Source organism: Rhinolophus sinicus, linkage group LG15, assembly GCF_036562045.2.
Source record: "Rhinolophus sinicus isolate RSC01 linkage group LG15, ASM3656204v1, whole genome shotgun sequence".
Classification (NCBI taxonomy): Eukaryota; Metazoa; Chordata; class Mammalia; order Chiroptera; family Rhinolophidae; genus Rhinolophus; species Rhinolophus sinicus.
The window spans coordinates 47,128,443-47,351,055 of NC_133764.1; the positions used below are offsets into that span (position 1 = coordinate 47,128,443).

The 222,613-nt window shown below is 50.2% G+C and overlaps 6 protein-coding genes, 3 long non-coding RNA genes, 1 other non-coding gene and 1 pseudogene across 17 annotated transcripts; 5 read left to right on the forward strand and 6 right to left on the reverse strand.

Moving 5' to 3' along the window:
* The first annotated feature begins 4,812 nt into the window (after window positions 1–4,812).
* RARA (retinoic acid receptor alpha) lies at window positions 4,813–48,814 on the forward strand. Of its 5 annotated transcripts, none has more exons than XM_019747719.2 (9): window positions 4,813–4,950; window positions 25,438–25,980; window positions 40,075–40,223; window positions 41,471–41,612; window positions 43,617–43,777; window positions 44,041–44,217; window positions 45,470–45,674; window positions 46,407–46,565; window positions 47,258–48,814. In XM_019747719.2, the coding sequence occupies exons 2-9, from the start codon at window positions 25,803–25,805 to the stop codon at window positions 47,473–47,475; spliced, it is 1,389 nt and encodes a 462-aa protein (XP_019603278.1). In that variant the 5' UTR covers window positions 4,813–4,950; window positions 25,438–25,802; the 3' UTR covers window positions 47,476–48,814. The 5 variants fall into 5 exon arrangements, with proteins under 5 accessions (XP_019603278.1, XP_019603277.1, XP_019603279.1 ...); XM_019747718.2 differs by lacking the exon at window positions 4,813–4,950 and adding an exon at window positions 13,885–14,107; XM_019747720.2 differs by lacking the exon at window positions 4,813–4,950 and adding an exon at window positions 25,092–25,191.
* Window positions 48,815–51,884: 3,070 nt separating this feature from the next.
* On the reverse strand, window positions 51,885–56,111 carry GJD3 (gap junction protein delta 3). Its single transcript, XM_019747526.2, has 2 exons — window positions 55,448–56,111; window positions 51,885–54,697 (listed from the first exon to the last, which is right to left on the reverse strand). Exon 2 carries the CDS (start codon window positions 54,691–54,693, stop codon window positions 53,836–53,838), a length of 858 nt encoding a protein of 285 aa, XP_019603085.1. The 5' UTR covers window positions 54,694–54,697; window positions 55,448–56,111; the 3' UTR covers window positions 51,885–53,835.
* On the forward strand, window positions 53,628–56,634 carry LOC141568874 (uncharacterized). Its single transcript, XR_012492118.1, has 2 exons — window positions 53,628–53,748; window positions 56,450–56,634. It is a non-coding gene; the product is annotated as an uncharacterized LOC141568874 (long non-coding RNA).
* Window positions 56,635–66,149: 9,515 nt separating this feature from the next.
* Window positions 66,150–66,938, reverse strand: LOC109455759 (kelch repeat and BTB domain-containing protein 2; annotated as a pseudogene).
* Window positions 66,939–71,513: 4,575 nt separating this feature from the next.
* TOP2A (DNA topoisomerase II alpha) lies at window positions 71,514–96,413 on the reverse strand. The gene is made up of 36 exons (XM_019747792.2): window positions 96,259–96,413; window positions 95,233–95,388; window positions 94,930–95,020; window positions 94,593–94,656; window positions 92,752–92,897; window positions 92,467–92,564; window positions 92,034–92,246; window positions 91,519–91,692; window positions 91,235–91,336; window positions 90,992–91,129; window positions 89,591–89,729; window positions 88,736–88,893; window positions 88,317–88,442; window positions 87,880–87,990; window positions 87,648–87,753; window positions 87,449–87,558; window positions 87,104–87,196; window positions 86,450–86,564; window positions 86,225–86,346; window positions 85,103–85,251; window positions 83,065–83,296; window positions 82,750–82,884; window positions 82,428–82,628; window positions 82,062–82,257; window positions 80,458–80,549; window positions 80,197–80,355; window positions 79,982–80,065; window positions 78,932–79,111; window positions 78,089–78,179; window positions 74,886–75,038; window positions 74,631–74,783; window positions 74,276–74,399; window positions 74,115–74,158; window positions 73,573–73,713; window positions 72,924–73,123; window positions 71,514–72,612 (listed from the first exon to the last, which is right to left on the reverse strand). The coding sequence occupies exons 1-36, from the start codon at window positions 96,277–96,279 to the stop codon at window positions 72,484–72,486; spliced, it is 4,746 nt and encodes a 1,581-aa protein (XP_019603351.2). The 5' UTR covers window positions 96,280–96,413; the 3' UTR covers window positions 71,514–72,483.
* A 147-nt stretch (window positions 96,414–96,560) lies between these two features.
* LOC141568782 (uncharacterized) lies at window positions 96,561–110,004 on the forward strand. Its single transcript, XR_012491971.1, has 3 exons — window positions 96,561–96,676; window positions 102,268–102,424; window positions 109,203–110,004. It is a non-coding gene; the product is annotated as an uncharacterized LOC141568782 (long non-coding RNA).
* Window positions 110,005–112,886: 2,882 nt separating this feature from the next.
* Window positions 112,887–124,682, forward strand: IGFBP4 (insulin like growth factor binding protein 4). The gene is made up of 4 exons (XM_019747664.2): window positions 112,887–113,661; window positions 120,460–120,617; window positions 121,390–121,524; window positions 123,487–124,682. Exons 1-4 carry the CDS (start codon window positions 113,313–113,315, stop codon window positions 123,619–123,621), a joined length of 777 nt encoding a protein of 258 aa, XP_019603223.1. The 5' UTR covers window positions 112,887–113,312; the 3' UTR covers window positions 123,622–124,682.
* A 5,575-nt stretch (window positions 124,683–130,257) lies between these two features.
* Window positions 130,258–207,394, forward strand: LOC109455821 (uncharacterized). Of its 4 annotated transcripts, XR_012492060.1 has the most exons (15): window positions 130,258–130,312; window positions 159,646–159,790; window positions 163,083–163,109; window positions 163,351–163,517; window positions 163,717–163,813; window positions 166,544–167,707; window positions 167,857–173,521; window positions 173,992–175,646; window positions 178,241–178,329; window positions 178,843–179,033; window positions 179,230–179,503; window positions 180,999–181,199; window positions 182,850–183,154; window positions 198,174–198,278; window positions 206,719–207,394. It is a non-coding gene; the product is annotated as an uncharacterized LOC109455821 (transcript). The 4 variants fall into 4 exon arrangements; XR_012492059.1 differs by lacking the exons at window positions 198,174–198,278; window positions 206,719–207,394 and having other exon boundaries at window positions 167,857–173,560; window positions 175,517–175,646; window positions 182,850–184,426; XR_012492061.1 differs by lacking the exons at window positions 198,174–198,278; window positions 206,719–207,394 and having other exon boundaries at window positions 175,517–175,646; window positions 182,850–184,426.
* On the reverse strand, window positions 134,791–157,415 carry TNS4 (tensin 4). The gene is made up of 13 exons (XM_074320001.1): window positions 155,759–157,415; window positions 151,677–152,203; window positions 145,727–146,150; window positions 144,238–144,662; window positions 142,107–142,193; window positions 141,672–141,797; window positions 140,412–140,504; window positions 140,231–140,308; window positions 139,147–139,218; window positions 138,113–138,281; window positions 137,380–137,448; window positions 137,102–137,128; window positions 134,791–136,619 (listed from the first exon to the last, which is right to left on the reverse strand). The coding sequence occupies exons 2-13, from the start codon at window positions 152,101–152,103 to the stop codon at window positions 136,478–136,480; spliced, it is 2,139 nt and encodes a 712-aa protein (XP_074176102.1). The 5' UTR covers window positions 152,104–152,203; window positions 155,759–157,415; the 3' UTR covers window positions 134,791–136,477.
* LOC141568839 (uncharacterized) lies at window positions 184,460–192,190 on the reverse strand. The gene is made up of 3 exons (XR_012492063.1): window positions 192,160–192,190; window positions 185,517–185,613; window positions 184,460–184,573 (listed from the first exon to the last, which is right to left on the reverse strand). It is a non-coding gene; the product is annotated as an uncharacterized LOC141568839 (long non-coding RNA).
* On the reverse strand, window positions 200,937–212,336 carry CCR7 (C-C motif chemokine receptor 7). Its single transcript, XM_019747663.2, has 3 exons — window positions 212,231–212,336; window positions 205,911–205,960; window positions 200,937–203,001 (listed from the first exon to the last, which is right to left on the reverse strand). The coding sequence occupies exons 1-3, from the start codon at window positions 212,238–212,240 to the stop codon at window positions 201,922–201,924; spliced, it is 1,140 nt and encodes a 379-aa protein (XP_019603222.1). The 5' UTR covers window positions 212,241–212,336; the 3' UTR covers window positions 200,937–201,921.
* Between the last annotated feature and the right edge of the window lie 10,277 nt (window positions 212,337–222,613).

A 222,613-nucleotide genomic window follows, 5' to 3' on the forward strand; every position in this document is an offset into this window, starting at 1 on the left:
GTGGCATTAAGTGGCAGTTTGTGATGGGGACAGCAGAGGGCACCATTATAACACTGACTGCCTTGAAAGTGAAAGCATGGGGCTGGGGGAGTTCTGAGAGAAGGGAGGGAAACTTAAGTTTGATTCATTTGGGAGATTGCTTTGCTTTTAAAACTCAAGCAGATGTTTGGAATGCAAACCATGTGTGATATGAATGGTCTGAGGGCCAGTGTCCAAGTCTGTGCTCCCTGAGCTCTTCTGTCTCCTACCTTTCTGACACACTTGAGTTTGGAAACTTGATATGTGTATAAATGATCTGTTGGCCACTGTTTCATTCATGCTGCCCACTGTATCCTTGCAATGTGATCTGGGCTACAGCAGGTGGTATGGGACAGAAGAAGAGCCCTCTGAAATGAACACTACCCACTGGTGTGTGTAGCAGAGCATATATAGTCTGTAGACAGGAGTCTGAATGTCATTCTCACACACTCTTACCAGAGCATTCATTCCCTCCGAGGGTAATTTGCGAGGGTAGAACCCAGTTCTATACCTACAAGCTCTGAAAGGGTCTGGGGCTATAAGGGTTAACAAGCATAATTGCAAAGATTGTCCGAAGGCTGATGGAAAGCAGAGACTGAATGGGATTGAGAACAGATGCGAGGCTTGATTTAAATTACATTTTATTGGATACTGCAGCCTTAAGAGACGTGACTGCTTTACAGTTTGTTTCCACACTGTGGGCAGCTGCTGTCTGTTCTGGGTCCACAGTAGGATCCTGCCCAGAAAGGAGCGGCCTCCCCACCTCGTTGTGTTTGAGGCTTGGCGCCTTCCTCTTAACTGTAGGACTTGAGTCAGGAACATGGCTTGACTCGCAGTGGGGCGGCTATGTATCTTCCATGGCGCTGAGCCAAGATTGCATTTGCAGATTCAAAGGGGCCAAATTTCTTTCCCTCTACCTCCTTTCTCTCCCTTTCCCCTGGTATTTGGAAATGGGGTTTTCTGTGTACTGGCTTGTTAGTTTCTTTTCCTTCAGTTCTCCCCCCACTGTCAATTTCTAGGTCATTGCTGCTCTTAAGACTTCAGCATTTGGAACAGGGTTGGTTCTGTCAATGATGCGTGAAGCAGACTTAGAGTCCCTGCTTGGCTTCCGCTGCCCTTGTGGGAGCAAAAGCTGATGTATGTTTGTCAGCGAAGTCTTAAGTGTAATTCAGACAGCCGGGAAGCAGATAGAGGAGGAAGAAAGGCCTTTCCTTGCTGGCTTTTCTCACGGAGGCTGAAAGCTATGGGAAGGTAGTGGGACGGGATGGGCTTGTGGTTACTAGTTTTTGCCAGGATCCTAGGCTCTTTCACATAGAGTAGTGGCAAAGATGCTGACCTACATTCTTCCTCTTGAAGGTGGTGGGGTGTGTGTCGATCTCCTGGTTTACTTATTTTTCTTCAAAGAAGCAGATTAAGCTTCCGCAGAGTGTTGGTGGGTCTTGCCATGGAAAGAACATAGACACAATAAAATTGGTGTGAGTTTCAACCCCAGAGCTGCCACTGATATTTCTGGCTCAATGAAGACTTGCCTGTGGCTAGATAACTGGCAAGAGTGTGTGAGGGCCAAGCTATCCAGAGATCAAAAAAGTTGGCAGAGCTCTCTTCTCTCCCCCACCCCCACCCCACTGTTCCCTGCCTTTATTAAGTGCCTTTTAAGGTAGACCAATAAGAACTGGGAAGTGGGAATGAGATCCAGTGGGAGATTTTTAAAAATATCTATGGAGAGGTATAGCCTTGACTCCTGAGAGCTACCAAAAGACCCAAGCTTGAGATTTTATTTCCATTTGTACCTGTCCCCAGCCCTTCGTACAGTGTCTGGTACCTGGTAGGTATTCAAAAAATAATTGAGTGGACAGATCAATGAAGCAAGTAAGATGCTGCCTTTCCCTCCACCCTGAGGACAGTTCTAATCTGGAGGTAAGCATCACTGGTGCTCTTGCGCTGAGATGGAGCAGGCCCCTGTAAAAGGGCGCTTCATCTTACAAAATACGCCTTGGCACAGTTGTGAAGGTTTATTGGCCTCACAGATGCGTTCCAATCGCTGCCTCTGATGTACTGGTATTTTGCTTGAGGCAACTTCCATCTTGCTCCCAGGAAGCCTTGGCTATGGGGAGAGTCCTTGCTACAGGCTGGGAAAAAGGGTGCCTGTCTGGTTGTTACCTAGTGTCCCTAGAGATTGGCCAGAAGTTGTGCCTCTAGCTGGCAAGGGATTAGGAGGAAACTACCTTTGATGTCCCACTTTTTAACTTTTGGGGAAAGTTGTAACCTTAGGTTCCTCCTGAAAAGGTAAGGCGTCCTCTTAAGACATTCTCTTTTAAGCTACAAATAGTGGCAGGTCTCCCTCTTCTCAGGAGAGGTGCGTTCTGTAGGGGGAGAAGGCATGCCCTCTGGTCTCCCCTTGATTTTCAACCCCAGCCGCAAGGCACTGCCAATAGAAGCTAATTGGGTGCAAGGGGCCTGGGTAAAAGCTGAAGACGTGAAAAGGAGGGAGCTAGCTCCGTTTTTAAGAAGCTCTAATTGAGTTCTGAATCAGCCTCGCTCCCTTTGATCCCACCTCTTTTTCCCACACTGCCTGAAAGAGCTAGATCAGCACTTTATAACAAGGGTGCGCCTGCTCCCCACCCCCCCTCCTGACGCTGCCGCCATCCACTGCTTGTCTCCTTCAGTTAAGATAATGAAGATGCTGAGAGATAAAATGTGTATTTAATAAGGGTGGGGGTGGGGAGGCGGAAAGGGGCAGTTAGGGCCTTCCCTAGTTTGGGGCCTAGCCAAGACTCGAGCTGAAAGCAAAGCTAGAGTAAGACTTGGCCCCAGGGTGTGGGGGTTTCTGGGCCTCAATCCAGCTGACTTCACTGCCTGCTGTTTGCCCTAAATTCCCCCACCTCCACCCTCTCACCCCCACACTCCTTTCTTTCCTCTCTTGCTCCCAATGGGAAAAGGGAGTCTTGCTTCAACTTTATTTTCAGCTGGTAAGTTGGCCTTTGGTGTGGTGCCTGCCACCCAGAGTCAGCTGCAAGGTCGGGCTAGGGCAGCCCCCTCTAGCCTAGGCCTGTAGGAGCTGTGGGCTCACAGTGGGGGGTGGAAAAGCTGGAGTTAATGAAGACCAGCTGCCAGTCTGGTTCTGCCCACAGTGAGCTGGAGGCCCGCCTTTGGGGGTGGTTAGAGGTACTAGGGGGCATGACCTCCATCCCTGGGCACAAGGGGATCCCCTGGCAGCTGAGGCTTGTGCTCTGAGCTTGGCTTTATCCTTAGCTTGTAAGAGAGGAGTAGTCTTTCCCTCTTCCCTACTCTCCTCCCCAAAAAACACTCAGCCCTTACTGAGTTTTATAACTGTAGTGGTGGCCCAGCCGAGATCTGAGGATCTCCAAGCCCTTTTGTAAACACTCATTAACTCCCTGGGAAGCACCAAGAGCCCTGTTTAACAGCTGGGAGAGAACTGAGGCACATCCTGGTGAAAGGCTTGACCTGAGCTCACCCCATGGGCTCCACCCTGGAGCCCTCCATCTCTACTGCCTAACCCCTTTCCCTAGTTTTCCCTGCAAGAGACAGAAAGAGGTAGAGGCAATGCTGCTGCCCTCTCCCCTTCTAGGAAGAGGCCATGCTTCTCACTTCCGTCTCTCACTTTCTCTGGCCCTTCACCCCATGACATTTCCCCAGCTCTGCTGCTGGAGAGATGTGCAACTCTCCTTGCAAAATGTTCTCAACCCAGCCCTCTGTAGACTTCCATCCACCTTTCCCTGGTACACCGGGCCCACCAAACCTGAGTTCTCCCTTTTGAGCTACTGATAAGATCAGCCGAATATATGGTGATGGAAGGAGAACTGACTCTGGGTGATGAACACACAACGGGATTTATAGATGATGTAATACAGAATTGTACACCTGAAATCTATGTAATTTTACTAACAACTGTCACCTCAATAAATTTAATAAAAAAAAAAAAAACATAAAAAAAAAAAAAAAAAAAAAAAAAAGATCAGCCATCTTAAGCTGGGTCTGTAACCTTGAAGTTGATCTAATGTGTTGAGGTCCTTCTGCCCCCTATATTTATCCCAGCTGGTACCTGGGAAAATATTCTCTTTAACTTATTCTTTCTGGAATAGTTTCAGGATCGAATTAAGCGCTGGGGAGGGGCACTAATTGACCACTGGGATCTGCAGCCCGTTCTCCCACTAACAATTGCCATTCTGGGTAATGGATGTAGCCCATCTGCTCATCCTCTTACCTGTGTATGTGTATCTCACCTCAACACACTCCCAGATACACCTCAGTCTAAGGATGTAAAACTCGACCATTTTCCAAATACCATCCAAGTCATATTGTCATATTTCCTTGCTGGAAATCAGTCCTCCCCGCCACCCCTTTGCCTCTGAGGCATTTAGGGAATTGTGGGGAAGGAAGGATGGGTAGACTGCTATATATCTGTGAGGGGGAGGGTAGAAGTGAGGACCCGTTCAAAATGAATGTCCCCTGCCCCAAATTCTCAAAAGCTAGAAGCTGAGCAGGTGTGAGGAAAGCGATCTTAAGCGGAACTTCAGCACCAAAGCCCAAATCCATTTGCTTAGGGCAGGCAGGAAGAAATGTGTTTTTTTCTCCTGTCCCGTAGTCTCCCCAGCTGAAGTCATCCGTGTGCTGTGTATTTGAGACGGGACTGTTCCTGTCCCCAGCCCATGACTCAAACCTCCGTCTTTCTCCCACTGAGTTCTTCCTCCCCCATCAGTCCTCAGTGCTGCACCGGTTGACCCAGTCAAGGCCGGTGAAAGAGGGCGGGAGAGCCTAGTGTTTGCAGAGTGGGCTTTAGGACCCAACGGAAACCCGTGCCTCTTGCAGCAGTCTAACCCAGAAGCAAGGGGAATCCTGAATCGAGCTGAGAGGGCTTCCCCGCTTCTCCTGGGAACCCCATCGCCCCCCTGCCAGCACACACCTGAGCAGGTAGGAGCACGCGCACCCCTTCCCAATTCCCCCTTGGTCGCCTTCCGCCGGGCCTCTCCTAATCTGCCGGTTTCCCTCTCGCCAGTTCAGGCTTTCCCCGTCCCTCCTCCCCCACTGCTCACTGTAGTCCTGGGAGGTGGGAGCCTGGGAACAGCGGGGTGTCTGGACGCCCAGCGCCCCTGCACCCTCCAGCTCCCTTCCTGCACTTCCCCGGAGACATTCCCATTCTCTAGCTAAGAATGGAAAGTGGGGGGAAGGACTGCCCAGGCCCCACGCCCTTGCACCCTCCTTTGCAGTATTGCCTAATACCCCTTCCCCCACGTCACCTCTACCGGAGAATTGGCAGTGCTGGGGTAATAGAGAGCCGAGGGAACCGGAGCAGGACAGAAGCCTCCTTGGGGAATTCCTATCTTCTTCCGCTCTGCCAAGAGCCCAGGACTTTGCCCCCCAACTCCCTACTCACCTTGGAGGGGAACTCATGTCCCCTTCCATGCTCATCTCACACTTGGGTGGCCAAAGGCTTTGCTGGAGGGTAGTGGAGGTTGTCAGCAGCTTTTGGTGACCTTTTCCTCTAGGGAAAGTTCTTTCAGCTTAGAGCACCTCAACACCTATTGCAAAGAGACCCCCCTGCCTGCGCCTCTCCCTACCCTTGTGTGTGTGTGTGTGTGTGTGTGTGTGTGTGTGTGTGTGTGTGTAGACCATGTGGCTGTAAGATCTATATGCTTTGGCTAGAGATGGCTGCGTGCATTAAAAGGCAGAGATCCCAGATATGGCCCAGGCCAGAACAGGCTCAGCTCAGATGGCTGGGGAAGGGGGTGTGGACCAGATCAGGGAGGCCACCCAACTGCGCCAGCATCATGGGCTCCTTGGCTTTCAGAGCCTCGGGCTCCTGGTGTTACCCCGAAGCTTCTTCCCTCCTGCAGGCTCTCTGGGAGAGGGCTGGACGGCACCTACTAATGGCAGTGGCTTATTTTTCTCTCCAGTATGGGGCTGACAGGTTATGCTCTCTGAAGATCTAGGGCATCTCATTCTGGTTTGGTGGGTTTGCTGGAGGGTTGCATGACTTGTCTGAGTAACCATGTGTGAGTTTGTACATTGTTTCTAGGTGAAGTGGACGAGGGAGGGGAGCGACAGAAGAGACTGGTCACCCTTGGGGAACCCCTCTAGCTCTCTGGGTGTCACCACTCTGGGTGCCACCACCCAGAGAGCTAGTAGTGGGCAGGTGGCATGTCCCCACCTGGTAACTGTCCAGGTGCCAGGTGTGCTCTGTCTTCCTCCCTGGCTCCCAGGCTCCCCTCGGAGTTGGTTTTGGAGGAAAGGGTGGATAATGGAATGGATAATAAGCTTCAGACTTAGTTCTGCTCTTGACTCAGAAAGAAAAGTCAGAGATTTTGAGTGTGAGCGGTAGAGTGAGAATCAAAGGCCTGCATCTGAGACTCAGCCCAGTCATTTTACGATTGGCATTTATACAGGTCTCTAACCCTCAGTTTCTTCATTTGTAAAAATGGCTGTCAGTAAGAAGTTCACTTGTCTGATAGGGATATGGCCTTAAAGAGCCGATAAGACAATGTATTGTAAAGCTCGGTGCAAAAGGGAGCTATGGCTTGGGGGGGGAGGGGGGCTCTAGGATGGGATTCTCCTCCTAAATCTAGGTCAGTCAATGTCTCTGCCCTCAGTGTCCTTCCTCCATCCTTGCCTGTCTAAGAGATGGAGGAACCAGGCAGGGCTGTTGCCTCATGGGCTGCAGAATTCCCCTAGTGCAGGTTGTATCTATCACCAGAGAGCCTGTGGTCAGAGAGGACAGATTCTCCACCAGGTTTTTCTTCCTCTGGGCTCCACACCTTCTCCCCTGAGCCCCGTCTCCACCATCCTCCTGCCATTCCTGCTCAGCGTCCTTGTCCCTGTTTCTCCCCTGCCCAGTGGCCTCCTTGTCCGGCTCACTGGGCAGGAGCCCTAATCGGATTGGACAGCTGAGATATGTGTGGTGGCTGAGAGCAGGCGGGAGGGAAGCCAGTGGGAGGATGGTATGAGGGCTGCCCCTGGCACTGCCCAGGCCTCCCAGGCACCACCTTCAGACTGCTGACTCCTGGCTTGGCTTGGCCGTGGGGAAGGGGTGCCAGAGGAAGCTCAGGGGTCTGGAGATTAGGGGAGAGGGAAACACACCCAGGACCTCTTGGATATTTGGTGGCCTTACTGTCAGTATCTCTGACTCTGACAGGAGAAGAGGACAGCAGGTGAGAGCCAGGCTGGCCCCACCCCTCCCATCCCCATGACCCCACTTCCCTTTCTGTTCAGAAATGTGTTCACTTACCCAGCCCATCCCCTTTGGCCAGTTTCTCCTTATGGGTCACATCTGGGAGTTGCTGGGGGTGCCATGTGTCTGCCTCACTATGGGCCGCTTCCTCCCCTCCAAGGTATTTTTCTCACTCACTCTCTGGGCGGGGTGCCAGGACTCCTGGGTTTCCCGCCTGCCTCATGGTACAGGGCTGCCCTGCAGGCCACCAGAGTCACTAAGCTGGTTTCCTTCCTCGCATGTGGGGAGGGCCTTCTCCCAGGCCTGGGAGGTGTCAGGAATCCAACGTGGGAAAGGGGTTGGGACACTGTAGCCCAGGGCCCAGAGCACCAGGCATCCTCCCTCCCAGCCTCTGACTTAGCTTGGGGACAGCACATGCCCAGCCTCGTAGGCATGGTCTGTTCTTGCCTCCAGGCTTCCATCTTGACATATGGGTAGCCAAGATCTCCTGCTATCCTTTTTAGCTTTTTTCCCCATGGCATCTGGGGGTGGCTGTTGAAACCCCTATGTCTGCACCCACACATTTTGGGGAGCACGGGATTAGCATAATTGAGGCAGGGGCACTATTTTGTCTTCCCTCCAGCTGGGCCAGGATGAAGGAAACTAGCACAAATTTCCCCACGCCAATTCCCTCTGCCCTGAAAAGACCAGTCAGTGGAGCCAGGCCCTGCCCTCTTGGTGCCCACAATGTGGTTGGCACTGATTTGTCAGAAATTGGGAAGGTTTCCCTGTGGACCGCTTGCCTCCACTCTCTTCCTCTCACAGGGTTGGGACAGCTCTGTGATTGTAGGCACTTATGGGCAGGCCTCCCCCTAGGGAAGGGGTGTGGGATGCCCCCAAGATGGCCAAGTTGGCACTAGTCCCAGGCTGGAGTGCTGGACATGGTTCCGAGCTGGGAGTTTGTGGGGGAGAGCGGGACATGAGCCTCCTTGCCCCCCTCATTTCCTGCTCTTTGGGCAGCTGTGGGCGAGAAAGGCTGCAGGGACTATTTTTAGTTGGTCTGTCCCCTGGCAGGAGGGACGTGCAGAAAAGCACGGGGCAGGCAGAGGGGCTGGCCAAGGTGAGGGTAAGGAGGCAGGCTGAGGCATAAGGAAGGGCCAGAGGATCTGCAGAGAGAGCAATGAGGCATGTTGGGCAAGGGTAGGACCCTTGGGAGAGGGTCCTGGCCCCGGTGGACGGGCCAGGCTGGGCGGAGGAGTCCTGGGGACCCTCCGGGGCTCTTTGTCCAACTAGAACTGGACTTAGAACCAGAAGGGGCTTTCGAGGCCATCTAGACAATCCCTCCACATTACGGAGGGGAAAACAGGCCTAGAGAGGGAATGTGACTTGCTCTAGGACACTCCCCTACTCATTGGCTGCACTGGGACCCCAACCCATGCCGCTTGCACTGTTTTTCTCCTGTCATGGTCCCTCACCACACCTGCCTCCCCTGCTGCAGTGAGGAGGACCGAGGCTGGGCGTCTGGTCTGTCTCCCTCTCTGCTTGTTTGTGCAGGGTCTCGGGTAAACCCCAGCTTGGTTTGTTTATAAGTCTCCACCATGTGGAGAGAGTCTGTGTCCAGGTTGGAAGGAGGTCAGGGTTGGGGTTTGTTTAGGTGGCCTGTGGCCACTGGTGTGAATCAAGATGCTAGGCAGGTTCCAACAGGTGCACAGGCTCATGAGCCGTAGGGTTTGGAGACAACTTAGAGAAGGGGCGTCTGGTCTATTTTAGAGACCCAGAGAGGACCAGACATTTGTCCACAGTGGTGGGCTGAGTTAGGGACACACTGAGGACTAGGACGTAGGTTTGCTGACTCTCCAGCTTCCTTTGTGAACCCCCCCATCCTGTCCGACCTGGGTCATGGTGGGTGTTTGCCAACTCCCACCTCCCAACAAAGGAAGGGAGCAGGCTGAAGAGCAGGGAGATTACCACAGGCTTGGAATCCCAAGTCAAAAGCGAGCCCTCCTTTGAGACCTGGAGGCAGGGGCAGCCGGTTGAGATGCTCGGAGGATGAGATGCTCGGAGGATGAGATGCTCGGAGGAGGAAGTGCAGTGGAGAATTGTGGTCCCTCAGAATTCAGTCTCCTGCCTCAGCCTCGTCCCCAGGGCCACCATGTTACACAGCTGTAGGAGGCGCTGTTCCATAGACTATGATGTGAGTGGTCCCCCCCAGAGTTGTTCAGGGCCCTGCCTGTGTAGCCAAATGTGGCGCTTTGGCCCTCCACCTTCTTTGAATCAGCTTCAGACCCAGCTGGAAGGAGGTGTTCCAGAGGGGCCTTAATCCAACACCCACTCCCCCACCCAGCCTCCTGCCACTCAACATCTCCAGTCCTCTGCCGCCCACTCCCTGCCCCCCACGCTGGCTCAGTGGGCCACAAATTGTGGCACAGGAGCCCCTCCCCCTCTCCACTCAGTTTCTGTCTCTGGGGGGCTGATTTATCATGCGCCCCCTCCATCAGGCCTGCTGCAGTGTGAGAAATCAATAGTGTAAATGGATTGAGGTTGCTCAGCCTGTCGACTCCCCTTGGGCCCCATCAACTCCCCTGGGACTTGGGGAGCTACTCTTCTGTCCCCTTCCGGCTCAACGTACACAGAGATATACACACCGCATGGTTGTAGCCAGAGCGCTGAGCACAGGAGTTATTCTTTCTGTCCATCTCTGTCTCGGTCTCTCTCATTCTCTCTGTCTCTCTCTCATATACTGGGCTGGTCTTAGCATGACAAATACTCTTCACCATTTCTTTTCTAGCTTGGGTGGAGTGGGGGCGGAGGGGCTTCAAGGACAGTAGGCTGCCAGCCAGAGGTGGGAGGGAGGCAGGTGGGTGAGGGAGACAGTGCTGGGGAAGGGATTGGGTGACAGCCCACCCCATCGTCAGCTCTGGTAACTCAATCCACGCGCTCCACCCTCCCGATCCCCCTCCCGCTCAACAACTTCAGCAGCTGCTGGCAGAAGCAGGGCTGGCAGAGTGTGTATGAGTGCATGTGTGTATGTGGGGGGTGGGAGGGTGAGAGGGGCTGTGGGGGCAGGAGGTACTGCCAGGACATGTTAAAGGAGACTCACAGCCTGGGTACAACTTGGGTGGCAGGAGGAGGTAGGGCTGGTGGGAGAGTGAGTGGTGAGTGATGGGCAAGGGGCAGGCTGCAGGGGGGCAGGGCAGGGCAGTCCAGGGGTCCCAAAAAACTTGTCTGCACTGGAGCAGGGCCTGGCGTGGGGGTGGGCATGGTGAGGGGGCAGGGGCACATACAACATGTCTTACTCCAGGATGCCTGTACTTCGCCAGGGGGTGAATGTACCCATGAAGGACAGCCTGCCCCTGTCCCCAATCCCCCCGCTGTGCCTGCTGGGCATCACAGTCTTGGTGACTAAGTCACTTCTGTCCTGGGGCTGGCAAGGTGCCAGGCTCAGCTCTTCTCGGTAGGTGAGTCACTGCCCTGGCATCTCCCCCGGATACAGCTGAGTCACCAGGCTGTGCCTGCTGGGCAGGTGGGCACCATGCTTGGGGTGGGGTTCAGGGGCTGTGTGTAGCCCCAGTGTCTTCTCTAATCTCTCCCTACCATGTCCTGGCCCCACCGACAGACCTGCAGAGCACGCAAGGGCGGTGTTCCTCCATGTGCTCTGTTGAGGGGGTAAAGGAAGAGGTGGCAGGATACTGTGTGGAAATAAGTTTGGCTTAGAGTAAAGGGGGGAGTTAACGATAGGACTGTGGGTTTGAATCTTAGCTCTGCCATTGATAAGCTGTATGACCTTGGGCAAGACAATTTCCTTGTTGAGTCTCAGTTTCCTCATCTATACAATGAAAACAAGAGCCCTGCCCCAGATTACCCTTCTGGATGGTGAGAAACAAATGGGGTGGGGTCATGAAGGTGCTTGTGGGAGGAGCTCCTTGGGGGATGAGTGGAGCAGAGAGGAGGACTCAGCTGAAGCTGGTTCCTGTCCCTGCAGACATCTCCCATCCCACCCACAGCACGATGATCTTGGAGGGGCAATGCTGCCCAGCCAATGGGATTCTCTGGGAGTTCCCCAGAGGCTGTGAGAGAGAGGCCTTGTTTTGCTACAAGTGTGGGCCCTCCCGGGGTGTCTCAGAGCTATTTTCTATGTCCTTTGACTGCTGGAGACTGTCACTGGCATTTCACCTATCAGGGCTCTCTCAGGTTTCCTCTAGTTTGGAGTCTGATCCCTGTCTTGGGAAACAAGCGGCTCAGGCTCCTCCCCCAACCCTTTCTCTGTGTGCAGGCGGGGAAGGGTAGACTCCAAGAAGGAGTCTTTCCTAAAGAGTAAGGAGCCCCCTGGGCCTGTGGCTTTCCCCACCTCTGCTAGTCTTCCGTCGCCTCCTGTACTTTTCCCCCCTCCTGCATGAGGGTCCTTGGAGGATGTGGGGGGGGGGCAAGGGGGCAGGAGCTCTGTTATGGCCCCAGCACAGCTGGAGTGCAGCTGCTGCTATAGATTGGACTGCTGGCCTCCCATCTGGGACCTCTCCTGCCTCCTGGAATCAAGCCTGGGGAAGGCTATATTGGGCAAGCAGTACTGGGTGCCTGGGCAGGGAGGTAGTGCCCCAAAGGTGTGCAGGCTACGTGCTTGTTCACATGGGTACTAATCTTGTGTGCATGAGTGTCTGACCCCCTGTGGACAGCAGGTTTGTGGGTGCATGAAATTTTCCCTCATCTGTACATGGCCTACTGCTATGTCTGTTCAGGAGTGTGCCCCACCCTCGTGCCCTTGTGTATGTACAAATACCTGTATTGTGTGTGCTTGTTCTGTGTGCTCATGGATGTGCATACATCTGTGCCCTGAGTGTACACATGGGGTGTCAGCATGTGTACTCTGAGTGTGCACATGGGTGTGCAGATATGGATGTCCTGGGTGTACATTTACACACCTGACTCTTGGTGTGCACGAGTATACCTGACCCCATGTGCTGGCAGGTGTCTGTGAAGGCTGCCCTTGGTGGGAGGCAGTGTACCTGTGTTTACGCACACTTGCATTTTTGTGTGCATGATCCTTCCCTCTCTGGTCTCAGCTGGAAGGAAGACTGCTAGAATCTAGGCCAGGGGAAGCCTGTGCGGGCTGGGGGTGGCTGGCCTTGAGTCTCCTGCCAGGCTGGCCTGGTCCCTTCTCCCCCCGGGCTGCGCCCCCTGCTGCTGGCTGGGCTCAGGGAGGAAGGGGGGAGGTTGGGGGGGAAGGGGTTAAGCTTCCGCGTCCACATCTGGGAGCCATTGGCGCATTCCTGCCGGCTGAGCGCATGTTTGCGGATAGATCTGGACGGGACTGGGCGGGAGGGTCTGGGAGGGCGGTTCGCAACTGCGGACGAAAATCCAGACGCAAACGGGAGACAGCCGGGCCCAGCAGGCGGGAAGGGGCCAGGGGAAGCGCCGTCGGGCACCTTTCCCCTACGCCGGACCTCAGGGCAGAGCGTCCCGCAGACCTGGCTTGTCCTACCTTACCAAGGCTGGAGGCTAAAGCTAGAGACAGTGGAATACCTCAATTGTAGACCAGTGCGACAGTGGACAGAACCCGGTGTCCGCTCCCGGCCTCCGGTTCCTTGTCTGTAAAGCGGGGGCCCTTTGACCAGTGGGTTTGAGATCTCTGCCAGCCGGGTCAGGCTGAGTCTCTCTACTGGGCTGGAGGTCTGGGAGTGTGGCACTTCCCCTTCCAGTGGGAAGTCCAGAAGGGGCACTTGTGGCCACTTCTCTGACTGGGAAGCGGGGGGTGGGGGGGGTGGTGGTGGTGTTCCTTAGTGATTCCGCTTTCTGCCCATCCCCCAGCTGACTGCTAGAGGTGGGGACATGACCCTCCCAAACAGAGCAGCAGGCTGTGAGGGGGCACATGGCAGTGTTGGGGGCGGGGGTCTCTGCAGATGGAGAGTGAGTCAGATCTTGCCCCGCTGGAACAAGAATGCAGCTTTCCTGGCTCCTCCAGCCTGGGCCAGGAGAGAGAATCTTGAGTCCCAGAATCCTCCAGCATGCAGGGGTGCTCCTGGGTGTCCCCTATTTAGTTAGCTCTTGGAAGATCCAAGAGCTGCTGCCCTTTTGGGGGAAGGCTTCTGGGGGATGGGCTGCTGAGGGGTTGGGTTGGGCCAGAGTTCCTCCAACCCACTCACTGGAGAGGTATTTGGGGGAAGAGGAGAGAAGTGTGCTGGAGGAAGGTCTACCTACTCTTGCACTTTTTTTTGCAGGTGAGAAAATTAAGATTCAGAGAAAGAAAGCGACTTATTTAAGGTCACATAGCTCTCAGCTCCAACTGGTTGGTCCCTGGAGGAGGATTTAATTATGGGAGTCAAGGGCTTGACGGCTAGGGCCGAAAACGCTGAAGTCGCTTCCATATTCTGTTGCCTCCTCTCTTCCCAGGTTTAGGTGTGGGTGTGTGTATTTGGGGTAAGGGAGTGTGATATCACACAGTGCAGTCCTTTCTCCACCGAGTCGTCTTTCATTCTTTTTTCAGAACTTCAGCTCCTCCTCGCTCTGAAGCTCTCCTTTTGGGGCAGAGGGAGGGATTCTCCCAGATTCCCACGGTCCAGCCTTCTGGTAGGCGCGGCTCCTTTAATACTCGCCCAGCCCCGGGTCTATTAAAGGAGGGCGTGACCCTATGGGCCCGCCTCTGACTTGTCATTGGTCGGTGGGTGGATGGGGGCTGGCCTGAAGGTGAGGGCCTCCCACCCTGCTCTGTACCCTCCGCCCCCCCAAGTCTGGGGCTCCGGGTAAAGTTTCAGCCTCCGCACGTGACTCGCTATGGCCGCTGCCTTCGCCCCGCGCCCCTGAGCCGCGGCCCCCCGGACGGCTTCTCTCCTGGGATCCCGCACCCCTGACGCTGAGCAACACCAAGGCGCAGAGTCAGGGTAGACGCTGTGCCTGTGGGCGCCGGGACGAATTGCGTCCCCCCACTGCGAGGTAACCTCTCCCCCGGGGATTTTGGAGAGCCCCGGGCTCTCGCAGTCATCGGGGCTCCTCGGTCTGCTCCTGATAGGAGCTGCGGGCGGGGACCAGGTGCCGGACGGATTCCGACGGGAACCTGGGGTTTCCTGGGCTTCCCAACCCGCCGCTGCCGTGCCCAGGGCGGGGGAGCCCCGTCTGTGCGTCTGTCTGCGCCTGTGTCTTCGCGCGTAGCCTTGAGGCGTCTGGGTCGGTCTGCCGCGCGTGTCCCCGGCGCCGGAGCTGTGGCAGAACCACCGCTGGGAACTCTTGCTTTCTCTCTCTTTTCTCTTCAAAAACAAGCAAAACAAAAAGACTTTCAAACCTGTTTGGGGAGAGATCAGATGCCCAACGGACTAGCCCCCTCCTCCTTCCCCTCCTGTTATCTGAGCCGCCCTGTGGTTTGGGGAGAATCAGTCCGGGGGCCCACCCCCACCAGAGGCAGCCGGCTGGGGGGGGCGGGGCCCACTCAGCGGGTGTACCCCGTGGAGTGAGAGGAACCGTCAGAATTGGGTATGGGAGCAAGTCAGTCGGGGAAGGGAAGTCTCTGGGTCTGGTGCTACCATGGGGTTGTGGACGCTTTTGGGGGTGAGAGGAGGATGGAATGGGCTGGTCGTTTTTGCTCTGCTGAGGGTGTCTGGGACCTGGTGCCACCCACGAGGCGGGGAAGCTGCTAGCCAGATGTGTGTGTGGGAGGGGGGCGCTGGAAAATCAGCTTGGCTATGCCCCCTCTTCTCTCTGGGCACTGCCCTATTGTCAGGCTGCTCCGTGGGAAGGGGGACAGGCCCCCAGAGTGTTAGGCTGGGGATGTGACCAACTCATATGGAAATCAGTCCGTGAAACAGCCCCTGCCCCAGCCTTGGAGACGTTTCTTTACCATCTATTCTATCTTGGATCCTGTGCCCAATGTGCTAGCGAGGAGGGCTGCCCTGGCCGCCACCTGGTGTGAGCTCCCTCTTCTGTAACTAGATTGCCTTCTGCCTGCGGGCTGTGGGCACATGTGTGTGTGTGTATGTTCTCCAAGGGACTTATTCCCGCGAACACTGTCCCACTCCCCCACCCGCTGCTGCAGACCCCAACCCTCACTTTTGCTGCTGATCACCATCCCCTCCTCCAGTTTCCTGATTAGGAGATTCAGAGATGTCGCTTGTCCCCTTTCCCCCCTGCAGTGGTCATAGGGCAGGGTTGTTCTGGAGAAGTGGTTCAGTAAGAACACCAGGTCTTGCTGGGAAATGGGCTCAAGCCCCAAACTCCTCCAGGGCCTTGTGCTTGGTGGGGAGGGCCCAGGAAGCCCCAGGTGGAAGTGGGGGTGGCTTGGAGCTTGGGGCTTCCCCTGTGGGGGGTGGAGATGAGTCTGGGGGAGGGAACACTGAGAAAGAGTATTTGGAGCTGGAAAGAAGGGGGGGGTGGTTGTGGAGTCAGGGAGTTTGTGGCTGTGAAAGATGTTAGTGCACTGGGAGGGGCTAGGCCATCAGTGCTGCCTGGGAATCGGCCATGTGGGTCCTGAGGCAGCGGTCACTAAGGTCAGACTGGAGTAGGCCCCTTGGGAGCTGAGGATCTTGGATTCGGGGGTATTTCGAAGGTGTGAGTGAGCATGCATGAGGCGGTCATGTTAGGAGTTTCCCCACCAGACTGGTGAGGACAGCGCAGTGGTATTGGCAGTTCTGAGAAGACCCTGGGCTTGGAGCAACCTCCTCCTATATATAGCCCCTAAATCTCTGTCCTTCATTTTTACCCTGAATGCCCCTAGTACTGCTCTGGGACACCTTTCTGGTCCCCCTCCTACTGCCAACCATGTGGCAGCCTGGCAGGAAGCTAGCTGTGGGCAGCACCATCCTGATCACCCCCTTGCCTCCCCCTCTGGGCACAGTCACCCACATGTGCCATGACGTGGTTCCTGCCACCCTGTATAGTGTGGGGGAGAGGACATTGTATGAGTGGTCCTTCAGGTCTGTTTTGGGGGGTATTGACCCAAACCCCAGTTAATTAGTTTTCCTTCCCTTAAAATCATTTGGTCTTGGAAGTTGGCTGTGCCCTCTGGGACCTTTCTCCCCAGGCCACTCATTGCTCAGACTCTAGGGTCTTAGGTGGGGTGGTCCCATAGCTGTGTGACATAAGGGTGACATAAACCTCAGTGCCCAGTTCTCTGTCCTCTGGGTGGCATGAGCAGGGTAGGACCTCCGCTGGGCTGGAGAGATTGGCCTCTGTGGGATCCACTTGTGAGCACTGTCTGGGGTCTGGGATGAGGGGCATCTGGGGAAGGTAATCCTATCCCTGTGACAAATAAACAGGGTTATGTCCACTTGCCCAGCAGCCCACACCCCTTTCTGGTCTTGGTGGTTTTGGGAGTATGGGAAGTTGGCAGGGCCCCTGGCAAGATGACCAGAGTTGTCTTGACTTACTGGGTTTTGGGAAAGGAGTGTGGCAACTGATACCCCAGCTCTCAGGGCTTTGGCTGCATAGCCTCTCTGCTGCCTGCTGTCTTTCCTCCCTCCATTCCCCGCTCCACCCTCTGGCTGCTGTCTGGAGCCCACACGGTTTGTGGGGGAACGTGGGGTGGGGGCAAGGGCCTGGATCTCTGTGTGTGTCCAGGGAGTGTTCTGGGGGTTGGCAGAATTGGCTGAGGGTGTCTGGGTGTCCCCGCAGGGTGGGCGGTGTGCAGAGACCAGGCCCAGAGTGTGAGAATGTGTCAGCATCGCTGTGTCTGTCCCCAGTCTGGCTCTGGTGTGGGTGTCTCTTGCTCCGTCTGGATCTTGCCTCCCGCTCCAGTCCCCGCCCCCCCCCCCCCCCCCAGCTGGGACCGCCTGCTTGCTCTCCCTCTTTGCAACTGGAGCCTCCCTTGCCTGTTCCTGGAATTTGGAGAGGAGGAGGAGGAAGAGGCAGGCAGACAGACCTCCCACACTCTAGCCCGCCCGCCTGGCATCATGGGGAAATGAAATAGGCGCTATGGAACTAAGGTTTCCTTGGCTTCCCCAGGCCCTCCAACACACATCACAGAGTTGGGGGAGGCAGGTCTTACAGAAGGAGCATGGGTTGCCCCCCACCCACCACCTGGCAGCAATGCCTCCTTTCACCCAGCATCCTGCCCGCCAGGGCTCCTGCTGGGACCTCCAGGCACCACTGTCAGCCTGGGGGGCGGGTGGGGGGATTAGACTGCTGCCAGCCTGGCCAGCACCTGTTGCCAACCCCCAGCCCTGTAACTGGAGCTGGCTTGGGAGGGGGCTGCAAAATGACAGGTGGAATTTCTGCAGCACCCCCCCCCACACACACACACACATTGGATATGCCTTTCCCTTCCCAGAACAAGGAAAGCCTGACCCCCCCAGTGTCCACCTAATCTCATGGATGATGGTCCTACCCTGCCTGTGAGGGCGGGGCCTGGGAGATGGGCAAGGGGAGGAGCTTATTGCTATTTGCCCCATGACCCCCAACTCCTGCTCTGGCTACAGAGCTGAGCTGCCCTTGTTCAACTTTTCTGAGCTCTGCTGCTCTGCCAGGGCTGGGGGGTGGGGGTCATGGGGGTGTGTGGATGGGGGTGGTTCTCTGTTAATGTTTTAATTGCATAAAAACTGGGAGCTCAGCTCCGGGCCAGTGGGGAGTCTGGGTCTGGCTGGCCGCCCGGTTTGGGCTAAATATAGTCTGGGACATCTGCAGAGAAGGGGAGGGGGGCGGAGGGAGGTTCCATTCCCCCCACCTCTGGCCAAGGTGCCCTCGTCTGGGCAGGCACCTTGGAGCAGGGAGGGGGGGATTCCTCAGCACAAAAGGCAGGGGAGAGGCGGCTGGGCACAGCTGGGACCTTGCCTGCCTGGAGGCCAGTAGACGCCTGAGATGAACCCGGAGGCTCAGGACAGTACCAGAATAAGGCTGATGGGGCTGGATCCAATGGCTCTCCTCCCCTCCCCCCAGAGCTACCTGAGGTCAGGCAGTCTCCGAGTGTCACTGGGCCCAGCTGTGTGTCACTGTGACCCACTCACTGTGTGCCTGTGTATACACACCTACCTTGGAGTGGCTCCCTCCTGGCCCCTCCCCTGGAACCTCTGTCCTCTGGGTCCTACTGCAGGTCCCCGGCCCTCCTTCCTTTTGTCCCTTGCCCCACAGTGAAACCTTCAGCCCAGGAATCGAGACTTGAGAAGGGGAAGCTGCGGTGGGGAGTTCTCTGATCTTCAGTCACGGCAGGAAGTGGAGGGGAGGAGGAGGAGGGGGGAACCGTGAGTGGCAGGCGAGGAGGGAGGGCCTGTCAGCCCTTTGACCAACCTTACACAGTGCGATGGGGGGTGGCCACCCTCCCAGCCACCTCCCTTTCCTCAATCTCCAAGTGGGGGAAACTTAGGGACAGTTGATTTTCCAGGGGTTGCTAACAATCTTCACCCCCTCTACAGACACACACACACACACACACACACACACACACACACACACAGAAAAAAATGCCTTCCTGTCACGTGGCTGTCACTTCCTGTCCCACTGTGGTTCCCGGGATGTTTGTTGTTGGTTGCTATGGAGATGGCCGCCGTGGGCACTACCCTGGTTCTTGTGGGGAGGGAGATGCCCCTCCCCCTAGGCCCACAGTTGAGGGGGAGGAATTGGGGGGCCTGCCTAGAGGGCCGTTTCAGGCTGAGTGTGTGTGGTCTCTGATGCCCCAGATCCCCCAGGGCCCCAAGACTTGTCTGTGGGAAGGAGTCACAGCCACCTACTCAGACAAGTGTTGGGGAGACGGTGACCACATCTGGCTGTGCTTGACTGTGGCTGACTGTGCGAGTCTGACTGTGCAGACCCTGTCCCCTCTAGCCTGGGTCCCTCTGCCTGGTAAAGATGCCAGTTCATGTGACCTTTTACTTTTGAAGCTTTCTTCCATCATGTGTTCTCATGGAAACTACCTTTCCCAGGGAGTTTCTGTGGCTTCTTGGGGTCCAGGCTGGAGTGGGGAGGAGCTCTGGCAGGATCCCTGGTAGTGTGTGTTTTGGGGGGTGGTGAGGCGGTACCCTACACACACAGCCTGTACCAGCTTCTCTCTGATCCTGCCAGCCCTGTGTTTAAGGGGCAGGCCATGGGACTTTGTGACCCATTCTCCCCACCCCCTTGTGGGCTTCCCTGTTCGCTGGGGGTGGAGAAGGGAAGAGATTTCCCCTTATTTCTAGCCCCAACTGAGTAGGCGGGTGTGGAGTAGGAAGTTCCTGGGGGGTCCATGGAAGGGGGGTTATGGGGTGGTGCAGAGTCTGACTCAGGCCTGGTCTGGGGTCAGAGCCAAAAGGATATCCTGAGGCAGGGGGGGGGGGGGCGTTCCCAGCTTCCCTGCAGCCTGGGTCCCCAAGGAGGGATGCTGGCTGAGAGGGGGCTCGTAGGACCTGCTGTCGCCCTAGGATTGAATCCAGCAGTCTCAGGGTTGAGGCAGAATTGAGAGGATGGGAGGAGGTATTGCTGTAGCCTCACACACACACATTTCTTGTGTTCTCTGTCCGTCCAACGCCTATCCCCAGTGTGTGTTGTACTTCTTACACAGTGGAGGTTGGGAGACAGGGGTGAGGGGGCAGCTGTCAAGGTAAGGGTGGGGAAAGCCCCGTGCCAGGATGGATGCGAGGACGGTGGTTTCCAAACTGGGGGGGGGGGTCCCCTTTTGTTTGTGCCCCTTTGGTTCCCCCCACCCGGACAGAGCTGCCTTTGTTTGGTCCACACACTCCTGTGGTCTGGTTGTGGCCTGGGCAGGCTCATCTCTTCCTCTTCCTGTTTTCTTCCTTCCCCAGGGCTGCTCCCTCTCCTTGAGGCCTGGGCTGCCCCCTGCCCTTTCACCTACTCTCTGCTCCGGCATTGGGAGACTTCAGCTCTGGTTCTGGGGAGGGGCCTTCAGCCCCCCTGGTTCAGAGGTCCTGAGCATAGCTCCCATGGGGCTCTGGGTACGTTCCCTGGGGGTCAGGAGTTGGGGGCACTGCCCTGCCCTGCAGAGACCTCTATTTCCTCCTCCCAGAACCTGGCCTATCCTGGGCTTGGGCTTGTCCAGTTGCCCTTTCTGTCTGGTATTCAGTCACTGCTGAGACAATGGCATGTGGTGGTCAGGCAGCCCCAGGTGGGGCACAAGCTGGGGAGACATCAGACCCACTCTGCTGGGACTGGGCACTGCGTCTGAGGTGGTGGGGGAGTGAGTGGCAGGATCCAGAGGAAGACACGGGACTTCAGCCCTCCCTTGGCCCCTCAGGATGTGCTCAGAGTCTGCACATGCTGGAGGCAGGTTTTCAAACAAATTCTGGCCCCAGCAAGGCAGGCCTCGGGTTCTGCAGGGCTGCTGAGGAAGAGGTGACCTCTACCTGTCCCAGACTCTCCTAGGTGAGCTTTCTCACACCCTCCTGGGGTGGGCTGGCCTTGCTGAATTCCTGCAGCCCAGGCCCTGGTGAGCAGAAGATAAACAGAGGACCTAAGTGGCTGGGGAGGAGAGAGGGGTGAGAGCCTTTAGCCAGAGAAACCCCTGGAAAAAGGGAGTCGCCGTCATCACTGCTCCTCAACCCCTGCCTGAAGATCTGAGGAGCATGGGGGAAGAGAGAGGTTGTGGCTTTGTGAGTGTGTGAGTGTATTTTCCTGGAAAGTTTATAAATAGTTCCAGCCCACTGTTCTGCTTTGAAATCTGCCCTGTCCCGCCCTGCCTTGCTCCTGGCAGGGTAGGGGGTCCAAAGGGGCCCCGTGTTTGTTTCTGCTGGGGCTGGAGTCCCCATTCCCTTCCCCCACAAGTTGAGCTTGAGTTTGGGTGTCATTTGCATATGATTCATTGACTGTCTAGAATGCTTAGGAAACCCCCTGTCTCCCCTTCTTTTAAGCTCCCCAATCCCAGTTTCCTTCTCTCAGCCCCTTGGGACTGCCTGACTTCTATTCTTTGGCAGATATTGTTGCGGGGGAACCTGGTGAGCGGAGAGGAGAGAGTGAGTGAAGAGGGTCTGGGTCAGCTGGGTTTGGGGACCCCTGGCTCCTCTCCCCTGAGGATAGGGGAGGAAATGGTCAATTTCTCTTCCCCTCTTCCCCTCCCCAAATCCAAAGGTTTCCCTTTTTTGGTTTGTGAAATGAAAGAAGGGAATTTGGGAAAGGGTTGTGGTTGGGCCTCCACCCACACCCCAAATATCCCTCTCCCCACATCCCTCTCCCCAGTCTAGGGGAAGCAGACCCTGGAAAATGGGTAATTCTCCCTCCCAGCCCTGTCAACAGATACTAGCCCTGGTTGGGGAGAGGGAAGGGAGAACAGACACCCTGCCCAGGGCGGCACTCGTGGTGCTGAGAGGCATGGGGAGGGCGGGACCCAGTTGCCCAGCACCTCCTGTGTGCCAGGAGCGGTTCTAGGTGCTTTCCAGGACTTTTATCTCTTAAATCACACAACCAAGTTGTTGAGGTAGGCAGTTCACAGGCAAGTAAACAGATGCTTAGAGAGGTTAAGTGACTTGCCTAAGGTCACCCAGAGTGGCAGAGCTGAGATTTGACCCTTCACACCTCTGGTTCTTTCTTCCGTCTTCATGGCGCAGCCAGCTCCTGGCTTTCCCTCTAGGCGAGTGACTGTGGGGAATACCATGAATGGGTGGCTGGGGACACCTAACCTTGGGAAAGGATTCTGGCACCTTTTCAGGGTGCGGGAGGCCCCAGCGGTCAGGGGTGTGTGGCTGGTGGCAGGCGCTCGGGCCCCCACCCTCTTTCTGCTGTGAGGAGGCTAGGCTCAGTAAGGGAGGTGTGGGCCTGTGGTTTTCTCTCCCTCCAGGGAGGGTACCCGTGGGCAGTGGAGGTGGCGGGCAGAGGGTGGAGGTTGGATGTGGGTAGTTTGTTTTCCCTTTCTTTGGTGCTGGTTTCGATTCTCTGACGGTGTCTTCTCCACCCCTGAGTGCAAGGGCCCAAGGCCCAGGATCTCCTTGAGGGTCATGGCTCCAGAGGGATCTTCTGAGGCAGAGTCTGTGCTTTTTGCCTCGGTCTCCATCATGCCTGCCCTTGCCCATCCCTGTTCCCTGGCCAGCCTGGCCCTTGGCCCATATCTGTGACCTTTACCCCCTCCTGCTGCTAAAGGCCCTCCCCAGGGGGCTGAGTAATGTTGCACCGAAGTTTGCAGGCTGAGCTGGGTTAGGCCAAGTGAGGTTCAGATGGGGTGGGAGGGCCTTCCAGCCTCTCCCTGGGGTGTGTATCTGGGGGGCGGGGCGGAGGGGTTTGAAGTTTGTTGCAATTTCAGACTTCTCAGGGGCAGAGTTGAGGCACTAACGTGGTTATAGTTACCTCTCCTCTGGGGACAACAGTGGGCTCCAGAGGGTCTGGACTAGACTGAGTGAATCTGCCCCAAGCCCCAAAAGCTGGGTCAGGATGACTGGGGTGTGGAGTGAATGACTCTCTGAGCCTCACCTCAGGGAGGCAGGCCCCTATATGGATGTGAATGATCGCGAGGATTTCTCAGCGGGTACACCTGTGTGTGTTTGTGGGCCTGGGTGTGTGTAGGGTGGCTGGGCCCCCAGGGAAGCGTGTACTGAGGCCAGCCTGGCTGTGTGAGAGTGAGGGATGTACAGTTTGAGAAACTGGGGGGGCTGTGGTTGTGTGCCTGCGGGGTGCTGTGTCCTGGGGCTGGGCACGCAAGGCCTGAACTGTGTTCTTTGTGTGGTAGAGCCCAGGTGTGGGGAGATGATTATCTCCACGTTCCCTCTTCTCCTGTGCGTGCCCGCACACACACAGGCTGGGTGTGCGAGCGCGCTCTTGCCCACCCGTACACTTTCCATAGACCTGCATGTATGAGTTTCCGTGTGTGTGTGTGTGTGTGTGTGTGTGTGTGTGTGAGAGAGAGAGGGTCTGTCGATGCTGATGAAGCTCAGCCAACACCCCCCCTTGCCTTGCCTGGCTCTCCCAGCTTGAGTTCTGCTGTGTGGGGCCCCACAGGGGTGTGGGGGGCCCAGGGCGGCAGCTGGTCCGATGGGTGGGGCCCCTGTTCCTCTGACGTCATCCCTCTCAGCCTGGGAGGGAATCCGCAGGGGCTTGGGGAGGGAAGGGGGCACCTCATTCAGGAGTAAGGAGAGAGGCCTCATGGTTGTCATAATTAGTAACAGTAAAAACCGTGGTCATTAACAAAGTCCAGATTTCACTCCTGGGGGAGCTGCCCCCTCCCTAGCAAGTACCTGTCCCCACCTCCCCCTCCCTCAGCCCTGCACAGGTTGGCTGACTAGCCCGCAAGTCCTGGCCTCGTCTATAGTGGCCTTGGCAGGAACCCCCCCTTCCCAGGCCTGGTCCTTGGCCAAAAGCTTGCCATGTGCTTGTCTGCTGGACTCCAGGTCTGAGAGCCTGGAGCTTAGAACCTAGTATGGCCTGAGCTTGAGGGGAAGGGGTTGGAAAGGGAGGCAGTCCTTATTTTGGGTCTCTGTGGCCCTGTTTCTTTTCCCTTCTTTCTTTCTCTCTTCTTTTTAACAGCTTTATTGAGATGTAATTCACATATCATAAAATTCACCCATCAAAGTGTACACTTGAATGGTTTTAGTATATGCACAGAGTTGTGTAACTTATCTCCACAATCAATTTTAGAAAATTTTCATCACTCCAAAAACAGCCCCCATATTCGTCAGCAGTGACTTCCAGTTTCCTTCAAACCCATGCCCCAGCCCCTGGTTACCACAATCTACTTTCTGTCTTTACAGATTGCCTATTCTGGATGTTTCATATAAATGGAATAATACACCATGTGATGTTTTAGAACTAGTGTAATGTTTTCAAGGTTTATCCACGTTGTAGTGAATATCAGTACTTTGTTCCTTTTTATGGCAGAGCAATATTCCATTGTATGGATGTACAACGTTTTATTTATTCATTCACCAGTTGATGGACATTTAGGTCCACTTTTGGGCTAGTGTGAATAATGCTTGTATGAACATCCACGTATAAGTTTTTGTGTGGACTTTGGTTTTCACATCTTTTGGGTATCTTCCTAGGAGTGAAATTATATGATAATGGGTCATTATATGATAAGTCTGTGTTTAACCTTTTGAGGAACTGCCAGACTGTTTTCAAAAGCAGCTGCTCTAGTTTACATGCCTATCAGCAATATATGAGGATTCCATTTTTTCCACATCCTTGCCAACACTTGTTATTATCAGTCTTTTGATTATAGCCATCTTAGTAGATGTGAGGTGGTAGGTATCTCATTGTGTTTTTGATTGGCCATGTTTCTTTTTGTCTGTCTTTCTTTAGTCTTTCATATAGATAGATAGATAGATAGATAGATAGATAGATAGATAGATAGATAGATAGATAGACATATATGTATATGTGTGTGTTTTTCATATATACATACATGTATTTATATGTATGCATGTATTCATGTGTGTATTACCCTTCCGTAGCCCAAATGGATTTGAAGCATCCTCTTGTGGAACTGCTGCTTTTTTTCTATCCTTCTCTTTGTTGTCCATCTTACTGTGTCGTGGAGTCTCTGGGTTCATCTCTCTGTCTCTCTCTACCCCATGGTGTTATCTGTGTATGTCCTCTGGTCCCAGCTGTTCAAACAGGGTGTGGATCTGTGTACACACTGGTTGGGGGCATCTGGCCTTTCATCTCCAGCCCACATCCCACCCCCTCCAGGGATGTTGCTTCTGCAGACAGAGTATGTGGGTGAGCTCTGAGATCAGTCTCTCTCACCCTGCCATTGCCCGGGGGTAGGGAGCATCCACCCTGGGCAGTCCCTGCCCTCCTGACACACTGCCCACCGCCAGCCCATCATACTGTTAAATACTGAGGGTGATGCCCAGGAGTCTTCAGTTCCCATTTCCCTATTTTCATGTATGTAAACAGGCCTCCTCCCTGGGCCTGTGGGACAAACCCAACTGGGGTGCTGGGGCTTGGATTTGGGGGGGAAGTGGTGTAAGAGGGGCCCCCTGGCTTAGGAGTCATTTTTCTGAGAAGTGCCAATGCTTTAGGGAAGCGGCTTTTCCTCCCCCTCCCTACCCCCCTCCAGCACACACGTTCTCTGCATTTTGACCTCAGGTAACCTGCACTGGGGGAAGGAGAGCCAGCTGCCTGCCTTTGCTGCAGGGAACCTTTGGGGTGACACTGTGGACCCTTTCCCCTCAGGATTGTGGGTGAGAGGCCCTCCTCGGTTCTGGGCTCTGTCCCCGTCTCCCCAGCCTGGCTGTGCTGTCCTGCCACCCCCAGCAGTGTCTGGGCCCTGGTCCCAGGCTGTCTCTGCCAGCCAGGCGTGGTGCCAGCTGTCTGCTCAGCTGGGTGCCACGGGAAAATCTCCGGCCGCCCAGGTTGGGGAGCTCCACGGGCAATGCCCGTGTGCCCGCTCCTCAATGCCCACTCACCTGTTTTTCCTCTTTCTGCAGCATCACAGGATATGCTCCCCCCAGCTGCCTAGCCGGGGCCCATCTAGGAGAGGCATCCTTTTGGACGTCCTGAAGGCCTGCTCTGAACCTTCCCAGGAAAGTACCAGCTCACAGAACTGCTTGACCAAAGGACCGGCTCTTGGGACGTCCCTCAACGCACCCGGCCCCCAGCTAGAGTGGGGGCTCCAGGAGGCTGAGATTAGCCTACTAGCCTTGGACAGCAGCTCCAGGACAGAAGAGGGGGTGGGCTGACCACCTAAACCCCCTCTGGGCCCAGGCCCCATGCCCCGAGGAGGGACAGCCTGAAGCCCACCAGAGCCTCCTGCCAGACTGTCTGCTTGCCCTTCTGACTGTGGCTGCTTGGCATGGCCAGCAACAGCAGCTCCTGCCCAACACCTGGGGGAGGGCACCTCAATGGGTACCCGGTGCCCCCCTACGCCTTCTTCTTCCCCCCTATGCTGGGTGGACTCTCCCCACCAGGCGCTCTGACCACCCTCCAGCACCAGCTTCCAGTTAGCGGCTACAGCACGCCCTCCCCAGCCAGTAAGTGGGGTGGTGGGTGGCTCGGTGGGGTGCGGGGCTGTGGAGGGCAGCAGGCCCCGGGGTGGCCTCCAGGTATATCTGTTGCACTGCAGTGGCCAGGTCTTTTCAGGACATGCCATTTGTTTGGGGGGCCCAAGGATGCAAGTCTTGTAGGCTGATCACGTGGTGGTGGTGGTTTGTTTGATGTTGGGGGCAGCAGCGGGAGAGATGAAACAATGCTGTTCTGTGGTACCCCTGGAGCCCTCTCCTGTGCCCTGCCGTTGAGGGCCTTATAAATAGCTCAAGGACTGGACACAGAGGCTGGAGGCGGGTAAACAAACCTCTCGACATTTGGTGGAAATGCAGCTCTACTGAGAGCGGCACCCACCTACGCCTCACCCCATCCAGTGCCTCTGAGGGTAGGGGCTTGAAGGAGTGGAGTGGCATGCTGCTGGCACCCCCTCCCACTACCAGCTCCACCCTGTGGGGAGGGCATGACGGAGTGACCCGTGAGCAGTCTGGTGGGTAGGGTGAGTGTCCCAGAAGGGACGCTCCCTGGGCCTGGACTCTGGCAGTGGACACATGCGTGCTCTTGGCAGGGCCTGTGTTTTCTCTCTGCTTCTGCCCTTTACCACGGGGGTTGCCTGTTAGCTGGGCGGGGGTCTCAGTACCCTTCCCTGGCTGGCCGAGCCAGGTAGTGGGAGGTGGCGGCGGCTATGGCCAGCTGGCAGAGTCTAGGCCTTGGGCCTGCCAGGCCGCTTACAGTAACTCTGGCCCCCAGGGCCCAGCTGGGCGCCAGGCCAGGGCTGGGGGGGAGGAGGGAGCCGGGGCCTGGCCTGGGGCTGGAGGGGGGCGGGCGGTGGAAGCAGCAGAATAGGCCATGGACTGGTAGACTGGCCAGTCAGCTGCTGACCTGGGAAACGTGTCCCACCTCTCCTGGCGAGCAGGGACTGAACACCCTGCCCCGGGCACCCACTGCCTCTCCTACTGCCACTGGCAAGCTGCCTGGCACCACTGCCCTATGTGCCTGGCTGGGCTGGGTCAGTGCCCCCTTTTCAGTGTGGGGGTAGCACACTCTCCCCAGAGCCAGGGAGTCTCTTTGTCCCTGGGGCAGGCCCTGGCTAGGCGCCTCACTGCCCGCACTGGCCGTCTGCCCACCGCCACCGCCGCTTCCTGGATTGCTTGCTCTGGCTCTGCCATGGCCCCCTCCCTCCCAGCCCCAACCAGCCCCTGCGAGCAGGGGCTCTGTGTCGGCGCTTCTTTAGGCCCCTGCCCTTTAATCTCTGGGACAACGGGGCAGTCAGATACTGCCTCAGTTTCCATTGACAACCCTTGTTACACCTCCGTCTTGTTTCCTCTCTCCTGTCCTCACAGAGGATGTGAGGCGGGTGGCTTAGTGGCCTTGGAGTCGAACCCAGTTCTGGCCTGGGACTCGGTGGGTGTGATCATGGTTCCGAGTGTCTGTGTGGGGTAGTTGCTGCAGCTACAGGGACTGGGGTTCATTATTTTCAGGTTGGTGTGTACGTCTTGCCAGGGGCGGATTTTTAGGGAAGGAGAAGTTGATGGCCGTAACCATTGCCTGTGGACAACTTGCCCTTCCCCAGATGATGGGAACCGAGCCCCAGACACTGCTCACCTGGACTCAGGGCAAGAGGGGGCCTGGCTCCTGGCCTTGCCCTGTTCTGTGTCAGAAGAGCAAACGATTTGCCCTCCTTTGGATGTTGCAAACTTCTTCCTCTTTCTTAGAGGTGGGTGGGGAGAGCTTCCGCGTCCCCCACTTCCCACCCTGGTAACCTTTTCCCCCAGGGTGGAGTGCCCACATTTCGGGCAAGTGGAGGCTTCTCTGCCTTTCCCCACCCAGGTTAGGCAATGCCCCTTCCTGTCCCCTCCCTCTGTGAACCTGTGGGTTTCCCTGCTCCTCTCCCCTTCCTAGTAAACAAATAGCTTCTTTTCGTACCCAGACCTGCAGTTTCTGAGTTTCTCCCTGACTTTCCCTTTTTCTGGGACCAGAGGCATCTCCCTCCTTCCCGTGCTGGGCTGGGGGACCTGGCTGTCGGCTCTAGGGAGCGAAGCATGACAGATCAAACTTCACATGCGTGGGAAATGGAGGCAGCCTTGCCTTCCCTGTTGTCTCTGCTCAGGGCTGGTGCCGCAGTCAGGCCGTTCTTAGGAGAGGTGGACATTGGTGGCCCTGATTTCTGCAGGGAGCAATTACTGCCTCTGGTTCTCTGCCGACCTTTTGTGGGAAACCTCACTGCTAAGGCTCCCGCCTCCCACTTCCCACCAACAAAGGTGTTGGGACAGTGCTTCCCGCCCCCATCCTTCTCCCAAGTCAGGGTGAGGCTGGACCTTGAGTGTCTCTCACATATACTCTTAAGAGACCCTGTGGAATAACAGAAATATTCTCCAGGTCACTGTAGGGAGGGCGGGGTGGGTATTTGTCCTGCTATAGTCTCTCTGGGAGCCAGAGTAGGAGGTCCCAGAGATGGTGTAGGACCCCCCCCACCCCAAATCAGCCCCTGAGGCTGGGTCTCTGAGGATCAGTATTTACTGTGGAGGGCTGGAGTCTGTGTGTATTGTGGGGAGGGGCAGGGTGGTGTGTTTTAGGGGTGGGGAGTTAAGGTTGGGTGTGTGTTGGGAAGGGAGTTAATGGTTTCTGTGTATTGGGTGGGAGGGTCAGAGAGTTGAGTGTGTTTGCGGAGAAGCAAATCCAAAGCTGGGGAAGGGGTATCAGCTTGTTTGTGTGCTAGGAGGGGTTTGTGTGCTGAGGAGGCAGTGACTTAGAGCATAGAGTGTTTAAGGGGGAGTGGTCTGTGGATTCTGTTTGAGGAGGGAAGGGTCTCTAATTCTTATCATCTAGGCTGGAGGGGAAACTAACCTGCCCTTTTTGTTGCTTGCCCCAAGAATTCCATGGTGGGGAGGGCATGCTGTGGAGTAGGCAGTGTAGTTTGAGTTCGAGCTTTGCCATTTAGACGTCTGTTGACCTCTCTGAGCATGTTTCCTCCTCTGTAAAGTCGGGATATTACCAGAACCTCCCTCGGAGGGCTGAGACTAGTCGAGACCACTGATGTAATACGCTCAGCTTGGAGCTGTGCTTGTGGTCACTGCTGTCTCATTGCCGTGGTACCGCTGTTTTGACAGTGAAAAGGGACCCAAGCCCTTTCCAGGTGGGAGTTGGAGAAAACGGGATGCTAACATCTGTGGAGCACCTACTGTGTGTGGGGCTTTCTCTCTCTCTTACAAACCTTAATCCCTATAATCCTGGGAGAGGGACATTATCTCCATTTACACATGAAGAAACAGCACTGGTCAAGGTTGTGACTAGGTTCAGTGACTGGGAAAGCTGGGTTTTGTGGGGGGCATTCCAGGATGTGGGGAGCCTTGAGGGGCCCAATGTTGAAGCGCCTTCAGTCATGGCTGAGGCCTCCCTCCTCCTTCCCCCAGTAGGGGGCATGGGAAGGCCCACAAGCCACGCCCCCTCTTCTGTTTTGGATCCTGAAGGCTGGTGGGAAAGAGCAATAATAGGCCTGGGCGAGATCACTGTCCTGTCCTGGAAGCTGCGGATAGGATCTGGTGACACCCATCCCCACCCCGGACTCTACCCGCTGCAGCCCCTGGGAGTGTGCAGAGCTCAGCAGGCAACCTTCCCCCATCCCCACTGCAGGAACAGAGTGTAAAAGCCACTGTCTTATTTTGTTTCAATTTGTGGGGTGGGGCAGGGAAGTTGTAAACACTCAGTAGAGGAGCTGGGATGGGAGTCCCGAAAAGACTGGCTCAGACTTTTCCTTTCTGTCCACATATTACCTGTGCCAGCCTAGAGACTGGGGAATGGCCCTAGGGTCTAGGGGACCTTGGGGAAACAGAGGAGGGGGTGTGCCCTTTTCCCCTTCCTCTCCTCTGCCACTCCCTCCCCTTTGCAGTCTGTGTCCTCCCCCTGTCACTCCTGCCCACTTTTTCTGTGGACAATAGGAGGGACAGCCCAGAGGGAGGGGTACTGCTAATAATGACCTTCCTAGGGTCCAAAATGCAGAGTCAGCCGAAAGACTGTCTGATGGGGTTTTGAATGAAAATGGGGCCCCTCACCTTTTATCTGGCAGTATTGATAAAGGCAGGATCCCAGCATGGGCGGGGGGAGGGGACTCAGGGAAGTAAGCCTGTCCTACTGTAGACTGGCCAGGACCTGAGACATTGTGTCCACCCCGTGCCACGGGCCATGTGCCCAGGGGGACGTGCCCGTGCAGGCCCTGTCCACCCTCAGGGCAGGGAGGCAACATCTATGGAAAGAGGAAGTGTTTCCCTCCTTCAAATCGCTTTGGGGCAGTGCCCACACCACCTTCTTCCTCCTCCTCCATGGAGTCTGGGCACAGCTAGTGGAGCTGGGCCTTCCAGGGTGGACTGGAGGCCCTCAGACCTGGCTAGATCACCAATAGAGGCCCTCCCCACCCCATTTTGACTTCTGGGTTGCAAGGAACCTCAACCAGCCCACAGACCTTCTGCCCATGGGCAGAAGTCTTTTTAAGATTTTATTGGGGAAGGGGAACAGGACTTTATTGGGGAACAGTGTGTACTTCCAGGACTTTTTTCCAAGTCAAGTTGTTGTCCTTTCAATCTTAGTTGTGGAGGGCGCAGCTCAGCTCCAGGTCCAGTTGCTGTTACTAGTTGCAGGGGGCGCTGCCCACCACCCCTTGTGGGAGTCGAGGAATTGAACTGGCAACCTTGTGGTTGAGAGGATACACTCCAACGGAGCATTCCGGGAGCTCAGCAGAGCTCAGCAGCAGCTCAGCGGCAGCTCAGCGGCAGCTCAGCGGCAGCTCAGCTCAGGGTGCCGTGTTCAATCTTAGTTGCAGGGGGCGCTGCCCACCATCCCTTGCAGGACTCAAGGAATTGAACTGGCAACCTTGTGGTTGAGAACCTGTGCTCCAACCAACTGAGCCATCCGGGAGGGAGCTCAGCTCAAGGTGCCGTGTTCAATCTTAGTTGGGGGGGGTGGGTGCAGAAGTCTTAAAGGACAGCTTTTCATGTGAAGACTTGGGCAGGTCACCCAACCTCTCTCTGAGTCTATTTCCTCTTCTTTCAAGTAAGACTAGTAAATCTGTGGTCCCAGGCTGGGTGAGTTGCTGTGAGGCCATCATGCCTTGCTTGCTGGAGAGGGCCTGGGTGAGCGTCAAGTACTCAGCAAGCGCAGTGATGGGGAGGGGCGAGGTGCAGTGGGGCCCGGCATTGTCTTAGGGCATGGCCACCCTGTACTGGGACCCGCTGTTTGTCTGGCTCCAGGTCTCATGATCTCCTGTTTGTTAGCCCCTCCAGATGGGGTTGGGGACAAGGAGGAGCCCTGCCTGGCACAAGTGGGGGCCAGTTCAGTTAAGCCCACACCTGCTGAGGGCCTGCTAAACACACGGTCCTGGAGGAGCTGTGGGGGAGCAGCAGAGGACAGAGCCCCAGCCTGCAGGCAGTTACCATGAGTTTCCTTGCCCCACAGCAGGCTGGCCAGAGCCTGCCTTTTTCTCTCTCCTCTCACTGCACCAGGCAGGACACTGAATCCTACTCTGACCTGTTGCATGACCTAGCTGTTAGCTGTCGTGCAGGCATCTCAGCCTTGACTCCTCCCACTTCTCCAGCTCCGGAAATCCTATCCATCCCTCAAGGAACATGTTGAATGCCATCTCTTCCCAGAAACTTCCTAGACCTTCCCTGTAACTCACTACACTCTCCCACTCTCCTTTGAATGCCTGTGGGTCCTTGTTTTTTCTCTTACAACATTCGTCTCTAAATGAAGTACTTGGAGTGAGCTGTAATCATTTGGGAGATGTTTTCCCCATCCCATGTCTTTGATGGCAGAGACAGTCTTAGATCCCTTAGTACCTGTGTTTGCAGCTGTGAACACAGAGCCTAGTGCATAACTGGTACCCAGGAGCTATGTCATTTGGGAGGAGAGATACAAAGGGCTGTGGAAGCATCTGCCCTCTTCCCAAGCAATCTCATCCATGGCCAGCATTTGCCTTCAGACCTCAGACCCCAGCATTCCATCTGCAACCCAGACCTCACTTAAGTGAGACCTCACTTTGGAGCCCCACACCCACCTGTCCACCAGCCCAGTAGACTTCGCTACTTTTTAGTCTGAGGAACTTTGCTGTTGCACAAGCCACACTCTGAAGTCCTCTTTGCTATTTCCTTTCCCACTCCACCCCCATGTATTCTACCTTAAGCATGTCTCAAGAATCTACCTTCCTCTGTCCATGATCACTGCGTTTCCTAGACTGCACTACCATTGTCTGCTGCCTGGGCTGTTGCAGTAGCTTCTAATTGGTCTCTCTTACCCTCCTACAGTCCATTCTTTAAACAGCTGATAGAAAGAGCTTATAATACTGTAAATTGGATTCTTGCCTCTCCTTTGCTTGGAATTTTCCTGTGGCTTCTCCTTGCATTTAGGATAAAATCCAAAAGTCTTACTGAGGTCAACAAGCCCACCTGGTCTGGCCTTAGCCCACCTCTCCACCCTGTTCTTGTGCCTCGTTTTCTCTTGAATTTTGTGCCTAATCCTCTGTCAGTTCCTTGAATGAACTTACCAACTTCTGTAATCCCAGGACCTTTGCACAGGCTTGCTTCTTACTCTTTACCTACGTAGGTCTCTGCTTTGAGGTCTTCCCTGACCCTTCAAACTAAAATTAGGTACCTACATTAATTGTCTTTCAAAACACACTATACTTGTGTCATAATACAATTATTTCAGTTTGCAATTGTATATATATATATATATATATCACACACACAATATATATATGAAGTTTGTGATTATTTGCTTAATGGCTATTGCCCCATAAGGTCTGCAAGGGCAGGCTCACCAGGGTATCCACATAGGAGGTACTCAGAAAATATTTTTTCTTGAATTGGCCGGGCATGGTAGGAATTTGGGCTTTGGCGACAGAAAGTTCTCTCTACCCTTTATTAGCAATGTGATCTTAGACAACCCACTTAGCATTGTTGCCACCTCAATTAATTTGTAAGATAGGAATAATGCCTGCTTTTCTTTTGGAGTTGCTAGGATAATTAAATGACAATATATGTTAAGAACCTGGCTTCTAGAATATCCTTGGGAAGCATGTAAACTATCTTTTTTTGGAGGGAGCTCTGCTGCAGGGTCAGAGCTATTTATGGGATACCACCTCCTCCAGGAGCGTCCCCTCCTTCACGGACCGACCCAACCTATGCCTTTCTTCCAATGGAACAGGCATCCCAGGGGCTTCCAGGAGGAAGTGATCAGCTGGAAGGCACCAGCTCCTCGTTTGATTTCTCTAGGGCTGAGCTGTGGGGGGGGGCGGGGGCAATCCTAGTTCCGCGGCTGGGAGACACCCTGGGCGGGGCTTTGCTCGCCGGAAGCACGCCGAGCAAAGGAGAGCCCCCTCTGCGCGCTTCTGTGCAGAAGCACCCGCGCTGCCGCCTCGGGTTCCGGCGGACTGCAGGCGGCTGGTGTCACACATGATGTCACAGACAATGACACAAGCCGGGTGTCTCAATCCGACACAGCTCCGGAGTTGCACAGTGTCACACTCGGCACGCTGCGTCCACGGCGCTAACACTTGTCCAAACGCACGCCCTTCACCTCCCGCGTCTTGGGGGAAGCTGGCCGGGCTCGGCTGGGGAGGGGGTCCGGGCTAGCTCCACGGGCGGGCTGGCGAGCGAGTGATGTCACGGGCAACGGTGGGTGGGTCACCCGGAGGTGAGGCGCCTCCAGGCGAGTTCAGGGAGAGTTCAGCCGCATTGCATTAGGCAAATGAGGCCCGGGCTGGGTGGGGGTGTGTGTTAGGGGAGGACACCGGGACCACCCCCCTCCCCGCACCGTCACCTCCCCCGCCGTGGCTTCTCTGGGTCCGGGACTGACCAAAGCACGGGGGAGGCTGGGAGCCGGAACTGGGATGGGGGAGACGCCCGCCCCGTTTCCGTCCTCACCTCTGAGCGCAGCCCCCTCCTCTCCCCGTACCGGCCTCGGTCTGTACAAGGCGTACTCCTCCTCTAGTGCCTTTTCCCTTCAGTCCCCTCTTCTCTCCTTCCCCTCCCCAGCCTCTCCCTACTCGCTCATCAAATGCAGCCTCTCAGCCTCAGTCCCGGTGTTTCGTCCGCTGCAGCCAGGCCAACCGGGAAAGAGTTAAGCCAGGGGCGGTGCCTGGACGCGACTGGGCGGAGAAAAGGGGGTGGGACCGCAGGGGCGCGGGGCGCGGACTGGGGGTGGGGTGCAGCGGCGCGCACCACCGGAGCCCCAGCGGCTGGCCTGGTGGAGGCGGGGCCGCGCGGGGTCCCCACCCCCACCCGGAGTCCTCGACCAGGAGAAGCCCAGGAGCCCCGGCGTGGAGAAGGAAGTGCTCCGTGACCGCCCCCCCCCCCCCGCCTGCCCCGCGTCCATGCTGATCCCGCCCCCGGCCGGCGCACTTGGGGAGCCGCGGGACTCTGCCTTGGACACCATGAGACTCGAGACGGGAGCCCCCTCGAGGTGAAGCCGCCGAGTTCCCAGGTCTCAGCCGGGCGTTCCCGCGGGGAGCCGAGGGACCCTCTTCCCAGCGCACACAACTTCCCTGCTTCCACCTGGGACTGGTAGAGCGGCGGGCTGACTTAGACACGGAACTTTGGGCAGAGGGCAGCCCCCTGCCCAGGTTGCCAGTCGGGGCGAGGGGACGTGCCCCTCGCCCCCAGCTGCACTCTCTGGATGGCGCCATCGGCTGAGTGAGGGAGGCGGTGCGCAGGACTTCCCCGCCCGGACCTCTTGTCTTCGCGGGGAAGATGTACGAGAGTGTGGAAGTGGGGGGGCTCACTCCCAGCCCCAACCCGTTCCTGGTGGTGGATTTTTATAACCAGAACCGGGCCTGTTTGCTCCCGGAGAAGGGGCTCCCAGCCCCGGGTCCCTATTCTACTCCGCTCCGGACTCCCCTTTGGAATGGCTCAAATCACTGTAGGTACCCGCCGCTCCTCTCCTATTGTAGGGATTGGGGGTGGGCGGTGGGGCTTCCGGGGATGCGGGCCTGGGGGGGGAGCCAGGTCTTGTTTCTACCCTTCACTTTCCCTTGTTTCTCTTGCTGAAACCTGGGTGTCCTTGCTGGGCAATTGGACTCCCCGAGTAACCCTGGGCGCTATTTCTGTTATATTAGGGCTGAGGAACTTTGGGGGTTCCTTCCTCCAGGAAACATTTGTTCATGTCTTCCACTGGAGGAGGAATGAAGCCCCTTGCCCCACTTTGTATCTTCTTGCTTGGAATCCAATAGCTTCACAGCAGAATGGTCCTTTCTCCCACCCTGGAGGGTGGGGGAAAGGTCCTATTTGTGGGCATGTCTGCCCCTAGGAGGAGGGGCCTCCTCCCCAGATCCCAGCCCTTGCGTCATTTGAGTGGGTGTCAGGGGAGCAATGGACGTCTTGGGTGTTGGCAGTGGGGTGTGGCAGGAAGGGGCAACTTCATTAGACACCTCAGCGTTCCTTCCATCTTGGGAAGGGGCACCTGTCCATCTGACTGTGGTCCTGGCCTCAGACACTTGGCTGGCATCTTTGAGGCACCAGTCCTGGGAATGGAGGGGAGAGCTGCTTTGGTGCAAAGAATCCTCCTCCCCCTACTCCTAACCTGGTTTGTTTGCTGGGGGATGAGTGTGTTTTTTGTGCGTCTGGAGTTACTGTGGAAATGGATACATTCCCTTCCCACCCAGCGGTGTCCTTTTGTTACCCTGTGTGCACTTGGGATAGGGGCAGGTACTGGGCTGCCCCTTCCCTAAGAGGGGCGCTGATGAGAACCCTGGAGTCCTGGCATCCTGCTCACCTCCTCTCCTCACTGTGCCCTGTCTGGATTCAGGCTCCGCTGGCAGGGATGGGCTCTGTCCACTGTGGGAGCTGTGAGTGTTTGGGGTATACTTCTGGGTGTGTTTATACCCAGCTGTGCCTGTCATGTACCTGGATGGGAAAGAGCTGGCCCTCTGCTTGGGGGTGTTTTTGTTAACGCTGCTGGGGTTTCTTCCTACCCCCCTCAGGGCTCAACTTTTCCCAGGAGCTTCTCCCACCCTCCCAGACCTGCTGCCTCCCTCCTGCCTGCTAGGGAGGAGGGGTGGAGTGGGTCTCTGGGGGCCTGGCAGATTGGAGAGGGTTGAAGGGCAACCCGCAGCCCCTTTGCTCACGGAGGAGAGACAGAGACACCTACCTCTGCCTCTCCCATAGCCACCTTAACTCCAGCCTTTGCTTTTGTCCTGCCCCCTGACCTTTGCCTCCGGGGCTGATGGCTGAGAGGCTGCAAACTGGAAGGGACGGTGTGAGCGTGGGTTCACTTTGGCAAAAAGGGAGAGGTGTGAGGTATGACCCTTCCATCCTTCCAGAGCTGAAGGAAACGTGTGCCCCCCAAGTGGATAATTGGGGCAAGGCTGCTAGGGTCACCCCCTCCGCCACCTGGACTGCCTTTTCTAGAGGACTGGGGGTGAAGCAGGGATGGGAGACCTTGGGCTCCTGCCCTGTCTCTTCCTTTGCCCTTGGGGACAGCTCAGCTCTTCAACTGAAAGGGAAGGAAGAGGAGTGTGGAGTCTGGCAGGTGGAGGATTTGGTGAGGCAGGTGACGGAAGTGGAAGTCTGTCCCCCACACCCTTTCTGGGGTGGGGCAGAGCTCCAGGCCTGGACCCCTGGTCCAGCATGCCATGTAGGTGTGTGTATATGTCTGTGGGGTGTCAGTGGGCTCAGCACCCCAGGCTGTGGGAGGGGTGTTTGGAGGCCCTGGAAGGACTTGGAGACTGGAGGTGGTGACTAGACCCTGTCTAGAGTTCACGAGGTCACTACCACTGCCTTAGAAGGGCCACTTGGTATTTGTGGAGGTCCTCTGGTGACAGGGTTCCTCCAGCCCCCTAGCAGGAGTTCTCTGCTCCAGTCTGCCTCCTCCGCCAAAGGTGGGAAGAGACAGTAGGACGGCTGTAGGAGACCTTCTCCTCCTGCAGGGCCCCGGGGACATTGCCTCCTTCCCCAGAGCCCCCATTTGGGGGCACTAGAGGACAAGGGGTACACAGGATGTGGTTCCCCGTCTGTCCCCCACCAATCTCCGCTGCTCACGCCTCCGCCCGCTCCCAGACGTCCAAGAATGTGAAGCACGTGGCCCCCGTAGTGGGGGAAGGGGGATAGATGCTTATCGGCAGCTGCTGGGCCAGGGGCCTTCTTCCGCCCTGCGGCACCCGAGCCACCCCCACCCTCCCTCGAGAGGAGGAAGGGCGGTACCAAGGGCCCTGCGCCCCCTTCCCAGCCCTCCCCAGGGGCTGCAAGGGGAGCTGCGGAGGAGCGGGCGCCAGCTGGATTGGGAGGGGAGCCGCTGGCCAGGGGCCCGGCTGATTTCCTGCCGATCTCCTCCAGGAAACCGGCCCCTTGTGCGAGCCTGCGAACGGCTCTGGGGCGTGGGGAATCCGGAGCGCTCTGCGCCTCCTGCGCGCCCGGAGGGGAACAGGGGGGAAGGGCACCCTGGCAGCGCGGACCGTTGGGAGGGGACCCTGGCTTTCTGGGCCGCTGCCAGCCCGGCGCTGAGCTCTGGAACTTTGAGCTGAGAAGGTGTGGTGCTTCTCCAGCTTAGTCCTTCTGCAGGAAGAGGAGAGATTTGTGGGCTGGGGCCTCTGGGGGAGGCGGTGAGCGGGGAGGGGCCAGGGCGGCAGTCCTTCCCCCGGGGATTGTGTGGGCAGAGTTAAAGCTGTGTCCTTAACGCTTACAGAGGCCACGAGGGTCCAGACTGCCCCTCACCTTCCCAGGCTGCTAACTGGCGGCCTGAGGAGGTGGGGACTTGGGCCAGGGCGCTGAGTTCAAAGGGCACACAGGGAAACAAACCTCAGCTCTGTGACCTGGATGACAGGTGGGGTTGTGCTGGAGGAGGGGTATAAACTGTGCTAGAGCTTCAAAGGCAGCCAGCTGCTGTCCGTAGGTGGACAGGAGGATGCACCCAGCCCAAACTGTAGCCCACCTCAGCTCAGTCCCCCATCCTAAGAAAAACATTTTTAAAAGCACATTCTGAATTTCAGTTCCATAAACATCCTCTGGACTTTGCCTGAGCTCCCAATTTCTACCGGGCTTTGCCCTGTTAGTCTTGTCTCTGGCTTTACTGCTGTCTGTCCATCATCATGAAATCCTGTGGGTCTTCCCATGCCCTGCACCCCACTCTGTACCCCAAAGCTCCCCCTCTCCTTTCTCCACCTCCAGTCTGGTCCATTTTAGAGGTGGGCCTTGGGGAGGCCGGCCCAGGGCAAAGGGCTGATGGGGGGTGGTGGGGGTACCTCAGTACCTCCATCCTCTGCTTGTTGGAATGCTGACTGAGATTCTAGGCCATGGCCCCCCCCATACCTCCGTGTCCTTGACACCCCCCCACCAGTCTGGATTGTCTATTGTTACTCCTTTAACGTCTTGGAAAAAGTTAGCACAACAAAGGGCTCCTTTGTAGCTCACCCCTCTGCCTCCTGGCCTCACCCAGGCCCCTAACCCTGCCCCCCCCAGCAGCTGTTCTCAGGCCTCTCGCCTGTCTGATTTGCTTGTCTGCCCCCCTCCCCGCCCCAGAGTGAGGTGGGGGGAAACCAGGCCCAGGGCAGTTGGTGTTGGGGTAAGGAGCAGAGGGCTGGGAGGGTGGGGTCAGTGAAGAGTCTGTGGACTGGGGTGGTGGGGGGGTGGACATCCACTCTTCCTTTGCGGTGGGCCAGGCTCTGGACAGGCAAGGGGATGTGGGGCCATCGCAGTGCTGGTCAGCCAGGCTGACCAGGAGAGTGGTGCCCAGGCGCTACTGAGAGCCAGGGAAGCCCTGCTAAGGTTGTTGGTCTGGTTCCCTGTCAGTACCCGCCTGGTGTGTCTGCAGGTGAGCGGGGAGGGTGGTAGCGTGCAGCCAGCCCTGTGTCCAGGTGCTGCTTTTCTCTGTGCCTGGACTTTGGGGCCATGAGACTCATAGCTGTAAGGTGCTTGGGCCAGCGAACCTCGTGTGTTGGAATTTGGGGTTACAATAGGTAGGATTCTGGGGTGTGGGAAGCGGTAGGGATCTACCTACCTGGGAGGCATTCTGAACCCTCCTTGGCTTTGGACAAGTGGACTTAGCAAGGGCCTCAGGAAGGTGTTGGGTGGCTCCTTGGGAATGTGGGATTGCCTTGGTCACAGGTCTCCATCTAGCACAGTTCACCTCCAGCAGCCCAGGCTTTGGGCACAGACGCCTCCACCCAGCCCAGCCCTGCTCTGCCTGTGGTGATGGGCATGGGGCCAGGCACTGGGGAGGGTTTGGCGAGTGGGGGCTGCCCTGCTGGCTGGGTCATCCCTCCTCGCTGCCCTCTTGGAGCTGAAGAACAAGAGGGGAGGGGGATAGTAACCCGGACATAGTATTGAGGCCAGACAGACCGACCATTGATGGGAACAGACCCCCTTTGTCATGCTGCTCCCCCCAGACTGGGTACCCAAAGCAAGGGGCTTCCGGGGCCCATAGGGACTCTTCTCCCTGTCTGGGGGGGCGTCCCCCTGCTTATCAGGGCGTCCCCGCCTGCTTTGCTCAACATTTGTAACTCTTCTTTGCACACCCTGCCTTGAGTCCCAGGCCAGGGGATTGTTTGGGTGTAGGAGGGGCTGTGGCTGCAGGCAGAGAGGGGAGGGGGGAGCGGAAGCTGAGGGGGTGGGGGAGTGGCCGGCTTTGAATATCCTGTTGACCCCAGTTTCCTCTACCCCCAGCTTGTGTCCTCTTCTTCCCTCCCTCCTCAGAGGCCTTAACTCCTTCCTAACTCTGGGGGTAGGAGGTGGGGTGGGGCCTGGCTGCCCAGGGGCTCGGGCTTTAGAACCGGGCTGACTCCCACCCTACCTACCAGGTATAGGCATGTCCACATACAAATCTGATGGTTTATCATCTGATCTTTCTGATCTTTGAAGGTGGGGTCCTGGGGAAGTAGATAGGAGAGTTGGGGTGTTGATGGCTTCATTGGCAGCCTCATTCTGCAAGTCTGGCTGAGGAGTCCCAGCTTTCCTGAGCCTGTCCCTGGCCCGGAGTTTGAATCCTGGCAGCTGTGGTGAGGCTGGGAGAGGCTCCTGGAAGAGATCATGTGGCAGGGCGGGCCTGGTGTTAAGGATGGTGACCTGGGTCTCTAACCACCCCTCCCTCCCTCTTCTCTCCAGCCATTGAGACCCAGAGCAGCAGTTCCGAAGAGATAGTGCCCAGCCCTCCCTCGCCGCCTCCCCTCCCCCGCATCTACAAGCCTTGCTTTGTCTGTCAAGACAAATCCTCAGGCTACCACTATGGGGTCAGCGCCTGTGAGGGCTGCAAGGTGAGTCGGGTCCTTGGGAAGGACAGTCTGGATTAGATAAATGGGAAGTCCCCACTGCCATGTCCTGGGAGCGTGTTGGGGGTGGGGGGTATCCCTGAAGCTGCTATGCTTGTTCCTGTGCAGAAGATGGCAGCAGCCTTGTAGGAGGAGAGGACCTCCCTGCCATAGATGAGCAGGGGTCCCTCAAACCACAGGTCCTCTCCTGCCTAAGCTCCTTTCCCTGTCTTCATCCTCCAGCTGGCAGGGCATAGGCTTACTCTGCCACCGCTGCCCAGGTTACCATGGTGAGCTGGCTCCTGACTGGCTCTTGGCTTGGGACCCAGGAGGCCTGCCCCCAATGGCCCTGCCTGAACCTCGCCATGGCAGCCTGGCGGGAGGCAGGTAGGAGCAGGCGCCTTGCCTTGGCCTCTCCTTCAGGTGTCCAGGCTGTGGGCTCCCCAGTGTCTGGCAGGATTTCCCTGTGCCCATGTTAGGCTCCAGGGTACAGATGTGGTTGCTGCCTTCCCAGGTGGGCATGGCCTCTCCTTCTCCTGTCCTAAGGCCTGAGCCTCTGGACCAGTTTCTTCCTCAGAGATTGGGGCTTCCAGGCTGCCCCTCAGCCTGGAGGAGCTGTTCCCAGGTGTGGGGCGAAGATCAAGGGCAAAGCAGAAATCTCAGACTGTGTGTCTGCCTGTCCTGTCTGGTTGTTCCTGGTCTGTCCCTGATCTGTCTGTCTGTCTGGTTAGCCCTGGTGTGGAGCCTCTGACCCATCTGGTCCACCTGTGATCAGTCTGTGCCTATCTGTATTGGAGAATATATGTCTCGTTGCTTGTTCCTGAAAGTGTGTGCGTCTCCATCCCTCTGGCCAGTCTGTGTGTCCTTCCACGGCCTCTTCCTGCTTGCCTTCTGCGCCCAGGGCCGTGGGCTGCAGAGCTGTGCCTCCCTCCCGTCTAGCGCCATCTCCCCCTCTTCCTGACTCACTGGCAGCCCTGATGTCCTTTTTCCCAAGGAGAGGAGAAGCAGTGTCTGTGGGTATGGGCTGGGGGAAGACCCCCGCCTACCTGCAGTGTAGAGGCAGGTATTGGGGTTCTGGGGGTATCCTTGTAGGTGGGCCATTCTCCCATCTTACCTGGCTCGCTCAGGTAGGTGATGGCCACAGGCTTGGGGGCAGCAGTGGCCTGGCCCTCTGTCCCACTGGCTGGGGCCGCAGGCTGGTGTGGCGCGCACTGTGGGTGTGGCTGCCCTGACTCCCTCCCCTCCACACGCAGGGCTTCTTCCGCCGCAGCATCCAGAAGAACATGGTGTACACGTGTCACCGGGACAAGAACTGCATCATCAACAAGGTGACCCGCAACCGCTGCCAGTACTGCCGCCTGCAGAAGTGCTTCGAAGTGGGCATGTCCAAGGAGTGTGAGTGCCAGGGGCCACTGGCCGCGCCACACACGAGGCAGGGCCTGAGGTGCTCCTACAGGCCAGGGGAGCAGGGCTGTGTGGATCTGTGTACGTGGACGTGACCTTGCACAGCTGGTACGGTGTGCAGGCTCGTGGTTACGGACAGTTCGTGGAGAGCTGCAAGGCTCTCTCCGTCTGTGCATCGAGCCGGCCGTGTGTCCATATGCAGACAGCCATTCCAGTTTGCACGTGGCCGGCTGTGTGTGCTCGCACACGTGTGCATGTGTCTGCTCTGGGCTCGCTCGCTTCCAGACCCTGCTTGGCTTTGGGACAGAGCTCAGAGGCATCCCAGGGTCCCTGTGGATTTTGCATCTTACGGGAGGGCCTGCACTGAGGGTGCTGGTTGGTGTGTGTGTGTGTGTGTGTGTGTGTGTGTGTGTGTGTGTGTTGGGGGGAGGGTGCGGCTGGCACAGGGATCTGAAAGCCATTGTCTAGTGAAGCCTGGGCCCTGGAGTTGGAAGAGAGAATTGGGATTTCTCAGATCCCAGAGGGATGGGGGTTTCCAGTTTGGGCTCAGCTGAAGCCTGATGGAAGGAGGAAGGGAGGGCTGGACAGGGAGACCCTCTTGTGTTGAATCATGGGTGTTGCCGTGGTGACCGGTGATTGATGATGTCAGAGATAAATGACGCTGACAGACGCCTCCTTGTCTGCGTGGCCGTTGCCATGGAGCCTGAGCCTTGGGGGATGGGGTGGGGGAGGGGGCAGCAGGACCCCCTAGCCCTTTGTAGGGAGGGCAATGGAAGAAGGAAATGGGGAGGGGATCTGGGGGACCAAGGAGCCCCAGATAGGAGTAGAGGGGCCCTGCGTGTCCCTGCCACCTTTGCCACAGGAGGCAGGGGCTGCCTTGTCAGGAGCCTAAGAAGTGGTGGCTCCATGCTGCAGAGTGGGTGACAACTTGGGACCTTTAGGGCCCAGCATCTCCTCCGCCCTTTGCTTCTTCCACCTTCAGCTCCCGGAGCTTTCCAGTGCAGAAGGACCAGGGTGGGGACCCCCTCTCCCTCCCACCGCCATCTCCCCCTTTCCCTCCCTCCTCTCTCCGGCTGCTCTGTGCCCCTGAGCTGAGCAGCTGCCATTTCAATAGAATTAAAGCTTCCGAATGATAAACGTCTTGTCACAGCTGCAATTTTCTCTTCCCAAATTATCCCCCCACTCTCCCTCTCCCTCTCCCGCCTCTCCCTTGCACTTTATTGAATTTGCAGAATCGACATGAGTGATCTCCAAATTATGCCAGCCCCCCCCCCACCCGCTGCCCCCTCCCCAGGTCCCCACCCCCACCCTCTCTTCCTCCAGCGTCAGCAGCCACCACCACTGGCCCTGTGAGTGATTGTGTGTCTGGGATAATCGGCTGGTAACGACCCCATCGCTTCTTTAAAGCCGAGTGGTGTGTGCTGCTCAGCCCCCGGTGATTTGTCAGCTCCCCCAGCTAATGGGTCGAGAGAGTCTCCCGCCTGGCCCCCCACTCTCAGGCTGGGGAGCCCTACTCCTTGCCTGCCTGCCCAAGGAGAGAAGCTGCTTCCTTGAGGCAATCCCAGGGACCCCAGGGGAAACTGCTGCCAGGAGGCCTGGGGGCCATTGGAGGCAGGAGCAGGTCCTTCCTGGAAGCAGAGGGAGTCGGGGGCAGGACGCCGAGCATAGAGGTGGGACACTCCTGCACTCTGGCTTTCCCTGTGTACGCAGTGTGGGCTGGAGGAGGTGCGTGGGAGTACAGGGCACAGTGGGCTGGTGCTGTGGCCCCAGGGCCCTGTGGCAGGACTTGGCACGTGAATCAGGTGGGCATAGAGGGCTGGCTCAATCAATGTTGTCTGTGCACTCGTGTGTGTGTGTGTGTGTGTGTGTGTGTGTGTGTGCGCGCGTGCGCCCGCCGGGTGACCACCTGTGCAGCAGCTCTGGAGGGAGAAGCTCAGGCTGGGGATGGACGTCTGCCCGCACTTGCCCTCTAACCACTGGCCTTGCCCTCCACAGCTGTGAGGAACGACCGGAACAAGAAGAAGAAGGAGGTGCCCAAGCCTGAGTGCTCAGAGAGCTACACACTGACCCCGGAGGTGGGGGAGCTCATCGAGAAGGTGCGCAAAGCGCACCAGGAGACCTTCCCTGCCCTCTGCCAGCTGGGCAAATACACTACGGTACGGCTTCCCCTGACCTGGCGGGCGCAGTGCACGCGGTGCCACAGGCCCAGGATGGGGGCAGCCCACTCCTCCTGCCAGGCTGGCTCCTCCTCACCCCTGCCTGGGGCTACCCGTCCTCCCCTCCCCCTCTTCTCCCTTCTGCTGCTGCCTCCCGTCAAGGAAGTGAAGGCCGGGTATAGGGCAGGCCTGGGGGGCTGGTGGAGCCAGGCCGAGGGGGAGTACCATGAGGAGAAGGCCCTGACTCTCCCCTGCCCTCCCAGAACAATAGCTCAGAACAGCGCGTCTCTCTGGACATCGACCTCTGGGACAAGTTCAGTGAACTTTCCACCAAGTGCATCATTAAGACTGTGGAGTTTGCCAAGCAACTGCCTGGCTTCACCACCCTCACCATCGCCGACCAGATCACCCTTCTCAAGGCCGCCTGCCTGGACATCCTGGTGAGCGTCTGCGCCCTGCCCACCTGGCTACTGCCCCATGTCCTTGGAGGATGTCCTGCCACTCACATGACCACCTTTCTAAACACCCGTCTGGAATGGACCTGTCTGAGTGCCCACCCACCCAATTATCCACGCTTCTCTCCCCCACGTGTCCACGTGTCCACTTGACCACTCAGCACCTGGGTGTACACTGGTTTACCCCCTCACCCACACACACAGCCATCTACCCTCACCCCATCTTTCCATTAAGCCTTCCATCCAACCAGCCATCTTCCCATCTGTTCAGTCTGTAATAAAGATTCAGCTGGGACCCTGTGTGGCCAGGCCTTGAGCTGGGTGTCAGGAGCAGAGGTGAACACAAAACCATCCCCTCTTGAAAACCTGTTTTTGGAGGCAACAGATACGTAAACAGAAGTTGCAAACTGTGATAAGTGCTGGCTAAAGATGGGGGAGGGCTGTCCTCTCCTCCACGCAGAAGAGAGAGCCACAGCTGCTGCGCCCCAGGGAGGATGTCCAGAGGTGGCATATAGGGGTTTTTTGAAGGGGCATGGGAGAGGGCGTCCCGAACTTAGGACAGGATGTGGAGGTTCTGCTGTTACAAGTCCAGCTGGGTTCAGGGGACTTGAGGGCATTTGGTGGGGCCAGAGGGTGGGCTGGGCTGGAGGCAGGATTGCGGCAGTGGGGACTGCCAAAGCCTCCGCTGACACAGGGGACTCTTGGCCACCTCCAGGGTGGCGACCCTGGGCTGTGACTTCCGGGTAGGGGTGGGGTAGGAGGTACAGAGTGTGCCGTCTCCAGGCAGCCTCCCATCCGCATGCCCAGATGCAAGAGGCAGGATCACAGCTGAAGCTGACCCACATTGATTAAGCTCCTGTTGTGTACCCTGTCCTGGGAACTGTAGTCCTCGCCTGGAAATTCTAGTTGCTAGAGAAATCTAAATTCTCTGCATGGAGGCAGGGTCACCTAGATCGCCACAGTCCAGTCGCCGCTTCTGTGTGTAGCTCTTTACACTTCAGTTAACTTAATTCAGTCCCTCAGTTGCACCAACACATTTTCAGTGTCCGGTGGCCACACTGGCGGGTGGCTGCTGCATTGGATGGTGCAGACTTAGAATGTTGTCATTACTGTAGGGGGTTCTGGCGGGCCAGCACTGGCCTGGCTGCCCGCCAGGTGGTCCTGTGGGATAGAGGCTGGTGCTGGCCATGCTGGGGGAGGGGCTGAGCCCCTGAACTCTCACCTTCCCTGCACCCAGATCCTGCGGATCTGTACGAGGTACACGCCCGAGCAGGACACCATGACCTTCTCGGACGGGCTGACCCTGAACCGGACGCAGATGCACAATGCTGGCTTCGGCCCCCTCACGGACCTCGTCTTCGCCTTCGCCAACCAGCTGCTGCCCCTGGAGATGGACGATGCCGAGACCGGTCTCCTCAGTGCCATCTGCCTCATCTGTGGAGGTGGGCAGGGGCCTGCGTCCGGTGGCCAGACCCAGGGTGGTGGTGCCCAGGGATCGTCAGGTCAGAAGGGGACAGTGGCCCTGGTCAGGCCCCTTCCCGGAGGGGAAACCAAGTCCCAGCGGGGCAGGGTCTGGTCTGAGCCGCACAGCCAGGGGATGGTGGTGGAGACCTGCACTCTGGTTCCCCATTTCTGGGCGGTGCTCCTTCCTTCTAGGGCACTTAAGAATAAGGGCTTGAGGGTCAGACCACTCAGGTGCAAATCCTGGCCAGCGGTGACCTTGAGCAGGTTGCTGAACTCCTCTGACCCCGCATATCTGTATAATGGGGCACAGTGTGTCCAGAGTAAGACCCAGTAAACGTTGGCTGCTCTTACCATTTTTCTGTGTGGAGTCCTGCAGTTTTGTGCTGGTGTCGGAAATGGGTTGGAGTGGGAGACCTGCCTGGGCACCCTCCCTCTGCTTGAGGTCGGCCCTGCTTGTGTTTAGGGGTCCTATGCCCATGAACTGGGCTGTCAGGGCAGGATTTGGGCAACCCCCGTGCCCAGCTCCTCTTTGCTTACACTAAGAGCCTCCCAGGAGGGCCTTTTCCCCAAGTACACAGTGTATTCCTTCCCCCCCAGTGAATGGGGAGGCCCCAGGAGCACAGACGCCCAGCTTGTGACCTGGGCTGGCGCACCCCCCAGTGGCCAAGGCGGGGGATGCAGCTGCTCAGGGGATCCCTCTGCTTCCTCAGACCGGCAGGACCTGGAGCAGCCAGACCGGGTGGACATGCTGCAGGAGCCGCTGCTCGAGGCGCTGAAGGTCTATGTGCGGAAACGGAGGCCCAGCCGCCCCCACATGTTCCCCAAGATGCTGATGAAGATCACGGACCTGAGAAGCATCAGTGCTAAGGGTGAGGCTCCCACATCTGGAGAGAGAGGCCCCACGTACCTGCCAAGGCCGGGCCCCAACACCTGGCCCAGGATGTACTATTCATGCCCAGTGCCAGGACCCCTGCGTCTGAGCCAACACCCCATGTCTTTGTGCCTATGACAATACCCCATTCATCAGGACCCAGCCTATCCCCATCTGTGTGTAGGCCAAGGTCCCCCAGAGACCCCAGCATGCCCAGGTGACCTGCCTGTGAGCTCTAGGGTGGCAGTGTCACGTTTGCATAGTGGTTAAGCGTATGGCTCTGGAACCAGATGGTGCAGGTGTGTGTCCTTGAGCAGGTCACTTAACAGCTCTGAATCAGTTTCCCATCTGAGGAGTGGGATCATGATGGTGGGTAGTTGTTTTGAGGTGTCGGCAGGAGAAGCCGTAACACACAACACATATGAGGGGTCCAGAGTCAAACCAGGCGGTCTGACCCCAGAGCCCAAGTTCAGAACCACTTTCCCTGCTGCCCCTTGGATTTGGGGACTTAAGAGAGCTGGGTGGTGTCAAAGAGCTGAGCCCCAGTTCAGTGCCATGGATGCTGTGTTCGCGGTACTGATGCTTCTGCCCGCAGCGCCCTCCCTCCTGCAGCCACTCTTGCTTGCAGACCTTGCTGGACTGGGGGCATCGGGCGTGCGTGTGCTGACTTGCGCCCGTCTTCTTCTGCAGGGGCGGAGCGGGTGATCACGCTGAAGATGGAGATCCCAGGCTCCATGCCACCTCTCATCCAGGAAATGCTGGAGAACTCAGAGGGCCTGGACACTCTGAGTGGACAGCCGGGGGGTGGGGGGCGGGACAGCGGTGGCCTGGCCCCCCCGCCCGGCAGCTGTAGCCCCAGCCTCAGCCCCAGCTCAAACAGAAGCAGCCCGGCCACTCACTCCCCGTGACCGCCTGTGCCCCGTGGACACAGCCCTCGCCCCTCGCCTGGCTTTTCTCTGCCTTTCTACCAACCATGTGACCCCAGCCAGCCCTTCCCCCTACCTGTCCTCCCTTCCTGGGACAGGGAGGAGGTGGCGAGTCTGGACAGAGGCCTGGGTGCTGTGGACTGCCACTCCTGCAGCCTGGGCTGACGTCAGGGGCAAGGTCATGAACTGCATGAGGACCCCTGGTCCTGGGCCTCGGGATGGGGCCTGGGGGCCTTGTGTTCATCAAGAGACCCCTCTGCCCACCTTGCCACATCATCACCAGCAAACGCCAGGACCTGGCTCCCCCATCCTCAGAACTTGCAAGCCATTGCCCCCCGGTTGGGGACCCCCCCCTTGCCTCGGTTGGTGACAGAGGGGGTGGGCCAGGGGTGGGGGGGTTCCCCCTGTACATACCCTGCATTACCAACCCCCAGGTATTCTCGCTGGTTTTGTTTTTATTTTAATTTTTTTTTGGTTTTGATTTTTTTAATAAGAATTTTCATTTTAAGCACATTTATGCTGAAGGAATCTGTGCTGTGTATTGGGGGGAGCTGGATCCAGAGCTGGAGGGGGTGGGTCCTGGGGGAGGGCAGTGGCTCAAAGGGGCTCCCACTCTCTCTCCATGTCCCTGTGTCCCCCTGGCCCTCTTCCCCCCCCAGCCTTTTTCTCCTCAGTTTTCTCTTTAAAACTGTGAAGTTCTAACTTTCTGAGGCCTGCCCTCCCCTCCTCCGTGCTGGGGAAGCAGCTAGCCCCTCTTCTCCCTTTGCCTAACCACTAGGTGTTACAGTGCCAGGTAGCCCCTGGAAGGAGGGAGCCCACCACGAGAGGTCAGAGCAAAGCAAGGGGGGCCCCTCAGACCATACAAGTGTGTGTCTCAGCTCTGTCCTTGGCTGAGCTTCCCCGTGGCAGGGCCCACGTGATCTCAGCCCTCCGGCCCCCACTGTGAAGGCGCTGGCCAAGGGTCTGAGCTGTCCCTGCCCTCCAGCCTCACAGCCACCAGCACCACCCACAGGGCCCCAGACAGACACACACACACACACCAGAAAGGCCAATACACGCTTGGCCTGAGTTCCTCCATTTCTCTGACCTGCCCCCCACCACCCACCCTACACCTCTGCCCCCTTCTTGCCCCGCAGGACGGGCCTACAGGGGGTCCCTTCCCCTGATCCCCTGCACCCCCAGGACTGGGGGAGCTGGCTCTGCCCTGCCCCACTTGCCCCGGGGTTGGGGTCTCATCCCCCCAGAGCCCGCTGGTGCACCTGTTACTGTTGGACTTTCCACTGAGATCTACTGGATAAAGAATAAAGTTATATTTATTCTACACATGCCTCAGCCTTGCTGCTTCACCGCCTTCTCGCAGTGTCTGGGTAGGGGATGGGGGGTCAGTTATGAGCACTGAGGGCTGCCTTGTGCTGGGGTCTTTGGAGACCCTGTTGCAGGAGACAGGTCTGCCCTTGGGAAGCCCTTGGTCTAGGAGGGAGCTCCAGTCTGGAGGTGGGGAAGGGAGGGAGGAGAGACGGCCCCTACCTCCAGGGAATCCGGTCTGAGGGAAGAAGCCAGCCCTGCTCTCAAGAGTTCCTAGCCTTTGAGAAGCCAGAGGTTGGATCTGAGGGTCATTTAATAGCAGAGAAGTTCTATTTTTGGAGGGACCACAGACTTGACCTTCAGGGCAGGAGTGGCAGTTGGCATGGGGGCCTGGGTCAGGGGCTCATGGCCACATTACAAGAACATGGAATTGGGATGGAAGCTTAGGAGGCCAGCCCATCATCCTTCTGCCTCCAAGAGGGACGACCCTGCCCTCCCCTGACCACCCTTAAGGTCACTCCATGGCAGGAGGCACAGAGGACAGACTGCAGAAGAACCTGGATGTTCCTGGTTGAGAGGTTTGAGTATGGCAGCTGTCTAGGGTCCTTAGAAACCAATTTTGCCCACTCCTTAACACTACGCATCAAGGCCCAGAGAATGCAGTGCCCTTGTCCAAGGTCACACAGCAAGTTAGTGGCAGATGGGGAACCAGTACTGAGGTCTCCCACCTCTTAGCTAGGGCTCTTTTGTGAATTCTGAAGCCCCAGAAGAAGCGTCAAGCACCGAGGCTGTGTTTGGGAAGGGCTGGGCAGGAAGAGATTCCTAGGCAGGAAGGGGTTTCTTCCATTGGGATTTCATTTCTACTACTCCATGCCATTTCTACTTCAGCCACCAGGTGGCAGCAGTTCCTCGTTTATCTCACCTGGCCCAGACGAGTGCGCGAGCAGACAGAGGCTCTCTTCTAATAAATATTTTCTCACACATTCTTTATGAATCTGAAATGAAATTTAACATAACATACTTACACACTATGCTATCACATTGTATTGTAAAGGAGAAATGAAAGGAAAGTACTATGAATTTCAATATGTAAATGCTTGGGCACAACCACATGGCAGAAATACAACGTAGTCCCCAGCTTGCTTCTATTTTTAATGAACACATTTGAATTTAAAAGAAGGTCAGAAGCCATGCTGTACATGAAGTGTAGAAAAGTTAAAGAGTATGGGTGAATGTTGAAATAAAAATTGACAATGTATAATAAACCCATGCAAAAAAAATTCCCAAACAAAACCCTTAATGGTTTACATGTGAAAACAGAGTCAGGTTTTGGGCTCAGGTAAATTATAAAGAGCTTTTTCACTAGGTAAATGTCCAGCGGGTCATTCTTAAGTCAGCACGACAATTCTTTATTATGGGTGGACCTCTTGGCATTCCTAGTCCCTGTCCACTAAATGCCAACAGGGTCCCCCCTCATGTGACAACTAGAGTAGTGGCTCCTACATTTACAAAGTGCCCCCCTTGGGGTAGTAACTTTGCTGTTGGGACCCTTCAGGGCTTGAGATTGCCCACAGTGGTTCACAGTTCATTGCTGAGAGCAGTTTCTCAACCATGGCACAAGTGACATTTTGGGCCCAGGAATTCTTTGTTGAGAGAGAGGCCATCGTCTTGTGCATTGTAGGATATATAGCAGGTCCCAGGCCTCTGCTCACTAGAAGCTAGTTACACATTCCCCTCATCCGTGACCACCAGTTATGTCTTCAGACACTGTCAAATATCTGCTGGGGGGCAAAATCACCCCGACTTGAGAACCACTGCAGTAGCGTCTGGTCATCCAGGACTAACGTGTGCTTTGCAAGGCATCAGGCCCTGTCTTTCACCCGGGAGACTGACCAAGGATGGCGACTGGGATACAACTTGGGGAGGGCAGCAACGGGGTATTGCATGGACCTTGGGAGTCCAGGGAAGAGGAATTGAACCATGCCTGGGACAGGTTTCGGAAGGCTTCCTGGAAGAGGTGCCTCTTCCCAGCTAAATCTCTAAGGTCAAGAGTTAGCCAGGTGAGATGCAGAAGTGATAAATAGCTTCACGTGATCAAAACTGTCACCACCTCGGTGTTTTAACCATTTCAGTTTTTGGTTAGAATGGTGGAAGAGGAGAGGCTGTAGAGACTGGGATGGGCTCAGGTCAAGACCAGTTCAGGAGCTGGACTTCATCTTGATGGTGATAGGAGTGAAGGATCCTAAGGCAGCGAGGGAGGGGTTCAGATATTGGAATTGCAGGGGGCGAGAGCAGAGGCTGTGGGAACACTCTAGGCCACCAGTGATGGGGCTGACCCTGGGCAGCTTCTGAAGGGGTGAAGAAGAGTGGACAAGGCGAGGAATGTTTAGGTGATAAAACGGGCGGACCAGGTGATTGACAGGATGTGGAAGACGGGCAGAGGACAGGCTGTGGCAGCAAGAGGTGGAGGCGTTCTGGGCAGATGGAGATGCCAGCAACTGAGAGGAGAATGAAGGAAGGGGAAATTGCATTTGGGGTGCTGGTGATCCTCCCCCTTTTCTGTCCCTCACTCCACTCCAACTCACTGGCCTCGTTGCTGGCCTCAAATACCCACAGCACATTCCTGAGACTCAGGGTCTTTGGGCTTACCACTCCCTCCAACTGGAACGTTCTTCTTGGAGACAGCTTCATGGCTAGCCCCTTGCTACATTCTGTTCTCATGTCACTCCTCGAGGATGTCACTCTCTCTCCTCTTACTATTACCGTGACCTGGTGGTATATTCCAAATTATTGTCTGCCTTCCCCGCCAGGATGGAAGCTCTGTGAGGCCAGGTTTTACTCATGACTGTAGCCCAACTCTGGAGCTGCTCTATTCAACACAGCAGCCACCAGCCACATGTGACAACTGATTCTTGACATGTGACTGGTCGAAACTGAGATATGCTCCAAGTGCACAATACATACCAGATTTCAAAGACTTAGTAGAAAAAAATATATAAAATATCTCCTTAATACTTTTTTATATTGATGATGTGCTGAAATAACATTTTCGATATATTGGGTTAAAGAAAACTATATTACTAAAATTAATTTCACCTGTTTCCTTTTCCTTTTTAATGTGGCTAATGGAAAACTTGAAATTACACGTGTGGCTCACATCCCATTTCTATGGAACAGTGCTAATCTCGAAAATGGCCTGGCATACAGTAAGTGCTCAACAAATATTCGTTGAATGAGTACATCTGGAAAACAGCTGGACATCCAGCTCTGAGTTTGTGTGGAGGGGTCCAGGCTGCAGACGCAGAACTGTCATCAGAGAGATAGTGGCATATGCGGTGAGCGTGGATAAGCGCTTGGGTCCCAGGAACACCTTCCGTTCTGCATCCAACACAAACTTACTAAGCACCTCCCACGGGCTAGCGAGGAGAGCGATGCCATCCCGCAGAAGTGCCTGCCTGGGGAAGCCTGGGTGCCACTGGGCATCTGGCTCTAACTGGAGGGTGAGGGCTGTCAGGGAAGGCACCTGTTTTCTTTCCATGTGAGATCAAAAGACAGGTAGGTGTTAGCCAGGGTGGGGGGGAAGGTGGCTGCAGAGACAGCATGTTCAAGCACTTGGAAGCAAAATGGGTCACTTGCTTAGTAGGAAGAGAAACTTCAGTGTGGATTGGAGCACAGACACCGTGGGAAGCCAGAGCAATGGCGCTGGAGGCCGGAGAAGCAGAGCCTGGGGGGTGGTAGGCCAGGGCTTCAGAAGACTCATTCAGGTGCTGGACTTACTCTGAGGACAGGGAGGCCCCACGGGCATAAGTAGGGGGCTATTTAGAAAGCCCCCACAGGCTGCTGTGTGGAGTCCAGGCAGGGGCGCTGAGGAAGAGACGGAAAGGAGGACAGAGAGGAGAGGGCCAAGGACATAGGAGAAAATCAGGCAGCCTGCTCTGCAGGGTCTGACGAAGTCCCGGGTGCAGTCAAATGGTGGCCCCTGGTTGTCACTTAGGTCCTGGGTGATCTTACAGAGAGTAGCCCTACTGGGGCGGTAAAGGAGGAAGACAGATGGGGGCAGAGGAGAGATAGGAGGGGGACAGGAGGGTGGTGGCTGCAGGGAAATGCAGGGCCAGGAGCATTTATGGAGAGGTTTTTCTGCATATGGAAGGGACTTCATCATGTTTATGGATCCAGGGGAAAAGCAGCAGGAGGAGGAGGGTGAAGTTAGAAGAGAAAAGCATCCTGCCCTTTGATCCCACTGGCTGCCCCCACTCTACCTCCAAGAGAGGGAGGGCCTGGCCATGCAGCCCAGACCACCAGGTGGTAAGTGTGGATGGGTCCCACAAGCCTTACCAGGCTGAGGCCTGCCCTGGGGGGTGAAGGACACCTCTCCTCCCGTCCCTTCCTGTGTGGACTCCATCAGGAGGGGAGACGTTCCAGTGATGCCCTTGCTGGTAGGGAGGGGACATTGTGGCTGCTGCCAGCACTGGATCCTGGCTACCCACACTGCGCATATCAGAAAGGCCACACACAGAGAGCTCACACAGGGCATACACATGCCCACAAGACAGCCTACACAGGATGTGCATGCGTGTACACGCGTGCACACAGACCTCACACAGGATATACAAATGCATGCACACACACCAAGGGCTCGCAAAGGCTCTACATGTGCGCACGCCCTTACCTCCCACTCTGTATATGTGCACATGTGGGAGGTCCTCGGGATGCTGCTGTCACAGTTGGTTTTTCCCCAGTAAAAGAACCAGGTTACCACCTGAACCTCCACTTTCTACTCTGCTCTGCTGTCTGCTTGCCCCCTTTCTCTCAACACCCCCCCTCCTCGCCCCGGCCTCCGTTCCACCTGGATCATGGCATCTAGGACCTGCTACCCCGCTCTGCTGGGAGTGCCAAGGAAGAGCGGAGGCTGCCCTGCGGGCCACCCTCACTGCGTGGTCGGGAGAACAGGTCTGGCACAAGCCATTTCTTGCTTCTGCGGCGAAGGTCCGGGTGGTTGGGTAGGGCCTCTGACCTCACCCTCCGCCCGAGGCAATTCTAGATGGCCAGGTCCTGGCGGACGGTGGCCAGTGACGCCTTGCTGCGGCCGCTGCCGCCCTCGCTGTCGCCGGCCGGCGCCCGGTGCGCATAGGCGGGTGGGGCGTAGGAGTCGGGCTCGGGGCGCCGAGCGGGCAGGGCTGGCGGCGGCGGCGGCGGCGGGAGCAGCTTCTGCGCCTCCTCTTGCGCTGTGTTGCAGCGGTTGTCGCGCTCGGCCGCTTGGCGCAGGCGGCCCTTCCAGAGCAGGTGGCCCAGCTCGGCCACGCTGAGCAGCGCCGAGAGCAGCCCCACGGCGAAGTAGAAGATCACGAAGATGGTCTTCTCCGTGGGCCGGCTTACAAAGCAGTCCACCGTGTGCGGGCACGGCGGGCCGGCGCACGCGAAGTGCGGGGCCACGCGGAAGCCATAGAGCAGCGTCTGGCCCACCAGGAAGGCCAGCTCGGCCAGCAGGCGCATCGCCACGCTGAACAGGTAGCAGCGGCGCGCGCGGCGGGCGCGCAGGGCGCAGGGCGCGCACGGCGTCCCGGCCTCCGCGGCCGCGCCGCCCGGCTCCTTGCTGGCCTGGTGCATGGAGTAGATGACGAACAGCACCGGCGGCGCCGAGAGCAGCAGGATGTGGAAGAGCCAGAAGCGGTAATGGGAGACCGGGAAGGCGCGGTCGTAGCAGATCTGGCGACAGCCCGGCTGCAACGTATTGCACACGAATTCTTCCTGCTCATCCTCGAACACGGCGCCTCCCACCGTGGCCAGCACCAGGATGCGGAAGATCAGCATGACCACCAGCCACAGGCGTCCCACGAGCGGCGACTGCAGCTGCACGGCGTCCAGCAGCGAGCCTAGGAACGCCCACTCCCCCATGGCGCTGGGGGTGCAGAGCAGGGGGTCAGAGGCCTGCGCCCCGCGCCCCCCACCCCTCCATGCCCATGGGGGTGAGGTCAGTTAGACCTCCTTTGACTTTGGGGTGAGTTGGGGGTCAGCTAGGTCTGGGTTATTTAGCAGGGATTTTGTGGGAACAAAGGAGTTAGCAAGGGGGGCAGGAGGGGTTAGGTAATTCTCAACTATGGGTGTCCGTCACCCTGGGGTCAGTGGGTGCTTGGGAGGAGCCGCGATCTGGTGCTTTAGCCAGATATCCATGGGCCTGCTTCTCCAGAGTCCCAATTTGTAGGAAGGGAACTTGGAGATCAGCAGGGCTGTCCCTCGCTGCATTTGTAGAAGCAGAAACCAGCTGGGCCCTATGTACTCAAGTCTCCTTTCCATGGGCAAGAGTGGTGCCTGGAACCCAGGACTCCGGGCCCAACTTGGTACCCCTGGGAGATGTGGGAGTCAGCAGACCCAGAGGGACCCCACCTCCTTCTTTCTCTGTCCTTTTTACTGTAGTGAATTCCTCTCAGAGTTGTAGGGTGACACAAAAGTAGTCCCCACTTTTATAACTCTGTCAAGATCCTCTGTCCTAGGTGTCCCCTGCCGCTGGACCCCAATGAGGGGTAATGCGGACCCTTGACACCCCTGGGCTTCCAGTCTCCCCCATCTCCTGAAATCCGCCCCAACACACACACACACAGAGGCCCCACAGGCCCCTGACACCCCCAGACCCTCAGCCGGCCCCACTCACCCTGTGGCTGGAGCTGAGGTGTTAGAGCTGAGCGAGGAATCTTGGGAGATGGCTGGGACCTGTTCCTCCTGGTCCTTTCATTTTCCCTTTCGGACTTGGCCAGGATGGGTGATAGGACAGGATGGCCGAGAGGGGCTAGCTCTCCCCCCTCTCTTAAAGGGACAGGGTGACCCTGTTGTCTGAGTCCACCCTTGGGAACAGATACAGGGCCACGCCCCTTGCTGGGCTCTGCCAGCTCTCCCTTTCCTTCCCTCACTCACCTCCACCCCATCCCATCCCACAGCTGTGCTGCCATCCGGAAGTGGGGGAGGGGGTTAACCAGAGCTGCACCCCTTATTGAGGGAACCTCAGGGAAGCCAGTCCCAGACATACTCCCTCAAACTGGACGGTTTAGATCAGCTATCAGCTATCTTCTCTGAAGGCGGTCTTCACTACTGGAGGGAGGGTTGGTACTGATGTTGGGAGTACTGGTATTTTAAGAGGCAGCAAACACCTAATAGCTCTGGTTCCAGCTTTGCTATTGACCTTGGACAAGTCACTGAGCTCTTCTGGACCAGTTTCCTGGCTTGTTAACTGAGGAGGCTGGGCCAGCTGACCCCCCAAGTTTCCTTCCAGCTCCGGCTCTACATCTTAATGCTAAGGTCCCAACCATGTTACAGAGAACAGAAGAAAACATGCCCAGAAAATCTCCCACATGGAAAAACATTAAGGTATCAAGAGTGGCTAGTAGCTTTGGTAGTTACATAAAAGCTTTTTCTTTCTTCCTATTTTTCTGTAATTTCCAGACTTACCATAATGAGCATGTTCTTTTATAATGTGAAAAATAAATAGAAAGGCTTCTCTTCCCCCGTAAAACTCTGAATTGAATCACCTGCTATGGCTCTAGGTGGCAGGAAAGCTATCCCATAGGGCAGGAGAGTTGGGATGACCCATGGGGACCCGAGCAGCTAGGGAGGGGATGCTCTCAGGCTGAGATGTTTTTTGTCCCCTCTGTCTTTCTAGGTGTCTGCCCAGCCTGCACACCATTGCCCTCCCTCACGGTGCACCTGCTATGGGCCAGGTACTCTGCAGAGCCCATCAACACGATTCAGAGGATTTGATGACCCAGCAGGAGGGAAGCTGAGACTCACAGGGTCTAAATCACTTGCTCACAGTCACACGGCAAGTAAATAGCATGTCTGTCCTCATGCCTGGCCCGACTGGTTCTAAGTTCATACTTTTAAGCCTGTCATGGAACTGTCCTTCCTCTAGCCTGGCGGGCCTTCCCTGGTAGTGTCCCAGAGCCTCACAATCCCCAGGGCTTTGGCTGGGCTAGTGGGCACAGACACTGGAGGTGGGCCGTACCTGCCCCTCCCCGAGGGGGTAGGATGTCAGGACTCGCCTGCTCTGTGACATTTCTTCTCCCCTTCAGCCTTGGAGGCCTGTATGATTTTCCATGCTGACAGGGATCCCCTGACCTGATTTCAGGAAAGGGTGGGAGATGTGCCCTTCACCCACACTGGTACAGGGGCCCAGCCTGGAAAAACCCTAGGTCAACCCCCTCCACCTTTGTGCAGGGTTCCCTTGGGAGTGGGACTGGGTGGGGAGACACTACCCTGGATGAGGTCCAAAGGGAAGCACATGCTGGGGCCCCACATTCCAAAAACAGGAAGTGGGGTGGGGCCACTGCTGACCTCCCCATCACAACCTCCTCTTGCTCCTGGCAAAGCTGCTCCCTGACCGCCAGCCCCTGCCCCCAGCCATGGGGGCTCGGGGACACACCTCATCTCCCCTGACTCCAGGAATGATCCCTGTCCTGTCCCCATGGCCCCTGCTGGGTCAGGCCACTGGCCCAGCCTGGAAAAACCCCATCAGACCCATCTGCCTGTGGGGAGTGGAAAGTGGCGGCGGTGGTGGGATAGGGTGGGGTGGGAGGTGGAGAGCCCATGGTCACCCTGTGCTGTACCCCGGGCCAGACACAGGAGACTCTATAATCTCAGGGGCCCATCCTCCTTCCCAGATAATGCTGTCCAGCCTGGGAGGAGGTGTCATTGATGCTAACCAGGGCTGGCGGCACGTGGCCCCATTCTTGGCTGTTCTTGAGGTCTGGGGCTGGACTGAGAGGCCCATCCTGCCCTAGTCCACATTCAGTCTCTGTCCCAGATACTTCATCCTACCCTGTCTGGAGCCACTTCCCATGTCTGTTGCACGCGAATCCACATATGCAGTCACATACATGTTTATACTCAGTAAGTGACATCATTAGGACACAACTGTATTTTTCTCTCCCCTGTGCCACTGTTAACATTTAAAAAAGTCTCTACAGGAATGTTGCCTTTTAGTGAGGCCTTCCCTAGCTACCCTAACTGGAATTTAATCCCCTATTTCCTAGCCCCTTTCTCAGCTTTATTTCCTTTGCACTGATCACTACATAACATACTTTATAATTTTTCTTATTTATCCCGTGTAGCATCCATCTCTTCCATTAGCGTGTAACTCCATGAGGGAAGGGATTTTTGGTGCTTTATTCACTGTTGTGTTTCCAGCACCTAGGACAGTTCCTGGCACATAGTAGATGCTCAATAAATATGTGCGTGTGTGTTTGTGTGTGTGATGAATGAATGAAGTGGGGTAGGAGGTTGAGGAGGATGCAGATCTTCTCTGCCCCAAGGTGATGACAACTCTGGTGGGTCCCATGTCTCAGTTGCTTCTTCTGGTGTCCTGTAGAGCTTGTGATCACTAAAGTGGCCAATTTAGTCTGAGATTGGTAATCAGAATGTCCAGTCCTGGGTAGAAATGAAAACTCCAAAATGTATTAATGGTAAAATTCTCCTGTCCGCAGCTCAGCCTGAGTGGGAAAGGAGAGGTTGGGGTGGGAGGCAGTGGGCATGGTTGGTTCTTCTTGGTTACTTCTCCTAGTCCTCTGCAGCCCCTTCCCCACCTGGCTGCACAGTTTCTGACTCTTCAAACTCTTCCAGGCCTGAAAATCAGATAGGACCGCCACCTTCTGTTCACTGGTCACCCCTGCCCCTCTCTCGTCTTCCCTGGCCCTCAGCCTTAACTGGGACAGGTTTGGCTCTATAATTATTTAAGACTAGGTTTGGCTGTAACAGCAAACATACTAAACAGTGGCATAAACAAGACAGAAGCTTGTTTCTCTTTCACATCAAAGGAGGAATGCGGTGGTCTATTCAGGGCTGGTGGAGCATCTCTGCGCCCCAAAGTCCTCAGGGGCACAGGCTCCTCCCAAACTCCTCACTAGGTGTGGCTCTCGTCCTCCATGAGCCACAGATTCATTCCTATTCAAGCAGGGGATGGAGAAAAGGATGAGGGCGGGAGAAATACATGCAACGGCATCTCTCTTAGAAAAGTCCCGGGAAGCTGCCACGTGACCAACCTGCTTTCGTATCATTGGCCAGGACGGCCTTCCGCAAGCAAGGCTGGGAAATGTAGTCTTCATTTATATATGGTGGCCTTGCACCATAGTGGAAAGGAGGAGAATTTAGACTTAATTGTCACAAATCTGCTTCAGGTATTGGCCCTTTACACTGGCTTGGGGAGTCAGAGACTCAGTTCCCCCCACGTCTGCCCCATCCAGCTGCTCCTCTGCAGCTTCTTCCTGAGGGAGAGGGAAGCGTCCCCAGTCTTACTTGTCACCTCATCCCAGGGCCTTCCAAAGCACTGCCCCTCTGGGCCTTCCTTCATGTACTTCTGCCCAGTGCCACCCTCTCTTTCCTGGGCTTGAGCAGAGGAGTCATTACTGCTAGTGGGAGGCCCTCCCCGGGACTATTTTCCCCATTTCACCGATTTCTAGTTGTGCATGTAGCAGCTTTGCTCAGTAAGGACAATAACTGGGCCTGAAGTGGCTGGGCCCTGTAGGCGGCCTCATCTGAGCCACCAAGGGGCTTGGGAATCCCTCTCTTCCTTTCCTCGAAAGCCCAGAATAAACTGACAGATGAGAGAAACTGCTTTGGGATCCGGGTGGAGAAGGGTAAAGCTCTAAGTTATTAAACGGCATATTTCAAAGTCCCTTTCCCCTTTCATGCAGCTCTGGGTTGCCCGTGTTTGTAAGTGCCAAGTTGTATAAGCAACCACAATCACTGCCTGTAGCCTGAGATCCCTGCCCTTCTCTCCATCACCCCAGGGGCAGAAGTGGGTTCAGGTTAACTCAAGATCAGTTGATGGGCAGACCAAAGTGACTCCCTTCCTGAAAGCAATACTCCTGGGTCCAAAGGATTGCCCTTGGCTGGGCCCTCGGAAGTCATGGAAACTTACTAGAGGCAGAAGACAAAGGCACCTATGGATTGGGCTTATTTTCCTCCAGGTAAAATAACATTTACTGGTATATCCCTTTGCACTCACCAGGATGTATTGGGCCACCTTGAGGCCAATGAAGATACTCTTACTCAAAAGAAACAAATCTGACTCCAGAAAGTACTGAGGAAAAATGTAAGGGGGAATGTAAAATGATACAATTGCTTTGAAAAAACTCTCCCAGTTCCTTATAAAGGAAAACAAATACTTAAATGACCCAACAATTCCACGTCCAGGTATGTTACCCAAGAGAAATGAAAAAATATGTCTATAAAAAACATTTGCCGTCTAATGCTCCCAACAGCTTTATTTATAATAAGCTCAAACTGGAAACAACCCAAATGTCCATCAATAGGTGAAAAGATAAGCAATTCATACAATGGAATAATACTCAGGAATTTAACAAGAAGGAACTATTAATACATGCAACAACATGGTTGAATTTATTTTTTAGTTCTTATTTATTTTCTTTTAAAAAATATTTTTATTAAAAATCTAGCTAACATACAATATTATATGAGTTTCAGGGGTACACAATAGTTGTTCAACATATACCTAAAGAAGTGATCCCCATGGTAAGTCCAGCAACTATCTGACCCATACTATTCTGTCACGATATTATTGACTATATTCCCTATGCTGTACATTACATCCCCATTTGTTTTATACCTGGAAAATTGGACCACTTATTGCTCTTCACCTCCCCCCCTTTAATTTTTCAATTACAGTTGACATTTAATATTTTATATTAATTTCAGGGGCACAGCATAGTGGTTAGACATTTATGTAATTTAAGAAGTGATTTCCCCTGACTAGTCTAGTACCCACCTGGCACTCTACATGGTTATTACCACATCATTGACTGTATTCCCTGTGCTTTACTTTACGTCCCCATGACTATTGTAACTACCAATTTATACTTCTTAATCCCTTTACCTTTTTCACGCTGCCCCCAACCACCTCCCATCTATCACCCAACAAACCTAGTACCCATCTGACACTATACATAGTTATTACAATATTATTGACTGTATCTCTTATGCTGGAGCCTACATGCCCACGACTACTGGGTAACAACCAATTTGTACTTCTTTTTTTTTTTTAAAGATTTTATTGGGGAAGGGGAACAGGACTTTATTGGGGAACAGTGTGTACTTCCAGGACTTTTTTCCAAGTCAAGTTGTTTGTCTTTTCAATTTTAGTGGTGGAGGGCGCAGCTCAGCTCCAGGTCCAGTTGCTGTTGCTAGTTGCAGGGTGTGCAGCCCGCCATCCCTTGCGGGAGTTGAGGAATTGAACCAGCAACCTTGTGGTTGAGAGCCCACTGGCCCATGTGGGAATCGAACCGGCAGCCTTTGGAGTTAGGAGCACGGAGCTCCAACCGCCTGAGCCACTGGGCCGGCCCAATTTGTACTTCTTAATCCCTTTCCCTTTTTTCACCCACACTCCCAACCACTCTCCCATCAAAATGTTCTCTATATCTATGAGTTTGTTTCTGATTTATTTGTTTATTTTGTTCTTAGGTTCCACATATAAGCAAAATCACGTTGCATCTGTCTTTCTCTGTCTGACATACTCACCCAGCACAATACATGCCACCACAGATGGCAAGAATCCATTTCCTTCCAAAGTGCCAAGCAATATTCCATTGTATATATGTACCACCTCCTCTTTATTCTTTCATCAATGGACACCCAGGCTGCCTCCACATCTTGGCCATTGTAATCAGTGCTGCTATGAACATGTGGATGCACATATCCCCTCGAGGTAGCATTTGGGTTTCTCCAGTTACATACCCAGAAGTGGGATTACTGGGTCCTTCTTTGTCTCTTGTTATAGTCTTTGTTTTAAAGTCTAGAAAAAGCTGGCTACCCCAGCTGTTTTTGTTTGTTTCCATTTTCATGAAATATCTTTTTCCATCTCTTTACTTTCCGTCTTTGTGTGTGTCTTTCAATCTGACGTGATTCTCTTATAGGCAGCATATGTAAGGGTTTTGTTTTCTTATCCATTCAGCCTTCCTATGTCTTTTGATTGGAACATTTAATCTATTTACATTGAAAGTAATTGTTGATAGATATGTAGCTATTGCCATTTTTTTATTCATAATTTTGATCTTTTTTTCCCCCTGTCTTAAAGAAGTCCCTCTAACATTTCTTGTAATACTGGTTTGGTGGTGATGAACTCCTTTAGCTTTTCTTTGTCTAGGAAGCTCTTCATCTGTCCTTCAATTTTAAATGATAGCCTTGCTGGGTAGAGTAGTCCTTGTTGTAGGTCCTTGCTCTTCATCACATTGAATATTTTGTGACAATCCCTTCTGGCCTGCAAAGTTTCTGTTGAGAAATCAGCTGACAATCTTATGGGAGTTCCCTTATAAGTAACTAGTTGTCTTTCTCTTCCTCATTTTAGGATTCTCTCTTTGTCTTTAACCTTTGCCATTTTAATTGTAATGTGTCTAAGTGTGGGCCTGTTTGGGTTCATCTTGTTTGGGACTCTGTGATTTCTGAGCTTGTATGTTTATTTCCTTCTCCAGGTTAGGAAAGCTTTCAGTCATTATTTCTTCAATCTCAATCTCTTGCTTTCTCTCTTCTCCTTCTGGTACTTCATGATGCAAATATTGTTACGCTTGATGTTGTCCCAGAGGTCTCTTAAACTATCTTCATTTTTTTGGATTCTTTTTTGTTGTTCTGATTGGGTGTTTTCTGTTACCCTGTCCTCCAAATCGCTGATTTGATCCTCTGCTTCATCTAGTCTGCTGGTGATTCCTTCTAGTGCATTCTTCATTTCAGTTATTGTATTCTTCACTTTTTTTTTTTGTATTCTTCACTTCTTACTGGTTCTTTTTTATAGTTTCTATGTCCTTTTTTATGCTTGCTATCTCTTTGTTGAAGTTCTCACTGAGTTCTTTGAGCATCCTTATAACCATTGTTTTGAATTATGTCTCTGGTAGTGTGCTTGCCTGCATTTCGTTTAGTTCTTTTTCTGGACTTTTCTCGTTTATTTATTTGGGACGTATTTCTTTGTTTCCTCATTTTGGCTGTCTCTCTGTGTTGTTTCTGTGTATGAGGTAGATCTGCTATGTCTCCCAGTCTTGACCGGGTGGCCTTATGTTTGTAGTAGGTGCCCTGTGGGGCCCTGGCACAGTCTTCCTGGTCACCTGCTCTGGGTGCTCCAGAGTGTCCCTTGCATGGGTTGTGTGTGCTTTCCTGTTACAGTTGAGCCTTGTTGCTATTGGCACATCAGTGGGTAGCATTGGCCCTCAGATTGACTGGCTGTGAGGTTTGGCCACATCCACAGCTAATGGGCTGCTGTGCAGGGGACTTACCCCACTGAGTGGGATTCACCCCAAGAGGCTCTGGTGCCTGTTGAGACCACGCTTTGTGTATGCACTTGAGGGGCTAATTGGGCAGTGCTCTGCTGTGGTCTGAAGCCAACCTCCAGGTATGTTGGTTCTGGGGCTTTTTAGGAGGGTATCTGGTGCAGGCTTAGGTCACCCACTGCGTGTGACCGGGCGGGGACTACCTGGTAGGAGCTACAAAGTGAGCCATGGTTTTTTGCCACCTGTGCTAAACCTGGAGGCACATGGGAGAGGCCACACCGTGAACCGATGACCGCTACCACCAGTACTGGGCCTGGGGTAGCTCCGCAAAAAGCCCGGACACCCCGAGTCCTGCTGCCACCTGCTGGCTCCCTTAAAGTTCAGCCGCTGATAAAGCCTCTTGTGGTATGCAAATTGGATGAGGCAGGGTCTCAGGGAGTCACTATAGTGGGAAGAGTTGTGGTCACCAGGTTAATGTAGATTCTGATTTGGTGTCAGTGCTGAGCCTGGAGCTACTCAGGAAAAGTCTCAGAGCACACCGAGGCCAGTCATTGCCTGCCAGGGGCTCGTGAACTCTGATAGTTTTCCAAGAAAGAGTGCAATGTGGGTGGGGCTGGCTGTTCCCTGAGAAAGTGCCTTTGGCTTTGGGGGAGTTGGGTGGGGCCGGGTCCCAGTGAGTCAGTAGTGCAGAGCCCTGGAGCTCATCAGACCAATCAGATTCAGATTTGGCCGTAAGCGAAGGGGGCAGGTTCAACATGTTAAAGATGGCGGCTCCCTGGTGGCTGCCTGCCGGCTGCATAAGAAAGCCCCTTAGGGAGAAAATGGGACTGTCCTCCAGCTCTGGCCTCAAAGCCACACACCTCAGTCTGCTCCCTGTATGCCTCTGACATCCCCTGAGTCACTGTCCCTCCGCTGGAGACCAAGGTGAGTGCCTGCGTGCGAGTCTGTGAGCGTGCTGTTTAAGAGGATGTCTGGGTTTCCCGCCACCTTCCGTCTCACCTGGATGGTTGGAATCCCCACTGTTTTTCACAGCCAGATGTTGTGGGGGCTCCTCTTTCTGGAACCAGTACTCCGGGCTGGGGAGCCTCGCTGGGGTCCTTCACTCCTCTGGGGGGAACCTACGCCGCCAAGGTACCCTCCCAATATTCATCCACTACGTGGAGGTTTGGGACCAGCCCATTTCACATCTCCACCCCTCCTACAAGTCTCGATGTGGCTTCTTTATATCCTTAGTTACATAACTTCTGTTCAGCCAGACTTCAGGTTGGCTGTTGTATAGGTTGATTGTTCTATAATTTAGTTATAATCTTAATGTGTTCACAGAAGGAAGCAGGCACAGTGTTTATCTACTTCACTATCTTGGGTCTCCTCAACATGGATGAATTTCAAAAACATTTTGCCTAATGGAACGAGCCTGACACAAAAGCATGCATACTGTATGATTCCATTTACCATGTTTCCCTGAAAATAAGACCTAGCCAGACAATCAGCTTATAGTAATATAAGACCAAGTCTTATATTAATTTTTGCTCCAAAAGATGCATTAGAGCTGATTGTCTAGCTAGGTCTTATTTTTGGGGAAACACGGTATATGAAGTTCTAGGTAAAGCTGACCTATAATGGTAGGAGTCAGATAATGTTTATCTGGGGTTGGGGTTAAAGAGACACGTAAGAACTTTTTGGGATGATGGAAATATTTTTTTGTCTTGATTGTGATGGTCATGCAGGAGTGCACATTTGTCAAAAGTCGTTAGTCTATACACTTAGAATAGATATGTTTTATGTATGTAAATTTACCTCAATAAAGTTGCTTTAAGAAGGAAAAAGTAATGTTAGTCTGTACCGAAATTCTTTTGAGGAGGTGATGAGAAAGTGAGACTTTCTCTAAGTCATCATTACACATCTCTCTCTCCATCTCTCTGGGAAAGCTTCTTTCCTTGCCCTGTTCTTTCACTCTCTGTGCTCATCCACTCCACATTGGTCACCCTGACTCCTTTACCACGTGCCTCTTTCCCATTTTTTATGAAATAATTTGGCGTGCTCCTATCAATCTGAGTTTGATGTGTGAAGGGGGATTTTGTGCCCAAAATCAATACCCTTGGGTTTGAATTTATATTCTGTTTCTTAAAATTTTAAATTTAAAAAGTAACTTTTTCCTTTTAAGCCTTCAAGTGCAACTTACACATTTTGGTATTCTATTTATACACTTAATACTTTGAGTATAAAAATAAGAATAATCACTTTCACTTGTTCTTTAATTACTATTCAATTATCTCACAATTTTGAGAAGCTAAATTTGCTTAAGTTATGAACAGTAATTACAAACCTGATTAATTAAATTTTCAAACATTTCCAATGCCTGATGGACTTTCAGTCCTAACAAGTAATATCTTTGTATGCATTAAAACAACTCCTATAATCCTAATAAACCAAATATACAAATGCAGTAATTCAAGTTCTTTCCAATTTTACAAGTGTTTACAAATTTGATCAAAAGTGTTAAAACTTTTCAATTAAAATCACATCTAAAAGTAAATTTAAATCAAAATTATAATGCTAATCTGTCAGATTCCCTAATGTCCAATTCTCTTAAACATTAGGGACATTCAAAATATGTAATACAAACACATTATCCTGAATGATTATGAAACTGTTCTTAAATTTAACACAAAATTATAAATGCTGTTGGTTCAATTGCTTCATCATTTCTGTATTTCTGTCTTTACCTTCAAGGTTGTAGAGTCATCTACCCAACTCAGAGCAGTTTAATCATGTCAGGTGGACTGAGAATTTCTAAATTAAAAATATCAAGACTGAGATTCAGGGTTAGAATCAAGACTGAGATTTGGAACCAGGTTGACGCTTTTCTTGTGGTTGAGCCCTGTGTGTCTTGTCAGCCCAAGCTCACCCTTTTCAGTGGGAATTTGTTTTATAATTCAGTTTGTCTGATTGTTCGCGTATGGTTAGGTTCATGTTAAGTGTTTTTTCCTGTGACACCACATCAGGAGCATGTTGTTTTGTTTCATTATTGGTGTGCTATATTTGATCACATAGTTAAGGTGGTGTCTGCCAGAGCTCTCCATTGTATAGGAAACTTTCGTCTTTGGAATTTATTAAAAGTATTTGTTTATGTTGTCACTTTTAGCCTTTTCATATTTATCGCCTCCTGTCCTTGTTTAGCAAAGACAGTTACAAAGCACGTAATTTGGATACGCACTCCCTGAATTCTATAGCCATATAGGTGGCAATGCAACTGGTTCTTCATCCAGTTCCAACTCCTGTGTTCCATCTGGCAAGAAACGATACATTAGTGGTTTCCAGGGAGATTCTTCAAGGCAGGATCAATAGTTTCCCCATGGTGCATCAAAAATCTCTTCCCAATAACCACAGTATATGTTCCAGTTAATTCCAGATCATATTGATAAGTGACATCTTTGGTTCTCTCTTTCAAGTGGGTTTCTTGCATGAAAACAGACTCTGAGATCACAACAGCTCTAACATGAAGGTCAGAGTATCACTTAGCAGGAATAGTGGCCACCATTTCCCACTCACTTTTATTCACACTGGATTTGCTATAGTTATTGAAGGCCCATCTACTGTGTACAATACAAAATGTTATTACCAAAGGCTGCAGCTGGTCTGCCTCATGGCCACTGTGGCAGACTTGGGGCAGTGACTGTACAAGAGGTTCATTATTGTCACATAACTACACTTGTGGACCATAACTGCTGAGCACAGGACAACGGGCTCACGCTTGTCTGTCATCCTCCTCAGGGTTGTACCTGTCAGCGGTCCTCTGATTAGGTCTCTGCCTACACTCTCTCCTCGTTCATAGTTGTGGTGTTCGTCGCCAACCAAAGATGGCTTTAAGCGGACAGAAAACACCAGGGCCTTTGCAAATCTACCTGTGCATTGAACCAGTGAAAGTAATTCCAGATCTGAAGGCAACGGGAAGTTGGTGTTTTTTGAGACTCCTTCCTGTGTTTTTCAGAGCAATGTGCCTGCCTGCTCTAGAGATGTCATTATCAGGAGTTACAACTGTCCGACCTTATGCAAATCAGCTGGTGGGCTGCACTGTAAATCAGCTGAGAACTTTTTTTTTTTAATCTGGGTGTTGTATAACCAGAAAAATGAAGACTAGAAAGCTCTTCATAAGATGCTTTAATGGAAATTTTCATCTCTTTAGTCAATCCCCAGAGCACCCACTCACTTTGATGTGGTTGAGAAATATCGTGAAGGTGATTCTGGGTTGATTTCTAGCCACAGCTCAGCAGCTTTGCAAACTGTCCCCTCATTTCCCACAGGTAAATTGTCACTACTGGGAACACCTATCTGTAAGGCGGCTGGCAGCTGCATGAAAGCATTCTGGTGGTACCCAGAAGTGAACTTGTGCCCACCAATCTTTTAGCATTTTAATTCCTCACAACTGAAGAGATAGGCAAAATGCAATTATTCTCTACACTTATTTTTTGCTAAATATCTTTGACATTGTCGCAATACCTCTTCTATTTGTAGGAAGCGTGTTGTTTCATAAAACTGTTCTACATTGCTGTCATTTATTGCCAAGTTACCGTGCGTAAGTTACTCTTATCTCTAAGGCCGTGGAGTGACACACCATCCCCTAGTGTGACGGTGTCTGCTATCACTACTTCACTCATGAACATGGCCTGAAATAAGAGCCACCTTGTGACCAGGGAGTCTGATGTCCTCACTAGCAAACACTGTGCCAGTGAGGAACTGCTCTTTGTTAAATTTTTAACTGGTCCAGCAAAGACACAGCATGTTCAAAATTGGTCTCTGGTGATGGGTATGATTGTGTTCTATTAATATCTTTAGGATGCGATTGGAAAAGTTAGTCTTTCTAATGAAAGACAATCAAGTGAATGATTCTCAAGAAAAAAGTGAACTTATCTGCAGCATTGAGAACCGAGGCTGGCGTATCCACTATCAGGCCCATCCTGGGCTCTTTGGGCACTAAAGTGGACTTTGAAGTTTGTAGCAGGCTGGGTTCTCCAGAAAAACAGAACCAGTAGGATATACAGTAAGTCCTTACTTGAGGTGGCTGATAGGTGGTGTAATTCAGTCCCAGTTTGAAGGCCTGCGAACCAGGAGCACTAATGTCCAAAGGCAGAAGACTAGGTGTCTCAGCTCAGAGACAGCAAATTCACCCTTCCTCCACCTTTGCTGTTCAGGTCCTCAATGGATTGGACGCTGCCCACAGCTCTGGTGAGGGTGATCTTTCCTGTCTATTGATTCAAATGCTAATTTCTTCTGGACACATCCTCAGAGACACACTCAGAAATAATATTTTACCAGCTACCTGGGCGTCCCTTATCCCAGTGATGTTGACACATACAATAAATCATCACAGAGTTTTTCTACACGGCCTGCAGATATCCTGCTCATAGCTGCAAGGGGCAGCACGAGTGCAAGAGAAAAGCTCCTGAAGCTGATTCCTGGAGTGCTATCAGGTCAGCATCACATTAGGACTAGAACCTATATGTTCCTTTCAAAACGAGAACAAAAAATTATAAAGTTATTTTCATTTTGAAAGAGGACACGTAACATTTACTATTTTTATAAACTATAGGAAAACACAAAGAAAGCAAAAATCACTCAAATCTCATTATCCAGAGAAAAGCAACTGACATTTTGCTGCAACTGGCAATAGGCCTTCAGTGCTTATAGCATCGGTTCTCACATTTGAGCATGCGTCAGAATTAACTGGAGAGCTTGTTAAAACAAGTGCTTTTAAGGCAGTAGCTCTGGAGTGGGCCCAAGAACTGGAATTTCTAACAAGCTCTCAGGTCACGCTGATACTGCTGGTCGAGGGACCACACATAGAGAAGCGTTGGTATGTGGTTTCCACCTTTGCTGTTTCAAGTAGGGTCTCTAACCAGCAGCAGTGACATCACTTGGGAACTTGTTAGTAATGCAGTCTCTGGCCCCACCCCAGAATTACTGAGTCGGAATCTGCAGTTTCACGAGATTCCTGAGATTTGTAAATACAAGTTTGAGACGCACTGGTTTATATTTGAGCCTCGTACTGTCTGGCTTTTCCTCCCTACTTTATTGCGGTACAACTTACAGTAAAATGCACCATTTTATAATAAAACTTGATGAGTTTGGACAAATTATACAGGATGGTTTTGTGTCTTTTCCCCCTAACATGACTTTCTAGTGCTACTAAATGTCCTGGGAAAACAAACTGGTACATTCTTACATGTATCATAATACACGGTAAGTATGGATGTACCAGTTTAACCAGTTCTTCTAACGCAGGACATCAGTGCTGTTCCACTTTTCACCAGCGTAAATAATGCTTCAGTGAAAGCTTTTGGACCCAAACTTTTTGCTTTTCAGACTTCAGAATAATTTTCCAAAAGTGGACTTATTGAGGAAAGGAATGCTGGACAGGGAAGATGTCCATTACTCTAGAAGAAAAAGTTAATGAATCAAAAATGGTCCTGTGTATGGGTTTCAGGAAATGTCCAGAAATCACTTAAAAAATCCCATTGCAGCGGAACAGTGGGGTGCAATGTATCTTAAAAAACAAAAGGGCTTATTAGTCAGGTTGGAGGATCATTTATCATTTTTTTTGGTTGGGGAATATTGGGGGACAGTGTTTCTCCAGGGCCCACCAGCTCCAAGTCGTTGTCCTTCAATCTAGTTGTGGAGGGCGCAGCTCACTGGCCCACGTGGGAATCAAACCGGCAACCCTGTTCAGATCTTGTGCTGTAACTGAGCCCTCCGGCCGCCCAACTAATATAATTTTTGAATCTTATCTTCTCAGTAACCAGTCTTGTGTAATTTATAATTGATGTGATATCTATTCATCCAAGCAATACTTCGTCTGTGTAGGAAATAACTACCTTCTATATAAAGGGTCTAAATGTGTATAACCACCAAGTTTATTAGCACTAGAATTTTTATCTCCTAGAATGTCAGTGGCTTAAGGAATGACTAGAATCAAGGAAATGTATTCACTTAGAGTATTTTTATTAAGTACTTGAGTGATCAGGAGCAAACTTCTTTTAAAAGGGAAACGTTTCTGATGTTTTTCTTTCTAAAGAGGGTTTACATGATTTTTCACCCATTATTTATTTTGTAAACAAATACATCCTTACCAGACAGAGATTTCACCTTTGATTTGTAATGTGCTTTCTTCACTTCAGCAATGTCCTGAATCTTTTCATGTCAATAAATATACATGGTCATTCTTTTTTTTTTAAATACATTTTATTGGGGAATATTGGGGAACAGTGTTTCTCCAGGGCCCATCAGTTCCAAGTCATTGTCCTTCAGTCTAGTGGAGGGCGCAGCTCAGCTCCAAGTCTAGTCACTGTTTTCAATCTTAGTTGCAGGGGGCACAGCCCACCACCCCATGTGGGAATTGAACCTGCAACCTTGTTGAGAGCTCGTGCTCTAACCAACTGAGCCATCCAGCTGCCCCTACATGGTCATTCTTAATGAGCACTTGGTATCCCTCACTGTACCATAATTTAAACTAATTGTTTTACCAAATGTTTCCTGTTGTTGAACATTTAGTTTCCTTCCGATGTTATTATTACAGAAACTTTAATAAACATCTTTATATGTGGCTTTTTGGAGATAACTGTAGATTTACATTTGTAAAAAATGATGCAGTGATTCCCTTATACACTTTGTCCACTTCCCTCCAATAGTAGCATTTTGCAGGATATTGACATTTACTGTGTTATTTGAACTTCCATTTGTGTGTGTTTACCTAGCTTTTTGTACATGTTCGATTCTTCTCTTGAACTTTCTTAAAGTAAGAATTGCTGGGACAGAGTTTGGCCTTTTTGTCCAGCTTCTGATGAACGGGTTCATTTTTCCATATTTTTGTCAACAGCACCCTTGGGGACATGTTTAGGATATCCCTCTATAACTCAAGATGACTTTTCTTCTATTACATTTTAAAATAGTTTTATTTTTAACATTTAAATATTTAGTCTACTTGAACTTAACTTTGGTGTAAGATGTGAGGAGGGGTTGGATTTATATAATATTTCTTTTTATTCTAAGTGATTAGCCAGTTGCCCCAATCTATTTTACGGATATCAAGTAGTTGACCAGGTTATCAAAATAGTTGTTAAAATAGTTAATCATTAAAAAAAAGACATGCACATTTAAAACTATATTTACTGATGTGGAGCCAAGGTCTTTGAGTATGGAGGAGATGAAGAACTTAGAACTCATGTACCAAGTCCCTGGAAAATCCTGACTGGCCTCCAGTAGGCATGGTACTGGTCTCTTACATCCATCACTATGGCCCGGGGCTATCAGGCACATCAGAATAGGATCAGAATAGTTCTCAAAAGGAAGTGGTAAAAAAAAGTATCTAAATTCTTACAAAAGAAAAAAGAAGGAAGTGAAGAGGGACATATTTTAGAGTAAGAAAACGGGTATAGCGCAGGGGGAAAAAAGGGCAATCAATGGTGAGCTGCAATGTTTAGAACGTTTTATTAAAGTACAAAATTGTTGGACTTATACTAAATAGAAAAACATAGTAAATATTTACAAAAACATGAACAACACCAGTCAGGCCAGACACATGTAAAATGCAGAAAGGTCTTTAAAGAGTTTCTAAGTTGAAAATTATGGAAATTTCCCAAAATGGATATAACAGTTCACTGCTGAGTATGGCTTCAATAAAGTATGTAAGATCTTTGAGTGAATGTTGTCCCCACTCTTCTCAATCCAGAAATTTGTTCTTTGGGAAATTCAGACTCAGAGGCAGCCAGAGGGGACAAGTCAAGAGTTGACATAGTCACATAACTTATGGTCTAATTTTCTTCATCCTATTTGACTGAGTGGAGGTTATATAGACACAGCAGGGTGTTTTTCTTTAGCCTCTGCTGATATTCTAAAGGACATGAAGAATATGAGCCATTTCTCATTGCTTGAATAAAAGTTCAGCACATACAAGGCTGAGTGGGGAGTATCTGTACTAAAACTATAAAGTTCTAGCTGGTGCAAAATTACCTATACAACTAAGATAAAACAGAGAATTAATCATGCTCTATCACATATTTATGAAAGTAGGAAAAGAGGCACAGTAGACACTTTTATATCAAAGCGCTCCAATGTTAGCTTAATGTATGGCCCATAAACAAACTGCATTATGCTGATGTGACCACACAACTATCTCTAGGGCTCAGAAGAAGTTAATAATGGATTGAAAGCAGACAAAGCAGAGAAAAAAGACATGCCCATAGGATGGATCTCCATTCAGAGCATATTATAAGAGACTCTGGGCTCTCTTTCTACACACTTCACTTTGATGATTCTAGATTAAAACTGCTTTCCCCAAACTAAATTCCAAGGGGAGGAAATGAAGAGATTCAGGTAACTTTAAAACCAGTCACAGGCTCAATAAGACCATTACTTAAAATAGTCACCTCACATTTTAAAACAGATCGTCTTCATCTGATTCTTCGAGGTATTTGATGGGTTTCTTTGTCCGTCCAGATTTTGCCCGAGGAGCCACAGCGGAGTCTAAATCCAGATGGAGGTCATCACTGTCCCCCTTGGATTTCTAAGAGAAAAGTCCAAGTAATTTGCACAGTGTCAACCTGACAGCAGAATCTCAATGTAAAAAACATATCAACAGACTACAATCCAAGTTTTCCGCCTTCTAATAAGGAGTAAGAAATAGAGCTAAGGCAACTCACTCATTGACTAAGTGGCATTTGTAACTTTGTTACAACTACACCAAACACAGTAAAAGCTAATGGATTATGGGATTTTAATTTATTTTCTTAAAAATGGGCCAAACTGTTAAGAGCAAAGCTTGGTTACATGTTTGAAAATTCCTGCAGTAAAGGGGCCAATTAGATAAACACTCACCTTGCTGGTGACTGCTTTAGAAATCATTTTCTCAAAATTAGAGTCGGAATCATCAGACGTGGATGGCTTCCTTTTGCGGCGATTCTTGGTTTTGGGGGAATCAGGCTTTTGAGGGGCATCAGAATTCAAGCCTGGCTCCTTCTTGGTTCGTTTTGGTGCAGCCCTTTTTTGGGCACCTGTTGTGGAGGTGGCAGACTGACCTGCGAGTCAACACAGGCATTCATTACGGCCTCGCTTAGACGAACAGTTTTCTCTGTGAACTTTCTTTAGCAACCTGTTGACTGCTTGTATTTAACTGAGGAAAGACCACCTAACCTAGCTGAAAATACATTAGAGCACATCAAAGTATTCTTAAGTCCAATTTTTTAAAATAAGTATATGTTTCACCTTAACATTTGCAACTGTTTATAAAATCCTATCTCCGTCATAGAAATGAGCTAGACACTAAGGCCTGGCATTTTGAGAAACATGCTGATTTTAAACCTTTGGACCACCAGTTTTGACTATAAAGATTTAAAGATTCGCTTTCATTTGGAAAAGGTTTAATTTCAATATCAACAGTAAATTTGGGGAATAAAAAATTGAAATTGACTTGTGGTGGCCAGTTAGTTAATCCCAATATTAAGCCATGTTCAAGATGTAGGCTCACCTTTTGCCGGCCTCTTCTTCACCGCCACGTTTTTCTTCGAAACAGGGTTTATAATTTCGGTTTCAGCTGGGAAATCAGCAGCAGAAGAGCTTGGAGAAAGTGGAACATTGTCCCCGGCATCATCAGCACCGAGGTCTATTTCTTCAAATGAAAAGGAAAATAGTACATATAATCAACACATGAAAATCCATTTACTGCTTTGTCCATGCCATGAAGTCTTCTTTAAACACTAAGACTGTGACTTTTTGGGAATATTTAAAACACTCATAACTTTGTTCTAATTTCTGGATTCTTTATTAGCAAGAAAAGTTATTTTTCTGTTTCTCCAGCACCTAGCACAGCCCCCTGCCGCAAGCACATGATTACTTTTAGTGTATCAAATGTAGAACCTATTTACGTGCAAAACTCAACAGAATGAACAACATCAATGTCATGCTAACAACCCACATTTATTTTCCTGGCTAATGTTCCCCAGATAAAACCCAGCTGGACCTAGCTCCCCAGCAAAGCAGAGGCCTCCCTCCTTTTACTTCAGCACATACCTGCTGTGGCTCTCTTCTGCGGCATCTGTTCTTTGTTAGGACGTCTAGAATAAAAACAATCACATCCTGACAACTGACTCTCAATGTGTCAAACAACTAAGACTATGTCATTAGCTATTAAAAACCATCACAATAAAATCCACACGAGAGAAGATACTTACTTTGGGGAAGTCTTGGTCTTAATTGAACTGGCATCCGATGGGACAAAATCTTCCTCGTTACTTTCTTTATCAAAATCTGAGAAATCTTCATCTGAATCCAAATCAATTATGACTTTATTTCTTGCTATTAAAAAACATATACGAAGAATCAAGAGGGTAACAGGAGAAATATTTAATCCACAGATTGATATAACATTTTATGAAGATTTAAGCTTCAGTTTAATCTCTTAAAAGATGCTTTAGTTTTTAAAAAATTTAATATAATTACTGCTGTAAGGTATAACCATGTCTGGGATTAAGTGCCCTGAAATGTGTCAGCCATTCAAATCGTTCAGCATCCTTCTGCTTTTCTTACCTGCTGCTCTCCGTGGCTCTTTTTCTCGTGGAGGGACATCAAAATCATTTTCATTACTGCTCACATCCGACTCTGAATCAGACCAAGGGTTTCTCTGCTTTCTTTTTTTGGTTGGTTTAAGCTGCGATGTAGTTTGTTTCTTTGTCTTGGTACCTAGAAGGGAGATAGGAATTAACCATCTTTACATATTCTTAGACTCACTTTTCTTCGCCATTCAAATCTTTCAGCACCTACATGTTTTTCAGTTTTTCTTACCTGCTGCTTTCTGTGGCTCTGTTTCTCGTGGAGGGACATCAAAATCATTTTCATTACTGCTCACATCTGACTCTGAATCAGACCAAGGGTTTCTCTGCTTTCCTTTTTTGATTGGTTTAAATGGCAATGTAGTCTGTTTCTTTGTCTTGGTACCTAGAAGGGAGATAGGAATTAACCATCTTTACATATTCTTAGACTCACTTTTCTCCACCTATCATTCATCCAGGCTTCAAATATTTAGTGAGCTCTGTGCTACTACTGGGAATACAATGGCGAACAGAAATAGACGCAGTCCCTCTTCTTGTGTAGCATGTAGCTTACAGCTTGGTCACCAACCGTGTTTCCCCGAAAATAAGACCTAGCTGGACAATCAGCTCTAATGTGTCTTTTGGAGCAAAAATTAATATAAGACCCGGTCTTATTTTACTACATATACCATTAAGACTGGGTCTATATGATATGATATGATATATGATATGATATGATACCGGGTCTTATATTAAGTTTTGCTACAAAAGACACATTAGAGCTGATTGTCTGGCTAGGTCTTATTTTCGGGGAAACAGGGTGGGTACTCCCATAAATAAATACAGTGTGTTAATGCTGGGTATGAGGTTTGTATACTTACGCATATAAATATGAGGCTTCTCCAAGAAAGGGATACTTGCGTTGAGATCTGAAGGTTAAATAAGAGTTAACTAGTTCAAGGGAGGTGGGTGATGAAACATTCCAGCTCAAGAAATAGCATGTAAAAACACAGAGTGCACTTAGGAAACTGAAAAAAAATCCATTGACTGGAAAGTAGAAGTTAGTGGGGAAGTGGCTGGTCTTGTTAAGGATTTTGTTTTAAACAGGGAACCAATATGAGCAATTTGCCTTTTAAAAAGTTCTCTCGGGTTCAAGAGTGGAGATCAGAAAGGGGCAAGAACAGGTGCACAGAGCTCAACGAAAGGTTACTGCTGACGTCAAGGCAAAGGAGACAATTCACAGGGAAAAGAACGGCTAAGACCAAACCTTGAGGGGCATTTAATGGCCAAGTGAGCTGGCTTAAGTCTTGTTTGTGAGGGCAAGCAAGTCTTTTCCCCAAATGTCTCTCATACCCATCCTTTGCTTTTTATTCCCCTCATCTTGGTCCACAAAGATTACAAGGGCAGTCTCCTTATTGTTCTGATATAGTCCTTTCTCCATATTCTTATCAGTATACCTATCGATTTCATAGTCCCTAGTTGAATTTAATCTTACTCATCCTTCAACAGCCTGGTTTTCTAGCTCTCCATAAACTGGTTTAACTATGTTTTATCATTTTCCAATATAAAAACTCCCCTCTCTGTTAAGGGGCATTCTCATTGTCCCATGCATATTATATGCCCATTTTTCTTCTCCCAATCTAGAATGTCTAAATTTTACCTAATCTTCAGTACACTAACCCCAAGTTTTACCTCTCTCACAAAGCCTTTTAATCTACATGTACCCACACTGCTCTCACCTTTTTTTTTTTTTTTTTTTTACAATGGCTAGTATATACTGCTTTAACTTTCTTTCTTGATAAACCTCTTGAGGGTAAATGCCATGCTCTCTCCCACTTCTTGTGCCCTCACAATATTTGAGACAGTGATGGGAATGGGAATGCTCAAAATACTTAACCGATTCATTGGTTTCTATGCTAAACGATTGCTAGTTGGGTTTAAAGTATAATGTGTGTGCTGCATTGGAAGGCCAAAATGCGTATATAATTTTGCACATGACATACTTTTATTCTTTGTAATACTAATGTATTTCCATTTGTTTTATTCATCTTTGTATTCCCCACAGAACTGAGCACATTATCTATCAAAAGTAGATACTCAAGGATAGACAGAGGTCAATCAATGGAATAGAGTTGAGAATCCATAGATAAACCTTAATATTTATGGTCATTTGATTATTGACAAGGGTAAAGACAGTTCAGTGGGGAAAGAAGTTTTTCAATATGTGGTCCTGGGACAACCAGACATCTACATGCAAAAGAATGAAGCTGGATTTCTCCTTTATGCTATATACAAAAATTAATTCTAAATGTAAGAACTAAAACTAAAACTCTTAGAAGAAAACATAAGGGTAAATTTTCATGACCTTGGATTTGGCAAGAGATTAGATATGATACCAAAAGCACAAGCCACAAAATTAATAAAAATCAGATAATTAGACTTCATCAAAATTAAAAACTTGTGCTTCAAAGGACATCATCGAGAAAATGAAAAGACAAATCACAGAATGGCAGAAAATATTTGAGAATCATATATCTGATAAGGGACTGCCATCGAGAATATATAAAGAACTCTTACAACTAATTCAACAGTAAAAAGATAAATAACCCAATCAAAAAGTGGGCAAAGAATCTGCAGACATTTCTCTAAAGAAATACAAATGGCCAATAAGCACATGAAAAGACACTTGACATCAATAGCCAAGAGAGAAACGCAAACCCAAACCACAATGAGATACTATTTTATACCCACTAGGATGGCTAGCATGAAAAAAAAAAAAAGACAATTAACAAGTGTTGGCAATGCTGAGAACTTGGAACCCTCATATATTGCTGGTGGAAATATAAAATGGTGCAGCTGCTTCAGAAAACAGTCTGGCATTTCCCAAGAAGGTCATACAACAGAAAAATCATATGACTCAGCAATTCCACTCCTAGGTATATACCCAAGAAAAATGAAAACATAAATCCACATAAAAACTTGTACACGCATGTTCATAGCAGCATTATTCATGATAGCCAAGAAGTGGAAATAACTCAAATACCTATCACAGTTGATGAACAAATAATAAAATGTGGTATACGGGGGTGGCTGGTTAGCTCAGTTGATTAGAGCGTGGTGCTGGTAGCACAAAGTTTGCTGATTTGATACCCGCATGGGCCACTGTGAGCTGTGCCCACCTCAAAAAAAAAAAAAAAAAAAAAAAGTGATATAGCTCTACCGTGAAATGCTATTTAGTGATAAAAAAAAAAAAGAATGCAGTATTGACACACGTTACTATATGGATGAGCCTAGAAAACATTATGACAAGTGAAAGAGGCCAGTCACAAAAGACCACTTACTGTAGCTCTCCTTCATGTTACTCAATAACTTATTGAACATCTATTTGAAATGCGCTAGGTAACAAACATAATTTTATCTCAACTCTATACCATTTTCCTTAAAATGTTTTAATACCTGGTTCACTTTTCAGTTTCTTCTCTGTTCTTTGTTTTAGGCCTTCTGCTTCCATACCATTCTCTTGAGAGGTTCCTTCAGTATTTTCATTCTAAAAGATAGCAAGATGAAAATGGTCAAGTTCTACCAACTTATTATTTGGAATACTGTATGGTTAAACATACAAATATGTATCTGGTCAGAGTGATTTTTTTCCTTTGGGTTCTGGTTAAAAGCTCTGAATAAAGGTATAGGTATGACTTTTTCAAGATACTTAAACATTAAAAAAAAATCAGGCTCATAAGAAAGGAATGTTATGGGGCTGGCCCGGTGGCTCAGGCGGTTAGAGCTCCATGCTCCTAACTCTGAAGGCTGCCGGTTTGATTCCCACGTGCGCCAGAGGGCTCTCAACCACAAGGTTGCTGGTTCAATTCCTCAAGGGATGGTGGGCTCCGCCCCCTGCAACTAAGATTGAACATGGCACCTTGAGCTGAGCTGCCTCCCAGATGGCTCAGTTGGTTGGAGCGCAAGCTCTCAACCACAAAGTTGCCAGTTCGATTCCTCCACTCCCGCAAGGGATGGTGCGCTGTATCCCCTGCAACTAGCAACAGCAACTGGACCTGGAGCTGAGCTGCGCCCTCCACAACTAAGACTGAAAGGACAACTTGACATGGAAAAAAGTCCTGGAAGTACACACTGTTCCCCCAATAAAGTCTTGTTCCCCCTCCCCAATAAAATCTTAAAAAAAAAAGGGAATGTTATTAGATATACGATAAATTCCAAACTATGGAATTTATAATTAATTCACTTTTATGTGGAAATATGCTTAAAATATTTTATGTTTAATGTTTTCAAGAGCATTACCTTAATTTTCCTTCTAATTTTCTTTTCTGCCTCTGCTTTCATCTCTATGGTAACTCGGGGGATAACTCGTTTTCCACTTGGAGAAGGCAAAACTTCAGCCATTTGTTTTTTCCCCTTTCCTTTCCCCCCTTTCCCAGGAGGTCCCATTTGTTCATCTTGTTTTTCCTTGGCTTCAACAGCCTACAAAAGGAATAGGAGAAAGCAAATTTATAAGCTAACAAAGACACTACATCTTTCTTACTTTATAGGGACAGAATAAAGAGACAACTGTTAAATTGATTTCAATTTGTTACATTGCAAGATAAAATTTGTGATAACTTGTTTCTATGACTAAGTATACCACTACAATAGTGAACATATAACTAAGACACACTTTGAAAAGTTTGGAGACAGAAGATTGGGTTCTACTCTTGATTCTACCACTTAACCTTTTTGAGGATAAAAAAGGGAAACTGGGTTAGGGATAAAATATATACATATATACACACATATGATGTACACACTTGTAAACTCAAAAGGATGTGATTCCACTACTGTACATTTACCAGTCAATTGATTGCAAGTTGGACCTCATACTGAAGTGCCAATAATATAAATTTGCCTTTTAGCTTAATTTCTGAAATGCTTTTTGTTAAAATAATGTTGGAAAACCATATTAATGAGATTTAGGTAACAAAGGAGCTTCTGAAACTGCTGACTGGCTAGCCCTGAAGGTAAACTGTCTCTGTCCTTTCAGGATGACTTGGGGGACTGGGTTGGTCGCCATTTAAATTCTCTTTAGTTTCTTAGTTCCAATAGGTCAAAAATAAACTCCTGCCCTTTCCTGTCTTGGTCCAAAAATGTCTAGGTGGTATATTTCTTGGCATCATTTACATTATTCTAACTATTTTTTTAAAAACAATCTATTCTTATATGTGCTATCTTGGCCTATTTCTTGTGCCTCCTATATTCGTTCTATTGCCAGTTGTGAAATTTTGTGACAGATAGGTATATTGCTGGAATGTTATTTTATTAATAAAAATTCTAACATGGGCATTATAAACTACACACCTCCAGCTCTTCAACAAAAGCAGCCAAGTCTTCTTTCCACAAATCTGATGGACTCTTTCTCTTTAATATTTCTAGCTCTTGCTCCTTCATAGGATAGTCAGAAAATTAAGTTAGTTTATGTGCACAAACAGCATTTTCATGAAGCACACAATTAAGTTTTTACTTTCATCATTAGAACATAACTAAGCAACATGTGCCATCTACCAACAACTCACTTTTTCATTTTTCAGTCTGCACAGTTCATCTTTCTTTTCCTTGGTGAGATACCAAAGAGGCATATCAAGAAGGTAGTTGAACGTTGGTCCAGTTACAGAGTCAGTTTTCTCAGTTTCCTTTTCATTGTCGCTCTCTCCATTTTCTTCTTCATCTGGAACCTAAAGGAAGAATTGAAATGTAGCTTTAATAGGAACTGTGAAATGTAGACATTGGATCCTTCAGTCTTTAATAATATAAACAAATGCTAACCAAGAAATTACCTTTTGCTGGGCCTCTTTCCAAGCCTTCACAGGGTCCGAATCATATCCCCTCTGAATCAAAACTTTAATTAATTCTTTCTTAGGCTTGTTTTCTATTAAAAAAAGGGAAACAGAGATCATGGTTTTGAGCAATATTTTAGGAAAGTGATAAGGTTTTACCATATTAATTCAAAAGATTAAAACTAGATAGTAAACTGTCTTTGTCTTGCATAAATTTGTACATCCTGATACATACAGTTGATCCTTGAACAACATAAGGGGTTGGGGCGTATAACTTGACTCCCCCAAAATGTAGCTACTAATAGCCTACTATTAACTGGAAGCCTTACCAATAACATAAAGAGTCGATTAACATATTTTGTATGTTAAATGTATTATATACTTTATTCTTATAATAAAGCTAGAGAAAAGATTAAGAAAATCATAAGGTTTGTCTCTGAATTTTTTCAAATTGTTGCAAATCTCCAAAAAATTTTCCAATGTATTTATCAAAAAGGATCCGTGTAAAAGTGGGCACGCACAGTTCAACCCCGAGTTGTTCAAGGGTCAACTGTAATTAAGTATTCTCCCTAAACCATTGACAAGTGAAAATTACCACGAGGGGGCAGTCAAATCATGACGTTGTGATCTAATCATAATTTTTATAAGAACAAAAGACAATCAAAACTTTTATTTCTGGTAAGTCTCTATCTCAATTACGCTCCATTTTTTGTTTTTTTTTTTCGTTTCAACATTTCATTGGGCAAGTTAGTGCCACTAAACAAACACTGATTTCTTCACATTGTATTCATTTCCTTTTTCAATAGTACCTCTCTTCTAATGTCTAAGTAGTCAATGCAGCCTTTACTTTTTTTCTTTGAGTCATGTCCAAAATTACTCATTTTAGTCTTGCCTTAAGCAATAATACCTGTGAAATTAAAGGGTTGAGATACTAGTGTTGTTATTTTTTAAAATATTCATGAAATTGAACATGTAGCTATCAAGTTAAACATTTTTGTGTACTCCCAGAAAATTATCTTGTTGATCACCAGGAATTCATGTTGTCATGTTTTGGGACTTGCTATTATAACTTAGTAGCATGAGTTAATCACCCAGCTTTCCCAGTTAGCCCTGGCCAGAACTGAGCTATTAATATTTCTTTTAACTTTTCCCATACCCCAAGCTTTAGTCAAAACTGTTTTCTTCCGAGTCACTTAAACCGTGACTTTACTTCCAGAATGTTTTAATAGAGAAAAAAATTCCCTAAGACATGACTCTTTCAGGCTTAAGTACACAATTTACTTATAATAGAAGCCATTTATATTCTTACTTCCAGCCTTTTATTTCCTCTCTGTCATACTTACTATCTCTTCTCAGGAACCTCTTCTAACTCTCTATTCTGTCTAAATGTCAACTAACTCTTGATTTCTCAAGATGCTCAATCTAGGAAAAGCTGTCTTTCAAACTAAAAATGCCTGATTAAGTATTTCAAAGAAATGCTCATAAGTAGCCAGCTGAACTAAATGGATTTTTCCCACCCCCTCACCATTACTCTCTTCAGAAATGTTCAAAGGAAGTTTGGCATGATTGTTTTAGTACAGGCAGTTATTATTCCAAAAACATACCAATAACTATTTTGCCATCGATTTTCTCTAAGATAAAGCGAGCCTGATTGTTCAGTTTAGCAGATTCAGCGCCAATCATTCCTAGAAGCCATTCTTTTCTTAATCCATAATATTTAAGCCTGAGTTCAAAGAACTCTCTTAGAATATCCAACACTGTGTCATATTTCTTTAAACAGCCTACGTGGTCAAAAAGCACCTGGAAAAGAAAAACAAGATTAGAGCCAAGAATAGATAAATTGGCTAAACTTTAATGTTTTAGAGAAATGACTTTATTGTTTGAAAATATAATAGTAGCCTATGATTTTCTTTTAAAATTGATATTAATCTTAATATAAATGGAAACATGTCTCATAAAACAAGATATACCATAGAGTTGCACGTGAGACTAGTTTGGAGTTTGAAGACTTTGTGTAGTCCCACTCTCTCGGCCTCTGCCAGTTTTTCTTCAGTCATCTTCACAACAAACTTCACAGTGGTATCTGTATGGTATTCCCTATAATCCGTTATTAGAGGAGGTGTCTTCTCAGTGCCATTCAACATGGGTTCTAGAACCTGTTCTTTATATGTCTAAAGAAATAAACAATCCTTTTGTGAGTTTCTAAAACATAGGCTCCTGAATATTCAACAAGCAGTACAAAAAAGTGTTTCCCCTGATCACAAAAATCAAAGAAGAAATCCAGTTACTTACCTGGGTCCATGTTCTGATGGGAAGCTCTGAGATTTCAATGGTTGTGGAATTAAGAATAGCCACTTCACCACTAATCACATATTGATTTGCAGCCAGCTCTTCAATAGTACCCTTGAAGTTCTTGTAACTCGGCAGCTAAATTGTTATTTTAAAAAGAATATAAACACATTTTAAATGTGACACTAAAAACAGAAGTCACAACAGCATTAACAGTCTAACATTTAAGTATGAAATAAATTGTGTCCTCTTTAACCATAGTCTATTGAATTGAAACCAGAGGAAAACTACGGTTCCTAATATACACAAAATAGTTACCATCGGCAAAGGTTCTTCTCCATCCATCAAACGCCTGATATTATTCACAATTTCACGAATATCATAGTTGGGGATTTTGCAGGACCACCCAGTACCGATTCCTTCAGCGCCATTTATCAGCACCATGGGTATAATAGGAATGTACCATTCAGGCTCTACACGTTGGTTATCATCATACAAGAACTTTAATGTGTGATCATCTTGTGGTGGAAATAACAACCGGGCCAAAGAGCTAAAGAAAACAATCAAAGAATGTTACTTTATAAAAATCATGGCATTGATATTTAACTTTCATGAAAAGGACATGCGTTATCTCGTATCTATACATGAAAATTACCTTGGTTATACTTGCTGACTAATATGCACTTAACAATATTTCTTGAGCACTTTCTATGTGCCAGGCACTGCAGACATTAAGTCTCAGCCTGCAAGGAGCTCACGTTTTAGTACAGGGAGCTAGACAATGAACATGCATTGTGTCAGGTGGTGGCATAAATGCTAAGAAGAAAAGTGAAGTTGGTAAGAGTGATTGAAGGGGTTTAAGGAATGGTAGGTACTTTCTGATAGGATAACATTTGAGCAGGAAAAAAACTGAGAGAACGAGCCATGAGGTTATCTGGAGAATGAGAACTGCAAGTAGAGGGCCTAGTAAGTAAAAGGTCCTGAAGAGGGAGTGTATAGCCAAAGAGGCCAGAGGTTTGGAGCAGAGATAGTATGAGATGGAATCAAAAGATGGGGAGTGGGTGCAAAGATCATGTAGGGTCTGGTTAGCTAAAATAGGACTTCAGATTTTACTCTAAATGAAGCAGTTGGAAGGTTCTGAACCAGTGACCTATTTTTCTCAAGTTAAATGGCTGCCATAAGAAGGACAGTAGACCTTTATTACAATTGTTTGGATGAAGGGGGTGGCTTAGTATTTTTCCAATGCAGAGCCCATGGGATTTGCTGATGAATTGGACACAAGTGTGGAGTAAAGGAGTCAAGAGTGACTTCAAGGTTTTTAGCCTGAGAATTAGAAGGACAGCATTCCATTTACTAAGACAGGAAGACTAAGGATTTTGTTTTAGACTTATATTTGAGATACTTATGAGACATCCACGTGGTAAATGTTGAGAGGACAATCAGACATAAGAGTTTCAGGGCTAAAGTTATGAGACTGGGTGGATGGGGTGTCATCCATGGATGGGAAGTGAGTGTAGCTAGTGGAAAGAGATCTGATGGAGGAGCTTTGAGGTAGGCCAGTATTTAGAGGTTGGGAAGATGAGAAGGACCCAGCAAAGACTAATAAGGAGGAGAACCAACAGTCTGGTGTCTTAGAGGCCAAATAAAGAAAGAAGAGTTTAAGGAGGATAGAGTGATTAACTATATCCAATGCTGCCAAATGGTTGAGTAAGATAACAGCTGAAAATTGACCATTCATAATGTACTTTCCATAGATTTGTAAAGGAAGATTTCAACTGTGGTATTTAGGAAGAATCAAACTCTTCTTTACTCTGACCCAAATTAGGCAGCAGGGTTTCTCAACCTTGGCACTAGTGACATTTTGGGTCAGATAATTCTTTGTTGTTAGGGGCTGTCCTGTGCATTGCAGGGTGTTTAGTAGTATCCCTGGCCACTGCCCACTAGATGGCAGTAGCATGGCTCCCCTAGTCACGACACTTAAAAATGTCTCCAGACATTGCTACATATCTCCTGGGGGGCAAAATCTACCCTGGTTGAGAATCACTCTCTATATGAAGAGAAGAATATATAAGAAATGGAAGTAAAAACATTTATAGTTTGGCAAGGACACAATACTTCTAAGGGAACACAAAAGCTGTGGTTATCAAACTGAAATAGAATTTTGACTTTCTGCTCATTGCAAAGAGTAGTATAATTAACATTTAATGAGCTAGTTTTAAAATAAGTTAATACTCTAAGCATCTGCATCAAAAGTACATTTTTGATTAGTTGATTTTTTTACATTTTTGGCCAAGTAAATCTCACATTATTTCAAAACGGGAAATGGCAATTCATTAGAAATTGAAAGCATACCCACCTGAGCATTGTGAAGATGTATCGAGGACTAGCAGAATCCTTGCCACCATGCAGCCTGGTACCAAACTGACCAATGGGCTGCAAGAGGTTCAGGTTATTGCTACCCACAAAATTCTGGGCCAAATTGATAATGGTCATCATTAATGACATCTGGAGAGGGAAAAGATTTGTTAATTTGACCTGTAGCCTTTTAAAAGTAAATGCCCATTAGTATGACTAAGCCTTACTATAATCCTGTAAGGTTTTATGAGGTATAGATGTTTACTGACTTTTCCTAGATAAATACATGGCAGATGTAGTACTTTAACCCAAGACTTCTGGCTCCAAGTTCTGGGCTCTTCCCTTTCAATCATTTCAATCGAATCCTTGAAGGCAGAGCTCCTCTCGTCACCCAGAGCAGAATGAAATATTTCCTACTTTGAGTTATAACACTTCGCTCATTTCTACTCTAGCACGTACAACTTTATTCTATAGTTTTGTGTGTGTGTGTGTGTGTGTTGGCCATCTTGGTTAAAATGTGATTACACCTGGAAGGTGAGAAACATATTTATCTTTGTATACCTGGTACATGGTAAGTACTCAACAAATGTTTGTTGTGTGAACATTTACTGAGTACCTACTATATTTTCATTGAAAGCAACAAGTAAGACAATCATTACATTTAAAGTTCTAGAAACTTATATAGGCAATCTAATTCTTTAAAACATAATGAATGCAAAAAAGCAATTTAATCACAAAACAGAACATGGACATTCTTCAATGTTAGTAAGTATAGATTTACTTCAGTTATATCACTAATTCCATGTATAGAAATTTATAACAATTTTCCAATCAATGGACATTTTTGATGTCTAAATTTTAGCATCACAAAGTTATAATACACATCACTAAATATCTTTGAACATAGATCCTTGCAGACTTATGATTATCCTTATAGGAATATTATTTTTAGAAATAGATGTGTTAGGTCGAAGTGTAAGCACATTTCTAGTTTGATCAATCTCACCAAATTGTTCTCTATTATGGATGTGCCAGCTTATATCCTCACCAAGTGTTTAGAGAATGATTTTGCAGGTATTTCTGCTACAGTGCTTTCTGAAAACATGACAGATTGTGTGTTTACCTCACCATGATGATAAGAGGACATCTCAGCCACTGACCCAGCTAACTGGGCAACCTTCACCTCCCGCTTGTCATTCCGTTTGAAACACGTAAACAAAACCTTTCTCTGACCTGGTTTCAAACCTTCAAAATGAAAGAGGTGCAAATATTAGTATCCTTAATTTAACCATTTCTGGGCATTGATTTCTATGTTATGTTAAAAACAGATTAACAAATTGGGACTCACCATCTACCATAGATGGGATAGATCTCTCATTATCAGAATTTGAAAACAGGATAAGTTCCTTGTTTATGAAGTCATTGTATGTCAGATAAGTGGTAGCTTGCCCATACAAGTAATCCTGAGGGACCAAAGAGAGTATTACATGATCTAGTTTAAAATAATAAAACAAAGAAATCTCTCAGCAGTATTTTCTATAATTCTTAAGTCCCTCAAAAATATAGAATTATGCTGAAATATTTTATATGTTTTAAATATAAAGCAGGTAGGAGAGAGTAAAGGGGGTCAAATACATGGTGACGGAAAGAGCCGTAACTTTGGATGAACAAACAATGCAATACACAGATGATGTATTATAGAACTGTACACTTGAAACCTAGATAATCTTATTAACCAATGTCACTCCAATAAATTTAACAAAATTTAAAAAAAGATAAAGCACACTTAATTGCTGCACAATTAGAAAAACCGTGCACTGCCTCTGTAATTTCTTTTAGGGCCAATACATTTATGCAGCGTCTATATAAGAATAAGAATATTTATACAGTTACCGACTATTATACTATTTACTGAAATAACTACTCAGTAAGTTAAATTTGCTACATCAATCCTAAAAGGTCAGTAAATAGTACATTTTGTGGGATAATTTAAAATTTTTACCTCAGGAAGGCCACATAACTTCCGTTGTCTTCTATCCTCCATGAAATGAGTTAACCATTCCTTTCGATCATCTATCTGTTTTTTGCTAAAGGCCTACAGATGAGAAGATGAAAAAAAAATGTCACTGATACTAACAGGTTCCAAAATATCTCTTGGATAAAAACTAAACAAACAATAAAAACTCAGTTTCCTAAAATATCTGGTCTCTGTCTCTGGGATATGCTTACTAAAAACATTCTAGTCTATAAAATATTTTATTATATAAAAATGTAAATGTTTCAATTGACTACCTACAGCAGTGATTTATAAAACTAGAATGTACGTATGAAATACACTCAAACTCACCAGGCTGATTGCAGCATCATCTTCAGGACCAGAATATTTGAATTGGATACGATGTCTTTTCATATCTGCAAAGTACTCCTTAGCTTCTTTTGATGTGCTGGTGCCCAAACCTATACAACCAAGAATACCAAGTTACTCCATATCATTTTGTAGTGGTATATAACAAAATGAAAAATTCTATATAGGTTTAATTACAAACCTTTGTAATACTTGACTTTCCATTTTTTATGATTCGGTGTAGAACTCTTCCATTCTTCAAATTCAGGAAGACTATAGAATGCGATTTCTTGCTTGTTTTTAGACACCTGTGGTAAAGAACACACTGCTGTGGCCTCTGTGTACCACCAGACATCACTGAGTTTATGTGTGTATCAAGGGGTGAGATATAGGGCTTTAAAATATCCATCATGGTATCTTAGAAGTTAATATACCTTTACAATGGGAGTGATAAATTCCTCCAGAAAACGATGTCGCAGAAGAGAGGGCCAGTTGTGATGGATAAAATTAATCAGCAAGCCTTTGATATGAGAACCATCTTGGTCCTAGAAATATTTGGAAAGCCAAACACAAAAGAATTGTTAGAAACTAAATAAATTATGATTGACATACTGGTAATATCTCAAAATATTTTCTGTGGGGATTGAAAAAAAAAAAAAAAGGCTATTCAAATATTCAAAGACTATTCAAACCCAGACTCTTAACCTGTATTGTAATATACATGTGAAATAAGCATATCTGATTAGATGTTGATTAGAGATCATAACTAAAGCTCCAAGTTAAGTAATTTCCTTTCATGGCAGAGAAGCAATACAACAAGACATGTTTAATTTATTCTAACAATCTAAAATGTCTGAAAGGCAAATCTGACCTGATCTGTCATAATCATTATCTTCCCATAACGAAGAGTCTTCAATGAATCTTCATCTTCATAGTTTTTCTTGTACTGAAGACCCACAATCTTGATGATATTGTTAATTTCAGCATTTTCCATTATCTGAAATGGACATTACCAAAAAAAGTAATGTTTTGTTTATAAATTTGAAAAGAACAAAGAAATACAATAGTATATGTTGCTTAGATTTTCTTGAACTCCAGTGTTTTGTGTTATTATTAGCCCATACTTTAGTAAGTCAGAAAGATCTGTTAAGACATTCTATAATGTACCCAATTTCTTAAAATAACAACAAGCTATCTAGAATATATTTCAAAATGCCCGATGAGGAAATAAAGGCATGAAGTCCTGCATTATAAAACTAGACAGACTCTAAAGATAGTTTTATATTCTACCTGTTTATGAGAAGCTTCTCGAACATTGAGTATTTTTCCTCTAAGAGGGAAAACCCCATATTTGTCTCTCCCAACCACACCAAGGCCTGAAACAGCCAAAGTTTTAGCTGAGTCTCCCTCAGTCAAGATAAGCGTACAATCAGTGGAGTTTCGGCCTCCTAAAATAAAAATATACAAATTAATATTGACACATTTAGTTCAATTTCAAGTATTAACTCAGACTTGTTGTTGATAGCTGTTGATCCCCTCAACCTTCTCCCCTGAAGCAGGTCATAAAACTCTCATGTGAGAGGTGCCCTCTGTATACCCAGAGGAAAAGAACATTCTTATCTTCATCTTCAAGATTGTGGGACAGAGAAGAATTTGAACGAACAGGCCTCATTGAGCTTCCCTAAGTTTACTGCACTGAGTTCATACTCTTTGCTTATCACATCTTTCCATGACTTTCCACTCTTCATCAAACCTAGCATAAAAACTCAGGTTTTACCATTGCTTTGGGGCTTCATTTCCTCCTGTGTCATGTAAAACTTAAATAAATTTGCATGCTTTTCTCCTGTTACTCTGTCTTAGTCAGTTTTTTCAGGGACCTAAGAGTGTTGAGGAAAACTTTTTCCTTCCTTATAGGTCAATATGTAAACATTCTTGTTTTATACCCCAAAATAATCATCCTAACATTATAATAATGCCAAACTGGAAATGACCTAAATGATCAATAACAGGAAATCCATTGATTTTTAACAAAGTAAAAATATTCTCTTGATATTAACGGTCAAGAAAAAAAAATCCACCGTATGCTGTTAATGAACAAAACAACTGAACTACAAGATTTAAAGCTTGGTAACATTAAACGTGTACCTGCATCATTGGCATCATCAAGTTTGGGAATTCCCTTGATTCTGTTATGTTTTACAGCTGAACACTTCTTGTTTAATTGGGCTTGAGCCTTGAACTTCACCCAGTTTAGTATGCTTTCCACAATACCACAGCCAGTTGCCTGAAAACGAGAAGATTCACGTTAGGGAAGAAGAGTTCTGTCAGAAATCTAGAATACGAATGAGCTCTCATAAAAATAATTAAAAGATTGAAGAGGTAGAAAATTAATTTCTGGATAGAGGGTGGCACATCTTCCTGTCTCAGGTTATCACTACTGAGGAAGCTGGTTCCTTTGGGCTCATTCATTCGATAAATGTTTACTGACTACATACTCATGTTGGAGATCTAGTGGTTAAAACAAATTAGACGTGATCCTTGTCCTCATGACGTTTAATACACAAAAAGACAAAACAGAAATAAAATGAGAATTCACGAGTGTAATGAAAGTTATGGATAAGTGAAAAATGTGCTACATATAATAATGTATGGCCAGTGTGTTATATTTGGACAAACTTAGTTGGGGACAAGGGTAGAAAGTCAAGACTTTCCTGAGGAAATGACTGTTAAGACCTGAAATAAGCCATATGAAAAGCACTTTGGGGGAGGGATTAGCATGTGAAAAAGCTCTCAGGAGGGGAAGAGTACCATGCTTTTCAGTAATTTAAAACCAGTAGGACTAAAGATTACACAACAGGAAAAACTGCCACTGAGATGAGGTTGGAGATGGTAGGGTCTTGTAGGCCAAATTAAGGAATTTGGTTTTTTTCTAAGGGTGGAAGTCACTGAAAGACTTCCAAAAGAGAGTGATGACAAAAATGTGTGCTTTAACACACAAAAAGATTACTCAAAAGCATTGCAAAAAAAGGACTGAAACTGTATGAATATTAAACTATTAAGAAATGGTAGTGGGAGGCTACTGACAGATCCGAAAGATGATTCTTATTGGTTGGATTAGAGAGGAGGATAAAGAGAAGGCGCCCAGCTTGCTTGTTTATGCAACTGTGTGGTTGGTTGGGGCCTTTTACTAAGATAGGAAATAGTTTTGTTGTTTTAGGGGTGGGGGAGTTCCCTGTATGGAGGCCAGAGGGTATGGAGAAAACTGAGTTTTGGATGTGTGACAGAACAACTTTAGGCATTCAATGCTTGTTAAGCAGTTAGATGGGCTGATTTCAGAAGTGATCTAAACTGGATGGTGATATGAAATGGGGGAATATAGGCATATACATGGTAAGTAAGCCTCTGGTAAGACCAATGAGATAAAGCTGGTTTTTAAATTTCCTTTAGAGTGAAAATACATGTGGGAGGAATCTTTGTTTCTGCAGAGAAGAGCAATGGAAAATAAAGCAAGTTACTTCTATTTTTTATTTCCCTCCAAGTACTCACAGCTTTGATGAATTTTTCACTTAATTGGCATGTGGATCCAAAGTTCTTGACTTGTAAAGTCATGTTTTCTTTCGTCTGAGAGTCAAAGGTTGGGTTTTCAATTAAGGCATTCACAAAAATCCACATGTGATTTTTCACCTGCAGTAAAAGTTGATATTAAATCACTAAAAATTTACTCATGCTTTATTTATAGCCTCTTCTTCCTTGACTTTGGAAAAAGAAAACTGGGCTGAAATACAATACCTGATGTGCCTTTACCGCAACACCACCCTTGTTCTTCTTCTTCACAACATCACTAAGTTTAGTCACAATCTGATCCGTTACATAATCAACATGTCTGCCACCCTAATGAGGAAAAACACCAGATTGTGAAGCTCAGTATCCTCAAAATTATAATAAACATAAGAAGTCTAATTTAGCTTCCTTTATACCAATGTAGCCAAATATTCAAGTTCATTTTGTATGATAGAAATAACATGGACACATGTAAACATAAATCATGATTAATAATTCAAGAATAAAATTACCTTGGAAGTAGCAATGCTGTTGACAAAGCTAATTTGCTGAAAGCCTTTTTCACTCATTGTTAAACACACTTCCCACCTGTGGTTTACTTGTTCATGGATTATTTTCAACGGATTACCAGTTTCATCTACTTTATCCTTCAAATACATATCCACATAACTACGGAATCCTTTCACCTATAGAGGAATTAAAGAGTAATGTTATAAAGAATGTTATAAAAAGTAGATTCAATAATAGACTAAATATTTTTCAAAATGAAATGGTGTCCACTGATGGGCATAAAAGAGTGGGCATTAAAAATGGGCACAAAAGGATTTATTTAGGTGTTTCTTTGAGAAAGAAATTTCCTTAAGTTTAAAGAGAGCTGATTAAAAAAATGTGGTATATAGTTTTCTTTTCAGGAACATATCTGAGAAGTGGTAAGAAAAACATATTAGAGGGAAAAAACAAATAAATTTTGCCTTTGACAATGATCACCAAGTCCCTCATTACCCTTCACACCCAGCAAAATACTTACTGGAAGCTTATTTCCATTGAGAAAGACTTTGACATCTTTAGTGGATCCAGCAATATCATATGCTCTTCTAACCATTAGTGCAACAATATCTTTGTCTAGGCTTTGCATTTTAAACTTAGACAAGTCAGGCTGGAAGGTAACACATGTATAATCTTCTCCACTAAAGGGCTTGAGTACCATCTCACTAGCTCTCCCCATGTTATCCATCCATGTCTATGGAAGTAAAGAAAAGGAAAGAGGAAAAATTCAAGTCATCTCACAAACTAGAACCAAATAACACAAATTTATGTTCTAAGAGAAAACCTAATATATGTTCATGAGTAATTTTCCATGTTTTAATAGGTCATCATGTTAAATGAAATCAACCAATAATATCATCGTAAATTGCTATCATACTATTTATAATCAAGGAACAAAATACCTATTTACTTGCCTGTTTGAACATTTTCTTGTATTCTTTAGTGGCTGTTTCCACAGTAAACTTGGTACTGAATATGTTACACAATTTGGCTCCATAGCCATTTCGACCACCTGGACAAATACATATAAAATACTTTTTAATTGTTATTATCTCATTAACAGCTTTATGTTTTAATCACTGGCAAAGCGGTGAAATTATAGACTTATTCCCTTTTTTTTTAAATTTTATGCCACATATAGTCATTTAAGAGACATTCTTTCAGCAACAGTATGTTCTTCCTCTTCCTCAGTACTCTACCTGTTACTTTCTTTTCATCATCATCATAGTTACTGGAAGTTAGGAGTTGTCCAAAGATGAGAGCTGGAACATATACCTTCTCAACTTTGTGTTCAACAACAGGAATACCTTTCCCATTATTCCATATACTAATTAAATTGTTTTCCCTAAGAAAAGAAAATTAAAATTTCATTGTAAAACAAACGTTAAACTAGTGGTTAAATTTTTTTTAAAGTATCATTATTTCTAAAATATATAAATTCACAAGTCTCAATTTCTTTTTTAAATAATTTTTTTTCAATTACATTTGATATACAATATTATATTAGTTTCAGGTATGCAACATCATGATTAGATACTTATAAACCTACGAAGTGATCACCCTGATAAATCTAGTACCCATCTGACACCATAGTTATTACAATATTGACTATATTCCCTATGCTATACTTTATATCCCCATGACTGTTTTGTAGCTACTAATTTGTAGTTCTTAATCCCTTCCCTCTTTTCACCGATATCCCCAACACCCCTCCCATCTGGCAACCATCAAAATGTCCTCTGAGTTTGTTCATTTATTTTGTTTTTAAATTTCCACATATAAGTGAAATCATGTGATATTTGTCTTTCTCTGACTTATTTCACTTCACATAATACCCTCTAGTCCATCCATGTTGTTGCAGAAGGGAGAGCAAGGAATTGAAAACCTGTTTGAAAAAATGATGGAAAACTTCCCTAACCTGGTGAAGGAAAGACATACAAGCCTAGAAAGCACAGCGTCCCAAACAAGATGAACCCAGAGGCCAACACCAAGACACATCATATTAAAATGCCAAAGGTTAAAGACAAAGAGAATTTTCAAACCAGCAAGGGAAAAGCAGTGACCTACAAGGGGGCTCCCATAGACGATGTTGATTTCTCAACAGAAACTTTGCAGGCCAGTAGGGATTGGCACGAAATATTCAAAGTGATGAAAAGCAAGGGCCTACAACCAAGATTACTCTACCCAGCAAAGTCTCAATTTCTTTATGATTCTTTTTCATATACATCCTCTGAAATTCAGCATGTACTACCTTTCCCACCATGCTTAGTTCCTGACACTCCTAAAATAGGGGCCAAGAGGAAAAAAAAATGAAACCCTTTCCAACACCTGGGCAGACACTGATAATGTTGAAAAAAAACATGAAATTTTAAAATGTCAAAATAAACAAAGGGAAATGATTTATGCTCAATGGAAAGAAAAGAACATAATTTGGAAACAGTATTACACTGCTTTTCAGAGGATTATCTGTACTGTCCTAGCTCTCTTAGCCTTTTCCACCCAACAAAGCTCATTGCAAAACAAATGTGAAAGGGAAAAACATCATTTGTAAACTTCCTTGCTTGCCAATAAAATACTAAAAATTTATTTGGACTTCGATTAGGCTAATAAAAAGGTGAAACAAGCATCCTGACTACCCACAAAGGGATTACCCAACATTTATAACGAGAAATGTTAGATCTCTATCACCACCTTCTGGTTTACTATTTGAATAGCATCATATGAAAAAAAGCTCTAGATTGCAGAATACTTTGAGCAATCGTTGGAGATGCTTACTGAACTACTTAGGGATGAAGTGCCATAATGCCTGTAATTTATTTTCAAATGCTTCAGAAAAAATATAGATGAAGCAAATATGGCAAAGTATTGATAACTGCTGGGTCTAGGTGGTAGGTATCATAGATTGTTCATTTTAGCATTCTGCCTTTCTGTGCTTTTGCAAACTTTCATTTTAAGAAAGCCAACTTCACTATAAATCTAAGTAAATGCAACTAACAGAACAATGAACTATAACAAACAAAAGACTAAGCAAGAGACTTACGGGTCAATTGTGACTCTAATACAAGACATTTTTGGATCCCTTTGTTTATTGTCTGCAGCATTGACTGAAAGAAAATACACATTTGTAAGAAATTGAAGTATTTCTAAAAAATCTTTAACTCTTAGAAAGCAAAAATCTCAAGCGCAGTAGCATTAACGAGGTGTTAATTCAGCGCTTTTATTCACAGCACTGTTTCTAGGAAAGAATTCAACTTCACTGCCTCACCTTTGCCAACTATTGTTTGAAATGACAGCTCTGGCTACATAGGGTTTGCTAGGAATTATACTTCTTATGAAGGATTTGACCAGAAGATCTTTATGTGAAAGAATTTACTTACCTAGAATCTCGTCAAAGATTTTGTACAAACCAGGAACAAAAGTGACTTCCCTGAAGTTCATGCCAATATCTTCATCATAAACCCACATTTGCTAGAAATAAGGCAAAGAGATAGTTATTTTTACCCTATATTGATTCTGTTTTATCATCATGATTACTGTCAAGTTTTCTGGAATATATATATTCATATAAAATAGCCTAGGCCAGTGCAAGTGACACTCAAAGTACATGAAGTATAGAAAATTAACCTGGAAAAACACACATTTTAACTACTTATTAACAGCATTTCATTAGCTTGTTTTACCTGGGTCACTAATTCCACAGAGCCAATATAGGTGTCCGGACGGAGCAGAATATGTTCCAATTGCGTTTTCTTTTGATAGATTCTTTCAACAGATAGTCTTTTCTTAGCATCTTCATTTTTCTTTGTTTTGTTCACTTGCATATTTTCGTTTACAGGCTAGCAATTAAAAAAATTTGGAAGCAAAAGGAACTTTAATCATAGGTTTATCAGAAACTATAAACAAAATGTCTACCATTTTGATACGCTTAAACACTATAACAAATCGCAATCTTTAATGAGTACTGGTGGAGTTTACATCGTTTTGTACAAACGTGGCAATTTAAGTTAACTGCAGCCAGGTACCCAGGTTACATTTTAAATGGACATACATACATCTTATCTCACTAAATGTATCTGACATGGAAATATTTTCCTTGAGGGCTTTAGATGTCATCAATAAAATACACCCACTTATTCATCTACTCCATCTACTATGTGCCTACTGTGTCCCAGGCACATAGGAGATTCTAGTTCAGCAGCAGCAGTTTGGGAGGCTATCGATTCAACCCCTTGGCCACGTTAACGTTGTGAACACAGAAGGACGTATTTTGAGCAACTAGGGCCTGCCGGCTCATTGGGAACACTGTGCTTTGCTCTGCACCTTCCAAGGTCAAGGACATTCAATTCCATATGCAGCAGGAGGATAGCAGAGGAAAGCATCAGGACGCGTTGCTTAGTCACAAGTGGACCATTATAGTACAGATCTACGATAGGACCAGTTGCATCCTGTCCCGAGAAACAGTAAAACAAAACACAACACCCTAGAAGCCAATTTAGTCCATAACACTTCAATATTAGCACCATAAAGGGTTTCACCCTCGTTACGATCACGCCGAACCCAGGAGACCCGGGTCCACACGGAATACAGGCTCCCAGCCCGCCGCGCCGGACGACCGCGAAGCCCAGGAGCTTCACTCCCTCACTGGTAACCAGGGAGATATCAGGCCGCGCTGAGGCTCCACGACTCGCCTATTTCGCGAGTTGTACCTGCAGTGGGGACAGCTCCATGGTGACGGTCGTGAAAGGGCTCGAGAACCCTGCAAGAGACTAAACCGGCGGGACCCACGAGACTATCACAGGGCAAGCCGCTTCTCCACAGACGCTGGTCGGTTGGGAGAGCAACTCCAGTCCAATTTGAACTTCCCTCTAGCCCGCCGAAACCAGGTAAGCCAATCCCTGATTCGCTCTCACCGGTTCCGTCCTGAAGAACCAATCGTAGCTGGTCTTTTATATTCTCCAAGGAACGCCTGTTCGAATGAACCAATTAGGCAAGGGAGACGGGACTAGAGGGTTTTCAAACGGCACCACTTTGGGTCGTAGCGGAGGGATCGACAGGGAACCTGGCCAATGAGGAGGGCTCGTTTGTCTTCGCCGTGCAGAAAACTCGGTGGACCGCGCGGTGGAGGTAGGAGGGGGATTTCTGAGGTGCAGACTGGCGTAAAAACAGGAAGGAAAAGGGTATTTATTCCCCAGGAAATGCTAATTTATTTCAGATCCCTGAAATCTGAAAACCATCCTGTGTCCCAAGATATTTTAGCGAGAAGAACGAGAGTCCTAGCTCCATTTTCCTGAAGAAACAGTGCTGGCTTTGTGTACAGGAAGCCGGGCGATTTGATTAAGTGAACACGGGTTCTGACGTCTGCCTCAATCTCCCCTCCCCTGCCCTCCAAGAATTTATTTTCAAAGAAACGAAAGTGCTACAGTTGTGGGTTTTGGTTTTCATATAATAGAAAAATGTAGAGAGGCCGCGCGAAATAGCCTTCGAGTCCCCCAGGAGAGCAGCCTGAGGCTGCAACTGGGGTAATTTATAGTTACCGCCTCGAGCTGAGGATGGCTTAGGGGCCCATTCTAGTACTGATTTTTTGGGGGGGTTCAGACTGCCAGTAGGATACCCTTGTGTCTTTTGCTCTCTGTGTTAAGTTCGCTGAATTCTGCCCTCCAAAACAGCTGTTCAGGTTTGACGAGGAAAAGCCAGATTGAAATTTTTGTTGAGTGGCTTTCTTTTTTCCTCATCCATTCACAATGTCAAAATGACCAAAACAAGGTTGTTGCCCTTACAAGATGCTAGAAAAATTAAGGAGTGCACAATTTGCATGGCTACTAATTCCATCTGCGCCAGCTCCTTCCCTGAGTTTCAGTCCTGGCTGGACAATTTGACAGTCGTGTGATCTTGAGGGAGGCAGCTTCTCAGTCGCTTTCATTTCTTCTGCTGAAAAAGGGAAATAAAAATAATAGTATGACCTCAGAGTTGTGTGAAGATTACACGAGATAAATGTTTAGGATAGTAGGCTAACAGTATCTGAGTCAGGAAGCAGGAATTTTCCTTAGCCTGGCATGACAATTTGTGGATTTAATTTTTTTTTCTTCTAAAAAAACCAGAGGGCCAACCAATTGTTAAACCACCCAGGCGTATTTGATGCCCACGCTGTTGGCAAAGCTGTCCAGGGAGGGCCAGTGAGGAGGGGGTGTGGTAGGACATGAAGTCCGGGATGGAAGTAGCCCACTAGGCTAGAGTGATTGGGAAGCCAAAGGAGTGCTGCGTCGGCGTGGTGCTGGTCCATGCCTCTGGTCTCCTGGCCTCCAGTAGTTCCCGCGTGTTTTCAGCTTCACTCTGCTCACTATATGTGTTGATCAGAAAGGCAACCTCAATGCACGGGACCACCAGGGTCTCAGAGCAGTTGTGGGGAAGCCCATCCTGTAGCTTCTGCCCACCCAGAGGTTGAACAGGCCTTCTCATGTCACTGTCTACAGCTTCCCCAGGACAGAGGAGAACCCTGACAGAGACTAGCCATGCTGCCTTCTACCTCCTGGAATACAGAGCTCCAAGGTGGTAGGGGTGGGTGGCCATGCTTCCCCTAGGATAGCAGTCCAGCCTCTGCCCCTCTTGCCTCCACCCTGTTGCTCATCCTAGCCTACAGTACCCAGGAATTTAATAAGCAGCTCTAGCCCTCTTTTCTGGGACCCAGCTTTAAATCTGCCCTGCAGTTTAGCCTGATCCTGTTCCAAAAATCTGGAAGCAGAACTGTGGAGTCTAAAGGACTTTGGAGTCACACATGCATGAGTCAGAAATCGCTCTGAGCCTCAGTTTCCCTATATCATTATCCTTTATCAAAAATACAAAGGGCTAAATGACATATGGAAGCACCTAGGACAATCCTCCAGCCCTCTAGCACAGAAATGTCTTCTCTTGATCATGAAAGGACCCCCACTTCTCTTCTGGACATAAGCTATTTCTGTCAGCCTGCCTCCTGCCCAGAGCCTATCACAGAGGCCCTGTGAGACTTGCAGGGGTCCACTGAAAAGTCCAGGATAGGTGGGCATTGTCCATAAAGAGGGAATTCCAGGTGTCTGCAATTGTGCAAAGATACATGTACAAGGTTATTTATTGCAATATTGTTTTTATTAGAAAAGAACTGGCAGCTGTCTAATGGAATTTGGAATGAAGTTGATCTAGGTGTACTGATATGGAAATATCACTAAGATGTATTAAGTTTTTAAAAAGTGAAGGAAAGAATTAGGACATAATTCCAGTTAGGTAAATGTTTATGGGTTGAAAACATCTGGAAGGAATCGTAAATAATTGGAGGGGGAGGAAAACTTTTCATATTTTCCTTTCTATCCTATTTGATAATTAAAAAATTGTAGACATGTCTTATTTTTATAATGTAAAAAGTTAGCTTAAACAAAATTTAAAAGATTTTCTTCTGTAATTGTGGGTCCTGATAATTCTTGGTGTTCATGACCCTTTGCCAACATGTGACTTTCTAAGTGTTTGTTTTCATATACTCCCTATACCCTTTTCACCCCTGACCCTTTTCCTCACCTCACGGAAGGCCTATCTGTCTATACAAGTGTGTGTGAGAATGTAAATTTTGTAGATAGAGATAGAGTCTCAACATACTGGGGGAACTTGCAGTTTAAGTGAACCCAGTGGTGAGGACTCAGTAGAAAATCTCAACCTTTGGACCAAATTGAGGGACAGTGTATTGTGGTGGGAAGTCCTCGCCCAGTTCTGCTGTCACTAGTTGCATGACCTTGGGTAAATCTCCTCCTCTCTCTAGGTCTCAGTTTCCCCACCTGTACACTGAAGTCTAGATAGCCCAGCTAGAGGAGTGGGTTGCAAAATGCCTTCCACAGAGTCTAGAGGGGGGGTGGGGGGTGGGACGGGCAGTCAGAGGAGATGAGGCCCAGGTTCTCCAACCCAGAGCAGCTCCACTTTCATCTTTTTACATGTAAGAATTCTGTTCTGTGTAAAAATGGCAATCCACTAATATTTTTTCTAAAAACCCTGTGAATTGAGTTGGTTGAAATCAGGATATGCCAGTATCTTGGCGTCCCCTTCCCTGCCAGTGCCCAGCCCAGAGCTGCATAGGAACGAGCTCAAGCCCACTGGGGCTGGGGCATGGTGTCAGGGAGGTGAAGAATGGTCTCTGATTCTTTCCACTCCTTATGTGACACCCCTACCCCTTGCCTCCTGGCCTCCTAGCATGGCGGATGTAACCTTAAATCTCTGCCAGGGTCCCAAGACCTCCTGGCTACCCATCTCGAGCACCTGTGGCTACTAATGGCAGCAGCTGGAACTGGCATTTGGACTTGGCATCTTTGCCTCCTGGAGGCTTGGTCAGCAAAACCTGGACAAACACAGCCATGAACCCCTCCCTTCTCCCTCACCCCCAGACTCTCCAGCTCCTCACATCCTTCCTCTATAACCCACAGAGTGGAAGTGGTAAAGGGGGTGGGATAGGGAGGACTTCCTCTCTGACAACAGAGACCAGGGCTGGGCCTCTCTGCTCTCTCGGCTTCTCACACGAGAAGGGGAGGTAGAGCTGGACTGGATTGAGTGTCTTGATGGCCAGGCTACCTGAATGCTCATTCCTGGTACGTTTTACGGCACTCTGGAACAGAGAAGGTCATCATTGAAGAACTCTGGGTCAGAATTCTCCACGTAGGAAGAGGAATAAAAAAGGACATCTCTGGGGTGTCTTCTGTCTGATACTGATCTGATAGTTGTCCCCCCTGCTGGTACTTCCAGGGCCAGGTTTAAGTCTACAGGGCCCCTTCACAGATGATGTCAGAGACCGGGAAGATTGGTAAGGAGTGGAGTGGAGTTAGGAGCAAGTTATTCACCTAAAGGAAATAAAAAGCTATGTATGCCCTTCTGTTTGGGATTGAAGACAAAGATGGTATTCCTGAAAGACCTGCAGCTAAGTGCTGCCTACATGTTTCTCTTTCCTCCCTCTTGGTCATGAAAGAAAAGAAGCCACATGAGCAGAAAAGTGGGAATTTACAGAGAACAGAGAAGACTGTCATTTGGAGCAGGTAGTTCGTCCTTTTCTCACGAGATGAGCTAGAACCTGCTATAGGAGAAAGCCTGCCTGGTCTTTTGAAATCAAGCTGTCTTGAAGCACTCTGAATGTCTAAGAAAGAAGTTTTGACCTGATAAATAAACATTTAGGGCCAGTGTAAGGAAGTATTCTATCTGAGGTTGGGGAAAAAAAACAGGATAAGGTTAGTCTTTGATAGTAAGAAAGACTGATTTTTTCTTTTTTTATTAGTTGCAAAACAACATAGTGATTAGACTTTTATATATTTCACAGAGTGATAACCCCAATAAGTCTATTACCCATCTGACAAGAGTGATTTTTCAAAAAGCACAATCAGGCGAGAAAATGTAATATCGTCCCTGTCTGGAATAGCCTTTGCTTGGAAATGACCTCTGCAGTGGGTAATGTTCTGGCTCAACTTGCTATGCTATGGTGTGCAGTTGTTTGGTCACGTGTTGCTGTGAATGTATTTTGTAGATGTAATTAGCATCTACCGTCAGTTGACTTTAAGTAAAAGGATTACCCTCTATGAGGCTGGTGGGCCTCATCCAATCAGTTGAAGGACTTAAGAGCAAAAAACCTGAAGTTTCCCAGAAAAGAAAGAATTCTGCCTCAGGACAGTAATACAGAAATCCTGTAAGAGTCTCCAGCCTACTGGTCTGCCCTAGATTACAGACTTGCCAGCCCCCACAGCTGGAAGATAGATAGATAGATAGATAGATAGATAGATAGATAGATAGATAGATAGATAGATAGATAGATAGATGTACACACACACACACACACACACACACACACACATATACACATTTTTGAGTGCCAGTTATGTTCTGGACACTATAATAAACACTATGTAATTTACCCCCTAGTCTTTATAACAACCCTTTAAACTGAGGAAACTGAGACTTGGAGGGGTTAAGGTAATTTCTTCAAGACTGCAAATTTCTACTTAGCTTTTAAGACTCAGTCAATGTCACCTCCGTTTGAAGTTCTCCCTAACCACTGGGGACTCCTGTTTTCTTGGCATTCAATGCATTTCTCTCTATTACATAGCACGGATCATAGTGTGTTTACCTGCAGGTCTCCCTCTGCAGACCACAGCTCTTCTGAAGGGATTTGTGGGCTCCTTTAGAACCCTCAGCACTTAGTACAATCCCACTCCCCAGGAGGCCCTCCGTGAATGGTACTGTCAGTACTATCATTGTCCACCTGGGGGCAGCATACCCAGAAGCAGACCCCCTTGTGCAGGAGCGCGTGGACTTGAGGCATAACCCGGCCAAGGCAAAGGTCCACAGGTGCCTCTGCTTGCGTGGTCCTGGAAGCTGGACGCCCACAGTTTGCTCCATCTTCTGGTGATTCAGTGTAAGGCTCAGTACCCGCTGCTGACATTGGCAGGATGCCCTTGGGAACACGGGCTGTCCCTGAGCATCTACACCTTAAAGTCAAAGAGAGTTTAGGAAGCCACGGGAATGAAAACCCAGAAGGGGCAGAGGGGTCAGCTGCAAGAGTCCCAGGAGACTTTTCCTGAGTAGGGCTGCATCCCTAGTGAAAGGGGGAGGAGGACAATTGTCCACGACGGCAAATGAATCTTGCTTCTAACTGGGAAGTGGGTAAGAGTCAGCAGCTCAAGGAATCTCATTCACAATCCCCCTTTCTCCTACCTTTTTCTCAGATATTCTGGCCTTCCCAGATCACTTCTAAGGATGGGGTGAGGTGGGGGTGCAGTGGCGTCAGGTGGTCCTCCATCCATGTGCCTCACCTGAGATCAGCAGAAAAGTGGGAACCAGGTAAAGTCTGTTCTCTGGAAGCAGAGACTCTGGAGGCAGAAGGTACGTGCTAGGGGTGGTGGTGCTGGTGCTGGAGGAAGCCGGGAGGAGGGAGGAGAGCATCCACTCACCAGGGCGCTTTGAGAGAGGTGGAGCAGATGAAGGCATGAGGGCAATGCAGAGGATTGCCAATGACTCAAATTTTGAACAAACAGATGAGAGAAGAGAGCGTGAGGGAAGCATCTACAGTGATTTATCCGAGAAAAGATATTTTCACAGGCTTCACTGACACGCGAGGTGACATATCCAAGATCTCACAATTCCCCGTCTATTGATGTTCTACTACACACACTACCTTCTCAACGCCAAGGGAATTAATCTTTAATGGTGGAAGGTGAGATTTGAGAGGACTACTGGAGGCTGTTGCTTCAGGGAGGAAGAGGAAGTAGAAGAGAAAGGGGAGAGCGGTGAAGGAGGAGCACCCTGGCCTGTTCTCTCAGGGAGAGCCACCTGAGCGTAGATCACCTTTCCAGATGGACCCGGGGCCCCCGAGGCCCCTCCAAGCCTGTAGGACAAACCTGGGGCACCCATGGAGCCTCTCCCTTTTGACTCTGTACTGGGAAGGGGAGTAGGACCCAGGATGACGCAGGTCTCCAGTGCAGGGGGGGAGGGGGGCAAGACCCCCAGGAGAGAGAGACACCAGGGGAGGTGGGGTCTCAGTGAACCGGCAGGTGTTACTCAGCATCTATATGTACTAGTCTAAGACCACATAGGATGTGTGGGACAGTGTCTTACCTGTGAGCAGCGCTTGTTGTAGAAAAGGGTGTAGGGAACGATGGGGGGGGCATCAATAAGGAAGGAGGGAGAGAATGAAGAAATAAGCAGGGGAGCAGGCAAGAAAGGCACAGCAACTCACGTTCTGGTTGTGGCAATAGGACGAGAGAAAGGATGGCTAAAAGGCTCGGAGATAAGTGAGTCGTCCCCAGAAAGAAGTGAAAATGGTGTTGAGGGAGGTTTCAGGAGGGCTTGGGATAGAGGAGGTGGGGGGCCAGGGTGGGTGCCCTTTTTCACGTGTGGACCTGTCTGGCTTGGCTGGTCTGGAAGAGACTCTGACCCTGTCTCTTGCAGGAGAAGGCAATGGGGCCAAGTCAGGGGCCCTGATGGGAGTAGAATGTGTGCATGGGAAAGTGCCTGGGGCTCTGAGATCACGTAAGGAAATCTAAGGTGGTCCTGGGCATGGGGCATTCATTGAGTCACCTATAGTCATTAACTGATTATTGGGTTCCAGGCCCTATTAGAGTACTTGGGTATAAATATAGAAATTGCCTCAGGAGGAATCTGGTTTCTTAGTTTGAGACTCCTCCTGTCACCACCTTTACCCCAGATCCCCGGTTCAGAAGACCCTCAACCACCCTTCTACCCAAAGAATGCTATCACATGTCATCCCCCCACCATTCGCCCATTCATCCACCCAAGATTTGCTCATCCCCCACCTCCCACCAACCACACACCCTCCACCCCTCACCTCTGTTCTGACTGCTCCTTTCAAAGGTGGGGCTGGTCTGGGGCTACAGGGTGTACTGGGAGGCCAGGGGCTCCTGGGCTCCCCATAAGCCAGGGGCCCAGTCCTGGGGTACTCCTCTAGTTCTCCCTGTTGGAGCAGACAGGCCTGTAGGAGAGATGCAAGCGGGGAGGGGAGTGCTTTCAGTCTCACTCCGACTCCTCAGTCTTCTGTTCCCTCACCTCACTCCCACAGCCATCCCAGAGGGTCCCAAAGTCCCTGAAATTTACCTGACATTCAGGGGGCTCAGAAGGGTAGGCACATCCAGAAAGAGGGTTGGGAGTAGGCTTGGATCACCATGGAAGAGAGAACTAGGCTGGGTCTTCGATCACTAGGTCCAACCTCCTCATTGTACAGATGGAGAAACTGAGGCACAGAGAGACAGGTAACTGCAGGTGACTGCAATGCGACAGGAAGGTGGCTTGGGGGATAGAGGATAGTGAGAAAGCCAGTTATGTCTTCTGATGTGGTGGGGAATGGGGTCACCTGGACCTGTCACTTTCTTCCCAGCTCTGAAATTGGCAGAAATCCCAGGTAAGGTCCTTGGGAGGTATGATATTGTGATTTATAATAAGAAACATATTTAGCCTTCCTCCACATTCCTGGCACAGAGCTCCTAAAGCCCTTGGAATTTCCTAAGTGGAGAAAGCAATCAAGGTATCTTTTGTTATGCTAATAGAGACTTTTGGAAAGCCCTTAGGTAACTTAAGGATAAGGGCTGGTTGCCAGGGGAGCCAATCTAGTGATTAGAGGGTTGAAACTTTTGCTCTTACTCACTGACCTCCCTCCGGACCTCCGGTAGGGGATAGAGGCTACAGACTAATGCCCCCAAACCCCAGGAGGACAGGTTCAGAGAGCTCGCCGCCCCACAGCCTGTGCACCCAGGAGGACAGGCTCAGAGAGCTTCTGGGTTGGTGAACACGTGGAGGAGCTGGGAGAATGGCTCATTGGGAGAGGGCGTGGAAGCTCTGCGCCCTTTCCCCACACCTTGCCCTATGCCATTCCTCATCTGGCTGTTTTTGAGTTATATCCTTTTATAATAAACCTGTAATCTAGTAAATAAAATGTTCTGTGAGCCACTCCAGCAAATTAATCGAACCTAAGGAGGGTGTCCAACCTAAGGGGAACCTCTGATTTACAGCAGGTCAGTCAGAAGCCCAGGTGACAACCTGGACTTGCGATTGGTATCTGAAGTGGGGCTGGGGGCAGTTTTGTAGGACTGAGCCCTTAACCGGTGAGATCTGATGCTAACTCCAGGTAAATAATGTCACAATTGAGTTAAACCGTAGGACACCCAGCAGGTGTTGGAAAACCCACACATCAGAATTGGTGTCAGAATAGCAGGAAGCTTTAGGGTGGGGCCCAGAAAGAGAGTAGTAGGATGGAGTGGGGTGCTGTGTGCCTCTACACACATCTATCTGTTTCCTTGGCGAGCTCATCTCTTGGGTTCTAGATCCTTCCCTCACTCTATGCGTGCTTACTTGTTTGCTGGTGGGGAAAGTCTGAGTAGAGGCTGAATGTCAGTGTGATCAGATAGATAGGGAAGAGCTCGTATTCCTTAAAGAGAGTCCCCGTGGGAATGGCTTGGCAGCTACTGCCCCATTCCTTCCTCTAAAGAAAGAAAGAATGAATGAATGAATGAATGAATGAATGAATGAGGGAATCTGGATCTTTGGTTTCATATCTGTCTCGAAATCTCTCTCATCTCTCCAAGTTCTTCATTTCATCACATCTATCCATCTTCTCTGCCTTCCCGTCTCTCTGTCCTATTCCATTTCCAGTCTCTTCTCTCGGACTTTCCCTTGCTAGTACCCTCCACCCTTCTCTCTAGCCTTCCATTTCAAAGCATCATAGAATCTTATAATTAAAAAAGTCATAATGATGCCACTAATTTGTAACCTGCTTTCTGGACTATGTGTCCTTTCACTTATATGGCCTCATTTGATCCTCCTTAATAGCCCTGCAGAGTGAAGTAGGGACTGGCAGCTCCATTTTTCAGATGAGGAAACTGAGGTCCATCATGGTGCAGACCCAACCCACAGTATATAGCTAATCGGGGCAGAGCTGGGATTTGAAGCCATGGTTCCCACTGCAAGAGCTCGCCGCCCCACAGCCTGTGCACCCCAACCTGAGGGCAGGGCTCTCCATTGCGGGCTGTCTGGCGTTCCCTGGCTCAGGGCTGGCTTCTGCTGCTCTTTAGATTACCATGACTGGGTGGGGCTGTGGAACAGACGGCACAGATCTGCAGGCGTACTGGCTCCAAGCAAACATCAAGCCTCTGGAAAAGTTGAGGGCTGAGGGGGTGACGATGGGAGGAGTCCAGGCTTCAGGAGGCTATGGATTGGGGGCTCCAGGTAGGATGGGCCTGATTTCTGGGCCCACTCAGCCCTGTCTCTGTGCCCTTAAAATCCCCCGAGCCCTCACCAGCCCCTACCTCTCAGGACAAGGACAATCACGGTGGCACCCCACGAGGCTCCTGGCATGGAAAGGCTCTCTCTGAGCCCCTCTCTTCCCACAGCTCGAGCCCCATCTGGCTCTGGGCTGCACCCCCAGCACCCTGGCCGAGGGCACCAGAACTATCAGGTTGGTGCAAGAGCTGGGCAGGCAGGGAAGGCACAGCAGCCTCTGGGGACGCAGAACCCTGACAAGGGCAGCCTGGCGGGAAGGAGAGGAGCTCTCTGGGTTTGAGCAAAACTCTCCAAGGCTGTGACGCCTCTGGGGTGCAGTGGGGGTTGGGGGGTCCCCGTGGCTCTGTATCATCCCTCAAATGGGTTTAAATCACATTTAGTTGCTTGTGACCTGAAGCCAGTCTTTTTACTACCTGGAGTTCCATCTAAAAAATGGGTTTATAGGGTTTCCATGGTGATCGGCGCTCGTAATGGCTAACACATATTGGGACTTGCTCCGCGCCAGGACTGTGCTGAGAGCTCTGCACATGTCGCCTCTGCAGCTCCTTGCACAGTCCTATCAGGCTGGGCTGGCATCCTCCCTCTTTTACAACCAAGGGCATTTAAGGATAAGAGGGAGGATGTCACTTGGCCACAGTCACAGAGTGTAAATGGCAAATCCAGAGTTCAGTGCAGGCGCTTTGGCTCCAGGCTCTTCGTTTCACTTGGCTGGTCGTGGCTAATAACTAACACTCATTGGGCACTTAATATGAAGCAGGCACCACGGTAAGCATTTTACTCAGATTCATTCATTTAATCATTACAGCCACCCTATATAATCATCACTTAAATGAAAGATGGCACAGAGAGGTGTGCTAATTTGTCCTAAATCTCCTGCCAGGAATCCAGTCCAGCCAGGCTGACTTAAGAGCCAGCACTCTTAAAAAAACAAAAAAACAGAAAACAAACAGAAAGGTTTTCTTAAAAATATTGAAGTGTACCATACATACAGAAAAGTGCAGAAATAAGGAATATTTAGCTTGATGAATTTTCACATAGTGAATACACTATGTAACTGAATAATAAACATTACCCCTTCTAGTAACTGCTCCCATGCTTCTCCCCAAAAGTACCCTCTATCTTGATTTCTAAAACCATAGATTAGTTTTGCCTGTTTTTGAATTTTATATAAATAGAATCATATGTGATTCTGTTCAATATGTGATTCATCTATGTTGCTGGATGTAGCAATAGTTGATTCAATTATAGATGTATCTGTTCTATGTGTATATGGATCCCAGTGTTTGGCTGAATAATGCTGCTACGAACACTCTCATATATGTGTTTTGAAACACACACACACACACACACACACACACACTTCTATTGGATGTGTATTTGGGGGTGGAATTGTTGCTTGCTTCGAAGTGGTTGTACAAATTTGCTTTCTGTATGAGAATTCCCATACTCCACATCCTGGTATTGTCAGTATTTTAAATTGTCACCAATCTGGTGCATATGTAGTGGTATCCCATTATGTTTTCCCATATGCATTTATTAAGTGAGGCGTAACCAGAAGCAAGCACTCTTAACATCCACTCTGTACAGCTTCTCATAACAATCCTTTGAGCAAGGAGTGGTTATCATCCCCATTTTGTAGATGAGGAAATGGAGGCCATCGTTACTCCCTTTCCCCTTCCTCTCACCTCACCTTTCCTGGGGACCCCTCCCCATTCTTCCCAGTGGGACTGGAATGTCTGGTTAGTACCAAGCTTGGGAGGCCCCTTCAGGCCAGGGTGTTCTCCTGGGTAGGGAGAAGAGGAAGGCTGGGGTGCAGTGGGTGGGGGTGGGGAGGAGAGCATGGATAAGGCATAAAGGCTGGTGTGAGGGCCCAGAGCTGCTAGCTCTGGGCATGGGAAGGTGGGGCCAGAAGAGAGGTCTGGGACTAAGCAGAAGGTGCGACTGAGGCTACTTGTGAACTCCTAATGCTGGTGCGGAGGGAGGATGTGTATAGCTGGGGAATGCCGGCCCCTGTGAGTGTGGGTCTTGGGGAGCTCTCTGCATCCCAGACCCTCTCTCTGGGGTTTTCCTGAGACTGAAGACTCCTCTGTGGGGTCTTGAATCCTAGAGCCCTTTTGAGGGGTCTCTTTGGGTTCAGACATCTCTTGGTAGGGTCTCTGGCATTTTCTAAGGGGTAGGTAGCACCACTCTGTTCTCTGGGGCAGGGGAGTAGGAGGGAGGTCCCAGAGGCACTCCAGGGAGCGTGGGGGAAGGACATGGGGTCTGCTCTGATTCTGGGCTTCGGATCTATCAGATCAAGAGGCACCTGGCAAGCAGGAACCTTGCTCTTTGACTGAACAGGTGTCAGGGAAGGCAGGGCAAATGATTTTCCCACTATAACGTCGGTCTCTCTCTGCCCAGTCACCTCTGTGTCTCTACTTTTGCAAGTGTCCTCTACGTAGCTTCTCCCCCGGCCCCACCTTCCTTGAATCCTCAGACCAGGGCTCGCGGGTGATGCCCTGGCAGCACAGGCCGCATGGCACAGGGGCTAAGTCCACAGTAGGCAGTAACTCTATTTGCCTTAAGTCTTGGCTCAATTATTTACTAGCTGTGCTGCCTTGAGTGAGCCTTGTCACCTCTCTGGGTGGTGGGAGAGCTCTCACAGGACCAACATCGTTCACTTGGCTTGTCTCCTGTGCAGGCTTTGGGCAATGAGAAAGAGATTCCGTCAGTGCCAGTCAGCTTGGAAACAGTGCCCACTCTGGAGGATGTGGAGCCATGCCAGTATTGGGTCTAGGACCATGCAAAAGGGCTCCAGAGGTTCTAGATTCCTAAACTGCTTGAGCTGAAAGGGGCTTCACAATTCAGTGAGTTCCCCTCCTCCATTTTACAGATGGTTAAACTGAAGCTGAGGAAAGGGAAGTGGCCACAAAGCTGGCAAGGAGCAGAGCTGGCTGCACTGGAGATATGAAACTGGATCCCGGCCAGCCCGACTGCAGATGGACTCTCCTCTCTCCACCCCTTTCCCCTGCCTGGGTGTTCACTTCTGGAGCTGTACATCCCAAGGGAAGGACTCAGGCTCTCTGGGTCCTTCTGGACCAGCCTTGCTCTGCATTGTGGGGTCTCTAAGGAGATCCTCACTCTCTTGATCTGGTCTCTCCAAGTGTGGGGCCCTGCTGGGCAAGGAGGCAGCCATACTGACAGGCCATTGCTCAGCCCAACACCTGGGATGACTGGAGGATGCTGTCCCTGGGGCCTGGACATCAGCTGACACGGCGGGAAGCTGAGCTCCCTACTCAGTGTGGTGGTCAGGGAGGCCAGGGCGGGGCTGGGCAGCCCACGTCATGGGGAGGCCTGGGCCAGTGTCGTCTCTGCTCTGCTTCCTGCCTCCGGCCGGCGCTGTGTAGCATAGTCTTTTGTCCTGGACACTTGTTTACAATGCTCATGACAGCTGTTTTGGAAGGCAGTAACACAGGGGTTAATCCTACAGACTCTGGAACCGGAGGCTGGGTTCAAATCCCTGCTCTTCCACTTACTTGCTGTGTGACCTTGAATAAGTTACATACCTCTCTGTGTTACATACCTCAGTTTCCCGGTCTTAAAAAGGGGACAGTGGGGGAGGGGAGATGAGAAAGGTGAAAGGATTAGGAAGCACAAACTGATAATCACAAAATAGTCACAGGGATGTGAAATGCAGTATGGGAAATATAATCAATAATGTTGTAAAACCAGTACGGTGTCAGATAAGCACTAGCCTTATGAGGGGTTCACTTCATAAGTTATATAAATGCCTAACCACCGAGATGTACACTTGAAACTAATATAAAATAATATTGAATGTCAACTTAAAAACTATATATAGTCAGAGGATGTAAAGTGCAGCATAGGGATTATAGTCAGTGGTATTATAATAGCTATGTACGGTGTCAGAGGGGTAGTAGACTTGTTGGGGTTCTCGCTTTGTGAGGTGAGAAATGTCTAATCATTATATTGTTTTGTACACCTGAAACTAATAATAATGCTAATAATGATAGCACCTGCGTCATAGGGTGTTGTGAAGTGCATATGAGTGAAGCACTTAGAACCATGTCCAGCACGTCCAGCGTGAACCCAGGCCCTCTGACTCCAAATCCCATGCCCTTTGTAGACAGCCTCTCCCAGTCGGAAACCAAACCCAGTGCTCCAGGAGCTGCCAGCCCCGTGCGGGAGACGCAGGTGCTGCTATCAGCGGATTTCCAGCCACATGGAGAAACTAGAGTATTTAGGAGGAATTAGGAGGAAACTAGAGGATTAGGAGGAAACACACACACGCTTTGCACAGTCTGCTCTTTCCCTCTCTCCCCTCCCACCCTTCTCTCTTTCTAACCGCAAAGTCCCATTGTCCAGGTAAGGACTGTGAAGCTCGGAGAGTGTAAGAAACTTGGCTCGGGTTCCCCAGTGAGTCCAGTGGCAAAGCCAGGATTAGAATCCAGCTCAGCCTGATGCTAACTAACATGGGAGACCGTGTAACATTGGCTCAAGGTTCACCTCCTCCAGGAAGTCTTTCCCTGCTGTGGATGTAGAACTGACTGCTTGTGCCTCTGGGTCCCCACTGTGCCCTATGTAAACACCCCCAGGGCACACTTCTTAGACTTACTTTATATGCCTGTCTCCCCTCACTAGGCAGTGAGCTCCTTGAGAGCAGAGAGTGGTCTTGGCCATCTCTGTATCCTGTGTGTGTAGCACAAAGCCTGCGCACAATAGGTGTTCAGTAAACGTGTGTCACATGAGTGGTGGGGCGGTGCTTGGAAGGCCTCCGCATGTCCATTGTCCGCCTCCTGGGAATCATCCCAGACAGTGATGGAGGGGAGTGGGGACACCAGAGAATGGATTGGGGCGGTGCTGGCGTACAGGTGTGAGCGTCTGACTCACCTGGAAACCTTTCCAGATTTCTCACGCTCACTTACACTCATGCGTTATCGCGAGGCTCTTCTCTTGGCTTCAGTCCAGCCTCTCCTGCACTCCTTGCTCCACGTCCTTTATCCCTCCCAGGTTTGCTGTCTAGGAGACAAATCTGGCATAGGGCTCAGAACCATCCTTCCTGGTCCCATTTTATTATCACAAGATCTTAAGAGGTAGGATAGATGGAGACGGCCTACCTCCATTTTACAGTTAGGGCCATTCAAGCGCCAAGGGGTGCTGTCCAAGTTCACACAGTAAGCTGGTGGCAGAACTGGGTCCAGTATGATGAAGGAGGGAGAGAGGGCTTGGGGCAGTTTTCTGAATCAAGGACAGGCTGGGTTTCCCCCAGGGACTTGAGAAACCTGGCTCTGTTTGCCCTTCTCTAAGGTACATGGGGCAGAAGAGACCCTGGTTCGTCTGTGAGATACGAGAGAATCTTGTCTCTGGCCATGACTCTCCAGCCCTTCTGCAGTCTTGATGGTTGCCAGTAGGTGCCCTCAGCTTGCAACTTTTGGTTCTGTCCCTACAGGTCCAGCTTCCAGCCAGCTTCTCTCTTCCTCCTATCACCGGGATAGCCTTTACTTGCCAAAAGGAGGAGATGGCCTAATCCCTGTGAGACTGGAAGACCCCTGCCCTGGGAGAGGAAGCAGAGAGAGGGTCTCTGATCTGTGCTTCTGCTTGGCTGCCCTGCAGCTTTCTAGGCCAAGCCCAAAAAATTGCACAGTGGGTCACCGATTATGCCTGGACAGGTGTCCTTACCCTGACACCAGTTGCAGAAGAGCAGAAGCCTTTGTTGGGGAGGATGGGTATTAGGAGGACCTGAGAGAGAACCGAGGAAATGGGTCCCTGCTCCAGATGTTATCCTCAGGCCCCTCCCAATCAGCGGGATTGAGACAAGGGTGGGGGTATATAGGCACCAACAGGAGCTCACAGAGGGCCAAGTCAACACCAAATTGCAACACTGGGTAAATTAAAAAAACGCACCCGTTCCTCAAAACGCTTGATTGCCATCTGCTGGAAAACTGTCACAACGGCTATCCAAATCTACAATGATTACAAAAGAAATGGCGCCCCCTGGAGTTGTGCAATGCACAATTTGCACACAGAGTGGCAAGCTCCCCAGCCAATATCCCCCTGGGAGGGGGTCTGGGCAGCAAAAGCAAACATCCAGGAAGGAGGAAGAGGCTGGGAATTCGGCGATTCCATCTGGAAGGCCGGGGGGCTGGGAGAGGTTGGAAGGGGAAGTGTGAAGAGAACCTACTAAGACGTCACTTCTGAGACCCTCGGTGGGTGCCTGTACCCCTCCCCCCACTTCACCCGACTTGGTCTCCAGCGGTCTAGCCCGGAAGCACGGGGTGGGGGGGGGGGAGTGCGGAAAGGACTCTGGCTGGGGAGACTGAGTCCTTGGAGCCGGGAGTCCAGGCTCTAAGGTTGTTCACAGTAGGGCAACTGCAGGCTGCCGCGGTGGGTCCAGAAAGAATCCTCCCAAGTCCAGGGAGGCAGTCAAAGAACAGCCTGTTCGCGTCTCCTGTCTTTTCTCTCCTCTCCCGGGCTCTGGTTCCGAGGCGCTCTCGGCGCCCAGCAGGGCTTCCAAACTGCGCCGCTTCCTTCTTGGGCAGAAAAGGACTTTCAGATGTTGCGGCGGCGGCGGCGAGTCAGGACAGCGCCCCCTCCCCCTAATGGCCGCGTCTCCCTCTCCCCTTCGCCCTCCCCCAACCCACCCCGCTCCCCCACCTCTGGGAAGGCGCTGGGGGTGTGGCTAGGGGCCGGTATAAAGTCCGCGGGAGCCGGGCCGGGGCAACCGCTCAGCCCCCTGTCCCCTCGCCGCCCGCCTCCTGGGCTCGGCCGAGGATGCGGCGCAGCGCCTCGGCAGCCAGGCTCGCTCCCCTGCATCCTGCTTGCTAACTTCCCTGGTTTCGTCCCTGTCCGCCAGCGGGACCGCCCGGTCTCCACGCGCTCTCCGGGTCGGGTCCTCCAGGCGCGCCGGGTGCTGCCCCTGTGTGCCCCCTGCTGCCAGCCCGCGCGCCCGCACTTTCCGCCGGTGCCGCGTCCTCGCCCGGTCATGCTGCCCCTCTGCCTCGTGGCCGCGCTGCTGCTGGCCGCCGGGCCCGGGCCGAGCCTGGGCGACGAAGCCATCCACTGCCCGCCCTGCTCCGAAGAGAAGCTGGCGCGCTGCCGCCCCCCCGTGGGTTGCGAAGAGCTGGTGCGGGAGCCCGGCTGCGGCTGTTGCGCCACTTGCGCCCTGGGCAAGGGGATGCCCTGCGGGGTGTATACCCCCCGCTGCGGCTCGGGCCTGCGCTGCTACCCGCCCCGGGGGGTGGAGAAGCCCCTGCATACGCTGATGCACGGGCAAGGCGTGTGCATGGAGCTGGCGGAGATCGAGGCGATCCAGGAAAGCCTGCAGCCCTCTGGTAAGGTGCCCCTGTCCTTGCACGCCTTCCCTGACGTGCACCCCTTCCAAAAGCCCCTTCCCTAGTCGGACTGGCCTGGAAGGCCCTTGAAAATCCCCTGTGAGTTGAGGAGAAGGCAGGTACGTGGCAGGGCCCTACTGGCATGGGACAGGCTCAGCCAAAGAAACTGCTATTGAGTCCCTAGCAGCCTGTTGCCACCGTCAAGGAGGGCTCTGTCCCATCCCTCCATCTCAGACGTGCCAAGGATGGCTATTTGAGAAGAGTCGTCTTGGCTGCTGGTGCAAGTGTGGAAAATTAAGTGACCTGGCCCAGCCCACAGCCTCCAAGTGAACCAGATAACTGGAGGATGGGGACGGTGGTGGTGTGGCGGTGGCGGGGCTTTCTGTTCCTGATCCAGGGACCTCCCCTCACCCTGGCCACAGTTGAAACCCCAGGGAAGCCCTGAGATGCCAGGGCTTGGACTTTTGGCATTGAGTTGGGTGGAGTGGGACATGCAAATTAGAGGGGTTTGGGTGGTGGGAGCATAAAAGCTGCCTTTCCCCAAAGCCGCAGGCCAGCTCACCTAGCTGTTTGAGAGATATATGGAAGACAGGGGCCACTCTGCCAGGCCTGGGCATCTCCTCCCCACCTGGTACACAGGCAGGGTGCTCCTTCCTTTTGGCAGGTGCCATTGGAGGTGGCAGAAAGAAGCAAGTCTTGGTTCCCAGACCAGAGCTGCAGAAATCTAATGGGTGTGAGAGAGGGAGCAGGGAAGAGAGAGTGGGAGACAGGCTTAGAAGGCCCTTTGCCCTAAATTCATTCTTACACTTTCTTTTTTTTCCATTTTTCAGAGAGCCTCTCAGTTTCTCCTTATAATCTTTCTCAGTCTCTTTCCTTCTTTCTCTTATTCTTTGTTTGCTGCTGCATCTTTCAATTTCTAGTTTCACTAACAGCATTCTTGAGTTCGTCTTCCTCTGTATCTTCTGCCCATTATCCGTTGCTTTCTCTTTCTCTTATTCCCTTTTTCTGTTTCTGTTGCCCTGCTTCTCTCACTCTCATCTCAGTCTCTTTCTTTTGCTTTCTGTGTGCCACTGTTTCTCTTTCTTTGTTCTTGTCTTTCTGTTACTTTTGGAATCTCTCTCTCTCTCTCTCTCTCTCCCTCTCCCCCTCCCCCCTCTTCCTCCCCCTCCCTCTCCTTCTCCCTCCCCTCTCTTTGCCTTTCTGTATGTCTGCCTCTATTTCTTGTTCTCTCTCTGACTCTGTTTTGCTCTCCCTGTGCCTGTATCTGGGTCTGTCTCTTTTCCTGGTGCTTGAAGCTTCCATTGTTGCAGTCCGGATGCTGGGACTCTGGCCCCAAGCTTCCTGCTCTGGGTCCCAGACCGCTCCACTTCCTCAATCCTCTGCAGCTTGTTAGCCAGAGGAGAGCAGGATGTAGGGAAAACAGGAAGGAGGTGGACCCCAGGGGTCTGGGCCTTGGGCCTCTCTGCCCTTCCTGCCCCTGGGCAGTGAGAGATGGGTCAGCAGAAAACATTCTAGGAGAAATGCCAGCCTGGCACCCAGCACATCTGGGAAGGGGGGGTTCTGGGGGATTAAGTCGCTGATCCTGGGGGCAGAGATGCCAGTGCCAGTGGGATAGCAGGGGTACTGGTACCAGACCAGGCTGGGAGTGAGGGCTGGGCCTTGGGGCTCCCTGGGTATAAAAGGACCACATTCCCTTTGTATCTCCCTCCTATACTGGCCAGCGGGTGTCTGGCACCAGATTAGGATGGCTGGTAGCCTGCTTCTCTCTCACCAACTTGAACATGGGGCAGCAGAGCCCTCAGAGGGTCTTGTGCACCCATTTTTCCTTGGCTGGGTAGAAACACCCCATCCTGTAGTGGAGAAAAGTCTGTTTTCCTAGGAACTTTGGGCGGGCATGGCACGGACAGTTTTTGATTGTCCCGTGGATATTATGCAAACCAGCCTCCGAAGGTGGCTTTAGGTCCCCTTTGGATTACAGGGCCCAGGTCTCTAACGCCCTCCCTCATCCTCCTCCCGTGCAGCCCATGCAGTGCGTGCAGCTATGTGGAGAGGGAAAGGGGAAGTCTGGAGGAGCCTGGGGAGACTAGGTACCTACTGGGCAAGCTGTATCCCTGCCCTCTTACCTCCCACAGAAGTGCCCCTGGCACGGCCTGCATCACAGGGCACCAGGTGAAAGTCGCCCCCGAGAGTTGTGCAGCAGCCCTTAGGGGCTCTGGTGAGACAGGTGTGCAGGGCTTGGCCCCTATCCCTGCTATTCTCTTTTGCCTTCCACTGTCAATAGGCCGCTGTCCCTCCTAGGTCCCAAGGCTTGGGGATCTAAGCCTCTTGTTTGGCAGAGGGGTCAGGCTCTTCTTTCGGCCTTTTCCTCTTGGGGCTGTACTTCAGCAGGTGACTGGGGGAGGAACATGCCCCCTCCCTTGAACTGCTGTGGTCTAGCTGCCTATTAGGGGCCTAATAGGGGCAGGTCTCCCCCTTCCATCTCCAGCCTAACCACCCCCACCTTCCTGTCCCAGCTTTCTAAGGCAGAAAATGTTTTGGATTAACACCTCCGAGGCCACCAGAGGTGGGGGTGGGGGGGTGGGACATGTGTGTCAGCGGTCCACAATTCCGCATAAGTGTACTGACCCTCGACTCATGGAATCTGGGGGAGTGGACAGTGGGATCAGCGTTTGCACTGGGGAGTTCCTAAACTGTGTCCTGGGTCCCTCCGGGACAGGGTTAGGGAACATGCAGGCCGGGTTAATTTTTAGTCAACACAGCAAATCCTGTCCCCCCTACTTCAGTACTGGGAATCCAGTCATGTCCTGGGAACAGGGCCTTCCCAGAAAGTCTGTGCCTCGGGGGAGAGGGGAAGGAGGAGCATAGCCACTGAACATTTTTTCTTTAGCATTGGCAAAGCCAGAATGACTGGTGCCTCGGGTATCAGGGGTCTTTCCATTTAAAGACAGAGGAGCTGCAGAGATAAGTCTCTCCTCCTTCTCCCCCACCCAGTCTACTTCATCTCCTCTGTGAAGAGGGGGTGACTGTAGGACCTGCCTCACAGGGTTGGGGTGTCTGGCATGGAGGAAGAGCTCAATACATTGGAGTGATGATGAGGATGGTGGTGAAGAGGAAGCTGGGGAGATTTAAGTTGAAGCTTAAATCCTCCTCTGATGTTGGGACTTTGGTAGGACAAGTGAGGAAAGCTAGGGGGACACTCAGAGGCGTTGAGAGGGTAGGGTGGACTTTGGTGTCTTGCTGCTGTAACGTGGGAAGAATGGGCCAGCTGTCATTCTCTCTGACTCTTGAGGCTGGCAGCATGTCACAGCAGTGAGGGGGACACCCGTTTAGCCAGAGCTCAAGACCAGCATGGTAGTCTTGGCTTCTCCAGCAAGAGTCCAGGGGAAAATGGAGAAGGTCTTTCTTTCAGGGCAGGTGGGTGACCCTGAAACGTCAGGCATGACCTGAAGTGTCTAGGTGGCTCGGCCCACCCACCTCACAGCCTCATCCTGGGTGTCTTGAGTTAAGGAGAAATCATGGAGATGAAATAAGGCAGTGAGAAAGAGAAAATCCTCTAGCTTTGACCATGAACTTTGCAGCCAGTGGTGCCAAAGCTGTGAAACCTCTTTTTTCTGTGGATGCTTTCCCTTCCTCTGTGGCTGGAGCAAAAACCAAGTTTCCCTCTGTGGCTGCATGTCGTTGGCCTAGCTCTGAGCAGAGCTGCAGGAGTCTACCTGGCCTACCTTGGAATCCCCACCTCCCAAACACACCTTTTGAAATTCAGGAGATCAGAACTTTCGGGGGGCTAGGTCTGATTCTGGCTCCTTCCAACTCAGAGGAAAACCCACCAGGGATTGCGGTTTTCTAGACCCTGGAACTCCTGCATGAGCAGGGCAATAACAAGTGTTGAGCCAGTTTTGCAGGTGGGAAGGTTAACATTCTCCAAAGACCCAAGGCCACAACCCTCCCCCTCCCAAACCCAGTGCCTATGGGTGGATCCTGGGATGGGACAAGCAAGTCTGGGCAAGGAAAAGTTACAGATTAAATGGAAAGTCAACAAGCCAGGGTATGACCCGTGTGTCCTGCCCCAGGTCTGTGTCTCTGCCCAGGGCCAGGTCAGAGTACCGAGTGCATGTGGGTATGAATGTGTGGGTGAGTATGTGTCTGGACACGTGATTGTTTGTATATGTTTGTGATTCTTGAGTCCTGGCCTGTCTGTGTCTGAGTGGTCAGATACGGGTATATTCTGTGTACTGACGTCCCCAGGAGAGTAAACAAGGAGCTACACTCCCTGCTTTGGTGTGTTCTACTCTAAGCGTACACACAAGTCAGGAGTAAGTGTGCTTGACGGTGGGGAAACCAAGAAGGGGGAGTCCAGGCATGCTGCCTCCCCGGCTTCCCCAGGCCCCCTCCTCTATGTGACGTGGGCCCTACCCACCCAGGAACATAAGCTCTGCTTCCAGGCTCCATGTAGTCCCAGGTTTCAGTGAGCAGACCCAGTACCTCCTAAGTTAGGGGATAAACATCCCAAATATCCATTAATGATACCATGAACATTAGTCATTTGTGAACTTCGACGCATAGAAGTTCAGCATCGGAAAGCCTATTGCAGCTGAACTTCTGCTTCAGGTCTCTCTAGATTCTTGAGTCCTCAACTACTCAGACACTCCACCCCCCCCCAGGGCGTGGGTTCATTGGAAAACTCTTTCTTACTCCTCGAACCTAAGAACATTCTGCCCATTTACCAAGAGGAATAGGTGGCACTGTGCAAAGTAGTGCTTTCCTTTATGGGCATGAAAAGAAAGCAAGCTCAGAGGAAAGACCACAAGACCTTTCCAGGGTTGAAGGGCCCCTCTCTAGTTGGTGTGGTGGGCTGTGGCAAATGAGTCCCTGCGGTCCCCTCCAGCCTTTCCCAGGTAACGTGGTGGTGCCTTTGCTGACCTCTCAGCTCAGCCTCTGTCGAGCCACGATTTGGCTCTAATTCTTGGAGGTCTTCCATTTCCTTGTTCTCTCCATTCCCCAGCTCCAGCCTACACACCTTTGACCCCCACAAGTCTCATGACTCTGTGCCAAGTGGATGTGGAGGGGACGTCACTGGCCAGCTTGGGCCTTTTTAGCCAAAAGGCTTCTTGGGAGGCTCTTCAGGGAAGAGCCTGGATCCCAGATCTTTTTTCTGGTTCCTGACCGAGGGCTTGGGCTTCATCTTATGGCCCCTTTTGCACAATCCTGGTCTTCTGAAATATATTTGCCCCTTCTTTTGCCATCCCCATCAGCTGGGAGGGCTGGCTATACTGCCTTCTCCTTGGTTGACCTTCAGGAACTTGATGTCATCTCTGGGTCATCTGATGACATGCCTTCTGGACTGTCCTTGGGATGTTAAATATGCGGAAGGTTGGAGTATATCTATCTGATCCATTTATTCCTTTCCTTTGATTCCTCTTTGTAAGCCAGCCCTCCACTCGTGACAAAGCCTTCTTCCCATCCTTGGTGACTCAATTTTATAAATAACCTTTGGTGTGGAATGTTGACAAAGACTTTCTGAGGGTCTCAAGTCTTCCTTGCCTGGTTTTCCTTTATCCACATGCTTCCCCCTCCACCCCCAGAAATAGGAGAATAAAAAGAGAACTAACCCCCAACTCACTTTGGCTAGGCGGAAAAATACCATTTGACCCAGAGGCAGCTCTGGGACCGCTGCCATGCATGGAGGAACCTGCTAACTCCTCAGGAAAAAAAAATCCTGACGCAAACCAGATGTAACCTTCTGTCTGGCTGCCAACATCTGGAATGCTGGCAGGGGCTTTGCACTCAGGCCGGCAGCGAGCTGCCAAGCCTGAGCATTTCAGAGGTGGCTCTGATCGCAGAGAGATCTTGCAACCTCTTTCTCCAGCTCAGCCTTGTATTCCGGTTTTGGCTGCCTGGAGGGAGGAGCAGCAGTTACAGTTCTGGGACTTCTGGATTGGGTTGTTTTTTGAGTTCAGACAGAGTCTTCAGGAGATCCGGGTGGGGGGTTGGTCCAGCCTCACCACCCTATCTCCAGATCCCTAGCGCCCTGGCTCTGGGCAACAGACATGGACTTTCGATGGGGTCTGATGTCTAAGGGTGGGGGATTGAAGGGATGTGGAGATTATTCTGCTGGTCTTGGGGCCACACAGAACTTTATACAAGCATGCATGTGTGTACATGCCTACGCGTGCATGCACGCGTGCACACACACACACACACACTTTCACATGCAGGCATACACACCCATTCCCCCTTCTTTCTCATCCAGCCAATGGGGAGAGCGTTTTGGGCCAGATTTCTCATCACCCGTGGAAACTTTGATTTTGGCCATTTGGAAGAGGGAGAGAAGAGCTGACAGCTCTGGGGATCCCCTGGCTGGCACAGCCAGACACTGAAAAGAGCAGGAAAGGAGACAGGAAGAGAGAACAGACGGAGAGGGGGATGGTAAAAGGAGCTGACTGGAGGGAGACAAGATCCAGCAGGGGGCCCCCCTGCCTGCCTCAGACCTCCCTGCAGGGCCCAGGGGATCCTTCTGCTGTCTGGGCAGCTGTAGCTGGTGACTCATCTGAGGGCTGGACTGGGTGGGGTGAGGGACAAGTCAAGGACTTCAAGAGGCATATTCGCCTGAAGAGATCCAGGGGAGTGGGAAGGAGATCGGGGTGCTGCTTTCACTTCTGCCTACCCCCAGACCCCCTGTTCTTCCCCAGTGCTAGACTGGAGAATCCCCAAGAAGAAGAAAGCAGGTGGGAGGCTGGGTTGCTATGCTGCCCTATCCTTTCCTGGTGCTTACTTCTCCCCATTTTGGCCTGACTGCAGACAAGGATGAGGGTGATCACCCCAACAACAGCTTCAGCCCTTGCAGCGCCCATGACCGCAGGTGCCTGCAGAAGCACTTCGCCAAAATTCGAGACCGGAGCATGAGTGGAGGCAAGATGAAAGTCATCGGGGTGCCCCGAGAGGAAACTCGGCCTATGGTGAGGAGCTCTGACCTCAGACGCCCATGTGCACAGGCACACACACCACCAGCACCACCAGCACCACCAGCATCACCACTAGATCTGGACGACATTCGTTCAGTAAACATTCTTTGTGCAAGATGTACCTAGTATGTGCCACCAAGACCCAGAGAGTCCTCATTCCTTTCCTTGACATTCCATTCCTGCTCAGCAGTTCTATACATTGGTATTGCTGAAGTGCTTGTTAAATACTGAAGTACTTCTGTACTGGTTGGTAAATAGTGGTTGCTCCAAGCCTCCTGGTGTTTCATGACCCTTCTCTTGGATTGTCCACCCCAGGACTCAGTATCTAAAGGGTTAATGCTGTCCATAGCAGGGGCCTTGAAACCCTTCTCCCGGGTCTGGTAAATGTCCTTTCTGATGGGTGGTTCTGAAGGATCCATGCCTGGGTCTTACAAGTTGATTATGTGATTTGATCCATCTCTCCTGCTTAGAAATCACCCCTTTCCAGTCCTTCTCCACAGGTGTTTCCACAGCCCTTTCCCCCAGAAGTTCCCTTCACTTCACACCTCTCCTTTTTAGAAGTTCTTTGACTCAAGATCCTCTCTTCAGTGTCCCTTTGCTCTCCCAACCAGTGTCCCCACGCTGTGCCCTTCACCTCACTGAGCCCTGCCTGGCCTGCAGGCCTTGACTCTGTCAGGGCCTTCCGTCCCGATCTGACCCCCAGCACTGTACCCTTCTCCTCCCTGTCTCCCTTCTGATGAGCAGTCTCATTCCCCCTCTTCTCCAGCCGCAGGGCTCCTGCCAGAGCGAGCTGCACCGGGCCTTGGAGCGGCTGGCCGCCTCACAGAGCCGCACCCACGAGGACCTCTACATCATTCCCATCCCCAACTGCGACCGCAATGGCAACTTCCACCCCAAGCAGGTGGGTCTCCATCTCCCTCCTGCGGAGCCCTGGCCTCAGCTCCGGGGGCATTGCTGGCCTCTCCACAGCGTTGTCCAGCATGGAGGTCCCAGGAGCGGGGAGGCTCCCCAACCCACACCTAACCCTGAGGGCCCTCCCCCAGCCTTAGAACTTGGGCTCATTTTGTCCACCTCACTCGTTTCGGAAATGAGGAGACCGAGGCCCAAAACCACAGAGTGAGTTAATGGCAGACCAACTATCTTTCCTCCCCGTCCAGGGCTGTTTCCATCACCTCTTGATTCACCATCTGTGATGTAGACCTAATATTCCGGCCAACCTCTGCCTCCCAGCGTTCTCTCAGTCCCCCTACTCCCTTCCTATGATTCATTCTCCTTTGTCGTGCAGTGTCTGAGGTCTCACCTGGGAATGGAGAGGCTAAGTCCAGAGGGGTTAAGGAGAAAACTCAGGCTGCCCCTTCCCCCAAGCTGAGCAGCCAAACCACCTGGGGTACAGCCAGGATGAAGGTGAAGTGAGATCTGCCAGCTGGAGATAGGAGCAAGAGAGAAGGCACGAATGTAGGGCACCTTTAAGTTCCCTCACACCCTTGGGTCATGAGTTCCTCCCACAAGCCTCTAGGAAGCTGGGGTGTTCAGGAAGGTTGGCCTGCTCCAGCCCCATCTCTGGCCAGTCAGAGTTTGGACCCACTTGGAAGGGTGGCATATCTTGGCAGGGCACTGGGGTGCCTCCTGCTGGGTGTTGCCTGGGGAGCCTGGCCTGGATCTCCTTCTCCAGTTCTTTGGGGTGTAGTCACACGCATTCTCACACTTCATGCTCTATAGACAAATCCAGAAAATGGGTTGCCACTCAGCCAGCAGAGGCCCAGCTAGGAGGAGAAAGGCTGCTCCTGAGTGTGCACATCCAGGATGGCATGAGGAGGTTATGGGTGGCGTGTGATGAGTGGGAGACCAGGGAGGGCCCCCCAAAACCAATGCCAAACCTATCTCCAACCTTCATCCTAAATTTTATTTTTGTCCCAATTTTTAAAAACCTTTTCCCCCCAAATTTTAAAAGCTTTTTTCCCTAATTTAAAAAAAAAAGTAATAGACTTCATTTGTTAGACAGCAGTTTTCGGTTTACAGAAAAGTCGAGCAGGAAGAACAGGGTTCCCATCTACTCCCGCACCCCCAGTTTTCCCTATTGACATCTTGCATTCGTGTGGTATATTTGTTACAATGGAGGAACTAATATTGGCACATTATTATTAAGTAAAGTCCACCCTTTACACTAGGGTTCACGCTTTGTTGAACAGTTCTATGGGTTTTCTTCCCCCAATTTTTATCCCACTGAAAGTTCTCACACTTGACCCTTTATCCCCAGAACAATTCTGACTCTTGAGACAACCTTCACTCCAACTCTAATCCCAACTCTGAAATACACTTTTGCCCCCTGCCCTCCATCTTTCCCCAGTCTAACCCCAATCCAGACTTTAGCCCACCTGCTTTAGTTGCTCCGACCTTGACCTCTATCTTTATCTCAATTCTATTTCTGACCCGGGCTCTAAGCTTTACCCAACTCATGTTTTCATCAGAATTTCCAGTGCATGTGCAGCTCTTCCCCTGATCCCACCTTCACTTCAGCTGGGGTCCTGCTATTAATCCCATCCTTAAAGTCCCAACCCGGTCAGAACACACTCAAAACATCTGAACCCGAGCCTTTCAAATCCAGCCGCACCTCTAAATCCTATGGACCCAGTCTCCCCTCCAGGTCGGCTATAGATCTTTCTTTAAAAGATGCTGCCGTTTCAAACCCTCTGGACCTTTCCTTCTTGGTCAAGTTCTCTCTACTCCAGTGAGCTCAGTGGACTTGCGCTTATGAAAGAGCCTCCATCCTCGGGCCATCTTCAAGCAACTGTCTGACTTGGGGGCTGGGGTGGGATTGAGCCGGCTGCCTGGGAACTGACCTCTCATGCCCTTGTCTTGGCAGTGCCACCCAGCCCTGGATGGGCAGCGCGGCAAGTGCTGGTGTGTGGACCGGAAGACAGGAGTGAAACTTCCGGGGGACCTGGAGCCGAAGGGGGAGCTGGACTGCCACCAGTTGGCTGACAGCTTCCGAGAGTGAGCCCTACCAGTCGGCAGGGGGCTCAGTGCCCCCTGCTACCCCTTCCCCTGGAGGCTGCAGAGCTGACCTGGGGCCTGGGTCTGAGTCCTAGCTCTGCCTCTGGCCCAGAAGTTTCCCTCGGGTGTTTGTTTGTGTGTGTTTGTATGTGTGTGTTTATGAGCATGGGTGTGCCCTTGGGGTGAGCCGGAGTCTAGGGATGTCCTCTTTGGGCTTAGATAGCCTGAGAGGTCTGAGAATAGTAACGGGGAGCCCTGGTATGTTTCCAGATTGATCCTGGATTCATTTATTCATTCAGCCATCTGAAAACATTGATTGACCACATACTACATGCCAGCTCTAGTTTTCAGCACTGGGGGCTCGTATTCTGATTTCCTCTGATTTGAACATGTGGAGCCACCTCCTACAGGTCTGTGGGAGAAGTCTCATTCCCATAATTAGAGGAATGGCCTCCCATAAACATGGACCGTCACCACTGTCCCTCTCCTCAATCTAGTCAGAAAGTGGAGGCCACAGGGAGGGTGTGGAGAAGCAGATGGTTCAGTGGTCAAAGCTAAGGCCCGCCAAGCTCCCCCCTCTTCCTCCCCAGGTCCCTGCAGGGGCAAGGAGCTGCAGAGATAAGCCTGCCTTTGGGTTGTGTGTAGTGCCCTCTGCCTGGTTGCCTGACACCTGAGACCCTGCGATGGGGGATGGGAAAGGGTCAGAGGAAGGCCTGTAGGACAGAGGGCTGGAGCTATGCAGTGCATCTCGGAGTGGTCAGGGTCGGAGGAAAGAATGCGTGAGCGGACTGCATGTGCCAGATGGAGAAAAGGACCGGCGTGCTGGGGGCCGAGGGACTTCCTTCCATCTGTGGTCAGAGCCATGATGTCACCAGGATGACTCCATCCTTCAGTGGCTTATAGCCTGTGGCTCTGCCTCCCTCCCTACACCTCCTTCCCCCTCACCTCCCTCCCCTACACTTCCCTACCCCCTGGGCATTTTCTGGCTTGACTGGATGGAAGGAGACTTAGGGACCTATCAGTTGGCCATGATGTCTTGTCTTGTCTTTTTTTTTTTTTTTTTTTTTTAACAAAACAGAACAAAACGAAAAATCCTAGATAACTGTGTTTGGTTGTTTTATTTACAATTAGAGACAGGAATGTACCAAGGGGTGGGGAGGCCTGTCCTACGTGGTAAAAAGGTGGTGAAGGGTCAGCCAATCACTCTCCTCTCCCTGAAGTCTCTTCCTAGGGAGACTCCCTGTCCCAAAAGGCTGTGCTGTCTGTCTGTGTTCCAACTCCTGGTGGGGAAATACTGGCTTCTGAAGGGAGGGAGCCAGGATAGCCCTGCTGGGCCAGGACTATATCTGGCATCAGCTGGTGTGTAAAGCTGGGGCCTTTCCTAGGGCATCGGGCAGATTGGGTTTGCATCTGGATTTGATTTATTAATTGAGTGAGGGGAGGCACTGCCCTGAAGTTGAGAAAAGGGGGCAAATTTTCCACCACATTCCACAGCTCCGCTTGCCTGGATTCCTGACTGGGGGTTGTGCTGAGATTTGACTCTGAGGGGTTATTTTTGATCTTGCTGTCCTGGGCACACCAGGCTGTGAGCTTTTGGTGTCAACCCCACAATTTGTGACCACGTGGTACGACTGGATTCCTGGTCATTTCCCAGTGTCCCTCCGCCACCCCTACCTCTGTACCAGGCACTGATTTCTTGGGTGGAGGCCCATGTCTGGGAGGTCACGGGCAGCCGGGAGGCGCTGTGCCCCGAGCAGTTGCACTCTGGGGGAGCGCCCTCCTGTCTGGCAGCCTCCTGGGTTCCTAGCTCCTCCCCAGTTCCAGAGGCAGCCCCAGGCCCCTGCATCCCACTGGCCCCTGCTGTGCTGGCACCTGCACTGTGCCATCCTCACTCAGCTCTCTGGCTCTGACCTGGTGGTGGTATCCACAGCCACCTGGTCTCCCCGAGGCACCACAGGCTGCTGCCAGCAGCAGGCAATAAAGAACCAAGTGGTGCCAACCTTGCTCTCTCAGCCCCCTGGCCACTCTTCACAGAGCCCTCTCCCTCCTTCCGGGGCCAAGGCCCAGGTAAGTGGGGGAGACTGCTGATTAAGGTTTAGGTCCCTGAGCCAAGTAAAGGAAAAGTATTTCTTTAAATCCCCTGTGTCTCCAGGCTGTCTTCCCAATGCTCTAGCCTTGCCCTCCGCAGTAGGTGGTAGGACATCCTGTTCCTTTTATGGGCCTTCAAGCAGGGGCTGCTTGGGAAGTAGCTACACAGATGGCCTGGCACATGCCTTTGTGAAATATGTATATTTATTGTGTGTGTGTGTGCGCACATGTGTGTGACTATAGCAAAGTGGTACCTGAAATGTGAGTGAGCGTGTGGGCTTTTACAGGGCGTGTATGCCTGGTCTGGTGTGTGTAGATGAGAGCACTTGTCTGGTGTGTATATATGGGAGTGTGACTCTGACTGAATGTGCGTGAGGTGAGGAGAGGGAACGAGAAATTCAGAGGACGGATTTCATTCACTCCAGGCTGTGCATGAATGAGCCTCACTCATTAGGTGTCCCCACGGCAGGATTTGTGGGGAGCTGTCTAGCATCAGAATAGGGGATGTGCACTTTGGGAAGGGGAGTTCCATTTTCCACAGAAACACTGCCCCCACCCCTGGCGCTTGCTCCCACAATCTGGGAGCCAGGTCCTAGGTGTCAAAAACAAAACAGGAAATCCAAGCAGCTCAGTGTCAATGTGGGCACCCTCGGGGGCAAAGTGACCTGTCCTGGGCCATGTCGCAGGGGGGAGAAGCGGGCTACAGACAGTACGCGTGGGCCTGTGTGCACCTCGGCCCTCCCAGCACAGCCGTCACTACCCTGGAAGAGTCACTCTAGTGTGGCAGGGGCATCAGCATCTCTGGCAGAGGTGAAAAGGAAGAGTGGGAAGGACCAAACCCTTCTGTCCTGGTGGCGCCACCATACCTGGCTGAACTTAAAACCACAGTCCTGGAGTGCTCTACCCGGCCTCCCTGAAAAATGTCATCCCCCCTACTGTGGCTTGGAGCAGAGGAATGGGGGCACCCCGCCAGATCCCCTAGCCCAGTGGTGTTGGTCTACATCAGGCATTTGGTTTCCATTTCCCAGCTCATTAGTGGAGATCAAGCCCTGATGTCGGCTGAGGGTTGGGGGCTGGGTTTTCCATTGGCAAGAAGGCAGGGTGGGAGTAGGGAGGAAAAAATGGAGACTTGGACCGACTCCAGTGTTAGAATCAGGTGGGGGAATCTCCGGAGAGCTGGCCAAGCCTCCCATCAGGGCCCTGAGTTTCCAGCCACTGCTACCGCTTCAACTCCTTCCAGGAAAAGGCTGCTTGTCCCAACCCCTCTACCCTCTGGGCCAGATTCCGCCACCAAGCTGCTCCAGGAATGTTATGAGGCATGCAGGACTTGGGGCGCCTCTTGGCCCCCCTTCCGGGGGGGAGATGGCTGTGTGGTAAATGACCCTGAAACATTCCCAGCCAGAGAAACTCCCCCTGCATTCCAGACCCCTATGGCAATGTCCCCTCTGACCTAGAAAGAGAAAGTCAAGATGATGTGGTTGAACAGAGCTGGGAGGCAGGCTGGCAGCTGGGACGTTGAGTTGTCCCAGGGAAGAGGGGAGGAAAGGGGCTTGTTAAGACTCAGGGGGGAGGGTCAATGGGGAGGAAGCGTATTCAGGGGGAGGGGGAGTTAATAGAAACAGTAAGTGGAGGAGAGACAATGGGGCCCCTTTGGGCCCCCCCACGGGGGAGCAGACACCACTCCAGCCAGCCAAGGGTCTAATTAGATCCTCACTGTCAGAATGACCTGTCCCCTCTATGTCTGAGGCCCCAGGGGGTTGGGAAAGGTTGGGGTCACGGAGTAGAAGGGGGAGGGTGCTGCAGATAATTAGAAACATGCTCTACTGAGTGAGCAGGCATCACCGGGACCACCTCTCCCCTCATGGACCCCCTGTCTTCCCCAGGCCTCCGGCCCCTTCCCCAGGACCTAGACATTCCAGCCAGACTAGAGGAGGGGCTGGTGGAGCCTGGGAGTAGAAACCCGGTGGGATTGGCTTCCCTGGCCCTTACACACTCTCTAAAGTGCAAACAACTTATTTTCGCCATGCAATGGTATTTAATTACACATAAAAACAGAGCCATTAAACTGAAATTAAACCCTTGTTGGAATCACTTAATTCAGGGCATGACAAATTGCTTTCAGTGGAGGCGGCAGTGAAGCTCCCCCAGGCAGAGATGGAGATTAGTAGCTTCCACGGCTGGCTGGGTCCCCTATTCTCTTGGCCTCCTTGCCAGTTCTAAATTCTGAAACTGGGGTCAGAACCTTCTTTCTAAAGACCACCCAAGTCAAGGGGAAACCTCTAGATTTGTTCAGGATGATAGGAATAGAGGGTTGGGGAACTGCAGAATCACTGTTCAACCCAGTTTTAGACAACCAGTCTATTTTATTGATGGGCAAGTTGAGGTGCCAAGGTCATGCAGAGCCAGGATTAGAATCGTGGCACCAAGCCATGACCAGGGAGGCTTGGTTTTTAGGTTTGTATCCTTTATACCGTGGGCCTGGAGACAGAGGTTGGAGCTGGAAGGATGAGGGTTGGGGAACCAGAGTAGGCCCTGGTTGGGGAGGGCAGATTTCTCCAGAACTGTGTTCCTACCTGGTCCAAGTCTGGAGATAGCAGGGAAGGCAAAATTGTGGCCCTGGGGCATGGGCTACTGAGGCAGCCTTGACTTCCTGGAGGGGCAGCCTGGTGCCCAGGCTCTGGAATCAAACAGACTTCATCGCTTACCACTTGAGTAAGGTAGGGCAGGTAAGACCTTTCACTCCTGTGAGCCTCAGTTTTCCCATCTGTCAAGTGGGGATGGGAATTCCTATCTATAGGGGTGCCTGTGAAGACCAGTGGGCGGCATGTGTGAATAGGGCTTGGGCCAAGTTCAGCAAGTGGTGCTATAGACTTCCTTCTCAGGACCTCTGGTTCCCCATGTGATAAGGTTCAGCTAGGACCTGGTGGTTTCTAGGACCTTCACACACTCTGAGTGTGTTTGCAGCCCTTTCTCCTCCCTCCAGTTTTCTTCCTTCCTTCAGTTTCCCTTCTCTGTGGTTTGGACGTCTATGGACAGACGTCTGTGGTTAGACTATTGGATAGTAAGAGGCAGGCCCATGGACCCCTAAAATTCCCCTGCCTTATCTAGCCTTCCCCCGGTGGCTGAGCGTGAGGCCCCTCCAGGAGGTGAAAGGAGACCAAACAGGACAGGGGCTGCACTCTGGGAGGGCTGCGAGGCTGTGGCCTCCCTCTTCCATGTACCCTCCACGACCCGGGAACCTGCTCTTCTGATTGAAACCAGATGGGTCTGCTCTGGCCGGAGGTCTGTCTCCGCAGTCCACTCACTCAGTGTCCTCCCCCAGGAGGGGAGAGAGGGGCCAAGACCAAGAGGAAGTGGAGGTTGGGGGGGGGGTTCCTCTTCACTGGGGCTGGGAGAGAGAGTCCTTCTTTCCCTTCTCCCTACTCTCCAGGCTATTGGCCTGGGAACCTTCCCATTAACCGTGGAGGGTGGTGGTGGGCTGGCGGCCAGCTGAGGACAAGTCTCCCACTGAGGCTTGGGTGGGCAATCCTGGACCTGGCCCCCCCCCCCCCCCCCCCCCCGCGAAGCTCAGTGGCAGACGCCAAGTAGAGGCTGAGCGTTCCTGTCCCCTGTCTCCTGGACTGGTCTCAAGGTCATTCCCCTCACCCCTGGACTCTTTGGCCTTGGTGGACAGGGAGGTTCTTGCGCGCGGGGGGTGGGGTGGGGGTGGGGGGCAGGGGTTGGGGTGGAAGGGCCGGCGCTGGGCTGAGGCCCAGGGTTCCCGTCATTTCAGGCCTGGCAACTACCCGGCTGCAGATGGCGCCCCCGCCAGCCTGGCGGCCAGCACAAATGCTTTACAGCTGTACTTCTCCCTATGGGATTGCCTTTGAGTCTAGAGACAGAGATGGGGAGCCCAGGGGATTCCGAGGGGTACACACAGACAACTGGGGTGGGTGGGGGACAGGCCAAGATAGCTGGTTGCTGAGAGAGTGAGAATGACAGGGAAACATGAAGCTCCTGAAAAAGTTTCCTCCACATGCAGGAGTTGGAGTGGGGAGTTTGTGAGGAAGGATCATGTTGGGGGGGTGGGCGGTAGGGGTGGGGGGCTGCCTGGCAGGGCCAGGGTTCAGGGTCCCTGTCTCTGAGAAGAGCCAGAGCTTCTAAATTGGAGCCGCTGGGAGAGTAGCCCAGCCTAGTCTCCCCCCAGGGGAAATTGGACCAGACTGCTCAGGAAATAAATTCAATTTTCCAGCATCATGGAAGGTTAGTCGGACAATAGAGGTTTCTTCCCCCAAAAAACATAAGAAAAAAAGAAAGCCAAATTGCCTTTGGCTGAGCTGTTTCTCAACTTCATTTCTTAGCCTCACTTGAAGGCTTCTCATTCCAAGTGACGTGTGACTGTTCGGTGACCCCTGGCCTGATCACAGTCTGAAGGGTTAGGCCAGGCCAGCCTGAACTGTGCTCCCAGGACCTGTGACCATCCCTATTTCCAAAGGCCCTGGGCAGGCCCAGCCCCATGCAGTGAGGGAGGGGCTGTGGTGAAAATAAAAACCCTCTCCCCAAAAGATTTTCGATTTAAGTTTGAGTGAGTCCTAAATCCCAGGCAACAGGCTCAGAGGGGTTTATATGTAAGTGAAGCTTAAAGGTTTTCTCTCTTTGGACGGTGTGGGGTGGGGTGGGGTGGGGGGTTTGTGGGGGTGTGGGAGGGTGGTTGCCTTTAAAATGGAAATGGCCAGACCCTTGCAGGGGACTTCCCTGGGGCTCTAATGAGGGGAGATGGGCCTGCAGACTGGGGAAGTGTCAGCCTCCAGTTGTGCTGTCTGCAGATGATGGCCTTGTGGGGGACGCTGGTGGCCTGTGGGGGCTCTGGGTACTGGCAGAGAGAGGGAGGCTCAGCACAATCCAAAGTAGAGGGCAGGCCCAGAGTGGGGGGGGACAGCAGAATCTGCCAGGAGGCACATCCCAAATTTCTGGGGTGGGAGGTAGGAGAGAGGAAAGAACACACAGCAAGCTTTGGGGAGAGCAGGACAGTGTCTCAGCTGGAGAGGGTATGTGTGTGTGTGTGTGTGTGTGTGGGGGGGGGGGGATATAAGGTGGCGTGGGGAGAGAGGGGATGGCTCCAGCCTGCTGGCTGAGAAAGGTCACTTCCAAGAAGACCAGGGCTGGGAACTGCCTTCAAGTTCTTCTTCAGCTCACCCATTGCACAGATGGGAAACTGAGGCTTAGATGGGTCTATGACTTGCTTGTCTGAAGGCAAAAACAAGCTAATGGAGTAGCAGAGTAGAACTCAGGGCAATGTTATTTTCACAGCACCTCCCAGTGGAGCCAAGCGGGGGGTGTCTTTGGGCACATAAATGGAACGGGACTCTTCAGACACCGAAAAGGGAAGCTAAGTAAGTGATATCGAATGAGAGGAGGGAAGGAGGTCCTGATGGAAGATTCTGGGTGGAAGATTACAGAGGAAGATGTGTCACCTTCCAGGCAGAAAGCGGGAGGGGTGATTTTTGTCAACATCCTGAGCAGCCTGAGGCTAGGGACCAGGGTGGGGTTGGGACCTAATGGAAGAAGAGGGGTTTGGCAGAGACACCAGAAGGAGCAGCAGAGAACCGCGTACATGGAGGAGGCAGGGGCTTGGACTTACCGGCCTCAGGTTCAATAAGCTCCAAAAGTCATCATTATTATCATCATCACCGTGGGTTTGGGTCCAGATTGCCTGGGTTCACATCTCACTCCACCGCTTATGGCTGGACCCTGGGAAAGTGACTTAACTGCCTAATGCACAGCTCCACATCCACCAATTGAGGACAAATAATAGTACTTACCTGTCATTGTTATTGTCAATATTAAGAGAGATAATGTGTGGCAAAGCTTCTGACAAATGCTCACTGCAAGCCTGATGTGTGCCAGGCACTGTTTTAGGTGCTGGGGATTCAGCAGTGAACAAGATGAGTGGTTTTCCTCAAGGAGCTGCCATTCCAGCAGCGTGGTACTTGGCGTATGTATTAGGTGCTCAGTGAAAGATTGACAGGAGTGCTATCTTTCATATAACGGACACGTGTGCTCTATAGGCCACCAACTGCATTCATGCTCAGTGTGTCGTTAGGTTTCCCATTACCTTAATGTTATGGGTGGGAAACTGAGGCTCAATGTCCAGGAAGTGACTTGTCCTAAATCATGCAGCTAGTTAATGGACCTGCCATCCAGATTGGTCTGACCATTTAGGCTTTTAATTCTTGATGCAGAAGAGGGAAGTAGTGTGCGTGTGTGTGTGTGTGTGGCAGTGTGTGTGTGGCAGTGTGTAGGTGGCAGTGAGGTGAACTAGGGAAAAGACAGGTGCCATCTCAATGTTCACGGGTGTCAAATCTAATGCTGTGGAGGAGAGAATATCTCTCCTGGGCACATGCAGACCGGACCCCCACCTCCTGGCCAATCCTGGTGTGCTTCATTCTGCCCTTCCCAGGGCAGCTCAGCACATATTTGCTGAATGAATGAATGAGCAAGTGAGTGGCACTCTCCCTTCTCCTCCCTCTCCTCATCCTCTCTCTGGTTCTCTCCTCGTGGTGTGGCTCCCTTCCCCACAGGCCTGCTCCAAGCCAAGCTCCACTTGCCCGCCCTGGCAAGATTCCACTGGAGAGAGGTAAAGGCTGAGATGCCTTCCGGAAAACAGGGTTATAATACAAGCCCCTGGCTGGCTCCAAGGGCCCAGAGTCAGGAAGAAGAAGGTTTTTGTTGGGGCTGAGGGCCCAGCCTGGCCAGCACTGGGGCGCTGTGGGGTGGGGAACGTGGCTGGGGCAGGGAGACAAGCCAGTAGGAGGAGTGCTATAGATGGAATTGAAACGTGCCCCCCGCGACCCCACAATGCACATGTTGAAGCCCTAACCCCCAGTGTGACTGTATTTGGAGACAGGCCTTTTAGGAGGTAATTATGGTTAACTGAGGTTAAAAGGGTAGGTTCCGAATCTGACAGGACTGGTGGCCTAATAAGAAGAGAGCCCTGTCTCCAGGACATGCACTGAAGAAATGCCATGTGAACAAACGGTGGGAAGGTGGCCATCTGCAAGCCAAGAGCAGAGCCCTCACCAGTACCCAACCACGCGGGCACCCTGACCTTGAACTTCAGGCTCCAGAACTGTGAGAAAGTAAACCACCCAGTCTTTGGTATTTTGTTATGGCAGCCTGAGCAGACTGATACAAGGGGGAACAGGGGCCTCTAGTCCTGCTCTTTCCCACATGGTCCTTCTAAGCTCAGAGACAACCAAGGACCCAGGCCTAGATCAAGTAGGCTCCTGCCCCATCCTGTCTTGGAATGAGAGCCTCTCTTTTTAGGCAGTTTTCCAATCTTTAAAATGGGATTATACATATATAACGTGTCTCATACTGCATGTAGCACATAGGAACCCCCCCTCCAATAAAAGTTAGTTTCTCCCCTTCTTTGCATGCTAAACTCCTATTCATCCTTGAAGACCCAACTCAAATGTTACCTCCTTGGTAATATGGCCCTCATTCCTTCCAAATGGGTAAAGTCTATCTTCCCTGTTTCTGCCCTTCCTGCCAGCCCTGCATGGCACTTACAAACCTCTGTTATAACACTGTTGTATTTACGTGTTTTCCTGGCTCAGTATGTCACCAGAAAACATTTGTTGGAGGAATCAAGCTGTTGATCTCTGGGTTGGGAACCCCCAGCCCTGCCCCCGTTCCAAGCCCTCAGCCTATTGGATGACAGGAGAGTTATGGGCCCGAGGAGGACGAAACAGCTGGGGTGAACAAACTTGGTGCTCTGTGGGAGATGTGTGGGGGAGGTGGTCAGATGGGAGGTCACTCTGCAGCCTGAGACGAGGCAGGGTTCAGGGGGCATGGGAATCTGAGTACTGAAAACTGGTTGGCAGTGCAGGAGGCTGCCCCCCGCCCTTTTCATCAGCTCCAGCAGCAGTTGGGCTTCGCTGTGAGTTCAGCCACTTGGAACAAAGGGGCAAGGCAATTAAATGGGAAAAGAGTGAGAGGGAAGATTTTTCTGTAAAGAAGGAGAGGATAGGTTTGGGAATAGGTGGGTGGAGAAGGTATGAGGAAGAGAAAGATGATGAGGGAGAGAGAAACTGGGAGAGGGGAAGTGAGGGAGGATTGGGTGGGTGGTGTGTGTGTGTGCGCAGAGAGACGGATGCAGAAAGGGATGGGGAGAGATGGAAAGTTGAGAGAAGTAACATTGGAGGGGATACTCGGGAGGGAGGCTTAAGAACAAGGGCCAGGCCTGGAAGCTCCTGGAAAGAAAATGCCTGGGCGTCCCTGTATGGATGTAAGGAGCCCTCCCCTCCTAGCTCCTGGCTTGGTGGCTGTCCTTCCTCCCCTCTGCCCTCCAACCCTCCCACCCTTGCTGGGCTGGCTGCTCTGCCAGGCAGCAAAAGTCCAAGTCAAGTTCTCTGTTAAATCTTCCTGGAGGAAAGGGTGGGGGTGGAGGGGACTGCAAATGCAGCAGAGATTATTGGCTTCCACAGACTCTGTCCATGGCCAGGCTGAGCGGGTAGGGGTTAGGGGCTGGAACAGCAGTTTGGTAGAGGGAGAGGAGGCAGGGGCTAGTGGAGGCTGTGGGCTGGGTCCATTTACAGGCCTTCCAGGGCAGCCCCTGCCACTGGGTGCCTTAGCTCAGCCCAAGTGGAATCAGCAGCTCTCTGCTTCCTAAGGCGCTTTAGGAAAGCGAATGCCCCCTACAGTCCCCTCTGGTACCGCTTGCCAAGGCTTGGCCTGGCAGTGCCGGGGGCCGGAATAGAACTCCTCAGGCCTTGGGTGGAATGATGGGCCATTGTGTGGTTCTCTAGGGCTGAGCTGATAGCTCAAGGCTCATCTGGGTTCAAGGACTCTTCCAGACTCCTGCCGGCTGCTCAAGGTTCACTTGCCTCTCCTTGCCCTTCAGGGAGCACGAGGGAGACCTTGGAACCCACCAGGGGTGCCACACAGACTTCCTTTGCCTCCTGGAAAGGACATGGGAAATCCGGCCCCTCTGTCTTCCTGGCAGAGTGGCAGGGAAGAGGTCATGAAGAACAGGTGTCAGATATGGGGGAGGGGTGGGGAGGGACAGCGTGTTTAAGTGATGGTTTCTGAAGTGGAAGCCAGTGGAGACTGCATGGCTGCGGCCAGGCTGTGGGAGGGTATGTGGCACATGTCGCCTTCTCTAAGACAGCCACCACCTGCCAACTCAGGTCCCGTCTCTGAGGGGACCCCTTCTCCCTCTCTGAGGGGACAGCCTTGAATGCCTCAGAACCAACTGTTGTACAGAGACAGGAACTTTATGTTTTGTCATGGGAGCAACGAAGGCACCCATGGGTCTATGGAGGGCCCTCCGCCAGCCCCCGGACTGTGACCTTGAGAAGCTTTCTAGCAGTCTGCAGTCTGCAGGGGTGGGCCAGTGCCCAACCACAGGCTGGGTAGGTTGGTCTTAACCGGTCCCGCCAGCCCAGGGCCGCTTCAGTTCAGTTTGGTTTCCTGGGTTGAAATCCTAATCCATCAGGCCCAGCTTTGGCCAAACATAACGATGCTCTGGCAGGGCCTGCAGCTGGGAGGGGGCAGGCACTTGTTCCTCACGGAGCAAAAGTGGGCTTCTTCTCTGAGCCTCCCATTCTGCCTTCATGGTGTGGTCTCCTTAGGACCCCAGGCCTGCGAGAAACTATTCCAGCTTCTGGGGGGGTGGGGTGGGAAGGACACCCCAGAAGCCTACAAGCCTCCTGGCGTGGCAGCCTGTTTGCATTCCTGACTCTCTGCTGCCCTCGAGTGACTGTAAGGGTAGTTGACACCACACCACTATAGAAGGCGTGTGTGGGGGTGTGTGTGTGAGAGAGAGATGTGTGTGTGTGTGTGTGTGTGTGTGTGTATGTGTGTGTTGGGGGGACAGGGAGCAGGGACTCAGCAAGGCAGGAGCTGAGGCAGAAGCAGACAACCAGCCCTGGTGTCTGCCCTGCAGAGCAAGGCTCTCTCTGCCCCTACCCAGGTGTGGGTTATACAAGCAACAACACTAGGGCAGCTGTGACACCAGCTGAAGACACTTGCTTACCAGAAAAATAAAAGAAAAACTGGGACTGACACTCATTTGCAATGGAGGGGATTAGACATCAAGAATACAAGGACAGCTGGGTTGTCTCTGACCGTGGGGGCCAGTTCTCCGTTGCTAAGCTGCTCCAACAAGCAAGGCCACGTTAGCCTGAAGAATCCAGAGCAGGGGATTCAACTTTATTCTGGGAACAGCTGCCCAAGAAGCTGCCAGGGAAGTGGAGAAAGAAACAGGTATGGAGGGAAAGGGAGTCAGTCCAACTCTCCTTTGGTCCTCAATCCTTGGATACCATCTGCTTCCAGGCCAACTTTGGGCCAGAGCCCCTTGGGTCCCAACCCAGCACCTGCTGTTTGCCGTGAAACAGGGTCACAGGTCTTTAGCTCAGGCTCCTGTGTCACTAGTGTCCAGGCTGATGGCGTCAGGGGTCCTTGGAAGTTGCTTCCATGTAGGGGTCCTCAGGTGTGGGTGCGCTTCAGAATCACAGGGAGCCTGGTCAGAGGCCCACCAATGTTTGAGAAGAACAGCTGATCCTCTCTGTTGGCTTCTTTTTATGCCTGAGGAAACTGAGGCTCGGCGGGGACTGGAGGAAAGTCACTGCTGAAGGTCATATGGGTTCGAGGGTTTCAACTCAGTACTGTTCGCCGTCAGTCTAGTACATTGGTTCATTTGTGAGGCCACAGGCCCCTTTTCAGGGGGTGGAGGCGGGGTTTCTGAGCAAGCTCCTTGGAATATCTGGGCAGGTGTGCAGGAAGCACCCCTACATCCGTTCTGTGTCCTGCAGCAGAGCACCCACCAGGCTGATGACCTGTGAGGCTGGCTGGGCTGTGTCATACTCCGCGAACAGGTGGCACACATTCTCCTGTGATTCGGTCTGGCTCTTGGCCACAAACCCAAAGATCCTGGTGGGAGAGAGCAGCCTGAGTGAGGGGCAGCAGTTACTGGGCTGAAAGGGGGTAACTGAGCCCACAGAAACTCCTGGCCCCTTTCCTAGCCAAGTGGCTCCAGCTTCTCATTATAAGGCGAGCTCTCTGAGAGGGAGGGCATGTGCCTCCCCTATCAGACGGGGAGACCCTTGAGTTCATGATCAGAGTTTTCCTCCTTTGGAATGGGGCCTCCTGGACAGGACCCGTGTGTCCCCCATCAGATTGGGGAATACAGGGATGTGTCTTGGCCTCCCTACAGCTTAAGGCTTTTTGAGGTTAGAGCCTGTGCCTCCCCTATCAGACTGGAGGCTCCCTGTGCTGTCCCCATCTAAACCATGGGCTCTCAGGGTCAGAATGGGGCCTCCCTCCTTCCCTAACTCTGTCCCCATGTTGGGTCAGGGGCCCTGCCTCAGGGAGACTTCTTATGGAGACTGACTGAATAGACAGGAAGGCCTTACCAGGAGGGCTTGCAGTACTTCTGCCACCTGTGGGGAAGGAACATGGGCAATAGTGAGTACTGAGGCTTTGCTCCATTCCACCGGACTCTGGCTGAACAGAGGGGAGCATGGTGAGCTGTGTTCCCACCCCCACCATGGCCACCCCCTCCTTTTGTTGCTCCTGGTCCCTTGAGGTTCCCAGGTTCTGTCTGTGATCCCAACCCCAGAGCCAGCAGGAAACCTCACTGGGCAGCTAGGCCTTGGACAGCTTTCTTAGTTTGGCCCAGGCTTGAACTTACTTCCGTTGCTCAGGGTCCATGCCACAGAAGCGGAGGGTGGTGAGGGGGTAATGGCGCCGGAAAAATACCCTGGGAGGAGGCAGGAGAGAAGGGGAGCTGGTGAGAGCCCGTCCCAGGGTCATACCCGCCTCCATCATCTCTAGCCCCGAATCTTCCAAGACGCCTCCCAGATGGGTCCCTAACAGCCTGCCGTGACCTTTCCCACCGGTGCCCTGGGTTATATGTTAACACTTCTCTCCGTTCATGAGTGTATCTGCCATGTGTCCTACACATTGGGGTTTTCTAGCCCCTCCCCGTCCACCATGTCATTCAACTATTTGAGGATAGAAGTGACGTCGTAGTCGTCTGTTATTCCTCCCGCTTAGAACCAGGCTGGACTGAATCTCTGAGCCCAGGGAAGGGATGGCCTCATTCCACACGTCCCCGTGGTCAGCCAGACTCTGGCTGACAGAAGATGTGCTGCTATATCACCGGGAGTGGACTTAATCAGTGTCCAGTGAATACTGGTTGATTCCATCTCCGTCAGTCACAGTGAGGGGGGACTTTGGCAGAAGGTCACTGGAGTGAAGCTTGAGAGGGCAGAGCACTTGCCTGGAGTCACTCAGCACATTGCTGGGCCGTTTGGGTCCAGGACACTGAACTCTGCCTTCCTCACTGATCCGTAGCTGTCTCGGCCACCCCCTCCAGCTCCCCCTGCCCAGCCCTGCAGCCCCAGGGCAAGGGAAGTCCTTACTTCCTCTGCACATCCGTCAGGGTGATGCCCTGTTCCGTGACTTTGAAGTGGACCACGGTGGGTGTGGGGAGGACGTCCCTCTCCAATGTAGCCGAGATGGCCTTCTGCACAGCCAGGGCTCCCGTCAGGGTCTCCACGCTCACGGAGCTCAGGTACAGGGCATGGCAGCCTGTGGGAAGCAGACACCGCGCTGGGGCCTTGCCAGGACTCACAGGTCGGGCAGGGTCCCCCAGGCCCTGGTCCTTCCTCTGCCCAGAGCCCGGGGATGGGGCAGCCTTCCTTCTTCAGGAATCCAGTGGGGTTCCTCTTTGAGTCAGCAGGCAGGCAGCGAGTGTGTGGGTGATGGGTGACTGCCATTTGGGGCCAACCCCAGAGGTCTTTGGGGTCGTCTGTTGCTTTGCATTGCCCTAGTCCCTGGCCCTCCAGGGTGGGACAAAGGAGGGGACAGTGCCCCGTATGCAGGGGCAGGCAGGCAACACTTTCTTCTGTTCAGACCCATGGCTGGTGCTGCCTCCACCACCACCCACCCTTGGGGCCCTGCCTCATTGTTGAGAGAAGGGGAAGAAGACGAGAACGGGGAGGGGGCTGATGTGCTCAGGGGCTCAGAGAACGAGCTGTCACTTAGACGGTGCTGACCTGTGCCTGGCCTCGGGAGGTTAAGAGGAAAACAGGTCCCTTGTAAACATGCCCAGCACTCAGACCTGACACCCCACAGCGGATCCCAGACCCAGAGACCGCCTCTCGAGCAGGTACTTCAGATCCAGGGAGACCCTAGCACGTCCATGTGTACCCATGTGTGTGCAGTGTGGGGTGTCAACCTCGCCACCCCCCTCCTCTTTTTCCCCTTGGCACCCTGCCTGCATCCTGTGTCTCCTGCTTTACAGGGAGGGGGAGGAATGTGGCACCTTGTTAAAGGTGAAGAAGGAGAAGCATGGGGAACACTCGTGGGCATGCATGTGTGTGGCTCGGGCACGGGGCTGGGACGTGTCCTCCAGGGACACAGCCAAGCCTGGAGCTTCCCCTGGACCACTCACCCGCAGATTTCTTCAGGCAGGAGGTCCGGCCGTCTGCAGAGGGGTCTGAGGTTCCGTCTCCACCTCCCAATTCTGAGCCAAAGTAAAGGAACAGGCCCCCGAGGGGGCGGGGGGGGGGAGTGAATGGACCCATCTCATAGGAATCCCTTAACATGAATCCCTTTGCACATTTCCCACCTCAGCCCCTGCCTTCAGGAAGTGCCTGGGCTGAGAAACCAGGTGTGATTACCGAGATCAGGCAAACGGGGCCACTTTGGGCTCCCCAGGGCCCGGCTTGCAAGCCTTCTGACCCCCCCTTCCCCTCCTCACGTCTCCAGCCCCTGACTCCTGCAGAGGGCCCTGACCGCCTCACTTCCTTTGGATCTCCGCCCCCAACCCCAGGACTTTCTCTGCAGAGAGTAGGGAGGCTCTCGCCATCACTCAATCAGGGGCTCCCCTGTCCTGCCTCCGGTCCCAGAAACCCCCTCACTGCTCCTCCTGCACACCCACGGTGTGGCTGTGCTGGGAGCTCCGGATGGGGCTTCCTGATCTGGGCGTGAGGTCTGACTCTGTGTGCCTTTGGCTGAGATACTTAACACCTCGAACCCTCTTCTTATCTGGGAAATGGGTATATAGCAGCAACATCTACATCACAGGGTTGTAGTGAGGCATGAATGAATGAGGGCAAGCCCAGTAAACATTGGACCTGGAAGGAAAGAAACCAAACCTCGCCAAACTGGCTGATTTAGGGCTCCTTTTTTCCTCTCAAAGAAGGCTACTGTTTGTCAGACAACTGCTCCGTGCCAGACACTGTGCTCAGAGCCTGGCCTGACTTATCTCATTTAATCCCCACACCAGTCCTGTAAGTAGGTATGATGATGGCTGTCCCCATTTCACAGATGAGGAAACTGAGGCTTGGATTGGTTGGCATTCTCGAATTCTCACAGCTAGGAAGGCGAGATGTTGCCAGACCCTTGAGCATGCACGTTTAATTGTGGCACTAAAATAATCCATAAAGAAGGTGAGACTTGACCACTAGGAGCCTTTCTAGTGAGAACAAATGGACCCGCTGGGTGTTTGTTGCCTCCTTGGGGCCCAGACCCACCTTTCTTCGGGATGCTGAGTTTGCAGGGCAGGGCCAGGGCCATGATGGAATGCTGGCACACGAAGGCAGAGAGGCTCCCTGCAGGGAACAGGCAGTCCTGTGTGAGAAGGCCTTCCCACACCACCTCCCAGCCCAGGAGGGCCTGGTTCACCCAGGGGCCGAGGCTGCAGGAGCGGCTTACCAAAGTAGGGCTCCTCATCTGCTCCTTTGAGATGCACCCCTTTGGCGGAAGACTCAATGAGGAAGTGGCGTATAAGGTCACTGCTGTCCTCGCCTGGACAAAGAAAGAAGACAGTGCATGTGGCTAGGTGCTCCAGAGCCCAGGGTTAGCCACCTGAGCCGCCTTCTCCGGGTCCATCCAGAGATGAGCTTGTCCATCCTCCTGCCTCGGGGTGGGGCTGCAGGCCTCCCACAAAAGAGGTGCCCACACTTTTGCTCAAAGCCTTCTGTGTCCAGTAATTCTCCCTTTAGGAAACCTTTCTCTTCGTCGCAAGAGCTCTCAGAGATGGTTCCCAATGACTGTTTATATCAAATCTCAACTCTTCCTCCTGGTTTCTCTCTCTCCCTACCCACCCGCTCCAAGGTGCTATTTTCTCTACTAGCTGGTCCCTGCCAGAGCCAGGCTGGCCTGGGAGGGGGAACAATGCTCTCTGGCCCTTCATCACCAGCCCACAGCTTCCTCCTCTCTTTCGGCTCGTTGGCAAGACTTCCTTGACAAGCAACACTGCCCCAGAGGTCGCTTTCTTATTTAGACCGAGAGGCACAGGGTAGAGAGCTTGAGGTTGGGTTTTCATCCTCGCTCTGTGACTTACTCGCTCCAGGGGGTTATCTGCTAACTCTTGGTGCTTTGGTTGCCTCATCCATTTGTTGCACGAGAGCTGCCATCCTGGGGTTTAGTGGGGAGCTGTGACTCAGGTACCTCAGACTATAATGACCTGTCTTTATCTCTGTCCCTAGTGAGGTGCCCCAGATCCTTCCACAGTACCTGGGGCAGGGTGGACGCCCCACAGATGTGCATTGCATGTGTGAGACCACAGGAAAGCATGTGACGAGCTGTCACACACACATGTGATGAGCTATCACACACGTGATAAGCTAGCACACACATGTTTTTACATTAGGTTCCCTCAAAATAAATCTGGTCTGGAGAGAGGTGGGCACCCAGAAGAGAGCATCCTGGAGAGGGGCTGTGACCTTCCTCCCAGGGAATTTTGGGACTCGGGCAGGTGGCTGCAGCTCAGGCTTACTGTGAAAGGAGCTTTTCACAGAATCTTGGTGCGAGAGGAGAGCTGGGAGAGCGCTGATGTGGACCCTCCTCCCAGGAGTCGTTATGGGCCTGGCCGAAGGTCATCCCTCAAGCCGTTGGCAGAACAGGGACTAGAACCCACCACACCCCGTTGCCTCGGAGAGGCCTTGACTGAGGACAGAGAGAGATGCATACCTGACAGGTTCCGGGCAGGCGCGGGAGCCTCCTGCACCTTCAAGGCAAGGCCGAAGGAGCCGTGGTATGAAGTGCTGTCCCTCACAACAAAAGCCCCTGGCTTCTCCTTCCTCAGCAGCTCGATTGCTGAAAAAATCCTTAAGTCAGAGACAGTTACCACCCCACCTGGACACCCTCCGTTCCCCTATCCGCATAGGGTCTTCATAGAGCAGATGTTACAGAATCACCTTTTGTTCCTAGAAAGTTCTTTCTATTGTCTAATCTCCACCATTCCTGCTGCAGCCCCTATTTCCTCGTGTCATGAGGTCGGCAGGACACCCCCCTTCCCTGGGCCTTCCATTTGCCATTCCCTCCTCTGCCATGACCCAGGGCCTCGACTGCAGGACCCAGACCTGATTCCTGGATCACTTGTCCCCTGAAGTACAGCGCTTTTACCTTGCTCTCGGGTGATGCTTGGCTTGAACCAGTATTTAGAGGTGTCCATCACAAACTTCATGGTGGGTTGCATGTCTCTCGTGGGACCTAGAGACAGACAGAGAAGGGAGTCCCTATAGGCTGGACAGAGGGGAGCTGAGAGACTCTCCCCACCCCCCTGCCCAGGAGTCCCATTCAACCTACCATCTCCTAGCCCAGCCCCATTGTATCTACAACGACCTAAAGAAACAAAATGCAACAGAAGAATTCCAGGGCTTGGCATATCTAGGACTTAGGAGTGTCCCCTTTTATCCTTGGTAATGAATCAGAAACAAATAGATTAAAAAATCTCAGTTTAATGAGAAACAGTTTCTCAAATCCCCCTGGTGGGGCCTGAAATAAGAGATAAAGAAGGGAGGCTGAGATGCATCATTTGTTTGATTTCACACTATCATCCCCTTAATCCTATGAGTTCCTTAGGGGTAGATTCAGTTTCGAAAAGAAAATGAAAGAAAAGGCCAAGGAAAGGAAAACAGCAGATCGGGGGAGAAGAGTATGTGCTCACAGGTCAGGAGAGGGGATTCTTGACTCTGATTTGGGGCAATGGTTTCGTCCCTGAAGCCCACAGGGGCCTGAGTGAAATAAAAAATCCTCTGAGGGTCTGTAACGCTCTGATAACCTCTGAAGTTACGATTAATTTTGTCGTGGGAATATTAGGCAGAATCTGAAAAGATCCCAGGGTATGATTAATGATATCTTCGGGCATCCCCAAACCAGGATGGGAATATCATCAGACTAAGGAAATGTGCCCGCTGAGATGCCAACATGCCCCTTTTTCAGGTCCCTAAAGCAAAGAGCAGTAGTTCTTAATTTCAGCATCTTGAAAAGGTGTGTTGTGGCCAGTTGAGAGTAACTCAGAAAATCTGTACTGAAATCTGCAAATGGTTTGTCCTAGGGAAACGGTCAGGGCGGATTCAAAGGCAGACGTGTCAAGTCGTTTCTCTCGCTTGCCTTGATGTGGCTTTGTGAGTGGGAGCGAGCAGGGGGCCAGAGTCAGCCTTTCACCCCCCCACCCCAACCTCCCAGGAGTCACCCTGATGTCTGTGGAGCTCTGCTCTCTGGAGAGGAGCAAAGGGAGGGGCAGTGGGCGAAGGCTTAATTAGCCTCTGTGTTTACTGCATTGGGTTGGGGTTGGTTTTGCTCTTTTGGACGCCTGCAGTCACAGACTTCAGGAAGGAGGGTGTTTGCTTTGTTGTGGTTTTCAGCTGTCTGAATCGGAATGCATTGTCTCCATCACCCTGTCCTCCCCCGCTGTCTGCGCATCATCCACCAACGTCAGTTATGACTGACTCTCCCTCTCCCTTTCCCTCTCAGGAGTTAGTCATGAAGCCTGCTGCTTCCATATCCCGAGGGTCTCCTGGCTCTGTCCTCTCTCCTCCGCGCCCCTGCCCCGCCCTGGTTCAGGCCCCGTTTTGGCTTGTCTGAACCGTTTCATGATAAAAACCCAAACAGAACCAAATAAAAACGGCTCTTGCTGCTGGGCCAGGCCCTGCAATTCATCTGCCATGCAGAGTGGTCTATTGAGGTTGAACCTCTGACCCCATCGCTCTCCTGTTTGAGACAATCTGATGGTCTCCTGTTGCCTAAAAGGTAAAATCTACTCTTCAACTTGGGGTTCAAGGCCTTTCACACACTGGCCCCAAATGACTCTCAATGACCTCACCCCACACCCGACGTTCCAGTCATTTTCTGAACATGCCATGTGCTCCATACCTTGGTGACCGTGGACTCTGTTCCCTCTATGGGGGATGCCCTTCCTCTCCTGCTCTGGGCATGGCCTTTTAATCTACTTTCCTGATCCAGGGAAGAGGTGACTTCCTCTGAGGAGCCTTCCAGGTTCTCCAGACTAAAAGGTTCTCTCCTTCCTCTGTGGCCCCAGCAACTGTGTTTGTCCTACTCTATCGTGATTCTTCGTTTTGGTCTCTCTGTCTAGACAGTTTACATCTCTGTGTCGCTACTACCTGGCACAGGGCTTGGCACACAGTAGGTCCTCAATCAATGTGTTGACTGGCTGTTGCAGAAACCCACTGGTGCTTTGTCTATTTCCCCTAGCCAAACCTTACAATGCTTGAAGCATTGGCTTACAACGTACCCTCCAGAGATGTGGTGGGAGAGGCATCTGGCAAGGTCTGGCTGTGGCTGCTGGTGGCTGGACAAGGGTGACTGACAGAAGCAGCCCCAGGTTGGACAAAGTCCTGGTGCGCTGGGGTCCGCTGAGACGGGGGAGATGCTGGTTCTGGGCAGCCGTTGATCAGGACGATGGGTATGTCCACCATGGAGTTGGCGATGGACGGTGGGCAGCTGCTGGCATGCTCCTTGGCCAGTGGTGGGGAGTAGGTTGCTGTGGGCTGGCCCATGCTTGGGGTGGGGTTGCTGGGGACCTGGATGTCACTGGCTCTCGTACACAGGGACATTGGGCCAAGGCTCTGGAGGCTGGAGGAAGAGCTGGCTGGGCTTTCCAAGGACCTAGAAGATGACTGTTGGCTGGAGATGCTGGAGTGGATGAGGGATTGGCTGCTGCAGGGTGGAGAGCACAAGGTAGACAGGGCGTTAGGCTGTTGGAGTGGGAACGCAGGGGCCAGAGCCAGGCACTGTGCTTTAGTGATCTGGGTAAGATACCACGTACTCCACCTCCCATCACCCACCTGATACCCCAGGGGTGCTGAAGGGTACAGAGATGTCCCTGCACTGTAGAGTCTTTGGTCAATTAAACTAGCCAATGGGCTGACCCCCTGCAAGTCATGTGGGCTTAGTCTGGACCGATTCTCTGAGTTTCTGGTAAGGCAGATGTGCCTGAGTCCCCATCACTCCCAAGCGCCCTGCACGCAGGCTGGACCTGGGCTGGGCCACGTCCACTCTGATGCAGAGGGAATTCCCCAGCTGGAGGAGGAGGAGGCCAGCTCTGCATCCAGCCAGACTTCTCCCTGAGCTCAGAGGCCCGTGCCAATGGGCATGGCTGTGGGATCCCAGTTTCCTTGCCAGGGACTGCCTTGGCACAGTGGCTTTGGAGTTGGTGTGGGGGGCAGAGGTCCTGTGGTTTGGTCTTCCTGGGCAGAATGGGCATGTGGGCTGCTCTATTCTGAGGTGTGCAGAGAACTGGGTTGGGCGATTGTAAATTTTACCAGGCAGGTTCACCTCCTTTCTGCTGGGTTTTGCCAGCAACAAAGAGGAAGGAGGCTTTTCTTTCTTAAATGGTTTATCCCAGCCCCCGCTCCCGCCCCCCCCAATTCTATTTCAGCCTTATTTTATGAGTTTTTTTTAGTTTTTTTTTAAGAAACTCCTTCCTTGAAATGGGTTGTATGAGGGCTGGAAAGGATACAGGTGGGCCTCATTAATATACTAGTTCTTTTTCCAAGACGTAGGTAAAAGTCAAGATTTTTGTATATTGAATCATATTCTAAACATTTGAGGAAAGCTTGAGGTCCAAATGGCATAAATGAGAACATCCACTCTTTTATTTTTGGTGCATGTTCAGATTTTGCTCATACACAGAAGGGTGCCCCTTTAATATTTTAGTGTGTGTGTGTGTGTGTGTGTGTGCTGTGGAGACAACATCAGAAGCTATAGTAGGAGTGACCTACCTTCCGAACACGTAGCTGACATCAGACGCTGGGCTGGCTGACAGCACGGAGACCCTGCTGCCTCGCGGTGGGGCCAGGCCCCCCAGCCCCTTCTCCAAGCCTGGAGAAGGCACTAGTGGGGAACCCAAGCCATGGGGGCTCGAGGCCTTGCTCCCCATGCAAGGGATGGAGATGCTAGGAGAGGGTGGGGGACGAGAGGAGGGAGCTCCAGATGGGGGATGTGGGCGCTGGTGCCCCCTGCCCTGGTTCCCGGAGAAGATGAGGCTCTCACTGCTGCTTCTAGTCTCTCGAGGGACATCTCTGGAAAGGAGGAGGCCGCCACTGCGTGGGGAGCCGAAGGGCGGGGTGACAGTCGGGCTGGAGCAGCGCTGGGGACCATCATGACACCTTGATCTGGTAGAAGTCACCTCGATGTACTTTATATCTTTGGGGAGAGAAGCAGATCATTGGTGAAACCCGGGAGCCTGGAGTCACAGGATGGGAATCCTGGAAGGGTCCTCAAGATCATCTGGTCCCCCCTGTTTTATATAGACCAGGAAACTGAGGTTCAGAGAGGAGACGCTCGTTGGAATCTGGATTAGCCTCTAGCTCCACCTTCAGGGCCCAGTTCCAAAGTCCCCCTCTTTGGGATAACTTCCTTTAGTTGGGGAGATGCAGTGGAATGAATAAAGGCCTTGGAGTCAGAAAAACATGGGTTTCAGATCTGGCTCGTCACTTACGATCTGAGAGCTTGGCCAAATAACTTCATCAGCTAGAGCCTCTGTTTCCGTACCTATAAAATGGGGGTGACTATACCCAGCCTCTTGGTGTTACAGTAAGGATGAAATGAGATGAATGCAGGGGGTTCAGTACCACACCTGACACATAGCAAGCCCTTTAAAACTGGGAGATTCTGTCCTTTGTGTCTGCCCCTGCTCCCCAGGTTGAAATGGCTGCTTAACAGATATGCCAGTCACATCTTCTGATGCCTCTATTACTCAGCGGTGTAAAAGCTTTTCTATGTACAGGCCTACAATGAAGGCAGGCCTTCTCGAGCTTGGTTGCACACTGAATCACCCAATGAGATTTTAAAAGTTCTAACGCCCAGGGTCCAGCCCATGTCAGTTAGATCAGAATCTCTTGGGTGGGCGCAGGCCTCAGGTTGTTTGTTTGGTGACCTGGGTCCACTTTAGAGTTTGAGAACTCTGCTTTAGAGTGGAAGCTCCCTGAGGCAGGGCTTGCCGAATTACTGAGCTGTGGGCCTGGCCTGGTCCCGACTGTATCTGGTGCACAGAGATTAGTTATCAAATACGACCCAGGCTGCTGACTCACTCCAATGCGCTTTCCATTCCCCAGTGGGGGCACCCAGCACTCTTGTCCCCAGACCTTGCTCCCCCCTGGACTGGGGCGCCCTGGGGTTCTCCCCATTGTGAAGAAGGACACTACCCGCCTGGGGGCAGGGAGCTGTCCTTGGTGCTGTTCCAGCAAAGGTGGTGGGAGGTCTGGGTACCCAGCTGCTCGCTTCTGGAGGGTTGAGTTCTGCCTCTGGCTTCCCAAGATGGAAACTGGGACAGAGTCAGTGGGGAAACTGCACCCTCAGCTCCTGTCTGCTGGCCTCCCAACCCCTTGGGCTCTGGCACATACACCATCTTCCCGCCTACTGTGATTGTGGAGTCCTTGCCTGCCCCAGCCCGCTCCTGGGTAGGGCCTTCTGGCTCTGCTCAAGGTTACTGCCTCTGTCTGAGCCTGCTTGGGCCAGGGTGGGGGTGGAGGATTGCATCAGATTGGGGGGTGAGGCTGGCAGGCTGACCTGGGCTTACTGCTCCAGCAAGGAACAAGCCTGGCTTTGTTGTCAGACAAACCTGGGTGTGAATCCTGGCTTTGCCACTTTCCCGCCAAGAGGCATCGGGTAATTTTCCTAACCATTCTGAAGCTCAGTTTCCTCATCTGCAAAGTGGGAATCTAAAACCAACCTCCCACGGTTGAAGTGAGGATGAAATACACGGAAAAATGGAGCCTGGAGTCCGGCCCAGGGTGGGCTTGCAGGAGCATCTCCTACCTGCCTGCTTTTGGGGGCAGTGTTGGCCAGACGGCTATGGGTCCCACTGCTGAGGGAAAGGGGAGAATATTTGGCATAATGGACTGTGGGTTCTGAAAGAAAAGAGGTCTTGGAATGGGGTGGATTCTTCTGGAAGGTTGGCAAGCACAACTTCTATTTTTATAGGACTTTATAGCATTTACAACCGTAATCCTTTCAAGCTTTACAACAGCCCTTATGCCCAATGCCAGTAGGCGTTGCTTTTATGGAGGAGGAAACTGAGGCTCAGAGAAATGTGGGAGTGGAGCTAACATTTATTGCACAATTTTTAATAAAGGCTGGTATTTATTGAGCGCTGTGTGCCAGCACTGTTACAAACATGTTACCTGTATTAGCTCATTTAGCCCTCACGATAACTCTTGAAGAAGGAAATATTATTAATTCCAGAGCATAGATGAGAAAAAAGTCACAGGAAGGCTAAGTGAGTTATCCAATGCCACACAGCCAGGGAGTGGAGGAATCTGACTCCTGTTCTTATGCTCTGGTTGGGGGTCTTTTCCAGGAAGAGGGGCTCCTTGGGACACTTTCCCAAGGCCTTGTCCCGTGAGAAGGTGCTGGGCTGCTTTGGGGAGGGTGTCTTGGCCTGGTGAAGTTCTGGGTCCCCTCCTCAGTGGGTCACCCACACATCCATCAAAGGCTTTGCTTGGTAAGCAGGGGTGTGGTGGGGTGGGGGTGCAGAAGGAGTCCTGGAGCTGTGAGTCACTTCCCACTGCTGTTCTGAGGTGGATGTGGCTGGACTATACCATCACCTGGTGTAGTCAGTCACTGTTTACAGGCCCGTGGGGCAAGTCTGAGCAGTGCTTGGTGGATGCAGCCACCAGCACCAGGCTGGGCGATGGGGTGGGGGGGAGGTCATGTGGGTGGGGCAGAGAGAGAGAGTTATTAGACACCCTTCACTTGGGGTTGGCAAACAGCCTTGCCTGGCAGAAACTGCTGGAAAATGAAATGTGGGGGCCTATTCCAAAGATGGGGAGGGGTGGAGGAGAGGATAAAGAAAGGGATATGGTGTGTGCTTCTAGGAGCAACATGTGCCCTGTGGAACGGGGACATCTCCACCCCCACCCCGGCCCTTCCCCATAAGTCTGAAGGAAAGTAAGCAAGAGGCAGAGGCAAGGAAGCTGGGGAGAAGTTTTTGAGCGCTGGGGAGGTGGGGCCTCAGAAGAGGGTCCCCAGCTTCTTCCCAACAGATTTATTCTGTGCAGCCCTGGAGGGTAGCAAACTAGCTCCAAGGAAGGAGAAAAGCAAGGACGTGGACGTTGGAGCCAGAAGCGTGGGCTTTGAGGTCTGACCCACGACACATTAGTTGTGTGACGGTCATCGCTTCCCTTCCCTGAGTCTCCATTTTTCTCATTTGTAAAATGAGGTTACCACTATTTCCTTCACAGGGTAGATGCGGGGATCCTGTATCACAAAAACCTATCTGTATATATTCAGGGGAGGAATCAACGTAGGATCGCCAATGCTTCATTTTTAATGTTGCCAAGTTAGGAAAGAGAAACAGTGAATATCTGGTAACACCAAAATTATAGAATGTCTTCTCTTCAACACCCCAGAAGGTGGAAGGATGAGAGAGCAAAGGGGGAGGGGGTCCTCTACATGGAATACACGTGGCTGGTTGAAAACTCACCATGGTGCCCAGAACTAGTTACACCACCACGGGGCCGGGGAGAGCTTGCCCTGTCACCAGCAGCCATGGTCTGAGGGGAGGGTTCTGAGAAGCTGAGATGTAGAGCAAAGTGCAGCTCAGCACGAAGGCTTGCAGGCCCTCATTCTCCTTAGTGATTGAAGAGCTTCCTAACAGGGAGCAGACCTGGCTGGGCTGACTCGGGAGGTAGTGAGCTCCCAGGCATTGCAAGTATCCAAGTGAAGGTCAGAGGAGAGGATTTAAAACAAAAGGGCTAGGGCAGAGCTAGGCTGCTTCTTCAGGACCCTCCGACCATTGCTGCTCCCTCCCGCCCCCGTGTCACGAGCCAGGTGGACACATCTGCATGATGGCAGGTTGTGCCCGGGGCATCTGAGAACAGGCTACTGCCCATCTGGCCCTTGGAGGAAGGGCCTGATTGTCAACGTCCCCACCCATCTGTGTGGGCGCTCCCCAGAGACTGGTCTCGCCCCCGCTGGCCTTGAGTGTGGAACCCCTGCCTTGGGGTATGAACATTAAAGCCCTGCCAGTGGTAATTAGGCCCCAGCCACCTTCCCTGCAGAGGCATGTCCAGGACTGGCCTGAAGAAGCAGGAAGACTCTTGAGGGCTGGAGGCATTTCTTTTAACAGGCCTGGCAGGCCACGCTCAGTGAAAGGAGCAGAAGGCAGGCCAGGAGCCCAGGCGCCAAAGGACCTGGGTATTGGGCTCGCTTTTACTCCAGAGCCTGAATCTACCCTAGGGCTGGTTCTAAATGCAACCCCAGTGTTTAATAAAACAGCCGCCACTTATAATGGCTCACACTGTGCCAGGATTTGTGATAAACACCCGACAAGTGTTATTTCTTTTCATCCCTGCAACACCCTTTGAGGTAAGAACTCATTTATATTTTACAGATGAGGAATCTGAGACACAAAGAAGTGAAGTAAACAGCTTGCATAAGGTTTGCCCAACTCCAGTCATTAGGCTAGACTGGCTCCTTACTCAAGTCCATTAACCTTAGTTTTTCATCTGTAAACCATGGATAACATAGTCATCTCGTGGGGGATTGGGAGGATGAAAGGTTCTACTATAAAGCGATCAGCACGGTGTCGGGATATAATAAGTACTCGATAAGCAGAAATTCTCATGGATCCTGTCTCTAATTCTAACCACGCCCCCTGACCCACTCCGATTGTTTAAACCCCTGGAAGCCTCAGTCTTCCAGCCTGTCTAATGGGCTCCCTAATCCTCATCCTCAGAGTATACTTAAAACTCTTTGCTTGGGAAACTGAAGGCAGATGTAGGAATTTCTAGATCCCTTAGGATTCAGTGGTGTACTGGACTTGGCTTGGAACAGCTCGTGAGAGTTGCTTGTTACATTTCCAGGATTTTGTCCAGGTTGGAACTAAACTCAGCCATTATTAAAAATTACATTAGATAAACTTACAATGAAATAACTTATATTAAATACAAAAGTAATAAAGACTCAAAATTCGTCACATCCCAATGATTTTACTTTTATCTTTTTACTATACTTATCTTATTATCTATACTCTTGAGGTGATTTCTATCTGTTATATTGGTAGAGTGTGAATGCTATGTAATGGCCTGCTACTGTGTATCTGTTTCCAGTGCCACGTTCAGTGACATCGTGTTGGTGCTTGAAATTGGTGATGGTGGGAGACTTTACACTGTGGACACTGGCAGATGCCTCAGATCAGGGCTCCGCCCACCCCACCAGGGAGCCAGTTGCTGAACATACTAGCATACCACTGCTTAAACACAGCAGGGTTACCTCCTTCAATAGACTGAGTTCTGCATCTCTCCAACCCCGTTACTTCCAGCTTGGGCCTCCCCAGAGAGATACTCCCTTAAACAGGGACAGAGGTCCAGACAGAAATCCTACAAAAATTTCAAGAGGCCCAGGTTAGGCCCTAAAGAGAGACTTCATAGAACAGCAAGGTTCAGGGACCCCACATTTATCGAGCTCTTATTTATATGCGTCGCATTGTATACAATTTATGTTATGTATATTAGCTTACTTGAATTCCCTGGAAAATCACATAAAATAGGTACCCATCACTTTCCAAACCGGGAACCAAATAGAAGTGGATAGTGAGGGAAATTTGTATTTATCTCTTTTATATAGCAGAGCAAAGAGAGGTTAAGTAACTTGTTTAAGGCTGCACAGCATCTCCCACCAGGACACTGTCCCCTGCCCCACTCCTGGCGCTGTGCCCCAGGCCCTTACCTAAGGCTTCAGGCTCCTCTTTCTTCCTCCGTGAGGTCGTACTCTGGGTGGGCTCAGCCCGGGGGCCACCAGGCCCTGTGGGGAGCAGCTGGAAGGTGGGGTCCAGTTCCAGGATCATCTGGTTGAGACTCTCCAGGGAGAAGTCAATGTAGGAGTCCAGGGCCTCCAGGGCCCCTGAGACTTGCTCACCAGGAGACCGCAGGAGGCAGCTGGCTTTGGCTCCAGCCTGTGGGGCCTGTTGGAGCCTGTTGGGAGGTGTGGGGGCCATCAGGGCCTGGGTTCCCCAGCCTTCTGTGGTGTAGTAAGGATACTGGGGTGGCAGGCTGGGGCTGGGTGCTGGGTGCAGGACCCTCCTGGGTTCCTCACAGGAAGCCAAGCCGACTGCATGGCCTCCTGCCAATAACGGGCTGGACATCACCTGCGACATGGTGGGGGCAGTGACCTGGTGGGGGCAGTGACCCTCTGGCTTCCAATCAGCCTCACTTATATCCCAGAGATGTCACTTGCCAAGCAGGAGCTCTCAGGACCTGAAAGAGGCCAGGGGTGGGAACTGAGTAACTTGTAGATGAAGCCCCTGCCTCCCCTCCCCCAAACAAAGGCATATTTATTCATTCATTTAAAAGCATGGATACTGGAGCCAGTCTGCCTGGGTTTGCGTCCTGGCTCCACCACTTACTAGCTGTATAACGTTGGGCAAATTAATTAACTTCTCTGACCTTCAGTTTCCTTATCTATAAAATGAGTTAATATTTGTAACATGCTTTGAACAGCGCCTGGCACATACTAAGTATTATGCAAGTGATTGTTAAATAAAATAACTTCCATAGAAGTTTACTGAATGTTTACTATGTTCCAGCCTTATTTATTAAATACATAATAGCTAATATTTATTGAGTAATTACTGTGCACATAAGCACTGGTATTTACAAATAAAGTCTTTTAAAACCCTCATAACAACATTATGAGGTAGATACTATTATTATTCTGTTTTACAATGTGAGCATGGAGACAGAGAGGTAAGTAACTTGTCCAAGGGCGAGAGGCCAACAAGTATCAGAGCTGGACTGGACCCGAGGCTACCTGAAGTCAAGGCCCTTGCTCTGAGCTGCTAGTCCATGTGGGCCAGTTGGTGAAACAGACAAATAAGCAGGTGAACAATCCTCAACAGTGTCACCAGGGAAGAGGGGAAGCAGAGGGGACTCTGTAGGCACTGATGGAGAGGTCAGGGAGAACTTCCTGGAAGAAGGGGTATGTAAAGGGAGATAAGAAGGAAAAGCAGGAGCTGGCTACGCAAGGCAGGTAAGGGCGAGGAGGCAGGTGTGTTCTGAGGCCTGGCTTATAGGAGAGACCAGAAGGCATTATTGAGCATCTGGGAAACAGAGAACACCTGGGGTGGATGGGGGAAAGGATAGGATGGGGAGGCAGACTGGCCAGACCCTGCTGTGCTCTGTAGGCTGGGCTCAGTAGCGCTGTCTCAACTGTGAGGGCGAGGGGAGTCACAGAACAATTTGGAGCCGGGGAGTGACATCATCATGATATTCACTCCCTGGGGCTCATTTGGGAAAGAGATGCCTCATCTTCCTTATTTCCCTTACTCTGGAAAGTTCTTCCTGATGTCTCACCTTAAGGCCACATGTTAATAGTTTCTTACAGGTGGGGCTGGGTCGGAGGTCAGAGGTTCTGGGACTGAGGCTACCAAGCAAACTAAGGAGCTGGGACACGCTGGTCACACCGTCACTGCCTGTCCTGAGTCTCACCACTTGCCCCCCAACACTCCCCACTCCACTTCTCTCTTTTCCCAAGACGCCTCCATCACATCCTGCTTTAGAGTCAGACCTTCCCCAGTGCTGGAAAAGGCACTGAGAGCAGTCTGGGGCACATGAATTGAATATGGACTCTAGAGTCTAAAGGGTCACATTCAATTCTCAGCTCAAACAACTGCTTAAGGTGTAACTCTGAGCCTTAGTTTCCTCATCTGTGAGATGGGAATAAGAATGCCTGCCCTGTACTCTCCCAGAGAATGATGTGGAACCAAGGAGGGGCTGCTCGTGAAAGCAGTTGGACAATTCTAAATACTACTTAGAAATAAGGGTTCATATTGAGTATAACACCTTCTTAAGAATAAATAATAATAGCTCCCATTTACGGAGCATTCACCATATGCCAGGTGCTGACCTGTGTACGTTACATATGGTAACTCTGCTCTCACAACCCTAGGAAGTACTATACCCTTAGTACCAGCCCATTTTATGGATGAATATACTGAGACTTAGATAGGTGAAGAAATCTGCATGGGCTGCACACCCAGCAAAGTGGTATAGCTGGGATTCAAACCCAGGCTGTGGGACTTTGGACTCTTACCTCCTTATACCACATTGAGTTCACACCTGAGGTCCAGAGAGGGTGCTTTGCACAAGGTTGCACAGTAAGTTAGTGAGAAAAGCCAGGCCCCTGTTTTCCCCCTCAGCTCCTGGAGGCCCCTGCCAGACTTCTTCTTGGCCAGGTCCTAGAGGGGGGCGGCGCGTCCTAGCCTCTTGAATCGTGTCTATAAATGGCAGTGGAAGGGAACAGGCCTCCGAGCTCCTTCCTGGGGGCAGCTGAGGACACGGAGCTGTGGCTTTTCCCTCACATGCTCCAAGAGGCCAGGGTTTTCTGGGGCAGAATCTCCATGCACCCTACAGGGTTTTCGACTGGGCCTAGAGGAGCCTGAACTTACTGACTTTAGGAAGCACGCTGGGGGTCTGGGTCTCCCCCCAGGACCAGAACCCAGGGTCCCTTTTACTGATTTGGAAACTGCTTTGGTGCCACCCTGGGCAAGTGTCCTTTCCTCTCAGGGCCTCAAGTGTCCCATCTGTATAATGGGGATATGATAATAACAGATACTTAAAACTTACTCATTTCATTTTCTCAGTGGTTCTGTGAGGCGCGTATTCTCACTGTGGGGCTAGAGAGGTGAAGGATTTGCCCAAGGTCGTATAACCCATGAACCCAGTGGTGAGATGGGGACTTGCACCCGCTCGTGGCCCCACAGTCCCGCATCCTGTGCTTCGTAGATTTAGGAGCCCTTCTACCTCTTCGCCTCCTGGGATTCTGGAACCAGTGGGACAGGCCTGGGAGAGCTCTTCCAACTCTTCTCGCTTTTAACTCTCCCCGAATCACCCTGGACTCCCAGGGCAGGGCCTGGGCTCACTCTTTGTTCCTGGACACCCTGCCCCAACCAGTGTACTTACTTGCTCTTTTTTTCCTGCTGTAAGGAGGAGGGGAGGACCCCTGGGGCTGAGGACTGTGTGTGTGTGTGTGTGTGTGTGTGTGTGTGTGTGTGTGTGTGCTGAGGCTGTATAGTGGGCAGGAGGACTCCCGCCAGCTCTGCCCTATTTATTGGTCTCTTTCACCGACTCTCCCTTCAGGTTTGACTCACTCTCTTTGTTCCCAAGGCTCTGAAGATAGGAGGATCCTGCTACCTTGGCAAATTCTCTTCTCTCTTCACCGTAAACCTCTTTTCCCTCCTACAAGCCCAGGTCAGCAGAGGACGTAGGTGGGAGAGGGTGAAGCCTGAGTGTCCCCAAAAGCCCCTTGCCTCAATAGCCCAACCCCACCTCACCCCCATCCTTAAAGAGTGGCTTCTGTTTGTCCCATTCCCTCCACCCAGACCCAGGGACAGCAGGGACCTACAGGACCAGTGAAGGTCCCCAGCCACGGCCCCCACCTCTGGATTCCCCCCGGCCTCTGAGGGACCCAGCACAGGGGCTTGGGGCGGGCCAGGAGGCAGGAAGCCTGGGTTCTGTGCCCATTTCCTCCCCAAGTCTCTGTGATCTCAGGCAAGCCTGGACCTTGGTTGTCTCATCTGTACATCGAGGGCTGCAGATTTACTCCTTCAAAATGCTGAACTCCGGGAGCTGTGGCCCTGAGACCATCTCTCTCATCTCGTCCAGCCTCTTTCCCATTTCTCTCTACCTTCACTCTGAGCCCAGAGCCCCAGGAGAGGTGGAGAAGCCAAGGACAAAGGGTTAAATGAGCCAGGGGTCAGGGAAGGTGCGGTGCTGAGTCTCCCTCTCTCCTCTTTAAAGAATAAAGGCACCTACCTGGCGTACAGGGGAGGCAGGCTGCTGTGTTCACTCCTGGCTCCTGGGATCAAGACAGCTCAGAGACCAGGTGAAGAGTAAGGAGAGACACAGTTCACCTTCAGACCCGCCTTAAGAGCACCCGCCCTGTTACCCTCCCTCCTCCCCTAGGGGCCCTACCCCATGGCCAACAGTGGGCAGGCCCCACCCCTTCTGGGTCTGGACGGCTCAGGTAGGGCTGGACCAGGCAAAGGGAAGGGCAGCAGTGGGAGGTGGCTGGGGCCCACTGTGTATGTGAGGGGCTCCCCAATTCTTTGCTTGCCCACACCCCGCCTCCTCATGCACCTTGTGCTCAGGGGAACCCTGCTTGGCCAGGGACCTGTTAGGACCAAGGTATCCCAGCTGTGGGCATTCGTGTCACCATGTGCCAGCCAGGGGAGGGATTGTGGGTTCCAGAGCTGGAAGAGAGTGATGGCCTTGGCCTTGGGAAAGGATGCCATTGGGCATGAGACCCTTCGCAGAGCCCCGTCCTGTGTGGTCTGGGCTGGGTCAGCCATGGCAGCACAGGGGAGGGGCCCATTGGAATTAAGACTAGGTACAGATCTTGTCTTCTTTTTCTTCTTAGTCTGGGAATGGGGCTTCTAAAAGGAGGGGAAGCTCTGAATGTCTGGGGGGCTTTGAGAAGGGGCTTGCATCCTTGCTTCTCTTCATTCATTCACCCCCTGGACTATCCCTCTGCATGGTCTGGTCTGTGTATCAGGGTGGAAGTTAATATGAGAGCAACAGGAGGGAGTGCAGAAGTCCAGCATTCCTTCTTCCTCCCTGTTCTGTGCCAGGGGTCCCAGCGTGTTGTGAGGGGACATCTAGCCATGGTGGGGGGAGGGACATTTGTGGCAGAGCTGAGCCCCACCTGGGCAGGTTGGTCTGAAGTGAGGAAGCCAGACTCATGGTGAGTCCAGCAGTGCCTCATCTTGGGTGGGGGGGCTGCTCTGTACCCCAATTATGTTCAGTGGAAGGGCTTCTGACCTTAAAGGTTTTGATGCCCTGTGGCTTCTCAGAGGCAAGATGAAGCATGAGAGGCCAGCAAGGAAAGCTGTGCAAGATTGTAAAAAGGTGCTCGTTCCTTCCTGATGGTGACCTTAAAAGGCAGCTCCGGGTGCCATGCAGCCCAGCTGGCTCATGGCTTGGTGAGCAGTTGTGACTTTGAATGAAAAAAATGGCGCTTCTCCCTTGGGGTGGATGCAGCCACCAGCTGGGGCGCATTGCACATAGAAGGGGTTGGGGGCAGCTGCTGAGTTTCTCAGGTGGAAGGCGCAGGTTCCAGGAAGTGCTGCGCCAGGATTGTGGTGGTTCTGGGGTTAGCCCTGGCTGCCTCCTTGCGGGTGGCACTGAGGACAGCCTTTGGAGCAGTTCACCCCAGCCTTACGATCCTGTGCCTGAGGGTTACAGTCTTTCTTGGCAGGTTTGGCTTTTTGGTTCACATTTGGCTACTTCCCTCACCTTAAGCTGGTCTCAGGAACATTGGTTACTGTCTCAGCTGCCCCACAGACTCTGCCTACCTACCCTCTCCCCACCCTGCCTCTCTCCCTACCTCCCTCTACTTTCCCCACCTTCCCCCTCCCTCCCCCGATTTGATCAGCCTCCCCAAGGGGTACGGCAGGATTTCTTTCTGCATCTATGGATATGATCGTGTGATTTTTCTTCTTTAGCCTGTTGATGTGATGGAGGACCGTGTTTCCCTGACAATAAGACCTTATTAATATAAGACCCGGTCATTATATAAAACCCGGTCTTATATTAAAATTAATATAAGACCGGGTCTTATATTAATTTTTGCTCCAAAAGACGCATTAGAGCTGATTGTCCAGCTAGGTCTTATTGTTGGGGAAACACGATATATTAATTGATTTCGAATGTTGAACCAGCCTTGCATACCTGGGATAAATCCCACTTGGTCACGCTGTATCACTTTTATACATCGTTGGGCTCAATTTGCTAATATTTTGTGAAGGTTTTTGCATCTATGCTTATGGGACAATTGGTATGTAGTTTTCTTGTAATGTCTTTGGTTTTGGTAATTCAGGTAACGCTGGCCTCATAAGATGAGTTGGGGAGTGCTCCCTCTGTGTCTACCTTCTGAAGGGGATTATAGTGTGGGTATAATTTCTTCCTTAATGTTGGTTAGAATTCACCAGTGAACCCATCTGAGCCTGGTGCTTTCTGCTTTGGAAGGTTATTAATTATTGATTCAATCTCTTTACTAGATATAGGCCTATTGACAGCATTTCTTTCCAACCTCAGAATACAGCATTTCCCTGGCCGATGGGGGCACCTTGTCCTTCATCTACCCTCCCCTCCGAAAACTAAGGATTCCTAGGACATTTTTTTTTTTTTTTTGCCCCAGCCTAAATTTTGATGTATCCCGCTCTTCTTTCTCTAAAGAAGAGGTAAAATCAATCAATCAATCAAACTAACTAACAAACAACAAACGTAGTTTCTAACAGGGCCTCTTCGTTGTAGAGAACCCATTACTTTATTCAAAATACTTGGACTGAGCACCCCTGTATTCAGGGACTGAGATAGGGAGATGAATGGAACAAGGTCCCTGGCCCTAAAGAGCACACCTGTGTGTGGGAGAGGATGACGCGTAGGCAAATAAGGCCCCCAAACCCCAGGCTGCTGCCAGCCTGGAGGCTTAGAGAATGCTAGAGCTGTGCCATCCCAGTAGGCCAGCCATTAGTCACATGTGGCTAGTCCGAGCTGAGACGTGCTTCAGATGTAAAATGCAATTCTGATTTCAAAAACTTCGTATGAAAAAAAGAATGTAAACTATCTCATTCATAAGTTGTATATTAATACACGTTGAAATCATATTTCCTAGATATTGGGTTAAATAAAATATATATTCTCAAAATTAATTTCACCTGCTTTTTCCCACTTTTTAAAATATGTTTTATTAGGTTCCTCAGGCGGCTGTAACAACCTACCACAAACCTTGTGGCTTTGAACAACAAAAGTTTATTTTCTCGTGGTCTGGAGGCCAGAAGCTGGAACAGGTTGTAGGGGAAGAGGCATTCCTTGCCTCTCCACCTTCTGGGGGTCACCCTGGAATTCCTGGGCGTGTGGCGGCATTGCTCCGCTCTCTGTCTCTTCTTTGCTTTGCCTTCTCCCTGTGTTATCTCCCCTTGCCTCTCTCTTATAAGGACACTTACGATGGCGTTTAGGGCTCACCTGGATAATGCAGGGTAGTCTCATCTTGAAATCCTCAACTTAATTACATCTGCAAAGATCCTTTTTCCAAATCAGGTAAAGTTTTAAAAGTTACAGGGGCTAGGATTTGATATTTTTGGGTGGCCATTATTCAACCTACTTCATGTGGCTACTAGAAAATTTAGAATTACATATGGGGTTTGTGTTGTATTTTCTATTGGACAGCGTCGGGCTGAGGGAGCCAGAGAAAGCATCTCAGGTTCATGAAGGACGTTCAAAGTGGAGGGGGTTGGAGATCAACATGGGGAAGGTCAGAGAGGTGAGAAAGAGCCTGGGGTGTTCCCAGGACCTTCGGAGTGGTCTCTGTGGCTGGAACTCAGGGTGAGGGTGGGAGGAGGAATGCTGGGAGAACAATTCCGAGAGACAGTGTTTGTTCAGCGTCACCTCCACTTTCTTCTCCTAGTGGGCCTTCCTGAGCTGGAGAGGCTGGACGCTGAACACTGCATTTCTCGCAACAGTTCTGGTTAGGCGACAGGTTCTGTCAACCGAATGGACTTAGGGACATGGCTTGTTGCTGCTGCTCTGCATGGTTGTGGAGACCCCGTGTGTCTCGGGCAGCTGCCTTCTAGAAACCAGTGTCCAGCGCTGTGGGAGTGAAGTTGTTTCTGAAATGACTTCTTGACCCCTGTATCGGTTAGGTGATGGTTCTTGACATCAAAGACCCTGGGTGGCTCTTGATGCTCATCTTCCTGACGGTGCCAGAGGGGACAGTTCCAAGGTGGGTCCTCTGTTTTCCTGGGAGCCATTCCTGCGGGTACGGCCTATTCTCCTTCCAATGATTTTGTAAGTACGGAATTACCTGCATGAAATTCCTTTCTGCTTAAATTAGCTAGTGTGGTTTCTGTTTCCTGCCGGTGACTGATGCAGGTGGGCTGGGCCTAGGTGAGGTGGAGGGAAAAAACATGTGGGTTGGCCTAAACAGCCTGGCTTTTCTGTTGTGGTCACTGGAGATACAGAAGCTTTTAAGCAGAGCAGAGGAGGGAGGGAACAACATGAACATATTTGTGCCATAGAAAGATCATTTTGCTTCAGGCAGGCGGAAAGCCCCTTAAGAGGGAAGCAGAGGGGCAGGCCTTACTTTTTTCCTGGGACGCTCTCTTCTTTGGGGTTAAAACAGAAGCAAAAGATTGGACAGGGATGTTCTTTGCTACGATGGGGCAGAGAACTGGCCTGGGTGGTCAGCCTCCTAAACATTCTAGGTTTTATTTGTAGCACATAAGGCTGCAATTAATAGCAGGCAGGGCTTCCCAACAGAGATGATAGTGAGAATTTCGGTAACTAAAAACCAGACTGCGTCATGGTGCAGAGAGCAGAGCAGGTAAAATGCCAGACCTGCAGTCTGGATGCCTGAATTTGCTCTCAGTCTCCATTGCCAGTTTGCTGTGATCTCCAGGAAAGACCCTCTGAGGGCCTGTGGATTCCCTCTGAGCAGGAGGAAAGTCTTGTTTTCCTTCTTCTGTTGCAGTGGGAGGGGTAAGGAGGAGAGGTAAGAGGTCCTTCTCATCCCAGGGGAGGGGACGCTGGGCTTTGTGATGGGTCTGCCCTGGGGAGGTGGAACATGTCTCCAGTCTTACTCTTCTGCCCCTCTGACGCCTCAGCTAGAAAATGTACATGCCTGAAATTCCACCTGCTTGTCAGGTGAGGCCCCATCCAGGAGCAACTTTATTAGGAATGCCCTAACCCAGGACAAGGTGGGCCCACTGCGGTCTCTAATTCCGGAGCTGGAGGGACCCTTAGGTGTTCAGTCAGCCTCGACCTCAGGAAAATCTACAGAGGGTGCCTAAAAATGCATACACATTTTAAGAAAGGAAAAACCTATTGAATTTGTAATACTCAGTATATACCGATAACAAAAGATGAACACAAGTCACTGTTTTTTTTTTAAAGATTTTATTGGGGAAGGGGAACAGGACTTTATTGGGGAACAGCGTGTACTTCTAGGACTTTTTTCCAAGTCAAGTTGTTGTCCTTTCAGTCTTAGTTGTGGAGGGCACAGCTCAGCTCCAGGTCCAGTTGCCATTGCTAGTTGCAGGGGGCGCTGCCCACCATCCCTTGCAGGACTTGGAGGAGTTGAACTGGCAACCTTGTGGTTGAGAGCCCACTGGCCCATGTGGGAATCTAACCGGCAGCCTTCGGAGTTAGGAGCATGGAGCTCCAACCGCCTGAGCTACCGGGCGGGCCCCACACAAGTCACTTTTGACTTTTGCAATTACAAGAGGTGTTCAACGTGGTTCCCATCAGCGTCCAGACACTTCTGATGACGGCGAACTACTGCTTGAGCAACGTTGACCAAAGTGTCCACTTGTATACATTTTTTGTGGCAACCCCGGTATTCATTTATCAATTACATACATAGAACTTTATAAATTACGTACATGAACTATATACATAAATATACATAGTATGTGCCTTTCAAAAAATACATGTATATTATAAAATACCTTATACATATATGAACAAATTATACGTTATGTGTATTCTATTACATACAACATAAAACTACATAAAGTAAAAAATGTAATATTTGAAGTTCTAAAGTAATTTTTATGGCATTTCATTTAATAATGGTATGACATCCTTTTTTGTTCTTATAACGAGAGAAACTCCATTAAATATGCTTCTTTATTTTTGAAAATCCTAGTTTAACACTTTGCAGAACAGTGACTTGAAGATCTGGTACTAAATTTGGTTTATTTCAATATTCAGTTTTAAAGGCTGTCACAGCTAAAAAGGAGGCCTCATGAAGATACCTAGATCCAGATGGACGAGGTGCATTGTGGGCTCGGCTCATTAAATCATGACATTCAGTTTTCAATTTTCAACACCATCCACCAATTATGGAAAGGTTTTGTTCAAAATTGACTTTCAAATTTCCATCTTTTCTCATGTCAATCAGTTGTTCTTGCAAAGAAATTGGGATACTTTGCATTTTAATGCTTTTAGCAAATGGATTTTAAACCCACTCAAACTCTTCATTTGGAAGATTTTTAAGCAAGTTAGAAAAAAAATCCCTTTTTGTTTTCTGTTTTGTTTTTTTTTGAAGGGGAAATATAAAAGGTCTTAGGAACACACAAGGTTTCCAACAACAAAATCATATAATAATGGGAACACTTTCAAACTTTATTTCTAAATCATACTATTTTTCTTCCAAAAAAAATTACTTCCTCTACAACTGTTTAAACTTCACTTTTACCCTGATGAAAAGAGATGTCATTTTTGGAATGACATCTACTGTAGCCCCCTTGTTTTTCCTTTATGGAATGTCAGATGAAATCATGTCCTAGGATTAGGGGGAAGCACTGCTATTTTCTTGATGTTTCTTTGCAGAAATCTTTTTGGGCCATTTGTTCTGTTTAAGGGCAGATTAATTTGAATCCGACATTGCAATCTGTGAATTCCACCGAACTGGGCATACATAAATGGTAATATCATAATATGTTGAAAACTAAGCAGTAGAGAGAAGGGGCCGCCCTCAGGTTCTCTGCCTGATGGAGCATCACATCTCTCTCCACACATGGACTAATGTGGGGGACATGACTGGCCCAAAACAGACCCATTGGGGTTACCTGGGTCAGTCTGCCTGCTAAGTATCAGTAGAGCTGAATTCTTTCCTTATTTTAGACTGAGATACATGTAAGTACATATACATTTAATTCTAAAATTTTCTTCCACATGCCAGTGGGTCGTTCTGTGTTACCTTGGGGTATGTGTGTTTTACTTTGGAGGTCAGATCTCACTGGACCAATGTGTCAGCTGAGGCTCAGGGAGGGATGGAAGTTGTTTAAGGGCCATTGCAAGTGGTGACACAGACAGACTGAAACTCAGGTCCTTGCCATCCGGGGCTCTCCCCTGACCCTGACAGGCATGTGGAGGCAATGCAGGCTGGTCAGTGCCGCCCCCCAGCCCCACTGCACAGGGTCCTGGGACCCCAGGAACACTTGTCCTCCTGGGGCCCAGGGCAGGAAACTCAGCATCTCCTCTACTCTGTGCTCTATGGGTAGCAGCACTGGGTGGGCCCCAAGAACAGGTGAGGACGTGTTTCTGATGAGAAATTCTCTTCCTTCCCTCATGACAGACAGAGTCTGGATCACTCTGACCAGGGGTGAGTTGTATGCCCTCTTTGTACCAAATAATTTATTCTTGGCTTTGGCCCATGACTTACTGATATTTACACCTCAGAGTTAAATCTGAAAAGAAAATCAGCCACCTGTATCCCAAAACAGACAGGCTGGGGCACCGATACCCTAAGCCTGCCCTGCTTGAGCCTTTCACTCTCCCTGGGTGGGGGGGAGGTGTAGGGATATTCCTAGGGACATCAGCGCCTGTGCCCCACCCCTGTCCAGGAGCAGCAATGACCCAAGCTGCTGGACCATCTGCCCAGGGCCCAGCCTGAAGAAAGGGGTCCCTGGCCAGCTCGGGGGACGAGGAGGGTGCTGTTTGTGATTCTCTATAGCCCTAGGCCCAAGGTGAGCTCACTGGATGAGCAAGGCCTCCTGCTGAGCCTAGCGGGGTGAGTAAGAGGACATTTTGTTCTGTCACACCTCCCTAGTCCCCCCACCCCTGCCTGCATGCGCACCCTTGCTTACACTTCTTGCATTTAGCTCTGTTGTCACCAACTGCACCTGCAGCCCTTTGCACACAGGATCCCTGGAGCCACGTGGTTAAAGGGTGTGGCATCCGTGGCAGCACCCGTGATGTCTGTTTCCCAGATTTGAATTGGGCCATGTGACTAGGAAAGCTGGTTAATGTCTCGGAGACTCAGTTTTCTCACCTGTCAATGTCTGTACGTCACGGGGTATTTGGAAGGTACGTGCAATGACTGCTGCACACTAAGCATTCATAAATGGTAATTACTATTAGGTTTATTGGTCCTGCTGGACTCGGGGTCCTCCAAGGCAGGGGTGACATTTGATTCATTTTTCTATATCTCTGTGGGCCTGGCACAGTGTCTGATGACTGGTGGCCCTTGCCCTGGGTTGCTCCTGGTCTCATAGGTGGAGAGGACTCGGGGCTCTCAGCTGTAACCCAAGGCAAGCTGGGATGTGCCCTAGAGGAGGGGTATAAGGGGCAAAGTGCTCTCTGGGGGAGATTAATTCTGCCTGGGGCTCAAGCGGAAGGCTTTACAGAGGAGGTGGCATTTCAGCAGGTCCTGGAAGAAGAAAAGGTAGCATTGGACCACAGAGGTGGTGAGTGATTGCTCTAGCTAAACAAAGTTCCCATGAGTTAAGTCCTGAGGTAGAGAGAACTGGACACATCTGGCTGGAGCAAGCGCCCCCTAACATTTGCGAGGCCTGGAAAGATTCCAAATGGGGGCAGTGGTAGGTAGAATTCTGGAAGATGCCTCCACCCCAGGATTCCATCCTCTGGCTACTCAATCGAGTACTAATCGAAGTACTCTGTGAAGGGGTTTTGTAGCTATAAAGTCCTGAGTCAGTTGGCCTTAAAATACGGAGATTAATTAGGTGGGTCTGACCTAATCAGATGAGCTCTTTATGAGAAGAGCGTTTTCTCCTATTTGGGAGCAGAATAGGAAGTTAGAGATTTGAAGCATGACTTGAGAGCAACCCCCGGATGACAGCCAGCAAGGGGACCTCAGTCCTACAACTACATGGAACTGGGTTCTGCCAACAATCTGAAGGAGCACGCAAGTGGCTTCTTCCCCAGAACCTCCAGATAAGAGCCCAGCCTGGCTGACCCCTTGACTTCAGCCTTGTGGGAGCCCAAGCCGAGAACCCCGCTGAGCATGCCCAGACTTCTGACCTATGGAGCTGTGGGTTAATAAGCAGGTGTGGTTTTAACCCACTAAGTCTGTGGTTGTTTGTTAGGCAGTGATAGAAAACAAATACAGAGGCTCATATACCACAAGTCTAACTAGTCAAAAGCCATAAGTCAAGCTTAAAAACTGTCAATGTTCTATCAATATGTTCTATCTATTTATGTTGACATATATACCTTTTCATAGTGACCTTGAAGTCCAAGGTCAAATTCATAATTCTCTGACCACTTAGAATTCTGTGCCAGCACTAGCTGCCCAGGGAGGGCTGGCCCCTGGGTCCCAGTCCCTGGTCTGTGGCCTTATCCCTCTTCTCATTCCAGGCTCCATCCTGCACTAGAAGGAGTGTAGACACCAGGCTGGATAAGCCAAATCCCACTGACTCCCTTACAGACAGCTGTTCCTTACCTGCCCCTTGGGTCCAGGCTGTGGTTTGCCTTTAGAAAACGAAATTGAGGAGTCTCAGGGTGTTTAGTCAGGGTGTAAGGTGGCTCTCAGAATGCCAAGTGTGGTCTGGAAGCGGGGCTGTGGCTCTGGCCAGTGTATCCGTTCGGACCTTCAGACTCTTTATTCTCAAAGGGGGGCCAGTGCAGGACACCCAGGGCAAGGGCCTTTCTTGTTTCCTTTAATGTGGTAAAATACATAACACAACACTTACCATTAGTGCCATCTAGTACCTTCACAATGTTGTGCAACCACCCTCTCTATCCAGTTCCAGAACAATTTCATTATCCCAAAAGGAAGCTCCTTTCCCCAGGCCCTGGCAACCACTAATCTTGTGTTCTGTCTCTATGGACTTCCCTAATCTGGATATTTGATATAAATGGAATCATACGATGTGATCTTTGTTGACTGGCATAGTGATTTCAAGGTTTATTCATGTTTAGCGAGCATCAGTACTTCATGCCTTTTTATGGCTGAAGACTGTTCCATTGTATGGAGACACCACATGTGCACGGCCCTTTCTTGACAGGCTCTGAGATGGTATTGGGCTGGGGATTGGGGAAGTCAGCTGGTGGCTCTCCCCTCTGTGCCTCTGGGGGTCTGTCACTTTTCCTTTTTTTTTTTTTTAAATTTTTAAAATTTTTTATTGGGGAATGTTGGGGAACAGTATGTTTTTCCAGGGTCCATCCGCTCCAAGTCAAGTCATTGTCCTTCAATCTAGTTGTGGAGGGTGCAGCTCAACTCCAAGTCCAGTCGCCATTTTCAGTCTTTAGTTGCAGGGGGGCGCAGCCCACCATCCCATGTGGGAATTGAACCAGCAACCTTGTTGTTGAGAGCTCGCGCTCTAACCAGCTGAGCCATCTGGCTGCCCCCGGGTCTGTCACTCTTGAATATACTGCTGGGGCCTGGGGACCCAGGGAGACAGCCAGTCTCACCACCTCCCTAGTCTTTGCAATGCGATCCTGAAATCCCGCCCAGCGGGGATGGCAGCATTAGATACAGCTGGTGTGAACCCGTCCCAGGAGGATGCTCCCATTTCGGGGTTCCCAGCTGTCTCTGGGCAGGGTGCCCCAGCCAAGTCCGGAAAAAGCCGGAGCCTTTCTCTGGGTCACACGGGTGGGGAGGCTGCTGGGGATGGAGGAAGGGGTGTATGGCCTCACGACCTGGAATTGCTCAACCAGCGAGCCTGGAAGGCAGTGGGAGCCCAGCCTGGCACCAGCGAGGTCGGCCCCACGCCCAAAGAGATGCTTAGATCTTCACTTGTGGAGCCTGTTTTCCAGAGAAATGTAATTCCACATTGTTTGTTCTCTGCTCCACAGACGCCTCAGCTGAGGAAACCACGGGAATCTCATTTGAAGAAGAATTTGGCCTCTAGAGCCCCCTCCCCATTCGCTGGTGGGAGGGTGCCAAGACTTCAGTTGCTGCCACCACACCAGCAAACCCCAAACCACAGGAATGCAGTGGGGTCACCTGGGGACAGAGGGAGGGTGACTGGACAGTGAGAGGGCAGTGAGGCCATGGGCCTGTGTCACTGGATCACTGGATTAGGAGCCTCCAGACCTAAATGTGAATGCAATCGGCCACTGTGGTCTGGGGTCTTTGTGGTCACACCTGTGGCTAACCATGCTCACCTGGCCACTCCGGCCCTCAGCCACACTCAGGCGAGGAGCCGAGCTTGGCAGTGAGGGAAGCCACATATGGGGATGGGGAGCGAAGCCAGGACTGGAGGAGGTGAGTGAGGGTAGAATTTCCTGGTCTGCAGGCCCTGCAGGCTGAGCTAGAGAGGCACCCAGCACGCACAGGTGCCTTCTAGTATCAGAGGAAGGGAACCACAAAATGATAACATCGGTTATGGTAAAGCACTGCTCCAGGTACTTTACACAGTTTGTTGCGTTTCTTCTTACAGCTATCTTCTGTGGCTGCCGTTATTCTGTTTTACAGGAAACTGAGGAAGGTAAAGGGACTCAGGGTACCAGGTACCAAGGGCAGAGGCCAGCCATCCCCAAGCACTGTGTTCTTTGCACAGCATGTCGCTTGGCCCTGGCTTGGCCCTCAGACTTGCTTCTAGGTGGGATTACAGTCAAAATCATAGTGTTTTTGAGCTGGAATGGCCTTGGTGTAAGTTGCCACTTTACAGGTGGGGAAATTGAGGCCCACAGAGGGGAAGTGGCTTATCCCAAGTCACTTAGGCAGACAGCAGATCTGTCCCCTGATGCTCACTGGCTATTTGGCTCACATGGGTGCTGCCAAGTGTTCCCGAACCCAAAGCTGTCTGTCGTGCCCAGTGGGACTGAAACTCCTTGCTCTGTCAGGTTCAAAGCTTGTCTGTCGGTCTGAGCCTTCCTCTGGTCCTAAGGGAATGTGGATGGCTCGGCGCACCCTGGCCCCGCGGCTTGACAACAACTCCAGGTTCCGTTGACAGGGCTCAGGAGCACGAAGCTGGTCGCTGAAGGGCTACCCTCTGCTGTCTCTCATCATCAAAGGTATGTGTCCCCTGTGCTGACATGAGGGCAGGAAAGAGTCCAGGTTCCCCTCTCAGCCCAGCCACTGTTTAACATGTCACCAATGAAGTCACCTGAGCCCAGCCACCTCATGGGTCAGCTCACACTCACTGAGGGTTTTCTGGAAGCAGTCTGTGTGCGAGGCGCTGGAGAAAGAGAGAAGAAATAGTGTCCCTGCCTTCAGAAGTTCGCAGACTGGTGGGGGAGCTCTTCAGTTCCCCGCTGACTGTTTCATGGTGTCCTCGATCTAAAGAAGGATGCCTATGAAAGGTACAGTGGGGGTGTGGGGGAAATCAAAGTGGGCTTTCCAGAGGAGGCAGGTGGCTATTGGCCAGGTGGACAAAGCAGAGGTTATTGAGTTTAGCAAGTGGATTCAGCAAGTACAAAGGACTGGATATGTGTCAGGGGAACTAGGAACACCTTAGAACAGTTGGAGCATATGAGGTGGAGTAGTGGTAATGATGGCGTGGGGACATTAGACTAAGGGGTGATGCTGGATATGAAAGCCTTTATGCCATAGAGGCTTCTGGCATAGAGGTGTTTGGATCTCGTCCTCAGGGAGATGGGGAGGCATGCAGGATTTCAATCAGGAGACCGACACAACCAGACCTGGGTTGTGGGAGGTTCACGTGAGCTACATCAGGTATGGCCTGATGAGGGGTGAGGGCAGCAGGGAGCCAACGCAGTGCTCTGGGTGAAAGGGGGTGCGGCACCCTCAGGCTGGGCGGTGACGGAGAGGATGGAGGAGGGACAGGACAACGGGCCGTGATTGACTGGTTGTGCACGCTGGGGCGATGGGAGCTGCTTTCTGCTTGGGTGATTGGGTCATTGCAGTGCCATTCATCCCAAAGGTAAACTGGATATGTAGGTTTGATGGAGGGGATGGGGAGTGATAAGAATTAAGTTTCGGACCTGATGATTTGAGGTGCTCATGGGACATCCGAAGGGGGACACCCAGGTGATGGTTAGTTAATATAAGGATTTGCAAACCAGGGGAAAAGTTAGGACTGGAGTTAGAGATTTGGGGGTCATCACCCTAAAGCAAATGCAGATGAGTTAAGGGACCACAGAATGCTCTGGAAGTGTAGGATGATTTTGGCAGAAAGGGTTGGTGCCCTGTCCATGTCCCCTCTGCACTGCAACATTGCAACTCTGCCAGAGGACTTTCTCTGCAGCAGAAGTGTGCCCAGGGGCAGTTTTAGCCAGTGACGTGAAAACTGGACGATGAAAGCCGCAGCTGCTCTCCCTCAGGAAGGCGAGTTCCCCAGGGTCTCCCAGAGGTCCCAGCAGGATGGAGCTGGGTTTCCCAGGGGTGCTTGTCAATCCCCTCTCGGTGTCACTTTTCTGTATATTTTCATACCAGCGCTTCCTGGGATCACCTCTCAGGTAAGTGACTCATTCTTGTCGCAGGGTTTGCTTCTGGGGGAAGGTAACCCAAGACCCGGGTTTGCTTAAATAGAATGAGAGTCTGCATTGACCACTTCCTGTGTGTCTTCACTCTCAGCTGGCCTGAAAGTGGCTTGCAGGTGCTTTCACTGCTGTGTCTCCAGCACCAGGACAGACAGCCAGGTCAGAGGATGACTCAGCCAGCTGTTGATAAATATATGAGTGGCTAAACCCATCAGCGGCTTCTCATTGCTTTTAGGATCAAGACCAAACTTTTCAATAAGCCCCACAAGGCTCCTTCCTACGTCTCCGTCCTCAGCTCATGCCACCCTCCCCTCTTCTCTCGGAACAACAGGCCTGGTCTCCTCTGCTTCCTTGACATTTTCTGTGTGCCTTCCTCCTAGATAGTACCTTTAATTCCTCTTCTTTCTCCTCTTCCTCCTCCTTGCTCAAGCATCATCTCCCCAGGGAAGATGTCCCTGACCCCCCCGTTCTGGCCCAGCAAGATGAGATACTACTGTTCTATGCTCTCATGCCATTCTGTACATCTCTGCATGCTCCCTATCATAGACTTCAGTTATAAGCTTATGGAATTATTTAAGTAATATTTAGACTGGTGTTTTAAAACCTTTTTTGATTGTGACCACAGTGACAAATATATTTTACGCTGGGACCCAGGTCACCTAACACATCCAGGCGTACCTCGGATATATTGCGGGTTCCGTTCCAGGCCACAATAAGAAAGCGAACATCGCCATAAAGCGAGTCACACGGATTTTTTGGTTTCCTAGTGCCTAGAAGAGTGATGTTTACACTATAGTCTACTAAGTGTGCAATAGCATTTTGTCTAACAAAATGTACCTACCTTAATTAAAAATACTTGATTGCTAAAATATGCTAACCGTCACCCGAGCCCGCAGGGAGTCATCATCTTTTTGCTGGTGGAGGGTCTTACCTTTCATTTATAAAAAAACACAGTATCAGTGGAGCTCAATAAAATGAGCTGTGCCTGTCTATAACGGAAACAATGCTCATCCTTGGTATGTGGGACACACTGATATCTTCCATTCTATTCCAGTCCTTCCCACTCTACCCTGTCCCATCTCATTTCATTCCACCCTGTATTTCATTTTTAAAAATGCTGCCTGTGATTCACTAAATGGATTGCAGGCTCAAAGTTTCAAAACTGGTGTGGACACTAAACTAGATGCCTGTAAACTCAGGAGAGTAGGGGCTGGATCCACTTTTACTCACCACTGTGTCCCCAGGTATAACATAGTGCCTGCCACACACAAAGGTGCTCTATTGATATTTGTTGAATGACCATGGGATGACGTGCAAATATATATGAATAAGTGAATGAATTGCCTATCCCACCCAGACAGGAAAGTGTGGCTTTGATCAGATTCTTCCGTTACTGAAAAAAATCAGCCCACTTCCTGTCGCTTTGATCTGCAGCCTTCATTCTAAACTGCCCTCCCTCAGCCAACAGCTCCCCACAGCTCATTTCCTGCTCTTTGGCCACCTTATCTTTCTCTCCAAATACTCCTTATTTTTCCCCTTCCAGGGTGAGTGTACATACCCCAGAGTTCGTGATCCCCACGCTCTGGCACAAGGTGGGGCTGACCTTTCAGATCAAGTGCGTCTGAAATCTCAACCCCCTGGCATGCAGGGCATTGCTGGGGCTGGGCGTTAGTACATATCCTGCTGATGGTCTTTGGGGCAGGAAGGGCATGGGTATGAGGGGTAGACACTGATGAAATAACCATGCAAATTATAATTACAAACTGAAAGACGCTGGGAGGGAAAATCTAGGTTGGCTTGAGAATATGTCATGGGGAAGCTGCCCCTGGGGGATCTGGGAGGGCTGCCCCAAGAAAGAGACAATTAAGTGGAGACCTGAAGACAATAGGAGTTAGGCGGGCAAAGAGGGTGAAGGAGAGAGAAAGAGCTGGCAGGTGGAGGAGGAAACTGCAAGTGCAAAGGTCTTGAGGTAGGAGCAATGGCAGTCCATTTGAGCCAAAGAAAACTCAGCACAGCTGGTGCACAAAGAATGAGGGGCTTACGATAATGAGGCTGGACAGGTAGAGATTGTGGGATAACTTGTGGGCCAGGTTAGAGATTTGGGATTTATCCCAAGAGCAGGGGGAAGCAACAGTGTTCGAAGAATTGTGATGACACTGTATTTGGAAAGCTTGTTTGGCAGAACGATGGGGATGGTCCAATGAGGAAGCCAGGAGAGCAGTTTCCAGGCTGTGGCAGCTCCGACAGGGAGCCTCTTTAGGGTGGTGGTGGTGGAAGTGCACGCACGTGACTGGCCTTAGGAAATACTATACTTTTTAGGTCATTTGTTCATTCAACGCTTTTAAATACCTGCCAGGAGTGTGCTCTGCATGAAGTGCCTTGGGGAGCCAGAGCTCTGGAAGGACAAGCTAGAGGCAGATTAGCTAGGTTGAAAGTGCAAAGCACTTTGGGAGGGTCAGATGTCCCGAGGCACATGTCCCGAGGCACACGGCCAGAGGAACACAGGCACTTGTAGTGAGTGCTCTCCTGGTTGAGCTCTGGGCAGCGGGAAGCCAGGGCTCTGGAAGGAGTTCATTAAGTTCTCCTTTCCTAGCCCACCATCATTTACAACTCTTGGCCTCAGGAATCTTCCTTGCACACCCCCACTCCAACCCCCTACCCCCTGCCCCAGGGGACTGTCTCCCCTGGCAAAGGCTCTTTTCCCAGGAGTAGTGGAGCCTGAGGGTGTGAGAGGGCAGAGGGGTCTCTTCCAGTGCCTGGGGCAGCTGAGCCCAGTGGGCCAGGTGAGGGCTGGCATCCAGCCTCAGGGATCTCACTCTCCTCTTCCTGCCTCTGAGTCACGTTCATTGGAAAGTGCAGTCATTTGTGACCTTGCTTACTCAGGGTGTTCCCACCCTCTACACTCAGCCCTGCCCTTCCCTGGGGTAGGGAGTCCTGGAGGAGCCCTGAGGTGTCTCAGCAAGTCTAGCCTCCCCACCCCATCCCTCCACCCCAAGTAGGGCCTGGGTCTCCCCCTTGGTGTGTGAGCTGTCTGAGGGCAGTGATATTTCTTTGCCTTGAAACTGGGGCTCCTGCACCACCTTGAGGAGTGTTTCCTCTTGGAGGCCTTATTGCCAGTAACCTCCCCGCTACCCCTTTGTCCCTCAAATAGCTCTGCAGGACCCTCCCGATGCATGCAATGGTGCATGGTGGGGTGGGTTTGTGGGCTGCTACTGCTGCCTCCCCATCTGTCCTCCTGGTGCCTAGGACTGTGGGTGGTTCTAGCAGGGCGCCCACTGTGGGCTTCAAGGCGCTTCTTCATAAAGCCCCAGGGTCCACTGTCTGCTCTGGCTGGGAATGCGATCAGGATTTATGGGGCTGCTGGGGATGCATGGAGTTCAGGCTTCTGGTCTCTGGTTTTCCCATTTGCCCTCGGGTGCTGACAGCATGCTTTCCCTCCTCTGCCTCCTGCCAGGCCTCATGGGTCTGCTTTATAGACCAGGCAACAGACTTGAACAGGAGGGGAGGAGCTGCCTCCTGGAAGGACAGAGGGAGAAGAGACACTGCTGACCAGCCCAGGAGCTCTAGGGCAGCCCCACCATTGGTCCTCAAGGCTGAGAGCTCATCCAATCCAGCCCCCTGCCTTCCTGCCAGGGAAGCATTCTGTCCAATGTGAGCTGTGAACTAAAGCAGCCTCCATTCTTGCTCTGGCCTTATTACATTTGCAGATCCACCCCAAACCCCTCAGACCATGAGAGGGGTGTTAAGAGAATGGGATAGCTGCTTCCTCCAGCCCCACTCCATCTCAGCACGCTCAGTCTTTGGTTGGAGTATCATGGAACTGGAAGACTTTAAAGAAGGGAGTGGGGTTCAACAGCTGTGCAGAGGTGGTAAAGAGGAGGGAAAAGGCAGTTGATTGCCAACAAACATTCTAAGTGCAATCTTCTACAACTGGTAGAACTGGGAGACAGCTCCACAGGCTCCAATGTGGCCATGAAGCAAAAAGACCACGTGGGACTCAAGGATGCATGAGGAGCTATGGGAAGATGGGAGGGCACGGGCACAGCCTGTGTCTCTGAGGGCTTCAGAAATATCCCTTCTAGGACTGAGAAGCAACTCTTGGGAGTAGCATCTGAATTGCGCAGAACTACTGGGCATAAAATAGGGAGGGGAGGTTCAGATACTGCAGGGGGAGGTGTTCAGTGGAGCTGGCCTCAAAGAGAAGCCATATTTTCAATACTTCTGAGATTAATAGTGGGGGAGCCTGGGAGCAGTGAAGGTGAGAAAATTTCCCTGGCCCATTCCCTTCCTCCATCTAGGAATTTTCTCCTAAACAGACAGAGAAATCCTGATTTAAACACACAAAATGGAAAAGGATTGCAAACAAAGACGTTCCTAAGAAGGAAGGTAGGACGCCAGGCCCTTTCTTCAAACAGGAGTTTGCTAGTAAGTGTAGACCAATGAAGCAGGTAAGTCAGAGCTAATCCAGTTGAAGGGAGGTGGGCGTTGAGGAAAGGGGTAAGCACCCCTCTGCACTCCTCACCGCCCCCCAGGGGTTCTCTACAGCATATATATTCCCACCTCCTCCCGCCCTGGGTGCTGGTTTGTGGCATAGCAGGAAGAGGTCCCTGATGGGCTCCCACCAGTCGGCTGTTATCACACGCATGCCTCCATTTACTGAGTTCCTTCTCTTGTCAGACTCCAAAGAAAGATCCAGTAGGACAGGCCCCCTGGGGCTCCCCAAGCAGCCCAGGTCCCCAGTCACTTGGTGTCCCTAGAAAGAAGAGAGACATGTCAAAGCCCTGTCTGAGGCATCATTTCAGGGGGGTTGGGGGACACGGGAGTGGGATCTAGCACTGTCTACTCTTGCCTGGCAGTCTGGCTCGCTGGAGGGTATAGTGGGAGTCAGAAGGTCTGGGTCGAAGCCTGGCCCTGATTTCTCTACGGTGGCGAAACTTCTCTGGGCCTCGTTTTTCTCACTTGTAAAACAGGGTAACACTTTATGCCTTAGCAGCCTCAAAGACAGAACCTTCCCATTCTGTGACTAGATGCCCTAAGTAATACTCTCAGCGGCGCCCTCAGGAGTCCCCTGGCCCACTCTGGCCCTCGGTGGGGGTCCCTGGGCATGTTCCTCTGTGTGGAGGAAATCTTCAGTCTTTCCTGAGCCTCTTCAGAGTGAATGGCTCCACATGGAATGTCCTCGCACACTGTGAGCTGTAGGAAGTGGACCACGGCTGAGAGGAACTCCCTGTGGTCACCTCACCTATGTCCCAGACACACACAGACACAAACACAAAAATGTCCTGAGGTACTGAAGAAGAATTCACCACACCCTGGAGAATGTTTTCCACAGAGCATTCCCTCAGTGCCCTGAGTCACCCAATTCCTTCCCTCCGGGTACCCTGCTAATTTGTCTTTTCAGTGATTATATCCCCCCATGCACAGAAGTCAGCAATTGTGGGTTCAAGTCCTTGTGACCTCACCAATGACATGTCCTTGGTCATGTGTTACTTGCTAAACTTTTTTGTTTTTCATCTATGGAGTAGGAATAATAGTATCCATGTTATCAAGAGGCTTTGAGACTTAAATGAAATAATATGTGTGTGACAGGATGGAAATTATTCGCACCTAAGTGTTGCTTCCCGGTCATTCCCTGCTCCCTGCCTGTTGGAGCAAATTCTGGCTTGGCCTCCCTTAGCCTCTAATGAGGGTGCTGGTTGTCAGAATAATCGGTAGGCGAATGTGATGCCACGTTGGGAGAAAAGAGAGAGGAAGAAGGATCAGGAGCAGGACTAAAAGAGGAGGGAGGTTTGAGAGCAGCTGCAATGTGTGCGACAGGAGAGTGGGTGAGAGAGAAGATGTAAGGAGTATTACTAGGATCAACAAATCCTTTTGTTGGGGTGAAGGAATTCAAGTGCACAGAGTTACTTTGATGATAACACAGCTTGGAGACGGGACCTTGTAAGTAGTACGTAGGTCAGATGCTTGGCACACTGATAGGGTCATGACTGGTGCTATGTCTGCTTGGTTATGGACAATGCTTGTGTGTACGAGCTCTGTCTCCCACATAGGACGGAGTGTGTCCTGAGTGTGGGTGTGACCACAGAAGCCTGGGAGCTACTAGAGGGCTGGGACTATACTTTGTCTCCCCACCCCAACCCCATTAGACTGGGAGCTCCTTGAAGAGAAACACTTTGCATTTTCCATTAGACCAGTGACCCCTAGTGTGGGCAGTAGTCTTCCACCCCTAAGCTCTGCGTGAGTCCCCAGAATAAGGTTGCTCAGAGATTGTGTCATATCTCTATTTGGCCTGGCTGTTGGCCTGACCCTGTTTGGGTGGGAGGTGAAGGCAGAAGAAGGAAGAGGGGAGAGGTCAGGAACCAAGATATTTTCTCCTGCCAGGTGCTGTCCAAGAAGGTAAAGAGAAGAATAACAGAGAAAGCATCCTGCTCCAGACCAAACCCAGAGCTAAACATTCATTCTTGAGGATGAAAAATCCTCTCCCCCACCCAGTGGGTGCCCATAAATCCAGGTGAGTAGTGTCTGGTCCTCCTGACTCTGTCTCATGGGGTGTGGCAAGGGCCGAGCTAAACCAAGGTTCTGTCTCGTGGAGTTGAACGTGTTTACTTGTGTTTGGCAAAGTGGCAGGGTTGGGGGCGGAGGTCATTATGACAACAGCTCAGAAACTCCTGCAAGAGAAGAACAAGGTGTTTTCATTGTGGACAAGTTAGGATCTGTCTGTCTGGGTCATGACTTGGTTTTTGTATCGCAGCCTGGCTGTTGGTTAAGGCTCTCATAATCCATACAGTTTAGTTTGTTGCAATTCAATTAGATCCCAACATTGATTGAGTGCCTACTGTGTGCCAGCTACTGTCCTGGTTGCCAGGGGGAATCTGAGGAACAAGATCAGGATGCTGCCTTTCAGGAATCCTTCTCCACAGAGGGATGGAGGTGTGCACAGCTCTCTCTGTTGCAGAGAGATTGGAGCTACAGTTGGGATTGGGGGGACCAGAAGACAGAGAGCAGTGAATCTCTGGAGGTTTAGGGAAGACGCTGTGAATGTGGGAATGCCTGATTTGAACCTTGATGGCTGAGCAGGCACTCAAGAATTGGTGAAGGGGTTAGGTGGAAATAACATGAACAAAATGGGGCGTGGTGAGTCATTCAGTATGAAGCGGAAATGAGGAATAGCGGTAGCATTTACTGAGCAACTACTAATCACCAGGTTCTGTGCTAGATGCTTTGCCTGTGGATTATCTCATTTAAGCTTCCCAGTAATCTGAAGACGTAGGTACTGGTGAAGGAACTAACATTTGGACAGAACAGATGGATCCAGACCAGGATCTAAATCAAGTTTGTCGGACTCCAAATTCCATGCTCTTTTTTACTAAGCCAATGGTTTCCTGAGTATATTCTATGAAACTTTCAGGATTCTGAGAAGGTGCTTTAGGGACATGTCTGATTTTAGCTTCATATTTAAAATATATTTTAATCAACACACACTCAAATGTGTTATGTAATAAAAAAGTTTTCCTTCAATCTCTGTGCATATTTTTGAATTTCTTGTAAATGTGTAATTGATTAAAAAGATTACACAGTCTGCTCAGGTTTATCCATGTAAAATTGTGAGAGAGAACACATTCTCATACCCACCACTCTCCATTACAAGGCAGGTGGGATTTCCAGTCCATCATGGCTAATTAAATACAATGGTCTTACATCGTCTTCCTCCAGAAATGTCTTAGTAGTAAATAGTAAAAATATATAAATCTTTCTAAAAAAAAGAGTTGGGGGAAGGGCATCTGTGGAAAAGAGAAATCTCAACAAATTTCTGGAGGAATGATTTGATGGAGGAGTGATGGCTGAGGAAGCAGTACAGAGGAAGCTGCTGTCTGGAATGCACATAGCAGGGCCGATAGCCAAGGAGGGAGCTGAACTGCCCATAGAAGCCTGAAGAAGATTGGACTTAGATATGCTGGGTTCAATGGAGGGTGGGAAGGGGATATGTGGCTGAAAATGGGGACTTAATTATAAGTCTATAAATGGTACAATAAACTTCCCTGACCCTTGTATGGAGAGTGCTCAGATATGCTCCCTTTATTGTACCTCCCTCCTAAAATGGAGGGGTTTTAAAGAAATTAAACTGTCTGAACAAGACTAGGGGAGCTGGGTTTTAAGGTGGCACCCTAGAGTAAAGCATGTTGCAGGCTGACATTTAGAAGTCCTAAAGCATACAGACCAGCTCACTCTGAAACAAAGCCTGCCATTCATCTCTTATCTGTGTACACAAAGTTTCCAGGACATTTCTACTGCTTCATTCTTAAATATGAATGGACAATCATAAGCCAGAAGCTATCTGAGGAAACCTAAAGTATGAAATAGAAAGACTGAGGTAAACCAACTGAAAATGAGACCTCCAAGGAAACAGAAACAATTTATAGGTGGAACAGAACTTAAAAAGAGAATTCAAGAAGACAGTGTATCTATAAAACATGAGTGGTGCTATGAAAAAGGAATAGTTAGAGAACAAAAAAGCCCCTGGACATAAAAATATAACTAAAATTCAGTGAAAATGTTGAAGTTAAGGTCAAGGTAATATCTTCAGGAAATAAAGCACAAAAGGAAAGAAACAGAATTGTATTAGAGAAAAGTTAAGTTAAAAATAATAATGCAGGAGGTCCTTGTTTGATTAATAAGCATTTTAGGGAGAAGAGAGAAATCAATTGAGAGAATTTTCAAATAAATAATTGAACAGAATTTCCCAGGCCAAAAAGACTCAAGTCTTCAGACTAACAGAGATCATCAAGCCCCCAGCGTGAAGAATACACAAGATTTTGAAATTTCAGAATACCCAGGAAAATGAGAAGACATCTCCTAAAAGTTTCCAGAGAGAGAAAAAAAGTCACCTATAAACAAATGAAAACCAGAAAGGTACCATACTACTCACTAGCAGTGCTGGACGCAAAAAGACAATGGAAAAAACATCTTTAAAATTCTGACAGAAAATGACTTTCAATTTAGAATTTAATACCCAGCTAAACTGTCTGTTAGGTACTAGGTCAGATCAAAGACATTTGTAGATACATAAGGACTAAGAAAGTTTACTTCCCACATATTCTTTCATAGGAAGTTATTTGACGATGAGCTTCATAAAAGAAGGAAGAAACCAAGAAAAGGGAAAACATGGGATTTTTGTCAGTTCGCAAGTTAGCTTGGTATGTAGTTTTAATTAATTAATTAGTTAATTAATTTTTGTATTTAGTATGTGTTTTCTCTTTGTTAGGTTTAGGTATCAGGGTTATGCTAGCTCTGTAAAATGAACTAAGTTTTCTGTCTTTTTATGCTCTGAAAGTGTTTGCACAGGAAGTAATCTCTTTCCTGAATGTTTGCCAAAAAGAAACAAAACAAAACGAACCCATTTAGTTTTTAAAAAGCAATTCTTTGACAATATTTTCTGTTTTCTTTCATCGTTGTTTTGTGACTTTTGTGGTGGGTCATTTTGCTGTCCAATATTCATTCTTATTCTCTGTTTGTTTGAAATAATTCAATTTGCCAAGTTAGAAATTAAATGTCACAGGCCCTCTTGCAGAGAGGTTGGGCAAGTGACACAGTTCTGGCCATGGGAAAACACACATGCACTAAATGGAGTTTCCAGAAAATTTATTGTTTTCCCGATAAAAGGGACAGACCTAGTTGTCCCTTTGCCCTTCTCCCTTCCTCCTGCCCAGAATGAAGACAGGATGCCTAGAAGTAGAGAAGAAATCCTATGAGCATGAGGACAAAAGCCACTTGCTAAAGATGGTACAGCAGAAAGACAGAGGAGCATTGGTCCTGGGTGGCATCCTGGAGCTTCATACCAACCCAGGACTGCTTACCTCTACTTTTCCTGTCACATAAGAAAAATACATCCCTTATTAGTGTAAGTTACCAATTGTTCAATCTTTTTTGCCTTTCATTTTTCCCCCAGCAAATCCACCTTTGATCGATACAACCTTTAATCTCAGAGCTGCAGCTGGGATCATAGAGGCTTTTAGATTCTATGAAAAGGTACTAAGTAAATTGAAGGCTGTCATTAAGGGGGGCATTTTTTTTTCCTTTCCCCATTCTCCTACCAGCCCATAAAACAGGAACTTTCATCCTCTTGGAAGTATTTGGAAGAAACGTTTCAACTTTCTTGGCACTCCCTAGTTCCTCGCTGTGAGAGAAGTGACCTCTTGGGTTGATGGAGTTGGGAAAAGTTATCAAGTGTGCGTCGCTCAGCCTGTTCCTGGCTCTCTCTCTGGGACTGACCTAACCACAAGGCCGCTGCTCCTGCTTCCTCCAGGCAACGTGCACCAGGGCAGCCCCAGCCTCTGCTTGGGAGGACTTCAATAGTCCAGCTGTTCTGCTGTGAGTGGGTGGGGAAGGTCAAATTGGGGGAGAAGGAAAAGGAAGCCTGTTTGGGCCTTGAGTCTAAGCCACACCCACCAATCCATCTGGACCAACAATAAAGCCGACATTTTAACCCCTATTTGTCTTCTGTGACTATTTCTCAATTGGATCAGAACTTAGAGAAGAGAGGGGTGTGATTAGCACTCACAAATCCCTATATCTGTTGAATTCTTAGCGCCAGCGGGGAAAGCCATAGACGAAAACGGTGGTTTAAATTTTTGATCATTATTAGACAGTACTTCTCTGTACTTAACTGGTTATATGTCTCTTCCTCTTACTATAAAATGTGTATCACATTATTATTATTGTTATTTCCAGTTAAGAGCCTGGATTGAGAGCAATAAGGCTCTTCTAGGCTTCGCTACCAATAACTTGTCTTGTGGCTTGACTTTTCTGGGCTTCAATTTTATCAGTTATAAAATGAGTGGGCTCGACTCGATGATTGAGAGGGGCCATCCCAAGCTTTGGTTTCTTTCATTCACTCAACACATTTTTATTGAGCGCTGTGCTGGTAGCTGGTTATATAATATTGTACAAAACAAATATGGCCCCACAATCTTGGAGTCCAGAGTCCAGTAGGAAAGACAGACATCAAGTAAACACATAAATAAATGTATAATTACATTTCACTCTTTTGGTCAATAAAATGTTAATAAATGAGCGATTGGGTTGTGTATAACTTTCCTACTCGTTCTTACTTACACACACTGAGGGAAAGACTTGCCGGTTGGTACAACAGCCACACATGGTGGTGCCGCTGGTTAAGCAGCTGCGTGAGAACCACTGTGCTCAGGGAGACATAATAAGGAAACTTCCACAGGCTGGCCTTTCAGACGAAAACAGGTTAAACATTTTTTTTAAAGTTACAAATTAATAACCCGCTTGCTATAAAAATTCAAACAGTACAGAAAAAAGTTAAGAAGAAGAGATCTTTCCCCTCCAAGCTCATTTAGAAATAGAAACAATGGGTAGATGTGTGTCCTTCTAGCAAGCTGCCTATTTAATTGTAGGCTTTAGAAGGGCAGGGATGGGACCTGCTTTATTCACTGCAGTATGCCTGGTGGGAGCTCAGGAAATAGCTCAGTAAATATTTGTTGACTGAATAAATGAATAAGTAATAATCACACATACAGGCTCATATAAAAGTTGTGTTTTTTTAAGACCAAAAAGGGGATCTTGCTACATGTATTTTTTTTTCTTGTACCCTGCTTTTTTTCCTTTTTTTTACACGCAAAAATCCATCATGGACATCCTTTCATGTATCAATTTCTAATTTATCCATTCTGCTTGTTATGGGTTGAATTGTGTGCCCTCCCTCAACAGATATATTGAATACCTAATCCCTATTACTTGTATGACCTTATTTGGAAATAGGATCTTTGCCAATGTAATTGAGTTCAGATGAGGTCATACTTCATTAGGCCCTCATCCAATATAACTGATGTCCTTCTAGGAAGACAAGAGACAGACACGTGACGAAAGAGGCGGAAACTGGCACGATGCAGCTAAAAGCCAAGGAACACCAAAGATTGACCGTCACGATCGGAAGCTAGGAAAAGGCAAGGAAGGATCCTACCCAGAGTCTCAGAGAAAACCTGGCACTGGTGGAAAACTTCTAGCCTCCAGAATTGTGAGACAACGCATTTCTGTTATTGTAAGCCACTCAGTTTGTCGTATTTGTTACATCAGCCCTAGGAAACTAATACTTTGCTCTTGAAGAATATTTAGGTTGCTTCCAGTATTGAACTATTATAGCAGTGGTGACTGAGCCATATGGCTGGGGCGTGGCCTGTTTGGAGAGGCAAGCGCTAGGATTTGTGTGTTTTTCTCCAGAACCCGCTTGGAACAATCATAGACCCCAGCTTTAGTGCCTCAGCCTCACCTCATACCTTGGCAGCGTTGTCAGATAAAATACAAGACCCCCACGTCATGTTTGGGACATACATATTGCTGCTTATTTGAAATTCAAAGTTAACAGGACATCTGTATTTTTTCATTTGCTAAATCTGCCAACCCTCAACCTCGGGTTTCCCAGTTGTAATCCCAAACAGTGGGGCTGAAGGAGAATAAGATCCTGGTTTTCTGTAGAAGCCCTGATAGGCCTCTCTTAGTCCTGGATCCCTCACTCTCCCCTGGCATCCTGATGGTTGTCAGTGCCACCTAGATGTCCTGCTGTGCCCACCTCCTCCAAGAACCAGGAGGAACCTTGCTCCTGCCCACATCAGAATCAATGTGCTCATCCACTCCACCCACCTTCATGCTGGCCTTTTGTGTCCATCTCCCTCCTGCTTGCCCTCTCCCTTCCCTTCTCACCCCCACGGGGCTTAGACAAGACAGAAGTGGCCCTGGCCCTGAGGGAAACAGTTCCTGGTGTGTTGAGTAAGGTAGGCGAAGGAAGAGTTCTGTGACAGCCTGTGACAGCCGTGGGCAGGGTCTCCCAAACTTGTACTATTTAAAAAATTGCCCGGGCTTGTTGAAAAATGCCATTCCTGGCCAGAATCAGAAATTTCCAGGGAGGGCACCTGGTCTAGCCTGGAGGCTCAGGGAAGGCCTCTGCAAGGACATGGTGTCCAAACTGAGGCCGAACGCTCTGTAGAAGTTAGGCCGGTGAGGCTTCGGGGCAGGGTGGGGGTCCGGGAGAGGAAAACGCACCAGCAAATGCAGAGTGGAGGGAAAGACCAGTGTGGTTGGAATTCAGAGAGCTGCGACAGAAGGGGTGAGCTGAGCCTGGAGAGAGTAGATAAGGCCCCTTCTGGCCAGGCCTTGTTGGGCTGGTTAAGAGAAAAAAGCAATGCGAATGCCCTTGGGGCAAGGACCATCTGAGCCTTTTTCAAAGGTGGAGACCTGGGTTGCCTTTTGGAAGTGTCTCTGTTGCCCCCATCCTCACACACCTCCCCACCCCTCATCCCTAACCTGATACCGCAGGCGCAGGAGTTTTCTGCTAAGTGTGATGGGAATAAGATGCCATAATGCCATGGACATTAGCTTCACGGGGGCAGGGGACAAGGGCGCTGTGGCCTGTGAGAAAAAGGTGTGGGAGTTCACCGACAGGTTTAGAAAATCTCCATATTAGATAAGCAATGTTTGCAAATACTTGAGAAGATGTTATACGTGTTCAAGTATGGGGTAGGCATACCACACGTCCTTGTGTAGTCTCCTCCCTCGGAGCGGACTTGCTTCTAATGAGTAAAACATGGCAGAGGGGGAGAATGTCACTCTTGAGATTAGGCTAAGAAAGACTGACTTCCATGTTGCTTGCATTCTCTCTCTCCGTGACTCTTCTCTCTTCCTTGCTGTCATAAAGCCAGCTGTCATGTTGGGAGCTGCCCTATGGAGAGGCCCACATGCCAAGGAACTGAGGGCGGCCTCTGGCCAACAGGCAGCAAGGAAATCAAGACCTTCAGCCCAGTAGCCCTTAAGGAACTGCATTCAGCCAACAACCAACCACGTGAGTGAGCTTGGAATCGGATCTTAACCCTGTGGAATGCTGAGATGACTACAGCCCTGGACAGCACTTGGATTGTCGCCTGTGAGAAACCCTGAAATAGGGGACTCAGCTGAACGACACCCGGATTCACGACCTTCAGAAACAGAGTTATTTTAAGACACGTAAGCTTTAGGGTAATTTGCAGTAATAGGTAATAAATACAAAGTATAATTTGGAAATACATAATGACAATCATGCCTATCGCATGCTAATGTGTATATTCACATCAGTTGAAATCATGGTGGGCACACTATAATTTTGAAGTCTTCTATTATCACTTATCAATATGAGGAAAACATTGTACGTTAGGGTCCATGGTCTGAATGTCTCCGTTGGTGTCCAGTCAGAAAACAGAAACCATACCAGTTATCTTTGCAGAATATAATATGAAGAATTGTATCATAGTATAGTGTGAAAGGTGAAAATCACAATAACCAATGATCAAAATCACTGCCAGAAGCTCCTGTAGGCCAGTAGGGGCTGGGGCCTTGGAAACTCAAAAGCCAAGAATTATTTAATTTGATATTGTTGTTATTTATTTCAACTTCTCTTTCATTTCTTTGGGGTCAGTGGAGGCTAAGAATCTGTTTTGAACATGAACAGATCTCTCTCTCTCTCTCTCTTTGATAAACATGATTAGTTGAATTAGCTAGTTAGGTGGGAGTGTGATGGTGACACATTGTATAGTAAAAGCATTTTCCCCATTCCCACCACAGTCTACAGCTGTGGATTCCCAGGCCTGATTGCCTATTGTGTTGATGTCCCCATTTACTAAACCACTTCCCTAGTCTGGCTCCTAGTTTTTCACCTTTAAAGAAAGACTTCAGTGCATGCATTTATGCAGATAACACTTGGCTTCCGTTTGAATTATTTCCTTGGAATAAGTTCCCAGGACTGAGATTATTGGGTCAAAGGAAGAGGAACAGCTTTATGGGTGTTGCTGGGAATTGCTTTCAAAGGAATGATGCCAGCTCAACATCAACAATTTAGAGCGGATGAGGGGGTAACTTCAGGGCAACAAGCTATTCACTCTTAGGGAATCAGCTTCCAGGCCCTTCAAAAACTACCCGAAAGGGCTTGGGGATGAGGGAAGTGGGGTCTAGTGCGGAGTCCTGGGCTGAGAAGTGGGAGGTCTGAAGGTCTAATGCCAAGGGAGCAGAGTGAGCCATTCACAGCATCAACTATGGACAAAAGGTCCTGAGTTCAAATTCTGAGTTTGTTACTTAATCTTTCTGAGACGTTTGTTTTGTCATCTGTAAAACAGGAACTATAGTATTTATGAACCTTGCAGAAGTGAGGTGAGGATTAAATGAGTTATTACATGGTAAGTGATTAGATCAACACATGGGACTGCACGTGGTAAACACTGAATAAATATTAAATGATAAAAATCATTTACTATCATTTCTATTAGTTAGTGCCTGACTGTAGGTTCCATCTTGCACTCCTGTTTCTCCAGTGGCTGACCATTTCTTCCTCTGCGTTTCTGCACAACACCCCACTCAGGTGCCTCAGTTGTTTCTGCAGATCTCCTTGTCTCTCTGAGGACAAACAGGTGGCAATCTTGGATATGAGACATTGAATCGGATGGTCTGTGGATGCCCCCTTGTGGACAACTAGCTTACTTTTGCTTTCCCCCATCTAAAGGGCAAAACCAGCCCTGCATTTGGAAGGGACCAGGCAGTGTGTGTGTGTGTGTGTGTGTGTGTGTGTGTGTGTGTGTGTGATTGTGTGTGTGTGTCTTGGGGTGGGGAGGCCTCCATTTCTGCAGATAAAACAGGAAATAGCACGTCATGACTTCTTCCTCACTGGTTGGCAAGGGGATGGGTCTATATGTTTACATACACTTGCATGTATACACGGGAGCATATATATATATATACATGGATGGAAGCTGAATGTGCTGGTGTGTGTGTGTGTGTGTGTGTGTGTGTGTGTATGACTGATGTCTCTTCTCTTGTCACAGGGGTCTCATGGAGGTTCCATTGAGACTATATGGTTTGAGAAATGAAAGCACTGTGCAACGTGAGGCCATTATTATGTATAATAGCATGTCTAATCATCACTTGTTTTATCCATTCACTCATCTGAACATTCAGTTCCACAAATATTTATTGAGTGCCTATTATGTGCTCTATCTCCTGAGATCTGAGGAGGCAGGAGTGACAAAGACAGAATCTGTTTCTGCCCTCTCCCAGTCTAGTGGGTGAGAGAGATGAGTGAGTAAACCATCTCAGCACTGGGGTGTGGAAGAGAGGTCAAGGGAGGCTGCCTGGAGGAGGTGATGCCTGAGCCGAGCCATGAAACTGTGGGTACTCTAGCCTCTCCGAGCTTTGAGGCAGAGGGGTTGGTGCGGAGAGCCCTGGTGGGGTTTAGAATGATAAGTTTTGACCCCACGTCACTGAGCAAGTCCTTTTTTTTTTTGGATCTGTTTCCTCCTGGGTTAAGGCGGTGGGGGGGTGGGGAGGTGGCCATGATACTTACAGTTTCTATTGACTTTGATGTTTTCTGATCTTTTCTTCTCTCAGCCTGAGGAATTTTCTTCCCTTCCATTTTTTTTCTGTCACACTCCACCCCCTTCCTTAAAGAAATGAAAAACAGACTGAGTTATGGAAAGCAGTAAAACACTGATATGGTCGTGTGGGGACGAGCATGCTTATGCCTGCACACAGGCATGCAAGCGCGCACGTGCTTCTCCATCCCCAACCCTGCCCTGCTGGGAACGCCCCGCTGCCTCCCGGGGCAGAAGTGACCTGACAAGGGAGGGGTAGAACAGACTTGCCATCTCAATAGACCAAGCTCCTTCCACACGTGGCTGCTTGGGTCACTTAGCTTTCCAGAGCCTGCTTCTAAATCAGCAAAGTAAATACTTACCTGGCAGCCTTTCTGTAGTAATCAGAGTTGACATATGTGAAGTACCCCCCTCCTCCATGTAGGACATAGTGGGCTTTCAGAAAATGGGAGCTAAAAAGTAATTACTTTAAAAAATATCAGATACTTGTCTGACTCTTGTCTGGTCCTTCCCCCTTGTCTCTGCAGGGGGCAAAGGTGGGATTGGACCAGTACTCTGACTATCCCAGTGACAATAATCTAAGGGAGGTTATCAGACAGGTATCAAATTCACTGTAGGTGGCTATATGCTCTGGTTCTAGTTAGAATGCAGCTTACTCACTGGGTAACTTTGGCCAAGTTATTGCACCTTTCTAAGTCCCAGTTTTCTCATCTATAAAATGAGGACTTCACAGTAGCTCCCTTGTAGAGATGCTGTGAGGATTAATGAATCTGAGCTAACGAATGGGAAAGCACTTAATATAGTCACTGGCATATAGGAAGTGCTCAGTAAATAGGTAGCTACTTGTATTGGTCAGGATAGGCTAACTTGTGTAACAAATAGGCCCAAGAATGTATAATGTCTTAGAGATGATAGAAGTTTGTCTCTTGCTTCTATAATGGTCTCAGGAAATACCAGGTTGGCTGTGGGGCTCATTCAGAGCCCAGGTTGCTGACAGCTGTGCCATCATCAACACGTGGCTTCCAAGATCATTTTGGAATGTCAAGATGAGGGAGTGGAAATTTGGAGTCATGTGTGGTCTTTCTGCAATGGAGTCCAGGGCGGTGCGTGGTCATAGAGATAAGGAGTGAGAGATGGAGGAGGAGGACACGAGGAAAGAAAAAAAGAAGTGGGGGAGGAAAGTCTGGGGCTCATGGAGGGGAGACTAAAAGCAACAGAGAAGAAGAGGAAGGGAAGGAGTCTTTGACTGACCCCATCCCAATCCTTCTCTCAGGAACCCCTGGGTCCCCCAGTTGTCACCTAGCAGCTTAGTTTCCCGGAGGTCTGCCCACTTGGGGCCACACCCTTTGTGCAGGGAGAGGTTGTAGCAACTCTTTCTACTTTGTTCTCCTTCCAAGAAGCAAGTGGCTCCAGATGCTGTGCCTGGGACATTCCTTGGCTGTGCTCACTGTTCCCAGATTTCTCATGATTCCTGGTGACAGAACTGGCATCTCTAATCAGCCTCAGAGAGGGGCAGAGCCGTGTTCAAGAATACCCCGAACCCTAGGAAATCCAAGTCTCATTTTGAGCCATCCCAGCCCTCTCGGTACAAGACCTGCCTCCAGAGAGATGCTGTGGCAATTCAGTTCCACTCAGACCTGCTAGGCACCTGCCCAGGGAGGGTTCCCGGAGGAACCGGCCAGGACTCTGCACTCGGGCTAGCCCGGGGCAATGAGCAACTGACATATGCTTTAGAGAACTATAAACCTTGTGAAGTAGGCCCACTGGGAACTACAGGAAAGAGAGTTCACATTGAAATGTTGCCCGGAGGAGGTGGCATTTGTAATGGGTCCTGAAGAAGACAATTGAAATTTGACAGGTGGAGATGGCTGGGAGGGGATTTCAGGGGGAAGAAAGAGCAGGTGCAAAGGTGGAAAGAAAGGAAAATGCAGACCTCATTGGGGGAACACAGACCAGTCCAGTTTAGCTGAAACAAAAGGAGTGAAGGGAATTCATGGGGGTGCTGAGCCTGGGTAGGTATTTGGGGTTAGATGGAGGACGGTTTGTACGGGAAGTTTGTGTTTTGCTGGGCAGGAACTAGGGCGCCTTGCAAGGTTTTGGAGCAGAGGAAGGATCGTAAGGGAACAGACGGCTGGCTCTTGTGGAACACATAAAGCTGCCTCTGCCCTGCAGTGAGGTCCTCCAGCTTTCAGGGCAGTGCAGAAGTCGGGCCCAGAGTGGCACTGATCATGTTCAAGGGGCCAGCGGACTAGGGAGCAGGAGACTCTTGCTTCTGGTCTCAACAATCAAGTCAGGCTCACTCTTAAAGGACTGCGGCCCTGAAGGGAGAACCAGAGACCTGGGCTTGCCTCTCAGCTTCAGCACCCACCAGCTGTGGGACTTTGGGTCCCCTTGGTAAACCTCTCTGAGTCTCAGTTTCCTCAGTGATGTGGGATAATAGCACCTACTGCTCAAGGTAAAATGAAATAACCACCCTGGTTATTTCATTGTGTTTAATAAACATCAGTTTCCTAAATATTGGGATTGGCATGGGTGGGGGCGGGGGAGAGAGAGGGTCAGATACTCGGTGCTGCTGAGAGCTCAGCCTGGAGAGGCCGTCCTGTCCTTTTCACCCTGTGCCTGCACTGGTTAGGGGAAGCCCTATCCCCTTCCCAGGCCTACCTGGCTCCTTCACCTGCCCTCCAGTTTACCTAGCAGGAGAGAGAGTGGGGAAGAGCTTTCAGGATGGAGGCTCAGGTCACCAGTTTTTGTCCAAAGTCCTGGTCTCCTGGTCTTGGAGTGAGAACAAGTTCACTTGGCCTCACCTCCTGGACCTGGCAGGGAGTGGGAGAAATGGACAGATCTTGGCTCTAATTCTGACTCTGCCACTTATCAACTGGTGACCTTGTACACATTAGCCTCTTCCAGCCTCCGTTTCTTTGACTGTAAATGGGAATAATAACAGAACCAACTCACAGTGTTGCTGTGAGAATAGAATGAGCTAATGGTTACACAGTTTGCGCAGTCACCCACACATATGAGGAACCCCTTAAATGTCAGTTTTCCTCTTTTCATCCTCAGGCTCAAGCCTCTGCGGTGGAGGCGCTTTCATATCCCTTGCTTTACTGTGTTTCCCCGAAAATAAGACCTAGCCGGACCATCAGCCCTAACGCGTCTTTTGGAGCAAAAATTAGTATAAGACCCGGTCTTTATATTAAAATAAGACCAGGTCTATATAATATAATACAATACCGGGTCTTATATTAAGTTTTGTTCCAAAAGACGCATTAGAGCTGACGAGCCAGCTAGGTCTTATTTTCGGGGAAACATGGTAGGACTGAGTGAGGCTGAGACAGCACGAGTGGCTGGCCTCCGTAGGGCGGGAGGGGAGGAAAGTAGCTGGACCTGTGCTTTCCGCTTCCTGAGACTAACTTCTCCTATCAAAACATAACTGTCCAGATGTCCCATCCCAGTTTCTGCCAGCCAATTGAAAAAAAAACAAACGGTAGCTAATTCACACCAAGATGTTAATAGCAATAAATGAATCAATGATATTCACACCCTAGGGGTGTTGATAGCTTTTAGTGGCTTTCTGATCCAGCCAAACTGCCTTCTGACAAGCACAGCTCCCCTCCCTGAAGCCGGCTGATTGCCTGCAGGGAGTGGAGGCCCAGGTTTTGGTGCTTGTCTGGGGCTGGGGAGCCAGCTGCGGGTCCCAGGAACAGGGTTCACTGGGAGACACAAGCCAAGAGGCAGGGGCAGGCAGAGCCGCAGCACTGGGCCACCTTTGTGACTATCGGCTGCTAGAGAGCGAGTGAGCCAGATGGGTTTTCAAGTTTAGGTCAGACCAGATGAGGCCTTGCGCGTGGCCCACTGCCCACTTTGCTTCAAGGGCAAAGTTTGGAAGGTGGAGAGGATGTGGGGTGAGAGGCAGGCCAGGGCATGGAGCTTCTCCACGCTCAGGAGGGGGCTGTCGCATCCTGCCCATGTTCAACACAGGCAGCCGGGACCCCTAAGATTATAACCATGTCAACCTTATACGACTCTTTTGATTGGAGGAGGAAGGCAGTGGTGACTGAGGTGGGCTGGCTGCAGCCTCTCGTGGGCATGGCTGAGCAGCTCTTTGGGTAGAGCATACGAGTAGCTCCTAGAAGACCTTGGCCTGCTGAGGACTCGACTACGGGTCTTGTCAAAATGCAGGTGTGGGGCCTGAGCATCTGCATTTCTTATATGGCCCCAGGTGCAGCTGGTGCAGCTGGGGCTGGTCCACAAATGAATAGTGAGGCTGGATGAGTGGGAGTGGGGGGCTAAGGACTCTCCAGGTCTCAGGCAGGTCCCCAAGGCGCTGGCCTGTGACCTCTGGTGTCCCTTCTGGCTCTGACCCGGGCATCTCTAAGACCACTTGTAGGTGGGTAGCTAGAGTGCTAAGCTCCTTCACTCAGCCACTCCTGTGGAGACTGTGCCAGGTGGGCAGAGGAAGGTGGTTGCCCTTTGATGGTGATTAATAATAAGTTACCCACTATTGAGGACTTAACCATGAGGAGACCTCATCACGTATAAGTGGCAGAATCTGGCTGCAAGATCATTTTGAGGCCTGTGGGACCCTGGGTTTGGAGAAAGTAAGTAGGGATGGGAGACTTTCGTTTATTTGGCACACTTCCGCCTATGACTCTCAGGCACTTTTGGGGGTTGAGGGTCTTATTAATCCCTTTGTTGGCGCTGAGCACAGTGCCAGGGCTGGGGGATCTGGGGAGTCATGGGACGCGGCCCCATCCTGCCTGAGCTTATTGCCCACCCCAGCGGGAAAAGCAGACAGCTCACAGAGACTCAGCTCGTGTTGGAGGCACTGTCCCCTGCAGGGAGGCATGTCAAACCCGCTGTGCCCACACAGGACAGCTCCAGGAACTTGGGCCGCCACCGCAGGTAAACACTGAGCTTTGTACCCCAGGAAGCTCCTGGCACAGAAGCTTCTCTCTCTCTCTCTCTCTCTCTCTCTCTCTCTCTCTCTCTCTCTCTCTCTCTCTCCCCCTCTCTCTCCCTCTCTCCCTCTCTCCCTCTCTCCCTCTCTCCTTCCCTCCCTCTCTCCCTCTCTCCCTCCTGAGGGACCTTCTGCTCTGCACACCCCTCTCCAGTCTTTTCTGGGTCCTCCTCCCTTCCTCCCTCCCTTGTAGGTTTGGGTTCCTGTCAAGGAAACAGAGAAAGTTTTCAGTGTGTGTGTGTGTGCGCGCGCGCGCACGCATGTGCTCCACTCACATAGAAGTGCCCTGTTATCTTTTCCTTTTTGTAGAAAATCAGGTCAGTGGTTTGCCTGGTGGTGTTATCTGCACAGCGCAGGAAGGAGGCGGCCGGAGCTGCCATGGCCTCCAACTGCTGAAGGCGGAGGGCAGGAGGGCGAGGGTTGGGCCTGGGGCCACCGTCTGGCCCACCAGGCCATGGTGGCCCCAGAAAGCAGCGGCCACGGCTGTCAATCTGGGCAGAGCACATTGCTGGCCACATCCTGTTTCCCTTTCAGCATTCCTCTCCCTTTCCTTGTGGCCTGGGCCCCTTGCCAGGGTCCGAAGGCTCCCTGGTGGACACTCTGAGTAATCGGGGAACTGGGCCTGAGGAAAGGCAGGCGCCCTGTCTGGGGGTGGGGGCTCCGCAGTGTGAAGAGCTCTGGGGTTAAACTAGGGTGGAGTGGAACCCTCTGCACAGGGAGCGAACCGGCCACCCCCGCACAGGTAATAACAACAACAGCAAGGGCTCCCGCTGCTGATCACTTTCACATCGCTTTCCTCACCTCGCCCACAACAACCTTGGAAGGGGAGAGAGTGGGTGTTATGGTTCTGCCCCATGCTGCTGACTGGGGTGCTGAGAGAAAGTGAGGTCAAGGCCCTAGGTCAAAGGCATCCAAACTCCAGTCCTGGCCTCACACTGTTCTTCTGGGGCCCCTGAGGGCCCTGGGCCATGTTACCCCAGGGGCAGAAGAGGGAACTTGCAGGTGGTAGGAGGCAGAGGCTGTAGCCTCCATGGGCCACGAATCTGAGTGGCTTAGCTGGGTCTTTGGCTGTGAGTCTCTTGTAGGCCACAGTCATCTCAGGGTTCGAGTGGGGAGGACCTGCCCAGGCCCTAAGCTTGAATGGGATGGGGGACAGACAGCAGAGCATCTTTCGGCAAGGGCAGCCCCTCCGCCCTCTTCTCATCTTGTCCTTTAAGTTCACCATTGCCTTGTCCACCATCACCTCCCCCCTCCCTTCTCCACTAAGCTTTTGCTTCCCAGGCTGTTTCCTCAGAGGCTCAGACAATAGAGGCTGATGATCCAACTGCTGAGAGCACAGCCTCCCCTCCCCCTGCAGCCAGAAATCATCTGTTACAGATCGCTGGGGCCCAGGCTGCCAGACTCAGACTTTTTCCTCCCTCCCACTTCTTCCTGGAAATGAGCCCCCATTTGCCCCCCACTCCTCTCCACCCCTCAGGCCTCCCTCAGGGAGGTTCAAGGGCTAGTCTCTGGCTCCACCCCTTTGCTGGGACCCCTATGCAGTGGGGAGGCAGGCAGGGGCGGGCTGGTGCCCACTGCTTCTGAAGGCCCTTCTGTAAAAGGAGCCTGTAGGTCAGCTCAGCTGCCCTGTGCCGGACGTGCTCAGAGGATCAGCTTACCCCGAGGTTACGATGCTGACGTTGCACAGACTGTACTGGAAATTACAGAGTGCCTCAGAGGGAAAAACAAACTGGGGTTTTCGTTCCCATGGAAACAGCATCTATTTGCAGAGGAACCCACGTCAGAGCCTGGACCCTGTGCTTGGGGGGATGGGGGTGGACATTGGAGGGCAAGGTCATCTGTTGACTGACTGGAATTCTTCCAGGACAGCATGTCTGAAAAGTCCCCTTTACCTTAAGCCTTGACTCACAGCTCTTCCCAGAGGGGCCAGTCTGCCTGGACATGTCTGTGCAATACAGGAGTTTGGGGGTAGATTTTAAACTATGATTCAAGGGCGTGGGAGGACCCCAAATTCACCATTCATAGATTTATTCCACAAATATTTTTGACCTCTTCTGTGCCAAGCCCTGGGCTTGCCCCCCCAATGAGGCTGTAGTCTGTACCTGCTAAGTCTGGTGGCTGCCACTTCCCTTCCTGGGAGGGTCTGTGGTCAGAAAAGGTGCAGTGGGGACCCATTAGGGACCACTTGACACGAGCACACAGGTGCCGCAACGCCTTGTTCTGCAACCAAAGCAAGTGCCTTGTGTTCTCATGTGTCAGAGAACTAATCCCTACATCTCCTGTGGAAACATGACCCCTAAATGGTCAAGGCAGGTGCCCACATGAGAGGGGATTATTCCAGTTCTTGTCGTGGAAAGGGCCTCTATCATTGTCCGCCCCAAAGATGCTGTCTAGGCTGGAGACCTCGTTTCTTGTCACCACCAAGATGAGGCCCTTGTCCCATGTTAATTTCCCCGTTAGCGATCATGAAGCAAGCCAACGAAAGGGTTATTATCACATCACTTGATTGTTACAAAAACCTCTCATATCTACTGTCTCACGTAATGTAATTTTCCCAACAGCTCTAAGAAAGCTGTTGGAACAACATCACGCCCCTTTATCAGATGGGGAAACTGAGGCTGGGGAGGATAGGACAATTGTAAAGCTTACACAGACAGTAAATAGTGAAGTCCGTATGGGAATTGGGTGCCAGATCCCTTGTTTTACCCCATCCTCCCCGTCAAGGGCACCTGGTCACCAGACCTCCTGCCCTGGTGGGCCTCCAACCCGCCTGGGGAATGGGAACCATCTGTGTCCCTGAGTGACGAGGCGGGCGGGCAGGGAAGGACTGCTTTTTATCTGTTCTCATAGGAGCTGCATATCAGAAAGACCACAGGCCCTAACTCTTGCCCGAGTCATTTCACTCTTCAATGACTCACTTTCCTTCTCAGTAAATTGAGGGAGTGCGTGTGGGGATCTGAGCAACGTATGCCCTTAGAAGAATTCCAGTGAAATCAAGGTTCTGGTTGGTGGCCACTCAGGAGGCCATTCCTTTCTCCACGTGCGTGACTAATGGGGAAGAGGCACAGTGCACTGTGAACACCCTTTAGAGTGGATTTGTTTCCCGATTAACTCCTTAGTGTCTGGTGCCCCCTAACAGATTGTTGGGCCCTCAGGGAAGGGGCAGAGACTGACAGTTTTAAATAGGGAAGATTAGGGCTAGGAGCGAAAAGTAGAGGAGAAAGCAAAGGCTCAAGGCCTTGAGGTCCTGCTTGACGTGACGGGGGTTGCAATGGGATCAAAATGGGCCTGAAGGAATGGTAGAAGACTCTGACTACCTCTCGTGCACATCTGGCTGGGGAGGCAGAGGAGGAGAAGATGAGAAATAAACACGTCTGAACATCTGTTCTTAATGAGAGGTCTGGAATTTCTGAAAGGGAGGATCAGATTGCAAAGCCTGACAAGGAGACAATGTGTCGAACAGAATCCAGGAGAGGAGGGTGCAGCACCCATGTGCACCTCACACCCCTGCAATCTGCACGTTATTATCCCCCTTCCGTGGAGCGGGAGGAGGCTGGCACTGGGAAGTCAAGTGGTTGTCCAAGGTCATGTAGCTAGGAAGAAGCAGAGATGGGGCCCTTGTGACTGCCTCTCTGGGGGAGGAGGGCGGGGCTGTGCTTGCAGGGGAGGATGGGCCATTGTTCCCTCTTCTTTGGGTCCAAGACCTTCTAGACTCTTATGGGATCACTGCTTGTGCTAACTCACCTGGAGACCCCATTCTGCCTTTCTCCTTATTTCTTGCTGTCTTTCCTCCTCTCTACCTCCTGCCCTGCCCCCTCCCCATCCATCCCTCCACTTCCCATGCTCTCCCTTTCTTCTGGTCCCAGCTGGCAGTCCCAGGCCAGTGAGAGAAACCTGGCTGTAGCTGTTAGGGCTGTTGGGGGGTAGAAGAAAATAACCTGTTTTCCCGCCGTGCCCACGGCTTTGTTCTGCTGCCCCTCAGTGTTAATCAAACTGGGCCAATGGCTACAGGTGTCTGAGTGTCACTTGTGAGTGTCCACGTCCCTATGGGTCGTGTATGTGCTCCAGTGAGTATGCATGAGAGATGAGGGGACTATTGCTGTATGTGGGTGTGTGTGTGCAAGTATTTATACTCCTGTATGCATGCAGTGTATGTACTCTCATCTACAAACGTTTGTGCGCTTTTAAGCATATTGTGAATATATGTGCTTATAAATGTATACTGGCAGGACTGGCCACAGAACTTGCAAGGCCTGGTACAAAATGGAAATGCTGGGCCTCTTGTTCAAAAACTAAGACTTTCAAGACAGAGACAGCCAAGCATTAAGTCCAGCATGAGCCCTTCTGAGTTCAGGGCCCTGAGTGACTGCGCAGGTCTCAGGCCCGTGAAGCCAGTTGTGCATATGAGTGAGTGTGCTATTTGTATATGTGCATGTATGTGCTGGTGTGTGTGTGTGTGTGTGTGTGTGTGTGTGCGCGCGCATGCATGCATGCTTGGGCATGAAATCTGAGTCTCTTTCTCGCAACCTGCAGGCCAGGCCTCTCAGCAGCTGCTGGTGCCTATCAAAGGCAGGTGTGCGGTGTGCTTTATGTTTGGCGCCTTTGCTGCCTGCTCCCACAGTGCCCTGGGAGACTTTTGTTTTACTGCCTTTGTTGGAAGGGTGACAAACACTTCCCTCCACCTGCCGCCACAGTGGCCCCACCAGAAACCACAGCTGGGGGTGTGGCAGCTTCCTCAGCCCCTCACCCACTCATCCTGCACCCATTCCAGGCATCAACCCAGAGCGCTGCCTGGCTGACCCCACCCAGACAAGGTACCCGCAGCACATCAGAGCTGGAAGGGATGGCAGCCATCATTTGGTCCAGCTCCCTCATCTCACAGCTAAGGAGACGGAGGTCTAGAAAGGGAAATCAACCCACCCGTATTGCCCAGGGAGTCTGGCAGAGCCAGGACACCTGCCTCCCAAAGCATACAGCCCTGCAGGGCTGGCCTATGGAGGGCCCTGGGTGGGAGGCACGGTGTGAAGGAGATAAAGGGAGACTAAGCTCTCAGCAAAGACCTGGTTGATGCCTTGCTGTGGAGGTCATATCCCTCTGGCAGGGAGGGGCTGTATCTTTGTTACTTGATTCTCTCTCCCCCAGGTCAGAGGTCTACATCCCGTAGGTTTTGAAAAATGTTGGCTGGCACATTTTGAGAATGTTGGCACAAAGCCTGACACAAAGTAAGGGCTCCATATATATATATATATATATATATATATATATATATATATATATGTATATTTTTTATTTTGGCAATGAATAAACAGCTATTTAGTTGGCCTGTAGAGTGGAGTGGCAAGAACATGGGCTTTGGAGGCCAGCTACAACGGGTCAAAAATCACTTAGTAGTTTTATCAGGTAGTAGCTGTGTGGCTTTGGCAAAGTTACTTAACCTCTCTGAGCCTCAGCTTTCTCATTTGTAAAATGGAACTCTGGTAGGGTTGTTGTGAGGATTAATGAGATAAGATATGATGCTTAGGATAGTCTGAAGTACATGACAAAATCCTAACAACGTTGTCATTTTTCTTGCTAGCTGTGTTACCTCAGAAAAGTCACACAAGCTCCCTAAACCTCAGTTTCCTCACTGGTACATCATAGGCACTCAGTAAATGTGATCCTGGCTCCCCTCCTAGCTAGGCCCTCCTCCACTCCCTCAAGGTCTCTTCCACCAGAGGCTCTGTGATTCCTACAATCCATTCCGTGACATCCGCCCGCCACCCCCACCCCTGCTGTCACCCAAACTCTGTCTCACTCTCCCAGTGATGAAAGCTCACAAGCTCTTGGCAATCCATTGTTTCCCTAAGTCTGGTTGGAAAGGAGCATGGGCGGGGGTAGGGTAACTGAAAGGCGGCTGGGGGCAGTGCAGGGATAGTTCTTGTACAAATATCCAAGTTCTGCCTTTGACCAAGGATTGAAGGATTCCATGTGGGTCTAGACTTGTGTCTTGTCCTGAAGATGAAAGCAGAAGGGTGTCTCCATGAACCACCCAGGCTGAAAGCTTCCCATCGTTCTCCTTGCTCCCCTTTTCCGGGACTCCCAAGTCCAGAGGTTGCCAGAAGCTGGGTATCCCTGACATGGGTGTGTGAAGGAGGCAGGTGGTAGAAACAGGTGTTAGTGCAGGAAGATGGTGGTCTCCAGAGAGTCAGCCATGGGGGAGGGAACCCACACTTCCTGGCAGGAGACAGAGCTGGTGCCATGTAGGTGACTCCTGGCACCTGGCTGGACCGCAGCTCTCCAGCCACGCCACAGGAACATACCCCAGGTCTGGGAAGAATGCATCCCTCCATTTTGCCCGTGATTGTGTTCTTGCTTCAGTCACTCAAATTCAGTTTGCATAAACCATACAAAATAAACGTGCGTGCATTTCCAGGCGTGTGTACATTTTCTTTTTAAACATTGGAAAAGGGTTTGGGGGCATTTCATCTGCAGCATCTGTTGAATTTCACAATGACATCTATTTACTTCGAACACATATAAACTGTTCTGGCCTAAGCAAGCTCTGACACAGGCACGAGAGGACACAAGTCGTGTTTCCTCACCTGCCCTCTTGCCAGTGGGCACAGATGTGTGACCTTTGGACTTATTATTGCACCATCAGGGAATGGAGCCAGGCAGAGCCCAGCAAAACCTGACCCCGCCCTGCTCACTTGGGGACGTGTTTATTTACCCGGAGATAGGAAGCTGGAGGCCAAACCATGTAGTGGTCACTGTGACACATACAAAAACCCAGGGAGTGAATTCCCTGTGGTTACTGAACAATACTCAGAAAATAAGGTTATTATCTGTCCTCAAAGTAAATGTGGGAGGGAAGGAACTGACAGCAGTAGAGAAGTCTGAATTGGGCCACGTGTACACACACACAGGAACCCGTGGGAGAATTCACATCCCCTCATTTCTGATTTCAGAGATCAGTTGAGTCGCATTAGTCTGGGGCTGCTCTGGCTGGTGAGCAAAGGGCTGTGTAGCCTTTTCTGCAGCAGATCCCTGGTCTGTGTCTCTTTCTGGGCCAGAGACAAGACACTACAGGAGGGGTGGGTATGGGTAGTGAGACTGCTACTCCCTGCCACACCTCTGGGACATCTGCTCCCTTGGGGTGGGGACTGGGAGGGCTGACAGAGTCCCTCTTTAGAGGTGAAGGAGAGTCCCATCCTCTTTTTCCCCCTGGGATTTTTCTAGGAGCTCAGACCAAGGAAACTGGGCCATTTCTAACCCCCTCCCAGAAAAGGAGGCCATGACCTCACAGGTCTCTAAGACTAATGCAGCCCCTTTCACCTCACCTGAGATCTGGAGGCCCCGGAAGCTGTGTGTGTGTGTGTGTGTGTGTGTGTGTGTGTGTGTGTGTGTAGGTGGGGGCATCTTTCTGCTCACTGAGAATACTCTCCAAGTCTGGCCCTCAGCTTTTTAGTCCCTAGAACCCACCCCTGTACCCCCATCCTATGCCTTCTGTTCCCCACTCAGAATTGCTCCCCCATCTCACTTGCCTTTACCCCCATAAGGCTGGACTGTTCACCCTTAACACAGAAATGCAACTGAAAACCTACCTCCCAGACAGGATCCTTTCTTAAAAAGATCAGTTGTCTGATTGCCTTTGGGCCCACGACCATATTTCTTCTGCACTTTATTTTTCCAGGCCCAATGGCAAGGATGGGAACAATGTCAGGGGAAATGAGGAGGTTCTCCTTAAGGACCTGGCCGCAGGACGAGAGGGATGGTGCCTGCAGAGAAGAGCTGGAAGGTGTGTGATGGGGTGGTGTATGCCGGGGGTGGGGGGGTGGGGGGGGTGGCTGTGTAAATGAGTGCAGGAAGTCTGGGGGCAGAGCTCCGGATGGGAGCTTGGAGGCTGGATTCAAGTTCTAGCATTGCCAAGAGCTCCTGAGAGATGTCAGGAGAGTCATTTCCCTCTCTGAGCCCCATTGACTTACCTGTACAATGGGTGGGAAGGACACACTAACGCATCTCAAAGTTGCCTTCCAGCTTGACTTACGAATTGTATTGGGCTGAAAATGAGGCCAAGGCATTGAATTTGGTTTCCTTGCAGTTAGCCTCTTTTTTGTTTTAAGCTACCACTTATGAAACATCTCTTAATGATTACCAACCACATTTTTATAAGGATTGCTCAGCATTTTACATATATGAATTCTTTTCTCTCTCACAACAATTCTAGGAGGTAGGTACTATGGTTATGCCCATTACATAGATTAGGAAACTGAGGCACAGGTAGTGCAGCTGCTATTCAAACCAGGCAGTCTGGCTGCAGAGTCCATGCTTCTCATTACCACACTCAACATTCCAGGCATTTGCCAAATCCTCTCCATTTTGCATTTAAGAAATCTGAGACTCAGAGCAGTTGAGCAACAGCTGAAGGTCACACAGCTGGGAAGCAGGAGAGATGAGATTCAAAGCTGGCTGGGCTCCAGAGCCTGTGCGTCCCCCACCCGCCTCCCGCAGTCCTGCCAGATCCTCAGGTCTCCAAAGCAAATTGATCCAATATCCCTACATTGCAATGTCTGTTAAGCAAGTCAGTTTCTCCCTCTGGGCCTCAGTTTCTCCATCTAGAGAATGATGGAGTGTTGGACCAGCTGTTGGATCTTTGAGGTCCCTTGAAGCTCTGTGAGTCCATGATTTAAGAAGTGTGGTGCTTCTGGCTGAAGTGACAGATTTGTGGCTGGGAGTTGCAGCTGGGAGGGATGAGGGGACAGGGGGCTTGTGATGGAAAGAAGGGGAAAGCTGCAGGAGACGCAGAGGGGCTTGGGGGCCGTGAACCTGTGATGAGGGGCAGTTGTATGAAGCAGATGAGAAAGAGATAGATCAATGATTGATAGATAGATAGATAGATAGATAGATAGATAGATAGATAGACAGATAGATAGATATGCATGCTCTGGGGGAGGGGGCTCCCCAGTGAGTCTGTGTCTTTTTCATAGGCTTAGCGTAGGCACATGAGAGCCTTGGGCAAGGGAGCAGGACCAGGCCAGCAACCCGCCAAGGTCAGCCCTCCTGAGATAAAGCAGTTTGGGCAAGTAACATTGCTGGGGGTTTTGCTGTCTTTGTAAATACTTGGAGACGTCCATTTACCTTAGAAAAAAGTATTTGGAGCCAAGGTGCCATGTCCGTGCGGATGGCCTGGCTTCCTGTTCATGACCTTGGTCCTATTCCTCCCCTTCAGGAACGGAGGATCTTTGTCCCGCCTGTAACCCCATTAGGATGTGCACAACAATGGGCCCCCCTTACACACATGGGGCACGTCCCCCGCGGGCCTCGCAGGCGTGCTGGGATCACCCCTCGCCCCACACTCACATGCACAGTGGCAGTGTCGTCTTTAATATTGAATGCCGTGGCTGTGATCACTGTTTCACACTGCCCGCGCCTGTGCCAGGCTCCTTCTTCCCAGGGCACTTGTGCCTGGCTTGGAGGCTGGCTGACAAATTGTGCCCAGGGCTCCCCTCAGAGGAGGGTAATGTCGTGTGCTTAAGGAGATCAGACAATGGGCTTCCTAGTCAGGCAGCCTCCATTTTGTGAGGAGGCTCTTTTCACTTTGGGAAATGGATGGAATCACCTTTCCCCATGAGTGTCTCAGCCCCACACTTACCCCCAGGCCCTTCTCAGGCCCCGGGCTCTTTCAGCGCTGGGCCCTTCAGACACCTCCCTCCTCATACATCACAGGTTGGACTGACCTTCTCTCTGGCTTGGAGAAGTCAGAAATCTGGGTGGACATCAGGGCACCTAGTGACACGGATCCTGGGCCTGGATGGGGCTGTGGCTCTCCCTGGTCCCTGCCCCTCCATGATGGGTATCCATACCATGGAAAGCCATTGCTGTAACGGCGGCCAGGAGGGCGAGTCATGGGCGGACCTGGCTCTCAAGCCTCCAGGGAAGGGTGCAGCCTCTCACAGGGGTCCCATCCCAAGCTCCCTTAATCCAGTGTGTGGAGGTCTCCGAGCCCAGGGAGAGGCCCGCCCTCTAAACGCCAGTTTTGGGAGCCTGAGAGGACAGACAAAGGGAAGGGGCTCTGGTTCCAGACTGACCTAGGATAGGGGAACAGCTCAGTCTGTAAATACTGCTAAGGATCAGAGCGAGTTGCCAGCTGTAGAGGTTATAGGGACCACTTGGTTCTCCAAAGTGCAGTGCAGACCAGTCTCCTTGGGTCACTGCTGACCACAAAGGCCTTGGTCCTGCCCCGTGAGCTCTGGAAGGCTATTTGCAAGATGGATAGCCTGTATTTGCCCTCCTGCATCTTTTCAGCCTCTTGGGCTGAAAAGAGAGTAGCCCCGTAGACCTCCTGGCTCTGAGCATCTCTGAGAAATGAAGACTGTGGGTGGTGGGGGGAGGAGGGAAGTGCGGATAGTCAGGTGGGGCGTGGGGGTTTGCAAAACAAGAACACACTCATTTGCCATTTACCAAAAAAATTTTTTCCTTTCTTTTAAAGCTGTTGTTTCCTCAAGGGAAAACTTTTATTTGTGTATGAGTAAAATGTGCTCTCTTAATGAATTGAAAGCAGAACAGGATGAAAAGTATTTTGTCCCTGTGACAAAGAACAAAGAAGCAGCTCGTTGGCCTTCCGCAGCCAGCTTTGTCACCCACGCCCCGGCCCCTACCCTTTCCTTCTCCCCTCTCCTCCATCCTAGCAGAGCTGAGACCTGAGAAGGTCTAGCCACGCATCATCCCCACCCCAGAGCCCTGGCTGGGAACATGGCTTTGGCTGGCTGGAGGCAGCTGGCCTGGCCTGTAGGAAACACCACACCCCTCCCTGTGGAGAGCCTGGGAGGGCAACAGCCGGAGAAGAGGCAGCAGGAGAGGGGCAAGTATGTTTGTAGGGAGGTTGGATACTGCCATTTCTTGCTGGCTTGGATGACAGTGGAAAAAGAGATGGAGGGAAGGATTCCGAGAGTTAGTTGACCTATTGGCGTCCTCCTTTCCCTGCCAAGCCAAGAAGTCTCCCCACCACCTCTAGTATTGGAGACAAAGCCTTGTTTTCTGGAAGACTTTGCCTCAGCCCTTGCAGTTTCATTCTGAGGGCTCCCCAGGTCCTTCCACTAACCTAGCTCTCATCAACACCTATCCCTTTGATCCAAGAGGTGTGAACTTTTTTGACTTTCACTTTTGGTTTTTGGTTCGGGGGGACAACAGCCTTGGTGTTGGACTGTTGCCGGATTTTTTAGCTGTATCAGCCACATATCTTTGCAAGCTTGGTTGAGGTAGTTTGGGTCGAGGTTCATCTGTCTTCTGTGGCACAGGTTTTGACCATGAGATAGGCCTTCGAATGGCCAGAAGAACTGCCTTTCTCTCAGCAGCTTTTGGGTCCTGAGTCATGTCATCAACTCCCTGTCCCCGACCCGGGGGCCCTGGGAGGGGTCCCTCTAGTCCAAGCAGGGGAACCTCTACGGGGAGAAGGTGGTGGTGGTCTCGGCCTCCGTACTCATCGAGGAACGCCTGGTGTGCCGGCAGGACGACCACTGCCGGAGTTGCTCCTGGCTGAGGCAGCCCAAGTCCTTAAAGAGCTTGAAGAGGTCATTGCGGAACTTGACGCCGATGAAGGCATACAAGAAAGGGTTGACACAGCAGCGGACGCAGGCCAGGCTGTAGGTGATGTCATAGGCGATGTTGAGTTGCTTGCTGAGCTCACAGCTGCTGGTGGTGGTGATATTGAAGTTGGCCACCGTCTGGGCCAGGACCACCCCATTGTAGGGCAGCTGGAAAGCTATGAAGACCACCACCACGGCGATGATCACCTTGATGGCTTTGTTCCGTTCAAAGTTGCGCGCCTGGAGCAGGGTGCGGATGATGACAAGGTAGCAGAAGCTCATGGCCACCAGGGGGATCAGAAAGCCCACCACCATCTGAGCCACCTGGATGGTGATCAAGGCCTCCACGTGCTCGGTGATGAGAGAGCACCGCAACGCTTGCTCGCTGCTGCTCTTCTGGATGCCGCTGTACAGCAGCTCTGGGATGGAGAACACAGCGGCCAGCATCCAGATGCCCACACAGGAGAGCTTGCTGATGAAAAGGACGCGGGCACGGTGGCGGTGGGCCGAGACGGCCTGGACGATGGCCACGTAGCGGTCAATGCTGATGCAAAGAAGCAGGAGCATGCCGCTGAAGAAGCTTATCTTGTAGATGCCAAAGATGAGCTTGCACATGTGGACACCGAAGGCCCAGGACTTGGCCGCACTGTAGGCCCAGAAGGGAAGGGTCAGGAGGAAGAGGATGTCCGCCATGGCCAGGTTGAGCAGGTAGGTATCGGTCATGGTCTTGAGCCTCTTGAAATAGATGTAAGTCAGCACGACCAGCCCGTTGCCCAGCAGACCCACGAAGCAGATGATGGAGTACATGATGGGGAGGAACCAGGCCTTAAAGTTCCGCACGTCCTTCTTGAAGCACACAGACTCGAACAGCGTGTAGTCCACTGTGGTGTTGTCTCCGATGTAATCATCCGTGACCTCATCTTGGCACACGCACACCTGTGGGCAGGAAACGGGAATGTGACCCAGCTTAGCTAAGTGAGTTTAACCTTGCTGCCCTGGGATCGCCCAGAGTAGTGGTGTCAAAGACTGGTCTCCATCGTCAGCGTCAGCAGCATCACCTGTACGTTCTTGGACCCTGCCTACCTGAGACCGACTGTGCCAGAATCTCAGGGAGCAGGGGCCAGGAATCTGTTTTTCTAAACTTTCCAGGTGATTCTTTGGCTTGAAATCAGCGCTTCTCTAATTTTAACATGTATATGAGTTACCCGGGGATCTTGTTAAAACATATATCCTGATTTAATAGGCTGGGGTGGGGCCTGAAGTTCTGCATGTCTAATAAGTAACCAGGGTTCAAGTTTGCCAGCTCTGAGACACTCAACCTTACATGTGCCGACGGACTGGAAATAATCTGGGCTTTGGGGTCAAATGAGCCTTGAGCCAGTTAAATACACTTCATCTCTCTGTGCCTCAGTTTTCTCATCTGTGAAATGGAGATGCATACGATCTCTTTCACATAGTTGTTGTGAGGTACCTAACGCAGGTTCTCGCACCATTTCATCTCCACAGAGGTTTTATTTAGCTCACTGGAAATTCCAGGAGAGTGGGAGCCTGTGTCTTTCTTTTTGAGCCTCCTTTAGGACTTGTTAGAAAGAGCTTTCTGGAAAGGGGGCCTACAAAATACCTCAGCTTCTGAGGGAAAATCCACCTTGGCGTTAAGGTTGAGGAGGCCCTGGAGTGTGAAAAGAGGAAGGCAAAAGCTCTGAAGAGCTGTGAAGCCCTGGTTTGGGCAAGCTGCCATGATCATGGGTGGTGAGAGACTAGAAGACTTCTACGTATGGACCCCTGGGGCCCGGGGCACAGTCCGGCTCAGGCAATGCGTGCCCAGTACACTGAACTCCACAGCTATTGCAGGCGTGGATGATGGGGCCACGGGGCTGGCGCCGCCTCGGCTGTGACCCAGTCCACTTGGAGGCCCCGAAAGGAAGCACAGCTCTGTCTCCCACTCCCCCTCTGGGCTCCCACCCTCTCCTCCCACCTCTCTGCCTCTCTCTTCCTTGTAGTCTCTTCCGGCAGATCTCAATCAGCAGGGCTCAGCTGCTCAGGGCTTTTTTTAGCCTGTTTGTAGGGTACGGTGAAGGTTTAGGCGGCCTGCTGCGATTTTATCAATGAAGGAGGGCACACACGTCTCTTATGCGTCTGTGCCCCACGACACAGTGATGGCTGAGTGGCTGCAAGGCTGGGAGCTGGGCTAGAAGCTGATGGTCTTTCCTCTGGGAATTGGGCTCTGGCTTTTCATGCCATGGGGGAGCTGGAGGGGCTTCAGAGATGAGGATAGGGGCACTCAGACAAGCCACGTGGCTAACTCAAGGTCACATAGCCAGAAGTGGAGCTCAGTCTCCCGACGTGCCTGTCTCCTGTCTCTTTCTCACTTACAAAGTCTGGATGCATCACTGTCCTGCTTGGGGACAGGAGGACAAAATAATGTCCAGGGGCCTTTTCTTTGGCATTGCTATCTCGAAAAGAAAAGTCAGTGGCAATCCCTTTCTCCATGTCTGGGTTTGATTGCAGCATGGGTTTCTGGAGAACTACTCATAGGAAGGGCCAGGCCTTAAATCTGGGGTCCCTGGACTTAAGGGGTTTCTGGGCTTTCCGTATACTCGCCTCTATGAATCATGCTCCCCACCACCCCGTCCTGCCTTCTCTTTTCCCCCTTTACTACCCCCCTCCATGGGCCATCAGGCTTGACACCTCTGCAGCCCACAGCCCCACCACGTCCTGTCCCATCTGAGCCACCTCTAGCCCCAAGTAAAGAGAAGAGAGAGCCCTAGCTGTCCCTCATCCCCTCCCCAATCTTCCCAGTCTCCCCTGGTAGCAATATAGCCCCTCCTGAATCCTGGAAATAGGAGAGAGAGAGGGGAGGGAGTGGTGATGGGGAAGGGGGCCAGGCTATGGGCTGTAGCCCAAGCTCCGGGGGGGCCTCTGGGATGGGGTTTTGGGAACAGTGCCCAGCTTGGGGCCTGCCGCTGGCCAGAGCTCCTGGAAAGCTGCCCCTCTGGCCTCCAGACCTGGGGAAGAGCCAAATCTGAAGCACTGCCTCTCCAGCTCTTGTCTCAGCCACCCCCGCCCCCTCCGAGAGACTTCCCACCCCCAACAAATGGGGGAGAGTTGACTCCATGAGTTAGTTTCTTCTAACTCTGGCACTTGGTGGTGACAGATTTTTTGTCTCCATTTCTGGGATTGAGAAACAAAGGCTTGTAAATTGGGGGTTTTTGCTCCTGCAGAGTTCAGGCCCCTATTAATATATGTGGCCTCCTGGGTCCTGGACCCCATCCTTTCTCCCCCATCCAGTGGTGCTCAGATGGGTCTCTTTATTTCACTAAAGGGAACTGGGCCTCTAGGGGAGCCTTTGGCTGGAGGTTGGTGAGGGAAGCAGCCTTGGGGTGATAGGATAGGAACCAGGCCCCCACACTAAAAGTTCTTTTGTCAGCTCAGTAAAACATATGAAGTTTTACACGTGTGGGTGCACACACCTATGTGCAAAACCCAGGAACCTGGCAGACTTTGCTTTTTGCAGCTCTTCTCTCTCCAAGAGCTCAGCTGGAGTCCACATTTTTGTCTCTTGGATGGGGATACTGGAAATGGGGTGAGGAAGGTGGTGGTAACTTATTTTCTCTCATGTTTTAATTTAAACGGAGTAAAGGAAGTTCAGAGAACATCCGTGGCTTTCTAGGATCACTCAGTAGATGGAGAGGGGCAGCCATCAGCTAAATGAATGGCGAGTGAGTTAGTGTCTGGGTCTGTTTCCTTCCGGCAAATGCCCAGCTCCTACACCAGAACCCCGGGCTTAGGGGGGTGGGCCTGGGCATGGGGGTGGTGGGGGGTATAGTGGAGGGAACAGACCTTACCTGGAAAATGACAAGGAGAGCCACCACCAGCACGCTTTTCATTGGCTTCCCTGCAGGAGACAAGGTGAGAAAGTTATTGCTTGGCAGGGACAGCTCTTTGTTATTAAAGAAAGCCACTGAGATGGGAGATGCTATTGGGAACTTTCATCACAAGCTCCAGGAACTGTGTTTGCCGAAACAGAACATCAGAACCAGATTGTGTCTCAAAGCACCTGGCCCGCTGCCCAGCCTCGTTACCCTCGTTTTCTCTTCCTCCTCTGCTCCCAGGGCCCCCAAAGGAGCAGGTCAGGATGCAGGGCAGCCTACCCCGTCTTGGCTCTTCAGGGCCTCTTTTGGAATTGACAAGTCCATCCTGCCCAGACCAACCCTCAAGGCTGGGCTTCACCTGACCTTGACTCCTGGGTCTGAATGGCCCCCTCCCACTTCAGGTTATGCAGGAAGCAAGGCCCTGAGGTGGTGGGAGGTGTGTGTGTGTGCGTGTGTGTGTGTGTGTGTGTGTGTCCTGTACTGCTCTGGTGCCAGAAGCCATTGGGAGCATTTCACCTGCATCCAGGTGAGTGGTCAGCCACATACAAAGCCCTGAGTGTCTCCTGAGGGAGGCTGGCTGAAGAAAAAGGGTGGTTCATAGGACTGGGGAGAGGGGTGTTACTCACTAGCCTCTTAGAGACGGATGGGAGAGTGCTTCAGGGACCCTTGGGGCTCCCCATTACCTTCTCATTCAACAGTGATCCAGTGTTGATCCAGTGTTGACTGGGTCAATGGGTCACCTGGCCCATCCTTTCGGCTTGCCTTCTTTCCCTTTACCCAGCGCAGGCCCAGACTACAGGAGAGGAGGTGACCAGGAATTGCATACTGCTGAATGAATGAAAGCCCTGCTCGCCCTTCAAGGGAGGAAACACCAAGGGGACACTGTCCTGTGGCAGTCTGGTGGGATGGAGACTGTTTCTTGAGGTAACTACTTTTTTGTTTTTGCTTGACTGAAGTGTGTGTATATGTTTTCTCTTCTTCTAGTTGCTTCTAATCCAGGGCCTTAGGAGATGAGTGGAAGGGGAACGTGAGGTCAGCGGTGGGAAGGGATCCTGACCAGAGCCCGGAAGTCAGGAGGCTCTCCTTGGGTCTGAACAGTGGGTTGGGACGCCAGGTTAGCACGCCTGCCATGCTGCAGATGGAGGACAGGCCCTTGGCTGCTCAGCTCTGCTCTGGCTGAGCTGAGGGCTGGACCTGGAACTTATTTCCTCTGAGCAGGGAGTTCACAGGGTAACTTATGTAGAAATCTTATCTCACTTAACAGCCTGGGAGCACCCTGAGGAAAAGAGCTGTGCCTTCTTCACCTTTGTAGCCCCCTCCCCATTCACCTGACCCTCAGTTCCCTGGCAGGGTCTGGCCCACAGAAGAGAGTCTGTGAGGCGACAAATGAATGCCAAGCCAAGACTTGCTGGCCCGTCACACCTCCAGTCTCAGTAGGGACAGGGAAATGGTTGGGATCCTGCGTCAAGCACCTTCTGGAGGCTGGGACTCCCCTCAAGCAAGCAAAGGGTCTTGTTTCCCAAGAGGAAGCTGCGCATTCCCAGTGAGTCTGTGCCCTTGGCTACAGCACCACCTGCTGGAGATCTCCTCACATGACATCCAAGTTGAGGTACATGTTTTCCGAGGGGGTGCCTAAGGCAGGGATGCTTTGCTTGTGGTTCCTGGGGGGAAAGGACGAAGGACTCCAAGCCATATAAACAGGTAGGTATTTCTCCCCCTCAAACAAGTTATACTGCACACTACTGTTAGACACGTCTTACTAAAGCATAACTCGGAGGCAACCCCCACTGCTCCCTCCTCCTAAATCCTTACAACCCTAAGGAAGAAGTCCCTGATGCTTAACACGGCAGTCAAGCCCTCCATTGTCTACTTGGACCTGTCTTCCTACCTATGTCTTCTATTTCTTTGGACAGGCTGCCACTGTCCCATCATCCCCAGCTTGCACCTGAGTATTTGCAGTCCTGGGAGGGAATGGATCCTTGTGCGACTTCATAGCTCCCTTCTCTCATGCCCCCTTCTTTACTTAATTTCCCCTCAAACCCCTGATCTCGTGTCCACATGTCTGCTCTTAACCACACTCTCTGTAGGGTCCAACGAACTCACTGCCCATCCTCCACTGACTCATCTTGATGTGAAGTGCTCGAGGTTTCTTTAACCAAACGCTGTCTTTCGGTTACTCTAGAGAAAGCCTGCTCTGACTTTCAGTGAGAACCGAGAAACCTCAAAGTTTTGACAAGTTAAAACGGGTGAGATATGAGGAGCAAGAACTGTGTTTCTATTTTACTCCATTAACGCATTCTTCTGGGTCCTGTCCCATTTCTTTTGCCACTGGCTAGGGTAGGGGGTGGGGGTGGTGGGGCACTGGTGTGTGTGTGTGCGTGTGTGTGTGTGACTTCACATTCCAGGTGTGTTGGAGATGGTGAATGAGCAGGGATCCTGTAGGACCAGAACAGGACACTTTTAAGAAAGTTAACTAATTGGGAACTTAGGGGAACTTTGCTGTGTGGCAGAGGAGGCCTGGTTGGCGGCCATGAGTCAGATCATTTCTGGCTGTTACAAAGTCATAAAGCAACTGCTTTGGGCAGCAGCTTGGGTGGGACCAGTGAAGTTGGGAATCTCAGGGGGTGAGAAGTCGTTGCCATATATGCTGGGTATTTTCTGAGGTCTTGAGTTTCTAGTAAGGATCATCATGAAAATTCCCTAGGACTCCAACCTGAATCTCCAGCAAGAGAAACTCCCTTCTTGTCTGAGAGGAGGGCATTGCTGGCTGGCTGCTCCCCCAAACCCCGAACTTCTATCTCCACATTTTCAGGCTCTTCAGGCCACCCAGGGAATCGTGGCTGCCCTTCGACTGGCCACAAAAGCTACCTCGAACTTTTTCTTCTCTGGAATTCCTCACTTGCCAACACAATTGTTCTTTTTGGCGGACGGAAGAAGGGGAGGGAAGAAGCAGGAAAATGGTAGGAAACTGGAGAGAAGGTGAGAGGCCTGGGGATGCTCTTTTAGACAACACGCAAGGATGGATGAGAGCTGGTTGAATCTTGTAGTCACTATGATATCAACTGCTTCGTCTAGTGAAGTAATTCATATTTACTGAGTTCTCACTAGGCACCATTTCCATGTATGATCATTTCATCTTTACAAAAGCCCTATGAGGTAGGTACTGCTATCATTCCCATTTAGCAACGAGGAAAATGAAGCACAGCGAGATTAGTACCTTTCCCAGGGTCATGACTTGCTAGCTGTGGAGCTGGGCTTTGAACTAGTCCGACTCTAGCAACTGTACTCCTAACCACTCTTCTGTGCTGCCTCTTAGTTGTTATGTATGTCTCCCTCATAACATCCTGTGAGCTACCTCTTGTGATTCTCATTCTATATTCCAGAAAATAGAGGCCCAGAGAGGTTAAGCCACTTGCCTGGGGTCACACAGCTGCTAAGAGATGGTTGTGAGATTTGAATGGAACTCTCACTACTGTGTAACATTACATTTCCGATGAGCCTACTGTATATAGGGACTTCTGTGGAGCATGAAGGGAATCTTCACTCCCCCACATCCCACTATTCACCCAGTTCTATTGCTTCTCGCCCCCAGCATCTCAGAGCTGATCCCACCTCTGCCCTGACATAAGGCTTTGCTGCCACAGAATTCCTTCCGAAACACAAATCTCATCCTTTAACTCAATTAATTGAAAAAGAAAAATCTTCTTCACATCCCCCCTCAACTTATTTCTTTCTTATCTCTGTTAACCTTTGCCAGAGCTGACCATCTGGGAACCTGCAGGTTGAGCCCCAGGATACTTGCTTGGCTGCATGGAGTTTATAAAAAATTGGATTTGGATGCCTTTAAGTGGGGCTTGCACCCTCTGATTCACTCTGTTTCCCTTTACTTACTCCATCTGATGTCCATGCCTGCAATTTACCTTGTTGGCCTCTGATGACAATTGAGTCTTCTATCCCTGTCCTATCCTGGGCCCCCTTGACTGGTACAAGCACCTTGCCCATTACCTTCTTAGCACTGTATCTCTCACTCTGTCACAGTGGTGTATTGACATAAATGTGTTTTTCTCTCCACCAGAGTAGTCAGGCCTGAATTCCCCAATCAATGATATTAATAGTTCACTGAAAGAAAGTCCAAGCAAAGAGGAGAGATTTTTCCAAAAGCTCCCCCAGCCTACAGCATTCCCCTTCTCCCCAGCAAAGCTCCAAGAAGATCAGGAGAGACTGGCCCTAAATTCCTTCAGCATCTCCCTTTGCCACCATTTTTGGCCAAGCTGTGAGAGAGGAGTCTTTGGCGGGTTTTGTTTTCCGTGCTTTGGAGAATTCTGAGGTCTTAGGCCCCATGTGTTAAAAGTGGGAAAGGCACTTCAAGGCTTCTCATTCAAATCGTGAAAAAGACCCGTTCAGCTCTGGTTTGGCATTTTCATTTTGTGTAACAGAAACTCTGCCCCCTCATCCACTCCTTGCTCTCTGCTGGGCACATGAAGAGAAAAACAGACTATTCTGAGCAAAAGCTTCTCAGTGGCTTTCCCTCCTACCAGTATTTCGTGCTTGGCCGTTGGGGCTCTCTTGAGCAGAGTGAAGCAGCAAGAACAGCCTTTCCCCCTGGACCAGAGGTTGCCTTTCCTCCCAGCATCACAGCCCATGGGTTCTAGCACCCCCAAACCTAAGTCTGGGGGAGGACCCTCAGTAGTGTACTGGAGCTGGCTCTAACAGGCTCATTAGCCAGTGATGTAATCTCTCTCCAACTCTGTGTTCAGTCATTTCATCGCTTGAAATAGGCTAGAGGCTTGAAATCAGCTGTGGTGGGAGAGTTTACACTATGGACATTGGCAAGCACTACAAGTCAGGGCCATTGTTCACCCCGGGGAGCCGGTTTTCCAGCATTCCCAGCACACCACTGGGACACTGCTTGGTTTCCTTCACAGAGGTCAGTCAGGAGCAGGGTCTCTAGTGGGTGACGTCTGCATTCTGCGACTGTGGTAAGTTGGGGTAGATGGCTGGGGAGGGGGGTGGGTTTAGAGGGTGGGCTGCTGGGAGGAGAGGAGTTGGAAGAGATTTGAAAACACTGAAATCAGCTCAGCATTCTTAAGGCCATTCATTCATTTCACAGACGTCTTCTGCTCACACCCCCAAAGCACCTGGGTTTCAGAGTAAGAATCGCACCCTGCCTTCTAGGGATAGTCTGTGGGTGGGGTGGCTACTTTAACCCTCTCAGTTTGCTGCGTCCACCAGGTTTCTGGATGGACGGGAAAGGCAGAAATGAAGTCAAGAGGCTGTGGTGTGGTGGGGAGGGGTGAGGACAGCACAGGGTGCATCAGGGAACCTTCACTTTTTAAATTCAACCATTTGTGGCTTTGAGGCTGCTGTGGTGCCTGCTTGCTGGTGAAAGCCCGCCATCCAGGAACCTGACCTTTCTATGTAGCCTCCGTGGGTCTGACTCCACAACTGAGATTATAAAGGGGGTATCTGGAGCTGGACGAACCCCTCAGAACCCCCTCAGGGCTTCCCTTGTACTCCCTTTAGTTGAGACCAGAGGATGGGTTAGACCAGAGGATGGGTTATTTATTTATTTATTTATTTATTTATTTATTTATTTTTTTTTTTAAAGGAAGAGTCATTTGCCTGGCTAGAAGTGAGTGAGGCAGGGAGATGACCTCTCCAAGCCGAGTGCCCCATGCTGTCCCATTTTATATTGCTCACCCAGCCTTTAGCCTGAGAGAGGCAATGGCAAAGCAGGTGACATGTGTAACTGAGAGACAACCCAGCTTGCATGCATTGCCTGGTATCATTTGCACAATGCAGTCACCTTGAATTTGCTCCTCCACCTCACCCCAAGAGAACAGCGATTTGAATCCCTAGTCAGCAGAGGAGAAAGGTGGGAATTGCAGGGGGAGGGGAGAGTCCGGAGCCCTCTGAAAATTTTTTCCTAATGAAACAGGTCCCAAGAGCCTCACCCATCACCCCAAGCTGACAGGGAGAATAGGTGCTGTCCAGATCACCACTAACCCCTGTCCTGTTGCCCTCTTCAGTACCTACTGTTCTAGAAGACACGACTCCGACCCCTTTGTCTGTCCTGGTCACAATGCTCACCCCCTTCCCCAGGCCTGAAAGATGCACTCTTCGTGCCTGGAAGAACAGGGTGACATTCTCTGGGAGCAGCCACTGATCCCCACCCACAGAACCAGACTTCTCCGGTGGGCTCCCCCATGCCTTCTACCCCCATTCCACAAAGTCAGTCTGGGTGTCAAAGTGACCCCGTTACTGTTCTTTCTCACACAAGGAGGCTCACTCACCCAAGTCCATGACACTCTCTGGGCAGCTGAAACCACACAGGAAGGCGGTGCTGGGGCTTGAGCTCCCCAGTCTGGGGAGGAAGTGGTATGAGCCCCTTTTAAGTTGTGAGAGGAACCACCTTCTTCGCTGCCCCTCCCACTCCTGCTCCTCCCTCCAGTTCAGCCTCACCCAGGGCGCTTTCTGTGTCTTCTGGGACCACGGCATATGATAAGGTAACAGAGTGATGGCCCACTCACTCGTCATAGGATTATGAATCATCAGGTCATTTATATTTTAAAAACTCCCAAAGCAGCCTTGAAGAGTGAAGAAGAGCGGCCCAGCCCAAGGCAGGGGAATAGGGGCCGTTTATTGATTCAACAAATGTTTATAGCCTGAATACCACGTGTGCGGGTGTCAGAGAGGAGTGAAAGCTGTGAGAACTGTACCCCATCCTTCCCTTGCCCTGCTCTGTGTCACAGTGGACTACATTTCCCAAACTACTTTGACCTCTGGCTTCTGGGTAGGTTTGGCAAATGGGAGGCACTGGCAGATAATGGAAGGTAGAAGAGAAGGGACATACCAAAATGTACCTTCTTTTCTCTTCTCTTCTCTTCTCTTCTCTTCTCTTCTCTTCTCTTCTCTTCTCTTCTCTTCTCTTCTCTTCTCTTCTCTTCTCTTCTCTTCTCTTCTCTTCCCTTCCCTTCCCTTCCCTTCCCTTCCCTTCCCTTCCCTTCCCTTCCCTTCCCTTCCCTGCTTTCCTCCTCCCTCCCTCCTCCCTCCTCCCTCCCTCCCTCCCTCCTCCCTCCCTCCCTCCTCCCTCCCTCCCCTCCCCTCCCTTCCCCTTCCAGCTTCTTTTCTTTTCCTTTTTTGAAAATGACAGCTTTACTGAGACACAATTCACATGTAAAATTTGCCCTTAAAAAAAAAAAAGATTTTTAATTAAACTATAGCTAACGTAAAATAATATATTATAGTTTCAGGTGTGCACCATAGTTATTCAACATTTATATACCTAAAGAAGTACTCACCTAAGTCCAGCATCTGATAAAATTTGCCCTTTTAAAGTATTACCAGTTTTTGTATATTCACAGAGTTGTGCAACCATCATCACAGTCCATTTTAGAGCTTTTTTGTTATCGCCTCCCCCTATAAACCCCCCATACTCATTAGCAATGCCTCCCCATCTCCCCTCTGACCTCGCCCCCAGCCCCTGGTAACCACGAATCTACTTTCTGTCTCCCAAATCTACTTTATCTGGACATTTCACATAAGTAGGATTATACAATATGTGTCCTTTGTGTCTGACTCCTTTCACTTTGCATAATGTTTTCAAGGTTCATCCATGTTATAGCGTGTATCATTTCCTCATTCCTTTTTATGGCCCAATAACGTTCTATTGTATGAATATACCACATTTTGTTTATTCTTCCTCTGTTGGACATTTGGGTTGTTTCCACTTTTTGGCTATAATGAATGATGCTGTTACAAACATTCATGTGCAAGTTTTGTGTAGACATATGTTCTTATTTCTTTTGGGCAGATGCCTGCAGGTGGAATTGCTGGGTCCTGTGGTCACTACGTGTTGAACATTTTGAGGTGCTGTCAAACTGTCTTCCATAGTGGCCTCACCGTTTTACATTCCCATCAGCAACGTGTGAAGGTTCCACATCCTTCACAAAATGTGTTATTTTCTGTCTTTTTTATTCTGGCCGTCCTAGTGGGTATGAGGTGGTTTCTCCCTGTGTTTTTAATTTGCGTTATACTGATGATTAATGATATTGAACACCTTTTTATGTGCTTTTTGGCCATTTGTATATTTTATTTGGAGAAATGTCTATTTAAATTCTTTGTTTTTAAATTGGGTTGGTTATCTATCTATCTATCTATCTATCTATCTATCTATCTATCTATCTATCTATCTATCTATCAATCATCTTATGGGGAAGCACCTAGGTCTGTCAGGAGGCAGAAAGAGCAAGGGGAATGCAGGGACAAAAGGCTTTACTGTGGATTTCAAGAAAAGGAATGAGTGAGGCAGGGAGAATGGGCTGACTAGGTTTGGGATTGGCTAGTTTGAATAATTTTATCAGCCTCTAGGGTGTAGGGCTGCCCCTCGTTGTCTGATGCCTGGCGCTGGGGAAATTAGGGCCGAGAAATATTGTCTCCTGGTATATAAAAGCCTCATAGAGATGGTAGGGCAGAGTATAGGCTCTGGATTGGTTTGCTTGGGTGTATATGGAGGCAAACCATGCACTATCTGTAAGAATTCACTAGCTCTGGGAAGGGCGGTCTCTTTAGGATTAACAAGGCCCCAAGATGTCAAACCATTATGACATACAGAAAACAAAACAAAACAAAACATGATTAATACAGAGCTGTCCTCCACAACGTGGTATAGGCATTGAATCAATAGTTCATAGACTGTACCTCAACAGTTAGAATTCAAATGTTCAGGAACCAAGGATTGACCCCTCTCAATCACTCTCAGTGACCCTAGTGGAATTTGTGCTGCACCAGACCTGGGGCCCTCTTCCCAGGGTCTGGGGAAATATTTCCACTAGAAAAGCCTTTACTAAAGGTTCTGCTGAACCTGCATCTATAAATGTTACCTATCACTTATACTAGTGAAATAGAAGGCAAAGGGAAGAGTTACCAGACTGATGGGGGCAATTATCATTGATTATTATGAGGAAGCTGGGTTGCTGATGTAGAGTGCAGGTGGGGAGGAGTGTGACTGGAACTTGAGATTTTACTGGGGCGTCTCTTGGTGCACTGATGCCTGGTGACAGGGTGAACAGGTGGCAATCATAGCCTGACAAAGGCAAGGCAACCAAGGGCTCAAATCCTTCAGGGGTGAGGGCCTGGGTTAGTTTTCTGTTTTTTATTGTTGAGTTGTAAGTGTTCTTTACATATTCTGGATACTAGCCCTTTATCAGATATATGATTTGTAAATATTTTCTCCCATTCTATGGATTGTCTTTTCACTTCCTTGGTGATGTCCTTCGAAGCACACCACTTTAAAATTTTAAGATCCAATTAATTTATTTTTCTCTTGTCACTTGTGCTTTTGGTATCATATCTAAGAAATAATTGCCTAATTCAAGTTCACAAAGGTTTATTTCTATGTTTTCTTCTAAGAGTTTTACAGTTTTAGCTCTGACATTTATCTCTGATCCATTTTGAGTTACTTTTTGTATGTCATGTTTCCTTCTATTTCCAGTTTGTTAAATGCTTTTTCTGTGTCCATTGAATGGCATTGGTTTTTTTTTTAGCCTTTATTCTATTAAATGTGTTGTATTACATAGATTGATTTTGTATGTTGAACCAACTTTGAATTCCCGGTCATGGTCTATAATCTATATCTATATATCTATCTATGCCTATATTTATATCTATATCAGGGGTGTCCAAACTGCGGCCCACGGGCCAACTGTAGTCCGCAATCCATTGTTAATTGGCCTGCAGCAAATTCCAAAAATATATTTAGTTTACTTAAATAAACCAGGTGAGGCAATACGTACTTCACCTCGAGTGAGTGGCCCAGCTGTTTGTGTATTTTACCGTATATGGCCCTAGGTGAAAAATGTTAAAAAAAGTTTGGACACCCCTGCTCTACATCTATACCTATCTATCTATATTGCTGGATAATTTCTAGACACCTTCTCCCAGTGTCCTTCCAGCGCTAGGACGATGGCAACTTCCTGTTGTTATTAATCTCTAGGTGGCCTCACCATTTCTTGTTTGACTTCTTAGCTCTTCCATCGTCTGTGTTATTGGCTCCCTATATTAAATTCCCTATGTTTGAAATACCTAGAGCGGGTCTTGTTTGCTTCGACCCTGACTGATACAAGGTGATTCCTGTCCCCAAGGATTTTAAGGCACAGAAGAAGTTAAGGTTAGATGACACCCTTGTTTTCTACATTACAACGAAGACCAAGCATGAGATGAGACTATACCTAAAAGAAGGAAAGAAAAGCCAAGATTGCATAGAGCTGGAATGGAGGCAGGCAAGTAGGTAGAACAGCTTTTCTCCCCAGAGTTATGAAGAACATTCACTTGGGGCATAGTGCCATGAGTTTAGCTCTTCACCAGCTCCCTGGATGATATTGGATATGTTGCTTCTCTTCTTTGGGCATCCATTTTCTCAAGTGTAAAGTGAAGGGATTGGACTGCCTAGGCGACCCCTAAGCTATGGCGTCTGAGACTCTGAAGTGCAGGCCTTTCTTGTGGTACCCTTTCCACTGTTTAGCCATTCTCTGTTATTCCAAATTCCCCAAACAGAGGCACAGGAGCCCTCACCAAACTTTCCCTCCCGCCCAAAGGTTTTGGCTGCTCTCATCATTGGCATTTGGGGCCCACTGGCTTTTGGGAATATCAGCAATCTCTTGACTTAAGTGGGAAAGACTCTCAGGGTTTATATCTGGGCAGGGTGTTGGTAAGGAAGGGCAGAACAAATTCAGTTTGGAACTGTTTCAGATGCTTCCTCCTGTTGCCCTTTTCCATTGTGCCAGACACTTGTAAGAAAAAGTGATTTTAGAAGTAGAAGACTGGTGTTCCAGTTTTGCCTCTGCTATAACTCACTATATGACCTTGAGCAAGTCACTTACTCTTTCTAGTTCTTGGGTGCCCTTCTGAAAAGTAGTGGAACTGGACCACATAATCTCCAGGCTCCTTTCTCAGGATAATCCTCATTATACTCAAGGATTTTCTTGGTTCTCCAGCTGGTATAGACCCCAATAGAAGGTCCCAGATCAAGAGTGTCCATAGAATCCCGGGCAGTACTGAAGAGCTTTTTGTTCGATGTACCATGTTGTCAGGGGGATAAAGGGCTGCTCCAGATTCTAATCTCCTCAGTAGCCTCAGCCTGATGCTAAGTGATGGTGACCACCCCAGACCCTTTCCCTCCTCTCACTGTCTTTCCCAACCCCTCCAACTCTGGCTGTGTGGAAATTGCACACTTTGGCCTGGGAGCCTGTAGTTTTAGTTTCTTAGCTGGCCTCTGAGCTAGACAATGGGGATTCCCTAGTATTTTTCAACTCTGATTGTGAGCTTCCCCTCTGCATATTAGCATGCAATTAGACACTGTGCATCCATTCTTTATAAGAGGGACAGTATAAGAGGAACCCAGTATGACTTTGCAAATCCCATCCCATCCTTTGAGGCCCAGGCAGGCCTCCCTTCACTGCCTTCCCTTCTCTGAACTCCCACGGCACTTTGGATACCCAAATTGGCATGTGTAGCAATAGCATGTGAACTATATTCTAGAATAGACTCTGCTTCTTTAAAACAAGACTGTGCCATGTACTTTTATGGTAGTCTTTTCATTGCCTCAAATAGTGTTGTGATTATAAAAACAGATTTTTAAAATGTTGTTTGGTATCGTTCAATAATGGGTCCCATAGGTGATATCCTCTATCACGGAAGGTTCTGTCTCATCCCTCTTGTTAAGAGTATGTGTTGCCTGCCTAGCAAGGAACTGGAAGCCAGTTCTTTGAGACTGCTGCTTCTCCCTCGGGAGAACCTTAAAAGTCAAAGCGCGGACTCTAGAAGTGAAGCCCCTTATTGTTGCTCTGGGGCTTGTGAGAGTGGAGCCCCTCATGTCCAAGCTGTGCTGAGGATGTGGGTTGCTTTATAAGTAAAGGCAAGCTTTCCGATTTCGTGTCCTCCAATTGGAGTGCCATGGATACTCCCAAGTGTCTGAACAAAGGACATGCCCATAAGAGAAGCAAATGCATTGTGCATCTTTGGACCACCTGGTTTTTGTTCTTCCACTGATTTTTGTCAGTGGAATTCCAGACTGATTGCCTTATAGAAATGGGGGCTGTTCAACACTGAATACCTACTAAGCATGTGCTTAATAAACATTTGATTGATTGATGAGGTGACCTCAACCTTTTCCCAAGAGGCCACTGCTCCCTCCACCTCTTTCTTGGAAGTTCCTTTCTTCCTTTTCAATTTACTTTGTTGGGGCCAGTCTCAGCTGCAGCTTGAATAGGACCGCTATCATGGCAGAGCAGAGAAAACCCTGCTCTCAGAGAATGGACCCTAGGATAACCTGTTGGACTTCTGCAGTGCCTTTGACAACGAGTATTTGATGAGCACTTATGTGCCAGGCACAGTGTTGGACTCTACAGATACAGAGATAAATACCCATGGTCCCTGGGCTCCTCACGTTCACATGGAGCACGGTGGGTGGGTTAGTCCATGTGGTTAGTCCTGGGTGGCTTAAACAACAGACATTTATTTTCTCACAGTTCTAGAACCTGGAAGTCCCAGATCAAGATTCAGCCTTTCTTCCTGGCTTGCAGATGGTTGCCTTCTCACTATGTCCTTACATGGCCTTTTCTCAGTATGTGCAAGTGTTGCGAGAGAGAGAAAAAGTGAGCTCTCTGGCATCTCTTTTTATAAAAACATTAATTTTATCTGATCAGGGCTCTACTCTTATGACCTTATATAACCTTAGTTACTACCTTAGAGGCCTCACCTCTAAATGTAGCCACACTGGGGGTTAGAGCTTCAATATATGAATTTGGTGGGTTGGGGGGGGTGGCGCAAAACATTCCTTCCATAACAGTAGGGGAGATGGAAAAATAAAAAGGCAATTACCCTTAAGCAGTAAAATGTAAAAACATGCATGAAACGGTATGCACTAAATCCAGGGTGGGAAAGAAAGAGGATGCAATAGGAGAGGGGTATCCAGGAGCTTAAACTGTGTTGATAATGCTTTGTTTGTGGTGGACAAAGGTCTCAGTGTATTATTCTTTATACTTTTATGCATTAAATATTTTATAATATTTCAAAAATAATGGAAGACACAATTATAATACAATGTAGTAAGAGCTAATATTGGGGGGGTGGGGCTGGCAAGGCCAACATACCATAGGAGCACATAGCAGGGGTATCGGGAAGGCTATGGAACAAGTGACATGTGAGGAGAGTGGGAGTGACCCAGGCGAAGGGAGGAGGATAATGCTGAGTGGTCAGTAATCTTGTCTAGCAGACCTTGGACAGGTTGCTTACTTTCTCAGAATCACTCAGTTTGGGAGTTCAGGAGACAAGGAGAGCCGTATTATTAAACTTGGCCTCCTCATACTAAGCCATGGTCAGCTACTGACAAAAGAGAGTGTCAGTTAATGGGAAATAATAAGTCTACACACTTGTATGGGGCTTCCACATGTCTAACCACATTCTTACATTGTATCTCATTTTCCCTCAGTGCTCTGTTTGGTAGGTTTACATTTTCTGATGGAAGAAACTGAGATTTCAAAGAGAAGAAGTGGTTTGACCTTTGACTCCAAGCTCAAGGGCTTTTCCCACCATGCCAAGCTGATGCTAGTCATGACCTAAAGGGCTCAGGCCATGGTTGTTCTGTTTCTGCCTGGAAAAGATGCCCTCAGACAAGGCTTCCTGCACTTGGCCCTGTTCTCTGTGTACTCTCTCTGGGGAAGTCTTACCCACAAACAAAGGTTTCTGAGAAGGAGCAGGGAACAGAACCTGGAAGAAGTCTTCATGGTCATTCAGACCAACACTGATGGCTTGGTGACCTAGAAGATCAAACATCGCTTAGTCTACCAGAAACTCAGCCCCTGTTATTGTGAGAAAGAACAGGGCAAGTCTCTAACAGAGCCAGAAAGAAGAAAGACCGTCTAGGAGGTCTCTGATCTGGAGAGACCCAGTCGAAGGAAGCAGACCCAGAGCCCCCTGGAGGGAGCCAGATCTGCGGAAACTCAGTCCTGTCTTTCTTGCACAGGGAGCTCTGGTCAAAGTACCAATTTTTTAGTTCCACCCAGAGTGTCCTATGGCTGCCAGTCCCTTTGGGCAAAGTCCAAGATCACACCTCTTAAGCCCTGCACCCACCTCTAACCCCTGTTTTATTTCAATTGGGAACAATCTGTTCCCGTGGGACGATGAAGAGAGTGGGCCTCCACCAGAGCTGGGCCACCCATCAGGCAGATTGGGCACAGATTTAGGGCCACAGCCAGACAGAGAACTCCAAATGTAAGAAAGTTTCTGTTTTGAACTTACCTGGAATTTTGTAATCAGAAAATCTAACAATGAAGCTCTTTTATCTTCAGCGTATGTGTATATTTCATGTTGTCTGGTCCATATTAGGAATTCTACTTGGAGAGAGACTATACTCTTTTTAGGGTGTAGGGCCTTTTAAAGTCTTAATCAGATCTTGGGCCACCAATAGGGGAAGGACCAACAGGTGTGAGGTGACAGGATTGTCAGGCTGCAGGGAGGAAGGCGGCATCTCTCCAGGAGGAAGAAAAGGGGAGGGTTAGGCAGAGGCCAGTGGGAGGTCTCAGGTCACCTTAACACCTGTTTTCACGGCCTGGTGGCAGTTTCCTGCCACTTGTCAGGACTTGCACGTACAGAGAACACAATGGGTTTGTCTTGACAAAAAGATGCTTCCTGTTTTGCTGCATGAGTTCATTGTTGGGCATCGAGAGGAAGGGTTTATAGGCATGTGTTTTTCATGTCTCCAAGCTCCTTGAGGGAAGGGGTGGGTAGGTAAGAACGGGGATCTGAAGGCAGGTGAAAGGAAAAGCAGGGGAGCAAGTTATTCTTCCAGAATTGCTTAGCAAAACCTCATGCCATTCTAGTTTCTGCCAACTGGGGGAGGGAGAGGGAGCTGGCCACACTCTCCTACTATCCCCAGTAGCTCCAAGCCAGAGCCCCTTTGTGTGGCTGAGGGCAACCCTGAATCCCCCTGACTATTTTTTCCCCTCAGTAAGACCTGGTGTTGACTTCTGTGGTAAACTTTATCTTGGCAAAGTGGCAAGGGCGATGGAAAACTTGGACTGAAATAGCCTCTGTAGTGAAAGCAGGGGCAGGAAATGATGGTATTGGTCTCATGGCATGTGGTGAATGAGAAATCAAGTGCTCACTTCCCACCCCTAAACTGAACCCATCACTGGGCAAATCCTATATATTTCGCAACTGAGTTTGTGCATTTTAGTTATTAGAAAATCCAGGTGTCTTTGTGTTTGCTTAGCTTGAAACTGTCTGTCGCGGTGGCAGAGAGTGTCTCAGCTCAGCCAGCCAAGTTTCCAGGAGCATCACCTCTCGTTTCTTCATCTGGGGATTCAACCCAGATGACCTTGGATGTCTTCTCTGTTTTGGGGGATCTCATTGATCATCTGTTGGAGGGGCTGTGGGGTTCAAAATAGTATAGGTTGTGTACATTTAGGAAATCCTAGTAGAGCTTTGGTCAGAAAGCAAAGCTTGGGGGAGCCCTGAAACTATCCTATTTCTTCCCTCACAACTGTTTAAGGAGCCCATGCTGCTTTTTCCTCCTCTTGTGCCTTCTTCATGACATTCAAAGCCCTTCTGAGGCCAGCCCATTCACTAGCTCTGGCCTCAGTCTCTGACTTCCCACCTGTATGCGCTTTGTGCTCCAACCATTCTGGGCCAACTTGTCCCCCCGCCCCCTCCCCCCCCCCCCGAAAACACTGAGCACTTTAATTCTTCTGGGTTTTTCCACATGGTCTTCTCTTGGGCTAAGATGCCTCTGGCTCCCAGATCTCTCCCTGCTAGACTCTAACTCATTTAAGACCCAGCTCAAAGAGCCCCCACTTCCTGAAGAATTCCTGGTGCCTCGGGCCCATAGTATGTGGTTCCTATCGCTATGATTGCATCTCTCAGTCTAATTGGTATCATAGGCATGTCTGCATCTTTCTCCCTGCGTCATGTTACAACTAAGTGGCACTCTATTTACTTCTTAGATGCTTAATATAGCACCTGGCAAATTCTTGGTGCCCAACCAAGGGGTGTTAAACTGAAGCATTTTTCTGTTGATTTGGCCCCAAACAGGCTCCACCTAGGGCTCGTGAAATAGTGGCCACACCTTGGTACTGCTAGGGAGGAGCTGGGCATAGGAAGAAAGCTTAATGGGGATATCTCTAGCTACCTACGTGGCCACGTGCCCCAACTCCTAAAGGTTAATGTCTACTTTGGCTTCTGAGTAAAGCTCATGGAGTCCCTGTTCTGGGGAAGCTTCCAGGCTGATAAGGCAGGTTACCAATTTCAAGGATCTTACCTGTCATTCAAAGAAGGATGGGAGCTTATACTTATTCAGCACCTATTGCATGCTAGGCCCTGAATCACCTCATTTAATCTCACAACCATCCTGTGAGGTAAGCACTGTGATGTCCGTTCTACAGATGAGGAAATAGAAACTCAGAGAAGTCAAGAAGCTTGCCAAAGGAGGCTCATAGCCAGTAGCAGAGAGTGAGGAATGAACTCACCTGTCCATCTTCCTCCCCTACACAACACTAGTTGGTACCCAGAAACTCAACTTCACAACCACGGAAAGCCCCAAAGTCAGAAGCCTCTGCTGTTGCCATGTCAACAAAAACGGAAGCCCCATTGCAGCCCTGGTGTCCATCCAGTACTCATTT

Bases quoted from the DNA above. Each gene is read 5' to 3' on its own strand.
- RARA (XM_019747719.2), top strand. From the start codon at position 25,803: ATGGCCAGCAACAGCAGCTCCTGCCCAACACCTGGGGGAGGGCACCTC. The intron at 44,218-45,469 runs GTGAGCGTCTGC...CCCTGCACCCAG, and splicing joins CCGCCTGCCTGGACATCCTG to ATCCTGCGGATCTGTACGAG. The intron at 45,675-46,406 runs GTGGGCAGGGGC...CTGCTTCCTCAG, and splicing joins CATCTGCCTCATCTGTGGAG to ACCGGCAGGACCTGGAGCAG.
- GJD3 (XM_019747526.2), bottom strand. From the start codon at position 54,693: ATGGGGGAGTGGGCGTTCCTAGGCTCGCTGCTGGACGCCGTGCAGCTG.
- TOP2A (XM_019747792.2), bottom strand. From the start codon at position 96,279: ATGGAGCTGTCCCCACTGCAG. The intron at 88,894-89,590 runs GTACACGTTTAA...TTTTTATTTTAG, and splicing joins TGATGATGCCAATGATGCAG to GAGGCCGAAACTCCACTGAT. The intron at 78,180-78,931 runs GTAATGCTCTTG...GCTATCTTTTAG, and splicing joins AAATTAGAAGGAAAATTAAG to AATGAAAATACTGAAGGAAC.
- IGFBP4 (XM_019747664.2), top strand. From the start codon at position 113,313: ATGCTGCCCCTCTGCCTCGTGGCCGCGCTGCTGCTGGCCGCCGGGCCC. The intron at 120,618-121,389 runs GTGAGGAGCTCT...CCTCTTCTCCAG, and splicing joins GAGAGGAAACTCGGCCTATG to CCGCAGGGCTCCTGCCAGAG. The intron at 121,525-123,486 runs GTGGGTCTCCAT...TTGTCTTGGCAG, and splicing joins GCAACTTCCACCCCAAGCAG to TGCCACCCAGCCCTGGATGG.
- TNS4 (XM_074320001.1), bottom strand. From the start codon at position 152,103: ATGTCGCAGGTGATGTCCAGCCCGTTATTGGCAGGAGGCCATGCAGTC. The intron at 140,309-140,411 runs GTAAGCCGCTCC...TGTTCCCTGCAG, and splicing joins AGATGAGGAGCCCTACTTTG to GGAGCCTCTCTGCCTTCGTG. The intron at 136,620-137,101 runs GTAAGGCCTTCC...CTCTCCCACCAG, and splicing joins AAGTACTGCAAGCCCTCCTG to GATCTTTGGGTTTGTGGCCA.
- CCR7 (XM_019747663.2), bottom strand. The intron at 203,002-205,910 runs GTAAGGTCTGTT...TCCTGCCCACAG, and splicing joins CTCTCCTTGTCATTTTCCAG to GTGTGCGTGTGCCAAGATGA.